Source organism: Rhipicephalus sanguineus, chromosome 2 (assembly GCF_013339695.2).
Source record: "Rhipicephalus sanguineus isolate Rsan-2018 chromosome 2, BIME_Rsan_1.4, whole genome shotgun sequence".
Lineage (NCBI taxonomy): Eukaryota > Metazoa > Arthropoda > Arachnida > Ixodida > Ixodidae > Rhipicephalus > Rhipicephalus sanguineus.
This window is the reverse complement of record NC_051177.1, coordinates 153,205,525-153,493,882: the sequence shown is the minus strand read 5'-3', so window position 1 is coordinate 153,493,882 and position 288,358 is coordinate 153,205,525. Positions and strand designations below refer to the sequence as shown.

At 45.2% G+C, this 288,358-nt stretch overlaps 1 protein-coding gene and 1 long non-coding RNA gene across 2 annotated transcripts; both read right to left on the bottom strand.

Moving 5' to 3' along the window:
• Positions 1–79,971: 79,971 nt before the first annotated feature.
• Positions 79,972–84,720, bottom strand: LOC125757244 (uncharacterized). The gene is made up of 3 exons (XR_007415167.1): positions 84,641–84,720; positions 81,081–81,204; positions 79,972–80,098 (listed from the first exon to the last, which is right to left on the bottom strand). It is a non-coding gene; the product is annotated as an uncharacterized LOC125757244 (long non-coding RNA).
• Positions 84,721–111,303: 26,583 nt separating this feature from the next.
• Positions 111,304–279,195, bottom strand: LOC119383812 (MAM and LDL-receptor class A domain-containing protein 1). The gene is made up of 38 exons (XM_049412968.1): positions 279,144–279,195; positions 278,521–278,617; positions 275,067–275,117; positions 274,112–274,192; positions 272,983–273,188; positions 267,604–267,694; positions 260,783–261,025; positions 245,676–245,810; positions 240,611–240,756; positions 239,312–239,396; positions 238,049–238,168; positions 237,182–237,337; positions 235,112–235,194; positions 224,915–225,082; positions 215,112–215,208; positions 210,437–210,586; positions 209,196–209,369; positions 207,269–207,370; positions 204,792–204,946; positions 202,659–202,743; positions 202,319–202,336; positions 197,496–197,601; positions 193,259–193,409; positions 187,945–188,038; positions 184,182–184,298; positions 177,338–177,588; positions 175,965–176,196; positions 175,014–175,134; positions 171,417–171,555; positions 168,510–168,624; positions 165,866–165,940; positions 163,396–163,614; positions 162,346–162,477; positions 159,182–159,334; positions 156,396–156,504; positions 152,516–152,571; positions 112,661–112,792; positions 111,304–111,620 (listed from the first exon to the last, which is right to left on the bottom strand). The coding sequence occupies exons 2-38, from the start codon at positions 278,564–278,566 to the stop codon at positions 111,304–111,306; spliced, it is 4,911 nt and encodes a 1,636-aa protein (XP_049268925.1). The 5' UTR covers positions 278,567–278,617; positions 279,144–279,195.
• Positions 279,196–288,358: the final 9,163 nt, after the last annotated feature.

The following is a 288,358-nucleotide window of genomic DNA, read 5'->3' as shown; positions in this document are numbered from 1 at the left end:
CAGTTTGCACAGGCACCACAGCTGGTGCATGATGCACTGATGTACTTGCGCACACTTGACTTGGCACTGCATAAGACCAATGGGCAAATGTGACCAGACACCACAGAAATAAGTGAAGGGACACAGTAAATACGCACATGTATTCACGAGCATGAATGAGGCTGGCTTTAAAACTTGTTAGAAATTCGGCCGCAAACCGCGTTTTAAAGACTGTCGCTATTCAGAAAGTGAAATTGCTGATTTTGCCTCCTAAAAACATGAGATGCGCTAGTCGTCTATGAGCGCCTGATCCAATGAAACCTACTAACGTCTTCGGTACTCGTAAGTGCAGTTTCATTACTTTTGATTGTGGAAAAATTTTTCCGCTTCCTAAAGGTAAAAAAAGAAATGTAAATGCCAAATATAACGACCTACCATGCAAGCAGATCCTAATATTCAACTGCTAGCAAAATATGCTTCCTTTGATTGACGCATTGTATCATTGACCTACATGCAGAAGGACAATTGCTAAATTGAAAAGATAAGAAGCCATGCGCGAGCTAAAATTACACAGCTTTTCAAGCAACAACGGCATTGATCTCTTGGTGACACCTGTCAAGGGCGACGAAAGCGTCTGAACTGTATGAGAGTCACAATAAATGCGAATCAGCGCGATAACACGTGCGCGGACTATAGAGACGGATGACGATTACAACAAAGATAGCACTCGTATACTTCTAAGTAATCGTACGCATACTCGTATAGTATTCAAAAGCCGTCAAAAGAATATTCTGGCGGGGGTTCAATGCCGTCATTCATATACATAAGCGCAAGCATGCAACAATTGTGAACGCTAACAGCACGAACATATATGTCAAGAAAGAACAGCACTCACCCAGGCAGGTATGACGCGCCGGCTGTGTCCGCAACCGTGTGCGCACACAGCTAGACAGAAATGGCGCGAAAGCGTCGTGTAATCCTGCGTCAACAGCTTGCGTGCAGCCATTGCACGTCCAAGGGGATGTCGCTCTGTCCTCGCAACACCCCCTAATATGAGATAAGAGAACTTTTCCCATGGCTGCCGAGTACCGGTCACGCGGCATGCTCAACAAACCACACCAACTATCAAACATCCCGCGCTGTCGTGGAATGCGCTAGAAACTAACCCATGTCGCGCCAAGAATGCAACCCCCTTTCCCGTCGCCCCGCCACGGTGGTCTAGTGGTGTCTGGCGCTCGACTGCTGACCCGCAGGTCGCGGGATCGAATCCCGGCCGCGGCAGGCTGCATTTTTCGATGGAGGCGAAAATGTTTGAGGCCCGTGTACTTAGATTTAGGTGCACGTTAAGAACCCCAGGTGGTCGAAATTTGCGGAGCCCTCCACTACGGCGTCTCTCCTAATCAATCGTGGTTTTGGGACGTTAAACCCAGTATATATATGATAACCCCCTTTCCCGTCGCACAATTCTCTGCGCAAAAACAGCAGAAGCGGAGTGCAACGGAGAGCGTAGCGGCCCGTATTCCCTTTCACGCACGCAAGAGACAGTGCGTAGTTAGCTCCATGCGTATACCTCCTCGCAGCATTGCTCGCCTTGCGGCTGACGCTGACGGCGCATGCGTATACACCGACCTTGCGCCGACAGTTATAACACGCGGGAGCATACGCTTGAGCTGTAGCCAGGATTCTCAATTACGCGGCCCGCACCGACGCGCCACTAATACTGCAGGCCGTCTATAAGGCGGCGGTGAAGGGTGCACGTTTTTCTATATACCTTGTCACGGCTAATTCCTTTTCGAAGGCCTACTATAGCCGGGAGTTTTCCTGAGTTTTGAAGCGTCCCGCCTACAGGGCATGCGTTAGCCAGGATTTGATTAAGAGTGTACTGCACGGCGCGCGTCGTAATCATTTCGCGGTATTGGAACGTGAAACGCCATAATGTCTTGAATATTTGTAAACGGCACAATATTACGCGTTTATCGGACGTTGTTCCACGCACAAAAGAATAGCACATAGCGTCTGTGAGTTTCTGTGTGGCGTCAGGAACAGCAAGAAGTAGTGAGCAATAGTGGCGGATCAAGAAATGCTGCTGTCGCGAACGTTTTGGCGAAAGACCGTGTGGCCATGGAGGAACTGCATGACTGTTTTCCCTAGCAGCACTGGTACATCCTTCATTCTTTTAAGGGGCCATGACACCCAATTTTCGATCATAATCTGTGTTATGTGGGTTAATCCTTGCGCGTTCACAAACGAGATGGCGAAATTTTAGCGCATTCGGTCGAGCACTTAATTTGAAATTGAATTTTTTGTAAACACGTGAGCGGATTCAGAGTCGGCCAACGCTGACGCACTCACGAGCCCTGACGTAACGAGCCGCTTGCTTTACGAGCGTCTGCATTCCGGCGAACAATTTTGTTTCGTGGTAAACTGCGCGTGCAATCGAGTTATTTCAGCTTCCTTCTGCCTGCCATTGCAAGTGAACGATTTGCAGCGGCTGAAACTTTGATAGAAGATGACGTCTCCGCTCTAGATGCAGTCCATGACGTCATACACGCCTTGGTAAAAGGCGGTCGCCGGCGGTGTACGGGCTGTGTAGCCGGCGGCTTCTACACTCTTAATCAAGTCCTGCTTAAGTTGCAGTCTATAGCCCGGAAACGAGACGAAAAATCTAACGCCTATAGACTGTTTGTTTAGCCGGCACATCCTGTAGCCGGCGCCGCCCGTAGCCGTCCCGCGGCGTAGTAGCTTTCTCAGCGGCTCATCTCATAGCGGGACTCAATATAGGCCGGGATTTTTCATCTCGAATCCCGCTAGTTCCAAGGCCGCTATGGAGGATCTCCTTGCTCCGCCGAGCCTAGCTACGGTGTGTCCCAGCTACGGCACGTCCTAGCTATAGCGGTGTATGAAGCGGCGAAACAAAAATGATTTCAAGCCACCTTTTAAGCTCTAATCGGTGACTTGGAGGCTTTGACACATATTTATGACATACATAATCCATATACACATATTACAATCAGAAGTAAACCACAGAAAAATTCACAACACACACTCGCGGATTCGAACTCGCGAACACTCGATCAGCAAGCGCGCACGCTAACCACTACACCACATCATGCCGCGGCGATAGCCGTAAAAGAACGGGGGTTTATATGCACCAATGGGTCGCTACACACTGGCGTATTAGTGCAGTGGAGATCGTTATTATACATGCAGCGTTCACTGATACGCAAGGAGACATTTTTTAAATGACATTCGTGAAAATATATACGGGGTCACTCAAGTTATTGCTCGAAGCATGCTTCAAGCGAATTTGCGTGCTTGGTATAAAAGATGAAACTGTTCCGCATACATTTGGCACTGGCACCTCAGTGACATTTAAGGAATCTTAGCGTGCATAATACCCGAGTTCTATTCACGTAAGCCGCCAGCCTGTTGCCTTTCGTGAATTGAACGAGTGTTCAACGTAAAGATTCGCTTGCCGTGGGACGTGAGCTCGGAATCCATCCGTGCCAACCGCACATCGACGTAGCCGCAGCAACGACGTAGCAACGACGGAGAATAGCCGTGTTCTAAGTAACGTCGCCGGACGCATCACCGCCGTATGTTACCGGGCCGGTAGCCGATATCGTCACTAAGCCTATCAGTTTATTTCGAAGCCGTAGTCGACGGTGCTTCAGAACAAAGCGCTCACGCTCATATGTCAGGATCTTTTACTTCTTGCCGTTGTTGGCTCGACCCACTCCGCGTAATAATTACACACTGAGATGAACATGCGCTGGTAACCGTGGTATTGTCGGCAATATGTATCATATGCGAACACGCTCGAGCAGGTGTGGTGTGCCGCGCACGCACTGCAGGTGAACTTCACTTGTGAAAGAACTCATCTTGGTTCTAAACTTTGGATAGTGCACGTCGCTTCCCCTCAAACGAATGACACTATTGCCGCAGATATTATTTTTGCTTCAACAGAAAGGGCGGCCCACGTTTCGGTCGACCGTGGAAGCGAGGAGGTAGAGCTGACTGCATGCAGCTTCGCGTTCGCTCGGTGGACTGCGCCGCGGAAGAAATGCCTCTCACATGCGCTCACTTTGGACGACATTCGCGCGACAGACGTGACTCGTGAAGTGGACTGTCCACGCTAAAGACATGGCGGCTCGCCATTCGCCGTTGTCTGGCACGCAGTGCGCAGGCGGGAATTGGCTGCTAACATGAACAGGATCTTATATCCGGCAGTATTATCGCCGAAATATTTGCGACGTTCTGTTACGACTCCATCAGTGGCCATATGTTTTAGAACATCTGGATTCATGCTGGTATAGCGGTCCCGCCGCGCAATTTAAATCACCTCATACTCGTCTTAAAGCGGAGAATTTGCTAAACTCACACTGGATGATACAATATTTTTCATATAAGTTTACTAGAATATTTTCTGGAAGCGCGAGTCCATGCAATGTACTATATGCAGTATTTGTGCGAAAGGCACCTTCATGGGCATGCAGTGCCTAAGTGTATACAAGTTTCATCTTTCAATAAATTTTGGCATATTTCGCCGCGGATTAATACGGGCGGTACACGCAAAATTGGCGAGGTACATCCACACAGCTGCCTTTGCATGCGCACGCGACTGGGGTATTGTATATTGTTCTGCTATAGAGGGCATGGGATAGCTTCTGGGGCTTTTTACTTGTACACGCACTTAATTTTTTATGTGCGGATTACTGAGAGGTGTTGCGCACACCAGAAATCCAGAACGCAGTATAGTGGTGCAATAATGGAAAATGAATTTGACACCGTCAAGTAATAGGTTCTAGTGTTGCAGAGCTATGCGCAGATGCTAAAAGACAACGTATGGTCTATGAAGGATGCAACTTTTGATGCAAGCTGGATTTTTAATTTTTTTATTGCGCACATACAAAGCGGCTGCGCCTCAGTGTGGCAGTCGTCACGAGGAACTGAAACTGCTAAACTATGACATATTATCCAAGAAAGTTAACGTAGAGTGGTCATTTGTCGAACATGAGGGTGTTTAACGATTTCTGAACTTTTTAGGCCAATGAAGTGATGTTATTACGAGGTACACCCACCAGCGTGCGCACTTCGCGCTGGCACATATGTACGTACGTTCCAGAGGACGGTAATTTAAGTATGCAAATATTGTTTTCCAGACTTAGGCATTGCTTACCATGGATTTAGGAGAAAAGCGTGAACGATTTTGCGAAATCTCGAAACCTCGTGGATGCTCTACTGCTAGCTCGCACTTGATTACGACAGCATGCCGTTGCTTTTAATAAAGCATTAAATTAGATATGTACATTTCACCGCAAACGATTCGCGCATTTGTCCAAGGAAGCATTTTGTTTTTCATCATTACCAACCTATTTTGTGTCCACTTGAGGGCGAAGGTCTCTTCACTAATCCCCCGTTGATCCTATCCAGCGTATTCCATACTATTTTTTGTGTGTTTGTGGCATGCACAACAACCAAGAAAGCAGTCAGGTTGCGGTATCCCTAATTCGGACTTCCTTGACGTCAAATGGCGCGCCGCGTAGTGGTTGATTGTTGGCTAACGGAGTTTTAGAATTGTGTACGCAGACGTTGCGTTGGCTGGGCACGTACGCTACACTCTAAGAAAAGATCGAGTAAAAAGGGCGTCTTTTTGTCCCACAACAATAATCGTCATTTATTTTGCCTTCCTTTCCTTGCACTATCGCCGCGTGCCCGGCACTTTCTGGTCACGAACGACATGCGCGCTATCAGCGTGACATAGCATTCTTGGTAGGAAAGTGGCCAGCGCCGAGTTTTCAAGAAAGGAAACGCAAGCAAGCCAGATGATGATTATTGTTGTGGGTCAAAAAGACGCCCTTTTTACTCGATCTTTTCTTAGAGTGTATACTGTATTCGGAAAGTACGTGCGTATACCAGTGTCTAGACGTGAACCGATTACATCACATAGGAGAGTTTTTACGCTCAGTTACCTCTTGATGGTTACCTAGAGTAACCACTACAAGTAACTTGGAAACTATAAGAATGAAGTGCGTTTAGACTTGCGTATAAAACTTCGCATTCTTTTTTTTTAAGTAACGGCGGTTAAAGCATGGACGCACCATGTTCCTCGTAAATGTATCGTTCAGCGGAATCATTTTCGTTGAGAATGACTTGACTGGCCCTATCAGCTTCATAGTTCAACAGTACCTGCTGTGTCTAGCGTGTATAAGCATGCCAGAAACAGGTACTACTCACGTGTAAAAATAAGTATTTATTGTAAAAAAATACAAACAGCGCAAAAAGCAATGCTCAGCGCTGAAGGAAACGATAAACGGGATATCCGATGTTTTTTCGGACAAATATATTCTAGTGCTTTTGATCGTTTCAATGATCGTTTTTGATGTTTCAATGATTGTTTCTTTTGATTGTTTCAATGCTTCTTTAGCAGCTTCCCGCTGGCAAAACACCTGGGAAACAACTGGGTATTTCTCATTGCACTCTGCACAAGGCGAAGCATTGAGCATACCCAGTTGGGTATGTGAGGACCTTAATATAGTACATTGTCAAGCACAAAATAATCGTATCGTACATCGTAAAGCACAAATATCTCTAGAACTGTGCCAACCGAAAGTTTTCCAATCTCTGCACTTGATCGCAGTAGAAAGCCTTGTTGTCGTACTCCCTCCAAACACTCCGGGGTCAGGCGATGGTCGGGCTGCTGGCATGTCATCTTGATGAAAAAAAAAAGCAAGAAGACACATTCGACGTTATGTTCTTAGATCACCTGCCCCTTTTCGCCCATCACACAAAAACCTTCTACTTGGGAAGCGGTTGTCTCATTCTGTTATACACCTTGTCAAATTTTTTTTAAAGTAGATAGCGTCACAGAAGTTGGAAATTACAAAAGTGTTTTCAGAAGCTGCCAATGAAGCTTTCTTCTAGTATTTCACCATAAACTTACCACAGTATGAAAGAAAGCTTAGCATCAGTTCCTCAGAAATACTCGTCGACCTCCACGAAATAAGTACATGCGGGCATTGACATCTGACCGAAGGATGACTTTGATTTTGTTGAGCTTCTCCATCAAACTTCCATTTTTTTTAGAAGTGAAGCTCTGTTCGATGTCGGCTGCAAGTGAAAACCACAGCACAGTCGCATTGATCAGAATCAAGTACAAGGAAAGTAAGGTTTGGTAACAATAGACTCACGATTCATTGTTAAGTAATAAGATTTTTAGATGGGAGTTGAAACGCAAAGAAAAAAGAAAATGAATAAAAACACGAGAAGAAAGATCGTATGCTCAGTTACGGCACTGAACAACACCACGGCCGGTGCTGCTGCTGCTGCGCTGCTGCTGGAGACCCTGCAAGGTGTGAGCTCCTGGCCAGTTGCTCGATAAAACTGCGCCTGCTCTTGTGTCAGATGGTTTTGTCACCTGCAACGTATTCAAATTCTGTGTATACTATCACGAGGAATGAACAACAATTAATTACCTTATTACGACTGCTGTATGAATTCACTTCTCTGTATATAAACTTAACAAGATCAATGCCAACATAAATATTAAGCTTCCAATGAGAAACAACAATACTTTTATGCATCCACGTTATATCGCTGTTGCATCTCATGAAATGATGGTGAGAGAACAAAAATGCCATCAACTAGTTGACGTCTAAATTACTATGACGCATTACTCTACCTTCATCGAGATCAGCAATTTGCATAGGCACCACAGCTGGTGCATGATGCACTGATGTACTTGTCCACACTTGACTTGGCAGTGCATAAGACCAATGGGCAAATGTGACCCGAAACCACAGAAATCAGTGAAGGGGCACAGTAAATACGCAAATGTATTCATGAGCATGAATGAGGCTGGCTTTAAAACTTGTTAGAAATTAGGCAGCGAAACGCGTTTTAAAGACTGTCGCTATTCAGAAAGTCAAATTGCTGATTTTTCCCTCTTAAAACAAGAGATGCCGCTAGTCGTATCTATGAGCGCCTGATCCAATGAAACGGTACTAACGTCTTTGGTACTCGTAATGGAGTTTTATACTTTATGATTGGGAAAAACTTTTCCGCTTCCCAAAGGTAAAAAAAGAAATGTAATGCCGAAGTATAACGACTACCATGAAAGGATGTCCTAACATAATTCCACTGCTAGCACAAATATGCTTCATTTTGATTGCCGCATTTGTATCATTGACCATAAATGCAGAGGACAATTGCTAACTGAAAGATAAGAAGCCATGCGAGAGCTAAAATTACACAGCTTGTCAAGCAACACTGAACTGATTATCTCAGTGAACCCTGTCAAGAGCGACGAAAGCCTCTGAACTATATGAGAGTTCACAATAATGCGACCAGCACGACCACACGTGCGCGACTATAGAGACGGATGACGATTACAAGAAGATAAGTACTCGATACTCGTATAGGGTTACTCCTACGCATACCGTGTAGTTATTTTCACAAGCCATCAAAGAATATTCTGGCAGCTCAACACCGTCATTCATATATATCAGCGCAAGATGCAACAATGCGAACGCTAACAGCACGAGCATATATGTGAAGAAAGAAAGAACACTCACCCATGCGGGTACGATGCGCCGGGCTGTGTCCGCAGTATGCGCACCAGCGAGACAGAAATGGCGCAAAAGCGTCGTGTAATCCGGCGTCAACTGCTTGCGTGTAGCCATTGCGCGTGCAAGGGGATGTCGCCATGTCGTCGCAACACCCCCTTAATATTGAAATAGAGTATTTTTCCATGGCGGCCGAGTACCGCTCACGCAGCACGCTCAACGAACCACACCAACCTATTAAACATACGCCGCTGTCGTGGAATGCGCTAAAACGAACCACTCGCGCCAATAAAGCAACCCCCTTCCCGTCGCACAATATCTTCGAACTCTCGTTTTTTACCTCCTTCCTTTTTTTTTTCTCTGCGCAAAAACAGCAGAAGCGGAGTGCAACGGAGAGCGTAGCAGCCCCTATCCTCTCTCACGCACGCAAGAGAGTGCGTAGTTAGCTCCATGCGTACACCTCCTCGCAGCATAGCTCGCCTTTGCGGCTGACGCTGTCGGCGCATGCGTTTATACATCGAAGATTGCGCCGAAAAGTTATAACTACGCGGGAGCATCGCCTGAGCTCGTAGCCAGGATTCTTCACTTACGCGGCCAAACCGACGCGCGACTAATACTGCAGGCCGCATACAAGGCGGCGGTGAAATTGAAGGCGGCACGTTTTTATATGTACAATTTGTCACGGCTATACTCCTCTTAGAAGGCATACTATAGCCGGGAGTTTTCCTGAGTTTGAAGCGTCCCGCCTACAGGGCATGAGTCAGCCAGGACTTGATATTAAGAGTTCGTAGGCTCATTTTGACACAACATTCTTTTTGCAAGTCCATTTTCGTATATGTAGATGGGCATCAAATAGAGCCTCTAATTCTATTTTTCGCTGAAAACCGCAAGTTGCTGGGTGACCGTGACGTGGCCCCTTCAAGGGGTAAGGTTTGGCGAAACACACGCGCGGCGTGAAGAGCGAGAGAAGGCTGAGTGCTTACCTGTCATCTCCCTTACACTTTGACCTAAGTTTACTTTGAATTATTCGTTTACTGACGAAGAAATGCCCTGGTTGAGAGTCCTGCCTTAAGTCACAATGACTTGTAACATAACTTTTTTTAAAACTTCATTTTATTTATTTTCACCCTCAAAGCTTTTCAACATTACTGAGAAAACCAGACACAAAAAAATGCAATAAAGGAATAAAGGCATTTGCCAATACAAGAAAAAATCCAATTGCTAGACAGAAATAACGGCCCAAAGAAGCATAAGAATCACTGCGTGATCGTACTGCATGAACCATAGCGTAAAGTCGAACAGGGGACGAGATGAAGACCAGACAAGCGCTCTCCCTGTCGTCATGTTGTCTCGTGTTCGTTTCATTTTTTTCTCTTTTTCCCGCTGTGGTTTCTGCACAACGGCATAACGACGAACTATCAATACGACCAAAGTTCCTCCCTTACTGCGTCAAACAGGAACATACGTCACCCGCAATCAAGTAATATCAAGATGAGCAGCCCGAAAGCAGCAGGGGTCAGTCATCACCCAATGATAGGAGGGACCGCGGCTGCAATCGTTTCAAGATTTTCGGCAGAAAAGAATCAGTCTGCCTTCAATTTTTTTATTTGATCCGACAACCTTTTGATATCACGTCGGGCCTACATTTTCATGCGGAGGCATATCTGCTTGGTTACGTGGTGACAGTTTGTCATAACAATATAATATCTGGGGTTTAACGTCCAAAAACAACGATATGGTTATGAGGGACGCCGTAGTGGAGGGCTCCGGAAATTTCTACCAACTGGGGTTCTTTAACGTGCACCTAACTCTAAGTACACGGGCCTCAAACATTTTCGCCTCCATCGAAAATGCAGGCGCCGCGGCCGGGATTCGATCCCGCGACCTCCGGGACAGCAGTCGAGCGCCATAACCACTAGACCTACAGTGGCGGGGCGACAGTGTGTCATAACCTTCAGTGACTGCAGTCTCTCTAATTAGCACGGGGCGATTCCTACGAACCCTCACCTTTGGCACTCTTGTAGGCGCCAGTAGTGGGAGAGTTCTGGACTTCACCTATCGCCTGGCGGCGCCATGCTGTCGGGCCGCGATTCAGGGCGCCGTCGGGGATCCAGCCGCACAAGCCTTCGCTGAAGTCACATCCCCCGCAGTTCCGCTCATCGTCGCCATTGGCGCAGTCGAGCACGAAGTCACACACGTGGTTTCTCGTGATTGTCCGGTTGCCGCAATCGAACCTTTCTGTGAAACGCACTACGAGGCGAGAGAAATACAGAGAAAATTAATATTGCCAGCTCAATTTAGTTCGAAATAAAAGCAGGCAGAAATGAAGCGGCTGTGGAGCTTCGGAGACCACTGAAGTTTGGTAAAGTGCCATTTATATTTACAGCACCCAAATTAAGTAATACAAAGAGAAAGTTGTGAAGTCACCAAAAGAAAATAAATGCAAAAGAAGTGCTAGATCACGCGATTTATGGGTATATTGAAAGCAGGTTTATTATAGTGTTAAAGAAAATTTTAAAATAAACAAAAAACGCATTGAGGAACTTGGTACGTTCCTTAGCTATTGTCAGGAAAACCCAAAATATCGTCTCAGTTACTTTTCATTGCCATAACATCTAAGCATTTAGAAACCTCACTCGGGGTGTACGAAAAATTATATTCCAAGATCGCGTATACGTGGAGAATCAGTGATATGCACCAGAACATAACAGAACATACTGAAAAGCGTACTGGCACTGAAATTGGAGACTTGGGGAGAAAATATTACTAATTGAGCACGCTAAGTCAGCTAAAGAGCAAAGGCTGAATATGCTCAATTGAATGCAAAAACCTTCACATATGCTATGCGTATATGCAGGTACTCCATTGCCATATTTGTCACCGCTTGTTTTCCATATATTGAGTGTTTGTGATGTGCGACTTGGCAATTCCATTTATCGAGCACGGCCGTCTTCCTCTTTTTAAATAACGCACCCCTGCGCATCCTTATGACACTTAGAAGTACTGTTGAAGAAACGAATTAATACCTGTATATACAGAATGCGACATATATATGAGTGTTTACTTGAAGGGACGTGGTGACCGACAAGAATACTTCAGCATTGCAATATAGAATGAGCTCTGTTAGCGCTCGAAGGGCGGAAAGAGGTTATTATGCCAAGAAACGTTCATTATATGTGACACACAGTAAACATAGCTCATTGTGGGCCATCTCCCGCTCGCATCTTAGTTGCACAACCATTTCTTCTTCCCTTGCTCACTAGCAATGTGCCTTCACATCATTGTTCACTTTTATCATTCTACAGATCACCATGTTCACCAACAATCTAAGAAGTGGACCCCGTCCTACGTTAAATCACAAATCCTGACTGTGTGTTCGCCCATCGCCACATTGCCCGAGTTTACGCTTCTTGGTGATCGTTCTCAAGTACTTTTTGTTTGTCTGCATGCTTTTGCAGATGGTCGACTCGCCGTGGAGGAGAATAGAATAAGAACCGCTGGTAGAGTGGTGGCACCTGGCGGGGCAGATCTCTACCACTCCGCGCGCTTGGTATCGGTTGCTTGACTGCATGCGCCGGACGCGCTGCCGGGCGCGCTCGACGGAGCCCAACCCGTCGAGTGCGTGTCGGTCGCCAGCGACGGCTGGGTGTTGATGAGTTGAGGGGGAAAGGCAGCGCTGAGAGGCAGGGTACACATATAATTGCCCGCTGCTGCCTTGGTACGTGGTGTGTCGTTGTGTTTGTAGTACTAATGATTTGATGATGCTGCAGCGTAAACGCTGACAAAATTTGAAAACCCGTTTCAGGGACGTCCCTTTAATTAAATAATGATCACCTGACATTTCGCACTTGTGAAATCGTTTCTAATATAAATAATTTAAGGCTGATTACTAAATCCGTCAACATACTTGGCAACGTTTCAGTTCTACGAAAAGTCGAATCCGCTAAGACGGAATTTTGTAAGGTATGGGATGACGTCAGAATTCGATGCATTGGACTGATGGGCATCCGCACGACTGAAATACGCGCATTCACGGTGAAATAACGATGATTAACAAGGGAGTGTGGATAAAACACTGCGGAATGCCTCTGGCTCAATACTCGTGCCTTTACGGAAACGGGAAATGTCAGAGTTGTGGCACGATGTTTTGAAGGCAGTATATTCCTATGCCGCTTCCACCTAGTCTGTGTAATGGCGCCTCATGATGTGCAATGCCCGTTTTCGGGAGAGAAATACGGGCAGTGCCCGAACGCAGATAAGACTAACAGAACGTCACGCGAAGTCACGCGACCTCAACTACCACGTCATTTGCATTAGACCAGCACTCGTTAGCTGGCTCACCAGCTATCACAAACAAGTATCTAACTCTGTGTTTAGCTGTTAGTACAACAAGCGCATTGACGTTTAACGTGGGGATTCACGCGTTGAACTGCATTCTTGAACTGCGTTGAACTGCAGACTACTTTACGGATGTGTTCGGTGCCGACATATTGGGCTATTAACCTTGCCGTTTTGTATCTTTAAAGAGACACTAAAGGCAAATATTAAGTCGACGTTAATTGTTGAAATAGCGGTCCAGAAACCTCGTAGTGCTATTTTTGTGCCAAGGAAGTGGTTATTTTGAAATAAAATCACGTTTTAGTAGTCCGCATTGCGTTAGCGCACTTCAGATCACCCGCCTCAGAGCGATCATTCTCACGTCACTGTTGCCGCACCCAACGTTGCCCGCCTTTACTGCGCGGTGGCGTGCACTGGCGGCGTGCACCATTCGGGCATCCGGCAACATCACATCCATGCGGCATTTTGTCGAACTTTCTGTCAGAGCGACTTTCACGAGCGCGCAAAACACACGTGGCAGTACGCGATACCGAAACTACCACTGAGACGCGACCGCGTGAGCGAAGCAGGGGGCCGGGCCAAGCGCAGTTCGGCGAAAACGGAACCTTTGAACCACGCGCGCCGTTGCCCATGGCAACGCCAAAGATGTTCTTTTTTCATGAATCAAACAGAAACGAACAAGCAGCATTTTATTACGCCTCTTGATGCACGGAAGGTTCTTTTTTTATTGCAGCTAGTTTGATTACGAGTGATTAATTATAGTCGGACTGTCTCACGTCATCGGGGTCATTTCCAAAATGTCCCGCTCGTGGCGCTCGTCGTATGATACATTTAGCCTAATTTCTCGGTAGGTATATATATAGGGCACTGCTGTTGATAATATTGACGTTTTAGACTTTGTCATACATTGAGCTTTCACTCTGACATAAATTGTTATTTGCCTTTGGTGTCCCTTTAACAACAAAACGAACAGGGCTACGGTGGACATAGGCACGCGAAAACGGTTGGGATGGCGCACACAACGTTCCTGACCTTACGGATTGAAGTCGCCATCGACAGGAATCAGAAAACATTCGTTTAACAGCCCAAGGTAGCGGCGCCCATATGGCTTACGGGAAACCGTCTATAGGCGAGTAATTCATTATAAGCAAGCGGCGTTCTTTGTTTTACATTTTGGAAGCTAAGCAATGTCCTAAATTTGTACAAATATTGCAGGCAAGAGAAAACGCAACAACGGAAAATGTATTTAGTAACAAGTCCTCGATACGCTTCTATGAACCTAGGTTTGCGTCTTATTCTTTCGGTCAAAATAGTTACTACACGGAACCTTCTCATTTGGGCTTCCTTTAATCGGCTTACACCTATAAACCTCCGGGATGGCTTTCAGAATGTGCACATGCAATCCATAAATATTGAATCGATTTCAGATGAAGTTTTTTGATGTTGTTTATTGTCAGTACAAATTAACTACTTAGGGATACCGATTTTTTCTAATTTTGGACTAAAATGGAAGCTGACGTTGACCAGAAAACATACCACGGCACTATTCCTTGTGTTTAATTTAAAAAAGAGCAAATTAATATCACTTTTTTTTCATTACTTACTCTTTTCAGAACATTCCTCGCCGATAAGCACATCGTCGATGGCAACGAAGCCGTCTCCATCCGTCACAGTTACGGCTGAAATGTGATCCTCCTGGTGAATAAAAAGGCAGCAAGCAAAAAAAAAATATATTTTTGTACTGTCGTACTGTCGTTTATTCACTAGTTTATAAAGTGAGTGCGTGAGTAACTATGATTTTAATCATGCCTAAGCACTTCACGTTCGTAACTCTTAGTTCATGATTTGTAGTCGACAAGAATACGTGCGTCAGAGACAGGACGCACGCGTATGCCTGTTTCCTGGTGCTCGTGGTTCAGCGCATCCGCTTGGCCGATCTCACGCGCCTCTCGTCGCCAGGATCGGCCCTGCTTTCAAGCGGACATCTGAAATAGCGATTGCGCGACCCGTAAAGGTCGTTCCACATGCCAAACCACACATCGCTTGACAGGCTAAAGTCAACTCCCAGAACTCTCCACTAGTTTGATGAGTGAACAATTTCGCCACATTTGAACGGCCCCACTATCTAAAGACGCGTCGGTGACTCGTGTTAGAACGACTCACGCACTCGTAAGACGCTGGGGTCGCTTAAAGGCTAAGGTGTTGCACCAGTAAGCACGAATGCGTGAATGTGAATTCCGGCCACGGCTGCCGCCCCTGGATGATGGCGAAACGCAAAAAAAATCCCAGCATATCCACGGAGTGAATGATGATGAGTGGGCGAAGCTGCGGAGGTTCATGGGTAATCCGTGAATCTTCCGTGAATTCTGCCCAGTACATCATCACCGACGTGAGATCGGGCGCGTTTATACTAAAGGTTCGATGAGAGTTATGACGACTTTCAGCTCACTTTAATTTTACATGTACGCTGTGAATTTTCATTGTTTAGAAAACCATTGCTTTAAAAACATCTGGCGTCTTTGGTTAAGCAGCTGGCGTCTTTTCGTTTTGCTTTAGAAACATCTGGCGTCTTTTCGTTTTGCTTTTAGAAAACATCTGGCATCTTTCGTTGGTTTATTTCATCAATCAACGGTGTTTTGAACAAAATTTTTATTGTTTAATCACGCACAGGAGAAATCTCACCAGGCACTACCTTGGAGGTAAACAATGGCTGCTAATGGGAATGAGAGACAGAAGAAGTCGGCTTTTAGCTAACACTTACACTTCTACTTCTACTAACGTTTCCTACTGGAACATGCCAATGGCTGCTAATGGGGAATGAGAGACAGAAGAATTCGGCTTTTAGTGAACGCGCACGCTGCGAATTTTTTATTGCTCAACAACGCACAGGAGAAATCTCCCACCGGCACCACCTTGGAGGTCAAGGTCTGGTACTAGCGTTAAGAATGGTTACGCACTACGACGGGGACGAACGGGTGCCGCTTTAAGGAGCTTCGCCCCTAAAACAGCCGCGTACTAAGGGCACGTAAGGAACACCAGGTGATGTAAATTAACCCAGTTCTAATTACCTTATAATGAACCCTATCAACGTTGTACCGGTGGAAATGAATATTATTATTATTATTATTATTATTATTATTATTATTATTATTATTATTATTATTACATCGTTATTACTCACCTAATACCCCCAACCTAATCTAATCTAATCCAAAACGATTTGTCCGCACAGCGGTGTCACCCCCGACTTTCGGCCGTGTTTCTTTTTTAGATGTGAAGCATCTTATAGCGGAGTTCAATCCGGTGGTGGTGGTGTTGGTGTGCGGCGTGACCACTCTTACTGCGCATGCGCAAGCCCTCTCCACACACCTCCTCTTCCTCTCCACACCCCCTCTCCCGTCCCCCTCTCCACTTCCCATTCCCTTCCCCTTTCTCATCACCCTCTCCACTTCTCTTCACCCCTCTCCCCCTATCCCCTTTCTCCTCCCTTCTCTACTGCCCCTCTCCCATTTCTCTCTCTTCCCTACTCTTCTCCACTTCCCCTCTCCCCTTGCCTATCTCCCCTCTCCACTCCCCCTCTGAAACGCGGGCTCTACATGCCGAAACGCTGCTTGGCATCGCCTCAGGTCCCCTTTTCAATAGCAACTATATGGACGCTCGCCCCATGAGGTCCCTTACAAAGTCCAAAGGCGGTAACATCGACCTGCGCGTCGTAGCTTTAATGTGCGAGTGAAAGCATGTGAGTGCAGACGACGATAGCGGCTGAAGCGGAGATAGAACGCACCGGCCATCCTCCGTCGCGTGAAAAGCCCAAGGGAAATGTCTGTATGGGGAATGCGTGGTTCCAGCAGAAACTCCGTATTTTGATCGGCTGCTAAACAGGGAGAGCGCCGAAGGCGCTCTGAAGAACGTGTAGCTATAAGCTCTAACTAGAACAAACTGCAGACTCCTAAATCGTGGGCTCTGCAGCAGCTGCTTCGTCGGGCGTCCTTTGCGCCATTGTGTAACAGCGCAAAAAAAAAGAAAAAAAAGAAAACGATCGACAACACAAATGAGGAGAAGAAAGCCCAAACAGGCTTCTTGCTTTCTTCTCCTCTTTTGTGTTTTTCTCAGTTTCTTGTTTTTCCTTTTTTGCGCTGTTACACCATGAACCAGTACCAACTGGCCCAACTTCCCACGCTTCTACAGTCTTTTGCGCGTGCGATGCTCGTCTGCACCGTACTAAATAAGTTGTTTTGTTTCGTCAACTTTAATTCCTTTACGTTTATGCCATAATTCGTGATGATTCTGGTGTACAGTCAATAAAACTACAAAAAAATGTCAGCCATGCTTTCCTTGCCATGATTGCCCGGTGCCTTTAAAGGGGCCCTGCAGAACTCTTTAAGAATGGTCAGAAAACGCTGACGATCCGTAGTCGAGGCTCCCGAGAACACGCGAGCCAAACATCATAGCGCAGCGCGCGGCCTAGGATTTACAATAAATTCGCAAATTCAGCTAAAAAACGTTTCCTCTCCTCTCGGCAAAAATGACGCTTACGGCGTCACAGACAGGTTCCACGTCATTGGCTGATTTGAACATGGCGCGCTCGGTAGTTACTGCGGACGCCGCGAGAGGCCGCCACTCACCCGCTCGCACGCGCGTGATCGCACTGAAAGTACGCCACGCGTTCAAAAAAAAAAAAGAAAATGCGCTCAAGGTCAGGAGGCGAGCGTGACGTAACTTCTTCCCCCTGCTTAGCTTCCAGCGCTTTCGTTGGGGCGAGAATAGAGGGAAAGCAGTTACAGCATGCGACAGATCTTTGTTACTCCGCTCGTACTGGACGGATTCTAAAACTTTTTGTCGCGTTAGAATCGTGAGGCAATAAGTTCATTTAGTGAAGCCATTCCATGGCTACTTGGAAAAGTGTTGCAGGGCCCCTTTAGGAGGCTGTGTGTAACAAAGAAACGAGACCTGTGTCCATTGTCGCTCTTTCGTTCTTGATCATTTATGGAACAGCACAGTGACGGCGAATTTTTGCCCATAGTGACCTGTAGGTTCTGCGGTATAAAAAACTGGCAGCGATTACTGTAATTAATATTTTATTATTATATCATATTTAGGGTATAATAGTGAAGGGCTCCCGAAATTTCGACCAGCTGGTGTTCTTTAACGTGCACTGACATCGCACAGTACACAGGCCTCTAGCATTTCACTTCTGTCAAAATGCGATCCCAACGGCGAGATCGAACAAGCGACTTAAAGGTCGGCATCCGACCACCATAGCTACTGTACCAGCGAGGCGGATAGTTCTCACCGCTGCCTCACATAAGTACTACGACACGGTCTGTGAAGAGAATGCTCGTGCTCGGCCGTGCAATCGCTACTTGCACACAGAGTGGCGGCGCTCAACTAACTAGCATAACTTCGCAATCATGACCACCATAAGATGTACTTGACTTAATATATGCATGTGCTCCCTGTGCTGCTTTTCGCTAAGCCATATATATGTTAATAAATTTATTTATTTTAAATATCCAGTACTGGGGGTCATTCACGTCTTGTCAAATCGCTAAACATACAGATATTCTAAGTGTCCGGCATCATAATGTTCCTATCATTGTGTTTACCAAAAAAGAAAAAAAAAACAACGAAATGGACTTCCTCACGTTGACAGTTCCCATTACCGTTGCCCTATTCTGGCGAGTTCGTTTATCTTATGCTACGAAAAAAGCAACCAGCTAAATTTATGGAGATTCTTACCTCACGAGTCTCATAAACTGGATACTGTCTCACCCGTGCTGTGCGAAAAATGTTAGTTAAAAAACAATATGGAGACCGCATGCACAACAATCTTTGTCTACTGAGATACATGTACTTTTCTTCTGTAACAAAATGGCAAGTTGGGCTACTTGGTGCTTGTTAATTTTCGAAGAAAAACAGCACAAAAAAGACGTAGACAAAAAAGTGAGGGAAAACGTTTCTGGCGTTTCCGGAAAAGCAAGCCTACTGGGTTTATCCCCAATGCATCGCATAAAGGGCAAAATAATTACTTAACACATAGGACTCTATAATATCTGTACGCAATGTGATACAAGTAACACAAGAGCTTACGTGCACACTTACCCACTGCATTGTTTCCAGCCACTGGTAATGCTTCCATGCACCCTCTCCTTCAGATATTGGTACGTCTTGAGCGTAGAGTACCACACTGTTAGGGTGTTTGGGCAGGAAGTACCAGAAGGATACGCATTGATAGCGCAGGGGCTCTAGCAACGTAAAGGACGTTTTGTTTTCCTTGGTGCCCGGGGACTCGAAGAGAAGATAGTAGCCTGCAACGATTGCAACAGGGCCATGAAATATCGAAAATAAGCAGCATTTCCTTGATATACTAAACGCGACCATGTGTTGATGAACAGAAATGCAGAAGAGGTTTATGAGCATATTATCACTAGGCAATGAGGAACCTTCCTGTAACAAACTTTATTCATTTGGCAGCAGCGGTTGCAGCTGACGGAACGGTGCCTTACGCGCAGTTTTTTGTACCTGCAGTGGCAATCGTCACTTTCTGGGCTTCAAGCTCGCGCTTTCTGATCAACGCATCTGATCCTTCGGCCGACCGAGCAGCGTGGAAGCGTTCTAACATTGAGCGTCTTGCCGATGAGCATGGATTATCCAGGATTATCCTGAATAATCCTTGACTACTTCCTTGACTACTCCGGCATAAAAACCAACGCGAATTTATCCGCGGCTTTCATTTGACAGCAGCGGTTGCAGCTTGCGGAACTCCGACTTAAGCGCATATCTTTGAACATAAAGATTTACCCTTTACAACTACCAGTTTTCTTTCTCTTTTGCAGCTACTGTTACCAGTCTATTTCATGGTTTTATTCAATATTATTCACGACGCCTACTTGTGCTGATCTGTCCAAGAGACTTGAAAAAAAAAAAAGAGACCTGGTTAATCCCTCCGTCGTAGGAATCGGTGGAGCACGAAAGTGAACCACGTCTTCAAAAGAAGTATAGTTGATTGTTAATTGCACATTTATCTACGAGAGCTTGCAAAAATGTCTATTGATGCTTGGCGGCAATAGAAACGTTTTACGTGGATGCACCCATGTTGTCGCATAGTGGTACAACCGCATCCCGATGACTAACGCCAAGTATCATACCACAAGGGTTCTTTGGTGACTAAGACCCTTGTGGTAGTTGAAGTAGTTTACATAACCAGGACACAGCAAACGCTGAATCCCGTGCAGAGATGACATCAACAAGCACATAACACTGGTACTCGACATGCACTCACTGAAAGCGTCGTCATTCGAGGAGCGAAACACCAAGGTGTGCGCTTTCCATTAATAGTGTAACCAGCGCTTGTTTACAAATAACAAGCGGTCACCTCAATAACATTCGGCCTGTTCACCTGAAACGCATCTGCCACTTCAACTTGGCTCCATTAGATGGTTGCAACCGGCATCTTTCCATCACAGCTTAGAAAGGCCAAGACAATCTCCGTCTTTAAAATAGACGATATAGCAATTCGTAATTTACATTGCCATTCTTCTATCATATAGAAAAATCGTAGAGAAGTGTATCGAGAAGCGATGATCTAAATATGTAACTAAGCTTGGTATTTTATCCTCCGACAATCTGGTTTTCGCGAAGGTTATTCGACAGATTTCACGCTGCTGTCCTTTACTGACTATATTAAGCATGCACTTGACTCGGGATGTTTTGCCCGTGCCCTGTTCATATTGAACTCACTAGGGCCGTTTACTTCATAGCTCATTATATACCCTGCTAGTAATGGAGCTGACGCTTCGTTTCTACCTCCCAGACCAAACGCAGCCGCTTCTATGGACAATGACGCTTCTACCAGCAATGCAGCTGACGCTTTGCCTGAACTCCCACAGCTGCATGCGCCTGGTGAGCGACACCAGACTTCGACAGTAAGGAACACTTCATCGGTACCTCATGAACTGACGGACGAAAAATAAAACAAGTTGTCGGCATGGTCAAAACCCTAGTAAGCGCTATTCGTGTGCTGCTGGGCAAGATGCAGACACCGATAGCTCGAAGCGTGTTGCAACTGCTGGACACCATCACTCCAGTTCTCGCAAGCCTTCAGAAGTCTGTTGCTTGCGAACGCTAGCAGCACCACCATGGCTTCACCTTCGACAAGATTTTGGTTGCATGTGACCACGCACACAAGTGGCATAAAGCAACGAATACGCTGCTCTAGTTTGAGCCATGGGACTGACTCACCACCTGGGATGTCAATCGCACAACTGCCGTTACGTCGACGGCAACAGTGACTTTTCTCGCCTTCTCTCCCTAACCTTTATTAGATGCGGAGCATCTTATGGCGGAGTTCAAACCGGTGGTGGTGGTGGTGGTGCGCTTCGTGACCACCTTTACTGCGCATGCGCATACCCTCTCCCCACACCTCCTCTCGGCTCCCCTCTCCGCTCCCCATCACAGAACGCCAAAATTTGAGATGTCAGCATGACGTCACTGCGACGTGATATAACGTTACCTCATCACATGACATAGTTGCTTGGGCAAAGGTGGGCCGATCTCCGAGGCAGTGCAGGAAGCATACAATGCCTCCGAGCCTGGAGGCATAGCAAAATGACGTTAAATTAAGAAAGCTTTCCGAAAGGGGAGGGGGGGGGGGGGAGTTCAATACATCGACTTAGAAGTAAAACAAAATGGCTTTCGCCTTCGAGTTGGCTGAGGTGGATGACATTAAAGGTTTTATGCTAGCTAAATGACTTCCCCATGACACAGCAATGTCACCAATAGCCCATCCCATAGCATTTTAAAGACTTACCTTCCTCAGTCTGCGTCGTGTGATCTCGAGGTAACTTGCCGAAAGATCCAGCTCGTTCCACTTTAAAACCGGCGTCTTTTCCCGGCCACATTGAAATTCATGAAAGTTTTGAATAAGATCAGGCACGGTACATATATTCAGGAGCAATAAGATGCTTTGCAAACATCTTGATTTGGAAGCTCGGCTTTGCAAATGGAACTTGCATGAATTGTTTGCAAATAAATGAGTGAATTCAAAATTTCACTTAAGCACTGGTGCAGTGAACCATTTCTAAATTTCTGGGTACTCAATTGAACCCACATTATCTTGATAACCTATGCGGGAACGCCGCTTGAAATTGCGCTTGGAGTTGCACATCCTGTTAACATGAATTAATTTTGGTGGTGCCGGATTAGCATAAAATAATTTTGATGCCAGCTGTTATAATGACAGCTGGCATCATCAATGACAGCTGGCATCATAGGAAAACTAAATCATCATCATATTGAAAACAGGAAAATCCGAGACTACAGAACTTGTTTATGTGGTATGTAGGTTTCCTGACCGGGTAAAAAAAAGTCATACGCATATTTAAGGTCAATTGCAGTTAACGTTTGAAACCGTACGCGGCAGCGACGGGCCCTTGAAATACATCTGGAATCTGGAAAGCACAGGTAATCAATAATTATCAAATGAAATTGCGAATTCTGCGAAACATCTGATGTGGTACATATTTACGGAAAATCATACATAATTTTGCTAACGGTAAATAGAGTATGGCCATTCGCAAAGCGAAGTGTTCATACAAGACTCTTTTCATAGCTCCAAATAATGATTATCCATGTATACAAAACTTACAGCGCCAATACAACTTACTTCACCGCAGCTTACAGAGCCGCAGCAGCTTTTGAAACGCCGCATATGTTTCCTGCATAATTTAGAAATACCGACATTAATATTTCAGAAAAAAATATTACAATTACACAAAATTTTGTCATTGTAGCAACAAATGGTTCCGGATAACAGGTGCTCAAGCTAAAAGGAGCTTCTTTCCCTAAATAAACGCTTACAACAACATGAAAGACAACAAACAAACGCATGCATTCTTACCGTTTTCTTTGATAACCCAGGGAAGGCATTGGTCTTCGAATGTGCAGTATTCTAAGGAATTTAAAGTCAATAAATGCAAGTTTGCACTGACGAACATAATGCCATGTTATTACTGGTTTCACGTGCCAGAACGGCGACATCATGATAACACACATACAACTGCCACCGAGCAAATGACGTGCATCATTTGTTTCATTGAGTTCAGCATAGTTTGCCCACTATATCGCGAGCACCACAAGAAATGTATGGGCCTGGACCTCATGAACAAGACGTTTCTATTGCACACATAGGAAGAGTCTCAGAGAATACTAGCTATAAGAATATTTAACACATCAGCGAAATATTCTGGATTGGCATATCTACCTGCCTCAAGAGGCTTCTAAGATCTAACCAAACGCAGCAGAACGCCGCTGAAGGACCAAGAGGTGCCACATCGCTAGAATAAAAAAATATACTGAAAGAAATGCACACTGTACTGGTGCATTATAAATCGCCTTGCTGACTCGGACTTTTTAAACAAAACATGTTTCAAATGTGACAGGCAGTTAAGAGTTGGAAACAAACCATTGATAATAATAATAGCAGTGGGTTTACGTACCAAAATCAACATATGATTATGAGAGACGCTGTTGTGGAGGGCTCCGGAAATTTCGACCATCTGGTGTTCCTTAAGGTGCATTGGCATCGCACAGTAGACGGGCCTCTAGCATTTCGCCTCCATTGAAATACGACCACCGCGGCCGGGATCGAACCCGAGACCTTCAGGTCAGCGGACGTGCACCATAACCACTTCTCCACCGCGGCGGACCACAAACCATTTGACGCCTTCTAAACGGGCGAATCCGAAAGTTATGCTGAGTACGTTCGATGAACTAAAGCAAATGGTATTCTGCGCAGCCTATGTACGTGCAATATTGCGGATAATGAGACAACCCATCAAACGACGGAAAGCGGCTCTCTCGTGATTGCCCCTTAATGTTGTAAGAATCAGCATTATGTGTGCTCGTTAACTGTGATTAGACGAGCTTGTGGGAGTCGTGCGTTCAAGGAAATACACTTCGGGTCTCGTTTGGAAGATCCGGCTTGTATGTACTTCAGTATAATGCGGGCCGCAGTGTGTGTCACCAGAGAAACAAGAACTTGGTTCCGAATCAGCGGTCGTAAACAGAAGTCCTGGGGAATCTATTGCTATGCATGCCTAACCTTTAATTGTCTAGCTCTCAGCTCCTCGCTAGTCTAGTAAATCCTGAAACTTCAGGTCACAACTCTGTGTATGTTCTTGCGAAATGCCGCTTTGTTTGCTGAAACATGGCAATCAGTGCCAGCAGATGGTCATTCAGCAGAGTTGCAATCGATTCTACAATATGCGTATGTTCTGCTTACTGTGATTTATATGAAAAATGCAAATAAATATGTCATTATCAAGAGGGAGAGAGATGGTGAGAGAGAGAGGGTTGAAGAGCTGAGCTGAGCTGAGCTCTAATGGCGTCGCTGTCCATCGGTGGCGCTGCTAGCGGTACAACCTTAAACGGTAAAACAGCATTGATTTCCTCCCTCTGAACCACAACAAATGAGGAGCAGAGAGCGCATGAGGAAAGAGAAATGGCTCCCCGTGAAGGGGGCCTCGCAAAGAAAAAGAAATTGTTACCGAGACTTCCAGCTAGAGCACTGCACGGGCCGGGATTTTCGGCCCGGGACCGGCCCGAGCCCGGCACTCGTTGAAGTTTACCCGCCCGAACCCGGCCCGGCGGCTCAAAAGCGAGACCCGGGCCCGGCCCGAACCCGAGAAAAAATTTCACCTACCCGGCCCGGCCCGGCCCAACCGCAGATCGGGCCCGACAGGGGCCCGAGACAAAAATCTAGGTGGTGTTGCCCGAACATGGCATCGACAGCAAGGCGTTTCTAGTAACAAATATCCACGTTTTGTTGGCGCATCTAGGCTAACAAGTATGCTTTAATCTACGGTTATGCCTTGTACAAAAGCGCCTCACTGTGGTAACAGTTGAACGAACATACTGGGTACGATGTATGGTTATTCGGCACCGGTATACAGTGCCTGTTTTTTCTACAAGTACAATGGGAATCATCAAGGGCGTTTGGTAGCAGATATAGTCGCAGGAAAAAGTGATTTGCAGCATGAGTTCAGTTTCAACAAAGAGCGCAGTAAGAACATAGGAGACAGAACAGAACGTTTTCTTCACTTTGCTTTTATTGTGCTCTCTATTATAATTTAAAGCATGCACGATGAAGCCAATCGTGCAACATTCTGGAAATGTACTACCTGTCTTCAGGATAGTAGCATCTTGCCATGGCAAGAGATATAGACAAAAAAAAAACAAAAACAAATTTACCACTTTTTTTTTTGTGAATAGGCTAACCTAGATAAAAATTATAACCAACTCCGTCCACAACGTGTACTTTTCGAAATACGTATACACAGCCGAAAGGACGAAAAAAGTATTTGTTATAGAATTATTTATTTATATCGCACCACTACTATAGTGCATATAGTGTTTTCGCAGTTTATTTTTTTTTAATTTGGTGGGTGTTTATCGGAACTTATTTTCTGGCGGAAATTCGGCGTCTATCTGAGTTTTATTTCTCGTAAATTTCCAATTCTGCGAAATTCGGAGTTTAATTTTGCACTATTATTTATACTACAAAATAGATGTAATCATATCTGAAGACGAGAACATCAGATCACAAAAAGCGTATTTTAGTTCTCTGGAAGGTTTGATTGCACAAACACAAGCGCACACGCACAAAACAACCATGTCTGTACATATTACAACCTTAAAGGTTGTTGTAATAGACGCAGGCATACTTTACGAGGTTGCTGTCACTGATGGAAGCACGCTCCGTTCTGTTGACGATTCTCAGCTTTCAAAATGTCTATTTCAACGTTTGCGCTAGAAAGAGGGAGAGCCAGAAAACGCAGCGCGCAATGAGAAAGCACTGTCCACTGGACAGTGTGAAGTCTCGAAAATGACGGGGGTTTAACAATGTTACTGATTTCACAGCTCTGATAGTTTTTAAAATCACTCATTGGCTAGCTCACGTAAGTTTCAAGAAACACTAACTTAAAATCGGCTTAAAATATTTCAGATTGTTCTGTGAAGCTTACACGCAGGACGTGAGTAGTCCAGTTTATTCGGGAGCTTACGCAAGCACCAGCGATAACACTGGAAGCTTCCATCCCTTACAAAAATGTATGTAGACGGTCTATAGACTGTCTAAAACTAGGTTTAGACAGTCTACAGACTGTCTAAATTTATTTTTGTAAGGGATCTCTGCTGTATAGAAGACGACACGTTCCGCCGACAGTCAAATTACTGACGGCCGACGACTGTAATTGTCGGTATCAGTGTACGCCGTGCTTTGCTTGTACTTTCAGCTAGTCTTTTGGGCACAGGTTAGCCCAATAAAGAGTTTCGTCTTTACCATTTGGCTGCCGCCTTTTTCATCGTCGCTACCTCCTGACAATATCAAGATATCATCTCGCCCTTCCGGGGTCCCACGTACTACATATACGTTGACGTCTCGCTCCGTGCGCGACGAGCCCTATGTTAAATGTGCGATAGGTGCGGTCTACGAGAGACTGTTGACGCGAAGTAAGGTTTATATCGGCCAAACTGGCAGATGTATCAATGACTACTTATAACATGTCCTTTCGGTAAAAAAAAAAAAAAAAAAACGGAAGACGGTCGTATGGTCGGGTGTTTATCGAATTTTTTCGGTCGGGTGTTTATCGGATTTTTTCGGATTTACCTGGAAACACGGGCCCCAAATATAATCTATAAAACTCCGGTTTCTATTTGCAGGTTTCAGCAGTGTATGTTATGCACTGTTTGTACTGTGCTCTTTTTTAAATGCGAAGCATTTCTTAGCGAACTTCTGCGACTTTGAGCGTAGAGACTCTATCTATCTATCTATCTATATCTATCCTATCATCTATTATATCTATCTACTTTCTATCTATCTTCTATCTATTCTATCTATCTATCTATCTATCTATCTATCTATCTATCTATCTATCTATCTATCTATCTATCTATCTATCTATCTATCATCTATCTCTATCTATCTATCTAGCCGCCAACGACTTTTGTGTCTCCTGCTCGTTCGTTAATCGAATGTACACCAAAATTGGTATGGCAGACATGACTGTATGACGAACATGATGCGAGTCATAACATGAAATCATGACATGCATGTCACGAACGACATGATAAGATGACACAGTCGTTGGTGCTCTTACGGTCGTTTCGTTAACTTGATATATACCAATTGATACGGCGTGACAAATGTGTATGACGAACATGTCTGACAGGTCCTAACGTGCAAAGCATGACACGCATGTCATATACAGCATTATATACCTGCCACGCTCATGGTTGCGCTCGCGGGCCGTTTCGCTAGCTTGATATATACCAACAATGGTTACGGCGCGGCGTTACTGTGTAACGAACATAAATAACATGAGTTAACATGAAATCATGACACGCATGTCATATACAGCATGACTTACGTGCCACGCTCATGGTGTGCTGGCGGCCGTTTCGCTAGCTTGATATATACCAAAATTGATATCTTGCGACATGACTGTATGACGAACATAACACGAATTAACCTGAAAATCATGACACGCATGTCATGTACAGCATGACTTACGTGCCACGCTTATGGTGCGCTGGCGGCCGTTTCGCTAGCTTGGTCTATCCCGAAATTGGTGTTGCGCGACGTTACTGTTTAACGAACATAAATAACATGAGTTAACATGAAAATCATGACACGCATGCCATGTACAGCATGACTTACGTGCCAGGCTCATGGTGCGCTGGCGGCCCTTTCGCTAGCTTGGTCTACCCCGAAATTGGTATTGCGCGACGTTACTGTTTAACGAACATAAATAACATGAGTGGCAGGCATTTTCCTCAGTGACAGACAAGACGATGTATGCAGCTCTTTGCTGGCTGCTTCGCATTACATCGATTCCCACAATGCGTGGGATCTGGCGGCTTTTTTCATTATATTATGGTGTGTGCCTTGCTAACGAAATTTCACGGGTAGAAGGTAGCGATTGCACTACGCGGGTAGGACGCAGGAGGTGGACGAAGAGATTTCCATCTATTTTCAGGGTCCTTTCCAGATTGGTGATGAAGGTACGAATAAGATTTTCGACGCTTACTCATTGCATGAATACGGTTCGAGGTAAGGGGACATCACCCAAAACAGAATTTGTAATGACCTTTTTTACAAGCCAGATATATCGTCAAGTGAATATGCTAACCCTGCACCTGTGCTATTCCTGCACATTCCAGTGCTGTTGCGGCAGTATCATGAAGCTATTGCACCATGTAACGGAACACGACGAAAGCTCAGACGTTAACAATGTGGGCACACAAAGCAGCCTATGCATGTCAATTCGCGTCACATGAACACTGGGAGCTGGGACGGAGCCACGGAAAAAGAACGTGTCTTTATAGTGATTCTATGTAACGAGACTCCGCGCAGGCCTTTCGGTTTAGTGGACTGCAGGAGCTTTCAGGAACGTTGCTCTGCTTTGGAGGTCTGTGATCTCTCTTCCGATGATAAGTTATAGATAAAAATTTATTATATTACATTAATTACTGCGATTACAAAATGACATTTGCGATATAATATAATAGCGAATGCAGTCAATAAAGCACAGAATAGTGAGGTGTTAATTATATAGGTACCTAGTCTACCAAGTAGCCCGGTATGCAAGAAGCAATAGAAGTTCAGTATTTGTCCCTCAACACTTCTCCAAATAGCTTGCCTCACATAAATGAAAGTTTTTTCGAAATACAGTATGTGAAACAATTATGTATGCACAACGTATGTGGAACAATCTTAAGAACTAAGCAAAGTCCAAGCCCGGCCCGACCCGAGCCCGCCGCCTCAAACCCGGGCACGGCCCTAAGCCCGGAGCTTCAGGCCCGAGCCCGGCCCGGGCCCGCCATGAGAACTACTTTACCCGGCCCGGCCCGGCCCACGGGCCAGGCCGGGCACGAGTTTTCGGGTAGGCCCGAGCCCGTGCTGTGCTCTACTTCCAGCCTTACGCTTCGTATTTTTGCAACTCGCGCGTACCAACAATACATTAGTTTACGATAAGCTAATTACTCTATATGCAGTCATGAACCTTTCGGGCAGATCATCGTAGGTCTGAGAACACATTTTAATGCGAAAGGACTGGATACCTAATAAAGCGGGAAACTGAGAGTCCCTGTGGCGATAAGATGTGATGGCAACAAAACCTCAAAGTGTGAATAAAAGCATGCCTGGTTCGCAATGAAAAAATAGACGTTTCCCAATTAGAAAATTGTGTTGATCCACGTTGAAAAGAGACCTGACCCACTAAAAAAATTCCCTGGACCCAGCCCCAAGATTTGGGTGGCTCCCACTCAAAAAAATTGACTTTTCGAAATTCGAAAATAGAGTGAACCCACGTCGAGAATCAACCTGGAGCACCTCGAAATATTGTGTGGCCCACCTCAAAAATTGACTATGCCCAATTATAACGCATGAGGAAGTGATCACCCCATGTGAACAAGTAAGAGTAGTAAGTTCAAGGTCTCTAGCAAAGTGATTACGTCATGGGACAATGTCACGTCACATTAACGTCACTATAGTAGACACGCTCAGAGACGCCACGCCCACAGATGCCGCGGGCTTTCTGGCCACGCCAGTCGGCTGTGTGTCATCTCTGTGGTACTCTGCGTTGCTTTCGTATTCAGTGCAGGTATAGGGACTTAAGTGACTGAGTAAGGTTTTTCCGTAATGTAGTGTTCGAAGCACATTGCTTGAACTAAGCACACGTAATTTACACTGCTAATAAACTGAAATATACAAGAAGGTGTGTTTGAACAGATTAGTCATCCGAAAATGACCATTACAGAACATATCGCCCGTAACGTGGACGGACATCTTACCGTAAGGTGGGCATTCGCCATCGGTGAACTCAAGGTCATCTATCATGATTCCAGAATCCGTATTCCATCCTGCTGTAGCCACAACTTCAAAGACCAACTAATAAGAACAAGAATAAAGAAAGGATGAGAGTCAAAGCGAACAACTAGCGACACATTCTGACAAAAAAAATGTCTTGCAGGAAAAAAAAAATGTGGGCCGCTTGTACTAGCGGTGCAAGGCTGGACTAACAGCGGAGCTTGTGGCCCACCTAGATTATGAGCGAGGTCTTAATCAGGAAAATCCTAAATACCGTGGTCTTAATTTGACGCTGATAATTAACATAGTTTTGATTAGAAATTTCATAATTACCACGACCTTAATGAGCTTGGTCTTAATAATCATGTTACAATTAACAAGGTCCTCTGTCTATAATCCTGTCTGTTTCCTTCTCTTTCTTTTCCGTTTAGAACAAAATGTGAACAAGCCAGAGTAGTGTAAGTGCTCTATTAGGGGAGCGTCTCTTCATCGGACTGTGTGTACCAGGTGCTCCTCTTTTGTTCTCTTCAGAAGGCAGTCGCATTGTAGAAGCATTGCGTACACTGCACATCCATCGTGTCAACCTCAATGGGTGCGCTGGTCACAGGCCTTGTTATGCGCCAAATTTTTCGGCGATACAGAGAAATGCACTACACCTATCCTCAGTTTTCGGATGTCCCCAAGAACACATTGTCTTTATTTCTAGTCAATCCAAAGATGAAGGAGAGGACCAAGATGGCGCACGTCAACCGAGTTATTGCGTTGCACGCTCTAGGTGAAGCTTAGCTTTCTGGCCATGCGAAGCGCGGAACGAAAAGCTTAAACATCTCCGCTGTTAACATGGCAGCTCTTGTTTGTTCCTGGTTTTGCAGACAATTACCGAATTACAGGTGGCAATCAGCTGAACCTTTCTCTTTCCATAAAACCTTGACAGTAAGGCATGGCGTAGGCTGAGTATTACTATGTAAACATTCTTGCAAAAGCATTGCAACGCAAGCGTAGCAAGAGGGCTAGGAATTTTCTAAAATTGACACCGCGCCCAGAAAGCTGAATTAAGAAAAAGTTAATTGAATGCAGGTAAAGAGCTACTGTAAGCTGCGCGGATTGTTCAAAATGTAGGAAAAACTTAGCACACGGTCTTGATGGTGAGCCATGATTCGGCAGTACGATAAGAGCGGGTAATGTAAGCGGAGGGTCAACTTTAAAGGAGCACTGACACAAAATTTTCGAAGGCGAGATAATGAGTGAAATAGATGTATGTGGAGCCGTACACAACGTCTACGAAATATCAAGGGCCAATATAGCCTAGAACATATTTAAAATCAATTTTAAAGTGCATGCCGCGCGACTGAGCGAGATGCGAGCGCTTCGCGACGCCGACATCAACGCGGCGGATGTGTAAACAAACCTACGTCACGAGTTTGTGTTGGCTGGTGGCTGGTTGTGCCCTTGCGCTTGTGCCGTGCTACCTGCCATTTCTTCCTCCGTGCCTGCGGCTTTGCGTGTACTAGTTGTGTTCTCTTCCGCTGTTCTCTTGTCGTGCCAGTTGGCAGAGGTTATGGTCCGCTCACGCTGGCGGCAAGCCTGCCGCAACGGCGCGGTGCCGCAGAACGTCGGCCGTCGCCGCACGCGCGAGAGCTGTCCAACTTGCACGGCAAGCTTCTCCGGCGAGGCATTCGCGCCTCCGAAAAACATGGCAGCACTGCCAAAAGCGGTTGTCGTCCACTTCGAATCTATCAAGTGGCCGCCGTGCGCTCTGCAACGTGTAAGCTCCGAACTGATGCTTCCATTTGCTTTTAGATTCATGTCCTTAAGCTCCGACAGCAATGTATTCGTCCCGATTCGGCGCCGTTTTTGAGAGCCATAGTCGATGCTGTAAGCTTAGCGAGTCGAGATGGGCGGTTCCAAATGCTCAGAGGACATAGATTACGCATTTGTTAGTTGTTTCTAATCGTCCATAGCTGGCGCCACTTGACCTGGTTCGGCGCCCACCGCACCCACGCTCGCGCGCCGCCTACGTCACAATTTTGCGTGTTCTCGTGGCCAGTTGTGTTTTCCCGGCCCCGCAGGATGCTGCCTAGCTCGGTGCTCTTTGAAACCGAAACTGCGACTGGGCGCTCTAAAAACGTCTCTAAATAAATAACCGTCGCGCACTCGCGCGAACGAGGTTTGCAGCCGTGATAAGTGGATCATAAGCTATCTATTGCAACAACAAAAAAACAAGGTGCAAAATTTTTGTGTCAGTGCTCCTTTAAAACCACAGTTGACAAAATACAAGCGGGCGGTATAACAGCCAAGCGATTATCAAATCTCAACTCACGTTCCACCTATTTCCTGATGATATGGGTACCCTTCTCGCTTTCCATAGGCCATCATTCACTGGCGTAGTTACCGAAACCAAGGGGTCCCGCAGGAACTTTTCTTTCGTGTATCTGTAACCATAATGCATCCCCAAAGGTTATGTAATTAAATATCATACATAACATGGCTTGCATATTTATAACACTTGCTCTCATTAAGTTGTCACAAAAGATTGCGTGAATCCTTCAAACCAGATGTCAATATCTTTACAGCACATGTTTGGTAATGAAGAATACACCGTGTACGGTAAATGCATTATTCGGCACATACGCGGCCGATTTATTCCAAGATGCAGAGATACTTTAATTGCGATAGCAATTATACGGGCACCCTCCGCGGATTTTTGCCGTCGCCGTTGCCGTTGCCTTCGCCGTCATGTTCCGTATATGTACGGGTATGTATATATATAAAGAGGCACAAAGAAAAATAAATCAGAAGAAAAACATGCTGACGCACCCTACCGGGGAATCGAACCAACGACCCCTCGCGCCCAGCGCGCCGCATTCGACAACTCTACCACGTTCCGCGCTACCGCCGGTACAATAACGGTGAGCTATTTATATTCACCATTTAGCGCTGGCGATACGCAGATCTCGGAGGAGCTTCAGCGTGTTCTTTATCACGCAGCGCTGCTACATTTTCTTTCAATTTGAAAACTGCTCTTGAGACGCGCACGACAAAATGGACCCTTTCTGTACCCATTCGCGATGTGGAACGAAAAAAAAGAACGCCGTGCACACCTTGCGTCAGACGCCACCGCGTGGCAGGAGACGCAGAAGGGTAACTCCACGCGCCGCAGTTTAAGAGAAGACGAAATATCTTAACAACGTCTGGTTCTGCATAGTGGACACTTGCAGCGCGCAATGCTCAAACACAAAGATGTCACAACTGTGCTAGTTGTTAGTTCGCGCTTGTCATGTGTATACCTGTGCGTTGTTTTCGAGTGTGGTCATTTGTGCTTCAGTGGCGCGCTGCAAGTTTCCAGTTGCTTGTTGCTCTTCGTGTGACATACCATTTTCTTGCTATCGCATTCATTGCTTCGCCCTTACAGTGAAACTATCTATCTATCTAAATAACCTTGTTTGGTCCTGAAGAGCCGATGGCCCCCTAAGGGGCCTCATCTGCGGGCCGCGTGACTTTTTTAATCGATATGGGTCTCTGGGTTTTGTGATATGTAGAACGTGTCCATGCAATGTAAGACTGTGCAGTTTATACAAGTACACCACTATCTACCTTGACGCCAGTGAAAAAAGCAGTACCGTTTTGAATGTTAGCCTATTATTCTGACGTAGGATTGTAAGCTCTATTATTTCACGTTCATGCCCTTAAGCAAACAGTCGTGTCCTAGTGTCTGGCAAGACCAGCCCTTGGTGCCCAGAAGGATTTACCTGCCATGTCTTCGCCATCTTTCGCTAACTATTCAAGTATATACGTCTACACACTTGCACCAAGCATGAAAACAGTAACATTCAGGCGAAGTATCGGTAGTTGCACCGGCTACATGAGAAGGAATTAAGCGTACGAAACTCATACGGGAAGCTTCATGCATCATAATGCTTAACGTGAATGTTCAACGTAGCGGTGCATGACTGAACTTTAGACATCGATTTTCCCTGTCACCAACACCTGACGTAGGGAAACCTATTCCTCTTAAAGAACAAACGCCCGATTACCATCTCTTCGTTTGGCTGAATTCCACAAAATCTTCCTGCCATGTAGAAAAATTGACTCCAGCCTCGGTTCGACTACACCCCGAACTGCAGAGAGTACACCCTGCAGCAAAAGTTTACAGAACACAAAATTTTCGAGAAAGATATGTTCCCACTTTGTGCAGGAGCATAACCTCCAATTAAAGGGTCTAGTCTTTAATAGTTCTTGCGAACTATGAAGTCACAGGCTAGATTAGAAGTGGTATGCGCTAGCAGAGGAGAAATCGTATTTGCAGTGGAGCTTACGTCCTGTAAAGTAATGCTACCGAGTGTACATTATGGCGGTTTAAATAATGAGAAACATTGCGCTCGCCACGGAATCAATTAGTTTCACTTGAGATACTCAGGAACAGGCTTTTGCCCATGCATTTTGAAAGAGGCCACATGGGTTCGACCAGTAAAAGTCAAGCCTAAGTGAGCTCTTGCAAACGTTGGTAAACTCAACACTTGTGACGACATTTACTGAATGCTTGCACCGGTTGTGGTGTTGTGTATTTATGAAAATGGCGAACGAGCACATAGGGAACCCTAGCGCAAGTCTGGGCTCGACGCTCGCGCGACTGAGATATGCGTTACTTGGGATAGACGCTGCCGGCGAAGGCGGGTTATCGCCAGATTTAGCAGCAGCGGCGGCAAGAACACGTGCGCGCATGCGCTCCCCAATCAGCCCGGAACACTGCTAGTCAGCAATAGTTACATTGTGACGCACCACAGATGCAATCCGAGGGGTCTGCGCATGCGCGGAAGCGGGGGCGGCAGTGTTGCGGTGAAACGAGACGCGCCGCGGATATTCCCAGTTACGATAAGAGCAATGGCACCGCTCGACGTTGCTTTGGAAGGCTATGGTTACCTTTGTTTTATGACTGATTACGCCATTGCAAGCAAACTGAGATGCCCAGAAGAGTTGCAGGGTCGTAATGTCGATTATACCCCGTACTTCACGTAGAAGTGCGCATCTTAGCCAAAATACATCAATGGCATATCTTTTTAGTAGTCGCTTACAGTTGCTCAGCATATTTCTTGCAGCTAAATCAGTTCGATAGCTATTGAAGTTTGAGAATGCAGCTTTTATGTTTTTCTCTAAAGTCTTAGTCTTTGTTTATAAAGTTTGAGTAGACCTCAGGAGCATCTATGATCTTTTTTTATGATTTATGCCATTTCATTTTTTCTTGGGCACTTATAGAAGTCGCAGTGCATAAAGAATCAATGGCGCAACTGCGATTTGACGGGGTAGTGGTGGAAGCGCTGCCAGATCTGCTTTGGAAGAACAATGCCCATAGTACCGTGTAAATAATGCGTACGAGAGTATTCGCACACCCTCTTCCAAACGCCCAAATGATTTTCATAACATGGACATCAAACAAGTTCAAGGTGATATGCGCGACCCTTGACAGTAGACTGTTTCCGAGTGGGTGTGCTGCCCGATGTGACCATGCCCCTCTGGACGGCTACTGATCCTGAACAAAACTGTTTTGGCCTCTAGTTTATGTACATTTTTTTGTGTTACTCCTCATTTCTGTCTGAGTCTGCGTGATTGTTTGTTGGTTTACCATTTTCTTTCCTAATAATAATAATAATAATAATAATAATAGTAATAATAATAATAATAATAACCAGAAGAAGAAGAGGAGGAAGAATTTTTTTTCTAACGATTTGATAATAAGTGATCTCCGTGACCTTTGCCCAACGAATCACTCCAGTAATCACGAAGGCTGCAGGATAGTGGGCATGTACGACATTAAAAAGACGTATTTTAACGAAACGTTTAGCTTCATGTACGGACTCGTTGTCAAGGCTTTAATTCATAAACAATTTAAAGAAAGCAGGAGTATGAAGACTTCAGAAAAAAATGGCGAAGCTTGCACTATGTCGCGCAAGGCTTGAAACAACGAAGCTCGGCGATTCTGTACTCTAATATGGTTGTTTGTAGGTTTTTGCTAGGTTTTAGCTCCGTTGCTTCTAGGTTGCTACTAGGTTGATATTACGCTTTAGCTAGGTGTTGCTAGGTTGTTTCTAGGTTACTCCTAGGTTGTTTCCTGACTTTAGCTATAGGTGATGCTAGGTGTTTCTGTGTAGTTGCTTGGATTTTAGCTAGGTGATGATAGGTTGCTTCTAGGAAGCTGCTAGGCTATTTATTTTCTAGGCTGCTTCTAGGTCGTTGCTGAGCCTTAGCTAGTTGTTGTTAGATTGTGCCCAGGTTATTGGCGTTTTGTTAGACTTCAGAATCGTCCAGCTTCGCTGATTCAAGCCTTGCGCGACTTAGTGCAAGCTTCGGAATTTTTTTTCTTTCTTTCTAACACTTTCTTTCTTTTTTCTCTCTCTTTATTTTCGCTTTCTTTCTATTTCCCTTTTTCTCTCTCTTTCTCTCTTTCACGCGTTTCACGTGCTCCCCTTCCCCGAGCAGAGTTTTCGTTTCACGCTCGCACCTGCTGTACTCGGTAGTGGTGCTTGCCCAATTCCCGTGGCGCATACCGACCTGATACGTTTTGCATGACGGAGCAAAACTTACCGATAGCTTAAACAGCTTCAATTTAAAGAGAATGAAGAGAGCGCGTGCGGGCTCATGGTGATGATAGTTTTTTGTACGCATTGTACACATCGAAGTACTGACTGCGGGAACAAACATCTTCGCTACAAAATGACAAAAGAACGAAAATGTGCGTCTGCAAATTGCCGTTGTTCAACTTCGCCTAATTTTTGTCTTCTGAATTTCGCTGCTCAGCATTGAGGCACCGGTCGGCACCTTTTTTTCATGAAAGTGTGTCGGCGTGGAAACGCGGACACAGCGGCAGAGAACAGTACAACGAAAATGCTGACTGTCAACTGAAAGGGCGCACAGTGGCGGCGTTAAAGAACGCAGAAATAAAATTAATCTGCAGGTGCTCAGGTATAGAACGCCAATGTGTCAATCGGGCGCACGTGCAGGATTACGCAAGTGGTAACTGCATCGCCATTTGAATTCTTCTATATGTAAATTAATCGACGGCTTGCTCACGCACACGTTCCATTATTATTGATATGCAAACCTCGAACATTAGACGCATTTTTTAGTACCTGTGTCTGTATAAAACAGCGCACTTGTCGAATTTGGGCATACATTTACGATCGTGACAGTCCAAAGGAAGATTAGATGGCGATCCTCTGTTTAACAAAATTTTGTGTTCAACTAAAGTTTGATAAACACAAGAACATGTCTCCGACAGTTTCTACAGCCACACAAGGGCAGTCTACTTCTAAGAGCCGCGTCACCTGAGCATTAATGCTGGCGTTCATTTAGTGCGCTTGTGGACACAATATTTGGCGAGAGAGGAATTATGGCGCGTCATTGCATTAAGTTTTTTACAACCTTAGAATGTTTGGATGAAATGTTAAGCAACAGCTCAGAAGGTCTAGGGGAGTATTTCCAGCACACGTCGTCCTCCTTAAACGTCAATGAAACGTTCAGGATTTGTATCATGAATAAACTTCAACCACCCCTCCCCTCCACCATTTACCTTAAATTGTTCGTTTACGAGGCAACGGTGGATTCAGTTAGTCTCAAAACAACAAAAAAAAAAGATTAAGTAATCGCTCACGTGACGGAAAACCTTAATAACAATCAGATTAGGCGTCCTCTAGACATTGGTCAATCATGCTAAGGTAAAGAACACTAAGAATACGGGCAACCTTAAAACCAATGCAAATTCCCGGTTTTTTCACAAAAGCGCATTCTGTCCGCAGAACCAGCATTGACTTACACGTACATGGAAAAAATTAAACAAAAGCCCCCACTGATACACCATCTTTGTCTATGAAATCAGATTCTTGCATCTTTTGTTTTTTGAGCGCACAAATGACGCTAAAAAAATGCGCTAAAAGATGTGATACATGAATTACCAACATGCCCAAGGATACGCTCTTTCAAGATTCCTGCATTTGTTAATTAATACAATACTTATCACATTTTAACAGCGCTTCATCAGGCAAACGCCATTAGTACTCTATGCCTCATGACAGATTTTTAAAAATATTCCTAAATTATTTTATCTTAAATCACTCGATTCGGTACAACAGAACGTAATTAATCACCACGGATAAGGAATAATGTAAGCCCTATAGGAGATGCCGTCACGCCCTACTACGCCAGGGCCAGTTGGTGCGAGGACTTGAAAGCGGCGTCATCATCTGTATTTTCTTTAAGCATGTTTTTCGGCTTACAAAGCGCTTTTTCAGGAAAGAGGGTATCTTCGTATAAAAATTTACTAATGCGAGAACAGTCGTTCGTCCGTTTAGAATTGCTGTACTGATGCGGCATCGCAACGGGGAATTGGAATCAAAAGCAGAACACTATACTTAAAGAAGGCCAGTTACGTTGGAGCATTAAGCTCGGTTGTACTCACCTGTAGACGTTGAGCCGACTCGTGACTCCGCGGCCGCTGAACCAAAAGGTGACGCAGGTGGCCTCGGTGGGTGGGCGAGTGCGCATGAACACCCGGGATATCGGATGGTGAGAGTTAACCGCAGTCGTATTCAAATATATGTAACGGCCTGCAGTTTACAGTAGAATAAAAAGAGAACCATGAGCTGCTTTGAATGAACTCTTGGAAGACAGCTTGACCGAAACGTAGGCTTCGAAAGAGCCTTAGAACGAACGCTAGGTATAGAAGTTACAGTTGTTTCCTTGCAATTGAAGGAAATACGGTCTAAACAGAGCGGACAACGCTTTTCGCACACACTTCTGCTTTTGATGCCTGAGCCCTCAAGAAACTCATTATTCTGATCTACTGAAAAGCTGCTCGTGAACGATCGCTGCTCGTTCAGCTTTCGCGGACTGCGAATTTTTCTGGCTTCTTACGGACCTGTCAGGTTCTTCATGGTGTGGTCGGGCAGGCCAATTTCTGTGCCATCGCGGATTCTCCAGGTAGAAAAACTGCCCGGTGCTTGGGTCCCTGGGCACGAAGTGCCAATTTCCCAAGAGCAGAAGTCTTCAGGAAGAAAAAAAAAAGAAACAGACGTCGTGACTTTCGGTACAACACTCTTGTCACTATTCAGTAGCATAACAAAGAACCAAGTTGCAGCGAATTAATCAGGCCAGAGGAAACATAATCTTGGTTTTTGAGACAACTAGCTTAGCAACATGCCCTATTAAATTGGCTTCAATGACTCGGCGCTAAGGCTTGCGCATTGAAGTCTTCTTAACGATTGTGCGATACACCCCACTGAATTTTTTGCCGCAATATTTTAGTAGGAATAGAGCTGCCGTCATTAAGCCGTTTATTTAATTTTGTGGAAGAAAAGGCGGCAGAATTTTCATCAGCGTTCCTGTTTTTTTTTTTTATTTAGAAAAAAAAAGCCCCGAAGGCCTTCATGATTAGGGTATTACATGGGGGTAAAGGGGGGAGGGGCACAAAGGCATCCGTTACAGGTTATGCATCTCAAAAGATTTGAAGAAAAAGATAAGTACAAAGTAAATGGAGTGAAACGTAGGGTAGAACATTCGCTTGCAAACAGATAACTAAAGCAATACAGCAGCAGATATCACCGGAAAAAACACAGCAACGAAGAAGAAAAAGGAAAACTAAGATACCAAAATTAGGTGGCAAGATGTGCGTGCATATAAGAATAGGATCTTGAAATTTGCTAAGGTTCAGTGGCAATGTCTGATGTTAATGCTTTCCATTCAGTTATTGTGCTCCAAATGAATCGTATGCACAGCTTTTCTAGAATGAATGGTCTAGAATGAATAGGAGGTGTTCTTCTCGTAGAGGCACTAAGTTCAATTCCCAATACAAGGTACCCACTGGGTTTTTCTAACGGGGAGAGAGGTACACCGACCGGCCTTCAAGTTGTGGGCACATATATCTCGACAAGGTGGCCTCTCCATTCCGCTCTCTTCTATCGTTTCTCTTCCTTACCTTTCCAAAGACTCTGAACCATACGCCAATATGTGTTGCAGAAGTAAGCATTTCCTCTTTTCAAACCACCACTATATAAAGCGGAGGGTAAGCAAGCGTGAGGTGAAGGAGGAAGGGTAGGCAATCTATGCGCGTTCGTGCATAGTCTTCGCTAAAACGATAGTAAAAGGCAGCCTTGATTGAACGCCGATTGCTGTGCGCTGACCCCGCGTGCCTACTCGACATCGCGTTATCTTAAATTAAGCGAAGGTAAGCGCGATGCGCTTGGGCATCCTGTTGCGGTTCTCGTCGTGCAGGTCTTACCTGCCGCGATTGGCTAGTGGCTATGGTGCTCGACTCCTGACCCGAAAGTCACGGGATCGAATCACGGTAGCGGCGTCTGCATTTTGATGGAGGCGAAATGTTGAAAAAATGGACCGTGCGCATTAATTTAGGTGCACGTTTTAAAGAATCCCAGGATGTCAAAATTTCCCAAGCCCTCCACTACGGTATCCCTCATAATATTAATGGTGTTCTGGGACGTTAAACCCCAACAATTACGATTATTGCTACTTCATGCAAGCCTTGGAAATCAACTGTTCGCTGTGATATGATTTTTGGGGTATTACGTGGCAATACCCGCGATATAATTATGAGAGATGCTTAAGTGCAGGGTTATGGAAATGTAAACCACCTGGTGTTTTTCTAACGTGCGCCTAGTCTCAGCACACGGCCCTCTAGCATTTCGCATCTGTTTGAAAGCGGCCGTCGCGGCCGAGATTCGATTGCACGATCTTCGGGTCGGCAGTCGAGATTGTTCGCTGTCTTCGAGGGCGACGTGTTCATGCTTTGCCTGTGTACAGACTGAGTCACACTTGTCTAGAGCGGTCGAGCGCGTGAATGTGGACGCTGGCGGCGTCCGCATGCAGCTGCTACCTCATGTTAATTGCAAGCTTCCGCTGATTCCTGAAAACAGCACCATGACCTAGCATGCGGTATGACTATGTTTAGCATAATTAAGGCTTCGGTCGCCACACATTTAAAGAAAAAAAAAAAAGGCGGCTCGAGCTGCTGAATGACCACTAGAGACAAGCGTGATTCAGACAGTATGCGCGACACCATCCTCAGAAATATAACCACTATTGGAATGATCACGTCAATATACTGGACTGACAAAGAGGTTTCCGTTGCTCTGTAAGGTTTTATAAAGCATTGTAATTGCTATCGATGGTTAGCCGAAAATTATTTCGCCTGGAAAGCACAGTAAACAGAAATTTACATGCTATACACTCTCTTACCATGCGTAGTATACACATTAACGACCACAGAGCAACAAGGCCATGTTGTAATTTTTGTAGGAAAACGTGTGGTATATTAGTGCAGCGTGCTTCACATGGCGTTGATTAGTGGAAGTGCATATGTTGCCCTTATATTCATTTTCAAGTGTCTTGGCCTTGGCACGGTGTGCTGTTGATGAAGCGTCCGCGAGATATGCTAGATGTATCAAGCATGCATTTGAATGTTAAGCATGCAATTTCGTCCTTAGTTGCCCCGCCACGCTGGTCTAGTGGTTACGGCACTCGACTGCTGACTTGAAGGTCGCGGGATCGAATTCCGGCCGTGGCGGCTGCATTTTCAATGGAGGCGAAAATGTCTGAGGACCGTGTACTTAGATTTAGATGCACGTTAAAGAACCCCCGGTGGTCGAAATTTCCGGCGCCCTCCACTACGGCGTCCTACATAATCATATCGTGGTTCTGGAACGTTAAACTCCAGATATTATTATTATTAATTTCGGCCTTAGTTATCGGGATTCGCATTTTTTTGTTGATATCTGGGAACGCCAAGGCATGCCGCCAACAAGGTATGCATTCACACTCACCTATTTGTTCACAGAATCCGCTGCTTACTTCAATGTCATCCAACGCCACTAGGGCTTGCTTCATGAAAAATGATATCCACAGCTGAAAAGAGCATTACTACATAAAAAGTCGTATTCTTAGCAAACTATGCTGTGTCGACTGTAACTTTTTGGAAGTAGCTCTTGAACGTCCGCCCATAACGCCCAATAATGGTCATTTCTACAACATGTATTTAGGCTGAAGAATAAACTAGGACACGTGGGCTTGCCTTTAAAGATAGATCGATCTGTAGAAAATGAACACCCTGGTCCACATTTCGAAATATGGACTCCAGCGATGACTCCCTCTTTACGAGTGTTATTTACTTGAAGCTTCCATATTTCTGTAGACGTCTCGCTGGTTTCAGCAATAATGGAATTACTAGCCTTCGCAGCCAGTGGAAACCATGCCCCGACAGCATTCTATGCAAGGCACAGCATGCGGCAGCTCTGCAAATATGAAGTCTAGGGCCTGAAGAAATCTCGCCAGGTCGGGATGAAACATTGGTGAAAATATTGAAAAAATCATATCGAGAAAACAGCCTGCATTTTGAATCGCGACGATGGAAACGCCATCGATGGAAACGCCACAATACGTCATGTACTCAACCGCACATGACTTCATTGCCTTCGTGTTTCGTCCGTCATTGTGAACAAGGCTCCTCTTCGAGAGCCGATACGTCAGCAAATATTCTTCTTCTTGCTGGGCGTCCACCAATGTTTCTTTCCCCCAGCTCTGCAACTATTATGAATTGCCGGAAATAAGTATAAACTAAAGCTTTAGCGTTAGGAATATTTCACATACCTGGAATTTCTCTTCGGGCCTCACGAAGTTCACTACTAGTGTGTTCCCATTGGTGGCTTGAGCGAACGCTGGTAGTATGTAGCCGCTCAGTCCCCGACCACACGTTCAGGCTGCAATGCGAGTTTTACGCTTCATGCGGCATGCACGAAATTGCATATCTTCCATGCATCGCCTTATGGTATACATATTTTCGTACGGAAGGAGATAAGAGACAGTGACTAGCAGGTAGGTGGAGAGAAATGTCTTTTCTGAAATGTTTACATTTCAGAAAAGATGACAAAATGTTACCGTGATCGATCCTCGATGTGTAGGGTCGAATAAATGGTCCGGCTGTGCATTTGCGTGGCCCACCGAATAAAAATTACTTATTAGAGAGAAAGTGGGGGATACCGCTGCTGATCTTAGCTCTGAAGACCTTGCGGCCTAGACTGCTTAAAGAGGCCCTGCGACACAATTTGAGCATGTCTTTTTCATCGGTTCTTCTGGTACTGTGGAATGCACCGATATTGTTGCGCAAGTGGCAACGCCGAAATCGAAGCGGTTATAATTTTAATTCACGGGATAAACTACCTTAATTTCGCACTATGGCGACACACATCGGCTATTTCTGTTACAGGAAGTGACGTGATGTCATGTGACAGTGACGACAAAGACCGTTCGTTTTTGATTGGCTTGACGCGACACGTGACGTGCAATATTCATATGGTGGTAGCTAGGCCATACTACGGAGGTCTAAGAGGAGCAAAACCCCTTTTTATGCTTTCTCAGAAACAAATGATTCCTGTTTCTAACTGATATATTTTCAAAACAACGAACACGACGCTAGGTGCGTTGTGGAATGGTAATCAAACGATACTCTTCCGCTTTTTGTCTTTTGCGGCATCGAGCGACACCGGCCACACCGGCACCTGCGAAACACGCAACGCTCAATTCGGCGCGATGCTGTCAACGAAAAAAAAATTCTAAACGCTTACCGGCCGACGCCTTCCGCGTCATCGGGCGTTAGCGTTTTGTCTGGGCCCATGGAGCCATCCTCGCGTTGCGCGGGGCTCAGCGGCGCACTTTTGATTTGCAATTGCGTGCACGACATGCAATCAATCACTGCGTCGCAAGAGCTCGCGCTCGAGGTCTGTTAGGTCTTCCAGACTCATTTTGTGCACTACACGACAAATCATGGGAGCGTCTGCTAGCTGACGGACGTGGTTTGTCGTAAGCATGGTAACAACGCCGTCAAAAAGAGGTGTAGCAATGTACTGTGTGAAGGCCACCATGAGGTGACATTTTCGGTATGTCTTTATAAGACGCGCGCGGTGATTGGAGCCGGTCTTTGACGTCAGCGGGAGAGTGAAATCCGAAAAAAACGTTTCTCGTCGTCGTCTGCTAGAGTTTTGAACTTTGAGGACTAATAACTTCACTTTTCGTGCACCAATTTGCATAATTCTTTTTGCGTTCGTCTCGGCATTCATAACTACACACATTTGCGGTGCTAAATAAGGCAGTCGCAAAAGTGTCGCAGGGCCCCTTTAACAACACTTCTTTCAGCAAAGCGCTTCGACCTGCTACAATAGGCCTCGTGGGCGCTCAGTTGATAGCGCCACTGCTCTCGTAGTGCGCAGAGCCAGTGCGGCCACTTCACGCATTTTGTCCCTGTTCACTTCCCGGCGCATGGGTCGCAGTTTGGTGCGGTGAACGTCGATGCGTAAAAATGGCAGCGCAAAACGGGCCCCTCTTGCTTTTTTGCTGCTACGGACAAACAGCAAACTTTCAGGAATACTGCAAACGAAGTTGTTCGCTTCGGCGTAGCGACTTGCATGCCGCTAATTACGTTTACTGCATGAGATAAGAACTGCGCAGTGCTGTCGGCCCGTCGGAAATATTCGGAAAGTGCGTCGCACAAATAAAGAGCGTGGAGTAGGACATTGCGTTTAGAAGCGAGTAAACTTTTTTCTTGGCATACGACAGAAAATACTTTTCAACGGCAGCCTCACGCGTCGCTTGTCCTATGACCGGCGCGATAAGCAGAAAGCTGGGGCAGCTGAAATGAGGTATTAGCCACGATAAAAAGATAGAGACCGCATGAAGTGCCCGTCTCTTAGTTTTCTAGCGCTGTTGGTACGTGGAACCAGAGTCCTTCAATACTTTTACTGGTCATGAAGCATCCGCGAAAGTTTGATATAGGGATAGGAGCAGCCGCTAGGGGCTCCCTCACCCGTGTGGGGGTAGGGAGTTTACATGACCGGCCGTTCATGTAGGCTCCCTATGTGGGGGCATCTGAACGGAGCCGGCGCTGCAGTTCTACGGCACGCATCGGAACTGAAAAAGAAAACGTGAATAAATGTACCCGTCAGCGATGATTATATCTTCAGAGCAATATTACCTTCAGGTACATTCGGGGAAGCTCTAATACAGTGCAATTTAGCGTCGAATGAGGCCTTTGAGCACGAAATTCGTCGGCAACAAACGCGTGCTGCCTCTGCTGTGCGATACACTACCGCTATAAAAGCGTGTTTCTTCCGTTTTTTTTAAAGCATCTAGTGGAAATCTGTGGATGATGCAGAGTCCTTCAAGGGCTCTGGAGGATCTTAATGCCTCGCGGAAGTACAGTGGCTGCAACTCTTGAACGCGCATATCAAATCTTTTAGTCAACCAGGTGTGTGTATACAAGATAGCTTAAAATAGCCTCGTATTTATCGAATCAACAGTCACTTTGAATGAATCAGTGCTTTGAATTTAGCACGTGACGAGCACTAAATAATACTTTATACGACTTTTCCCTGGTTTTGTGTTTTCTTTTGCGTTGCTTTATCACAACGGCGCCGTGCTGCGTTTAAGTTTCGGTCGCTCATGTAATACTGCGTAGATTTCGCAGTGCTTCTGTAGTGTTTTTTAAGGCGGAAGCCTTAGATGACCCACCAAACACGAAAATTGATCGTCGGCGTCAACACGTGTAATACAAAAAATCATCACGTGATGACGTCGCCATATACGTCATCATGACGTCACAGATCGCCAAAATTTGTGATGTCTCATGACGTCATCACATGACATCGTCGCTTTGCATTGCCTCTGTGATCGTTGGACCGATCACGGAGGCAGTGCAAATGCAGACGAGGTACAGAAACCTTGCAATACCTCCTATACTGGAGGCAGTGCAAAATCACCTTAAGTGCAGACAGCTTTCGGAGGGGGGCGATGGAGGATCAATACATCGACTCAAGAAAAAGAAGAAAATGGCTTTAACCATTCGATTAGTCTACGGCGAATGCTTAAGGAACCCTGTGACCTGATACCGCTCTTCAGTAGCGACTTGCACTAAATTATTTTTCTTTATTTCCGGCATTCGTAATCGTCTCAGTTTTCATCAGGTGTTGATTACATCTGCAGTTAGCACGTCAGAACCAGGCTTCCTTTGCACAAGGTTTAGGAATTCTTTATTGCTTCACCAAATTCAAATCCTTTGATACCAGCACTCGCAACCATTTTTTTTTATTTAGTTCAGATGTTTGTTCTGATACACATTCACAGCACATACCTTGTGTGTATCTTTTACGTTTTTGTTGTGTAGGCGGGCGACCTCTGGACGTTTTTGCACTAGACAAATACGCCGCGAGGCTGTCGAAAATCTTCGGCGCAGCGTCCGGCAAAAGTTTCGGAACATCGTGCTGCGACGCCACAACACAACCTCCGACCAGCCACTGGTGCTCGCGAACAATGTCACTCTCATCGAAGTGGTTTTCGCAGACACGCGCATGCGGCAAGTCAAATGTGAAACCACCGGTTCCGCGTCGTGGTATGGCACGCTTCCACATTTCCCGCCGTTCGCTGTCTCTAGGCAGCCAGAGCACCGACACCTTTTCGTCATTTCCCTTGTATCCTGGTCGACTACAGGGTAAGCAGCAGGTACGCGGCATCCTTTCCGACCCTCAGGCACAATACAGGACATTAGGTGACAACTGCGCGCTGACTCACCAAGATATTTTGCACTGGCTTCGGCAGTCGCCTTCGCTGCCCTCTGCCCGATGCTAACAGAATGGACGCAGCGCAGCGCCGCGGTCATCGCTTGCAGCGCACAAAGCTTCCCCATAGAGTTACGGCGAAGCTTCATGACCAGTAAACGTATTGAAGGACCCTGGTGGAACACATTGCTAAATTATATTTTTGAACATGTGCAACTGTGTTTTTCGTCTAGGTCCTCCCATCATAAGGCCGACCCTGAGGCCCCTCAGCCCGACAGACGTGCACAGCCGACGAAGTGGGCACTGCAGAGGGCTGTTTTGCGTCGCAATGGTTGTCACAAATCTCCGTTCGGGCTAACAATAATAACAGGAACAATAGAAGCAACAATGTGTCAATATTACCTAGAGCAGTAACGCAGCCAGAATCTTTCTTTGGTGGGGGTTCAACCACACTTCATGTATGTTCGTCCGTGCGTTTCTATGTGTGTGTGGATACATACACATGCAAAATAAAAAAAAAATCGGAGGGTGCTGGGAGGGGGTTTGAATCCCCCTGGTTACGCCAGTGACTTGGACAGAAAGTGAAAGAAAACATGCGAGGGCAGGACGCGTTTGCTTATCGGGCGCGCCGAATGGCTGCGTTCCAACGTTTTCGCCGATCTGCCTCGTACGTATTCCATAGAAAATGATAAAATTGCACCTTTGGCAATTCCCCGGCCGTGTTCTTGTAGCTGTTATAACATGCGAACTTGCAAGAGCAGATAGAAGTAGACAAGTAAGGTGCGAATGATCTTATGGCGGAGTTCAATCAGCTGGTTGTGTGCGGCGTGACTACCCTTACTGCGCATGCGCAGACCCTCTCCTACTCTCCACTGCCCCTCTCCACTTCGCCTGTATTCTCTCTTTCTACTCCTCTCCACTACCCATCCCCTTCTCATGCGCAACGCCGCGATCAGCGCCAGCGCATGCGCGTCCCCTCCCCCTCTCTCTCCTCTCCTACGCTCCCCCCTCGCGCGCCTGTTGACCGCCTTCCGCGCTCGCCCTGCGAAAATTAACGGCCAGGCTAGAGGGAAGGCACGATGCGCTTAGCGTGGCTCTTCGCATTTCCTGACGCGTGGTCGATGGCATGCCCAACGAACGCCAACGGAACGCGATCGTGCAAGCGCTGCGGCTTCGCATCGCCTCATGGTCCCCTTTAGCGGGAGATGGTGTAATTTTTTTGTCGCCGAGCACAAACGCTTGCGCTGCTAGTGGCCATTGCCAACCTGCTGCGGCCAAGCGCGGCTGTGCGGAGAGAATATTGGCGCTGCATGTCCGATTTGAAACAGCAGCACACTAGGCCTACATCGCGTGAATCCGTGTCCTGAAATTGAAACGCTTTCACTGCCTTGCACCTCAACTTTATTTCGGTCTATATGTAACAAAAGCGACGGTCTTCATTAGGCTCTGGAAAGAATAACGTAGCGTTCTGGGCGAGTTGGTTCATAGAGAGAAAGAGAGAGAGATGAAAAAGGGAAGGCCGGGAGGCTAATCAGTTATTAGCATCCAGTTTACTACGCGGCACAGGGGTGGGGAAATAGGGCAAGAAAGGGGGGTCTAGAGAGAGAGAGAAAAAACGCACGTACACACATACAGGACAAAAAAGAACAAAACACACAGGAAGAGCTTTCTGGTCATCGACAGGACGCAACGTCGCACAAGCAGGCCGTGCAAGCGCTACTGCGCTTCTTGCGATCGACCGGCCTTTCTGAACGACTGTAACCAGAGTTGGTTCATATTATTCGGAAGAGGAAACGAGCGGAAAAACTCAAAGACAGCGAAAAAAGAACAAGCAAACAGGACAAGCGCTGTACTTACAACTGAATGTTTATTGAAGAATTCCACACACCCAAACACATGAACCAACAGCGCATGCGTGAAAAACCATCTGAGCCATGTGAAAGTTACACACCCAGCAGCATAAAGCATGAAATGTGCCAAAGTGGTACAAACAGCACATTGCCATAGAATACCAAAAAAATCAACGCAACGTGCACCAGCTATCAGCGAGTGTCATTGACAAATTGAGAAATAAAGTTAAACGTGAAATTTGTGAAGCTTTCGAAATAAAAAAAAAAAACGCCAGGCCTGCGCTGAAACCGCAGCACAGTCACAGCAAAAGCTGGAAGAGCGGCGTTTCTAGAGCCCGTTAAGCTCTCTTGGGGCTACAATACAAGTACACTAGAAAGGTACCCACTACGCCATAAATCGCAATTTTTGTGAAGTTGGGAAGCACCTACTAAGACATTATTCGTCATTCTGCGGAGAAGCGAGGCACCAGCTACACGTCTGTAAGGCATTATGTGCACTTTGTTGACGCGACGACTGATGGCGATGTAGAATTAAGGCTCAGCCCTTTGCAATGGGTTGGAATCTTTAAACGGCCCACCAGTTATGTAATTTGCATTGGGTGACGCCCGGTCATTATTTTCCTCGCCCCGTCATGCTGTATAACATAGGTTGACGTGGGAGAGAGACGGGGGGGGGGGGCGAAGAACTTCACTGAGACCCCAAGGAAATGGATCATGCGCTTATGGGCTTTCCTTGGCAACCAATACAAGTGCACTTGCGAGGAACCCACTACGCTATACATCATTGTAATTTTTCAGAAGTAGGGCAGCAGGCACTGTGCCATTTTTCGTCATTCTACGGAGAGCGTTGGTACCTGCTATACGCATGTAAGGCATTATGCGCACTTTGTTGATGCTGTGCTTGATTACGATGAAGAATTATGGCAGAGTCCTTTGTAATGGGTTGGAAGCATTCAAGAACCTACTCGTTGCGCAATTCGCATTGTGTGACGCCTGATTACAGAATTCGCGTTGTGCGACGCTTGGTGCTTAGTTTACTCTTCTACCACGCTATATTGCATATGCTAATGTGGTTCCTTCCCGGCATGAAGCCTGTATAGGACCTTTTTGCAGAGTAGTTTCAAGCACCGGCATGGCTCAGAGGTTGAATACTGGGCTCACACGCAGAGGGCCCAGGTACGAACCTCGTTCCATCCTGGAATTTTTTTCTTATTTCGTTTTTTTTTTCTTATTTCGAGCGATACTGGTTACGGACACCGGCGGCGGCGGCGGCGGCGGACAACTACGGCGCCAAAAACGGCCGGTGAAATGATCTCATAACAGCTTTCGCTGTAAAAGCAGGGTAAAGTGTCATGTGGGAGTGATCCCCCAGTTGTATTGGTTGGTGCACTTGTATTGGTTGCCAAGGAAGCCCATAAGCGCATGATCCATTTCCTTGGGGTCTCAGTGAAGTTCTTCGCCCCCCCCCCCCGTCTCTCTCCCACGTCAACCTATGTTATACAGCATGACGGGCGAGGAAAATAATGACCGGGCGTCACCCAATGCAAATTACATAACTGGTGGGCCGTTTAAAGATTCCAACCCATTGCAAAGGGCTGAGCCTTAATTCTACATCGCCATCAGTCGTCGCGTCAACAAAGTGCACATAATGCCTTACAGACGTGTAGCTGGTGCCTCGCTTCTCCGCAGAATGACGAATAATGTCTTAGTAGGTGCTTCCCAACTTCACAAAAATTGCGATTTATGGCGTAGTGGGTACCTTTCTAGTGTACTTGTATTGTAGCCCCAAGAGAGCTTACAACGGGCTCTTGAAACGCCGCTCTTCCAGCTTTCGCTGTGACTGTGCTGCGGTTTCAGCGCAGGCCTGGCGTTTTTTTCATACTGATAAAGAATTCGCGCTTTTAGACAGCTGGTGCACGTTGAGTTGATTTTTTATGGTAGGACAGCAAACCGGACGTGCGTCTCGTCGACCTTCCTGCCTTTCCTTCCTGTTACTCCTCCTCCCCCTCCGGTTAATCCTGACCATCTGACGTTCTTTAACGTGCGCTTGAATCTAAGCACACGAGTGTTCTTTGCACTTCTCACCCATCGAGATGCGGCCACCGTGACTGGGAATCGAAGCCATGGCCTCGAACATAACAACGTGACACCTTGAGTGCTAAATATAAAGCTACCACGGCGGGTAATAACACATGCTTGCTCTCAGAAAAACGCTATTTCAATCCTGGCTTTTCCTTTAATTTCTTTTTGTGAGAATGCCCTACCACGTTAAGTGAACGTAACCAAGCAGTCGCTTTTGATGACAATTTATCCATCCCACAATAAATGAATGCAACTTTCGCTAAGGTAGCTCTTTCGGCGCTGTTAAAAATGTTGTGTTCATGATATAATTTGTACTCATTCAGGCACGCTATTCATTGTTGATAATGATGATACGAATATATTTCTGAGTCCCTGCACCCCCAACAAGCTTTTAACTAGGTGCAATGCTATTATTGAGCAATAGAATAAATGGTGAAAGGCAAATCGACTGTACATAAAAAAAAGATACCTTCATTTCACCCGTAAATTATGCAGTCACCTGTAGTATATCTGCACTGTGATTTGCAACCATGAAATCAATATATCCGAAATATTTAAATTACCTAAAGCTGTGTTTCATTGATCAATTGACGGAAGGAAACATGTAGTTCATATTGAACAAAGTATCATTCAGTTGGTTGCCTTTGTAAGGGTTTGGTTTCATCACTGTAAGCGATTAAAAGAAACAATCTCTCAGGCCTTCTTATAATCAATGTTAATTGCTCCTACCTGGTCTGGGCAATGGCATAAAAAATGCGGGCAGTTCGCACTAAGTCGCGCAAAGCTTCGCACAGCGAAGCACGGTTTCGTTGCCGCTCGTACTCCCCGTCGACCGACACCTTTAGCTTCGAGATGCGCGGCTTCTACCTCGGGAGTACGCACTTTTAAGAACGCCCCATGACAATCTGGACACGATCGGGTGCAGTAGGCTATGTACTATAAAGCGGAGGTTGCGCTCGACGTCTTTGTCGGTGGGCGTGGCTTGGCTACTGCGCATGCGCGGCTGGGCCAGGTCGTGCGTTTTCTGGTGGCCAGACGACGCAATGCTTGCTTCCTCTTTGTTTCTATCCTTTCTTTCTCTCTCTCTACTTCGTTCGCTCTCTTTCGTTGATGTTCTCTCTGTCTCTCTTTCTTTTTCTTTCTGCATTTTTTCTATCTACTTCTGCCTTTCTCATTCTTCCTGTGCAACGTTTAACACTCTCCCCGTCTTCCTTTCCCACCTCCTCCCCACCACATCTCTCCTCCTAAAGCTCACTTCACCTTCCCAACCCCTTGCTATATTATACTAAACAAGGCTATGCTACACTCTGCTGGCGTGCCTGGATAGCCGAGTGGTTAGGACGCTCGCCTTCGGATCGAGGGTTCGAATGCCACCACGTGAAGAATTGTTTTCGGCAATAATTTTTCTTTTTCCCTTTCTTTATATCTGTCTTTGCGTATCTCTGTTTCTTTCTCTCTTTCTTTCTTTCTCTCTCTCTGTACTCCTTCTTAGGGTTATTACAGGCCACGCCATAGCGGTGAGTAGTGGGATTTGCCGAATTTCTGTGACACATACCCGTTCATGATTGTTTTCGGGCACGGCCACACATTTTGCGCCGAGCTAGAACAGCTTCACTGTTAAAATTAAGCTTAACAGGCTACCAGCATTGCAAAAGAAAGCCGTGAGAAATGTTACTTGAGTGCGTATAAGGCACGTACAGGAGACTTTTCTGCAGTGTATCACTATCTCCGCAGTATCAGTATGCCTTCGAATATCGGCTACTATATTACATTGGCTTTTCTTCACTTGTAGTCACTGAATATTGAAATAGCTTGCTGTCATAACCTCAAAAAAAATGTAACTTTTCCTCTTACCAGAACGAACTATGTAATCAAGCTTTGTCATTTCTAAGGCAAATGATCCTAACTACATACGAAACGAATGAAAGTAACATATTTACCCTCACCCTTAAAAATGTAAGCGATATTTCTCATGTTGTATATGCTGGTTTTCTCGTTCACGAGGAACTTCCATTTCGATTTCATTCGTTGCTTGTCGCACTCACAATATTTTGAAGTTCTTTCTGTGATGCCCTTTTCAGTTGTTAAAACATTTGCTTGCTATTTACATGAATTATCAATGTTTCAATTGCTTTTTTGTCTGAATGTAACCTTACATGTATGTATCTCTATTTACCTTTGAATGTTTATAACGTTATTTGTTTCTCTGCCATGTACACTGTCACGTTGGGCCTAAGGCATACTAAATATTCGCTCTTGACCTTTGGTACCTTCCCCTTTTCTGTTGTGTGAGAAATGTAAAGGCCATTTTCAATTTTCGATTTTCAAGATCTTCTAATCATTCTATGTGCTTGGCCGCTTGGTATTGCATTTTGCGGATACACATCCAATAACTTTCTTTCAATGTGCTCTAAGCGGTTCAACCGATTTGGAAAATGAATAAAATTCTAAATAACTACGCTAATGCTTATATGTTTCAGGCAATTCATTATTGTCAGCTTATTTTATGTCCACTGCACAACGAGGGCTTCTCCCAATGATCTCCAATTTACCTTGTCTTGTGTAAATCGATCAGAAATTATATATAATTACAATTCTTATGTAAGCTCCTCACCAAAGCTTTTTGCCTTTCTTTATCGCATTCCCTGTTCAGCCATCATACACTGCTAGTAAAGTCACTACGTAGTCGATGTCACACTGGACACATAAATGCTCATTGGAATGGCTTGAACATACTTTAGCCAAGAAGCTAGAGGACTTACGTACAAGCTTACGTGTTCCTATTTAGCTTCCTTGCCTTGCCTACATTTGCGTAGCCAGAAATTATTTTAGGGGGGGGGGGTAGCAGGGGGTTGTCGCCTTATATGTATGTTGTTGCATGTGTTTGTATGTTTGCGTGTCTATTACATATTCAAAATCGAAACATGTCGGGAGGATTGAACCCTTCCAACCCCGTCCCCCTGGCTACTCCACTGTTTGCCTATAAAAAGTTTAACAAATGTAACCCATGCTGAAGCAAAGGTCCCGTCTCCTCGTTCAAGTTTTTGTGTATTTTCAATTCCACGTGGGCTGTCAGGACTCTAACTAATTATACTCACCTAACATGACTTGAGTGGACGGCGAACAGCCAGAAGCTGAGGCAGGCTCCACGAGTTGCGTTGACGTCCAGCTGAGGACTCTTGAACACGGCATTACCCCAGTCGTAGTCGACGTCGTGCGTAGCATATACGAAACGTCCTGAAATAAATGGAATACTGACATCATCGCGGAGCATGTATACATGGTATCAGAAGAGAAAAGAATTGTCATAGAGCATTAAATTTAACGGACTTTAGCTTTGCAAAAAACAAAGCAAACACTACATACACTGGCAAAAGATTATCTGAAATAAAACAACGAATATCTGAGCTCGTTTCAGCATCGCAATATTTAGTGCTGAATTGTCGAACTTTCCGAGCTCATTAAACAAGGAATGCACAGGCAAACCTCGCACCACGCTGTGAGCAGAGAATTGTCCGAAATAGATTGTTCTCAGATTGTAACAATAATTGTTGAGGTTTTGCGTCCCAAAACCACGATTAGATTATCCGACGCCGTAATAGAGGGTCCTGATTTCAATCAACTGTGGTTCTTTAACGTGCGCACATGCACATGTGCTTCTAGCATTATCTCAAGATTTTAAGGCGAAGGTGAAGAGAGAAGCGAGAGAAAAAAAAAGCTCATTGATGAACGCTGTAGAAACAATACGCTTAGAATTGGGCTTCTTGCAAGCACTACGAGCTATTTATCTTATATTCACAATTTCTCAACTTTGACTTAACCAGAAGGCCGTGATAAACACGACATTTTTCGCTAACTCGCAAGCTGCATTGATAACGAAATCGTTTTTTTTTTTGCATTGCGCGCAGCCATCACAAGTGCTGCTTATTTTAAACGTAATAAAGAAGATGAAGGTATCTGCTAGACTACCTCTATAAGCTTTGAGGGTATGGTCAAATCGTGGAAACTCTGGAAGCTTCTTGGCAGGATCATTGAGAAACCACTGATTGGACAATGTTCCAGGGTTCCAGCCACACATTTCACCATCTTCGAATGTGCACCTAGCTGTAAGAAAGGAGCAATTCATTACAATATGAACTCCGGCATAGAAAAAGAGCACTAAACCGTTGTTCCAACGCATGCGCGTACTTCTGCTGGACTCTTCTTCACGTAATAAGCATTGAGGATCACATGTGATAGGCATTGGCACGTAATAAGTATCACAGATGCACATCTGATAGGCATTGGCATGTATAGTAAGCGAGCTATACGTTGTGGCACAATTGCAACGTATGCAGTAACTCGGCATATAATCTGTACTATGGCTGACCTAAAGGAACACATTTGAGCCAGCAGTACAAAGAGCGTATTTGATCTCGTGTACAACGCCACAAGGATCATGGTATAGGCATGCGTTGAAATATAGCCACAGATAGAATCTCGATTGATTGAGAACTCTACTCCGAGAGGCAGGGAATAAATTACTATTCGTTGATATGTGATGTCAGTTTCCTTCACTGCTTACGTTAACGAAACGATTGACCTAAATGGGTCATGAACCGCCCCTCGTGCTTCGTGGCAGCTGAAAAGTTGTGTGCTGCTTTCACATCCGCCTGTATAGCATTGCAAATTAGAGCGCCATAAAATTCTATTAGCCACCGACCGTACGTAGTTTTAGCAACTGGTAAATTAAAGCAATTGTTCGTCGCAGTTCTTGTGCCGAGCGCCGGTAATTTAAAAGTGCTTAGTGGTAGAGGGTCGTCATGTTTTATTATTCTGTGTATTATATCCTCAATGCTTATTACGTGAAGAAAAGTCCAGTGAAATTACGCGCATGCGTTCGAACAGCGGTTTACTGGTAGCCGTCCTATTTGAAAATGTAATAATTTTTATTGCCCACTTTGGTAAGCGGCTCACAGGTTTAAAATATGTTTTATTTGTCCTTCCCCACGCTGTTATGCAGCAGATCATATGGCTATGCACAAATTCGAAATATCGGGTACGCAAGGTGGCTGCGCTGAAACACACCCGGGCTTTAGTAACGTGTGGGAGCCATCCACTAACTTCGAACATATCTTATCTATATAAGGCTTCCAGTTCATATCTCAATCACACATGGCACCTAAATATTTGGGGGTGGTTACTTGCTGCAACAATGCAGACTCTACGCGTAAATAAAGCTACCAAAGCCGGGTTGTATCTTCCTGGAGTGAAAAACGACGTTGTTAGTTTCGTCTTAATTAATATTAAGGTGGTTTCGTTTACACCATAAATGAGCCCTCTGACGCTCCTCGTTGATTTTGCCTTCGATCTGATTTAGGCTGTCTCCAACAAATAGTAGGGCCGTGACATCCGCATACATTAGAGCTTCCGAGTACAACAACACAGAGGGAAGGCCACTAGTATAGAGTGAAAAAAGAATAGGTCCAATAACTGAGCCTTGTGGTACTCCTGAGACCACTGACTTTGTAGAGAACACAATACCACCTATCACTACTCGTTGCTCTCTGTCGGAAAGGTAGCATTTAAGACGTTGGTAAATTCTGCTTCTAAAACCGTAGTCGTGAAGCTTAGTTAACATTGTGTTGTGGTTAACACAATCGAAGGCCTTCCTTATGTCTAAGAAAACTACGTCGGCTAGCTTGTTGTTGTTTAGGACCTTATTTACTACTTGGATTAGTACCAGGACCGTAGAAGACGTGGATCTGTGCGGCCGGAAACCATGCTGCTTTCGGCAAATTATACTGTTTGGAAGCGAGTGATGTAATTTGTGCTTAGAGTATCTTTTCAACTATTGTGTTAATCACACATAACACGGATATTGGCCTGTAACTCGAGGCACTTGAATGGCCACCATCTTTGTATACAAGGATGACTTTGCCCAACTTAAGCTCATCTGGTTGTATACCACAGTCCTGCCAATGGTAAAACATATGCTATAAGTGGACTGCCAAAATGGCAATATTATTGCTTATGAAGTTCAATGTAATAGTATAAAACCCGGCCGATTTACTACCATCTAAGTTTTTCAGTACTGATAAGAGGTGTGGCAGTTCTATTTCAGACATGCCAAAGCTATCGAAGAGTGGTCTGGAAGGGCGCTTATTACTCGAAGTGTCGGGAAACTGGGCAGCCAAGGACCGCCCGACGTCTGGAAAATAGTTGTTAAAACTATCCACCGTGTCCTATGTTATGACATCAGGTAACACGCGTTTATTGCAATCTAAACCAACTGCAACTTTAACAATCTCCCAAATTCTTTCGGGGTTGCCTTCAGCTTCTTCGACGTGCTTAGTGAAGTATTCTTTTTTCCAATTCCTCATCATGGAAATTGATTGATTTATATAGAGCTTGAAAGGTTTTAGGTAATATTCATTCGGCTGAGCTTAGCGCGTGCTAGTTGTGCCAGCGTGGCAGATTGCTCGCAGCAGCATTTCAATGCACAATGATTGTATAAGGCCGCAGCAATAATTGAAGCGCGTAAGTTCAACGACGTGCAAATTATTCCGAATAGTAAACGTTCAGCGAAAAGAACGACAGGCAGCCGAAAGCTAGAAATCATATTCGTCTAGCAGATGTTACCGCATGCGCATTCGGTGTGACGAAGGGGGCCGGTTCGTTTGATCTTTTGTTTCAGCCGCGTTCGTTGCCAGCGCTCGCGAGCTTTTATTCGCGGGTAGAAGATACAATGCGTGGATTGGTGTTATCAATTTGGACTAGATACGGAATAGGACGGAGACGAAAACGGCAAAAACCCGTCGAAAGAATCCATATAGTTGCTATCAATAATACTTGTAGTCATGTTTCACTGTCGTGTGTCCGAATACCGCCTTGAGGCAGCTATAAATGAACGCCTAGATTCAGCGGTCGAGCACCCTCAGCGGCCGGAAGTGCAGGGCCCGATAAAAAGTTCCATATTTCCGAGTCCTACTGGAGCCTTCTGCACCGTGACAATATTGCCTATAGGTAACGATTATAATAGTTTCAGCAGCGCCATCACGTGGTCCTATATTTTTACAGCGAAAGCTGTTATGAGATCATTTCACCGGCCGTTTTTGGCGCCGTAGTTGTCCGCCGCCGCCGCCGCCGCCGCCGCCGCCGGTGTCCATAACCAGTATCGCTCGAAATAAGAAAAAAAACGAAATAAGAAAAAATTCCAGGATGGAACGAGGTTCGAACCTGGGCCCTCTGCGTGTGAGCCCAGTATTCAACCTCTGAGCCATGCCGGTGGTTGAAACTGCTTTGCAAAAAGGTCCTATACAGGCTTCGTGTCGGGAACGAACCACATTAGCATATGCAATATAGCGTGGTAGAAGAGTAAAATAAGCACCAAGCGTCGCACAACGCCAATTCTATAACCAGGCGTCACACAATGCGAATTGCGCAACGAGTAGGTTGTTGATTGCTTCCAACCCATTACAAAGGTATCTGCCATAATTCTTCGTCGTCATCAGGCACAGCATCAACAAAGTGCGCATAATGCCTTGCATGCGTTTAGCAGACAGCACGGCTCTCCGTAGAATGACGAAAAATGGCACAGTGCCTGCTGCCCTACTTCTCAAAAATTACAATGATTTATAGCGTAGTGGGTTCCTCTCAAGTGCACTTGTATTGGTTGCCAAGGAAGCCCATAAGCGCATGATCCATTTCCTCGGGGTCTCAGTAAAGTTCTTCGCACCCCTCCCCCGTCTCTCTCCCACGTCAGCGTATGTTATACAGCATGACGGCAGAGGGAAATAGCGACCGGGCGTCACCCAGTGCAAATTACATAACTGGTGGGCCGTTTAAAGCTTCCAACCCATTACAAAGGGCTGAGCCGTAATTCTTCATCGTCATCAGTCGTCGCGTCAACAAAAGTGCACATAATCCCTTACAGACGTGTAGCTGGTGCCTCGCTTCTCCGCAGAATGACGAATAATGGCTTAGTAGGCGCTTCCCAACTTCACGAAAATTTGATTTATGGCGTAGTGGGTACCTTTCTAGTGTACTTGTATTGTAGCCCCAAGAGAGCTTACAACGGGCTCTTGAAACGCCGCTCTTCCAGCTTTAGCTGTGACTGTGCTGCGGTTTCAGCGCAGGCCTGGCGTTTTTTTAGTTCACAATGCCGCCGCTACTCTTATTTAGTTGCACTGTCAAAAATGCTGTTTCGCTTCCGCAGATTTAGGTGGTAACTGATACCGTCCCCTATTCGGGAGACCTGAAAAGAAAATTACGTTCACTCTAGCAAAATTTGAGTATTTTTGGAGTATTACGGCCACAAAACTATAATCGTCATCTTACTTGCTCGCGTTTCTTGAAAACCCGGCACTCGCCACTTTCCTACCAAAAACGCTACGTCACGCTGATAGTGCGCACGCCGTTCGTGAGAGGGTAGTGCCGAAACTGTGGTGATAATGCAAGGAAAGTACGCGAAGTATACATGACGATTATGTTTGTGTGGCAAAAATACTCCCAATATACTCGATATTTTTTGTTAGAGTGTAAATGTTACTCTTTCTTCCACTCCTACAGCTACGCTGACAGCACGCAAGAGTTCGATGTACTGGGTTAGCGCAGTGGTGAAGTGAATTCACGCTATTTGTCTGAAAAAAAAAGCGCCTAAATAAATGATACGGGTATAAAGAGTATACCCGAATAAAGTCAGCAGGCCGTACTTCATTTCGGTAGTGAAAATCAACACAAATCTTGTTTCCATAAACAGGATCAAAAAGCACTTTAGATAAAATGTTTCAAATAACAATAAGTGTCGTATACAATCAATGTCATAAAATTCTACGCAAATTATTATTCATTTGCTGGGCAAATTTCTTCAGGCGTTAGGCAAACTTATTCATCCGTGAAAAATAACTTACGCCAGGCGTTTAAAATAGCAACTATAAATAGAAAAACATACAAGAGCCGTCGGTATACTCACTGGGAGAGTCAGTTAATTCTTGTGGCTTTGCAGCTGGAATGGACAAGGTGAAATTGTCAGTTCGAATGCGGTAGCACCTTTTTGCAGAGTGTTGCACATTGCTGCGCCAAAGATTCTTACGTCGGTGACAAAAGTACTTAGCTATAGTATTTACACAAAAAGTTTATTTTTTTTTTCCCGCGGCATAGCATCCACCGATAATGTGACATAAAGGGAAACTGCAAATTCTCAGCGCAATCAGCCACGCCAGTAATAGTTAAACAGGCATAAACAGCCTGGCACAGCTTTTTTTTTTTTTTTTTATGGAGGTGCACACAACACGCCAGTTAGGTGTAACAAAAAACAATGAAGTATTTTATGCCTCCTGTTGATGGTTAATTCACTCGATTCGATAATCTGTGGTCAGGCAGAAACGACAGAGCAATACTCAATACCTACATGCTATGTGTACCTCTCACATAAAGGAATGGTACGAATCACTTCAAAGATGGTCGCGAATCAGTGGGCAGCGAACCATGTTCAGGCAGGCCGTCTACAAGGCCAAATGAGAATGTGGGAGAGTAAGTGCGGTCTTTCGACACAAAGTTTAGTCTCCTTACAGTTCCAGAACTTGCTAACGAGATGGGGGTAAGCGTTGTACCTGTACGCTCCATTGTTCGTGATACTGCGCGGCGCAAATGACCGGACTTGCGGACAGTAAAACTCCGTAGCTATCCCCCCAAAATAATAAAAAATAAATAAAGCGTCCGCCCATTCTTGGCATCTGACTCAGGCTTTCAGCACCAAATACAACATTCCAGCAATCCGTCAGGCTCTGTATACTTTCGTGGCATCGCTTTGCGTTACTTTTGGCTTTTCCTAAGCTGAAAGTCCAGCTGAAAGAAACCGTATTTGAGTCAAGAGGAGATATTCTGCGGAATGCGACGGGCCGGCTGGTTACCCTTCCGACAAATGCGTTCCAGAAATGTTTCCAAAATTGTCGGTAACGCTGGGAGAGGTGTGTGCATTGCTGAGGAGACCACTTTAAAGAGGATTAGGGTTTTTGTAGCTTCTAATCAAGTGATGTATTTGTGCTGACCAAAGGTTCGATACTTTTTGAGCACACCTTGTACAGATACAGCGGTGGAATCAACATTACGTTCTTAACGTAAAAATGAAGGACCGTAATTTATATACAAAATAGAACCGGTAAGGCGAAGGCAGTCAGTTCAAATAATCATCGCTGTCAGGCGCCATAATATTTAAGTTTGTGTTTATTTGTTAATTCAACGATGTTCTGTCAATGGCTTCACCACCGTGGATAAATATCGCTATGTCTATGCTGGAGATGACCAATACTGCGGGACTGAATGAAACAGAAACCTTGTCACAATATTGAGTCAAAGTTGGCAAAAATGGCATTTTGACTCATTTTGCGGCTTCATTTTGGCAATAGAGCGGTCCAAGTAAAACTATGACTTATACATCGTTCTGTAGTATGTTTTGTTGGTATTACATACAGAAAGTTTTAAAAGAGTAGTTTTTGTTTTAGGCGAGAAAAAAATTTTCGAACCTAATGATAACAAGGTTGTAGGAAGTTTGCCTTTGCCTCGCCTTCACTGCATAGCAGGTCAGCGCAGCATTCCAGCGGGAGCTTTTTGGCAGCGAATAATGCAAATCATACAACTGCTTATCAGTTGTTTTAGCAATAATGCTGTATAAAACATCAAAAACGGCAATAGGGTTAAAATTATGGAATGGTATATTCCCTCTTAGACCATCAAAGGGCAGGTAATATTCAACCGCTTCATAGTTCAAAGGGGCAGAATTATAATGTAGTCGATGGCCTGCAGGACAGTTTTGGGGCGTCGTGTTTGGCTTCTGATAATTAAAATACATGGTCTTACGTAATAACTAATGGCATAATTAAAATATACTTTGCTTAAGTTTTTATGACGTTTCAGGTATAGGTCGATGCCAGGGGCGTAGCCAGAAATTTTTTTCGGGGGGGTTCAACCATACTTTGTGTATGTTCGTGCGTGCGTTTGTATGTGTGCGCGTATATATACGCAAGCAAAACTGAAAAATTTCGGGGGGGGTTTGAACCCCTCCAACCCTCCCCCCCCCCCTTGGCTACGCCCCTGGTCGATGCGTGATCGCTTACGACTGGTTTGCATGACGAAATGATGTATCCTAGGTGTACACGTTCGAGATGATTCGATATCGTGCCCATAACTGACCCCTCATTTGCCATTTCCGGACGCTATTTAAGATTTTGATCCCCCATTTTCTTATGGCTTTATGGTGGTGAAAATGTTAAAATTCCATGACCATTAACGGACGGGCCCTTGACACTTTGAGCACCTTCGGACCATTAAGAGAGAGGAATATGTATATATATATATATATATATATATATATATATATATATATATATATATATATATATATATATATATATATGGGAAAAAGGTATACGCTTCTAAAAAACTGTTTATTTGTCGACGTTTCGATCGGCGACCGATCTTCATCAGGATCCTGATGAAGATCGGCCTCTGATCGAAACGTCGACAAGTAAACAGTTTTTACAGCGAAAGCTGTTATGAGATCATTTCACCGGCCGTTTTTGGCGCCGTAGTTGTCCGCCGCCGCCGCCGCCGCCGCTGCCGCCGCCGCCGCCGCCGCCGGTGTCCATAACCAGTATCGCTCGAAATAAGAAAAAAAACGAAATAAGAAAAAATTCCAGGATGGAACGAGGTTCGAACCTGGGCCCTCTGCGTGTGAGCCCAGTATTCAACCTCTGAGCCATGCCGGTGGTTGAAACTGCTTTGCAAAAAGGTCCTATACAGGCTTCGTGTCGGGAACGAACCACATTAGCATATGCAATATAGCGTGGTAGAAGAGTAAAATAAGCACCAAGCGTCGCACAACGCCAATTCTATAACCAGGCGTCACACAATGCGAATTGCGCAACGAGTAGGTTGTTGATTGCTTCCAACCCATTACAAAGGTCTCTGCCATAATTCTTCGTCGTCATCAGGCACAGCATCAACAAAGTGCGCATAATGCCTTGCATGCGTTTAGCAGACAGCACGGCTCTCCGTAGAATGACGAAAAATGGCACAGTGCCTGCTGCCCTACTTCTCAAAAATTACAATGATTTATAGCGTAGTGGGTTCCTCTCAAGTGCACTTGTATTGGTTGCCAAGGAAGCCCATAAGCGCATGATCCATTTCCTCGGGGTCTCAGTAAAGTTCTTCGCACCCCTCCCCCGTCTCTCTCCCACGTCAGCGTATGTTATACAGCATGACGGCAGAGGGAAATAGCGACCGGGCGTCACCCAGTGCAAATTACATAACTGGTGGGCCGTTTAAAGCTTCCAACCCATTACAAAGGGCTGAGCCGTAATTCTTCATCGTCATCAGTCGTCGCGTCAACAAAAGTGCACATAATCCCTTACAGACGTGTAGCTGGTGCCTCGCTTCTCCGCAGAATGACGAATAATGGCTTAGTAGGCGCTTCCCAACTTCACGAAAATTTGATTTATGGCGTAGTGGGTACCTTTCTAGTGTACTTGTATTGTAGCCCCAAGAGAGCTTACAACGGGCTCTTGAAACGCCGCTCTTCCAGCTTTCGCTGTGACTGTGCTGCGGTTTCAGCGCAGGCCTGGCGTTTTTTTTAGAAGCGTATACCTTTTTCCTAAATATTTTATGGCAACCGAAGACAGACTCTTCATAATCTACGTACTCTCTCTCTCTCTGTCCTCTCTCTCTCTCTCTATATATATATATATATATATATATATATAGCAATAAAGTAAATATAAATAAATATAATATAAATATATAAATAAATATAAATAAAGAAATATATATATATATATATATATATATATATATATATATATATTTCTTTATTTACTTACGCATACATACATATGCTCAGAAATAATCACGAAATTATCGCTAGAACACCAATCTGGATGCAGAAGAGAACGGCTGGACAAACGGATGGATGTATTATATGCATACGCTACACCAGTTCATTATCGTGTTGGTGAATTTTACTTGCGACACAGCAGTCCTAGTGCTTGAGGTGGATAATGTCGACTGAAAATTAAATCCTGCAAGCTGGAACTGAATAGAGTAAAGCGCATTCACATCATGGTTTCATTGAAAACGCGCTGTGGTATGTGTGAATTCTCATCATTTTTATCACCCGCCGCGTTGGTCTAGTGGTTATGGTGTTCGATTGCTGACCCGAAGTTCGCGGAATCGAACACCGACCGCGGCGGTCGCATTTTCCATGGAGGCGAAAATGCCTGATGCCCGTGTACTGTGCGATGTCAGTGCTCGTTAAACAACCCCAGGTGGTTGAAATTTCCAGTGGCCTCCACTACGGCGTCCCTCATAATGACATCCTTAATGGTTTTGGGACGTTAGGTCCCAAGTATTAGTATTTTTTTTATGAGGACATTTTATCATGCATTGCTACCAACTCTCCTTCACCTCTACCCTTGTGGCTATTGAAACGATTGGGAATGTAAGGATGTCGGAATAATGTGCTTTCTTGCCTATGGAATTACGATTATATTTACATTACGTCCGCTTTCCCAGTCCAAGCTACAGGACTTACCAGGCTCCGAGGATGTGACCTTTACGGATGCGATGGCCATCGTGCCATTGGTACCTTGGCCCCGAGTCACCAGCACTGCCAGCTGACAGCCAGTACCCTGCTTGACTGGTACTTCCAGTGTTGTCCACTGTGACTCCTCGTCCATTTCGATAGAGGACTGTATATCTGGTTGCGCCTTGTTGGAGCCTTTCCCGTAACAGGTAACGGAGAGATTTGCCGCAGTTATATCTGTGCGATACAAATCCCAAAAGAGTGCGTAAATAATGAAGAGGACTTGCTCGGAAGATTAAAGGAATTCATCGAAGTGCACTATATATCTTCAGTAATGTACTGACCATAATATAACGTTTCCTTGCGGCTCATGTGCGGGCTTTGTATGCACGCTGCTTCTTGCTATTTCGCTGCATACAAACTTCACATGTATATATCTCTCTTCATCTATGATTGCAACATGGCTTCTATTTTTTATAAACTACGGACAGCCCATATTATAGTTACTCGGTATTGTTATGCTGCCTTCAAATTTACGGCTTTTAGCTGCAGCTAGAACATCGAACAGGACACTGTGTAGGATATGGCACGAATAGGGTGCTATGTAGCCACATCGTTTTTTTTTTGTCCTACGTTTGTAATCTTTTCAAGAATATTCTGTAAGCGATGCACATTTTCTTTCAGACTGGTTTCTATTGATAGCAGATGTCTATGTCAACACACATTTCTAAATAAATTATCATCGAATAAAAAGATTGAAGAAATGTTTTATCCTCTCGCTTTAGTATCAAGTTTACGTCGCATGAATTGCTGAACAAATTGTTTCTCTGCTTAAGCTGTTACTTCAAATATAGCGTCTAAACTACCAGACGTATTTTTTTACGGTTGCTTGTTAGTGTCTACCGCTTACTACGCAGCAACATATTGAATAGTACATTCTTTAGTTGTACATACCAAAAAAAAAAACAATTAACATTTAATCAGAATAATTTTGTTATATCTGGCTTTGTCTTAATAAAAAAAAAAAGCATTGGTTAGTCCTTGAATACGTTAAGTGTGCCTCCATATGTTGCTTTTCAAAATGAAGTGCCGTGACGAGATATGCCAGGAAACGGCATTCTGAGTTCAAATGCGATAGTGGAGTCGCACATGGCAAATTAGCAGCGACTTACGGGTTAAATGTTGGACTAAGCGTATGCAATTTAAAACGCCATTATGGGATTATTTCTCTACATATGCCAATACGAAGTCTTCATTATTAGACAACCAAAGCAAGATATAAAACGGCGCGTGTCTCCATCGAACTATACGCGTTGCAAAACGATTGCTTCATGAAAGAGATTTACTGATGTCTTATAAAAAGTAAGCTTCTTTTTAAGAGCAATGGCATTCGTTAAATGTAAATTAGGAGCCCCAATAGGAGCCACTCAATTCCTGGCAGCTGCCATGAAGGGCGAAAGGAGACCTCCTCTTGATGTTCTACGAAACGTGGTTAAGCAATAAGGAAGGTGCACAAGCTATAAAAACGGTTTTGCAACCATCTTTCGCAAATCCTGTGACGAAGCAGCCAAGCTACAAGCAATTATAATAGCACTCTTGATGACTTCGAGTACTTATGATTAATTGCACTGAGGCCCTGTAATGTCATCGGGCTTCTGTGCAAGATGTCCCCACTGGTGCCGTAAGTCGTGTCCTACATTTGGCTTAATTTACGGATTATTAAAACACTGCTGCGAGTAATATTGACGTTGAGACGCTGTCAAGCACTGGTCTTTCACTCTTACATTAAATGTTATTAGCTTTTATTGTCACTTAACAAAAGCCTCCTAAGCATCCTTGACAGACAGATAGCAATAGGAAATGATGTGTCTCGACAAGGGTAAACTTCTGGTCTTGTTATAAAAAGAATGACAAGAAGGGACAGACACACGCGCTAATATTAGCGCTATTGTGTGTCGCTTATTGTCCTCGTCGTCACAAGTTTCTGAGCTGAACACCAAGAATAATGTGCCCTGATTTATGGCCATAAGTGCGAGAAGGTCTTCGTTCTGGGAAGGCGCATTCGTATCATTAGCGCTGTTTAAGCATAGGCGGAACGAAGCTACATCAACATTGTATACGGAACGATATGTTCTTTCGAATTTACCTTTTTAAAAAAGAGCAAGCGATACAGTGTCACTCACCTTGTCCTCGCCTGTAATAACGTATGGTCAGTTGGGTGTTGTTGTTCGTGACGTCAAAGAGAGGGCTACGGAGCCCAGCTATATTGGGAGCCTCTTGCATCGCGCTTGTATTTGGACCGACAGCGTCCGAGGCGTTCGTAGTAAGGTCAAGGTAAGCGAATGGAGGGGTATCTGCGGGTTTCCAAATTGGCAGTGGTAAGTTCATGTCAAGAAAAACAAAGTCAATCACTTAAGAAATTCATTTACAGTTTGAGAAAGAGGCTAGTATCAGTGAGCTGTTGTGCTTCTCCATCTAACGCTGATCCACTTATAAATGTCACCTATTTGATTTAGTCGAAACATATTTTCGCGGCAGATAAAACATCTATCTTGCGCAAAAGATAAACTCCTGCAGGCTTAGACCTCCTTCCACTGTAAACTAGTGAAAAGGGCCATCAGCCAAGGTGCTTCTTGAACGCTCTGGACAGGCCTTGCCACCATTCCTAGAGAAAAGGACAAGCCGCCGTTTCCATTGTGAAGCCCCCGTCGACCTCTTCTTTTTTCGAACATACTGATACTATCTTAATGATGACGGCGCCACTCCTCGTCTTCTACACAATTTGCGACATCCTCCGCGCCGCCTCCAACTGATGCGTGACGATGAACACTTAACACACACGGATTCTAAGTGGACACTACTTGTTGATCGGTATTTGTGTCCAGTCCAAGTGTATTTTGTGTCCAGTCCATTGACACGGGCTTCAAGGCCCAGGCGGCCGGCTTCAAGATGTCGGGTTACCTAGAGACGTTGCTGGTTGCCGTGGCGAAGAGCATTCAAGGAGACCAGCAAAATGAAGAGGCCGTATATCAGATGTTGGTGTCTGAGAGAGGGTGGAAAAACACGACAAAGTCGCTCTCATTTCGTTCAAACACCAACTCTCGCATAGACTAAAGACGATCCGACATCACTTGCGTGTTCGTTTTGTTTTCTCAGCGCCGAAAGAGCTTGCCTCCCAGGCCGACGATCGTGCGGTGCTAACTAGCTCGAACCGCTACCCTACTAGTTGTCGGTCGCAGTTACCAAGCACAACTAATGCTTACAATTCCATCTAGGAACAATCACCAGCATGCACGTTTGTATTCACGTCCGCTCACCCTCGTTGACAGTCAGTTTCACTCTAAATGATGGTACAACTTTTGTTGGCACTCGCATTAAATGACATTGTTTTTCTCTTCATAGTAACCGTCACTCATTCGCATTAGCACGCATGTCCGAGCGCATCATTTTCCACTCGCTCAAACTTTATTCAGTGTCCGGGAAGTTACTGTGGAGCGTGTGCAAATAAGTGACCTCATGGGCTGAAAAGAACTTGATGGCACTAGCTTCTAGCGAAGCTATGTTCGTTGCTCGGCTACTTCCGGCCTGCTGTTTGTCACATGGAATTGATATTTCCGGCTGTGTTCGGAGACAGCGAAATTCATATAAAATGGAAGCAATGATTCAAGTTAAGAGTTGCATAGGCGTGCGCAGGGTTCCCCATTAGGGGTGGCAAAGGTTCCTCGCAGACCCCCCCCCACCCTACAAAGTCAATGTATGGGGTAGGTTTTGCGCCTCCCCCTCCTCTTAGGTGACTAGAAGGGTCAATGTACGGGGCAGATTTTGCGCCCCCTTCTTAGGTGATTAGGGGGGCGGCCGCCCCCCCTGCCCCCCACCCTGTGCGCACGCCTATAAAGAGTTGTATTGGATACGTGTACATAAGATGTCGGAGCATAGGTCTACCCACGATAAGCGCGAATGACCTGTAAGGATCGATAACTAATGAAAATTAATCGAATGAGTTCATTCAGACAGCTGACAATTTTTCTAGAAGGCCTACAAGGTTGGCACTATGCTCAAGGGCATCGCAGACTAATGACGACTAGATGATAAGTGTTTCTTTGTGGATGACTTTGTATAAGGGCTTGTGTTGCTAATTGAAGTGGTTTCTTTATAAAAGCCTTGACAGTGGTCGCCACACGATTTTCGTAATTCGTAGGATGTGAGCAGGAGATGTGCATACCCTTTGCACGGGGCACGGCTGGTTGAAACTCAGGACGCTGATACCGTCCCGTTCCTACGAGCCACCGCATGCTTCCTTGAAATCGGTTGACGTAGCCGCAAAGGCCGTCGGTGAAGTTGCACTCGGTGAGGTGGACGCACGGCTCTGGCCGCAGGACCACATCATCCAGGCTGACGAATTGAGTTGGGTCTTCTCCAAATTTGGCCCGGAACATCACCTTCGAAAAGCATTGGTGAACCCGATGAAACATATTTATATCATATAAAATGGAAACACAAATATTCGTATTGAGGCAAATATACATAGCAATTTAAATATCGCTGTCACCTAACGATAGCACCTTTGGCGACGGTTCCGCTAGACAGATAATGCGGAGCACAATTAGGCTTGGGAATCATGTCAGATGAGCTTGCGCAAGCGTGCAGTCAATCCCTCTTATGAGGCGTTTCATTTGGCTTGGACAGAACACCGTTGTCGAAACACGAAGTACGCTGCTACCCTAATGTCACTGCTTTCTTGTCTTGTGATAACTCGTTGTCCAGGGAATGCGCCGGAGCAAGTTTCTCGAAAGGCTGTCCCGGCGACCTTTGTTCAACAATCTTGTTCCTTTTGGGTCGGCAGCTGCTATGGTCTGAGCAGCGATACACTTGCCCTGTATCATTGCGATAGAAATTATATGGGCACTCCCGGTGAGCTTTTGGCGCCGCGATCATTTTCTGTGTAAAGTGCGAATTGATAACATGGCCACGCGAGTGGTATTTTCTACGTGCGAATAAAAGCACGAGGGCGCTGCTGAGGAACGCGGCAGAATCAGAAATGAAACGAGCCGGCCAGCTCTGTTGCTCGGAGTGCACATATATATATATATATATATATATATATATATATATATATATATATATATATATATATATATATATATATATATATATATATATATATATATATATATATATATGTGTGTCGATAGATAGAACCTACATCGTCCAAACAGTGCGTCCGATGCTCTACCAGTGTAGCAATGGCCTCCACTTTATAAGGTATTGCTGCACGTGTAATCCTAGCAATGTTAGCCCATGGTGGAGAATACCATACTTTATTGTTCTCGAAATGGAATTTATTTTCAGGACTTGAGTTTAGCGGACTTGACAAAATGGCTTGGAATTCACTGTCCCATTCCCCTCCATACAAATTCAGACTGGCGTAACGTTCTTATTTTGTCCCAGTGGCAAGACATGAGGTTGCGCTTAAGCTGCACGAAAATGACGTAAAGCAGGATAAAGCGCCGGGACATATTCTGTATTCTCTCGCCGCTCTAAATACGCCTCGCTTACCTGGAATGTTTCATCCTGTGCGATCTGTACACGTGCCAGCATCCATTCCTTTCCGGGGTATGACTGCTGCTGCCACGCAACTTCACTCTTTCCATGTACTTTCACTTCAACCTACGTGCAACAAAAGTAACCAGACAATCACACAAATGGTTCTCATAAAATTCATGGTGTCATCAAGTCAAGTGCGCCTCCACTTTGCTTCAAGTTTTGAAGCAGCCCAATGGAATAGATTGATTACAAACGAAGGCGGATTCTGGCGATGTTTATTGGTACCTATGAACGCGATCTCGTATACACAACATTTCAGTTTTAAGGGTAGCCTATTGGTAGTTCTCCAAGTTTGTTCCCGAGATTACCAAGCTGAGCTTTAGAGAATGATTATCATGAACAGTGCAGCATAAACCATATTACCAGCTGAACGCCGTATATGAGCCATCTTCCAGTCATTTGCTCGCGTACGCTGTACCGCCTCAAAACGAAATCGCGTTGTAGCTTACTGCCCGCTCCTGGAGTGGAACACGACAGAGCGAATGCTAGAACCGACATTTTCAGGAAGTCGATGACTGAGTAGTTTCTATTTTCTGTTTTCTATATATTTTAAGCGGAACTTACGTGAAGCGGAGTTTCGTTTCCCAAAATATTTCATGCACCATCTACTCTGAGTAAGCGCTCTGTTTGGTATAATTCGTCAGCGTTGTGCGTTGACGAAGACCAAAACGAGCAATGTCATGCATAGAAGCGATTGATCTGAAACGGTGGTTCTAGTCCTTCAATGCTCGAGGGATTAATGAATAGGAAGAAGCTTCCATCTTGGTGCCACGTTTATAGTACGGAGGTACCGCAACATGGTTGAGGCGTGGATAAATATAAATCGGCCTACACCTTCGACATCGGACTCACTCCAGCTACTTTGCAAAAGCACTTTGGAAACTGCTGCGACCAGGAGCTTGTGCCTCGACACTGCCTGCACGTACGTTGAATGCCAACTGACACGGCGGTCAAGGGCGCACCCCCGTCGAGTCGGAACATCCCCTCCAGCGGCGAGAATTACCCTCTCCTACTCCGCCACTGCATGTTGTTGCTTATCGGCGACATGGATAATCGCACGCAAAGTTTACGAGTAGATTCAGCAGCTGCATCGGCATTTTGATAGCCCACTGTTGCACAGTGGCTTGGCCTGCCGTACGTCCAACGTTCCGTCCGTATATGTTTGGCTCGTATGACTGAGTAGGTTACTTTTTCAATTTCACATTTGTTATCCTGGCTAATAAATGTCGTCCTATAAATATGTGTATCTTTTCCTCTGACAAAATGCGTAAAACTCACCTGGTGCTTGAACTTTAACCATTTTTTAGGAATGCAGAATTTATCTTCTGAAGGAACACGCACATAGCTCGATTATCGACCGACCTCAGTTCTGCGGTTTTCATACGCATGCCATAGGTACAGACTGTAATAGTGATAAATCAAAATTTATATAACAATGATACATCTGGCTATGTCGATTAATTGTTTTATATCTTAATATTGTGTTTTAACTGTATTTCGTGAGAGACTGCCAGTGAATTTCATAGGGCACTGTCGTCAATGAAACGCTGGTTGCTCTAGCTGTGGTATGGGTCCATCTTTTCAACGTAAAAATTGCATGCTTACCTGCAAGGCTGGGTCCGTCTTTCCACCGTACTCGTACCAGAACTCCAGACACTGAGGCTGGCTTTGACCGGACCACTCGGGACTTGTTAGCAAGGCACCATCACGTGGTGCGTTGCGTTGCGTGGCTGTCAAGACAAAAACTGCAGGAAAGAGAACGTTCCCTTTGGTGAAGGGTAATCATTACGTATGAGCGATAAAATGTTTCCTTTGTTAATTCTAAACACCGATCTTCTAAGCAGAGATCGTTTGTGTGTCTGTTCTCTTGACGAACCTGAATGTTCGTAGAAGTATCTACCAGGAAAGAAACAGCACGAATTCAAATTACATTATTATATTTTGCCGGTTGCTCAGGGTAACTAGGTATAGAACCAAATTTCTCACATGCTCTTGGAGCGCGGGTCGCTAGACACAACCTACAGCAAGCCCAGATGGAGGGCCATGCTGCACAGCCCGAAGTGTCATGACCAAATCCTGGCCTTTCAATACGCCCGAGACAGGGCCCGCAGGCTAGACCTGTCGGTCCCCACGTGGGAATAGCCGTGTAGGCGCGGGGGACACTCCCCCACGTCTGTCACGGACCTCAATAACGTTGCTCTCTTTCTCATCACGTGGCGTCATGTTATGATGTCACAGTCCTATAGGGTCTGTAACGCCATTACGAAGTTACAAAATGACGTAATCCGTGACGTACTGTAAGCGTCATAATCTGAAGGACCACAATACACAAGAAAAAGCTGAATGTTCCCACTACTTCAGGAAGTAACCTCGAATTTCGTTTTCCGGCGAGCTCTAAAATGCGCTAACAGCATGCACTGCGCAGTTCAACCGAATCGATTGCGAAATTGCTGGAAAATTCGAAGTTTAATCATAACTTGTGGTCTCCAAACTTTTCTTCGCAGACTTCGAATCTCGTGGGTTTTTGTACCACTTCATTCTCCTGCCGTGTTTTACTCAAGGAGCCGCTCAACGAGACACTTAGGCCTTTCGCCTTAATAAGGAGGCTCACTCACTCGAATTCACTGGTCCCGAGGGTGCATCCGGGCCCATCATTGATATGATGGACCTCTGTCTTGTCCACGCGGCGCCTGCGTTCCAACTGCAGGCGTCGAACTCGAAGTCGCAGTAACCTGCGAGGGTAACAGAGGTAATTAATGATTCAGAACAAAAAAAGATGGGCTACGTTAAACATTACGTCCATTACCTGAACATCGGCAAACGTCTCTAGTTTATCACAAAACTGCTTTAATGTCTGTTTCATGCCATCACATCCATCGAAAACCTAACCATTCAGGATTCAATTATGAATTATGAACAATAAAGTAACCGATGTCCATGTAGTTATTTTTTTGTTTCCTTCAAAAATATAGGCCGCGTTTACTTGCTTTTGCTTCGCAAAACATAGCATTGTATGAATTAGTCTTAAAAGACTGGTACATGCAGATAAATGTCTAGAATACCGGCAGTATCTCCGCTTTAATTACTGCGGCACATTCTTTACTGAAGAAATTGTGTTTTTAATGACGTGTACGCTTTTAGCACCTCGTATATTTGAGTATAGCTTGTGAAAGGTGAAGCGCCGATGCATGTTTACAGCAGTAGTTCGCATGTAGATATGTACAAAAAACGGCTGTGCGCCTCAACGACGTACAGCCGTGATTGCATGCACGTCAACAACGCACAACGAATTGGGGAGGAGGGAGACCTTGGGGATGCTGTTACCTCCTGTAAAGTCACTTGCGCCTCATGGTACACGCGCGCCTCGTGTATTAGCCGCAGTCAGCATTAACAGCCGCCGAGCGAGATGTGGCCCTGTGCTTGCGCGATGTAGGCTTTGCGCGTTGGCGCCGGCAGCGCCGTTCGGGAGGTGAGGCCACCATGCAGGAAAGAGCAGCGAGTCTTTTAGGGGCGAAGCTCCTCTTAGTCTAACCTTGTCACGTCTCCGTTGTCCGGCGTAACCACCTTTGCAAACTGCCCACTACTTCGTCTTTGCAAATATCCCACTACGACCCATCACCGATCCTTTGCAAACTGCCCCCTACTTCGTCTTTGCAAACATCCTACTACGACCCATCACCGATCCATCACTTCACCGACCATAAAGCCGTTATAATGAAGGGGGAACGGAAGCCACGTCGAGCTACCACTTACGATTAATAAAATTTCTTGTATAAATATATACAGTGTTTGTGACGTCTTTGATGATGTACTGGGCTATCGCTTTGATTACTGCTTGGTGAAACCACTGAAGATTTCACGGTGTAACCATGATTGCTTCAGGAGCTTCGCCCAAGCTCTTCATCATTCACCCGTGGATATGCTGTGAATTTTTTTTGGAGTTTGGCAGCGTGGCCAGAAAGACGTCTCCTGGGGTGGGTCCATGGAGACGATACCGAGGCTCGTTTCCCGCGGACCACTCGTGGTGAGTCGAACGTCGGCGATGCCGCATTAGCGGTACATTGTGTGCGTTATGCTTTCTGTCTATTGTATAGGCAATGTATAACGTTACTTCGCGTGTTACTAGTTGTGCATCAGATTCGGCAGGCGAGCTCGCCGTGATGTACAACCAGGTTAATAAATGCACACGTGTTTGGTTGCGCAACCACGTGAGCTGTCTCCGTGTGTTCCGAGAGCAGTTCATCTTTCAGACCCCACAAGACAGAGCTGGAAAAATGTGTTTCCCTCGATTTAAAAAAAAAAGACATTCGGAGACAAGGTTAAAGGCGGCAGGCTCACCTTGTCCGTCGGTAAGCACGTCGCATTTTCCCATGGTCAATTCAAGAGGCCCTAGAGCCAATACCGCGTCTTCACGTCCAGGTGGTGCATTTGTAATCGTGAAAACCATCTGTGCATAGGGCAAATTTGGCAGAACGTCGCATTTTGTGTTTAATTTCTAAAATAACGTGACAACCGGCAAATTTACACTTTGGACATCGTGGACCCGTCCATTCATGCCCATTCCTATAGCTGTGCAACAAAAGTTGTTGTGGGACACACTTATACTATTTGAGAGAGTAGAGACCAGTTAAGACATTGGACAAAACGTAATATCCATAAAGTTCATGTAAGTACTGCTTTACACTTTGCACGCTAATAAACGCTACGCACACTTTCTCTCTCTCAGTGCGTGTGTGTGTGTGCTCGCGTGCGTGCGTGGATGTGCCTGTGTGATCACTGGTCGCATACATCGACCATCTGAACCAAGCCGTACCGCTCGCTAAGAAGATGGTATCAGTACTTAAATAAAATACGACAACGATGTTCCAAAACGATATTCCCAGAACAAAGCTCTACCTTGTTATGGACGCTGTCAAGGCTCACTGTCCTTCGAACATTGTACCATCGGTCGGCTGTGGTGCGCTCCCTTTGGTGAAGGAGAACGGTCTTCGAGATACCCCCCGTGTCGCGTGACCTCTCTAAAGTCAGCGTCAGCGACATGCTGAGGCCGCCAAACATGTGATACCAAAGCGTGAAGCAGGCTGGTTCCGACTGCGGTCCAACAAACGGCGATTGAAGCGTCGATGTCCATTTAACGCTTGCAGGCCTTGACCCGTTGATGCAGACTATGTCACCTGGATCAAAAAAGAAGCCGAATACGAAGAGAGAGAATGAAAATTGAAGAAAACTCAAGCTTTTGCTTGAGGTGGGATAAAGAAAGTGTTATTCTTTTAGTCTTTATGATATCCATGCTGGCTACTGCATCGCACTCGTCAGTTTAAAAACTTCTTTTTCATTTTTGTACTTCTGCTTTGCGTGTACGTCATTTTATGTTTAATTGCGCTCTTTCTTTTATTTTTGTTCTCGGTTTTCAGCTTGTTACCTTTTATTTCATTATTTTACGCTATTATATTTCCTTTGTTGGTTTGGTTATCTTGGCCAAAAATCGCACATCCTTCCCCGTTAAAGCAATGTGTGTGGAACAGGCCCATGAATACATTTTTTTTTTAAATTGCGCCGTATTTTCCCATGGGGCCCCTTCGCATGGGCAAAGCATTGAGCAATGTTGCCAGATATATCAAAAACGTGGACAGGTATATCCAAACGTGGCCAGATATATCCAAATGTGGCGTTCGGTGAGCAATTGTGCTTCCAGGGTGCTCCCACTCGATTCTCACTCATAACTGCTTCTCACTGGAGTTCTATTTAAAAAATAATCCGTTTTCCTAATCACATTTTATCTTCATTTTATATCAACTTTCCAATTGCTAGTACTTTCCCACCATTCAAGTTTCGGCCCTGAAACAAGAGATTATAGGGGAACTCAAAGGCTGATTCAACACTCTTAGAAAAAAAAGGTCGGCATATTCACTAACTAAATACTAACAGTTTACTTGTCACAAAATGCACTAGCCTCTTAGTAAATGAAGGTAGTAAAATGCAGGTTAGTGAAATTTGCTACCTAGTTAGTGAGTGAAGAGTGCTGACTCGAATGGCTAGTTCATTACTAAGTTGTTAGTAACCGCGCTAGCAACTTAGTAACCGCATTAACTCTAGTGGACTATATTTAGCCAATTAGAGGTTTGCGCCTATTTTGTTTATATCTGGTGCATGTACATGTGATATCAAGATGATTCTATTACAAAAGTATCTATACTACAAAAAGAACGAAGTGGCATTGCCCTCGTACATTAACTAATGGCCGCTAATTACTTAATGTAATTACCATGGTAAGTACGCATCACAGCAACACACATATAGGCATAAATGGATCACAAACGAGAACACACACAAACGCACACACTGAATATCAAGACTTCTACGTAGCCGACATCTACTCGAGCGGCAGCTTGAAGACTATTTGTGCTCCTACTTTGGGACAGCTCGCCGTGTACTGGTTAGCAGCCATAGAATTTAGAATAATAATTGATGTTTTGGTTATACGTGTGCCATCACGTAGCACGAAACTTTTATTCCAAGGTAATCAATAAAATTAAGGTTTGTTTAAATTTTGCTAAAGACCGTCATGATTAGGCCAGTGTATATGCGGCACCTACGAAAGATCTGGCAACGTGGGTGGTTTAGTAGTTACCTAGGTAAAAATACGAAGAGAGCTTCCCTGGTTAGTAACGGCAATACTTTACGACCTCTACTAGTTGCTGGCTAGTAAAGGGATGCCGTGAAGGTAGTAAAATACGCTTGAAACTAGTAAACACATCTGTTTACTAATTTTTTACTAACTTTTTTTCTAAGAGTGAAGGACAGCAATTTAGTTTGCACGAACGATTTGCACTAAAAACCGTTGCTTGCGGCCGTTGCATGGCGTATGTGTTCCTTTCATTGCCTATAATGATGCAGAGAGCGCATATTTTTTGGAAATAAATTGGAACATATACGAAGGCTCTAGAATGCTCCTATATGGGTGAATCGTGGCTTTGTCATTTCTTAACAATTCGTCAATTGTACACTACGAGTAAAGTGAAACCACGATTAAATTTAAATGGATAAATGATTCTTCCAAAACTATACATACCGTATATTTCACCAACATATCTTTAATAATAGGAAAGAGAATGAAGATCCAAGTTTCATTTTTGAAATTCTGCGCGTCAAAATCTCTGCACGTGAATGTCAGCGTGACGTGAGAGATTTCAAAATGATTTTCTGGTGTTTTGGTTACATTAGATCACACTGGGTAACATAAATTTCCCGAAACTCGGTATTTTAATCTTCTAGCCTCCTCAGAAGACGATGCACTTCATTTTTTTATCGATTAATAACTCTGTAGGCCCTGATAGACGCCGTCCGAATCTATGACGTCACCGCGAGCTGCTGCGAGTAGTTTAAGGAAGCGTCGCCTCCTGCATTTTCTTTTTGCGGGTTTTCTCGATTTTTATGCGTCTTATCGGGGCTAGAGTTTTTCTCTTGGTTCTGCAAAAACGCGAAAGAAAATCGTTTTTCTCATTAGTGTCGTTTGAAGTTTTTTCCCATTAGGCTGGCTGTATCTCCGGTTAAATAACGAGAAAATGTCACTTCGGCTACTCTGTGCAGTTGTTCTTTCCTTAATGCTTTCTAAGCCGTTCAAGAAAGCCCTGTATGCAAAGCTTAGGTTTCTGCGCACACTAATGGCATTACGGATGGCCAACGTTACATGAAAGAAATATAAATAACCAAAAGATAGCGTTCTAGGTAAAATATGCGCGTCCCATATTTCAATCTTTACTGTCATTGATTTCTAGGTTCCATAAATCATTATGTCATAAATATCAGTTGGCGGTACTTTCGTGTGCGCACACCAAATGTAAAATTCCGGTGCTGTGCAGAGGCAGTGAACATATGTTGTGTCCTTTATATTGTGATTATCATGGCACTACGCCCTTGCGCTATGTATTGTGCCTAAGTGCCAGTTAAACAGATATGTTTACTGTGCGCTTAACCTGCGCATCTTGAAGCTAAGTACGGTCATTAAACAACGACTCAAGTAACTCTGATAAATTTCTTTGGCTGATATAGCTTCATCTAAAAAAAAAAAAAAACACGGCTGATCCCTCTCTTACAGGAATGGGTACGACACGACAGTGAAACGTGCCTTCACAGACGTAGTTAAGCGTTTGTTGTGCATTATTTCGCCCCAAGGGCGAAGGAATGACAGCTGTAGCAACAAATTGTAATGCCACGAGAAGAACGGCAAGCAGCTATAAACTTGCAACGCGATGCTCAAGCAGAAAGAACGCATAGAATGAACATACACTGGATTAGCGTTAACTAACTCTCACAGTTGTAACTCATTTCTGTGAGCAGCGCGCTCCTTTCGTAAAAGCGGCCGCTGCAGTGAGCGAAGTGACCTTCGTGCTCTCAACGCAAACTTGCGGTGAGAGCACAAGACGTACAAACCACCGCCATCACCAGATAAGTGCGCACTCGAGCGACCACGCCCTGTAGTGGCGCGTACTGATCGCGACGCGTGGGGCGGCGATCTTCAAAGCGCGCTCTTCGAGCCCTTCCCGCCATCTCGCTAGTGATAACGAAAACACGCTGACGTACCACCGATATCTGAGTACCACCACCGGCAAATGGTGTATATAAATAGCTCGCCGTTAGCATGGTGAAGACCGTGGCGTCTGTGGCAGAATCGTTTGGCGCCGCGCCCAGCGGGCTGAGGGGTTGTAAGTTCGGCTCCCGGTGACGGAACTTTTTGTTCTAATTTCTCTTTGACATGTGTTAGAGTTTATATTTTACAACGTCACAATCGTGACGGAAAGACGTCAGTGGAGCCGTGGTGGACCACGGAATAAAGAGTGTTAAAAAAATGACGAAGCTTGGACTAAGCCGCCCAAGGCTTGAAACAGCGAAACTGGACGATTCTGAAGACTAATCTGGTTGATGCTAGGTAGTTTCTAGGCCTTAGCTAGGTTTCTAGGTTGCTCCTAGGTTGTTGCTAGGCTTTAGCTAGGTGATCGTACGTTTTTTCTACGTTGATTCTCAGCGCAGAGAGGTTCGAGTTAAACCACAGACAGTCACAGACACCACACGGATGTCCAAATTGCAGAGACACAACCTCGCGCTGAGCCCATGCGTTCGTACGCCTCATAGATCTACTGGTGCGTCGTCGTTGGCGTAGGCCTTCCACCGCTTCGGGGTCCTCTCGCAGCTGCCGTTGCCTTTCCCGTTACCTAGTATTTTCTCGTTGTACAGTGCTCGTCAAACGAAACCCGAGCAGCGGCAAGCCTTCGCAAGGTATAGAGCGCGCCGTCCAGTTATCACCATTGACAGGTGCGCGTATCCGGTTTGACCGCACTGGGCATATGCGCGCCTGTCCCATGGTGATAACTGGACGGCGCGCACTATACCACTGCGAAGGCTTGCCGGTGTTCGGGTTTCATTTGACGAGCACTGTACGTACACGGGGTCTTCGGCTCGCCGCCGTCGCTCCGTAGCAATTTGTTGTTGTTGCCTTCAGTTTAGCGGACTGGTGGTGAATAGTGGTATCTACCCGATTTCTGTGGCACACACCCGTTTACGATAATAATAGTTTTTTTTGTTGGTCGGATAAGGAACGATTTGCTATACGGCTTCGCTGTTCAACGTAAAGTAATGGTTCAAGCATTGACAACTATCATGTCTTACATTTAAACGACAAGAAAGCAATTGCCAGTGTGTGCTAGTTCTCAAAAGTAGTTGTTACTTGAGCATAGAAAAGGTATTATCGCGGAAAGTGTGGACATCTTTCTTCCCGCGCTAACCCTGCACAGTTTAGCGGCGCTGCATATCCTTTCACACGCCCAGTCCCCGATGCATACGTCGCCTTTCCTTCAAAGGCGGGGTTGTCCAGAATAGATGTATGTATGTATGTATGTATGTATGTATGTATGTATGTATGTATGTATGTATGTATGTATGTATGTATGTATGTATGTATGTATGTATGTATGTATGTATGTATGTATGTATGTATGTATGTATGTATGTATGTATGTATGTATGTATGTACGTACGTGTGTGTGTGTGTTGGTATGCAGGGGCGTGTGCTTTTGCCTGTATTGCTGATCACCAGAATTTTCAACGGACGAGACCCTCTAGATTTAAAAGAACTTATTAGAGATCGCTTTGAAGCATAATGTCTATAACGCGATGTAAGTAGCATTGGTTCATGTAACATTTCCCTGTGCTTTCTCGGAATTTTATTTGCGTGGTAACATTTTGTGTCATTTCGTGCGTTCTTCAGTAAAACATAGAAAAAACCCGCTGCCTGACTCCTGCATGTAACCTTGGCGACCATGTGCTTGTTCTCGTGGTTGTTTACGGTAACGCTCTGCCCCCTCGTCATGCAGTGCCCCAATAGGGCTCCCTTATTAGGAGCATAAATTATACGGCCCATGGTGATGATACTCTCGCATGAAGAAAATAAGTGCCCAGTGCGTTACTACAAAGCGCACTGGTGGCTGTCGCAACAACTACGCGTCGTGTCTTACCTTTGGCAATATCCGCAGGATATGAAAGAGGGCCAAGGTTGGGCAAACAGCTGAGCCCAAACATCCACTTCGGTGCCGAAGAGCCAAGTAACGACCATTTGCAGAAGTTCCAGCCATTGAAATCGCAAGTGAGCAGCTCCGCTGCAATTCATCACGTGAAAGCAAGCGAACGCGAAATCATCTCCGTAGTAGTCACGCAACTTGCCAATGTCTTTATAAATACATTTTTTTTTCGTAACCAACACTTTCTCTCTAAACATGTATGCTATGCAACAGAATTTGTATTATCTGATAGCGGAAACTGATAGCTGTTCGCTGCAAAAGCTGCAGCGAGCCAATAGTGAAAGAAATGAGGGTTCGCTGACAGACTTAATGACACTGCGCATACGGACATGATGCGCTGTATTTGAGACAGGAGCTTCTAACAATATACCAGCTTAGCAAACAGCAATGCCTAGACTGATATTACACATCGGGTCTGAACCACATTTTAGGCTTCGCGAAAAAAAAAACACATCGTACGAAAAGCAGACAATGCTGTTAACAGCGGAGCTAAATCTCGAAGTCGCGCGCGGCAGCGAGAGTTTAGAAGGGGAGCTCGAAGTTGCCATTTTCTGATGCACCCCCATTTGATGCAGATGCCTGTGATCACTGTCTTTGGCGCTGCTGGCACCTCATGTTTGGCGTCTTGCAACATATGACACGCTATTGCACAATAGCCGGCATTCATCAAGGGCGGTGCTTCTATCAGACCCCCTTCTTGCCACGGGGTACCGCCACGTGCCAGTGCCGTGCTCCATAATCTGGTAACATTAAAGAGTAGCCACCGTAGTGCGTACAGGAATTGCAATTGGAAAGAATGATCGCGTTTCAAAGTCCTGACGCGAGGAATGATGTAACTTATCTCCCCTGTGCCATCACTCCCTGTGTGACTTCCCGCGCGCTCGTCAGGACAAAAGAAGAGAGAACGCGTGCGACAAATTCTTGTAACTCCGCTTGTTTTTGGCGGATTCGAGAAATATCTGTGGTAATCAATTCGTTAGGCAACAAACTACGATACTGAGCTCATTCAAATATTATTTGCAGAAATGGTTCAGGACCCCTCTAAAGACAGACTACTTACTTGCGGAAAAGGCCTCGCTGCCTTGCGGAAAGGTCTCGCACCGATCGTGGTGCACGATTGCGATATCGTCGAGCGCGACAAACGCTGGCGTTGTGGCAGGACCGACGGATGCCCGGAAGATCACCTTGGTGATAACAACACCAGTAGTTGTGTCAGCTGATGCATATTTCTTCTTGCTTGGAATGCGATCAGCTGAGCAACACTCCACAGAACAACGAGACCACTGACACAATATACTCGGCTAAATAAACAAGTCGTACATTTATCGATTTATATTAAGGACTTTGCTGTGGTTTATAGATAAACAGGACTGAACGACCGTTGTGACAGTTCAGTGACTGCTTTCATGCGCTGCTTTAGGACAGTCCTATTTGAATGACTTCGTAGTGTAGTTACAAATCTCTCTTTCTCTTTCATTCTATCGCACCCCCTTTCCCGTTCCTAAGTACAGGGTAGCCAACCTGGTTAAGCTCCCTGTCGTTTATCTATCTGTCTCTCTTCTCTCCTCTTTTGAATCCCGGTGGTATCACGTTCATGTACATTAAAATTGAGAGCTTTCAATGTTCGTATACGCATTACAAGCACTGTAAATAGTTAACACCTTCTATTTTTGCATAATATGGCAAACAAAAATCAAACAGTTTCATACTGCCTTCTACTATATTTACGGAGCGAGATAAAAAAAATATTCGCCGTTAGCGCCATCCTAAAAAACAAAAAAGAAACAAAAATAAAACGTGGTTGACCCTTTCGTTATAGGAATCGGTGCCACACGAAAGTGAAACGTGTCCTCAAAGAATTAGTTTAATGTCTATTGACATTGATATACGAGAGTTTGCGCAATGTGTATTGGTGCTTGGCAGCTGTAGCACCGCTTGATGGAGACGCACCCACGTTGACGCCTGGTGGCACATCTCCATCCCGACAACTAACGTCTATGAGCATGATTAAACCTTTGTGGTAGCTTTAGTAATAAAGATACACCTGGACACAGCATGTGACGACTCCGTCGGAAAGATGGCTTCAACATGCTCATAAAAAACACTAACACGGCATGCACTCTTTCAAAGCATCATCATTTGAGGAGAGAAACGGCAAGGTGTCCGCTCCCTAGTACTCGGTACCAGTGCACTCGCAAGCTGCAGGCGGCGGAGAGCCACCGTTAGTTCATTTGGAAGCGACGCAACGCTGGTGAGGAGGCGTCACACACTGACGCGAAAGGCGAATCGCGTAACTGCGTCGTCACCGAAGCGAATCATCGTGGACGCCGCATTTGACCGGCCATAAAGTTTTCTACAATATTGCAGCGAAAGCCGCCGCCGCGCTGAGACTACCGAAACGCTTGCAGTCGGTGTTCGTTAGTGTCATGATGCACTACTCGTGCCTTCCAAGACTGGCTTCGGCAACGCGCCGTTGCTATCATACCGTTGCTAGTGTTGCTCAGGCCGTTGCATTCGCACGGGGAGAGCGTAATCAGAGAAAGCAGTGTCACAGCAAGAAGACCGTCGGTTATTGTCCCATTGAACGCTGAACTTGGGCTAAGGTCTCCATGCCACGGAATATTAATGAGTTAACAGAAATACACCACGGCCGGGCTAGAAACGCGACATGCGTCGTGTCTCCCCTCTAGTATGTGATTTCTCAAGGTTTGAATGGGCAATATGGTGTGACAGTCGGGCGAGCGTCGCTGAGTTATTTTTTAATATGGATGGATGCTATGAGTGAGGCTTGGGCTAAAGCCGCCACCTCACGGTGTAGGGCGCTGACAAAGTTAACTTCATTTCAAAACGCGCTGAATGGTATAGCCAAAGCAACGGTGCAAGGCACGTTGCCGGAGCTAATCACGAAGGCCATGCCTTACTTCACTCTGCCGCTCCCAGAGAGCGACCCTACCCCGCTAACTGTGAGAACTCGTAATAGCACTGTGAGAGGAGAGAGAGAGAATAAAACTTTATTGTCGTCAGACTTTATGGAGGTAGGTGATACGCCAGGCTGAGCCTGGTGGCCACCTCCTCTGCCCTCTGTATGACCTGTAGCTGAACTCCCAGACTGGTGGAGGTCAAAACCTCCTCCCACCCCTAAGGCGAAGGAGCGACCGGGAGATCTGCAGAGGGGGGGGGGGGTATTCCCTACAGTCCCAGAGAATGTGATGAAGTGTGGCTATTGACCCACAATGCGAGCAATACGGGTCAATCGTGTCGGAGTATATACGTGCAAAATATATGGGCACGGGAATGAATGCGTTTGCAGTCGGCGCCAGACAACCTCCTGGCGCTTAGTTACCTTTTGATGCGGGGGTGGTTTTAACTGCCTCGATAGGCGGTAATATTGGGTAATGTCGTGATATGATGTCAAGGCTTCACCAGGGTCCCCCGGATCAGAGGCGGGTCCCACCGCTCGGCTGACGAATTCTCGAGCATATTGGTGGGCCGCCTCGTTTCCGGGTTCCCCGTGTGAGCCGGGACCCGTATAATCTCAATGGAGCATAGTGTTTCTTCCTCAGGATCAGTAAGAAGAGTGGGGAGGTGTAAACACAGTGTTGTGGGGGCCACAATGCCACGTGCGAAGTTGCAAATAGCGGCCTTTGAGTCGCTTAGTATAATGGTGAATCCTAACAAGGCTAAATACATTATTTGGGACAGTAATTAAGAAAGTAAGATTAATTATTTTTTGAATTAGTGGAGTTAGATAGTTATGACACATAAAAGAAATGGAGTTCTTCATGCGAAGAAGTTATTGAAGCTTTGAGATTCCGAGCAGCGACTTGTTGGGAAGTAACGAAATTCAACCAAATTCAGCGGCGAAACCCTAAACGAAATGCGGACGAGCGTAACTGCGACATTCTTCAGAGGCGTCCAGAAGGAGTGAGCGTCATTTATATGAGCATCAACCGACTTCGTTGTGTGGGTATGCGGGCTGCGCTTGCAATTATAGCATACATGGCGCACATACGTTAACAAATGCGGAAGAACTACATATCTGTAATCGTTGTCTTGAACAGTGACGTCAGTCTGGTCGCTTCTTGTTGCGCTTATCGGTGCTTCTGTTTTGGTTTCTCCGTTGAATTTGGTTGACGTTGATTACGCCACGATATTTACTAGAGACCGCTTTTGCTAAATCAAAGAGCTGAATTTGGTTCTTCGCGTGAAGAACTTCAATGCTTTCGTTTGACATAACGGACTAACTCCACTAACTGCAATGTTAATCATTATAACTTTCTAAATTACTGTCTCAAATGATGTCTTTAACCATATTAAGTGTCCTGCTGCCACAGGAAAAGCAACTGCGAAGGCAGCAAGGAGATACCACATTTTCCTGATTTTTGATTGAGCATTTTGGACACATTTCTATATATATATATATATATATATATCTGTATGGTTCTCACTCGAGAGCGGCAAGCAAGCTGGCAGTCTTCCACAAACGCCTGAAACAAATTCTCGAAAATTGCATGAGGAGCTCCTGTTTCCTCGAAATGCAGTTACCTAACGTGTAATGGAAGCACAGCTTCTGGTGCTGATGGCGGCTGTTAGAAGTTAATGTTTTTTTGTTGTTGTCACCTGGTTTCTGTGGGGCACAGCGATGCGACCCAGCTGCCATTGTGAGGAGGCGCCGCTCTCCTGCGTCCACAAAGGTAGATGGTAGTGTTCTGACTGCGCGGGGTCGCGTGTCAGTACCTGCAAACCAAAAGCCATGTAAAGGCATGAAATGTTAGCAGTGAATGTAGCCCAGATTAAACATTATATTGATCATGGACGTGGCTGAACCCCCCCCCCCCCTCCCTTGATCACCTCTTCCTTACACATTTGCCTCTCTTCTAGAGTATTGTTAAGTCGTAGTGGCTATGCCTATGCATACGTTGAAAATAGGTTGCTCATTACCTGAAACTACACATTGCAGAAAAGCAAACATAATGTCATTGTGTTATATCGTCTAATTTAATTACCTGCCTCTTTTGTATAGTGCGCTTTAGTTTTCCGATAAACTTACATTAATAATACCTCTATTATTGGTCAGAGATCTCACTCTGAAATTGATAATTAAACACATAACGAAAAAATGTACGTAGAACAGAATTGGACTTAATGAATTCTGTACTAAATACTTGCATGTTAGAATGTACTATACATATACCGCAGTTACCACCCTCATGATCACCGCAATGTTCTTCGTAGATATTGAATTTTATGTAACGCGAAATGGAGTTAGATGACGTATATTTATCTGTTCTTTAAAGCAAATGCCATGTATCAACCAGCTTGAAGTACCCTACCATAAAAAATAATCGATTGTCCACATACTACGGAAGATAACGTGACACATAGGTATTTTTCTTACCTATAGACTATATACATTACGTATGGACGTGCAGGAAAACACGGTTTCATAAATGAGCTCCGTAGGAGGCTGAACGCGTACATCTCATTGAGACTTCGCGCTACGTTTGGAAAGTAGTAGCTGTTCGCTGGTACTCGTTTTCAAATCACTGGACAATATTAAGTGAACAGAAACCTTAATGTACCTTGAGTTCCGTCTTGTCTCCAGAGATGGCGTACCAAAACTCTGCGCACTGCGTTATCTTGCTGCTAGAGGAAAGAATCCCGCTGATAAGATCTCCTTTATCTCCAATTTTCTGTTCATAGTTGCTGAAGAAAACATATGAGCCTGTGAGAAAATGAACGAAGGCGTCTTTACATAATAACAGCGTGCAAAGCCACCTGCATTCAAAGATGGTTTGTGCGATCGCACCCATGTAAATGTATTACGCAGGTGAGGAAATATATTGAGACTAATGAAGCGTCCACCATGCGCATATAAAGAAGCTTGCGAGAAAGGTCACAGCGAAATTTGTGAGCGAAAGTGGGGGATCAACTGTGTGGGTATTGCGCCACACGGTTAGTGCCACCGGAGTTCCACCTTCACACATACAGAGTGAATGTACACAGTGCACACAGTGTTGCTTAGATACAAGCAGCGTGTCTATTTTTCTGCGCGTTATGGCGATCATATCCTTAGGTTGCCACTGCGGGGGTCACATATTCGGCCCGGCAGGGCACCAAGTGTCTTTAGGTTTAGAGCAAAGAAATGCGAGGACACAATGCTACTAATAACTGAAGGTTTATTGCACATGGACATGACATAAATGTCAATGTACATTTGTGTGTCACAATGACGATTGTGTTGAAATCACCATCGCACCACGTATCGCTTAACAGCATCAGAACCACAGCCACCGTGACAAGCACAGTAGCTCTTCTTCAGACAGTGCAATGGATAGGCAGCTCGCACAACATCTCCCATTGTACATTTAGAACACTCAACCGTTTCTGTAGTCATGTGATCTGAATTTCTTGTGTTCACTATTGTTATTATTGAACTAGGACTTGCAGCCATATCCCATGCAGTGTATGGCAAGATGACCACTCGCTAGTGATCTTAATTTCTTGCTGAACCCGAGAAATTCACATTAGATGATTGGAGAAATTATTGAGGCATTCGAAATGAACAGAAGCAAATGTTGCATGAGCTGCCTATCTGTGTCATTGTCTAAAAAAGAGATACTGGTCTTGTCGCGGTAGCGGTAGGGCGGTTGCTGTCAAGCGACATGCGATGCGATGGTGATTTTGACACCCTTTCATTCTGGTATATTGGTGTTTATGCTGTGACCGTCGTTATTGCGGTGTTCCTACGTTGTCCTTCTTTTTGATGCGCGCTTCCATAAGTTACCATGGCTCGATGAACTAGTTTCTGGAATTTGTCGTTCTGCTAAAATTAAAATTATTGTTTGCTCGCGTGAGAGGACAAACGCCATTTATTTAAGAGGCAGAAAACGCAAAGCACACGCCTACATGCCACTCTGCATAGGGATCCCTGATAGCGCTTCTTCATTTTGACGCCCTCAAAAAGTGACATTCTTTAGAGACAGAAGGAAGATGGAACACCTAGAAAATATACATAGCAGAAAATATATAGCTCATGGTGGTGGTGTAAGAGCAAGAGGCACCATGCTGCATATTAGCGTTCATGTTTGAAGCGGTCTCTCAGGCATCACACTGCCTTACCGTCTGCTCGCTCCCCCACTTATATGTTCGTAGTGGCATTATTGTAGCCTCATCACGTTGAAAAAAACAAAAAAAAAGCTGGAGATCTGCAAATTGCATAGGACAAGTAATGGCACCATTCGAGGTACGATCTCTGTGTCACGTGCCGCTTGAATCGGATGATGAAATCACCTGTGGCGTTCCCGTACGTATGATCCTTGGACGGCCTTGCTAGGGTCGTCTTAACGTTTCCGCCACCTAACAGCCAGGAAATGCGAGAGGAGCTTGACGGCGGGTTTTTCCACGAACACCATCCATCCTCAAAATCGCAGAGGCTACCACTATGAGCTGTCAAATAAGAATAATGAATCATTATTTGGTTAATCTTCTTGCGGAACGATCCTACATTACCAAAATGCGCTACAATTGCTGAGCTACATTTGTTCGTTACAATGAAAAAGCGCCAGAAACGGTGGTCGGGACAAGTAAAGGCCGAGACAGACGGTACGATTTTCCATCCGATGCCGCGTCCGGCGCGGCGATGCGGCAGCCGGAATGGTGACGTTTCGTGACGTTTCATCGCACCGGATCGCCGCATCGCATGTCCGGCGTGTATCCAACCGGGCAGATATTTTCGCCGCCGCATCGGACTGTCGGAAGGCCGCAGCCAATGACAGCTCGGGAGACGTGTGTCGTCACGCCGCTGGTGGCGCCCTCTCCATGTTGCCGCTCCGGTCACCGTGGCCAAGGGCGCGTCGGTGGAGTCGAGCCTCGGAGCATATGCCGACATCGCCGCTCGCGGCGGCGTGATAAAGATCGAGTACATTTTGTTTGTGACGTGAAAAAATGCCTGATTGAATAAAGTAATGTTTGAAGTGTGCCATTTCTGCAAGACAGTGCCCGTTTCCAAACCACTAGCGAGATCGCGAGCAGCGATGCAAGACCATTTCGCAGGTAAACACAGCGACACCGTCGTCTCGGCGAGCCGGCTCGCTTCGCTTCCACCTTTGCTCTTCACATCGATGTCGTCGAGAAAGATAATGCCGTATGCTAACGCGTTACATGCGACTACAAAGCTTAATCGTGTTTGCAAAAAAGTCACAGTTTCGCCGCAAGGGCGAAGCAATGAATGCGATAGCAAGAAATTAATGCTATACGAAGTGTGGCTCGCCAATGAATACTCTCAGTTCGAACAGCGCTCCTGTTCCAAAGGCGGCCGAAGCAGCGAAGGAAACTAGCGTGCTTCAAGTGTCGAGCTGTGACACTTGATAGTTCGCGCTCATCTTCTGTTTGTTAGTTTAGCGGCGTCCCTTCAGCTCGAGCGACTTTCGTACGCTCCGTAACATGAGCGCGGACAGACAGCGGAAGGGCAAGGTTCTCGCTGCGCAATTATAAGAGGAAGCGAGTGAGCTCGCCGACGACTTTTAAATGCGCTCGTCGCGCTCCTAGCGCCATCTCGCTGGTAATGAAGAAACGCTTATTATCGCCTGCCGTCTCTGAGTCCATCCAGCGGTAAAGGGTGTGTATATAACGCTCGCCGTTAGCTACGTTGAGGATCTGCGTTTCGTGGCGTAGTGGATAGCGCCACTCGCTGCGGAGCCAGAGGTCCTTGGTTCAATTCCGCGCTTCGGAAGCATTTTTCTGAATTATTTTTCTTTGGGGCTTTTATATATATATATACATACTTATACATATACGGTGCATGACGGCGGCGACGGCGACGGCAAAATCCAGCCGAGACTGTCCATATAATTGCTATCGCAATAAAACAAGCGCTTTATGACGAGCTCACGTGTGATCGCGAACGGCGTAGGTGACGGCCGGCGTCCGCCATGATAGGCCTACCTCGCGGGGTCGTGAGTGACGGCAAGCTGTTGCGATGTGCTTGTCGTTCGCGAAGGCGCTGTTTTAGTGATTATTTTCAAATAGAACGAAGCGTGGCTGTGCAAAGTTGTTTGTTTCGTGCTTCATTGCGATGATACGAAGTCCTCCGAGTGTGCATTCCGAGGCGCCGTATGTGGGCGGAATCTACGGCTGGTTGCTCGTTCGCCCCGTGTGTGCTGGATGGTCGTACGCCGCATGCCGGATATCCGACGCCGCACGCCGGATCGGAGGCAAAATCGTACCGTCTGTTTCGCGCTTAACTACATGAGAATATTGGGTACTTATCGAGGAATATTGTTCTGCGTTTGCACCTACGAAGTGGAGCGACTATGTGAAATAGGTGAATTATTGCTGTTAAGTTACTACTCAGCCTACTGAACCTTGACAAATCATATAATAATAATAATATCTGGTGTTTAACGTCCCAAAACCACGACATGATTATGAGAGACGCCGTAGTGGAGGGCTCCGGAAATTTGGACCACCTGGCATTCTTTACCGTGCACCCAAATCTAAGTACACGGACCTCAAACATTTTCGCCTCCATCGAAAATGCAGCCGCCGCGGCCGAGGATCCCGCGACCTTCGGAACATTGATAAATCGCCTATATAGTTGTGCTAGTCGGGAATAATCTATTATCATAATTATTCTAATTGCAGTGAACGGAAATCAACTCACCCCGCTTGCCTTGGCAGTCCCGGAGCTCTATGGCATCTATGGCACAATATGATGTGGAGAGACTACGTCCGTTCATGGAACATTGGATTATCACCTGCAGGTAATTTCTTCCGTCATAGAAAGGTAATCTAGTTGGTTTTCTCATATTTCCTACAACTTTTTTGTCTACATAACGTATACGGCACATTGCATGTTACACTGCGCATATTTTAATGATTGTCCTTAGTGGTCTGCACACGTTAGTCAACTAATAATTTTATGATATATTCTTTAATACGTGAAGTACTGTACAACTTATGTCAGGCTTCAACGATATTAATGATTGACTCTTGTGCTCTAATAAGATGAGTCCAAGGATATTTCTGGGAAAATTATTCAATACTTCAGGCAAAGTATGATGTACGCCAGAGAGCAGTTAACGTCGCTGGTATACGAGGTTACTATACCTGCAGATTTCAGCATGCGTGATAATTAAGCTTACTTTACTGCTGTGCAGGTGTGAGTCCACTGATAATTTTGCGAAATATTGCCTGCTTGACGCAGTGTATAGCGTATGCTAAACTGCAACGCTCGTGATAATTGACCTTTGAGGCCAATGGACAGGAGTCTACCGTTTTAACTTTCTTAGCTCATGCGCTCACATTATTAGCAGTTTGGGAGTATATATTTCATCACTGATACTCGAAATTACCATAAATAAATGAAATTAGCTCAGCTGTGTAGGTTTACCACTGCTTAACCCATATCTTTTCACAAAGGGCTTTCGCAGAATTTTAATAAGCAATGTGCTTTGTTATGGACATCCACGTTACGGACGTCCGTTTGCTGTAATACGTTTTAATTACGATAATAAGATTCTGCAATTCTTTCCCCTGACTTATTTTTGTCATGCACTCACGTTGAAATCCGCTTCTTCCTGGAATGACACTTGAATTGAACTCCAGGAATGCCTTTGAAGCTCGTCCGTAGACCACGTCCAAAATATTTCTTCCGAACCTTTCATTAGAGAGGATAAAGCAAACCAGGGTAGCTACAAAGGCAAATAAAGCACCAAACAACCATACAAATAGACTGAAGCGTTCACCCTGCCCGAAGAAATGTCGCAGCGATGTCGCAACAATGTCGCGATTGCTCATTGCAAATTCTTTCTTTCTTTGTCACTTTCTTATCATTGCCTCCCACACATACAGCCATCTTGAGTCAAATAACTTTTAAATGCGAAGCATTTCTTAGCGAACTTCTGGAACTTTGAGCGTATCTATCTATCTATCTATCTATCTATCTATCTATCTATCTATCTATCTATCTATCTATCTATCTATCTATCTATCTATCTATCTATCTATCTATCTATCTATCTATCTATCTATCTATCTATCTATCTATCTATCTATCTATCTATCTATCTATCTATCTAGCCGCCTACGACTTTGTGCTCTCCTGCTCGTTTCGTTAATTGAATGTACACCAAAATTGGTATGGCATAACATGACTATAACGAACATGAATGACGAGTCACAACATGAAAATCATGACATGCATGTCATGAACGACATGATATACATGTCACAGTCTTGGTGCTCTTACGGCCGTTTCGTTAACTTGATATATACCAAAATTTATACGGCGTGACAAGAGTGTATGACGAACATAACTGACAGGTCCTAACGTGCAAATCATCACAAGCATGTCATGTACAGCTTGATATACATGCCACGCTCATGGTGCGCTCGCGGCCGTTTTGCTAGCTTGATATATACCAACATTGGTACTGCGTGACGTTACTGAGTAACGAACATAAATAACATGAGTTAACATGAAAATCGTGACACGCATGTCATGAACAGCATGACTTACGTGCCACGCTCATGGTGCGCTGGCGGCCGTTTAGCTGGCTTGATCTACCCTGAAAGTGGTATTGCGTGACGTTACTGTGTAACGAACATAAATAACACGAGTTAACATGAAAATCATGACACGCATGTCATTTACAGCATGACTTACGTGCCACGCTCATGGTGCGCTGGCGGCCGTGTAGCTAGCTTGATCTACCTCGGAATTGGTATTGCGCGACGTGACTGTGTGACGAACATAAATAGCACGACTTAACATGAAAATCATGAAAGCATGTCATGTACAGCATGACTTACGAGCCGCGCTCATGGTGCGCTGGCGGCCGTTTCGCTAGCTTGATATACACCAAAATTGGAGTCTTGCGACGTGACTGTGTGACGAACATAAATAACACTAGCTAATATGAAAATCATGACACGCATGTGATGTACAACATGACTTACGTGCCGCGCCCATGGTGCGCTGGGAGCCGTTTCGCTAGCTTGATCTACCCCGAAATTGGCATGGGGGACGTCACTGTGTAACGGACATAAATAGCAAGAGTGGCACGCATTTTCCTCAATGACAGACAAGACGATGTTTGCAGCTCTATGCTGGCTGCTTCGCATTACATCGATTCCCACAATGCGCGGAATCTGGCGGCTTTTTAGGGGCGAAGCTCCTTATGCAGTGGGTCTGTCCATCCTCCGTTGTTTGATTGTTTGTTGTTTGTTTGTTTGTTTGTTTGTTTGTTTGTTTGTTTGTTTGTTTGTTTGTTTGTTTGTAGTGGCCACCTCTAGTTCGTGAGAAGCGCGCGTTCTGGTATGCAGTGGAAGAAGAAGACGACGATGACGAGTGAGACTCTCGTTTTTGCGTGTTCTCCTGCGTGGCGTTCTTTCTTCTTTACTACGTCTCGTGTTTCAACGACGCCCGAAGACAACATTTCATAGGTAACGCACCATGAGGCTCCCTCTTGGCGCGCGTTCTCTTTCGCTCGGAGTCGCCGGATGGAAGACAAGGTTGCGGAACGGAGGGCACGGAAGGCGGCGGCAGCGCGCGCTCGCAGACAGAATCCTGAGGTGAGAGCCCGCGAGGCCGAAGCTGCACGTCGACGTCGCGAAGCAGATCCCACCGTTCTTGCCCGCGAGGCCGAAGCTGCTAGACAAGTTGCACGGCTGCAGCGAGAAGAGCACGCCAATTGAGCCCGCGAGGCCGAAGCTGCACGGCTGCGGAGTGAATCGGATCTTCAAAAATTGGGGTACGCTTAAGCTTTGCCTTTAAGAGTAGAACGCGATAGCGATATCCTGCCCCTAGTGCGCACTTCGAACACTACGAGTGTTTAACAGAATGCGCGCACTAAGGTGCGTGCCTTATGTAATGGGTAACATGCTCTAAACCAGGAGCAATTATGCGCGAGAAACTTTTTCGAAGTTGCGCTGCACCCACTACGTGGTCTTAAGGGAATATGCGCAGTAATGTGTGTGCCTCTTGTAATGGGTGGCTGTCTTTAAAGCACCAAGTCGTTATGATATTGACATGATGTGACGCCCGATGGCAATGTACGCTTGTACCACGTAATATTACTGCGATATTACATCTCGTACTGCGACACCCGTATACAGGACGCGTATTTTTGGGAAGCATGAAAGTTACTTTCAGTGCAGCTCCAAGCAGAGGCGTGGCTGTGTGGTGGAACACCTGCTTGCCACGCAGACGGCCTGGGTTCGATTCTCACTCGGACTCAACATTTTTATTATTTATTTTACTTGCAGCTTTTTCGATTTTTCGGTCATGGACAAGGTGATGATTTTTCGCTCACAACCAGCGGTGCCGACACCGACGCCGACGGCGGAATTTCTACGATACGAGCTCTTTAACGCTGTCGCGTTAAAATGTGAAGGACCGTGAAGCGGCGAGAAAGCGCGCGTACCGGCAGGCAGAGCCCGAGGCTGTGCGAGCACGTGAAGCGGCTGCAAAACGCATCAGGCGGGCTCTGCCCGAAGGCGCCGACGCGCGCTTCCAGCGGGACTTCCTTGACAATAGTTTCGGCCATAGTTGTGATGTGTGCGACAGATTGTGGTTCTCAAACAATCTAGTCACAATATCTTCCATCAAGAAGAACCAGGCTCGCACCAAAGCCATCGCCGTGCTGCAGCGCGAGTCCCCCCCCCCCCCCATCAGCGATCACAGTGAGTACAAGATCTGCTCCAGCTGCAAGGATTCCTTGGTGGTGGGGAAAATGCCAAATTTCCAGTTGCAACCCGTACAGTAACCGCTATCCCTTCATTTCACGGGCCATAAAGCCGTGATAATGAAGGGACAACGCAAGCCAAGCATTATATAATTAAGAAAAATAAAAGTTTGATGTTTGTAATATACACACAGTGTTTCTCGCTCTTCATATGATGATTGATGGGGCGTTACACAGAAGATTCACGATTTGCCGATGAATTGCTGCGGAGCTTCGCCCCATTCATCATCATTCGCCACGTGGATATGCTGTGAATTTTTTTTCTTTTGAAATCAACATGGTTTCTGGAAGGCGTTATCTTTTGATGCCCAACTTTGGAAGTTACGTCTGATTTACATAACGACACGAATAATAACAAAATGCGAAAGCCTTTGACCGGGTTCTTCACTGTCGCCTAATGGCTAAACTAACTACATTTAGGACTGACGCGCTAAAACTATCTTGGCTTCGTAATTCCTTATCTAATCGGCAGCAGTTTACATTTGTGAATATCTTAATCTCTTCTACATCATTTGTTATGTGTGGTGTGCCGCAGCTGGGTAGTGTATTGGGCCTTCTTCTTTTCTTAATTTATATTGATGATTTGCCTACTAACATTTCTTCCTCAATACGGCTTTGGCGAATGATTGCGTAGTCTATGGAACGACTCACTGTAAATAAGACCGCGTAACTTTACAAAAGAAGCTTCATTTAATAAATCAGTGGTGCGACCGTTGGCAAATTACGCTTAACACATCTAAGTACTGCGTATACATTCCTTAAGCTGTAGCCAATCGGTATTTGGCTTTCCTTACTCAATCAGTTCAGCTTAAATCCCTCGAGCATTTACTTATAAATACCTTAGCGTTTATCTTTGTGCTAAGCTTGCCTGGTGTACTCCAGTCGAGAAGATATGCGTGAAAGCTAGCAGAACTCTAGGATTCTTGGTAGATGGGGATCTCTATCATTCCCCATCTACCATTCGCCAACAGGCCTGTCAAAGGTTTGTATGTCATCAAATAGAATATGCTTCATCAATCTGGTCTAATTGATAAACTGGAGAACTGAAAAACCTTATAGATAAACCGCAATCTGTTCAAAATCGTGCAGTCCGCTTCATAACCTCTAATTATAATCGTGATTCTAGCATTACCCAAACTAAACGCGGTATTTCCCTTACTAGCTTGGATTCTCACCGCTCAGTTACCCATCTATGGCTCTTTCATAAATACTACTATAACTTGTAAACCAGTCGCCTTTCGCTTGAAACTCATTCAGGCACATATAGTCGACGTCATAATCATCTCAGTTTCAGGCGCATTTTCGGCCGCACACAGTCACTCAACGATTTTGCATTGCCGCGCGCCACGAGTCTATGAAAAAAACCTTCAAGATGATATTGTTTCACTAAAAGATCCTGCCAAATTTTATGAGCAACTGCAAGTTTATATGTTCTTTTGATTTTGTATAACAATCTTTCTCATCTTATTTTCTAGTTTTGTCACTTACTGCATTTGCTTATAGTTTTTGCTTTTTCTTACAAAATACAAATTTCTTGGTTTCTCCCACGATGTAATTCCTTTTATGAAGTATTTATTGACATGTTTCTGCCACACCCCTCCCCCCTATTCAGTGCTCCTCTGGGGCCTGTAGAGTAATAAGAATAAAAATTCGGCATATCCCATGCGCTGTGGAAATCAGTTTCATGCGAAACAATCAGTGAATGCTTCTATGCTGTATTTTATGCCTTTGCGACAAGTGTTACGTGTTGGATCGACGTGTTTTTGTAAGTATAGTTGTGTGCACATCGACAACACTGGCGTTTAAAGGGTAACTTATGGTGTGACGTAAAGTCAGCCATCACGTTAGAGTACACACGTCAGAATTACGAAACTAAGTGCAATTTATGGTGCATGCATGTGAATATACTGATGGCTGCTGATATCGGTTTTTCCTAATGCTCTCGCATTTGCATTGCCAATGTCTGTTCTCGCCGTTCCTAGGTAGATATAAACCGTCAATCACCAGTGGCGCATACCCGTACGCTGCGGCCCGTGGCAAACGGGTATGTGCCCCACGTCTCTGGAGGAAGGGGCTTGACGGCGTACGCGACGGGGTTTTCACGTTATTCATGTCATGATCCGACAGTCATATTCGTAAAACCCTCTGACCCTCCCATGCCAATTTTGGTCTACACCAAGGAGGCGATCATGAGAGCACCCAGACGTAGGCGGCTAGATAGATAGATAGATAGATAGATAGATAGATAGATAGATAGATAGATAGATAGATAGATAGATAGATAGATAGATAGATAGATAGATAGATAGATAGATAGATAGATAGATAGATAGAAACACTCAAAGTGCCAAAGGTACGCTAAGAAATGCTTCGCATATAAAAAATACGACTGGTCCCACGCCCATAGGTCGGCAAAAAAAATTGGAGCTCACTCAGACTCACTCAAGAACTACATTTTTACCTGAGAGCTCACTCGGACTCAAGCTCACCAACATATTACTCAGCCAGACTCACTCAGACTCAGGCTCACGGCTTCACCTGAGTCTGAGTGAGCCTGAGTGAGTCGACTCATGAGTCCGTTAGCGTAAAACCATATCTTTCGATCATGGCGTCAATGCTCTTTAACGCCAATATCTCACATAATCGGTGCTCTACGATACGCCTTTTGATCTTGCACTTTGAAATACCAGTTATCAGTGGTTATCCCGGGAAAGAGTTTGCGCTAGAGGTCATTGCACCCCCCCCCCCAACTCACGCCTCTGGTCAATAAGTTTTGAGGTGGCACATGAATACTGGTGCGTTGAGATATGTGTGAACGGACTTTAGTATAAACATAAGCCAACAGTAATGCCAAAGGACTGATAGTAATGCTGAAGATGAGCAGATAGGATTATAGGTCGGGAAAAAATGTGGAGCTCACTCAAACTCACTCAAGAAATATATTTTGCGCTTAGGACTCACTCGGCCTCCTACTCACCAATATTTTCCTAAATCGGACTCACTCGGACTCAGAGTCGCTAAAATTTTCCTTACCCGGACTTACTCGGACTCAACCTCACCAATATATTCCTCACCCGGACTCACTCAGACTCAGTCTCACAGCCCGATCTGAGTCTGAGTGAGTCGACTCCAGAGTGAGTTTGCCGAACTATGACCACGCCTTGTGGGAATCGGTGAGTAGTCATCTATGCTGCTGCATTTTTTTGGCTTTGAACCAAGCGTTACGAGACGAATCGACGTGTTTTTGCAAGCGTAGCTGTTGTGTGTACATATTGTTCTTAACAGGTACGTCGTCTACACTGGCATTAAAGGGTAACTTATGGTTTGACCTTACGTTAGCACTCACTTTAGAGCGCAGACCTGAGTATTATGGAAACGAAGTGCAATTCACGGCGCGATGATGTGTCTATCATACAACTTTCGCTAGCGCATTCCTCCGGGGTAAATAAGCTAAATTCAAGCAACGCTTGAATATAGCTTACTGAATCAGTCGTATTTTTTAAATCCTCTTACAGTCCCACACCAATTTTGATCTACACCAAGCTAAGGAGGCGATTACAAGAACACCCAGGTGCTGGCGGCGAGATAGACAGATAGATAGATACGTAAATAGAAACGCTCAAATTGCCTTGCGTTCACTAAGAAATGCTTCGAATTTATAAAAAAATAAATACGAGATTGCTTCCACTACTGCACTCGTGCTGACGCTGGCGGCAGTATACTTCGCGTTTTATGAGACCTCTCAGGTTTTCGCCTTAATAAAAGAGAAGTAGAGGCGCGCCACTGGCAGCGCCGTCAGAGATGTCCTTCTCTCCGTATGAAACACGAACGTTCTAATGAATAGCCGGGATTAACCCAGTGATAAAAACCGGGGCCGCACGTTTCAGCTTCGCGGGTTAGCCTCCTGGGCGAAGTTCCTAGAAGGTGCGTATTGCTTTTCTTTAAATACAAATTTCATGTAGCCTCGCTGTTACACTTGACAATCTTTCTTCTATTGCGTGCAGAGTGAGCGATGTAACGTACCTTGTACAAACACAGTAAGTGCATATATAGTCTGCTTGTCACCGTAGTTCCGAGGTATACGGTAACGAAAGCCAATGCATTGCAAACCGATATGGCCGGTCAGCTTCGGTGATGCCAGACGAGCATTTGTGTGGTTACCTTTTAACTCCAAGTACACCAAGCCACCTGTGAAAAAGTTGGACGTTATCCAAGGCGTAAGCTATTCAGCCCCAACATTACGAGTAGTCTTTCGAAATTGTAATAATAATATCTGGGGTTTTGCGTCCCAACACAACGATATGATTATGACGGATGCTGTAGTGAAGGGTTCCGGGAATTTAGACCTTCTGGTGTTCTTTAACGTGCACTGACGTCGCACAGTACACCGGGCTCTACCATTTCGCCTCCACCGAAATGCGACCGCCGCGGCCGGGATCGATCCCGCAGCCTTAGGGTCAGCAGCACAGCACCGTCATCACTCATCCACAGGGGTGGACTCTTTCGAATTCATTTCATTTTTGTGAATTTAATGCCGCCATTCCTTTTCGGCGCCTACACAATAAGACTTACCCTTGAGAGAGTATGGCGTTTCCTATAGCTGAGGAAAATTTCCTTAGCAGGGCAGTGTTGAAGCACAGGCAAATTGTTCCCTTTAAGTCGTAAAAATGGGCCCGCAAGCTTAAGAGGGTACTCAAACAAAAGTTTTGGGCTGCCGTTTATTCCTGCAAAACCCCCAGGCCTGCGCTGAAACCACAGCACAGTCACAGCGAAAGCTGGAAGAGCGGCGTTTCTAAAGCACCGTTGTAAGCTCTCTTGGGGCTAGCAAGGTACCCACTAGCAAGGTACCCACTACGCCATAAATCACAATTTTTGTGAAGTTCGGAAGCACCTACTAAGCCATTATCCGTCATTCTGTGGAGAAGCGAGGCACCAGCTACACGTTTGTAAGCATTATGTGCACTTTGTTGACGCGACGGCTGATGACGATGAAGAATTATGGCTCAACCCTTTGTAATTGGTTGGAAGCTTTAAATGCCCCACCAGTTATGTAATTTGCATTAGGTGACGCCTGGTCGCTATGTCCCTCTCCCGCCATACTGTATAACATACGTTGACGTGGGAGAGAGAGGGGCAGGGCGAAGAACTTTTCTGAGACCCCGAGGAAATGGATCATGCGCTTATGGGCTTCCTTGGCAACCAATACAAGTGCACTTGCGAGGAACCCACTATGCTATAAATCATTGCAATTTTTGAGAAGTAGGAAAGCAGGCATTATGCCATTTTTCGTCATTCTACGGAGAGCCGTGGTACCTGCTAAACGCATGTAAGGCATTATGCGCACTTTGTTGATGCTGTGCCTGATGACGATGAAGAATTATGGCGGAGCCCTTTGTAATGGGTTGGAAGCATTCAACAAACTTCTCGTTGCGCAATTCACATTGTGTGACGCCTGATTACACAATTCGCGTTGTGCGACGCTCGGTGTTTATTTTACTCTTCTACCACGCTATATTGCATATGTTAATGTGGTTCCTTCCCGACATGAAGTCTGTATAGGACCTTTTTGCAAAGCAGTTTCAAGCACCGGCATGGCTCAGAGGTTGAATACTGAGCTCCCACGCCTAGTGTCTAGGTTCGAACCTTGTTCCATCCTGGAATTTTTTCGTTATTTCGTTTTTTTTTCTTATTTCTAGTGATAGTGGTTACGGACACCGGCGGTGGCGGCGGCGGCGGCGGCGGACAACTACGGCGCCAAAAACGGCCGGTGAAATTATCTCATAACAGCTTTCGCTGTAATATGTTGCTGGCGGCCTATCAGTCATAACACGGCACAACGCCTGCTGCAGCGAGCGATCGACAATTAATTACAATCTGTTTATTACCGACCATCCTCAGTATCGGTTTGCGTGCAATGCGAGAACGACAAGCCGACGGTAGAGTTACTGTATATGCTACTTTCAGGTAGCATAGTTGCGCGTAGGTCCGCCTAGCAACCACAGCTATACGGAAAAGCCACACTCTGTTCTGCAGACGATATGCCCAGCGTGTTGCCGGTTGACATCATTGTCGTGTCGCCGACCGGCATGATCTTGGCTGGTGATGACCAGTGTCAGTACAGTTGCCTGCAGCCATGGAGTAGGGAAATTCCAAAATTCGGCCGACAATCAGCTTATCCGCAATGCAAGGTTGTTAGCAGCGCTTGGAAGACAGACGCGCATATGTGCTCCCCAAAGGTAGCATATACAGGAACTCTAGCCGCCGGGTAACAACTAATGCCATCTAGCCTGTGAAACGGTAGACAGAACTGTGACGCACTTCCGCGGTCTCCTGTTCGCGTTCATTCGCCTGTAGTATGTGCTGCGCGATGTCGTTACCGCCATTGTCGCCTTGTGACAACTACTTTCTTGAATCATCCACACTTTCCACACGTTTTACGCGGGCACGAACTCGCGAGCAGCTGCCGAAGAATAGCCTGCTGGCGCAAGCGCGGCAATAAGGCAATGACGACTATGACGTCATCATTTAGCTGCTTCAACTCGGAACTTGGCCGCAGTGGTGACGTCGCAGAAGTTGAGGGTCACCTTAAAATCGCCTTAAGTGATGTCAATGTCGTAAGGTGCGGCGTATTGCGCTGAACTGCAAAATTCATATAAATTAACTTCCAAGCCATATTCGCTGTTGATATTTGGTGGATGCATGACGTAGACATATCCAGGGGAATCGATCCCGCAGGCTATGCAAGACGCGCAAATTTGTGGCGGTATCCCTTTAAGCTGTCTGGTTACCTTAAAACCATGTACAAATATCTTTTGTGGAACGGAAATTTGGTGCGGTATAACACGCAAAAAAATGTAAAAGATTCGTACGTTTGAAACGTTGTATATGTTGTCGCGCGGCACCGCTAGTAATGACGGGGGCTAAGTGAGCATTGCGTGTTTTTAGAAGGTATCGCATTTGGCCGGAGGGATAACGTGAGTTTTAGCGCCCGGGACTCCCAGCCGTTGGGTCCCTGCGTTCTTGGGATCTTCTGCATTCTCCCCGCTTTCTTCTGTTCATATAGGGGACGGGACAGAGAGGGACTAAGCGCTGACATAAAGTTGTGTACATCCTTTCGTGATCCATGTGCATATATATATATATATTGTAATGATGAAGAACGGCACAGAGCGCGGGCGCACGATCGGCTTGTGCGAAGAAGAGAAAGACGAGGCCGAATAGAACAGCGGGCCTATTGAACAGGCGTTGTATCTATGTCTCTGTTCTCTTCATTTACAATGGCGCAGCCGACAGGTGCCTCCATGCCTCCTCGGTACCTGTCAACCTGCCGGCGCTGATAACACCATCTGGGGACGGCGTCCAGGCCTCCTCGGCGGCTTTACTTCAGTTTACAGACGCCGCGCTACCGGTTCACGACCTCACGGCGCACGGGATCTTTTCTGGGAACGCAGCTCACGCTTCCAAAGGCGTGGAACGAGCAGCAAAAAGTCTACCAGCATCTGAGATGCCAAGAGACGCCGTCCACGCTCCCTTGGCCGTGGATCTCGCCGGCGTGAGTACTGCGACCGCCGCATACTCCGCGGACGTGATTTGCTGCTCATCGGGCGCCTCACCCGACAAAGTCGCGGAGGTCTTGTATACCTTCACGCAACTGTCTAAGCAGCTCGACGTCCTGGCGTCGACCAACTCCATGTTCGCATCTACCGCTTCATCATCGGCTGTTTGGGCAGTGCCGGAGTTCCGAGGATTCCAGGATGACGCTGCCCTGTGGATTGAGGCCATCAATTCTTTCGGCTCTCGTAATGCCTGGCACGACGACGAAAAATGGCTGGTGGCTATAGACCGCCTTCGTGGTGGTGCCGAGGCATGGCACAAGTACGAAGGTGTCGAGCAACGTTCCTGGACCGAATGGAGTGGCAGGTTCATTGCTGTTTTCGGCCGGATTTGCCATGACACCTGCGTGTTGAACCAGACGCATATCGATGATGCAGCTCAGGAGGGGAACCTCCTTGAGTCTGCAACTGCACACTGCAACTCATCGACATGGAGCTTGGTAGCCTGCCCACGACCGAACACCGGACTCCGCTTCTTTTCATCGCCATTCCATAGAAAGGACCACTTGCTGAATTTCGGTGGCCGGATCGACGTTACACCACCAGATCCACGACATCAAGCCACACACCACTAAACGCGGCCACTTCTAACCGTGCCGGCCCACGTGCCCGGAATCTGCGAGCTTACGGCTCTTGTGCAAACTGGCGCTCCACGCACGGCGCTGCACCGACGCCATGCCCCAGCAAACCTCGAACCATGGCCTGAGGCACCCCTGCGTGGCCTCGGTGGTTGCGCATTTCCTGTTGGGGCGCTAGACCTGCACCTCCAAACCGAAGCCGGGAGCAAGTTTCTTGCCGGCGTTCCCGTCTTCGAGGACCTGCCCGCTGATATGATCCTAGGGCCTGACTACCTCTTCTCTGGCGAAGTTCGCCTCACCGTAGATTCTTCTGGAGTCAGCCTCAGCCGCTTGACTCCAACTACCGCATCGGCCCAATTCTCCCAAGTCGACAGACCACAACCCGAAGTGTCTGCTGATACCAAAAGCACCTTCTGTGACCAGTCGGACAAACATCTGCTGGCTTCACGGCAGTCACCGGCCGAGGGTGCGAACGCTTCGCTCAAGAAAGCCAGTACGGAGACCATCGATGCGACCCCATTAGACGTAGCCGGCATCGGCCATTCCGGAAGCCTTGCGATCCAGGCCGACGGAGCCAGTATCGACCATTCCGGCAGCCCACGTGCGAGTCTGCTGACGATGGCAAGTGCTCTACTCTGATACCTGGTACACCACCTGAGCGCCGCGCGGATCAGGACGAAGTGGCTCTCGCCGTCGTGGGATCCGCCACTGACCCGTCGGACGGCGACGAGCTCGAACCAAGTAGTAAGATGCCTTCGAAAAACTTCAAAAAATCCGACGTGGAACGAAGCTACGGGGGCGTTCACGTGTACGGACGCGGTACGGAGACACCAGAGACCACCTTTTGTCCTGGTTACCGCAGAACTAACGATTGCAGGGACAGCAACGCAGATGCTGCTACGTCGAACCACGACCACGCTCCGCAGCTTGTCCAAGCTTGTACGCATTCCTCGCTGTGCAAGTATTTGCCTGCCCAGCGCGCAAACGGGGATGGAGACCAGCGCCCCAAACTGCTGCAACAAAATTGTCAGCTGAGCGTGCAGCGACCACTACGGCACAGCCAATTCCGCTCTCCTGAGTTGTCTTTGAAAGAACGTCCTGACAGGCTGCAGCGTTGGAAAGACCGACCACTGAGGTGCAGCCAATGCAGACCACCAGACAGTAGTGCTGAAAATGCCGGCGAAGTGTCCAGGACGGCTTCAGACAATACATTGTTGACAGGATGCCATACTTGCAGCGTGGCCGAGTGTAATGATGAAGAACGGCACAGAGCACGGGCGCGCGATCGGCTTGTGCGAAGAAGAGAAACACGAGGCAGAATAGAACAGCCGGGATATATATATATATATATATATATATATATATATATATATAAAAGCCGTGAGTGCTCAAAGCAGGCGAAGGAACATTTTCACAGCAAAATCATCGGGCGCAGTTTGCAGCATGCGCAGTGGGCGTTGCTTACTTGATCCCCTTGTCCACTGCAATTTAATGAAGGGTTCTGTTGGCAGCCACCAAGCCGCGCACAGCTCTATATGTGGTTATGCTATATTAGATCTATGTACAATACTAACGCGCTGTGGTGACCAGCGAGCACGTCATACACATGAGACATATTGCATCGACAAAAAAGGCGATATGTGCTTGAGTGTGCCTTCGATAGCGCTCCTGACTCTGAACCAGGGATGTGTTTCTCGTCGATGATAGCTTTTTATTTTTCAGTTGATTGCACAGAAATGTTAACGCAGATACCTTGTCAAGTGTACCGACTTAGAGCTGTTGTGCTCTCCCACACATCCTTTCATGATCCATGTATATATATATATATATATATATGTGTGTCTTGTGCGCAATACAGCTATGGTTGTAAGTGAGCGCTTAGTCCGTCTCTGTCCTGTTTGCCCTATGGTTCGCGCTGTTTTAGATGCGAAGTATCTTAAGGCGGAGCTCAATCCGGTGGTGGTGGTGTGAGGCGTGACCACCCTTACTGCGCATGCGCATACCCTCTCCACAACCCCCTCTCCCCTCCCCCTTTCACTCTTCCTCTGAAACGCGGGCTAGACATGCCGAAATTCTCTCCTGCGCAACGCCGCGATGAGCTCGAGCGCATGCGCGTCCCCTCCCCTTCTCTCTCCACTCCTACGCTGCCCCCCTCTCGCCCGCCTGTCGACCGCGTTCCCCGCTCGCCCTGTGAGAATTAACGGCCAGGCTAGATGGAAGATATAACGCGCGTAGCGTCCCTCTTCGCGTTCCACGACGCGAGGTCGATAGCATGCCCAACGAACGCCAACGGAACGCGATCGTGCAAGTGCTCTGGCTTCGCATCGCCCCATGGTCCCCTTTAGCGGGAGATGGTGTAATTTTGTTGTTTTCTAGGACTTGCACCAAGCGGCTCTAGTGCAGTTCATTTCTTCTGTTCGCCCGCCGCTCCAAGGAGAGTGCAACGGACGGAAGGGTCTGGGTACGCAAGAACTAATGCTCTCTATTATCCAAACTGCACTTTACCGGTTGTATTACAGCGACGCCTATTCAGCCAGCCAGTGCAGCAAAAATGGTAGCTCGTTGGTACTCGGTCAGCAACGGCATAGAAGGTTTTCATTGTCTTTCTTTTTCATAATAAAGCAAAAGCAGCACACTCTGGATGGTCTACTTGGGTAAAAGCTGTAAAAAAACAGCTTGACTAGGGCCCAGAAGACCAATTACATGGCACCAATTGAGAGATGAAAAGATTTGCAACAAATGTAGAAATCATATCACACACGGTAACTGCACTGGTTATTACACTAGCCTAGCTGACAACTTACCAGAAGGTGTGTTCGTGCTGTAATCGGGTAGAAAATAATTCGCCCGATTTTGGCCTTCATACAGCCACTTGTCGTAGAACTTGCTTCCGAGTACGTACCCGCAGGTGTCGCCCCAGTCAAAGTCGCAGGAACCATCTGTTGGCTCTGAAGTGGGGTTTTTTTAAGGAAAGAGGAAAAAAGAATCTTTCATTTAACAAACTGTCGAAAAAGTACGGTAAACATTTTACGCACAAGTGTTTCGGTGTAGTTTTGATGATCACCGAAAATTGCGACTATAGGGGAATGTAGGATTCGAGAATGCGGTACCTTTTCCAAAATGTCTAAAAAGGAGGTAAGCATTACACAATTGCCGCTTTGTTAGCAGGTGCGGCACTCCAAAAAACAACATATATCTTTATGTGGCATAGAAGGCTCAAGGGAGGAAACGAAGGCGAGTAAACTGAGGTTGAGCACGATATGTATTCCTAGAAACGAAATGCGAGAACAAAGCTGTTTTTTAGTGTTTATCAAATATAAACAGCCTCGTATTAATTTCTACCTGAGAACGAAGGAAACATAAAAGGTGAACAGAGCAGCAAGTTGGGCTAGTTGGTTGATGTTCATTCTTCAAAAGTATACTGCGCTAAAAGGAACAAGGACACAGAAAAGGGGGTCCCCCCTTTTCTGTGTCCTTGTTCCTTTTAGCGCAGTATACCTTTGAAGAATAAAAGGTGAAGGCAGGGAGGTTCACCAGAAAAACTTCCAGTTGGCTACCCGACACTGGGGGATCCGGGAAGTGGAATAGAAAGATGACAATCAGAGAGCAGAGGAGGGAAGCAGAGAAAAAAAAAAGAAGAGAGGCAGAGAATTCACTGCAGCGTCCGGGACTGCACCACAAGTCAGAGGCGTTCGCACAAATCCGTCGTCCTCAAAAGGCAGAAGAGTGCTTTCACTGTCTTGTGGGCCGTGTAGAGACGAGAGAACGACCAGAAACACGGGCGTAGCCACAAATGTTTTCGTGTGAATGGGAGGTTCACGTACCCTTTCTCCATTTTCGTGCGTCTATATAACACATGTAAAATTGAAAAACTTCGAAGGGGTTTGAACCTCCCAGCCCCCCTTGGCTACGTCGATGCAGGAATGGAACTGTCTGTCCGTAAACTTTCGTATCTACAATAGTTTTACTTAGGGACTGAGAACTAATATCTCCCTGCTCGGAAATGGCTTGATATTCGAAGGCGATGTCCTTTCTGGCATGCATAATTGCGTAAGACTTCATTTACTCTATGCGCTCTTACATTTTTTAAATATTGGATCGGGTCAACTGATTTCCATGCAGTAACAAAAAGTTAAACGTTTCTCTACAGTACGTACCACGACCAGTCGTAGGCTGAATGAATGAACAGACGAAGACATTTGGCATGAAATCAGCCAGAGAATGTGCCGGTACGGGCAAAAGGAGAAAGATTTCGCTCCTTCACCAGGAAATCGCTCCGCGCGTGCGCACGGTTGCTAGTAAGTAGAAGACTGTCGCCTTTAAACGTATCTACGGTGGCGCCACGATGGTGCAGCAAAAATTTCGCAAGCGGTTTAATTTAATTATAACTTCTGGGGTTTGACGTGCCAGAACTACAGTATGATCACGAGAGACGTCGTAATGTAGTACCCAGAATGTAGAACCCCGTCAACATGGCGGCGGCCGCGGTCGGGAATCGAACACGCGTCCTCGCGCTTGGCAATGCGACAGCTTACCTGCTGAGCTTTTACAGTCAGTGAGATTTTCAGGTTGAGAAATGCGCTAATTCATGCGACCAATTCAAGGGGACATGGCGCAGTGTCGTGCAAGGAAAGAGGGAGCGAGAGAAATAGGGTACCACCTTACGGGTAAGCACCTTCACAGGACCGGCGGTGCCTCTGCCCCCTTTGTAAAAGCCCGCGAGGGCCACCCGGCAGCAGGAATTGAAGCCAAAACCTGCGGTATTAGAAGCGAAAGCGCTATCACTAAAGCACAGCAATGGCTTCCAGCCGGCGAGCTGATGCTATGTCGCCCTGTATGTTGCAACCTCGCAAGCGTGTCGTTGTTATTTTTGTGGGTGAGGGTCCGGCCACTTTTATGTGTATTCACACACCTCGCTCGTTTTGGACAACTCACAAGGCTTCACCCAGAAAATTACCTGGGAAAGTGGCGCATGCATCGCCTATGTGCGACATGATCAGCTGTTAAAACTTGGAGCCACAGCAAAGTCCGAGCCGTCTACATCACAGTGCGCGTACCACCCATTGCGGCTGAGTGGTGGAGTCCGCAGCAAGCGGCGGTATTTTCGTTCTGGCAGGAAACCTGATTTTGTTTCTCTGTTTGCGATACGTATATTGGGTGTTAGCGCGCCGAAGGAATCAAAGCGCCTGATCACTGGGTCATGCGACGCACTTGGGACTTTCAATGAGAAGTCGGGACTGTCCCGCTACATTTGGAAGGGTGTACAACTCTTTGCGCGTACTTCGTTAACAGCAGAGTTGTTTAAAGACGATGTAAATCCCTGGGTATCCGTCATCCGCACTTTGTAGCTCAGCGAAGCCGTACGAGAGAGAGAGAGAGAGCATGGGTAAAGCTAAATGGGTGAGAGGAAAGCCTAGTGTAACGATATGATCCTGACAGAGAGAGGGTAGCGACGTGGAGAGGTTGAAACTGGGTAGAGAGGAGGAGAGCAAAGGCGAGGCTCTGGCGAGAGCGGTGCAGGTGGTGTGGAGAGGAAGAGATAGCTGGAGCGCAATTGGCTGTGCCGGTGAGAGACGACCAATGGTCGCACACGCTCGAGCACAGGTGGTGCTGGTGGGATAGGAGGAAGGGCGTACCGAGCATTGGTGAAGGCGGATAAAAAGGCGCGCTGGTGATACCAGATCCCCTGTTTAATCAGCCTTCGTGACGTTAAGTAATATGAAGCCGCGCATAATTTGTTTTATACTACTGGTGGCACTGAACGTAGTTCACGTGTACTCTACACATCTCTAGTTTTTCTGCAAGTTTCCCGTCTGAAGCCGGTTGATTTGTCAAAGTGCCATACCCTGTAATTTTGCGTGACACAGAACAGGGGCATTAGTTCGAAGTGATGACATGATGGTGTTTTTAAAGACAAGCAATTAACAGGCTCAAGTAAGGAGGGAAATTGGTTAAGTATCCCGGAGAGCAAACACACAAATGCGTGAACTACAAGCAACTTGTGACATTACTCTCATAAGATAGTATAAAGAAGAACGGAGAAAAGGAAATCTAATTAATAGATAACTGTTAGCCTATCGTGTCATACCATGCATCATGTACACACACACCTTATGATTACACATGCGCCATGGTCACACATCTAAACGCCTGTCATACTCGTACGTGCATGCCCTGTTCAGCATGGGCGACATTGGCCTCGACGGTAAGAGATTTCTAGAAAGCGCTTCACAGGTTGACCTTTTGCATTGGTTACGTAAAACGTATTGCTGGGTTAGAAGAGTTACATGTGTTGAATTAAGTTTTCCACCAAATAGAGAGTAAGAGAAAAGGTATTTGGATTGAGATGTCAATGATTTCACTACTGATTAGCATCTCGTACAACCTTAAGAGGAACAAAAACTGGTAGGTTTATAAAATATCAGCCAGGTTTCAAGAAACGCCCGATTTGCGTTCAAGCAATGTCCTATAAGTTACACAGCCTAGTTGCTAGTAGCGTTTAAACAACGGTAGAGTACATAGAGTGAACGTACCCAAATTTAGGAACCAGTAACGGAATATATAATGCACTCTGTTCATCGCAGCCGGTGGCAAACGTGTTTAAAATGGGCATAGACATGCGTGCTTCATTTGTTGTGCATAGTGTTTGTTTTGCATTGTACTGTTTTGTTTTACTTATCCGACAAGCAACAGGCGTCCCTACGTAAGGGCGTACTTACCAGTGCACGCTTTGTTGTCCAATCTCAAATCGTCAACCGCGAAAACTCCTCTCTCAGGGGGTTTCAGCATGTGGTAACGTATAGTAATCTGTTGCCATTGAGAAGAAGAAAATAGAACAGCGCAGTTAGGCATTCATTGTCAAATAGACATTTAGAGTTCCACTCATTTGTCTCATTTGACGCCCTTTTCATCCATTTTGAGGTTGCGGTACATTTGTACAGGTTGATAAAATACGGCAAAAAAAGTAGATAGGCTTTGCGGCAAGAGAAGTTAGCGGTAGCTGCATTTCGTTATTGAGAGAAGCCAATCAAAACGAGCAATGCCAGTAGGCTGCCATGGAGCAACATGAGAAGGTGTATTCCAGCGAGACGCAAATTTTGTGACCGCTTTTTCTAGAAGCGTTATATAAACGAAAGACAAAATAATTTAACGTTGGGAATATTGGAATATGATTGAATACGCATTCTGCGAGCTGAATACAAAGAATAAACATATAATTATACAGTTTGAGTTGTGGCATGTCTCTTTGAGGTAAATTTCTCGAGGCGGTTATTTTTGCTCTATAGATTTATATTCTGCATCAGGTGATCATATGGGAAATCTGCCAAGATATTATAACAAAAATGGAAGTCCCTTCGAAAATAGAATCCGAACGGGCATTCTCATCGCTACGGCAAAACGCTGGCTTTCTTGAAGTAATACAAATACAACCTCTTTCATATTCTTCTAGGGAAATTTGTAAAGTCTTGAATAGTAAAAATTCACCATCTTTCGTGACGATGTAAAATGCACCTGAAGTTTGTTTTTTTTTTTCTGCAATTCTTAGGTTTGTCTAAGCACTCAGACTGAGTCAATGATGTACAGAAAGGACAATTTTTTTTCAGTCCATAACCACATGACGTTCGTTAATTTACGTATGGGCCCCTGACAGGCCCGTAGCCAGTAAGTTTTTTGGGTCAAATCAAAGGTTGTTGCCTGTAACGACTACTTAAATTATGTGAATGAGCTCACACGTCGTTTGCCATGCGCTTAAAACTCCGAACAACGGAACTAGACCGAAGCAGCAGGCTTGACAACCGAATACGCGCAGCCCCCTATATACATACATTACGCCATAACGCAGACACGGTAGCCGAAGCCCGGACGCTGAAGTCAGTGAAAACGGGCCGGAAAGTCATTTTGAGTGCGCCGCCGCCATAGAACAGTCAGGAAAAGAAATCCTCGCGTTACATGCAGGTATACACACTGATGGTTAGCAGACGACACCACGAGCAATCGACACTGAACGTGCTCTGACGGCTACTCTGCTCGATTACGCTGGGCATTTTGCTTGAACATTCAGTACAAATTGCTTTATGAACTTGCCCACTAATGCTTCAATAACTCGAGCAGGACAGACGTGCTAGCAACGTCGCGCAGCCTTCCCGTATCGAGCGCGCGCGCGAAGTGCGGCACACGAATCCTCGCTGGCGGCACACGTGAGAGGGCGCCACTCAAAGATCTCGGGGCAAATAGTCTGGAGCATGGTCTGGAGTATTGGCGTAGCCGGCGCGCCCGGCTGCATTTGGCGTGCTTGGCGACGCCGGCGCAGAGACAGAACATGTCCTATTACACGCGCTACACGCAGCTGGCTTTAGACCACAATGCACTGCGCGAGGCAGTGGCCATCAGACAAAATGGCTGCTTTGGCCTGCGTTCGGAAAGTGCTGCCGTAGTTTACTCGATATTCATCGACGACGTCATGATTGTGCGCCTGCTCGAAGTGGTTATAAATCACATGTGTGTGTGGACCAGCGATTGGCGATAGCAAGGACTGCTGCGACACGGAGAGAAAAAGAACGCCTCGGAAGCCTTCGGAATCCGCTCCCGTATTTACATAAATGATCCGCTTTCGTTTACCATGTAACCCATAGGCTCCCCAAGCACCGATTACTGGCGCTGCTACTCTTGACAGGCAGCGCTATCTCTGGCAAAAAAATAGAAACTGGGGGTAAACAAGGCGCGTTTCCCTTCTCTCCAACGTGCTGCCCCTTCTACGGTCGGTGCGCTAGCAGCCGCCGCTCCTATAACGTTTTGTAGGGTTTAGCAAGGCCGACGTAGCGCTATCGATCGAGCGCCAGGTCCGAGATGGGAGGTTTTGACGGCCGATCAGGTTTATCACTGCGAATTAGTTCGCTAGGTCTATATAAAAGTTCTGCATGCAAGCCACGAACTGCGTTCGCGTTTACGTTTGCAATGAGAGGATGCCTTCACTACGTGCATAGAATAGAAGTCATTAGAGACAACTAGTGAGGAAGCAACTTTAGGACGCTAGTAGTATTCATGCCCTCTGATCGGCCAGGTTTTCTCGATAGACTTGTATTTCGCGTACAAACCTTTTTCTCGGTTCAGAAGCTGTACGTTACGTATAACAAATTTTGTGCTGGATTTTTATTATAAGATGCACTGCCTAATGTTTCCGGATATAGCAAACGAGAAAGTAATGTTCGTTACTGCCTTCTGCTGAATAATACGGCGATTCATTAACTCAATTTATAGGTAACGACGGGTTATGAAGCATGTCTTTTTTTTTGCTTTTTGGATGGTAATGAGTTAGGTATTTAGCTACTTTTCTTTGGTAACACCTACATAGCTACTTGTTTGGCACTTAATAACGTCCAGTGCAACAAGTACACAGTTCCACCAACCTCGAAATCTCCGGTGCGGTTCTCTGAGTAGCGTACTCGTTGCCAGCGCCCATACTTCTCCGGCAGCGAGTCGTGAAAGAATTTGCGTGTGAATGGGCCGAGCATATCCGAGATGAACACGGCCGTCGTAACTTGCGTGCCCGACTGGTGGTACCATCCAGTGAAGCAAAAAGGTCCCTTTACTCTTCGGGTCAACTTGGCGTCCCCATGCCAGACATTTGGTGTTTGTACGGCGAAAGCACTCCAGCCATCCGCTGCGTTATTCATTACAAGAAGACAAAGAAAAAAAGACTATCAGTTACTGTGACGGAGGCGGCTAAAGTTTTGCGAGGAGCAACCTCGTCGTTGTACAAAGAGAGTACCGTTGTAAGATTTATTCTACTTCGATTTATATAATGCCTATTTTGGGACACCATACTGATGTGCACATCATCTTCGAACGAAACCATTCTTTTGAAGATGGGAGGTTTTGACGGCCGATCAGGTTTATCACTGCGAATTAGTTCGCTAGGTCTATATAAAAGTTCTGTGTGCAAGCCACGAACATTCACAGTGCAACCGCACATCTCATTCGTCAGCTTAGGTAACGAAAACCGGCAACATGAAAATTTAGGGCTATGAACATTTCACTCTCTCGTGGTAAAATGATCGGATGTTGTAATAATAAAACTGATTTCCGGAAAATCCTTGTCTCTCGCGAATGAGTGCAGGCACCTCCTGAACAGTAATGACATGGCATTTTTTTTTTGGTCACACGCTGGCACATCTACAGGGTGTCCAAACTAACTTGGGAGAAGATATTGAAAATGAAAAAACACCAGCTCTACAAAAGTGATACCAAATGCAAATTAGTTGTACCCCTGTAGACGTAGTTTGTTTTATCAATAAGTAATTATACAGTATTTGCTTTTAATTGAAATACTTTTCAGCCATTGCTTGAAATGTTCGTATGTGAATTAAGATATTGCAGGCCGCCACGGATTGGAGGCCGCCAGGAATATTGGAGGCCGCGAGGAACAACCACGCAAACTTTACTACTAAACACGATATCAAAATGACGGTAGAACTCAACCACTTACGTTTATTCGTGGAAGTGGTAATCGCTGAACGGTGTAACTTGCTCTACTACTACCTATATGATACGAAACGGATGAGCGCTAAAGAACGGGGACATAAACGAGACGCACACAAGACAGACGTGTGCCTCTCATTTATGTTGCTGCTTCTTAGCGCTCGTTTGTTTTGCATCAAGTATGAGCCAACTTGCCCAAACACATGTCTTGATATTACTTACCACTTTCTTTTGTATGGTCGTAACTTGGTCCTAGTTGCATAGACGACACCTTGAGAGCCTGGAAACAGGCGCGTTCGCTGCAGTTCGATGACACCCATTGTGGACAGAGGCCTTCGTCAAAGGTGCAAATGTCTGCAAAACAAAAAACATGATAATAGTAAGAGTTAATGTAGTGAAACAAGGGGGACGCGGGATCATGCTATTCGCAATGCCCACGAAGTACAGGTGGCACGTTGTGCGATACAAAATGGCACCCGGAGGAGGGTACACCCGTTTGTTAGCATAGAAACAGATTGGGCGTGCGGACATACGGCCCGTGCCACTTTCACCGGATTAGGTCACGTACTGCACTGAAGTGGATATCAGGCCAAAATACTTGCCCAAGCCATGGAAGGTGCGAAATGCTCGCTACCTCATTACTTACCACGGTGCGAGAGGTTATATTTCGGCTCCGTTACCGTGCATCCACGATGTTTTACGAAATCAAATAGCGCGCTACAGAAAGCGTGTGACCAGAACGGCACACCAAGTATACGTACCGTGACTGCCTGTCGGATTTGCCGTAGTAGTAGGCCGCTAGCGAGTAACGCCATCGTTCCTGTGCAGGACCGCATGTTTAGCCTGACGATGGTTTGTAAACATGTTGCCGCGTCACCATTACTTGCGTGGTGAGGAACGCGGAGTGCACAGGTCACTTCTCTCGGATGTTACATGTTTTAGCACCTCGAAACGAATGCACACGCAAGTTTTTCGCAACGTCGAAGAATTTCTGAACAACGAGGCCGTTCGGACGGTAATGGTCAAGTTCATTTGGCAACTGAGCGGCGCGCCTTGTGGACGCGATTGCACGTTTCGCTTCCGCTCGTCGAGCGTGTTGGCAGCATGCGGCCGCAAAAGTTGCGCTACCTGCATCGCATCAGAAAAAAATACGCGTTGATTTTGATCTCAACACTATCGTACATCAAGTACAGTCAAAGGAACTTACGATTGTGAAAAGGTTGCCGCACAAATGGTTAACCAGCAAAGCACGTTAAAGTGAATCGCTACTGCAGCATCTTCATGGACGCCGTCGCTATCGGTGCTTTCACAGCCTTCAATGTCCAGTGAAAAATCCTCATCGTCAAGGTGCATGGTCTCTTTGAACATCGCTGTCAAAATCAATCTGAAGAATTTCCTCCACCGAGAGCTGCCTCGCGTTCCCCGCGTTCTGGGCTCAGAGAACACATTGCTTTCAGTGTTCTACCACCAATCAACAAAGTAATAAGTTGTCAAGGAACAACCAACCAACCAACATGCACTGCAGCGCTGCCTATGAAAGCAACACACGGGTGAAGGACGACATTGAGGGCGGGGCTGCTGATCAAATTTGGCCAGCTGGGGCCCACTAACGCAGATATACACATATAAAATCAATCAATCAATCAATCAATCAATCAATCAATCAATCAATCAATCAATCAATCAATCAATCAATCAATCAATCAATCAATCAATCAATCAATCAATCACGTTTAATCTACGTCGCAATGCGTCAGCTGAGAAGAAGATTTAGCCCTCAACACGGCCGGTACTTGGTCGTAGCTCTCGATAGCCGTGGAGCGAACGCAGCCCCGAATCACTGAATTGTCGCTCGCAAGATTCATGCAGCTCTTTTCTGACAAAACGCAAGGCGTTTTAGTTCAGTGTATCACCAATTTATTATGAAGGCCCTGATATTATTCAGTTACAAAAGAGGGCATTGAGAGCCCACGCGACACACCGCGTATAATGTTATGAGTTTCATACACTAGAAAAACGCCCACGGATATTATATACAAGCGAAATACTCGTAGCACGAGTTTCGACAGAAAAACAGAGGCACTAACATTTCAATAACCTGCGTGGCCACAGAAAACTTCGCGGAGCTGAAATGTGTACGCTGTGTGCCATCATTGGCAGCACAGTTTGCCCAGGGTGCTTCACTACGTATTTTCACGAAAACTTCGCGTCTCGCAAGAAAGAAACGAATTTATCTTGTGACGGACGGCCCCGTTTGTTCACGGATTCACGAAAGAAAGTCGTAGTATTTCTTTCAAACCAACGCGTTGGCAATCGGGCTACCACAGCCGAACTAGGGAGCGGCTGCCGGCTTCTCGTCTGCTAACCCGCCTCCTGACATCCACTTGGGGGTGGGACAGTCCATGGGCATTGTGAATTTCAAGTAACGTGGATTTATTAGGCCAGCGGAGTAATATCGACGTCGGAGACAAAGGGACACTAACACCAGCGCTCCCTTCTTTGCCTGTCGTTCTTCGTGTCCCTTCGCCTCTGTCCGCGTATGTTTCGCGCTGAACCAGGCAGCATGTTTAACACGCTCAACTCGCCAAAATGGCAGTTCTCGTGTACTGTCGGTGTGGCGAGGCAAACACACCACTTCAGTCCCTATCCGAATACAGATGAGAATGCTGGAATGTAGACGATGGGGAGGAGGGAGGAGTTGCGTATGTATGATACGGTTCTGATGTTCTGATAGAAATAAAGATAAAGTCGCAAGGCGGGCTGCTTGGTATGCCATATTCTGATAACTATAGTAGCGCAAAGAGGACACAAGAAGGAAACACATCGAGCGTGTGTGTCTCTTTGTTGCCTTCTTGTCTCCTGCTTGTTTGCGCTGTTATTGTTATTCAGTTAAGATGCCCGCTGCCGTGCGGCACTGATATAGACGGCCCATGAGCGGCTTGCTTAAAAGCTGCTTCACACGAAGCGATCTTAAAGAGCTAGACGATGATTTTTCTCGCGCTGTACCCAGTGATTGTCGCTGCATGAGACTGTCTGCCATCGCAGCGATCACAGGGGTCTTCTCCGAGCCGTCAACAAAACTCCGTTGAAATAAAAGGTTTTCGATCGATGTTCCCTCACTTTTACAAACAAGGTAAGCATATTCACTAAATAATGACTAAGTATTTAGTAGTCCCTGAAAAATTAAAGCGGCTTCTCACTAGTGGTGCCAAGCCTGAAGGAAGTGCGGAGCTTGGCGGCCTTCTTTGTTTCTCTTTCCTTCTTCCTCTCTTTCTTTCCCTTTCAGTCTGTTTTTTGTACCTCTTTTTTGTGCCTGTTTCTTTCTATTTCTTTCTTTCTCTAGCTATTTCTTTCTCTATTTCTTTCCCGTTCTCGCTATTTTTTTCTGCCTTTCTCTTTCTTGCCTTTCTCTCTCTCTCTATTTCTCGTTTCTTCTTTCTTCTTACATCGTTCTTTCTAGTTATTTTTTTCTCGCTCTTCTTTTTTTATTCTCCCTCTTTCTCTTTCTGCATTTCTTCCCTTCCCTTCTCTCTAATTCACTCTTTCTCCTTCTTTCTGTGATCTGCTTTACTCGCTCCCCTCCTCCTTTCCCTCATTTTCACTCCCGCTTTCCTCTCCCACCCCCATACTATACTATAACATACAAGAATATGCTCTGCTCGCGTGCCTCGATAGCCGAGTGGTTACGGCGCTCGACTTCGGAACGCGGGTTCGAATCCCGCCTCGGCAAAAAATTCCTTTCGCAAAAATTTCTGTTTCTCTTTCGTGCTCTCTCTTTTTCTGAAAGCGTTCTCGCGCCCATCAGAGTAATTGCATCCCACGCCGGACAAATCGGCGCGAGTGTTCTTGGATCGAAGCAGAAGATGAAGAGAGCGCGTGCCGGTTCATGATGATGATAGTTTCCGGTTCACTTTGTATGGACTAATGGTCGGCTGCGGCTGCGCTGTTAAAAGCACTTCCTTCTTAGAATTTGTGGGTCATAAAAGTGGAGGTAGTTCAATTCACTTAAGCTCTTGGTCTGTTGCTAAAATATTAAAAAAGCACAAGCAACCTAGTGACGGCAATAACACTAGTGGGCTACAATTATCCAACAAGACGTTTACGCTTATTTTTGTGTATATATGCCGTGTGCATTGCCACAATATGTAGATTTTATTACAATAGCATATTTAAGCGCAAATAAAAAGCGATACGACTTGACATTGTCATTTACACACATGGATGATCCCTAAATACTTCAAGTAACTACCATGCCAATTAGAAATCGCAGCAATGTACCCAGACGCATGAACGAAACATAAACAAGAACACAGGCAAACACATATCAATGCGTCTGCATACACGACCACTTATACTAACCGCAGCTCGAAGGCTATTTATGCCCCTATTTTGGTATAGCGCACTCAGTACCGGCTATCAGGCATATAAATGAGAAGAACAAACGATGTTTGCTCCCAAATTCTCGTGCCCTACTGTTCCATATATGTGCCATTACTGAGCACAAAACCGTTATTCAAACGTAATCGAGGAAATTTAAGCTTGCAAAATTTTGCATAAGACTGCCACAATTACAGCATAATACTACGGACATCTACGAAGTATCTGGCAACATACTTGACTTACTAGTGAGAAGCGAAATCTACTTAGAAACGTCCCTGGCTTGTCGGCAGCGATGACTAGATTTCACAATGTACTGGCTAGTAAAAGGATACTTAGAAGCTAGCCATATACCAGGGAAGTCAGGTAATGTATGCATTTGCAAACTATTCACGAACATTATCTTCAAAAGCCTTGTACGACGTGTTGTTCTCCAGTTGCTGCGAAGTAGCGGACTTTAGACGGGTGCTGCCAGATAAGATCGAACTAGAGGTCCAGGTACCGTTCGCGATTTTTATGAAATTTACTGTAAGTGTAGGTATTAGACCAACAACAATGATTTCGAAGAAAGCTTTGCGAAAAAAGCTTGTTGGCGAAAAAAAGTATACAAATTTTGCCTTCAAAAGCTTTTCTACCCTACTGAGTAAAAATACGTATTCATTGAGTTGCTTAAAGTTATACAACATTTTGTAGTGCTTAGGCACGATCACAAAAAGAAGACAAAGAAGACGGCCGGGCAGCTGCTGTTTTTGATGCCGTAATTGCTTTCCTTCAGGAAACAAAACGAATGTGTTTTTAAGTTCTTAAATGCAAACCTGTTCCGAAAATAGCAATGAATCAATAAGAAAAAAAATCAATAAAAAAGAAGACGTTCGGTACCACAGTAATTTCATTATTCTAATTTTTAGTTAGGATGAGAAGTCTGGGCTGAATGTAGAAATAATTAATGCACTAGTTCTTTTTATGTGTGCTTGTCTTTTGTGTTAACTTAGTAGTTTTAAATCTTCATATCTACAATTCTTGGCCAATCCCCCAGAGTGGGTATGAACCATGTGTAGAGGATCATCATCATCATCATCAGCTGCTAACTGACAACTTTAATCGAGTCTAGGAATGTGTGGTCTATATACCATTCGAAATGAGCAAGCGAATCGTCAACATCGCACAGGCCTTAGTGGGCGTATCAAGCCAAGGAGTTAAAGAAACTGTGGTCCTCGTCATTAACGGAACGGACGTTTCACTGGCACAATCAAAATTTCTATCTTTTATATAGAATGTCTTCAGAAGTTCACACGCTTTTATCTTTACTTCTGCCAGAGATCTACCAAGAAACGCGCAACAAAATTTCTTTAAATCTTTCGTCTGATATGGCCCCTATGGCCTCTGCGATGTTGACGATGCGCCTGCGCATTCGGAATTGTCTATTTATACACCAAACATTCCTAGTCTCGATTTGTCAGTTAGCGCCCTTGTTTTTGCGATAGTGACTGAGTGCTTCAAGATGTCTTATACCAAGCACCTACTTGCCCAGCAACACGCCCATCTGCAGTAACAAGTTATAATTTGTCAAATGTAAAGAACTCGAACCCAGAGGAAGTGCCATGAATTACGTGCTGCAAATCGAATACATGCATTCTGTTGAAAATAACAGTATGCGACATAATAAAGCAGCAGGTGTTGCGAAAGACCAAATGCACAGTCATGTTGCACGGTTCGACAAGCTTTGTCTTGTTATCAGCCACTTGGCAAACTGGAGTAGATTACCCGCAGCGGCGACCACTCGAGGCAGCAGGGGCTGACATTACCAGCGCCGCTTCTATTGCGGACGTGCGCCGCTTGGACGTCAAAAGGAAGTTCAGAGGGCGAGTGAGATAAGAAATGTACCACCAAGGTCAATCTAAATAGGTCGCGAAAGTCGGAACGAAAAGTGGTCGGAAACCTATTGCGACAAACATCAACACCCGCGTGACGATTAAAGCGCTACTAGGTGAGGGGGGGACAAATAATGAAAACAAAAAACTAATTAAACGTTTATTTTCATTAGTTTTAATTTTATTTGTCACGAATTAAATTAGTAGATTACTTTAATCAAACTTTAGTCTTGGGTATGTGGTTGAGTGGCCAATTTTGTTCGTTTATTTTCAGAAACAGCGGGCACATGCAGGCAGTCTAGTAACATGGGCCAACGGTTTTGCGCATTTTCAGATGCAAATGGCGTCGCTCGTTTTTGCGCAGTAGGTTTGTGCCTGTCGTCCGTAGGTGATTTCCTCGCATAAGCGTTGTTTTCTAGTCGTGGTACTTGGCAGAAGGTAATATAGCCCATCGCAGCCATCGGGAGCCGTTTCAGTGACTCTGTTTTGCCAGCGCACGGCCGGCGTGCTGTCGCCCTTCGGGACGATGAGTCCGCCACGCTACGCGAAGAAACGCTGCGCTGTCTACGAATGCAAGAGCAACACGTTAACGCCAGGCGTCTCACTACATCGGTTTCCCCTCGATTCTGAAAGGTGTGCACGTTGAATTGTTATGCTACTTCTGATTTCTGTGTTCTATATTTAGGGGTAATATCTTGTTGAACTACAATATTTCGCCAATAAAATACACCTTATTTATCAAATATGTCTTTTTCGTCTTCCCGTTATCTTGCAGGCTTCCATTATGGAGCCGTCATAGTGATAAGAAAAAGAACGTGCAGCTATAAAAAAGAAGTAAGAAGCGGCGCCCTGTCAAAACATTTCATAATTTCGCGCCCATCGCGTTAAAACGTGACGTCATTTCCGCTTCCGGTTGTGACGTCATCTTTTTTTTTTTTTTAAATTCTGTTTGTCCCCTCCTCACATAGATGGCGACTGTTGCAACAACTAGGCACCGGCTTGACACGTGGGCTTCTACGGAAGTTACGCTACCAGTTTACATATATCTTGGTACCACTGTGAATAGTGAAGGCTCCCAATCGCCACCAAGGTCTATATCATTGAACGAGAACTGAGCCAGTAGTTTGCAGTGAGCGCTATAAAGTGCTGCGCCCGTGTGCTGCTTCCTCTCTCCTGATGGCCTAAAAATAACTAGGTTCACTCTATCATCCACACCTTGTGGATTCTAATGACATTTTAAATGCGAACCATTTCTAAGCGCACCTCAGGCACTTTGGGTGTTCCTATCTACGTATCTATCTATCTAGCTGCCTACGTCTGGCCGCTCTCCCGGTCGTCTCCATAGGTTGTGATATACCAAAATTTGCATCGCATAGGATGAGTGTATGATGAACACGATTTACTGGTGACGACATGAATAACGCAAAATACCTGTCGTGTAAGTCATGAAACCCTTTTCCTCAGTCACGTGTGGCACATACCCGCATACCAGAGTTCATGTTATGCGAGTATGTGCCACAGGTGATAACAGAGTCTCAATCAACGCAGTAACCGCGAACATACACGTTGACACGGAAGGAAAGTTATATTAATAATAACTGTTGCGGTTTAACGTCCCGAAACCACGATATGACTATGAGACGCCATAGTGAAGGGCTTCGGAAATTTTAACCATCTGGTATTCCTTAACCTGCACTGACATCGCACAGTACACGGGCCTCTAGCATTTCGCCTCCATCGAAGTGCGACCGTCGTGGCCGGGATCGAACCCGCGACCTTTCGTTCAGCAGCCGAGCACCGTAACTACTACACCACAGCGGCCAACGTAAGGAAAGTTAGCGAAGTGAAGACAGAGCACCCCTGGAAGACGGTGGGCTGCCATCCACTTGACCACGTGGTACAAAACGTCGACAACGTGGATTTTGCGAAAACCGGGGTCAATGCTTCCCAGAATAACTCTGCCGAGAGGACCATGTCCCTCATGATTACCGGTGACTTCAGCATTCATTTAAAAAAAAAAAAAAACCAAGAACGTCTGGTTCTTAGACGGCATGAAAGACGGCTTGGATGTGGACAGGGCATCACAAGACCTCGGTGCAACGTCTAGGACAAAAGGCATAATAGACCGTTTCTTCGTAAAAGCCATCCTTGGTTTCCACCAGCACTACTATACCTCGCACTTCACTACATTTAGACCTTTCGTAGCCGCGATCACGGATGTATCCGGTAACAAGTCCTGTTTCCTTCATTGTCCTATTCGAATTCGCGCTATGCAGTATTGAGTAATGTAACCACCGCACATCAGCTTACTTCGTTTGGTGTTGGTAGCACCTATGTTGCTTTTGGTATCGTTAAGCAACTATAAACAGCTGGTTATATAATACATGTGCGACTCTTCAAAATACGTGTGCGCGTATACCATTTGCATATTTCTCTAGCGTCATTCCGCAACGTTTCGCTCAATGTGAAAAATTGCGACACAGACACCGTAATGCGCATGCTTCACATAACATCGGTTCCCACGGTACGTGGGACCTGCCGAATTTTTCTAAGATTGTTTACTTCGTTCTCACATTTGCAGAAAATATCTTTAAAAAAAACATGGCTGATTCCTCCGTCATTGTAATCGATATAACACGAAAGTGAAACGTGTCTACACAGAAGCAGTGCTTATTCTGTAATGATGCATGAGAGCTTGTGCAATATCTAATCAATGCACCCATGTTGACGCCTAGTTCGTAGAGGTTCTTAGCTTAAGCCGCAAACGCGTGCGTCCCGCTGGCCTCTGTCTCGCTCCACCAAGGCATCGTGTTCTTTCGGCAACACGTATTGCAGCAGTTTTGTTAAGTCGGTGCTCTCGCAATCGAAATGGTCGGTGGTGGAGAAATCCCGTTGGTGCATGTGGAAGCTGCACTGCTCCGATGAGCCGGCGCACGCTCACATGAAGCGATAGGCAAAGAACGTAACTGCGTCTAGGCTGCCTCGGCGATGCCAGCGTGGCCAGTGTCCCTCTCTGGTATCGAGACGTTTTAGCCATGACCTCCGATATCGCACGCAATCCCGGAGTAGGCGCTAGTAAGTGTCGATCGTGACGCGTTGCTTCTTTTCACCCTCTCACAGACGGCGGCACCACTCCCGCTCCGCCCCTCCTATCTACACAGCCAACAGAGAGCACCTTGCGAGAGAGAATGTGTGAAAGATATAAGGCGCGTTCGTGAGGTGTTCTGCATCTGCCAAGCTAGCTTAGTTGGTTTGGCGTCGGGCGCTTACCGTCGCGGCCGCAGCGTCTTGGGTTCGATTCCCAGCGGCGCATGGAAGAAGGAATACTAAGGAGAGGCCCTGACGTCACATTCGTGAAGCCGCCACATCGCAAACACCCGCATCGCCTTCTAGCGAAGGAGCAGCGAAACATTTCGCGATTTCCGTCGCGTCGTTTCGAGTTTTTTTTTTTCGCCATGCAAGCGGCGCAGTTGATTCACGCATGCTGCTCCTTGTGTGTGTGTTCTTCAGGAAAGCTACGCAATTCCCTGCTGTTGCGTATACCTGGTGCAAATCGCGTGCACTGCGGACAGTACCGGGTGTCACTTTCCTGTGTACGTACGTTCGCTTCATTGCTGATCCCTAATGCATGGTATTTGCATGGTATTGCAGCTCTCGGATGTGCGCTCTGTTGCTTCTTACTCATTGTGTCAACTCAGAAACACGTGAACTTTTGTTTTTGGCGTCTGACGCGCCGTACATAACATGCGCCGAAGGCATTGTACGTTTCTAGAGGCTGCTTCGTTCAACCAAAGGGCAATAAAGTTATGTTGTTGTTATCGGACTACGTGATGTATGTATTGTGCGGTGTGCGCTCGCTGCGTGCTTTGTTGTGTGCGTACTGGAATTACAAATTTTACGTGCACGATCGCGTATGCAATACACCGGTGTCCTCTTTTCGACGTGAAGTAACTATAGGTTGGTGTTGCGCCAAATAGCTGCTACGCTCACTCCATATACACGAACAAAGAACACCTATTCCGGCAATAGATCGGGAAATCGGGCTACGAGAAAGGGAAGCCTTAACGCCCAGCAGAACGCGTAAGTCACTGCTAGGTGAGTTCGAATACGATGATGCAGGGGCTGAATATTTTTGATTACGACACGTACCGGTACTCTCTGTACTGTTCCACAAAAACGCTACATGAAGAATTTCAGCACGCAGCCAGGGGAATGAAACTTCGCGTTTTTTCTGTCCCGTGACCGCAGCGATCCTAACGTTTGGGGGCTGTACTACCTACGAGCATGAATGAACGTTGTTGTTCTATTTTATATTTATTACAAAGTTCCTTATTAACTCCGGAGTTTTAATACGCAAGTGAACCTAAAGGTTGCAGTTCGAGTTCGAGGTGGCAGTTCCACCCGGAGTGGAAAAGGGTAACTGCGCCGCGTCCTATCTCTCACGGCGACAAAGGGGCGTTTCTTGTCGCGCGCCCAGGTATGCTACGGCCTACGGTAGGCTGCTCTTACCACCGCAAAGGTTGTTTCAGCGAAATTGGCGAAACCCTTGCAAGCTTCAGCGAAACAGACGCATGAATGGATTTGCGCCGTCATCACAAATTGTGCTGTGCTGAGTGGTTTCGAAATCCTTCAAGCCACACCGGCGTAAAATTCTTTCCGATCCCGGCGGACGAAAGGTACGGTATGCATGCTGCTCCTTTTGTTTTTCTACGCTTGCACGGCATATCAGGATGCGGTTGCAGTAGTAGTGTAAAATATTCAAGTTGTGTTTTTACTGTATGAATGGCACGTTTAGGCAATAAAACATTCAAACAAACTCTGCTCTTTATTCTTGTCTTATTCATGTGTATACACGTAAACACAAACAAATGTTTACTTAGAATAAGTGGTGCAAATATAGGTGGATGGTCAAACCTTCATCAATCAGAACGCAACGATTGCCGTTTTTTTCATGGGGCGGGTTGCGCAACAGGAAGAAGCTCGCCATCTGAATACCTTCCACGCGCTCAATTTGGCTTGCTGGTGCATCCCAGTTGAATTTGGCGCTAAATCGAAGCCCCCCCCCCCCTGCCACTCGGATCCTCAGTCCTCAACAAGATGGCGTCCCCCTGTGCGTGTCTGCAATGCGCCGCCATGTTTTAGTACCACCCCCAAACACCAGGCGTTCGCCCGGCGCTCCGATCGAATATCGCGTTCCATGGATGGTATAGGAAGTTCCACTCCCCTGACGCAGCACCCGGGCCTGCCACGCACGAGCAGCCTGGTGAACGTCTGCTTGCAACAATTTACTGCCTGCGAACCGCACGATACGCGCTAAGTTTACGCCGGGACTACAAATCTGCGCAGAAGCGAACCACGGCGGAGAGTACGCCGCGGGGCGTCTGCTGTTTTGTTTGCCCGAAACCGGTTTGTTTGCCCCATAAATCTGACGTCACTTCCGCCACGCTTTTCGCAATGCATTGGGATACGATAGGGCCTCTCCTGAGTTTTCGTTCCTCCATGCAGCGGCGGATCTTTTTCTTGGTTTTTTTTCTTTCTCACCCGTTTGCGTCCATTTTATGAACGTCATATCCAGTAAAGTATTAATGAGAACTAACAGACAATAACGCCAAGGAAAGTACAGGGGGTGTTATCTGTATTATTTACAGATACAGATAATAAATAATACAGATAACACCCCCTGTACTTTCCTTGGCGTTATTGTCTGTTAGTTCTCATTAATATTGTGTCTAACAAAGATAAACGAGCCCTTGAAAAATCATCTGCTTTCCTTCATTCATAGCGAGGGTCTCGTCCTGGCAGACTTAATGCCTTCAGGTAGTATGCGAGGGATTATTGGTCAGCTGCCAACTCGTAAAAAGATCACGTGCTACGTGACGCCAACAGGCAAAAAAAGAGTGTTCCACACTCGCCGCCATGGCTGCGATTGGCGCTGACTAACACTCCTAGAAAATAATACAGATAACACCCCCTGTACTTTCCTTGGCGTTATTGTCTGTTAGTTCTCATTAATATTGTGTCTAACAAAGATAAACGAGCCCTTGAAAATCATCTGCTTTCCTTCATTCATAGCGAGGGTCTCGTCCTGGCAGACTTAATGCCTTCAGGTAGTATGCGAGGGATTATTGGTCAGCTGCCAACTCGTAAAAAGATCACGTGCTACGTGACGCCAACAGGCAAAAAAAGAGTGTTCCACACTCGCCGCCATGGCTGCGATTGGCGCTGACTAACACTCCTAGAAAATAATACAGATAACACCCCCTGTACTTTCCTTGGCGTTATTGTCTGTTAGTTCTCATTAATATTGTGTCTAACAAAGATAAACGAGCCCTTGAAAAATCATCTATATCCAGTAAAGGAAGTACTTATTGGATCCCGGCATAATACACTTTCGTGTTAAAATACAATCTGGTGTATTACGTGATTACGTACCAAAACCACGGTATGATTACTAGGGACGCCGTAGTGGAAGGCTCCGGAAATTTTGACCATCTGGTGCTCTTTAACGTGGGCTGACATCGCACAGTGCACGAGTCTCTAGCATTTCGCCTCCATCGAAATGCGACCGCCGCGGCCGGAATTCAAGCCGCGACCTTCGGGACACCAGCCGACCACCGTAACCGCTACACCACCGCGGCGCACCACTATGCAACCTTGCTGCGCATTTGTTGTTTTAGAACAACTGCTGCTTTATTAAGTCTCGTAGAACATATTGCACAACATGTATCTGGTTTTCAGCGCATAATGAAGGGCGTGGCTGCTTTGCTGAGCTGGTTTCATTCGACGCAGCATAACTTGTTAGCAACTGTGTTAGCAAGTGCTCTTGCGTCCAAAATTTGTATAGTCATCGTAGGCGGAAATAATATTCTTTCGCAAAGCTAACTTTGAAAGCCTTTTTCCGGATCTAAAACTGACGCGTAGAGTAAATTTCAGCATAGTCCTCATTGGTGACGAGGCGCTCATTTTCGTTCTTATGTGGACACACCGAGAAACAACCGTACATATACGAATATACAACTGTTCAAAAGGCTAAGAAAGAGTGTAGAAACTCATATTTTCATTGAAAAAATTGGATGGCCATCCCGTAATCGAGAGCCGATGTAAGCATGAACTGGCTGCCGCCAAAGCAACCATGCCGCGCCTGAGGCTGATGCACCGCAAGCGGCGTGGCACTATCTCTCGAAGGATGGGCAAAACCGGCGCCGCAAAACTCTTTTGACTGGTTGCCCGGATGTTCATGTTTTGTTCTCATAATCATGCTCGGATAACGGCTCTGGCACCTGGCTCCAAATTATTTGAAGGTAGCCGACAAAGAGAGCTAAAAGCATTTGATGTTTATAACAATATGCATTTTACATCCTTCCATGCAGTTAATTGTAACTTCATATGTTGCAAGCACGTTAAAGCAGAACGGCTACCTTTGGCGTCACAGCGACAGAAAATGCGTCACCGCCGACGTGTGCGAAAGTTGTGAAGTTTGGCCGTGGAAGTGACTCCGAGACGCGCGCGGCAAGACCGATGTGCTTTTTCGATTGAGTGGCTACATGAGAAGCATCTTTGAGGACCTGCTGCGCGTGTTGCATGCCTATTAGCTGCCTAGAAGCTTCTAGAAGCTATTAGAAGCTTAAAATATGCAAAATTATTGCTTCAGCGCCACAGTTTTGCCATTTGGTTTCAAAGGCATGCGTTAATGGCACTTGTCGCGTGCGCTGTAGCCAAACTTAGCATGCAGGAGGAAGCGTCTCTGCCTCGCACATTGGTATGGTCGCGCCATCGCCCGTGTACACCTAGCATCTATCAGAGCGGAAGCCAGCTGCAACGTGTATTCTTCGCGGTGCGCCTTTGATTCCATAGCTTGCTTCTCAGTAACGTCATTTTGTATGGGATAAAGCTTGGCGAGTAGCGGTGCGCGTGGCCCAAGGAAAAGTGTCATTTCATTGCTCCTGCAAAGACCGAAGTTGCGGGAGCAATTAACTGACACTACAGCAAATAAATAAGGCAACTTACGCAGAGTTCATTCATGTGGATTGAGGTCTGTAACATGCTAATAAATTCTGTAGCATCAACAAAGCACGAGCATACAGAAAAGTCTTGACTTCGGTCTAGTTTGTTCAGCACATTGCGTAGAACGCTCCGTTCGCGCACAAAGCGATCACAAAAACACTTAGAGAGCGCTTGAACTTTTCCTTCAAGAGTAGAACGCGATAGCATAATCGGGCCCCTTGCGCATCGCCTTCTCAATTGCTAGCCTGGCTTCGGTTCTCGGTGCACGCCTTTGCCTTGCCTTATGAAAACAAACGACTGTGCGCGTAACATTGGCCGTCTCAAAGTATCCTAGAATGCCTACCGCAAGTGCAGTTGTTAAGTACTCACTACACCATAATTATTCCTTTTGCGAATCAGCGAAGCGCCCACTACACGTCCGCAAGGCAACATGCGAACCTACACCGCTGTCCACTTTGTTGATGCTTTTGATGATAATGATGATGACATATGTCATAGTGCTCTGTAATGGGTGGGGCTTTTAAACACCCACTCTTTGCGCAATGCACATGCTTGGACGCCTGGCGCCATTCTACGCTTCTGCCACGAAATATTACATGCGTTAAGGAGACTCCTTCTTTTGCATAACATTTATATAGCGTTTCTTTTTTTGCGGAGCACTTTTCAAGAAATTTCAAGTTTCGAGAAGGCGTGTAATGGACAAGCGCACATGTACCCCGACATTACTTTCTTCCCTCTTCTTTTCTTTCTTTTAATCCCTTCATCCCTTCCCCCAGTGTACGGTAGCAAACCGGACGCGCGTCTGTTCGACCTCCCTTCCTTTACATCCTCCTCCTCCTTTACTTCGGTCCACATTGATTGCGCCGACCATTGTTTTAGAAGGTCGCCGAGATATATTGTCTCTGAGGAAAAGGCATTGCTCATGGGGCTGCTACATCGGTACATATTAAAGTCAAAGTTCAACTTGATGAAGCGCAATCGGGAAGTTTATGTCATTGGTGCAGTGAATCTTTTTAATTAGAGATATTACGGGTCGTTACCACGGACATGTAGATTTCAGTAATGCCTTACGGCTGTTGACAGAAGGTACCAGAAGATTGCTTTTACTGGAAGTCACTGCTTTAGTCACGGCGATTCCGTTAGAACTGCCATTGACGATGTGGCTGATTACTCTGAAAAAAAAATGTTTCAGCGATATTACGCAATGCTTCCAAGTGAACGTTGTTGGTAGATGCTGCGTTACTTCGAAATGTCGTACCGCGCATAAATTTCGGCAGGTCCAACATTATTATAACACAAGAAGGCTAAAGCCTAGCCCCACTCGTGTAAGACAGTTGAGCCGCAATGAGCATGTACAGTCGTCACGAATGGAAACGCGAGCTCAGATATTTAGTGCAGCGGCATGCATGAGCAAGTGCTCGAGTTGACCGCGCCATGTCACAACTCATCTGGCGGCTGAAGATAATTTTGCCTCTGACGTATGTTTTCGAGTAAAAAATACGCCGGTATATATGGTGGAAACAGAAGTACGTGCATTATTTAGACCTAAATTTTCCGGGTTTCAATCAATGCGTTGAATGTGAATGTGTTGTACATATGTGTTGAATTAAATCTAGTATTTGAACACCTCATGCGAGCCCTTTTTATTTGTATGTCTTTTTCAAGGGTGTTCAGATTGCAGCGAATTACTTACAACGCGTTTGTAAGGCAATAGGCGCACGTACGAAGCTTCACACTTTATAGATGCTGTCTCTGATGATAATAATGACGAATGATGGCTCAGACCTTTGTAATCGGTAGGAACTCTTACGCTCATTGTGCAATTCATATGTTGTGACGCCTGGCGCGAATCTACACTTCTGCTACGCAATATTAAGTCTGCAAGTGACTCCTCGCTCGAAATGCCGATGGTATCGGGTCTTTTTCCAAAGCGGTTTTAAGCACTGGCATTGCTCTGTGGTAGAGAACATGACCGCCACGCAAAAAGCCTGGGTTCGATTCCGGCTCGAACACAGTTTTTTATCTTGTGTTTTTAAATGTCACCTGAGCTTGTGTACCGCACGCAGTATTTTTCAAAACCAGCGTCTTATAGGCACTTAAGGCTCAAGCCTTAAAAATCATGAAGTATAGTGACATGACAAAATATTCAATTATATGCCTTTCATATCAAAATTCTGGTGACCTGCATACTGCGATGCTTATTTTCAAGGCTTCTGGCGGAAAATGACCAATAATAGACAAGTAAAAATATTTTGATTCACTCGAAGTTATTCATATGTTTTTCCTGGTATATACGCCTTGCAAGGAGTGTGCATGCTGCTCAGAAGCAAGCGACACAGTTGATGACAATGCTAAATGCATGAAGTGTACATGCTTACCTGATAGTTGTGTATGTTTTCCTAAAGATGGGGGTGTTGCCTATTTATTTTTGTCAATATCTGCTTGTTATTTTACATCTTCGCATCTTCATACATTAGGCAAAAACAAAGGCGCGGTTGGGCATTGGTGTTATTCACACAATTCCGAGGCCTGAACGCTGTTCAGCAAAAAAAAAAAAAAAAAAACTGTTCAACATTTAGTGCATTAGTGTATTTTGCTAGGTGAGAGCCGTAAGCTGACCCTGTCGCAGACGATATCAAAAACAATTCAAAACAATGCAAATTTGCTGTTTTTTATCCCACATATATTCAGTATATTCTTACAGCCACCCGCTAGCGCCCCTCTTGTAAGTCCTGTAGTTCCTAATCAGAGCCATCGCACAGTTGACCCCCTTCACTTTGTCATGGTCTCCTTTCTCGGCCTGAATTGTTTCTTTGCGCTAAACCTGACGATATGGTCGTAAGTTTGCGAAGGCTCAAGCCTAATTTCTCAGTATACGGATCTGATCGTATTGTTACAAAAAGTGGTCAGTACCATACTTATTAGTGCAGGGAAAGAGAAACAAACATTATTGCATAAAGTTCCACATTTCCTGCAAAGGCAAGGTTACTGACTGGTTTAATACGTGTTTCGCTTAGAAGAACGCCACTTTTGGGGCACACTTTTTGTTAAGAACAAGATTTTTTCGATAGAAAGATATTGTGACCCAAGGGGTTGAGGGGTAGCAGCAGCGACGTTGAGACAATGTGTACGTCTTACTGCTCCCAAGGTTGAGACTGGTATATGACATTTTTCAAAATATATTGTTTCCTTTAGATTACCAGGATTCATAGAGGTCAACTGTCACCAGCGAAATGTGTCTTTTTCTGTTACCTCACCTCGGCTTTATTTAAAAATCCGCAGAAAATTGATGAGGAAGTATGACAGTATTCCCCGTGTATTAATTTTCGGTAAATGTTAATTAGTCATAGGTACAGATACCCCATTTGGAACAACGCACTGTTGTCACCTTCATAAATGTCAGGTGTTCGACTGGGTCCTGATATTGTAGAGTACCATGGTGATCGGATAAACTTAAAGCAAAATACTGCCACGGGCGTTTCTTATTATCACTTTTGCTGTATTCGTTTTTCGCCCACAAAGACTGTCAGCAACGCTAAGCGCAAACCACACCTCATTGTTGGAGATGCTTCGGGATTATTGTAGATGCGCGCAAGACGCCAACACTCGAGCTTATTCTACAACTTGCGCGACAACCAGCGCTAACGTTGGAATATTCGACGGCACATGTATAAATGCCGACGCGCTTCAGAACTTGTCAGTTGATCGATGGTCGACGCTCTGTTCGCCGCTATCAGTTTATTGCTGTAGCTTGACTTTTAGCTTCCCGGCCACAAGTTCGGCCTAATAAAGAGTTTCATCTCGGACGTGCTGACTGCTGCCTTCGTCGACGTCACGACCACGTGACAATACTGAAGAACGTTCAGACGGCAAGGCTGTCGATCGGCTGATGACAACCGAGTAAACGTCATCTGTTGCATTTTGTTTTCTTTGGCGGGTGTTATTTTTGTACTGCTGGAGACGTTATTCTCCCGTGGCTTTATAGTTGCAACCATTCCCAGGATTCGGGGACATTTGTGCGTGGCGTCATCTCTCGGCGGTAGCAATGGCGTCCTGCCATAAATGAATGGGAAATGGGCGAACAAAAATTCACATCTCTTGAAAAAAGCAAGCTATCAAAAACGACTCGGGGTTCTATACAGTAGAGACGTACTGGAACATTTTGGTAAAATTGCAGTATCGAACTACAAAGCGTGCGGCTTCCCAGCACAATGGAACATCGCCCATTAGAAACACATGGGAGCCCATTGTAAAATTTAAAACACTCTGGGAAGCCACGCGGCTTGCAGTGCGACACTGTAATTTTAATAGAATGTTCAAATAAGTCTCTACTGTATAGAATCGGCAGTCGTTTTTGATAACTAACTTTTTTCGTCAGATAAGATATTTTTTCGCCTATTTCCCATTCAGTTACGGCAGGCCACCGCAGTCACCGACGAGAGATGGCGGTACGTGCATATGTCCCCAATTCCTGGTCATGTTAAACAAAACCACTGCTTTGTTATAGTGTGGCTATACTAATTAATTCAGTTTGTGTTCGTGTGATAGGTACGATTCTGGCTGAAAGAGAATAGATGTGTTTTTTAACAGCGAAGCCGTTTAGCAAATCTTTCCTTGTGAGTCGATCGCAGAAAACTATCATCATCTTAACTGGCATGTGCCGTTGTACGGATACCTGACAACGAATATATATAGAGAGAAAGAAATAGAGAAACAAACAGAGAGACGGAAAGATATAAGGAAAGATGAATATTTTTTGCAGAAAAAAGTTATTCACGCGTACGCTGTATCCGAAGGCGAGTGTCCTAACCACTCGGTTATCCAGGCACGCTAGCAGAGCCTAGCATTCGAATAGTATAGTGTAGCAAGGGGTTGGGAAAGTGTATTGCGATTGAGGAGGAGAAATGTGATGGGGAGGAGGAGGAAATGGAGGAGGGGAGAGAATAAAGCGCAGCTCAGAAAGAATGAGAAAGAAAGAAATAGAGAGAAAGAAAAAGAAAGAGAGGCAGAAGAACATCAACGAAAGAGACAGACAGAGTAGTGAGATGATGATGATGAAATAAACTTTTAATTTGCCAAAACAGTGTCCCCGAGCTCTTAAGGTTGGGAAGAAAGAAAATAAAGAGAACGCAAGCAATGCATCGGCTAGCGACCAGATACCGCACCACCTGGACAAGCCGCGCATGCGCAGTAGCTAAGCCAGGCCCACCGACGGAGACATCGCGCGCAAGCTCCACTCTATAGTGCTTAGCCTGGCTGCGTACTCCCGAGGAGAAAGCTGCGTATCTCGAAGTTATAGTCGGATAGAACTTAACAAGTCCGGAGAGGCCCACCCATATGACTTAAGCGCGAGAACCGCTCATCTCCGTGATCTAAGAAATAGTCCCGCTCACGCACTTGACCACATTCACCTAAGGCAGGGTCACCGGCCGTCCGACTCATGACGTGAGTCTGGAGTGCGCGCCCATTGGTGCAGCCTTGTGTGCATCCGCCTATGAGGAGGATAAGCTGCAGACTTCTAAAGTTCTATCCGACTATAGGCATGTCGGTCTACGGAAAGTACGAACGGCGACGGGTTCATGCTTCGCTGTACCAAGCTTTGCGTGAGTCAGCGCAAACGGCGCGCATTTTTTCCTGGGCAATATATCGCAACAGGAATAAAAAAGTACGAAATGATGCATTTCCGATTTCTTCTCGCTAAAGCAGAGCACGCGAGAAGCCACGTGTGATTGGTTTCTTGATGTTTTCATCGTGAAGAACTAAAGCATTGTTGTATACTCGTAATGTCTTTACTTTTCCCATGTTTATTTATGGTCTGTTTCACGTGATATAAAAATATGTGGTCATTATGTGTTTATGATTTGAGTTTGGACACAACAGAACATTGTGTCACCAGATTTTGGTGTTTTATAAGCTAAGTTGAGAGCGTTATGTAAATATGTAGATATTATATGTGAGCATATTGAATATATTCTTGTACAAAGAGTGTTTTTGCTTATGTTAGAGTATATACCGCTTTAGTCTAGCGCATAAGAACGATATGTTATTAAGACCATTGTTAAACGTTGTCTGAAGTGCATGTGCAGGCGGGGACCTTTGTCAGGCTCTCAAGCCTTTAGTCCTCGCCGCCCTCTTCACTGGTCAAGAAAAGAAAGCCATTGCAAGATGCTCGCCGTAGCTGCAGGCTTATCCGTCAGCGTTAGGCAGAGGAAAAAGATAAGCGCTGGTGTTGTTCCCTCCCTCTGTGTTCCTGTCTCAGTTTGCGCTAAAAGCTTCTCAAGATGAAAAAGATAACCTGACCGTTTATTCACACAACGGGTGCCAAGACACCCTTCATTTCCATTAGATAAGACAAAATACAATGTTATCAATACCGTCGAAGATAAAGGGACTTCAAAGTGGTGGACAGTTACTTAGGGCACAGAATGCCGCCAAGTCAGCCAGTTACTTATGTCCTCTGAAAGACTTCGGTGGTTTCACGAACCGGCAATTAAGACCGAAGTCATTCAAGCGCGTACATACATATGAAACTAAACATCTTGACATGCTTAAAAAAGGCGCCCTCTCCACTTCGGTTTCTGTAGCACTTACCCAACAGAAAGGGGGGTATGTTGAAATTGTCGGCATTAGCGCATGCAATATATTTACAGTGAAGGCGTTAGCCTCTAGGTCAGGCGTTTCAAACACGCTGCCCACTGGCTATTCGCGTTCGGCTCGCGGCCCACGTATGACAGAGTCTTAGTGCCATATTTTGTATGACTTTGGTGCTGTGTTTGACATTGCTAAATGCTGCTCGCATTATTTTCTCGCCTATCGTGATTAATAATGCTTTGTTCGGGTAAGCTGCACAAACGTGACATGTCTTAAGCCAATCTTTCAAGGCACATCATGTGGTCACCTTGTGTTGAAATATAACCGCAGAAACGAAAACTGTATACTTCAGTCCAGGTCTTAGTCAGTGTGGAGATAGGTATCGATATGTTTGTCGAATTTTTAAGCCAAATGCCGTTCATAAATGATCCATATATGAAGAAATATGGGAAAGCCCTTCATTCCAACGGCAACGTGCGTTAGCGGAAAATTGATACCTGAAGAGTAAGATGTAGTCCAAAAACTATAAGTTTCTGAGATAGTTTGCAGTAAATTTTACTGCCGATTCCTCCCGATCTAAATGTTTAAATATTTTGTTATAAATATGCCGTGCACAAGAATGCATTGGTTGCATCTGTTGGACTGATCCCTTTTCTCGATCGCGATTCTACTAGTTTTAGGGCTGGTGTTGCTTCCGATTCAAATAAATTTTCGTAATTTATGAATGCCACACACACGGTTTCTTTTGATTCAGCAGATTTTTGAATTATTTCATTGAGGACCTGAAGGTGATCCATGATGGAGTGTCGTTTCTTGAAGCCAGCTTCCTGTCTACTTTGATGAAAGTCGTGCGGTTTATTACCCCATTTAAAGCTGTATTCGTGAATATTTTGTGTGTTGAGAAAAGTGGGCTGGTAGATCAGTAATTTGTCGTAATAAAATATTGTCGCCTTCCCCACTCGCTGGTGTAGTTGAAGTTTAAAGAATAATGTGTGGAGCGTCGGAAGTTTTGGGAATATAAAAGCCCTTCCATTTTTTGGCCAAATCAGTTGTTATGCAGTCTTCTCCGGCCGCTTTTACGTAGGAGATGCCCGGCAGGGCATTTCTGAACGAATCGTTACTACCTATAGAATTTCAATGTCGTGTTCTGCATTGATTTCGCTGAAGGTAGAGTAAATTATATTTGAAATGTACAGTTCAGAGTAGAAAGCCTCTAACACCTTGACTATGTTGTTAAAATTGTCCCTGCCATTCCAAGTTTTATTTTAGCTGCCTTAATGCCGCCGCCATTTTTTACTACTGCCTATATGTTTTTCATGTTACAGTTCCGTAAGTCATGAGTTTCCTGTTCGTTATCATATTTCACAGCTCAGAGAATTCTACTAAATCGCCTGAGGGAGTTCCTTTCATTTGTTGTCGTTTCTTAATTAACTGTTTATCGGTTTGAGAGAGCTTGCGTACTTCTTGTCTCGGTGATTTGCCCGCAACTTTATTTGCTGCTTCAGAATTTACTCTAGTTACGGCTTCCTTAATGTGCCTTTTCTACATTTCATCTTGTTATAAAATATTGCCCTTATTATCATGTTCAATACTAAATTAGTTTTATCCTGATTACATTTGCGTACAACTGTTTTCTTGGTAATTCATTTAGTTCTTGCTCTATGCAGGTTGAGTGGAATTGCACCTTCACCAACCTACGATCACTGCTTGGTGTAATACACAGTGTATATGCTAATTAACACTACTCTCTCCCTCCCACTCGGGCCGGAGTGGCGCATACTGTGAAACTGAGAATCGAAAAACTCATGTATTTACCGTTGTCTCATGTGTGTGTCACTAATGCATTTTGCCAGCATAACCCCCTCAGCAGTTGAGATGGTGGTTTCTCCAGCTTTCCTGGACATTGGCTATCGCAGGGCCAGCATGGCGAATCAATTTCGCTCTCTTTTTTTTTAACCTATGATATTTCCCACAATGCAGGAGAGTCCTACAGGCACCATCTAACTGGAAAAGGCTAACTTGTTTGGCACTTGTGCCAGCATTTACGCGGTAATGCAGAGCCTATTGCATCCATATGGCTTATTCTATAGACGTAGGCCGCGTGGACTTCCTGACAACGACAAACGATGCCCTAAGCAAGCAATAACATGATTGTTACCTTTACCCTCTGACTTCATCTTGCCTCACTTTATCGCCAATATTCATGCCAAAAAGAATCTTATGCAAAATTATGAATTATGAGCACTTACCTGCTGCAGCGAATGCTGCCTGAGCAAAAAGCAGGACAAGAGAGACTGCAAAAACACGCTGGACGGTAAACGACGACATCGACAAAAACGATCGCCCCTGATCGTGTGTTATCGTAGACGGACAGCCTCAGGCAGCAAAGGCAGCAGCGGTGCGGTACGTGGTACACAGACAGATTTTCAATACAAGACAGAGAACTTAGGCCTCTTGGGAGTAAGATGCACTACTAATGTATTCCTTCAGAATGATCTTGTGTGCGTACCCGGATTTGCACACAGCTTGAGAGAAATAGAGGAGGGGTGCGTGAAAAAGATAGCGTGTGCAAACAATAGACGGTGTTCTCGAAGCCCATGTTATCCGTCTTTCGTTCATATCGCTGTTGCCTTGTTTTCTACCGAAGTGAATAACCTAAGCCTGTGTTTCTGGCTTATAACATCGTGCTACGAAAGCGTATCGATTTGCGCAAAGGTTGTGTTATATTCTAGCCACTAATGCTTTCGTTTTTGAAACTTCCTTCGTGAGTCTGGCCTCAAGCTTCCGCTCATTACTCTTTTATTCTTCACAAAGTAGTTGCTGCAATCCTAAGATGTAGCTACCTCTAGTTACGCTTTTAGAGGTACAACAAATAATAAACACGTATTCACCAGCGCTTTTCCAGCAAAGTGGTATTACGTTTCTTGTTTTGTTTTATATTGTTACGGGAATGTATTCATAAGCGCAAAATCTGTAAGGAAGAAATCTTTAAAGAATCATGAGTAAAGCTGTTACTGTCGACAAGGAGGTTAAAATTGATGTCACGTTGTTCATCTTGATAACGCCAAACAGTGATAACCTTCGGTACCGCTTCCACCACTGGTGGCAGCCGGGTATCCAACTTGAAATAGTGACAGACAAAACAATGCGGTCATGACATCAATGAGGAGGTCGAAAATAGAGGGAGAGGGTGCGCAACCGGGAGAAGGAGTGCCGCGATGGCCTCCTACCTCCCTTTGCTTACAGGGATGTATTCTCTTGCACATTTCTTGGCCGCGCGGCAACATTTCAAATATCGCGGCGCGGAATTTGCTCGAAGATTGCCGTATTTACCAGCTGTTTTACAGCGAAAGCTCGTATTAGATCATTTAAACGGCCGTTTTCGGCGCCGTAGTTGTCCGCCGCCGCCGCCACCGCCGGTGTCCGTAACCACTATCGCTCAAAATAAGAAAAAATTTCCAGGATGGAACGGGGTTCGAACCTGAGCCCTCCGTGTGGGAGCCCAGTGTTGTACCTCAGAGCCATGCCGGTGCTTGGAACTGCCTTGCAAGAAGACGCTATACAGGCTTCATGTGCAGAAGGAACCACATTAACTTGTGTAATTTTTGTTTGGTAGAAGAGTGAAATAACAACCACGCACCACACAACGCGAATTCTGTAACCAGGCGTCACACAATGCGAATTGCACAACGAGTGGGCTGTTGGATGCTTCCAACCCATTACGAGGGGCTTTGCAATAGTTCTTCATCGTCATCAGGCACAACACCAACAAAGTGCGCATAATGCCTTACATGTTTTTAGCGGGTACCACGGCTCTCCGTTGAATGACGAAAAATGGCATAGTGGCTGTTTCCCTACTTCACAGAAATTATGATGGTTTATAGCGTAGTGGGTTCCTCGCAAGTGCACTTGCATTGGTTGCCAAGGAAGCCCATAAGCCGATCATCCATTTCCTCAGGGTCTCAATAAATTTCTTCCCTCCTCTCTCTGTCTCTCTTTCTCACGTCAACGTATGTTATATTGCATGGTGGGAGAGTGAAATAGCGACCGAGCGTCACAGAACGCGAATTACGTAACTGGTGAGCCGTTTAAAGCTTCCAAGCCATTACAAGGGCTGAGCCACAATTCTTCATCGTCATCAGTCGTCACGTAAACAAAGTGCACATATTGCCTTACATATGTGTAGCTGGAACCTCGCTTCTGCGCACAATGATGAATAATGGCGTTGTAGGTGCTTGCCAACTTCACAAATATTGTGATTTATGGCGTAGTGGGTACCTTGCTAGTGTACTTGTATTAGTAGCCCCAAGAGAGTTTACAACGGGCTTTAAAAATGCCGCTCTTCCAGCTTTCGCTGTGACTGTGCTGCGCTTTCCGTGCAGGCCTGGCGTTTTTTTTACTTTCGGGTTGCGTAGACTGAAGGCTGAAGCGATAGTGCAGCAAGAACGGCAGCGATTCGCCGCGAGATCGGGCTACATGTGGCAGCACCGTCGTCGCGCTAGTGTGGATAGGCGGTCGTCGGCGCGTATACAAACGCACACGACAGCGCTTCGTTGTGAGCGATTTGACCCGATTTCCGGCAAATAAAATGTGTTGACTGCAGCTTTCTGGTAGTATGTGCGCTCTTCATTCCCGAATTAATGCATGAAGCGCGCTGAACGTTACTACTACTTGCGAGAGAAGCGCATTCTGCCAACAAACGGGGTTGCTCGCCTTCGGCAACAGTCAGTCGGCGTTTTCGCAATGGATGACGTTTTCTTGTTTTATTTGTACATGTTCAGCTTGTGTTCCACCTACTACGCACTGCTGTAGCGCGACTGAATTAAGTATTTACTTCTTGTACATCTGGATACACCCTAAAAATAAGAAAGCCCGTATTCCTGCACGATGAGTTCAAATAGCACTTTGTGCACTGGGTGCTCAAATATTCATCCACATTTCTTATTCAGTTCTCCAATGTAGCACAGTTGATAGATTTACTGAGGAAAGCTACGTGGCTGACAGCGCTTTAGCGTTACAGAAGCGTTTAACATGTACACGCTTGTTTTTATTCCAGTGACAGTACACAAAGGTAACTGTACAGCACGGAACTTTATTCGATTAATTACTTGCACGACAGTAATGGAACAAAGGCCCGGTTATTTGATGGGACCAAAGTACGTTTTTTCACGCGAATAATGTCCGCTGCCTTCCGCCAATCTATTACAACGCAACACAAACGCCCAAGATAATGTAAAGAAAGAAAGATCTGGCTTCGCGTGAAATTACGACATAAATGTATAGTTTCGATTAATTTTGACCATCGGGGCTCTTTAACGCGTACCTTAATCTAAGTACACGGGAGTTATCGTATAAATTTCGCCACAAGTTAAAATTGCGCAAGGCAACTGAGTTTTGCGATTTTCGTACATTGCGTTTTCTATTCTTTATAGGGGACAATTTAAGTACCGAAGTGACAGACGTGACTTGACAGAAATATTTCTGTGTAGCGGGACCAGGACCATACACCACAAAAGCTCGTGTCGTAACCTATAAACGACAGTCCCGAAGTTATGCACCTAAGCACAACGCGCTAGTGCATGAGAGCCTTTTTATTTTACCGCCGAGCCGCTAAAAGGCTATATTCACATGCGATTTTAATACTTCTCATCTTTAGGACAGCGCCAAGTGCACGTTGCAATGCGCTTGAACCACAGAGCGGCACCTACACTGATATAACTCTCGTGAACGGAGGGTACGACGACCACACACAGCATTCTCTACAAGCGCACTCACTGATCTTATTACAGTACATATACAGCCGATCACGGACAAATGCCTCTTTCCATCGCGTTAGGCATACGTACGAGCGGTTAAAGTTGCGGTAATGCAACGGAACAAACAGCCTTTTGAGGACCTGCATGACGTACGCGCACATGCAAACCTAACGTGGCTAGCAGACGATGCATGGAGCAATCCACACTAGGCGCGGTTCAGTCAGAAGCCGGCAGGTGGCGACTCCGCCCGATCTCGCGGCCAATGGGGGCACGCAGTCCGCAATTATTCAGCCTACACTCTAAAAAATAAAGAGTATAGGAGACTCTTTTCGGAGAGTTCTGACTTGCCACGTAAACGACTCTCTTTAAAGAGACACGGTGACTCTGTTGGTGGGTCAGAGTAGGCGCGCTCTGAGAGAGTTCCCTGACCCTCTAGGAATAGTGCAATGACCCTTACCCGAAGGATCACGATACCGCTTATGAAGGAGTCAGACGACTCTTGCCGGTAACACTCCTACGGGGGTCAAATGACCCGCAGCAAAGCGTCAAGCGACTCCAAAACTATTTTAAGCTACTCATTTGACCCTTTCTCTACTTTTGCGCGACTACTGTTGAAAATAGTGAAGCATTCATTTTATGCAAGTCCAATAATACTTGCCGTTCAGCCCAGCGACTGCAAAAAAAGAATAGTTCATTTTTAGCATTATTTTGACAAAACCCGTCAAAACAACACACCTTTTCCAGCAAAGTAATATAGAAAGCGCGAAAAGATGGCATGTGATTTCCAATTAAGAAGATTAGGTATTCCTTATTTGATGGCGCCCCAATGAAATGAACTGAAAGATCCTACGTACGGGAAGCTTGCATACAATGTTGCCCGTTCTTTACAACGTAATGATGACGCCGTTGCGATAGTAACAAACAATGTGGTGCATGAAGAGTGAACTGCACGTGCGAAACGAGGAAGATCGCGAACGCCTCTATCATGTTTTCCAGTTTTAGTCATCTTTCTTGTTGCGACGGCGTCTATATCAACGCTCTCACATTTTTTTCCCTTCAGTTCCTTCAAACAACGGCGCCTGGAGCGTCACCAGCGCATTTCCTCGTGTTTCCTCCTGCGCCGTGGCATTCGGCGCATTCTATGCCAGGCGCTGCAGCCTTAAAGCTGAAAAAGTCCAGATCATTCGTCTAGTTGGCGTTCTGTGAAAAAAAAAGCACCCTAAACAAGAACTAAACCCAATAATAACCCCTTTTTTGATGCAACGCCGTTATTACTTCTAACGTTACATTTATCCAATTATAGGCCAGTGGTCATCTTCGTCATTTCCGCGCGCAATAGTTCTGGCGAGCGCCACTACGCGTTGATGCGGTTGGCAGCGATGTAGGCGCTTTAAAAAAAACGCCAGGCCTGCGCGGAAAGCGCATCACAGTCACAGCGAAAGCTAGAAGAGCGGCATTTCTAGAGCCCGTAGTAAACTCTCTTGGGGCTACTAATACAAGTACACTAGCAAGGTACCCACTACGCCATAAATCACAATATTTGTGAAATTCGGAAGCACCTACAACACCATTATTCATCATTGTGCGCAGAAGCGAGGTTCCAGCTACACATATGTAAGGCAATATGCGCACTTTGTTTACGTGACGACTGATGACGATGAATAATTGTGGCTGAGCCCTTGTAATGGGTTGGAAGCTTTAAACGGCTCACCAGTTACGTAATTCGCATTCTGTGACGCCCGGTCGCTGTTTCACTCTCCCATCATGCATTATAACATACGTTGACGTGAGAAAGAGAGACAGAGAGAGGAGGGAAGAAATTTATTGAGACCCTGAGGAAATGGATGATGGGCTTATGGGCTTGCTTGACAACCAATGCAAGTGCACTTGCGAGGAACCCACTGCGCTATAAACCATCATAATTTCTGTGAAGTAGGGAAACATCCACTATGCCATTTTTCTTCATTCAACGGAGAGCCGTGGTACCCGCTAAAAACATGTAAGGCATTATGCGCACTTTGTTGGTGTTGTGCCTGATGACGATGAAGAATTATTGCAGAGCCCCTTGTAATGGGTTGGAAGCATCCAACAGCCCACTCGTTGCGCAATTCGCATTGTGTGACGCCTGGTTACAGAATTCGCGTTGTGTGGTGCGTGGTTGTTATTTCACTCTTCTACCACACTACCACACGTGTACGTGGGTGCATCTACGTCAAGCTGCGAAACACCAATATATAGCTGCAAAATACCAATAGACATTCTGCAAGCTCTCGTATAATAATGTAGAAAAATCAACTATACCCCCGTGAAGACACGGTTCACTTTCATGTTATACAGATGTGGCTCCTTCTGGACATGAAGCCTGTATAGCGTCTTCTTGCAAGGCAGTTCCAAGCACCGGCATGGCTCTGACGTACAACACTGGGCTTCCACGCAGAGGGCCCAGGTTCGAACCCCGTTCCATCGTAGAATTTTTTTTTCTTATTTCGAGCGACAGTGTTTACGGACACCGGCGGCGGCGGCGGCGGCGGACAACTACGGCGCCAAAAACGGCCGGTGAAATGATCTAATAAGAGCTTTCGCTGTGAAAGTGTTGGAGCGCCATTTTAAGGCTTTGGTGCAGCGAGACACACGCTGCACCGAGACGCAAGCGGAAACTCTCGCTACGTTCACGGATGAAGCTATGAACTCGGGCTCTCGCTCTCCACAAGGATCGTCTAGTATACGTATGGGCACAGGCGTAGGTTACCCTATTACTGGTGAACGCACACCTTGGCTTTTCTCTCCTCAAATAACGACGCTTTTGAATCAGTGCATGTAGAATACCACTGTTATGTGCTCTTTGATGCCATCTTTGCGTGAGATTGAGCATAACCTGTGTCCAGGTGTATGTTAACTACTTCGGCAGGTTAAATCATGATCCTTAACGTAAGTATTTGGGATAGAAATGTGCCACAAAGCGTCCACGTGGGTGCATCTACGTCAAGCTGCTAAACACCAATATATAGCTGCGAACTACCAATAGACATTCTGCAAGCTCTCGCATATCAATGTAGAAAAAATCAACTATACCCCCGTGAAGACACGGTTCACTTTCATGTTATACAGATTCGTATGACTGAGGGATGGACCGCGCTTATTGGTATTAATTTTCGACGTTCGTCGTGCGCCCTAACGTGTTCACTTGTGCCTTCCTGACCTCGGATGCTTTCGCTATGCCAGGCCAAGCACAGTGCCAAGAATGCAGACATCAAGCTCAGTAACTGACTTCGCCGACCCAATTAACATATTGTGGCGTAGATATGCAATGTCAGGCGAAGCTGCACTTTTCGTTCTCTCTTCATTCTGTATTCCCTTTCTTCCAGTGCAAGGTAGCGAAGCGGACGCGCTGTACGGACTTTAAGCGACCGCATGCCTCACGTCACAGGTTCTCATTCCCCGTATCATTGACACTTTCAGCGAATACATACCACGGTGAAGCATTGTGTGGTGGTATCACCCAGGGGCTATTCCGGTGGGGCCCTTGGGTCCCGGTGGGTCTAGCCACACAAGGCTTCGAGCGCGATTATTAAAGTGAGCGAGCCGGTCAGGCTGTACAGCTTTGGCTCTCACATCCTGCCAAGCCACCTTTTCCCTCGGCTGCTCCTTTGCACTCTCCCGGACCACCTGGTCTTCCTTGCAAGACCGCGGGCGTCAACCAGCAAGACCACTGCGGACACTTGCCCTGCTGTGCACGAAGTGCTGTGTCGCTTCTTCGTTGACTGTGCTCTGCACCGCAGTGCTGCGCCTGCTCCTGGACGCAGCGACCGTGTCTGTTGTGTTCTGGTGTCCTCATGTATTTTATTTTTATTGAAATTTTTTATTTTATTTCCTTATTATTTTTTAATCTCACGTTCATTGGGCACGTTTTGCCCTATTGCCTCAGTCTCATTTTCATTAAAACAAAAATGCCCGGTTTCTGTGCTCGTCGTCCCAACGCCTTGGGACCGATAAGCGTTACCGTTGCCCATATTTTTCTTTTACTTAATTGGCTTGTCCACTAAATTTGCGCTTTGGGTTATATTAAAACCCCTCTTCATTTATATTTATTGGCTTTATACCTGGTATGATTCGGCAGGTACAGGTTTTTCCCATGCCTTTATTTTTGCCTTTATTTTATCACAACAATGGGAATGAATTTTACTGGGGCGTAGATATATGCATTGTCAGGCGAAGCTGCACTCTTCGTTCTCTCTTCATCCTGTTTATCCCTCATTCCCTTTCTTCCAGTGCAAGGTAGCGAATCGGACGCGCGTCTGGTTGACCTGCCTGTCATTCCTTGTTTCTTTATCTTCAGGCCCTGGGACATCGCTCATTCACACCAACAACTAGGAAGTGAAAAGGAGAACTATTTATAAAGCAAGCTGTCGTCGACTAGCAATGTTCCCTGTTAAATTGTCTCATGTCATCAAGCTAGTCACTTCGAAATTACTAGCATGCGACTAAGCCTAAGATTACCGTTCAATTACATCCAAGATGCAGTGGGCGCTGGCACGGAGAACGCTTACCGGCACCATCATGACATGACATGACAAGAACATTATTTGAGTCCTGAGGAACTCAAATCTGGGGAGCCGGAGGCCCTCAGATCATCATTCGTTAATTTTGTTTGTATGTTGTGAAGTGCATCCACTACAACTGGAAGATTTGTCAGCCAAAACTCAAAAGAAGCAAAAGTTGATCATTTTATTTTTATTCACACAATTCTTGCCGGGGAAGGACTGACCTCCACGCATTGCGAAAGCTCAAACCTGCCGACGAAAGCTTCATTCGCAACTGTAATTTGTTCATGATAAGCAAACATACATTCCTGAAGATCCAAACCCGTGATAAAATTATCAACAACCGCGAGCTCGTTACACATGGCTGTACAGTGCTCAACGAAGGAAACGTGGTAATCGGGCCGCATGACGCCTGGCGCTGTCTTGCGCCACTGCCGAGCGCTGAGGACGCCGATATAAGTCATACTGGTATCTAATGAACGAAAAAGCTTCGCTCCCGCATAGTGACAGCATTTGATCGACTATTGGGTAAAAAATCCAGCATTCATCGCAGGATCAAAAAAGCACCAGCCATCACGCAGGCCGAGTTTAGCGATTCAGTTGCTGAGCAGTGTGCATGTCGACAAGATAAATAAACAACATAACTAAATGCATACCCGAACAAAACGCGCTAAGTCCCTTCCTTACAAATATTTTACTGGCGGCTGATCGGCTGCCGTGATGACGAATGAGTCAAGCGGCACTGCTCTTATATCAGCACAATCAAGCTCGCGCAGAACTGGTGTACTCATGCAAAATGAATAGCTGCTCACAAAATACTTGAACTTACCTGTCGTCATTAAAGAATAAAAACCATCAGTATATTCGAAGAACGGGAAATCCCGATGTTAAAGCAGCACAGAGACATCTGATGCCATGATTTAGCCGACCTAAGCCGGGGTGTCACAGGATATTTAGTCGGGGTGCTCGTCTAACGATTGGTTGTCCTTATCGATATGGTTTCCTGCATCTTCCGCTGCTTACATGCCTTATGAAGCTTCGCTTTTTTATCTTTACCGTTTTTTCACTTGGCACGACAACGGAAACAGCAGGCCTATATCGTACCACGGAATACGGAATATTGTTCCGTTTGCCCCGTGTCGTCAGTCCTAGCGCCGTTGGCGCTGCCCATGTAGGGGGCCCTGACGTATTTTGAATTCACTGATCAGACAGAACCAATACGGAATAGCATTCCGTACTCCGTGTTACGGTATGGGTCCGCGGATGACCGAGCGCGGTCCATGTGACATGGCTAGCGACTGCCATGGGTGAGAGGTGGCATGCTCGAAGGACGCACGAAGTCGACCATGCACTTCCCCTGCTTAACCCGGTTTCCAAATAAAAACGAGAGAAATAAGAACATAACATAACAGAAAGGGTGGTTTTTTCCAGTTCACAGATTTTTTTTATTTCGACAACCTTATGAGTTTCTAGAATTACGAGTATTCACATCTACTTAATTTCATTCCAACAGATCTTAGGATGTCCAGAAACCGCTAGGCACGCATGTTCTTTGAAAATGAAACAAGCACTCATTGTCTGGGGGTTTGTGCGATTTCCGAAATCCAGCGGCCGTATATAATGCCGCTAGATGCCCGCGCCACACAGCCGCCTCCGTGTGGCTAGCTTGCACAGGTAACCACACGGAGACTTCATGATTAGCACTTCCCGTGGCGTGTGGGATTTTAAGCCATGTATACGCCGCACGCAAACGACCAATCGTATTCGTACAGTCTAAAGTGGCGCGCAAAACCACGCCAATGCTATCGAAAGGCACATCTATGCTTGGATAAAAAAAAAACGCGTATGTACGCACTTCTGAGGAGAATACGTGCTTTGCTGCGTAGAGATAACGTATCAGAAGAGGGTGATCGACCCGTAGGTGCCCACCTGGCTAAAAACACTTTCGTGCGACGAGCCCTGAACGACCGACGTATTGGATTTTCCGCAGTAATATAACAGTCCCGCGTGACTGCGCTCGACGAATGGCAGGGAAGTGCGTTTTCCTGTGGCAGCCATATAGAAGAACTTGGTGTTGTATTGCGTATACAGATTCGTATGTTAGCAATATATCCATTGATGCTGATCTGATTGGACGTTCACTGGCTCATAGTGTGACCACGAAACCTAAGTTTTATTTGCTGATATCACTGGACGAAACGCCGAGCAGTAGGAGGCCCAGCTGACAAGCTCAAGGCTTGAAGACCAGCGACGTCTGCTGAAAAGGGCCAAGCTGTAAGCTCAGGCCCACGGTTTCCCGGACTAGGAACGCCACCCTCCTTGAACGATTCTGCAATCGTCTCACTCTACTAAATAAAGTTTATTCCTCCTCCTACTACTACTCGCTTAGTCGAAATCAATTCAACAATTAGTAGCTCGAGAGTATTCAACGAGGGCCATCTTTCAAACCACTGATATAAGTTGGAGCCTTAGTGTTACGCTGGTGCAGTTAGTCTTGCAGTTGGTCAAGGTCATCGCCGGGCTATGCACATGCCAGGAATGTCTATCGGTAAAACGCTAGGCATGTCGCGTGCGAAAACGGAGAGCGGCTTCACCGCATGCGTACGGTTTCTCGCGAGACGCACACTCAACTCTGCTGTCTGAAGGTAGAACATACTGTAACTGTATTGTGGAGGAGAGCTGTATCGTATCGGGGAGGACATACTGTATCGAGGAGAAGATGAAAGCTAATGGTGGCACTACAGCACCCGTCCTGAGATTAGTCCCGCTTCAGACAGTTTGGTTGCTGTTTATGTATCCGGATCTTATTTTCTTGTACCAAATCGCATGCCTGGTTGGTGTACCATTTCATTCCTAATCCGTATGATGAAGGAATGGGTCGAGTTGCGTTAATATGAGCCGCGCCAAGCGAATGGCTACATAGCGGTGTTGCTACCTGGCCACAAAGGCGCAGTGTTGCCTGCCCGCTCTTAGACAGTTGCGGTACTTTGTGGGTTCCAGTGAAGTTAGTCGCACTAAGTGGCTTGCGCAATCTGCTGACAGTCAGCATGGCCTGCATGTTGTGAAGGTGCACATCACAGACGCTTAGATAAGCATCAAAAACAGATACCATGCTCATAAAGAACAAGATCCTTCCCACCATTAGCCCCACGACATTTAGCCAGAAGAACGCTTTGTTTGTTAACCACGCAGCGACGAAAGCTTTAGCGCTCTGTGGAGGCACTGTTTCACAGCACCTGTCAGCACGATACTCGGACAATCTTGTATTCATTCCGAGGAGTCGGCGTCTAAGCTAAACATGAGGGTCAGTCGCCAGGAGATTCGGACACGTTTTGCATTTCTGTACCGACCAAAAATTTGGCTGAGTTGGTTGCACCCCAAACTGAGCAGTTCGCAGCGGTATGAAAATTTAAAAGATGGCGCCGCACATTGCTATTCTCAGTAAAAACCTAGGTGAGGCAAAGCGGTGTTCCACAGGAAACAACAGGACTAAGGAAAGTTCTAGCATTTGGAAGCACCTGACAGGGAAAGCGGCACATTGCTCGTCTTCTGTTCATTTGTTTTGCACATCGCATTGGACATTTCGTTGTTCAAAACTTACCATTTCCTTTCGACAATACAAGCATTCACATAGTAGTGCCCCGAGAAAGTTGTTTTGCGTCTTTTGCCGGTTTGCGTATCACAAATGACGGTACCATATTTGTCGAATAGGGATCTTACGGAATTTCCATCCCAAATATTTATTATTTTTTCGCCGTTATTTTACATATGACACACAAGCTCGGCATTTTCTGTTCACTTCACGACAATGTGGCCTGCACTTGTAGCATATTGTCGAGTGAGCGCTTTCAATAACGTAACCTGAGCACTGAAATTCACCGGTTGATTTATTTTTTCCGGCTTTTGAATAACTTGACGTACAACGTTACCAACAATATAAATAAAGTGGTTAGCAGGTGCCGACTCCTTGCTTTTGTACACTGTATCCACGTCCTCTGAGCCTGTTTAGAAATGTGGTCCGTCAGTTGAAGGGCCCTGGAAGGCAAGAAAACAACAGAAAACAAAGCCTGTTTAGTTATTTATACCGGTGTCTATACTGAAGTTCATAGCTAAATCTTGGGCTCCACTCACGGCACTCTTAAATAGGCAGCCTTTTACACGGCAAGATTTGGCATATACTCGCTTACTGTCATCTTCGCTGACAGTTATTTTAGCACAAGGCAATGACACTCCACCGCCGTCATACTTTCAAAAGGAAAGTTTTCAGAACAAGCGGCAATAGAAACGTGGATTTACTTGGAAAATAAGAGAAGAACTGAGCAGATACATTGACGTCACATTTTGCGAAGGCTCTTTTCAACGAAATGGTGTTGTATTTATGATGAATCTGCTGCATGTTTATCCTCTGTACTTGCACCTTCTCAGCTTGCAGCCAAATTTCAGGTTTGTCGCAGTGAGCAAGCGCCATTAGCATCCGTTGCTATTTTCTTAACCAATCAACACGATAAATCTAAAATTATATGTATTTTAGTTTTTAAATGCGAAGCATTTCTTAGCGAACCTCAGGCACTTTGGGCGTTTCTATCTACGTATCTATCTATCTATCTATCTATCTATCTATCTATCTATCTAGCCGCCTACGTCTGGGCGCTCTCCTGGTCGTCTCCATAACTTGAAATACACCAAAATTGGCATAGCAGGGGATCAGTGTATGGCGAACACGATTCACTGGTCATGACATGAATAACGCAAAATACCTGTCGCGTACGGCATGAAACCCTTTCTCTCAGTCACATGTGGCACATACCCGCTTACCAGAGTTCATGTTATGCGGGCATGTGCCACAGGTGATACAAAGTCTCAACCAACACAGTAACCGCGAACACACACATTGACACGCAAGGAAAGTGATAACAATAATAATAATTGTTCGGGTTTTATGTCTCAAAACCACAATATGATTATGTGAGACGCCGTAGCGAAGGGTTCCGCAATTTTGACCATCTGGTATTCTTTAACGTGCACCGAGATCGTACAGCACACGGGCATATAGCATTTTGCTTCCATCGAAATGCCACCGCCGCGGCTGGGATCGAACCCGCGACCTTCGCGTCAGCAGCCGAGCACTTTAACTGCTACACCACCGCGGCGGACACGAGGAAAGTGAAGAAGCTGAAGACAGAACGCCTCTGGAAGACGCTCAACTACTAGGCACTCGTCGATTACGCAGAAATCAGAGACAATGTTTCCTACAATAAATCTGAGGAGGGAACCAGGCCTCTCGTCATTACTGGTGACTTCAACATGGATTTATCAATACCCAACAACGCCTCTTTATATTGCGTGAAAGACGGCTCGAATGTTGACAGGGCATCGAAAGACCTCGCTGCCACGTCCAGGACAGGAGGCGTCATAGATCATTTCATCGTAAGAGGCATCCAGGATTTCCACCAGCTGCGCTATGCCTTGCACTTCACTACACTTAGACCCCTCATAGCTGCGATCACGAACGAATCTGATAACAAGTCTGGTCCAGCCTCTGGTGTTCATTGATCACGGTGATGATGACCTTGCTCAATAACTGTCAAGAAACCCTCCTACACATACGCAGAGGTCTGTGAAACGTGCGTGCGTTCTCCATCATTCATAACGGACTAGTATAAGCATAACAACTGTAACGCAACTGTAACAACTGCAACGTACGTGCAGTGGAGCCTGCGCGTGCCACTCGGCTGCGTACCCCATATCCAGGGAAACTTTCCTAAATAAATCTTAGTTGCGAGTAACGCCTGTCCTGTGCGTCTGTGTCTCCTCTTTGTCCTGTTCGGATTCGCTCTATCCAGTATTGAAGAATATAAGCACTGCATATCAGCTTACCGCGTCTGATGTTGGGAACACCCATGTTGCTGTTGGCATCGTTACGCAACTGTAAACAACTGGTTATATAATACATATGCGACTCTTCAACATATGAGTTTACGTATACCACTTCCACATTTCTCTAGCGTCATTTCGTAACGTTTCGCTCAATGTGAAAAATTACGCCAGAGTCACCATCCCGCGCATGCTTCGCATAACATCGATTCCCACGGTACCGTGGGATCTGCCGAATTTTTTTTATAAATTATAGTTTTTTAGCTCTTGCAATTTCTTGCGCTGCATACCAGCCTTGAATATCCGGCTAAATTTAAAAAAAATTATGGCTCCAATCAATGCTGTGAAGGTGGTTGGACAGAGAAGCTCTATCAAACACTATACATGTTGATGGGGGAGGAAGGGGCATGTTTTATTATTACCTCAGAAAAATGGTTTAGTCATAATTGCTTTGTGGTCGCTGTGCTAGACTGTGATAGGCTCCGCGACCATTTTCAGCAAGACGAATTTGTTCCTTTCGTCGTGTATTGTATTCACGCTGTTCTTCTGGTGTCTATTTTCGTGGTCTACCCATGGCAGTCCTTGAATGAACTGAGTGAGTTGCCAGACGGGTCACCCTTTCATATCATCATCATCATCATCATCATCATCATCATCATCAGTCTGTCTACGCCCACTGCAGGACAAAGGCCTCTGCCATGTTCCGCCAATGAACCCGGTCCTGTGCTTTCTGCTGCCACGTTATACCTTCAAACTTCTTAATCTCATCTATCCACCTAATTTTCTGTCTTCCCCTCACGCGTTTGCCATCTCTTCGAATCCAGTCGGTTACCCTTAAAGGTACACTAAAGGCAAATAACAATTTATGTCAGAGTGAAAGCCCAATGTATGAAAACTTCTAAAACGGCAGTATTATCAACAGCAGTGCCCTACTTACCGAGAAATTAAGCTAAATGTATCACATGATGAGCGCCACGAGTGGGACATTTTCGAAGTGATCCCGATGACGTATGGAAGTCGGCCTACAATAAATCACTAGTAATCAAAGTAGCAGCAGTAAAAAAAGAACATTCCGAGCCTCAAAAGACGTAATAAAATGCTGTTTGTTCGTTTCCGCTTGATTCATGGAAAACAAAACCTCCGTGGCGTTGCCATGGGGAACGGCGCGCGTGGTTCAAAGGTTCCGTTTTCGCCGAACTGCGCCTCGCCAGTCTCAGTGGTAGTTTCGGGATCGCGTACTGCCGTGCGTGTTTTGCGCGCTCGTGAAAGTCGCTCTGACAGAAAGTTCGACAAAATGCCGCATGCGTGTGATATTGCCGGATGCCCGAATGGTGCACAACGCCAGTGCTGCAGCAAGGAAACCGGTGTGTCTTTTCACTGGGTGCCGCGGAATGAACCCTTACGCTCGAAGTGGCTTAGTGTCATGCCATTGCGCCAGTGTGCTAAACAGTCAAAACCTCTGCGTGTGTGCTCGCTGCCCTTTCGTACTGAGGATTACGAGACCAACCGTGGTGAAGGCTTCGAATGTGCCCATCCGAGCAAGTCTTTGCCGCAGCGCCGTTGTTGCTACTGTGGGTCCCGCTACTTCCGCTCGGCTGCTACTATAGTGTCGGCGGCCGCGCAGTAAAAGCGGGCAACGTTGGGCACGGCAGCAGTGACGTATGAAAGTCGTATTTTCAGGCAGGAGATTTGAAGCGCGCTAAAGCGATGCGGACCCCTAAAAACGTGATTTTATTTCAAAATAAGCACTTACATGGCACAAAAGCAGCACTACGAGGTTTCTGGACCACTATTTCAACAATCAACGTCGACTTAATATTTGCCTTTAGTGTCCCTTTAATGACCACCGGTTATCCTGCCGACGTGCTACGTGCCCGGCCCATATCCATTTCTTCTTTTTGATTTCAACTATGATGTCCTTAACCCTCGTTTGTTCCCTGACCCACTCTGCTCTCTTCCTGTCTCTTAAGGTTACACCTATCATTTTCCTTTCCATCGCTCGCTGCGTCGTCCTGAACTTAAGTTGAACCCTCTTTGTAAGTCTCCAAGTTTCTGCTCCGTAGGTAAGTACCGGTAAGATGCAGCTGTTATATACCTTCCTCTTGAGGGGTAGTGGTAGATTACCATTCATGATTTGATAATGCTTGCCGAGTGAGCCTCATCCCATCCTTATTCTTTTAGTTATTTCACTCTCATGGTTCGGCTCCGCGGTTACTACCTGTCCTAAGTAGACGTACTCCTTTACAACTTCCAGTGTCTCGCCACCTATCACAAAGCGCTGTTCTCTGCCAAGATTCTTCCCATTACTTTAGTTTTATGCATATTATTTTCAGACCTACTCTTCTACTTTCCGTATCCAGTTCAGTAATCATGAGCTGTAATTCGTCTCCCGCGTTACTCATCAATGCAATGTCATCAGCGAATCGCAGCGAACCCTTTCTTATATAACAGAGGAAATCACATGCGGGGAAAAGGATGGACCGTTTGACGTCGTTCGAAGCCCTCGTGTGAAGTGCAAAGCAGCTGCAACCTAATCGCTACCGGGAACGCGTGGAAGGGTGTTCCCATTATGTACAGGTGCCTTAACACCCAGCAGGCGGCTTTGATACTTGTTTTGTAGTTTTCTTTGTCGAAACGAATACTGAGCTCTGCTGTATGCCTCATTGCAAAGAAAGATATGCCCTTTGCCTGCAATTGTTAAAGGGCCCTAAACCACCTAGACGTCGAAATTTAGTTGTGGCGTTGCAGTATTGCACGAGTCTACAGCGAACGCGCCCCCTATCTGAATGCCCTTCCTCCGCGTCCTAGGTGAAAACGCAAGGGACGAGCGCATATGCTAGCAGAGCAGCCTGCGAGCGCGAGCGTCTGTTAATGGTTTATGGGCCTGGCGTTTTGTTTTTAGTCCACGGAGACGAAACCGTTCCGAGGAGAGGTATGCAGCTTCGTAATGAAACACCAAGTGGTCAACATTGGATGTACGTCTCAGATGCAAATCAACCTCCCTACGAACAGTAAGAACATAATTTTAAGGAAAGCACGAAGTTACAGTCATAATATGCTTGCCTGTATCATCCGTTGATGCATCGTATGAAGGATTGTCGACGAAGGCCGGTGGAGTCCTGCGCAGAAGTATAAATATTGATTTAGCGCAATATGTCAACTAAAGATCAGTGACTCATGCAGATAGTGGAGTGTTTTTCTACGATGAGATAATGCATTCGGCATGCATTTGTCTAGAATAAAATACAAAGTGATAGGCATAAGCAGTGATGGTTTCACGGTTTCTTGATGGTAGTAAATGGAAGCTATTGACTGACCTGCGCAGCGATTTTACCGCTTACGGTGTCCCCGGCTGTCCGATGGGTAGTGTGCGCTCTAATATGGGTCATCCCGCACCAAACGTCCCAGCCATTTTGGCGACCATCTCAATTGTATTCGAAAAAAATGGTGCTGATTTATTGCATTGAAAACTGACTAATTTCGAGAATATTTCGGAGAAAAAAATTTTTGCTCACGTGGGAGCCTTCCGAATTTCGCAAAATGTCGTCTGTGTGTTGATTGTCAGAAAATGTATTCCGAGAGTATCGTTTCTCGATTGAAAAACAAATTTTGTATACGTATCAAGCAAAGGCGCTTGTGTGAGGTGTTCGACGCTCAGTAAAATGAATTCAAATGCTCTCTTGTACACGCCTCGAGAAATTTCAACAAAAGGTTTTATGTTTGCTTTTTTCTTTTCTAATATTGCGCTATGTATATGAGTAATGAATGCTTACTCTACGGAATGTATAAATATATTGTCACGGGGTCGTGACGGTGACGAAGGCAGCAGTCGGCTTGTTCAAGATGAAACTCTTTATTAGATGCGAAAGCATCTTATGCTCGGAGCAGTGTCCGTTCTGCGGCGTCCACACCCATACTGCGCATGCGCCAACTCTCCCCCCCTCTCCTCGCGTGAGAGCGAGGAGGTGGTGTGAGCGCTGGCTCCGCTTTGTTTCTCCTCTCCCGTTTCTCTCTCTCCGCCACAGCTGTGCGCTCGTATATAATACAGCGCGCGCTCGCTCCCGTTGCACTCTCCTTCGTAACGGAGCTATGGACGCTCGCGAAGCTGAACGTAAACGGCAATGCCGGCACGCGAATTTCGAAGATGCGAGGCTGCGAAAGTGCGCGTTCGCTGTGCTTCCGTCATTCCGTCATAACTTCGTTGGGCCGTCCCATAGGCTGATGAACGCTGGAAAGAACACGCCTTTTAGATGCCGCCTGAAAATTGCGTTCTAGGGTGGCCGATACCTAAATAAAACTCAACGTTTATGCCTCACCTAGACAACTCCCAAAGGTGGTTCTGCATGTTTTTCTATAAACAACAATAAATGCAGACACAGCTGAATATAGCTATTAGTTAGCAGAGTACGCAGTACTCTAAATCATCTCACTTTTAGCAAACACAATTTGATTGAGTTCGTACAGTTCAACTTTGCTGAACGTACAGAAACGTAGATACTACATATAGAGGCAGCTTCATACAGCTCTCCCGTATTGGAGTGTATGTAGTACTCTAAATAGTATAACTTTTTTCTAAGCACACGGCACTAACAACAAATATCACGAACAATATGTGCATTAGATCTAGCAGGGTGTCTGTGAGCGAGCCTACTTAGAACATGTTACCCAAGCAAGACAACCACGCACTGACACTATGCAGCCTTATAAGACTAATTGTTCAGCCAAGCGTAGTGTTTCATTGAGCATAACAATCATTGACTCACTTGAACGAGGCTGCATTTAAAATTTATCCGCAAAATACGAGCTTATAAAAGCAGGCCTGACGTGGGAATAGTATGAGAAGTATTATTCTGTTTGCCTGTTCGGGAGTGGAATCTTTAACTCTTTTTGTGCTAATCCCTCTCTTTCTTTTCAGTACAGCAAGAAAACCTACAGGTAATTTGCTGACGCGACGAACCAGGAAAATATGTATTTTGTAACACCGTTCGAATCTAATTGTCAGTTATTTAAGGAGGGGACACAGGGATTAAATCGTGAAAATAGCCAAAAAGATCAATTTTTCCAAAACGCTCGTTTTGGCATCTCTTGTCTCTTATTTACGCAGTATCTAAACGATTACGCTGAAAACGCAATCTAAGTGCTCGAAAAAAATAATTTTGTAAGCGATGTCGGTGAAAAAGAAGCCCAAAATAGCGCTAAAACAGCACAATTCACGGCGTGGTATCTCGTCTTTGCTGCCACCGAGCGCCGCCACCTTGGCATCGTTCAAAAGCTGAAAGTTCCGCCTTTCCGTTCCCGCTTTTCTCGCTTGCGATCACCGCATAGAAAAAGCGCAAACAACAAAAAAATTGGACAGCGCTCTCACGAACCTTGCAGTGTACGCGGCGCTTCTATGGGCCGTTGAGATACGCTTTTCTACTGGTTGTTGCCACGGCGACAGCCGCTGTGTTTACGAGCGGAGTGCTCGCTGCTTGATCACTCTGCGGCCGTAAGCACTAGAATCGCCGCTGTTCGAAAGGTGAGGCGCGTACGGGAGACAATGTGCAAGCCTCTTTAGTTTCCTACGGAGGAAAACAGGGGACGGTATCGCATGGATCGGGCGAGCCAGTGATTAGATTGGGGCGTAGCGACTGGGTTGTCGCAACGTCGTATCATCCCTTGCCGGGACGTTAATAAAGTGACAGCAATGTAAACCATAGCACTTTATCATCAAAAAGCTTACTACCTATCAGATGACGCGCGAGTGCCGCTTTACCAGCTTTACTTCGGAGACGATCTGCCCACGCTTGCTCGCGCGCCACGCCACTGAGACCCGAGCTTCGTGCACGCATGTTCCTGATCCCGTCTCGATAAAACGGGCGTCTAATGTACCACTAGTCGAGGAGCGTTCTCGTTTCACTTAGAATAGTTAATAATGTGAGAAAATGCGTCGGCAGTATAGTTCGGTGCGAGGTCGCCGCCAGCTTCGAACTGCCGAGAAGGCGTCGGCTCTGCTGCGCCGGTGCGGTTTATTGTACAAGGAAATAAATCTTTAGGCGTAAGTAGTTGACAGGGGTGATCGCGAAGCTTCACCAAACTAATACACCACTATTTAGGCCGCCTGGCCTAAATACTGCGATACAGTCCAACATGCACAAATGTTTACATGCAGCCTCGTGCACTAGCGTTCCAGGGGGCTGCACGAAAGCGTCTGCGGTAAATGATAGAGGGTAATAAACTTCCTAAATCAGGCCAAGCTAAGAAGTAGAGGCCCAAAAGATTGCCTTCTGGCAAGGATATCATTAATACTGTCCTGGCTCACTTTAGCATAGGGTCAACTGCAACCAAATCATTGTTTTCTATTTTCTCAAAACAGTGTTCTGTGCCTGCTACTTCGCTTGTGGAAAGCATAGCACAACTATGGCTAGACCTACTTTTATGCTGTTTGTTTTATTGTAATCCATAGACTGTGCTATACTTCAACACACTCTTGGAAGTTTCGTTTAGGATTTCATTCTTTTCTTATTTTATAATTACTGCATGGCACGATTAGCTGAGACAAATAGATTTGCATGTAATGTTCCGCAGTAAATTACTAAGGTCGTAATAAAAGAAATCTAAAAAGTGTCATTAAGTACAAACAGTATGTGAGCAAGGATACAAAGTAGTTTCAGCCGCCTAGCATGTTTCATCTCTGTGCCAGACTTTCCACAAGCAAGGTACTTGTGAATGTTTATAAAATAAAAACTAGATATAATTATGAAAATTTGAATTTGCCATTTTAAGATAATTTCTAGTGTTTAAATTTAATCAACCTAGACTAAGAAATTAAAAAGTTACAAACGATTCCCGCGTCCCCCCTTAAGAATTCAACATTCCGTAAATAGAAATAATGGTCGAAGAAGTCGCACCACAATTTATTTTATTTTTTTTATTTTTTTGCACGGCTAAGAGAAATACTCACTGTGTGTTGCGTCGTTTGCGGATCACAACGAAAACGGCTACAGCGGCTGTGAGCACGATGGCCAAAACAACAACTATGCCTGTCACAATTCCGGCAGCAGATCCAGATTCTGCAAAATAAAAAAGAATGAAAACGAATTTATCAAGACGACATTGATCAAGGATATTTTATATGTCCAAGGTTTCACAGGAAACTGAAATATTGCTATCTTTACACAGTGTCGTTGTAATTCCGTAAGCCGGGGCCGACGTGCACTGCTGCATGAATGACCGTCAATGCAAACGTGAATCGAAGCTAATTATAGGTGCAAATTATTGCATGTAGTTTACATAAGTTAATAACGCCGGTTGGTTGGCTTCAATAAGGATAAAATTTCTCCCTTTCAATTGTTACGCGCATGTATATGCGATTCAAAGCAAGAACGATTTTGTGAACAGGGGTTCGTATAGGCACGACCTTTATTGTTCCTAAACTAAATGCAACTATTGGTGTGTTTGCAGCCTTTCTGAGATGTGGAACAGCATAACAGACCGTAAAACTGACCTGTGCTCTTAGTGTTTTTGAACGAAAAATATGCGGTTCTGAATTTGTTTGAAAGAGTGAAGCTTCAACCATGAAAAATATTTGTTGAAAAATTCTACCTACAGCAGCTACAGTGATGTGAACGCGTATGAGGGTACAGAAGTGCATACTCATTTATTTTGTCATGGCAGGTTGTGCGAACAAAGGCTAGCTGCATACGCGGTAGTGACGCGCATTTTTAGAGCATGGCATACCTACATTGGTAGGCAGTGGCATTAATCACCGTTACGGAAAACGTTAGGTTAAAGATGCAGTTCTATACAGTTGTTGGTGTCAGTTCTATATGTGTAAACTATTCAACGCCTACGCGAACTGAATTCTTTCCTTACTGTTTTCCTTCTGTCTGCATTGGAGAAGGTTAAACACAATTATTAACGAGTGATCATGGCGACATCTATCTTCAAATTGACTCAGTATTAACAGTGCATTGTTTTCGTCTATTTGTCACATCTGAATGTCCTTTTTTGTATGGTTTAGCTAGACCGAAATCGCGCTAAGACACAACCGGTTTCGCTAATTCGTCCACTACAGATTGCAGGTAACATATAAATAATGTTAAATTGAAAGAAAATGCGACGAATTAGTAATATGACCAAGAATCCAGATAGCAGAACATCATAACGGAGCACTGTTCTTGAATATTTGATATTTATTCTTATACAATGTGCCTTCTTTGAAGCAGTTGGACGGGAGAAAATTTCTCTTTGAATTACATCAAAATCATTCTGCTCATTACTAGTAAATCGGCTTTGCGTCATCCCAAGAACCATATACTTCGTGCTATGAAAATGTTCTTTATTTTATTTCTTTGTTTATAATTATCATAGCTATTATTTCATAATTAGACATTTTAGGGCTGCTTATGTTTACCAGCTTATTGCTTCTTCTCGTTCCGTTGCCACTCTTCTCTGCAATGTCTCTTGACCCTGATGGTACCATATATCAACAAAATAACAAGTGTATTCCCATCATAAGCAGGTGGCCAGCAATTTTTTGTCAGAATGTTGACTAAACATTACTGTGCCTATAAAGTTTCTACCAGAAACGATAGGAAGTGGCAATTTGTAAAACGACCTCTGTATTGGTCAAGGGCAGGGCAACACATAATTTTTCTGGCGTACAGTTAGTACCAGTTATGCATTAATGAATTTGATGCATGCAAATCTGAACAACAGATACAAAAAATACTTATGTTATCTCGCAACCTCTTCGATGCACTTCAGGTCTGTTTGGTGGCTGTCTTTAGTGACTGCACCGAAGCGATATAGCCAGCATTACTCCGCCATCTTTCATCACCCCAGTCGCATGGAATCTTAGCTGATCAGTTCATATTGCTAATAAATTTCATTGTCTAGCACGCCCACCAACACACCCACCTGTCATCCCTACCATGGAACTCTCTTTTAAAGTGCTCTTCGCCCTGACAAATGAACACGGAGCGTATATCAAAAGGTGCTGATCATGCATCCAATTTATGAAGCATCTGCTTGGCATAAAAACGGTAGAAGGCTTCCGCAGAATACGGCGCGCGCGTTCATTTATGGCATCTGCATTGAAAGCGAAAGTCCCGAGCACAGGTGCCTTGTGACCCAAGCTTTGCTTTAATTAAATGCCACCGTGAGCATAGCACGTGACTCTGGGTAACCATCCTATTCAAAATGCCGACTGCAAATGCGAAGTGAGCGAAAAGAAAACGAAAGAAGGCTGGACTCGCCACCAAGACAGCTGGATTTAGTGCATAGACGAAGGCAGATAAGTGTATTTTCTTGCGGGCGTTTGTCAAGACAAATAGGGCGAGTGTAATGCTGGCATTGGCGTTGATAGAGTTACTGTATAGGCTACGTTTAGGCAAAGGTACCATGTACAGTGACTCTAGGCTTTAGCAGTGAAGCCCGCCCCCTGGCGCTATGACAACGTGGGACATCAGTACCTGATAAATGTTTCAACAAGCAGCCGATTCGAAAACGAAGATAATGTTTTGTTCAAGCTATCTTCATGTGGTTGCCTGAGACGTCCGGTATATAACTAGAATTCTAAACGGAGCCTAATGAGAGATGAATTAACTTAAAAAAGTGCACCTTTTCTTGCCTTGTGGCTGCTAAATAGACGAGCATTTTCTGTGAGAACTAATTCTCTTTACATCACTTAAAAATGTACACTTCGCAGCAACTTTTCTTTAGAAATAGTCAGCGCGCAGGAGATACCTTTTGAGGTAAGATTTCCCGCCTCCGGTACGGTGCTGGTCAATAAATTACAGCGGCGGCCTTCGTAACCATCGCGGCAATCACAGGTGGGACTTGGTGCTTTTGGGGTCCATCCACATATGCCCCCGTTCAAGCAGAAATAATGTGGGCATGCTGAAAGTAAAGAAGCATTCTTTATAAACAACACATAAACGAGAAAAAGAAAGCAGCCTGAAGGTTTCAGGTGTCTTGGGTTACATTCAGCGATATCCGAAGGTGCTTGCGATATGTAAAATGAGGCAAGTGATGAGAGCAAGCTCGGGAGGTAATTCGTTACAGTACTTCGCGGTTCATCCAACGTACAAGTTACACAACAGTGAAACCCGGCTACGAAGTCAGTAGATTCAGCAATTTACTTCATTATACCGAAACATCGTTAACTTGAATTTCGTACATTTAAGGAAATTATATGCAAATGCTCCTTTATAGATGAAATCCAATCCAATGCTAATTTTTAGCCCGGGAAGTGCCGAAAAAAAGTTTGAATAATACGGCAGTACAAAAAAATCACACTTTCGCTGAAAGGGCCAAGCAATGAATGCGATAGCCACAAATTGGAATGTTATACCAGGTAATAAGCCTAGCAGCTAACTCTTTTGGATCCAATCTCGCGTGACTCTACAAAAATGCTGGTATAAGGGAATACAGCCGCTCCAGGGAGCGAATTGGTTTTCGTGCTGTCTGTCGTCTCAACGCGAAGTAAGCGGGGAATGCACAGCACGTACAAGGTATACAAGCCGTTTGTTGATCCATGTCAATATAGCGCGCGCGCCAGCTCTCTCGACTGCGCCTTCATGATCAAAGTTCACAGTTGCTGCTCGAAGCAACGTAGTCCCCTTTTTGGAGCCCATTGCACACTCTCTTGGGTAACTACTACAAGTACACTTCCAAGGTACCCACTATGCCATAAAACATTACATTATTTGCGAATTAGGGAAACACCTATCATGCCAATATTGTTCATTCTGCGGAGAAACAAGGTACGCGCTACACATCTGTAAAGCACGGTGGTGGCGAAGAAGGCTTAGTTGTAGGCCTGTGCAAGTCCACAACAAGTGTGGCAGTCACATCTCGGATTGGAGCGTCACAAAATGGGTTCGCTCTACCATATGGACCGCGGCAATGTTGCGCCCAAAGGGTGGTCTTTGAACCACCCCCTCTTTACGCAACTCAGAATGTGTAATGCCTAGTTGTTATATTACTGTTCTACCATGCTGTATTGCACATGTTAACGAGATTCCTTGCCCGACGTGACGTCTGTATATGGTCTTTTTGCGAGGGAGTTTCAAACTCCGGCGTGGCTCTGTGGTGAGTACCTACTCGCCTGCCACGCAGAGGGCCTGGGTTCAAAGCCCGCTTGGTCACAGACATTTTTTTCTCGTTTCGCGCGATAGCGGTTATGGACACTGGCGGTGGCGGAGAACTACGGCACCAAAATTGGATGTTGCTGTCTTCCCATAACAGCTTTCTTGGAAAACGTTGCAAGCCACAATGGCAAAAACGTTGTGGTCTGAAATCGTTCTAAAGCAAGGTGACAAACTGACCTGCGGCACCCCTGTTTGTGGTGCAGACATTTTCTTTTGCGACATCGCGCGCGCACATGTCTGAATAATCTTGAAGGACCCGCTTGGCATTACGACTATTCAGCATTTAACGATAAATATTCCTGGCCCACAGGTACTTGCAGACATTGTTTTTATAAGGAAATTGAGGCTTTCAGCAGATACAGTGGAAAGTGCTATATGAGTGCTTTACTGCGCGCAGTGTTCCTTTTCGCACAGAACCCCACGTACAGGAGCCGCTACTTTAAGTAGAGGATGCAGGTTTGAGCAACACATATACAGTAAAACCTCGGTGACACGAATCCTGCAGCATCATCAAAAATATTCGTATCATCCGAAACTCGTAACAAGAGAAAGCATGAAAAAATTAGCATGCCAAAAAAGAAAGCTGGCGTACATTTTCATTTATTCTTTTGCAGCGCCGCAGCAAAGTCATGAACAACGCTGAAGGATTGCCAGTAAAGCCTTTAGACATCAACAATCATACTTGCACCCGTAAATATGCAGCCCGTGCGCGCCTGTGTAATTATTGAACCAGATGTGTTGTGACCCGCGACAGCTAGAGGCCACTTCCAAATCTTAATATGCTTTTCCGCATGACACCGGAGTACTGCGGAAAAGTGACTAAATGAGCGCTTTGACGCGATAGATGAAGGCCAGAAAATTTCACAACCGCGGTCCTACGTTAATATTTTCTTAGCGCCGTTGTGTTGGGGATGTTTTTCGAGAGGTTAACGGCCGTGCCTGCACAAGTGCGTCCCCAACAGTCGTGCATGTTGACGTTGTGAGGCCTAGCTCCTTCTTCCTTGTCTTTTTTCGGTCCTCGTCCACCTTTCATAGGGTGTCTGATGCACGAGGGAATCGCTTGCATGGAGGACATGGCTTCTAATTAAAACGCGAAGGCACACGGAGGCGCATTAGGGCCTCCAAGATTCGCGCACACAATCTCGGAGGCTACAACGCGTCACTGAAAGTTTACTATGATCACTGTGTAAGAAAATTATTTTTGTTACACCTGATTCTGACCAGTTGGCGGCTCGGCGCGCATGCCCGCGGTTGCGTTTCTGCGCCCGCACGGGTTTGGCGCGTCTTCCGCGACAGCGCCTCTTCGTACCTGCGTGGTAGCGTACGGTCGTATGAAATGTCGCGGAGTGAAAATCTGTTCGAAACAACCGTACTCAATTATATCGCAGGCCAATGAGCCTTGGCCGGTACAAAAAAAAATATTCCTATCACTCTGAAAGTCGTATGAGCCGTGATCGTATCACCTAGGTTGCACTGTAATATACTATATATATATATATATATATATATATATATATATATATATATATATATATATATATATATATATATATATATATATATATATATATATATATATATGTGCTCCGTTCCTCCTAGCGCTTCGCCACCATGAGGCGTACACCAAAGCAGTCGTGCGGTCTTGAACAGTGATTCAGATACTTCAAGAGAATAGTGCTTAACAAGAAAGTGCTAATCACAGCACACGTACGCAACCGATATAACCGTAATGACGTATTTCAAATCACCGAATCTTACCCCGACATAAAGATTCATCGGATCCGCCAGCGCAGTCCTCGTGTCCATCGCAGAGGAGAGACCGCGGCATGCACGCGCTAGGAGAGCCAGAAGCACAGAGGAATTCGTTTTCATTGCATTGCTTGGCCCTTCCTGTAACCAGTGGACAAAAAAATGCGTAAGAATCGACAAAGAACCAACACGTGAAGTTAAATATGCAGGTATTGCTACATGAGGAGCCATTGAATCATCAACGACTGAAAGTTGCCTCTTGATGCGTATTGGTGGTTTTCTTAAGGATAGCATCACTTGAATGCTAGTTAAGGCTACGTTGCCGGCTACACTGATGTTACAGGACACGTAAACATCGAAACAAGACGGAGCAATGCAGACATTAAAATGTCTGTTACAGTAATAGCAAGTCGAAGAGTAGAATACACTAGTTTCCAGCGTTTTATTTTCCAACTTAGTTGTAAAGAGAACTTACGGATGATTAATATACAACAAATTATTGTATTGAGAAATTTACCCTGTTAGAAGACGTAATTACCAAATAATTTTTAGTTGAGGATACAAAACATGTCCCAAATCAAGTTAGCTGGTAAAACCAAACCACGATACTTTGTTTCGCATAATCCTAACACTGGTATGTATGTATGTATGTATGTATGTATGTATGTATGTATGTATGTATGTATGTATGTATGTATGTATGTATGTATGTATGTATGTATGTATGTATGTATGTATGTATGTATGTATGTATGTATGTATGTATGTATGTATGTATGTATGTATGTATGTATGTATGTATGTATGTATGTATGTATGTATGTATGTATGTATGCGAATAGCTTCGCTGAAATATTGCTGATTTGATTCCTATAAAGTTTCGCAAAGGTTTTGTTTGTTTATCCAGTTCCGAATTTTACGAAAACGCGTGTTGATAAACATTGAAGAGCCAGTATCCGATTGAGTAGACCGATGATATCTAATTTTTCATGCAACAAGAAAATAATTTCGGCAATATCAATTAGCACGCGTGACAAAAATGTTTCTTGAAGTTCTCACCGCACTTCTCGTCCAATCCATTCGGACAGTCCTTAACACCATCACAGAGCAGTGCAGATGGAATGCAAGTGCTGCCGTCTCTGCAGCTGAACTCGCCACGTCGACACAGCACGGCTGGTCCAGGCTCAGGAGGTTCTGGGGTTTCGCTTGCCACTGGTACCGGAGTTTCACTTGGCACTTGTTCCGGAGTAACAACTTCCGTGGGCACTGTAGGTGCCTCTGGAATCGGAAATAAATTGCTCGCTGAGTAGTAATTCCAACTACAAAAGAAAAACTTCACGCGGTGTCGGTTTATCTTGACAAATAAACATGCTTGTAGAAAACGCCAACACAATGGAGCTTGAGAATAACCTATGATTGGATGATACGATAGCCATTTCCCGTAAAAAAGTACACAATCACGCACGTACCAAATCTTCGAGTGGTTTTTCCTGTCTGTTCACTACATTTGTGCTTAAGTGCTTTTCTAACCTGAGTCTACAGGACTTCGTTGTTATTAACGAAGAGCGGTGTTTTTGTCAAGCTGTTTGACATGTTGACTATGAGGTCTTTATCCTCTATAGGTAAACATAGGATCCCGCTCTGTACTTAGAGCGATCGGCTGTCTATAGAAATCAATAGCAAAGATATAAAGCAGGCAGATGTAGAGGGGTGACCCAGAACGCCCATGCCGGTATCACCCAAACGCATCACATCAGCATTCAATCTCGACTATTAGCACGCCTATGCTAGAAGAAAAAACGCGAGCCCTCAATAGCTGTTGTTAGACAACGTTTGCCCAACACTTACGTCGGTTTATACAACTTTCAGCCACTTAAGCTGGTGGGGAGGAGGGGTTCAGAGAGAGCGTGAATGTCACAAACGAGCGCTTAATTAGGGCGCCACCGCTTTGAGACGACAGCATGAAATCACGGCGCCAACTGTTGCCTCAACAAGCGTGCGCAACGAAAACAAAAACAAGTATCAAAAGATGCCGTGCCCGCGCCTCGTCCCCCACTCGTAACGGCCGCCGCCAAACAGTAGTCCCGGATAAAACGCTCGGTAAAGGCTGGAAACATCGCGAAAGAGAACATGATGCAATGCCGAGTGACGCCATGGCGAGCGGAACCGGCGAGAAGAATCTAGCCCTTTCCCTAGCTTTGGCTGTGCTGCACGTATAGGAAGACACCCGAAGCTTCTGGAAGCCAGGCGCGAGGAGATATAAGCATGCAGCGACGTGGCGTGAAGGAGTCCAGAGATGGGAAAGAAGTTATGTTGTTGAAGTGAGTCTCATTCGGTCGGCCAAAGACGTGTTTTATGATGTAGTGCGGTCACTCGATCTTGAAGAATCGAGTGATGACGCCGTGTGCGCAGGGAAAAGTTGCGTGAGTGTTTCCTGGAAGAGAAAGATTCGGGGCCTACGACTAAGGGAGCAACGATAATCAGCGCTGGAGTTTGCGTGAATGTTTCCTAGAAGAGAAGCATTCAACCTACCTACCAAGAATTGTGGGCTGGGCAAGTTTGGTGAATATTAAAGACTTTAGGTGTTCTTGAATAGTTTGTAATGCATAATACTGCATTTGTAGCGCGCGATCCGTTTTTGTTCCCGTCGTTTTCAACACCATCTAAATCAAATGGTGAGTTGTAATTGATACCAGCCGAGTGTGCATGTTTGTGTGATGCTTGCACTGCCTTAACCGAGAATATATATTGTTTGTGTTATCAGCTCTTGGCTCTGACTCGCTCTTTAGACCACAATCGGCGTTCGCTGGCGCACAAAAAGGACCTACCCTAAATTGTCCGCGCTTTCGTTGTGCTTTCGGGAGGCTGATACGTCAGCTTGGAATCTGCCCGGCGAGTGCCTCCGCATTGACGGGATCAGTGACAGCGAAATAGACATACTTAAAGTTGCACGTCCGACGCTCTACAGAAGAAGCAGAGCCGAAGTTTCACTTCTAAATGTTAATTGTATCTAAATGCACAAAAACGCATGTGACATTCATTGCGCAAAAATCGTGTAATTGAAAACAGATAACATAGTCATTCCAACAGGGAACATTGTTTCGTATTGTTTTAGAATACCAGGTAAATCGTTCTCTGTTGCTCTTAGCGTGTTTCGACATAGTCATACTAGTAACACTGTGCGTCTTTTAAACGAAGAAATACAGTGTTTCCCCCGACAGAAAAGCTACAATTTTCCGGGATAAGGTATACCAAAAATTCTGTTCTTGTGCATGCTGAAAAGTTCCGTCGAAGATTCGCAGATTTCTCCGTGGTTTCCTAGTACTTACTATTAAGCAATGCATAGAAGTTGGAGATACAATGTCCTAGTTTAATTAAAGGCTACTAAAACGACGCCTTCATCAGCAGAATTTTAGGAATTCAAAGCTCCAGGTTAATGGAATTCACGTAACACCCAGAACCAGCCTCTTGTGCCACCTTCATGGACAGAAAAAAAAAGCATTTAGCACATGCAGAACTATTCTATTACCTGTTGACGTGGTTTCCTGTGTGGGCGCGGGCTGCGGGACTGCTGGTGTTGTGGGACGAACTGAAGTTTTCGTTTCTGAAAGAGAACATTTTGTGAAAGTAATGCGAAATCTGAACGATTTCGTATCCACAAGTATACTGAGGGCCTAGATGTTGCTAATGACCACAAAGATAGCACTTTTAAAAAATTTAAGAATAGCAAACTGTTACGTCAAATATTGTCTTGTCAATCAAGCAGAAGCTTTGGGCCCACCAAGTGTCATATTCACGCTCATAAATACAGGAAGGCAATCGTGTAGGTGAGTTTAAATATCCCGTACACGATTACCTCACAAGTGGCAGCCGTTAAGCTCTTCCTCAAAAGTTTGTCGATGGTAGGCTATACAAAATATTATTTTAGTGTCCCTTTGCTCAATACACGTTTTCTTTTAGCAAAAAAAGAAGAAGGCTGTAATCTCCTCACGGGACAGTTCCACACTGCACATGGCTTCCGGCTCGTTACAAAATATTTAGCCTAAAAATATACAGGCCAGAAAAAATGTAAGTATTCGCGTAAAATCATTCAAGGAAGCACCAAATTTTGCGCAAACAGCCGTCTGTCAGTTTTGCGATGATATATACCTTTGGCTACATAGCGGGCAACGAAGCTCATATAACCCAAAACAGTCCTACGAGAATATTGCGTCTCTTTGTATTACTATGAGCAGGCCGTCAACTATGTGATATAGTGGTGCTGACACCCATTTTTAGAAGCTGAGTTTACCTTGCCATACAAATATCTGTATACAAGACGGATTTGACCAAGTGTGAAGCTCAATAAATGCTGATAAGACATTTTATTTTAACATTAAAGTCAAGTTTCGCGTGCCCAACCTACTGACATCGACACTAGCGTGATGTCGGACCACAGTACCAATTCTGTTGACTTCCCGCAGCAGTAAGGCTAGTTGTGATGACGTCAAGTACAAAAACACACAAAATGGCCACTCGTATGTCGCTTTCTCGATCGTCTGCTGTTGCCGTGTGGTCACTGTACAGTTCAGCGGACCCATGAAACCAGCGAGCGAAGTCAAACTGGTGCGCTATTGTCGTGTACGCAGGTGAATACACAGTAGACGTTTCCGAAATTCCGATGCACAAGCCCTGTTGCATGGCGTTGTCGATGTCAGGTGAGTCGTCTCCTGACACGCTTGCGATAGGGTCTAACGCTAAATGGCTCGCATGGTTGCCAATCTCGGCGTCTTGTACTCAGCACAAGTGGACACCGAGACAAAATTTCGCATATCGTTGACTGCGCACTTGCGTAACGCACGTACGGCGTGCGACAGACAATGTAGCCGTCTGGAAAACGTCACAGTGTCTAGGGCGAGCACGTCACCAGAAGCTAATTCAGTGTCTCGAAGTCAGGATACAGTAGGAACCAACACGAACCAACACATCATGAAGTTCTTGAGGGCCTTTTTAGAATCGCTCACGATGTAATTAGTTGCCTGGACGGAGGTGGCCAGCGCCATGGCGGCTTCCCCTGTCTCTAAGGCACAAGCCCTTTTTACGGTGGCTGCCGTAACAGGGTCCCCGTTGCCGGTGCCCGCGCATATGTTGTAACGGTCTCTGGACTATCTAGCAGCGTCAATATACGCTACGTCTGGGTGATCGTGAAATTTTTGTGCGAGTTTGCCGCCCTGGCCTTTCTTCTCTCGTCATGTATTCCTGGCAGTATATTTTTCGGCAGAGGTTTTAATCGAGGGTACTTTACGGTAAGGAGGGTAGCGAGTTGGAAAATGCTCATGATGGTTAGCGCAAACGGCACACGGACGGAAAGAAGAAAACGACGACGGTGCGTCGTCGTTTTCTTCTTTCTGTCCGTGTGCCGTTTGCGCTAACCATCATGAGTACTTCAGGGTAAAAAACGAAAGGATTTCAAGCACCAAGGCAGGCTTGCAGATACTCAGTGGCCTCGGCCGAAGCAACTAGTTGCACACTCAATAACAGAGGTCTCTTATGAACGGCAACTACTGCACACCTCACGATTAAAACACTATACGAGAACGGTAGTGCGATACGGGTGACAAGTACACCAAGCACAATAATACTTCAAAAAATACGATACCCTCGTTCTCTTCAAAGTGGTTCTGCCACGACACCCACGCATTAATTTGAAATGGTGCTAGTTGAAATCGGTTCTCGTATTACGAACACTGACACGAATGACTACGCGTAACGTGAAGAAAAGCTGTCTCGTGAGTGGTGGTACTGGCATGCAGGCCAAAGACGAGCGCTGTTGCGTCTAATACATTGATGTGTGTTCAGTGTGACCCGGGCGCCGGAATGCATGTGAACATATGCATCGGCATGTTAAATTTTCGACATTGCGATACCTCTGCATAAGGGTATTTGTATGTTATTGTTCAGTCTGCACACTTCTTACTTTTTGCGCCAGTATGCATCACTGAAAGCTTCGCTCTGTGTAATTCCCACCTATGCGCGGGATCCACCCATATTGAAAGCCACAGTTCATTTGGCAAACATAGAATGAAAAGTGTAAACCACAACACAAAAGTCACACGCCGCCTATATGTGCCGCAAATTTGCGCTTTAGAGGCAGTTGTCTCAGAACCAAGTCTTGAGTGCAAGCTCTGACGTACCTGGTCCAGGTATTATTGTGGTACGTGCTGCCTCCGGGCATTTTCCACGACGTACGTCGATGTCATCGATGATGACGTCACTGCGTCCACGTGCAGTCCAACCGGTGATGAGTACCTGCGCAATGCGACATAAACCCATGCTGGTAGATGGCAAAGTACAATTATTTCACTAGAGCGCTGGCCTTACTGTAGGTCTTATTTGAAGTGAAATAAAATAATTAGTTCTTTTGTCTCTTCCTGCCGTTTCCGAAATGCTGAGTATATATATCTGAAATGCAGTCGTTAAGTTTTGTGTAGGTAATATACTAGGTTGCGCTCGTGCACTCTAAACTGTCAGTTTAAGGAGAAACGATAAAAATGTTTAGGCACTGACGACTGGATTTCCTAGTATGGCAATTGCAGCGCAAGCATCCACCGGTGCGTTGCAAAAATGTTTCAATGTCACTAAACTTATAAGGTTCATCGTGTCGCTAGCGCACCTTAGATGTTCACTCCGAACAAGATTTCTGAGCGACGCATTGTACCGTTCTTCCTTGTAATTGTCTGGTAGTTAATGGTAACAAGACTTTACAACGCAAAGACTGCCCTTAAAAGAATGCAAGGGAGTGCCTGTTGCAATGTGATGTCACATTTTTTTTGCGACTGATAGAGAGTAAATGTCTGTTACTTAGCCGCACCATAAAAAAAAAAAACATGGTTGATCCCTCCGTCATAGGAATCGAAATACCACGAAAGTGAAACGTGTCCTTACAGAAGTAGTTGAACGTTTGTTATACATTTATATGAGAGAGTTTGCACAATGTATATAGATGTCTAGCAGCTGTAGCACCGTTTAACATCGACGCACCCACTTTGATGCTTAGTGGTTCATCTCCATCCCGACGACTAACGTACCCGATCAATGATTAAACGAACTCTTGTGGTAGCTGTAGTAGTTAATGGTGAAAGCGTAATCATAGAACGAGGTGTGATAGCCAGAAGAGCGTCGCATATTGGACGCAGAACTTGGTCGCCATCCCGCGGCATGTTAAAGTGTGGTTGAACACTGCTTCAGGACTAGAGGGAAACGCAAAGCGCGTTGCGCCGCCCCTGTAGCCCGGCCGCGATTTTTCTCGGGGGAAGCGTAAGCGGGGAACGCGGTGCTACAGCCAGGTGAGGCAGGCGCGCGTCGCAGAGGTATTTTAGGGGCGAAGCTCCTTAAAGCGGCACCCGTTCGTCCCTCGTAGTTGTCGTAGTCGTAGTGCGTAAATAAAAATTTTGTTCAAAACGCCGTTGATCGATGAAATAAACCAACGAAAGACGCCAGATGTTTTCTAAAAGCAAAACGAAAGAACGCCAGATGTTTCTAAAGCAAAACGAAAAGACGCCAGCTGCTTAACGAAAGACGCCAGATGTTTTCTAAAGCAATGGTTTCTAAACAATGAAAATTCACAGCGTACATGTGAAATTAAAGTGAGCTGCAAGTCGTCATAATTCATCGAACCTTTAGTATAAACCCGCCCGATCTCACGTCGGTGATGATGTACTGGGCAGAATTCACGGAAGATTCACGGTTTACCGATGAACCTCCGCAGCTTCGCCCACTCATTATCATTCACTCCGTGGATATGCTGTGATTTTTTTGGTTTGGATTAGCGTGATGCTATGAGCGAGACCGCCGCTTTTACGACGCTTGTGCTAAGATCGCCCCCTCACGGCGTGTTAAGGCATTGACAAAACTCAACTTCTTTTGAAAACGCGCCGAATGGGACGGACGTGTAACGCGTTGCAGGTGCTAATCGCGGAGGCCACAGTAATGACGAATTACTTTACTTTACCGCTCCCAGAGGACAACACCACCCCGCCGACCGGGAGAGTGGTAGATATAAAAGGCGCGTGTGTAAGGGCTCTAGAGTCTGTGACCGTGGCGCAGTAGATAGCGTGCCCGGCATCTGTTCTTGCGACCTAGCCGTCGTGGGTTCGATGCCCGTTGACGGAACTTTTTTTCTTTGCCATCTGATGGTGTGCATTTTTTCAACGTCATTTCCGTGACGGAAATACGTCACTGAATTCTTGGTGGACCCCCGCATAAAACACTTTCGTGTTAATAACGTATTTACGTATTTCGCCGTATTGGTTTTCGTTGATGAAATTATGTTGCAGTCCGTGAGATTCTCCTGTCAAGAGTGTGTACTAAAATTTACTATTGCCATAATTACTGAAAACATAAATCTCATCAGCTAGTCTCCCATTTCCTGCTTAACTGCAACTGCTTGAAAAGGCCAAACATATCCGTATCACATGCGGAAAAATAAAGAAAATTTGCGGCAGATCCGCATTTATGTATTTATACGGGATACCAACCATACTGTCTTAATATCTCCAGTGTTCTGCGGCAAAAAAGTAAGACTTGTTTGCAAAGTTGATACTATTAATTGCATTGATTAAGCACACACACACACACACACACACACACACACACACACACACACACACACACACACACACACACACACACACACACACACACACATATATATATATATATATATATATATATATATGTCTTTAATCAATGCAAATAAAAGTATCAACTTTACAAAAAAGACGTACTGAGATGCTGCGACTAAATAGGCATGCACGAGCCTTAGCCAAGCCGCAGAACACTGGAGATATTAAGACAGTATGGTTGGTATCCCGTAGAAATACATAAATGCGGAGCTAAATGCTTGATTCTACATTCATGCACATGCTCATTTTTCTTTTTGCATACTTGAAAACTGAATTGATGGTTGAAAAAGGCGTTTGTGCACTACTGGTAGCAAATACGTTCAAAAGAGCTGCAGGTTGCAGTTCTAACGTGCACTTTAAGTCCACCTTTATACCTAAATACATTTTGGTGTTTACTAAATCCGTCTGGCTGCTTACCGAAAATGCGGACAGGAAGATCGGAGCGTTCAATAGGAAAGACGCGTCCATTCGCTTGATGAAGTAGCTTGGACTGTTTGTGAAAGGCCAGAAATCGCCCCAGTCTTGTCGGCGAATGCAACAGTAAAGGATGCTCCAGCTGGGAAGGGCATACATAGATATGTGAATAAGTGTTAACGTCTTTCTTTTGCACGAAACTATGCTTATTAACTAGTGACGCTGCACAGCTACATAAGAAAGAGCGAGAGAGGGACAGGACATAGCGGAGGCTAGCAAACTGTTCGAAGCATGAGACAAGAATGCCGGTACTGAGGCTTCCATATCACAAGCATCACCCGAACGCGCCAAAACCAAAGATTCGTTTTTTTAACGCTGTCGCAAAGTTCCAAAATTCACTGATTCATTTCACATGCACTACCTATATGCGAAAACCTAACAATGATTTTATCAACACTATCACAGGATGCACCAAGTATCTTTCTCTGGCCAGCCTCTCCTTTCTTATTACAAGCGGGAAGTTCGTGATGACGCCAGAAAAACATCAAAACGAGAACCTCGCTAAACAACAGGATTAAAGAACAATAGTAAAAACAATAACGGAAACTTCTAGCAGAATATAATGCCGTAAGTATATATTCAAATGAAAGACGATGGAAAGAAGTAATAGAAAAGTTTTTTTTCCTGGCTTTTAGTGGCGTCGTCACTAGCTTTTCACCAGTCTCTAGAAGTAAAATGAACGAAAATCTACGCCATAAAATGATAGGTTGCGTGCTTTAATTGTGATAGTATTGGATAAAGGTAATGTTCGGTCTCCGCACTCGTGCGGTGCATTTGACACCTTGAAATAATGCGGGAAAAATTGTTTGGTTTTGGCTCATATGGGTGTAGAATGTGATAAGAATGCCTTTTACAGCAACAATGTTTACTATAGTGCAGCCATCGTTTATATCCTACTTTTTTGTGCTTATGTTAGGTGCTAGAATGACTAAAATACACTGCTCGCTTTGATATCACAGAGCATGAATCATTCAGTATACTTTAGAACTTTCAGCAGCTGTTTCGTTGCCTTCCGGAACTGTGATGGACAGTCCCATGATCCTAGTATCTGCTCGACAGTGAAAGCGTTTTCGTCCATGTGATTTATAGCACTATACAGGTCAAGGTTCTCGTTTGCATAAGTCGGGCGATAAGGCCAGTGGTGCTCAATAGTTTCTTCGACAGCACAGACGTTGCACACGGAGCTGTCGGCCATCTCAACCTTAAATGAGTAGGCGTTGGTGAAAGACACACCCAGACGCAGACGGCATTATTCTGTATGTTTCCGGGAAACACCACGCAGCAGCAACAGTTTTATTGATGTGTGCAGAGAATATAGTCGATGGTATCTAAACTACTATGTTTGCCACTTCTGCAGTGTCCGTAGATCTCATGTGGCGTGATCACGCGCACATTCAAGTGCTCAATACAGGCCTAAGACAAGGCTGGGAATGCTCAAAACCGTGTTAAAATAATATATTTAACAGAAATAGCCAAGACGTAGTCACAATAATTAACTTAACATCGCTAAAATCACTTCGGAAACACGTGGCTGACACCTTCACTGCGCAAGAAGAGGGTGCCACCGCCTCGCCAAGCGCGCGATTGCTCCTCGCACGGGCGCTTCTCCAGCGTTTCGTCGCTGCGTGTGAAGGGAGAAACAGCCTGACGGAACACGGTGAAGACGACACGCGTCTCAAGTGCCGTATCAAGAAGGAAGTCGATAAAGCAAAGCAAAAAGTGGCGCGCATGTCGCACACACTGTTCACGAATCTCCCTAACAAGATTCTGCTCGTGCCGAGGAAACCGTACATGCTTCCCTCAAACATTGACGTCATCGACGGCTTGGTAGACGGAACAGTGGGAACGGCAATCTAAGAACGGGATTCGCTGGGTGCCCGTGCTAAGCGCTTCCTCAGGTTTCACAGTAGAGAAGGTGCGTTGAGCGCAGGATTTGGAACTACGCCAATCGCTACACAAGTGTTTTTAAGTCTTGATCCGCGTCAATCCTTCATAAAGACGTATAAACAATGTTTGTTTCTGCGTGTTTTTTTTCTGGCAGATTCATCGGCGATGTCGTTGCCAGAGATACAGGCAGTGAGTTGGCAACCATTAAAACACGACATCGTCTCCTTTTTCATTTGCATAGTGCAGCGCTTCTCGTATCTCCGACAAAGGTTGTTCATAGGATTCGGGAGAAAGTGCTGACGAAAGACATTGTAAGGCCGGAAAATACTGCCCATCGATTAGCTGGTTGTTGGCTGATATAGTCGACGGCACCGCGCAGAGCGACAAGCTCCGGACCAGTAGATGTGCTGACGTGAAAAATCTTGTAAGTGAGGCTAATGTGTCGTAAGGGGTTGACTGCTGCGCCGGTGGAGCTGGTTAGGGTGGTAGAGCCATCCGTGTAGCCGTTATAGAGCGCAGGATCTGTTACGTCGGCTGCAACAGTGACTATTATTTTTTCCTCTCTAACCTTTCTTCCCCCTTTCCCCAGCGCAAGGTAGCCTATGAGGCTCAGCACTGGTTAACCCCCCTGGCTTTCTTTTATGCTCCCCCCCCCCCCATATGCTTGCTTTTAAGTAAATCTTAGGCTTTTGCATAATTTCTTCTATTAACTGCCTAAGACAACACGACGTAGAAAGTGGTATTTCGTTGACCCGCACGCCTGACTGAAATTACGTGTTCCACGTTAAGCTCTATATACGTCCATACTAACATCACTCTACATATCAGGTTAACAGTTCTCCAGAAGTGCTGCTCTGTATAGCAAGCGTTTTCGAACCGTTACCAATAAATGCATATTCACAAAATCTGACAGACCTCTGGAGCTTCAAGCTTTTAAGATTGCCCTCCACTCTCTCAAAATGTGGAGGGTGAGATTGATATATTTGTCTAGGCTTTCTGCCAGTCTTGATCGTTCTCTTTTGTGTTTTAGGCAAATTGACATCAACATTGTATGCTGTATTAGTACGATGGCGGCGTCCAAGGGTGATCATAAAACAACTGTTACGACCGAGGACTTGTAGCTACGAATGCTTAGGAAGCTACACATGCAGAAACTGCACACGAGAACCCCAATGAACTGAAGAAAGATAACACTATTTCGGTAGAGTACTCTGCTCGCGGCAATCGGGAAACTTTAAGCGAGTAGTACAGCATGTAAATAGTAAACAAAAACATTTCAGTTTATTTTGCTCGGTGTCTCAAGTTTCAACAAAGGATTCCTATTAGAACTCGCGCTATTCAATGCCGAAGTTTAAAACATTTTCTTCGTCTTTCCCACGTTCAACAGAGTCGGTGCATCGGTTTGTTGATGACTAGGATGCAGTTTGTCCCTAGTTAACATGACAAAATGTATGGTGATGGCGGTAGTGATAGGGATGAGCTGGTGCGTATGTTATTGTAAGATGAAGATGCTTATTTCAATGCGAGATTACTTTTTAATGATTTTAATTCACTTGAAACATTCTCGTCAATGACGGGCGTCGGTGTGCATTACTTGACGTCGTGTTTCGCCATAACTTGTTAAGAATACAGATTTCGCCAAGGGATACTCACAGTCTTTTCTCATTGAATAGTAAGGCTGAAGCATACTGAAGGGCCCAGGGGCAACATTTGACTCTGTAGACTGCCGAGGTAGAACCGGCCAAGTCAGCTGCGTCGAGGAGAAGGTAGTATCCTGCAAAGCCATGAACAGTACAGCCTTCAACGGGAGGATCGGCAACGTGGAAAGACAAAGGCAATATGTTACCGGTACAGAGGAGAAAATGCAAGCAGTGGAAGTGTACAACTGCTGGGTGTTGTACACAATGGCGCTTCCCTAACATCGTCGTGTGTTACTCTGTTTGTGCGCTGCTCTATTGTTAACAAACGACGCGACAATTAATTAGCATTTTTTCAAGAATTTGCAGAGCGTTTTGCCACAACAAGTGTTCCTTTACACACCTTTATCATGGCCGCGTTTTACAGCGAAACAGTGTGTGACCAGGAGGTGGAAAATGCGACGCTCTGTGAGGGTGCAGGAGCTGTAATGAAGAAGCAGTTCTAGCATGTGCTACATGGAAGGGTCTACGAAACTTGCACTAGCTTCACTTGAGGTTTTGTCAGCATGTGGAGCTAGGGATGATACCTGCCACAGAATGGATCAGTTACCCATAAATTGTTTAAGTTTCTTAACATCGTTTCAGCTAGCGTCACCAAGCGCAAGTTTTGAAGCAGCCACCCCTTAGATGCCTTAAATATTACAGCACATAGATAAAGGGAATCAGCTCCCACAAGAAATGCCATTTGGAAATTATGGACAGAGTCGTTCGTATTGCAGTGGATGTAAAATAGGCAGATACTTATGGTGAGAAAGTTGTCAATAGTGGCGCTGTGTCTATTGCTGTAGTGAGGAACGCTGTAGCCCTAAGCTCAAGATGACGGTCAAAGGGACAGATAAATACGAGCGCTTCCTTCTGCTTGCGGTAGCGGATAACAACGCAGCAGGGAGGGAATGAAACGTCTTACCTTTGGTTGTGCCCAACGTGTGGTCTTTCTGCACACCTGTTGTATTGAAAACTGTAAAACCCCGGTGGCGATACCAATGCGCGCTGTTCATATTCTTTTTGCTGGTCCATCCGCACATGTCCTCTTCGAAGGAGCAGCTTCCGGGGAAAGGACAAGGCGCATTGCCGAGGCTGATGTCGTCCACTGCTACGATTGCTCCCGCGGCATCAGATGTTGTTGCATCGAACACGATCTGTGCAGGCAAAAATGCGTATTGTGCATATTCTCCCTATTTCTGAAATGTTGCTATCTTAACGAGCCCAAGTGCAGAATGAACGTTAGGAGAATAGTACGTATGCCATCGCATATTGTTAATCAAGGGGTTTAGAAAAGTGTACCGCTGCATTCAGTTGTGGTTTTGACATATCTGGGAACCCATCCCCGACAGAAGATTCAGCTGGCAGGTGCACGAAGCTCATGCGTGTGTGTGTGCGGCACTAGAAGAAATCACGTATTCGTCAATTCCATTTCCGTTGGCTCAGGAGAGGGATGCTAACGTTTTCAACTACTTTTTGTGCAGTAGAACATAGATCACATTTCATTAAGTAGATTGTTTGGAAATTTCAACAAAGTGTTCGCCGCAGCCGTCACTTTAGTTAGATATATACCTCTTGTTCATTGATGGCTTAGAATACGTCCTAGGCAGCCTTGTTTGATTAACAGTTTCTGTTTAATAAAACTTGGCAAGTGACGTATATTTTAAAATATATTTCAATATTCTGACGTATATAAATGATTTCATATCACATGAGCCAGCTGGTGATTGGCTGTACGCCCTTCCATAAGTATACAGGCTCAACCATACGAAAGCAGAACATTCAGCTGTAGTCATTGAGAAAGAAAGAAAATACAGTCCTTTTATATATAATTCATCCTATTAAATAGCAGGCCTCACTAAGCGATGAGTTGAGTATTGTAAGCTCTAATGCGTATATGCAGCATAGATAGGGTCGCCGAAGATTTTTGAAGCGGCCCTAGCTGGTATAGTATTCCTGTTGTGTCTATTGTTGTTCGACACCGCAGAATTGCGGCAAAGGCGCTGCTGATGATATGCACGTCAGCGCACCGTGGCCGGCGTCCTTCCCCCATGATACCGACGTCTGTGCTTGCTATGGTTCGCATAGCGGACTTCCTTGTAAAAGAATGAAATTCATTTTTCACAATAAATATTTATGCTGCACCTACCAGATGCCATAATGTCTATGATATCTTTTTGCGCATGTTGTAACTTATGAGAAATATAGTGTTTTCCTTCATCGTCGCTTTAAGCATCGGAAAGAAGCTCATAGATATTTTGGTAATACATGGAATAGAGACGGTAAAGAAGAACTTGCCGTAGGTGTTTCATTGAAAGCGGGTAGGTTAACGGATGCTTGACGCCACTGTTTGTTGTTGTCTTGATATGGGATGTCGACCCAAAGCATGACCTCCAGACCTTTGTTGGTCACGCGGGTGACCTTGAGCATTTCTGAATTTGTACCGGTGAGGAAGAACCAGAAGCGCAGGCACTTCGGCTGACTGGCATCGTACCAACTTTCAGGGCTAACCATGCGGCCGCCAGGAGCCTGTGCCAGGACGAAGCGGCCTGCGATATCGAACATAGTATGAGTGAAGAAAAAGATACAGTTGTGATTGATTTGGCTATATGACGAAGGAATAGCATATGCATTCATACCGTACCATTCCGGAAACATCATCTCTAACTAAACGTCCCTGTGAATTAACACTAAACTACATTAAACTAACAGCATACAAAACACTAATTAGACCCGTCTTAGCATACGCAGCAATAGTTTGGAACCCGCACCAAAAGAACATGACTGACGTATTCGAAAAAAATTCAAAATAGGGCTTTTAGATTCGTTTATTCAAAGTATGCCAGGCAGGAGAGTGTTTCCGCGCTGCGTTTGTAAGCCCGTGTGGCAACTCTCGCTCGCCGACGACAGCTTGCTTGTCTGAAGTTTCTTTTCCTTCTTTGTAACAACTCAGTAAATATAAATAAGGACGTATACCTAAAATCTCCGAACCGTCACTCCAGAAGAACGACGAGAAATGCATACGCCCATTCTTGTCACGTTGTCACACGCTTAAGTATTCTTTTTTTCCCGCAGTTATAGAGTTGTGGAATGACCTGCCGAAGGACGTCGTCAGTGCTCAATCACTTGATTCATTTTTGTCGCTGCTGGAATCTAATTTAGATGCATTGGAATAAGTTGACTGGTATCGGTGTGCAAATAAAGGCAAAAACACTGTATCGCGCATGTACTTGCACATTGTTACACGTGTTCAACAGCTCTCGCATGTGTGTGTTTCATGTTATCTTGTTCCTAGGGCATAACCTTGTTATTGCTATATTATTATTTATCTTGAACATGTATGCTGGCTTTTTTTTTACACCCTTGAAATACTTATATGCATGATTCATCTACTACTTTTTCTTTCCTTGCTGTTGTCGCTGTTATGGTTACCTTGTACTGCGGATTTTCCCTTTTTATTTTCCTAATATGAAGTCCACTTTATTTTGAATGCCCTCTCCTTTATAGGCCTGGAAAGGCCTACAGTATTGAATAAATAAATAAATAAATAAATAAATAAATAAATAAATAAATAAATAAATAAATAAATAAATAAATAAATAAATAAATAAATAAATAAATAACATACCTGTTTCGAATTTTACTTCTGGCTTTCAGTGAAGGCAATGTGAAGCGTTTTCAGAGCATCGCCAGCTATACACAGCGACAAATATTGCGCCCCAGCGAAGGTTGAGGAATTAAGGCCGCCACTGCGACTTGCGATTCATCTGATGCAGTCACGCAAATGCCCAACTTATTTTTACTAAAACTTCATAAACAGTTTATGAGCTAGGGCTTAATCTTAGTCTTCACCCACAGATTGTGGAACAGTAATGAGCATATACGACCCCATCGGCTAGTCACCATCCGCAGATTTTGCAACACTATAGCATGCATAGTTTTACGGCTGGCATAATGTTCAAACCAGGGCATAGAAATTTAATGACAAATTACAGGCCGATCTCTCTCTTACAAGTCTTATCAAATGTATTTGAGAGTGCCTTGTATGTTTGACTACAGAAATTCTTTAATAAGAATAACGTAATCAGTGACATGCAGCACGGTTTCCAAAAAAAAAAAAGAAATCTTATGAAGCAGCACATCCTAATATTAAACACGAAATACTAACAAATATTGAAAATCCAGTGTATACACTAGGTCTATTCATAGACCTTCCGAAAGCATTTGATTCTGTGTGCCATAACTTATTAATAGTTAATAAATAGGAAAAGTATGGTGCACGAGGCATTGTACTGAAACTTTTATGGCATTACTTATCAAGCCGTTATCGGTGTGTCAGTATAAATCTTGATGTTTCATTTCACGCGGAAATCATTACGGGTGTTCCACAAGGTTCAATACTTGGAGTCTTTTAATGTTTGCTTATAATTTACATTACTGACCTGAGCGATATCCCTGAGTCACTGCAATTACCCATGTATGCAGACGATAACAACATTTTTTAAAAGCTGCTGTTATTACAAATCTCGAGTTAAAAGTTAACAATTACATGAAGCAACTCTCTGGCTGGTTACACCATAATAAGCTACAAATGAATACTTCCAAAACGTCATCATCCACGCCACGTCATGTGATACCACAGGGACGTCATATGATATTTGCCCCTACTAACAAACCACGTAACTGCAATTCAAATATTGTTTTAGAAGTTTGGTAATAGATAAAGTAAAAAGTCAGAAATTTCTTGGAGCGCGGTTCGAGGAAGGTTTGGCCTGGAGCATACACGTTGACAAACAGAATTCGGTAAAAGTGCTGGGTGCTTATATAGTCTGAATACCCTGGTTCCTCCATGGTTGAAAATTTCATTGCACTACGCACTATTTCACTCCCGATTAACTTACTGTATATTAGAGGTGTGCACGGGCTCCGGGTAGCCCGAAAGCCCGAGCCCGACCCGGCCCGCGGGCCGGGCTCGGGCGGGCCGACGTATTTTCACCTCGGGTCCGGGCCGGGCTCGGGCTACTTTGAGTTTCATCGGGCCGAGCTCGGGCCCGGCGCGAAGCCCGACTCAAGCCCGAAATATAGAGAATGAGCGGGAATTGTTTTCCAGCACGCATGCAGCGCCGTTTACGCAACCGCCCTTTACCGCTTTTCCTTTCCATTCGCTACTTTAAACAAAAGGGGAGCAGGTAAAGCACTGCCTCTGTTGCACTCCGACAAACAGAGAAGTAACACCACCTGAGCTAGTGACGGCGTCACGCGACTGTTCGCGTTAGATTTAAGGCCAAATCCCATATGAGTGAAAATGCACGCGACCCGACGTAGATCACCTTCGTGCAAGCTGACGCTTGCATGGGCATACCCCATACACGTGAAGGCTTTGGCGAGCGATCTCGATTGTTGCTGGTATGAGACCGTCTACTCGTATAGCAAAAGTGCCGCGCTGTCGCAGGTGTGCAATGCAAATAAAATATTTGTTGCATGTTGGTACGTAAAACGTTTACCGTTGTCTCGCAGTATTTTTTATATGCACGTGAATAATTATTACGTTATTACGTTAATTATTACGTTAACCTTCAAAAAGCCGGGCCGGGCCGGGCCCGGTATTGTGTTTTCGTACGTCGGGCCGGGCCGGGCGGGCTCGCAGCCCTTTGCCGTCGGGCTAGGGCGGGCCTTCGACAAAGTCAGCGGGCCCGGGCCGGGCTCGGGCTCGGAAATACGGCCCGTGCACAGCTCTACTGTATATTGATTTGGGGCACTACTACACAAAACAAATGCAACATATAGATAGAACTGCAAAAACGAGTCCTACGTGCGTTTGAGGGCTATCGTGGACCTTTAACAAAACTGTAGAGCGAAACCTTTTTTTTTAATAAAATGTTTTATGTTAAAGGCAAATCAAGTATACTAGTATGAGTTGTTGCAACACATAAAACAAAACAGAACACAGTATATTATGAATGTATCCATAAATCCGCATTACAGCTTCCGACAACAGCATATGGGAACTCCAAAAATAAGAACGAATTACGGGAAACAGTTAGTCAGTTACCATGTACCTTCACTACTAAACCGACTACGCGACTTCGAGGACAAAGCTATAGAGGCTAGAATAAATCGTACAAAACACTTCTCCTTTCAGGCAACATTGAGTTTGTGTGAATATAGAACTACAGTAAATATTGTCCATTCCTTGTTGCTGAATGATCTTCACGCTTTAGTTGTTGAAGGCAAAACATTTTAATTGTATTCTATCACATTTTTTTTACATTTTCCTGCATACATGTTGCTTTATTTTAGCGACTATTCAGCTGAATCCGTTCGTACGGTAAAATTTGTATGCTTGTGGGCTACGTATGGGATGCGTGCCGAATTGTTGTAGGAGAAGAAGCCTTTCTGAGGCCACATGGCCTTTAGCTCCTGCTTGCTTTCTGTTGTAAACAAGAGAAATAAATTCAATCAATTCAATTCAATTAACTCTCACTAACCCGGTCGAGTGAGGAAGTGCCGAAGCACTCCCCGTCATCTACTCCAAGGTGATCTTTGCTACAGTGACACGAACAGCTATGACCGATGGATACATAACACATTCCACAAGACACTTCCTCACTTCATTCACAACACCGGCCTAACGGCGCACATTTAACACATATATAAACAACAAATATTACGGATTAAGGGCAAGTCTATGTCGCAAAAAAAAAGCTTCCTGGTTCGTCGGTCTTTCCGTCGCTTCCCTAACTAGTGCTGGCAACGGATCATAAGTGTAGCAGCTGACCTCTTAACAAGTAAACGTGGAAGAATGAGCGACGACAACTTTGAAAAACAACTCTTCTTGAATGTTAACGATGTGTAACACTACGTGGCGGTTTTTTTTTTCAAAAAGAGCCTAATGCAGAAACCGAAACTGAGCTAAACTTCACGGGAGCGTAAAGCGCGCCTAGGTATCTTTAACTTCTAAAACAGTTGGAATAAAAATGGGGCAACGTCTGATTCTGACGTAAACTCAAAAAAGGCCTGCGCGGAAAGCGCAGCACAGACACAGCGAAAGCTTGAAGAGCAGCATTTCTAGAGCTCGTTGTAAACTCTCTTGGTGCTACTAATAGAAGTAAACTAGCAAGGTACCCACTACGTCATAAATCACATTATTTGTGAAGTTGGGAAGCACCTACAACGCCATTATTCATCATTCTGCGCAGAAACGAGGTACCAGCTACACATCTGTAAGCCATTATGTGCACTTTTTTGACGTGACGACTGATGAAGACGAAGAATTGTGGCTCAGCCCTTTGTAAAGGGTTGGAAGCTTTCAACGGCTCACCAGTTACATAATTCGCATTGTGTGATTGCCGGTCGCTATTTCGCTCTCCCACAATGCAATATACCATGCGTTGACGTGAGAAAGAGAGAGAGAGAGAGAGAGGGGGAAGAAATTTATTGAGACCCCGAGGAAATGGATCATGCGCTTATGGCCTTCCTTGGCAACCAATACAAGTGCACTTGCGAGGAACCCACTACGCTCTAAATTATTGTAATTTTTGACACGTAGGGAAGCAGGCACTATGCCATTTTTCGTCATTCTACGGAGAGCCGTGGTACCTGCAAAATGCATATAAGGCATTATGCGCACTTTGTTGATGCTGTGCCTCATGACGATGAAGAATTATGGCGGACCCTTTGTAATGGGTTGGAAGCATTCAACGACCTACTCGTTGCACAATTCGCATTGTGTGACGCCTGGTTACAGAATTCGCGTTGTGCGACGCTTGGTGCTTATTTTACTCTTCTACCACGCTATATTGCATATGCTAATGTGATTCCTTCCCGACATGAAGCCTGTATAGGGTCTTTTTGCAAAGCAGTTTCAAGCACCGGCATGGCTCAGAGGTTGAATACTGGGCTCCCACGCAGAGGGCCCAGGTTCGAACCTCGTTCCATCCTGGAATTTTTTTCTTATTTCTTTTTTTTTCTTATTTCGAGCGATACTGGTTACGGACACCGGCGGCTGCGGCGGCGGACAACTACGGCGCCAAAAACGGCCGGTGAAATGATCTCATAACAGCTTTCGCTGTAAAAGGTAGTTTCTAATAAAAAATGAGCAAAGTCCTGCATCTGTTTCAATCAAACTGAGCCACATTCATTAAACCAGCACTGAGTCAAAAATCACCAACACCATATAGCATTTCAAATATGGTGTCAAATTTTGTTACGCAATGAAACAAGAATATCTGAAAGAAACCCGCGAGAGAAACAGAGCTAACAGATAATATTGAAAGAAAAGAAGCTTGTTTGGACCTTGCTTACTCGACCACACCAGTCAAAATATGCTATTACATATTTCAGACTTCCTTGAGATAAGTGCACGTGTAAGAATATTCAGGTGTTGACTATGCGCGCGCCTAAGCGGCCAGATAATGTTCGGTTATGGGTCCGTTGAGCGTAGCGCCATCTAATGGCTCGAGGCGGAGAGCACCCGCGAGTAGCCGAACCACCGTGGTGCCGCATGAGCGCAGCCATGCCCTCTCCTGTTACTCTCTCAATATCACCCCTCGACGCCGCTTGGCGGCTCTTTAAAACTAACACGCCAAGGATGACAAGGCGCCTTTGACAAAGATAGGTCCTCTTACTGAAACCTTAAGCCAGCCTGGCTGAGGCATTTTCTTCTGTTTGAAACGTATTCCACTCCGTGTATCCATCTGTGGGCTCCCTTCTTGACCTTGGAGACCGCAGAAGACTGTTACACGTGTTATACCTCGGTATAATACATGCCTTGATGTGTGGATAGCGTCGGCAACATTCTTACTATGCTGTGCGCATGACGCCAGCAGCTGAGTTCATTGTCAAACGTACAAACACACGAATGATGGCATACAGTGCACCGTGAGTAATTTATAAATAGCCAACGCGTTAGAATGCCTAAATCAAATATTCGATTACCGACTAGTGGGCTTGCGCCTGCACGTTGAGTGTACTTTCTATTCCTGGGCCAGGAAAAATGGCCGTTTCTCCGTTTGCTATGGTTTGCCGTATTTTGCGCCAGCGCAACAACGGTATAGCATTTGTTCCCTCAGGAATAGTGCGTTGGTGTAGCTCTATCTAATATCAAAGTCCGGCAGATGAGGTCTGTGCATTGTGCACTTACCTGTGGGTGACTCGGTGGTGTGATCAGCGGTAGGCTTCAAGCTCCTGCTCGCGCTTGTGCGTTCCCAGTTGTGCAGTTGCCACCCGCAAGCATCAGACTCGAAGTTGCAACTTCCAGCTGCACGACGTTGTACAACCAAGAATTAGGAAATGATCCCCAAATCTACAAGCTCCATACTGGCTGCTTCGACACAGTATTTCACTACACTGCAGTGACAGTTATACTGAAGTATAATAAAGGGACACGAAAGTGAAACAATTAAACAAGTTAGAGTCATCAATTCTCCTGTGAAGACTCTACTGTCGTTAATTTCACCATCAGAGGCTTATTAATAATAAAGGCATAATAATAACAAAGGTCAAAGTATCTTAACTGAAATCTCGTGCCGAAATTTCTGCACACAGACGTGCGCACTGTGCAAGAAGTTTCACAGTGTTCTTTCTTATTTTGGGCACATTGGTTCAACACAATTTTCTGAAGCTTCGTATGCTACGTCCGGGCTCCTAAAGGGACAATGTACTGAATTTTTGTAGATTAAGATTTTTGTATACCCTAGTACGCATCGTCAAAATGTATCAGTCACAGCCAATCCGTGTGGCACCTTCAATGTGGCGTCGCCACCTTTATATTATTTCTAGAAAATTTTCCTCTCATTTACCTCCCTGTCTTTCCTACAGTTTTCTCTCTCTCGTCTTGCTTACCAATCATAGTCTCGCAGTAAGCAGAAAATTGTGGAAATTGTGATAGCGTACTTCACAAACACTACAAATATTGTTTTCCTCTTCAGCGTCCCTTCAAATTTTCACCACCAGCCGTGACGAGGTTTCTAAAACCACACTGTCATCATGAACTACACAGAAAAGGCTAGTCGTACTATAGGCGCTCAAACGTGGACAGAACTTTGCAGTTCCTGTACCTTAAAATAAATGTGAAACTGATCAAACATATGTTTACTTTTACAATGAGGGCTTTTCTGTTTTTTGATGTAGTTCACGAAGGCCTTCGGAAGTATCTCATATATTGCAAAGCTAATTTGCAAATTCTGCACTTACTGTCACTTTTAGGGTGTTAAAATATTTTAATGCTGCGTATCGTGAGCTCATTCTTTCTTCTGTAAAGTGTTTTAACTTTTTAGCAGGTTTTGCGTATACGGAATGATATCATTTGAACTGTTGTCCACTGTCTGACTTTTATATCTCATATGTTGATCCACAATAGCTAGAATTTATCCTACAGAGCCCGCCCCTCCCGCCCCCTCTTTAGAAAATTGAATTTTTTAATGTGTGGTGATTATGACGTTCTTGTGGCGTTCTTGTTTTCCCGCAGGCCTAACAGGAAAAAAAGAATGAAGGAGTTTCAAACTGATATATTTCTCTTCGTTATGAGAAAGCGGAGATTAAATGTGGCTGTGTGGCCACCGTCTATTGTGATGGCGCAGACAAAGCTACAACATGGCTGCGCAAGCAAGCCTTGTATGGCTGTGCCTAATAGTAATCAGCAGAAAAAGGTGTCACTTGATTTTATGTGGAACAACCTTACTGAGCCCATCAGTGAAAGCAAAGCTTCGTAGGAATCTGGGTGCTATAACAGAAGATGCTGAAGGCTTAAAGACGCGATATTAAAATTCTCTGCTAGGAAATATTCAGCAAGTACGACCACCTAGTTGCTCTGTTCACGACGCATAGGTTGACTAATGTAGGTAAATATGAACCAAAAGAGCCTGTTGTAGTAGGTTGCTGAATATGTATATAATATGCATCGTGTCATGCCAATAGCTTAACAAAATCGCACACGTCTTATTTTCTAGAACCTATACAACGATAAAATTACAGTTGTGGTTTTACTTACTTGCTTACGTGCAATAACAAGCCATAGATAAGGAGCCCTATGAAGATTGAGCTCATGCAGCGAAAGCTCGCTCAATTAACTTTGCTTTTCGAGTTTCGGCATTCCAATACAGCATCACTATTCACAAATGTATTTCTGCCCGAAAGAATTGAAAATTATCGGTGTTAATCAGCTCGCACTGCAATGACATTGTTCACCAAATTTGGGTTTAGGCGTTAAAAACAGGGCGAGAAGGTCTGTATTGCATTGCAAAGAATAGAAGGGGCCGCAGAGTTCTATTCTATTCTTTGACTTCTTTGGCAGGTTTTATGCTCGCAAAGTTGACTGGCTGTCCATATTTATTCTCTTCATGGTGCCTGCCTAGCGTCTATTATTAATGAGAATGCTTGCCCAATACGGTTCCGGTTATATGATTCTTTCCCGAATAAACTTGATCGCTCAAAGCGGAAGACCTGCATAAAAATTGTGATTGTCCTAGCGAAACAGTATTTGAAACCTTAACTGAACATAGACGCTATGATTTATTAACAATTGTTTTTCAGTATGCGTCTGGTAATGAAAAAGAGCAATGTATACTTTTCGTGAGGACTATATATATATATATATATATATATATATATATATATATATATATATATATATATATATATATATATATATATATATATATATATATATATATATTCTTTTTTTTCAAAAGAATATTCCTGGCTATCAGTTAAAATATATGAGAAGAAGTCACAGTGAAAAACATAACATTTATTCTGAGCTTTCGGCCGGGGTCCGGCCCAACATCGGTTGTTGTTTTAGATGCGGACGTGTGTGTATATGTATGTATGTGCGTGATTATATATATGTATATATACATGGATATATGTATGTGTATACGCTTGTATGTGTGTGTGTATGCAGGTTACATATAATGGCTCATTTGTTGAAGTAAATGTCTGATGTACGCCCTCATTCCGCCTATCCTGCATGCTGGCAAAAAGAATTGTTTGGCGCAGTGCAGACACGGCACAAAAGGAAGGTGCACAAGGAACAAAGACGAGGTAATTTGTGTCAGTATGCACCAACTAGGCCCCCAAAAAGTCCTATTATGTCCTGCATCTGTTCTTAATATTGCGCACCGGCGAGCCGCATCTGTGACTTTGCGGGCGGTCCTTGATGAGTGCCGCCAGCGCATGCAAGGCCCCCGAGGTAAGCGGTCGACTTCAATGGCCACACCGAACCCCATCCCTCAGCTGCACGGGTGGGCACGCACTTAACGACTTTCGGCGCGCTTCTACAAGATAACACGCTGAACAAAGACACACGCGCTGTGCGTTGACATCCGGCGTCCGTGACCATTTTCCCTTTCATCCCGAAGTGTATGGACCTTCGCTTTTGGCGCGGTAATCGCGTGCTTGCCTTGTTCACCCGTTAATCTTTTTTTTTTCTTTTGTTCTTCCGGAGCCGCATACGTAGCCCTGTTTCTTTCGCCCTGTCTATTTCCTATTTATTTCTCGTTTGTTTGTGTGTTCTGACTCCGCCTCTTGTCAAGTTCTAACAAATTGCGACACTGTATGTCAGTATGTGTCTCTCCCTCTCTCACTTTCTTTTCTTTTTCTTTTTTTTTGCTCTTGTTGTTTTGGCCACTCCCCTTGTCCCGTTCCAACGAATCGTGACGATGTATGCATAGAATAAATGTTATCTCAGAATAAATGTTATGTTTTTCACTGTGACTTCCTCTCATATATATATATATATATATATATATATATATATATATATATATAAATTCACCGTAGCTCAAATATTTATTGGAATGACATCTACAATCACCACATCTGCAATACAAATGTTGTCAATAATATTTCGTGAGCGCAGAAAAAGTACAGAATAATTGCAACGAATGAACAAAAAAGTTACGTACAGTTGTCGCTAGTGCACCTGGAGTCATTGAGGACGAGGTTGTCAATGGCGATGACGCCTCCACGGCTGGAGAGAAGCACGGCTTCAAAGATCAGCTGCGATAAGTTAAAAGAAATGTCCGAAAGCAGTGACTTATGAGAAACACTTTGAGTGGTCACTGATGAACGTCCCCAAAGAGCCATATCTGTGTTTCAGTCACTGCTCTGCCAGTGCTGCACAGGCGCACCTTGGTACTTTACCTAACAACGGCAGATTCGAATCTGCACAATAATATAATAATAATTAACCGCTTTACTACAGCCACTGTAGGATAAACAAGGTACGAAATGGCGCCACAAGATTTGCACTTATCGTCATATCGCATGGGTATCAGTCGCTTTTGCAAGAGCCTAAATTTGCCAAAATGATGTGCTTCAGGATGGGAGCAATGCTCAATCCAGTGAAGAAACTTTCATTTTGCATAAAGATGTCGTTTTTCCGCTGTACATTACTGGAACCAAGGTAGGTGCTTAGCAGCTCTAAAAGCGAACACTACGGCAATAACGGAACGTGACAAGGATGACTTGCAATAGCAGCCTTCCGGAATAATTTTAGTTTTCCTTCATTGCCTAGTACTTTTAGTAGTGACTCACGAGCTTCCTGTTGACTGTTTTAATAGCGAAGATGTATATGTCTGGGTGTAAGCATGGTAAATGGCTGGCGATTCCAAAGCACGCGAAAACTCCTAGCACGTACGTGCCACAGAATTTCGGCAAGGCCACTACTTACTACCGGTCCACAGAAAATGATGAAGCGCAGGTGCAAATGCGCAGCGAGTGCAAAAATAAGAGAGAAAGGGAGGCGCGCCACTGGCTACGCCATCAATGACGTCATTCTTTCCGTAAGAAACACAAATGCTTTAATTAACCTTCGGTAATAATCCCATGATAAACACCGCAGCCGTACGCTTCTACTTCCCTGATTAACCATTTGTACGGATTGCTTGGGCGGTGATATTTTGTTTTTATCGATTTATGGCTTTATTTTTCATCTAAACACATCTGCTGGGCATTCAGCCTAGAGTTAAAAACCGGTAGCAATAGTTGATTGTTCGCATTTTAAGCTCTTAATACGCGCTTTCGTTTATTCATCTTTTGACAAATTTGTCGCGGGGTACCTGCGAGCAGTTCCGTTTGCCGTTGCGCAAAAGATGGTCACGGTGAAGAAGTAATGCGCTGACGCCAACAGTGCAGGAGTACGAGAATGTAGAGAGAATGTGTCCTCCATTCTACACAAACAGTCCGTTTCGCGTAACTTGCAAAAATGTTGAGGAAAGGGCGGGAATAATGGTGGTTTTTACCGCACCCGACAAGCCTGCGAGAATGTGTAGGACGGTTAACCAAGAAGATAAGAATTGTGTGCGCGCTAAGACGCATCACTAAAAGCTTATGCTGTGCGCTGCAAATGCGGTCTACGCAATTTCATTGACTTGCGGCGCGTCATACGTAGGACAAACGGTAAGATACACAAATTACGGATCGAAAGAGCATAAGTACAGCACAACAAATGTAGTATCAGAGCATATAGGTATTTGCTGTAGGGAGTGAGTATGCGCGCCACTATTTGAAAACACCACAATCATGCCCAGATCAACAGACAGGTCAACAAGGGAGATCGCTGAGGCCCTACAGAAATAAAAAAGTTGGATCAATCCTGTCTCAGCATGCCGTCAGTTATGCTCTGAAAGAAAAATGCCCCATCCCTTACAGGACCCATTTTACAAGCCTAGTAGGCTTGACCATGTGATGTTCTTTTATGTCTCTTGCAGTTCCCTATCTTCCTTTTATTCATGTACATGCAGTACTATTCTGCGCATCCACTGCATAAACCTTTAGGTGTTTGTGCGCGTCCTTCCTCTTCGTCTGGTCCCTTGTGCCCTCTGGCGCTATTTTACTACAAGTATGGACTAACTAGCCCAAAAATATGTATTGACAAGTTTTGACAAAACTTGAAATTCGGCAACATGGTGCATAGCTGACGGGAAATATTGTGCTCAAAAACAGGACAAGTCACCAGAACGAGAGAGACAGGACGGGCGCCCGTCCTGCCTCTCTCGTTCTGGTGAATTGTCTTGTTTTCGCGCACAAAATGTTAAAGGTTTTGAATACGTTTCAAAATTTTGGGGTGCTCGAATATTTAGAATACTAAAGAAAATTCGAAGTTAATACCAAGCCATTCGTACTCAATATTTGAATTATCAAATATTCAAACACCCTAAATGTAATTACATCATCAAATATGTGTGCCTATGTGTGTGTCTGTGAGCTTGTGTACTTGTTTACATAGCAATGGTATCGACTCCGGAAACTGAAAACTCAGGTGGCTCGCGGCAGTTTACTGGACTGCGATTTTAACGGGAAAACCGCACGTATTACCTCACGCCTGCGGTACACAGGATCTTGTGCATGCATTGTCATGCACTGTTGTTGCACTCTAAGCCTCCTTGCCGGGATAAGGCAAGCACGTAACTAATCCCGAAATAAACATCAAAATAATCAATTTCTTCAAAATACCACGCAAGCGACAGAGCGCGCTGACAAGAGTGAGCGTGACATCACATGGGACTGTGTGGGTCCGCCGGGTGGTCGTATGCAATGCTGCTTCGTACGCCTGCAGTTGCTCGAGTGGAACCATTATTTTCTTGTGAACTTGGCGCTCCAGTTTCGCTTATTGCTTATTGCTGCATAAGACCTGTTGTGCTCTGGGGTTTGTTTGAGTTCACCCGATCTGAGTCTTCGTGAGTTTCGCGACGGCAAGAGCTTACGGGCGAAGCCGTACCGCCTTTGGTTGCGGCAACAAGTCTCCGTCCAAAACGCTCGATGCCATGCTCGATGCATCATGAAGACGAGTGCGTAATGCATGTCGCTGAATTTTGGCGTAGCTAGTGGTGGAAGGCGGCGAGCATGTAAGCGAAAGGCTGATGCAGTGCCCACGATTTACCATTCCAAGCTGTCAGTGCCTGCGCGAAAAGAATATAACCGAAAAGAATAGGAATAGGGATTGCTTATGACTTAATGAAATGCGCAGCGATGCTGTTGCCGTAGGATTTTGCAGTTATTACACATAAATCGCGGTTGTTGCATAAGCAAGAAAATACACTGCTTCAAGTGCTTTTGTTGATGTACAGGCGTGTTGAAACTCTGCGATTGCACTAAGGTGCCTTGCAGCACACATATTTGAAGGCACAGATGAGCTCTCGCAATGTAACAAATTAAATGCGCAAGCATTGAGCGGTGTCATTTTTGGCGTTTTTAGCGTGCTGCTGTCGAGGAGGTCAGGCTCAGTAAGCGGCGGCCATCGGCATGTGCTCTTCACACATTAGAGGCAAGCGCCAGGGTCAGAGCGCCTTGCTGGCGATTGTCGCGAAACTCCGAATACTCATTATCACCGTCTTTCACATGCAGCTTGCTTGTCATATGCTGCCGGTTGTGGGCGCACTTCTTTCAAGTTAAACAGAATATGAAGCGCCAAACGGAAGCGTTTAGATAAAAACGAACACGAGGTGGTTGTCACCATTCCCGATTTTAATGAAATTTACTATAGGCGCGCGGTTCATAACCAGAACAATGATTAAGAAGTTAGGTTAGTGACAAAAATTTTGTCGTCATACAAAAAATATGAAGTTTTACAGTGAAAACACATTTTCGCCAATTTCGCGATTTCTGAACATTGAGCGAAACAAGGAAAAAAACGGCGCAGTTGTTTCCAATATTTACTCTTAACAAAGAACAAGTGTGAAATGCAATTACATCAATATTTGATTTACCTTTCCTGTTGAGAGAATTTAGAGGAAAAAAAAATCACCGACATGGTAAACACCTCAAGATATATGCATTGTTGCAAACTAGTCAGACTGCGGGTAAGTAAACTCATAATAGACACAAAGATATATAGGCTGTGGGCTTCCTTTAAATTTTTTTTCTGTGGTTCTCGCGGCCGCCGTTATACTTTAACAATGTGCTGAAACGTATGTGTCTAAACAATAACACCGAAGTTTGAGGCTAGTTTTCTCGAGAAGGCAATCTTAATTTTTTTAAAAATCTATCGGATTGATATCAAGTACGTTTCTACGACCCTGCTTAAAAATTGCCATTTGAGTTGCTAAGATTCCGTATCTGACGAAATTAGTATGCGAACGCGACATTACTTGTGTGCTGCAAGTTCCCTTTTTTTAGCTTTGACGCGAGCATCAATAGGAACACAAGTACCATAGTTTACTAGGGGGTGCGAATATTTAAAAAATTCGAATAACAAATCGAATATCGTTCTATTCCATTCGGTACTCGAATCAAATAGGGTATATTAGAAATACCGAACGCTCTCGAACACTTTTCGAATAATAAGCACCGATGAAAAAAACCACAAAGGAACGAAATGTTTAAACAGATTGGCGTAACGTTTCTTGTTTTAATTGTAGAATTACCACGATGCATGCAGCCCAAGGTTTTAAGGGAGTATCGATGCTAGATTGATCACAGGATGAAGGTATCCTTGCTTAAAAATCAAGTGTCGTCGTAGTGACGGAATAATTAACCCACTATCTTCATGATGACCTTCATGATGATGTTAACTCATTAATATTGTTTAATATTTATATATGAGCCTTATTTAAAATTTGTTGAAAAAGTGACCTGTTAAATGCTGTAGTCCCTGCTTCATTTAACCTCTAGTTGCCAAAATATTTCTAAGGCTATAGTTGCTGCTGTATGCGAATTTGCCTCAGTTTACATTATTGTAGTATTTTGTTGTCGGTTTAAAGTAATCATAATGACCCGTTGCTAAAGCTTCTGAATATTTGCTCAAATAAAATGTGGAATTCTTGGGCTGTTTCGAAAATGGTTACATAGCTACTCTATAATGCTGCTTAGAAAAAAGATTACTTTATTATACAAGAACAACCGCGCTAGAAAAGACAAGCACCAAGAAAGACACGACAAAGTCGCTGTGTCATGTCTTCCTTGCTCGTGAGCTTTTTTAGCGCTGTTGTTCTCGCATAATGAATTACCACCAATTAGCCCAAGTATCTCTTCCAGTACTTTCACTTTAATATTCGAAAGCTATTGGAAAAGTATTCGATTGGTATTCGATACGTTGCCGTCGCTATTCTATTCGTATTAGATTCGGTTCCACTATTCACTGTTCACACACCGATATACCACACCATTATTTCTTACGGATATACCAGTGCAGCAAATGGCATCAAGTACTTCATTGTCCGAGGACATGTATTGGTGTAAACGCCTAGAAAAAGCGCGCAAAGGAAACTATTACCCCACCTGATGAGGATTATCGGAATGCAGTTGCACCTGGCCTTGCTTCCATTCTTTGCCTTGAGGAGATGAGCGTGTCCATAACAGGCTGTTTGTTTCGTTATCCACGCGCTTCATGAGGTTGAGGTTACCAACGTTTGGATGCCACATGTTGTACCTAAAAAGAGATTTCAATATTCAATTTTAGGTGTGCTAGCTGATGTTACTGTTTACAACATTTTCTGTTATAGAGAATGTATTTACTATTCAGGTCGAAAGTCGCATTCGGCATAAAGGCTCACATTAATTGTTCAGCAACACCCTCGCTTAGATGTCGATTATTGCGAGCCACAACAATGAAAAAAGGCGTGCAATCAACGCCGTGAACGTGGTTCGCTAACAAGTTGCGGTCAAATTTCAGGATTCACATATTATTTAGCATCCACAGTTAAGTGTCTAGGTGTTCATTTTGAAGAGCACATGTCATGGGATTAGCGGCAACCAAATTAGCTTGAGTTGCCGGTATATTGTGTAAGCTGCGTTATTTCCTTCCGAGAAATGTGAAGCTTCTTATTTACAACCCCTTATTTATGCCAGTTCTAAGATACTGCTACCTAGTGTGGGGTACTATAACTGCTTCTAACATGAGTAAATTACATAATAAAAAGCCGTTCGCGCCATTGCAAATGCTTCGTATGAAAGTCATTCTGAACCACTTTTCCGTGAGTTATATTTGGTTTCACTTCCAAACTTGTATGAACATATCCTCATTTAACGCTATGAATCAGAGCTCAGAAAAAAATACAAATTCCTTAAAAGCGTCGCCTACTTGTCACTTAACCTAAATACGCGTGACACCAGATTTCGTGAAATGTGGGAGGTTCCGCGTTGCAGAACTATGCATGGGGAACAAAGATTGCGCATACAGTTACCACGTCTCCTAAATAGATAAGCTTTGTAGCGTGCGCACAAGATCGGCTTCAGTTTTCGCGCTTCGTATCTTTTGTCTTGTTTTCATATCTTTTCTCTCTTTTTTTCGGTCGTTTTTTCTTTACCCCAAATATTGTTTTAGGTGCAGAATTTTTGCACGTAAAGCTTAGCTTGTATCATTTCTTTAGGTTATTGACTCTATTCAACACTTCCTGTATGACTACACTTTTTTTTTATTGGCACCAGTATGCCCTGCGGCATACTGGTGCCAAGACTTTCACTTTTCTCAGAACGTTGTATTATGTTAATTGGAAATGTTTAATTTCGTTTTGTACATTGTCATTTTTTGTTTTACTTGCACTGCTGTACTGCATTATGCTACTTGCTACGTGAACTTTTAGCTCTCATTGTACTACTTGCTACGTGAGTTCTTAGCTCTCATTGTACTGCTGTCTGTCAAAGGCTATGATCAGTGGACGCTCTCAAGCCCATTTTAGAGGCTTTTTGGCCACTGCCCACAACATCACTGTACCTTGTAACTTGATGTTAAAAATAAACTGAAACTTGATGCTGTGGTGTAACCTTATCCGATAGGCCAATGTGACATAGGCTTGAAAGATCGAACATGTACACTGCATGAAATGATTAACAATGATTAACAGCAAGAAACTTAAAAGCACAGTTCAAAAAAGTTCGGCAGATCCCACGTACCATGGGAGTTGATGTTATGCGAAGCATGCTGCGGGAAGGTGACTGGCGTATTTTTTTAAATGAGCGAAACGTTACAAAATAACGCTAAAGATCAGTATAAATTTTATACACACACATTATGTTGAAGAGCCGCATATGTGTTATATAACTAGGTGTTTAGAGTTCGGTAACGCTGCCAACGGCAACGTGGGTATTATACCAACACCAGAAGCGGTAAGATGATATGTAGTGCTTATACTTGTCTCTTATGATGAAGAACGCACGCACGTTTCACGAACCCGTGTGCATGTGTGGAAGAAGTTCTTGACAGTTCTTGAACGAGGTCATCATCCCCGTGATCAGTGAGCACCAGCAGCTGGTCATGACTTGTTATCGGATCAGGTCGTGAACGCGGTGACTAGGGGTCCATGTGTAGTGAAGTATGAGGTATAGTACAGCTGTTGGAAATCGTGGATGCCTCGATCATTTCGTCGACAAATTGTCTGTCGATAGAGCAGGCGAGATGTTGGAATCTGAAGTCACCCTTCTCGTTGGTAATGTATAGGCCGTCGATTCTACTAGGCCTGGGTAGTGCTACGTAGACCAACATCAGTACGTATTTGGCACTTGTATTCGTAGAATACGTGGGCGTATGTGGGCTACGTTGCCTAGTCTACAAAGCGGCTGTCAATCAATCTGGCATTATCCTCGGTCAGAATGAAGCCATCGTCCAGCCTCGTAAGAAATGAAGAGGACACTGCGGCGTTCTGGCGGACTAATTGCACTTTACGGTGCGATGATGTGAATATCATACGCAACTTTCGTTAATGTATTACTCAGGGGTCGAGCAATGCTTGAATATAGCTTGCTGAATCATAGGAATACAAGTGTAATGTTTATTAGACTGCTATAAAGGCGGAGCCAACACTGAAACCACAGACGTTAATCCGATATGACGCCTGTGCCGTAGGAGTATCATATAGTGTTTATTGCTTTCTTCTAACATTAGATAGCAAGAAACACAACCACAGTTGACTGTGCACCGACATTACGCCTGCATAGGCTGTTTTTTCAAACCATTTTACAGACCTGGCGCGACTCTGTGGAAGAATACCTGATTGCCACGCAGAATGCTTGGCTTCGATTCCTGCTGGAATCCTAATTTTCATTCCTTCCATTCGTCGGGTCAACGCTGCCGATGCTGGTTTTTTTCTTAACGCTCACGCATTTAATGCCTGTTCTCGCCGTTCCGGGGTAGATATAAACCGTCAATCACCTGTGGCGCATGCCTGTGCAGCGCGGCCCGTGGTAAACGGGTAAGTGCCACACGTGTCTGGAGGAAAGGGTTTGACGACGTACACGACAGGATTTTCACCTTATTCATGTCATGACCCGACAGTCATATTCGTCAAATCCTTTTACCCCCCCATACCAATTTTGGTCTACACCAAGTTAAGGAGGTGGTCATGAGAGCCCCCAGAGGTAGGCGGCTAGATAGATAGATAGATAGATAGATAGATAGATAGATAGATAGATAGATAGATAGATAGATAGATAGATAGATAGATAGATAGATAGATAGATAGATAGATAGATAGATAGATAGATAGATAGATAGATAGATAGATAGATAGATAGATAGATAGATAGATAGATAGATAGAAACGGTCAAAATGCCAAAGGTTCTATAAGAAATGCTTCGCATTTAAAACGCTGCCCTCTCGAGATTCCTAAACATGTGTGGCCTTCCCATCCCAAATGAAATTAGTGGCTTGGAAGCTTGTTATTAAGGCGAAAGCCATAGATGCGTCATCAAAGGCGAAAAGTGACCTTCGCTGGCGGCGTCAACATAATGTGATGCGAAATATTATGTAATGACGTCATCTTCTGACGTCATCATTGTGTTAGAAATGGGCGAGATTTGCGACGTCACTATGACGCCACACGATGACGTCATCTTGTGTCATTGTCCCTAGGTCAAAAGTTGGCCGATCCCGGAGGCACTGAAAAGGCACATGAGGGGCAGAGAGCTTGGAAGCCTCCAATCATGGGGGCAGTGCAAAACAACGGTAGGTAGAGAAATATTTCTGGCGTGGGGGGATCAATACAATCGACTGAGAAGGAAAAGAACAAGAAAAATAATGTGCCTTTCAACTTCGAGTCGTCTTAGGCGAACGCATAAGGGAACGTGTGACTTTTTTACATACTCAAATTTAGTGACACCATTCATTGCTTCATATGCTGCAGTTGCCGCTTTCCTGCAATTGCAGCTTATGCAAGCGTAATTATTACCGGTAGACGAATCCGGTGAACGCTACGTGCTTGCTTTCTTGGACGTGCCTAACGTCTGTCATGTCGTTTTGTGACTTATCTTGCGGTTTTCTTCAATAAAACGAATACTGGAGTGTGTCATCCACGCATTATTCCAACATACATAACCGCTTTTCGCGTCCATTCGTGGAATGGCTTTTTGTAGATGGCTCTGTCGACAGACACGCAGAAAGCTCGGTATCCGATGTCGTATACAGCCCTTTTGCGACACTTGTGATGTTTCATGCGACTCTGCGCTCATGGTGAGCCGTTCACAATCAATGCATAAATCACTTTCGCGAAGCAATAGAGCAAATAGCCGACGGTTGCTCACCAAAATGTGAAACAACGGCCTGTGTCGGGAGTAGGGCTCATCTTGATTGAAACCAGGCGGGCTTTACTGACGACGACACGCTGGTTTCGAGCATACATATAAGGTCCTGCACAATGACAGAATATAAATCTCTAAGCACAACTAACCCACAGTACATACAATATACAACTTAGCGTAAAAGTCAAGACATAACATAACAGTCATAACAACACATTCAACAATCACATAATGTGTACACACGGCAATGTTAAAAACATTAAGAGCAACCGTTGCTAGCATAACCAATACAAAAATAGTCAACACGCGCATAAATACACACTGTGCCGTTAAAACAAAACAAAGCTTAAATGCGCTAGTAACGGCTGTGTGCTCTATTTTAGACGCCTCTAAGAGCTAAGAAGCAGCCAGCGCCTTATTTGTGCGCCAACATCTCCTTACATGAAGTCAATAAAGAAGCAGAATAGAAACATCCAAACCCCGACTTTTCAAACGCCAATTCTTCTAGCTTTACTTCCTTGCTGCAATAAAGATGTATGCGTTTTCTGACCCAATAATCGGAAATCTCAGAAGTCCATGGCAGAATAAGTAAGGCACGCGAACAGGGACACAAGAGAAAAAAACTAAGAACAAGAGAATCAGACCCAAGAAAGCGGCTATCGTCTTAAACATCACACTATGGCAAAAGCGATGTTGGACACAAAGCGGTTTTGCGCATGCTCAGCATTTGCAGCGCAGCATGTCCATTTAGCAAGCACGGGTCTTCACGAGTGATAACGTTTTAAGCAATGGCATTTTTTTCCTTGGAGAAAATAATCGAAGGCTTGCCCATGCACTTCCGCTGATATTTGTATAATATTGGTAAAGCATACACACGTACATGCGTACATATATACGTTAATATTGGCACCCGCCGCGGTGGTCCAGTGGTTATGGTGCTCGAATGCTGACCCGAAGGTCGCGGGATTGAATCACTGCCGCCGAGGCCGCATTTCAATGGTGGTGATATGCTAGAGGCCCGTGTACTTAGATTTAGGTGCACGTTAAAGCATCCCCAGGTGGCCCAAAATTTCCGCAGCCTTCCATTACGGCGTCCCTCAAAATCATATCGTGGTTTTGGGATGTAGAACCCTAGGAAAAATGAATATTTGATCGAATTATTTACTTAGTACAATGAGGTACTGGGCTGTCTGGTTTTGCATTATTAAAAAACTGCGCTACAGTTACAGGGACAAAAGAAGTTAGGGAGGGGACACACGTTATGAAATAGACACAATTTTTCACACAGAGGAGGTACTGGATGCCAAGGCTGAAGGCAGAACATTGTATGTCTAGCACAGAACGGAATGATATACGTAACATTTGTACGATAGAATAGCTAACATCTCACAGTATGGGTAATGGTGGCTGAAATATGTATATTATTATACATTTGCTTTCCAAGAGCAATCAGGTGTATTGAAGAGAACTGACAGACAGTAACGCTAAGGAACGAATAGGAGATGTTATTTTCAGTAATTAGGATATAAAGGTGACGAAAGTAAAGTGGACGAAAAGATAACCTGCCGCCCTTGTCGTCCACTTTACTTTCCTCACCTTTATATCCTAATTACCACAAATAACATCCCCTGTACGTTACTTGGCATTATTGTCTGTTAGTTCTCTATAATATTGTGTCTAGCAAAGAAAAACGAGCGTTTAGAAGTAATCTTCTTTCCTTCAGGTATATTGAAGTAATATGTGTAAGAAAAGAGGCACATGTTTGAAGCACTATATGAAACTGAGTTCAGAAGTGAGATACATACAACACACAAACAAAACCATACATCAAATAAAATAAAACCTGTTAGCACTCACTCAATTGACAGGACGCATGTTTTCATAGCATTTTTAAAGTGGCACAATGATCTGCAGTTTTGCGCTATAGTGATAACGTCAGGATGCGCATTTATAAATGATGCGATTACATATGTCAGCTGCTGTGGAATACCTCAGATGGTCCTGCATAAGGGCCCTCTAAATTCATCGTGCCTGAAATTGCATTGGGTGTTGCTTGAAATATATGAATAATAGGAGCACCTTTTTCAGGTTCAGCTTGTATATATATAGCGAGCTGAAATTTGTATAGGTGATGTATTTAAAAAAAACCCACGTTTCAAGAAGACATCTGCCGTATGATCGGGACACCCGATGTTTCAATAGAGTGGACGGTTTGCACTTCTAGAAATATCAGTCGATGAAGTCTTCAACAGCGAAACCATACCGCCTATCTCAATATTATGGCGCTCTGACTAATATCTCAATGTCGTGAATGTTACAATATATGCAGACTAAAGGGAATCCTCGAGTGGCATAGTCCAGACGTAGCTATTGTGTGAGGTCATTATTGCTGTGCAAAGGGATATTGAAAACTGGTGACAACTGAAGCAGTCAAGATCTAATACATGCTACATATAACTTGCATACTCAAGGCCGTTTCTTAAGACAAGCGTCCTACAGTTAATGATATTATTTTCTTATTGCTTCACCGTACATACGACTTTCAGACGAGACAGTGAAGAACATAAAGATAACTGTTGGGGTTTAACATCCCAAAACTACGACACGGTTATGTGAGACGCTGTAGTTGAGGGCTCCGGAAATTTAGATCACCTAGCGTTCTATAACGTGCACCTAAATTTAAGTATACGGGCCTCAAGCATTTTCGCCTCCGTCGAAAATGCGGCCGCCGCGGCCGAGACTACGATTCTGCGACCTTCTGGTCAGTAGTCGAGCTCGATAACCACTAGACCACCGTGGCGCGTCGCGCTGAAGAACAGTTGGCTACTGTTAAAGAGCCACTTGCAATACTGCAGCAATCTGCACATAGACTTACGGCAGTACCGCTCTCTTCAAGTGAAAAGCCAACATGGCACTTTGTTGAATGAGCAGATGTCTCACAGGGAGTGTGCCTTCCAGTTATAGTAGTATCACGCCTTCATGGAGCGCAATCCAAAGCGCAATAAAAGAAGTAGAAATAAAGAAAGAAAAAACTGGGGAGGGGTGAAGCATGTAGGGAAGGATGTTTCAGCTCCACTATGTGAAACCTGGGAAGATGCGAAGCATGCAGTGCCGGCTGTGTTTCCTACCGCAAAATCTCTGCTAATGGGCAATAAGAGACACCTAAAGAAGAAAAGGAAGGACCTGACCGAGGTAATTCGCGACACTGTTTTGAGAGGGATTTATCTGATGAGGCACTAGTGCAGCCATGCCTGAAACCGGGCATGTGTAGACGGGTGTTTCAGCTCCACTAGCGTCGTCGGAAAACTGCGTCGGATTGCAGCTTACCCTAAGGTGGTGCTTCTTCTCTACAAGCTATGTTTCGGTTCCCTATGCCATGAAGGGAAGGGTGTTTCAGCTCCACTAACACTGTCAGCTATTTCTTGGGCTAACTGTTGCCTTCATTTTTAGTGGACCGGGTGACGAGTAAAGCACCATCACTTTGTAGATATGTTTCAAGAAGTGGTGTTTCGAATAGATGACCTTACCGAAGGGATCCGCGCATGTGTCTCTGGTATTAGATGTGAAACTTGAGTGCCTTGGTAAACTATGTCGAGGATTTTTACAATGCTGCTAAGGCAAACGTAATGCTTTAGGCAGCAACGACAAATCTTTAACTCATAATATACATGGCTTGGACCGGTGGCGAGTAGTGAGGTTTACCCAATATTTATGTCGCATACCCGTTTATGGTGGACCGTGACGACGACATCACACACCCACAATCCGAGACCCTAAGGTATTTCGCCCCTAAAATAGCTTTCTCTAAGAACTTGACTGCGCATGTCAGCCATATGCATTTGACAGATATTCACTAAGCGCGTGTTCCATACATGCATATATATTGCCACGTGCGTCTCTTATTATCCCTTTTGCTGTATTCGGTTTTCGCCCACAAAGACTGTCAGCAACGCTCAGCGCAAACCGCGCGTCATTGTTCGAGAAGCTTCCCGATTATTGTAGATCGTTTTGTTAAGATTGCGCGCAAGACGCAAACACTCGAGCTTATTCTAGTTTGCGCGGCAACCAGCGATAACGCTGGAATATATGACGGCACATGTATAAATACCGACTCGCTTCACCGCCTGTCAGTTTTTCGACGGCCGACGCCCAGTTCGCTGTTCTCAGTGTACAGTGTGTATTGCTGTAGTTTGAGTTTTCATTTCCCGGCCACAAGTTCGGCCAAATAATGAGTTTCATCTTGACCACGCCAGCTGTTGTCTTCGTCGACGTCAGGACCCCGTGAAAATATGCATAAATGCCTTGAGTTTTAACTTTGTTGTGCAAATATTGTATAAGCCATCTAATATCATCAAAATGCTATTCATTCTCGGGCAGGGCAGAACAAGTCCAAGCACAAGAGAACACTGGACAAGCGGTAGTCTAACAGTTTCTAGACTAATGCTTGTTTTGTGTTCTTTCGCATGTGCTGTCCTGTTGTGCGCTGCCTGAGAATAGATATGTTCCAACTCGCCACCATATCGGTTATAATAAAATGTTATTGTCATACCAGACCAAAATGTCTAACCATAGCAACTGCAGTCCCTTTATATATAATTCGATACTAAGGTCATACCATTTGCAACGAGCAGCACTAGTGCTTGAAGTGAGCAGAATTTCTGACATTCATAACCACGTACGGCACCTTTGTGAGTATCACTCTCGGAGGGCCACCATGGGAATTTCCGGAAGTCCAAACCTCCAGCGTTGAGAGCCCACACAGTATCAGCAGCCTTTCTCTCGGGGAACCAGCCGCAGTTTGAAGGATCTGAGAAGCTGCAGCTCACCTTTTTCGGCTGCTTCCGCTGAAACGACACATTGAGCGTCGTGAAATATTTACTTGTAGCGCCTTTTTAGCGGAGATAACGAAGCATTGGGATAATATCCAGGTCGCTGGCAATTTTTGGTATTGCGAGCTCGCAGGTTACAAAATGCACAAAATTTGTCCCAGAGCTGCAGTTATTACAGACTGAAACACACAAGAGAAATAATGCGTTGCCTAATGGCGCTTTAGTTCGTCAAGTACAACTAATAAATACATTGCCCCTGGCTTCCATTTATTTCGCAGAACTTTTAAGAAACACATGATTACGACGCGGCTTTGTGCCAAATGATAGTACTACTCACATCCTTCACTCTGGCTGTCTGGATGGCACATATTATACTCAATACGGTCGATGCTCACGCCAAGGGTGTTAGCCAGGTACACGAACTGTAAGAAAAAAAGAGCCGCCTGAGTATTCGCAATGCAAGGAAATATTACGCCAGTCATCAGCGAACTGCGTACTATTAGTGTCGCTTGCTGGCTCTATCGTATTGGTACGTGGTGATGTTTTCGTTGTCACTGAGGTAATACGTACTTTCAAATATCTTAAAAAAGCTCAAAACGCATTTGCAAGGCAAATATGTAAAGAACTCACCAATAACAATTAAACCTGAATGATATATGAATGTTGCGCTCAGTTTGTTAAGATATAGTATTAAGGTACTCGGCAGGAAATATATTCATTTTCCTCGTGGAACATTTCTGAGTCGAAGCAAATGCGAACGAAGAGATACAAGCTACAACAAACTTTAACGTGCGTTCTAAGGAATAAAATCTTACATGTGTCGTTCGTTCCTAAGCCTTCGTCCCGTTTTCGCGCAGTTTTCAACGTAGTAACTTGCACCAACGGGCCCTTCAAGACACCCTTCTCACATATGATCTTCCCACTAGCAACGAGAAAGAAAACCAGCCAAGGGCTACCCAGAGAACCCATGACATGGCCGTAAAGATGCATCTCCCCATCCCGTCGTGGGTGCGGCCCGCCGATGTCGTCTCCTAAGAGGGGAGTGAGTGTCGTTCCGAATAAAATAAAGTTCTTTGCCTGCCTGCTGCACATATGATCAAGCGTTTCTGATGTCGGCTTTCTTCAAGTTCCCGATATAGCACGGCTCCCCTATTTAGTGCGTCGGTTCACTTGCTATAAAAATTGGCACCTCCTTCAAAATTAGATTGAGCAATACTTTAATGACACTAAATGCTCAAAAAGAAAGAATTGTTATGCAATTGAGAACATAAATGTGCGACGAAATATTCTGATAAAAAAAGCGCGACTTGTCTATTTCTAATGCGAGTACATTGTTGTCTTGAAATGGCGGTTCAGTCGAGAAAAGAGAGACAGCTCTATTAAATGGGATTCACTTGGCGCATCTAGAGAAGTATGTTGTATGCTTATTTCAGAGTAGACTTGGAGCTCTAGGATGATTTCCGCCGCTCAGGCTTCTCTGGCCCATGCCCCAGAACCCAAGAATTACTGCATCCTGCCTCCATATTGTCTTGCAAGTGGTGCTTTGTTTTCCTTTGCAAGTACGTCTTCAGTAAATGGTTTTTGTATACATAATCAATTGCCGGAAGCAGAGATTGAGCACCACATGAAGCAGAAATATAAAACTGACTCTTGCAGAAGAGATACCAAGAACAGTGCTACAATACTGAGTCCACAGCAAACTTAAGTATGCACAACCAACTAGTCCAGTCAGCCACTTTATTAAGAACCACAGCAAAGACGGATTGATGTTTTCTTTAAGCATCGCAAGTTCTTGTAAATTGCTCCTTTCGAGCTTTTGCTTATGTTTGCTTGCTGTTCAAGTTTCCCGGTCTTGTTGTAATGTCCAGAAACTAATTCGGATTTATTTATTTATTTATTTATTTATTTAATAAAGCATTCGTGATATGCAGGTACTTTGGACTAGGTTTGGTCAATCTGACATTACATTCTTGAAGACATGGAAAGCAATATCCCACTTACGCGGCTTGATAATGTGCCCATACTCTTCACTTTAAATGTTAGCATCCTCTCTTCCCTTACAATGCGGGATGGCATTCACTTTACAGCGTTGCCGAGTAGCCCTTGCTGAGGCCCGAGAGTTGCAATCTTGACCTGCGGCACTTTAAGTCTCCAGGCGACACCTTTAGACAGTACTAGTTCTTGAGCTAGTCCGTTCATGGTATTGTAAAAGGTTTAAAGTGCGCGAATAAGACGGGACGGAAAGAGGAACACAAACACACACACAAGCGCAGAAACACGTCACACATTCGTTACAGTGTTTGTGTTCCTCTTTTCGTCCCGTCTTTTTCGCGCAGTGTAAACCTTTTACGATACCCTCAGACAACAGTTATCCGTTTTCTGACCACTCACTCGTGCACATACGCATTTTCGATAATCGAAAAGTATAGCTTAATGAACATAAGCTCTAGAGATATCGTACAGAACTTACCCTGGCTCCGGCATCCCAATTACCGACTTTCACAACGATCTTTCTCCATTGCCCTTTCAGTTTCGTTCCGCTGACTGTGCCCAGAAACTGCAAGGTGCTTTGCTTGAAAGGGGATACCAGACGAGGCCGTACCCCGAATATTAGCATTGCCGTAGCTGCAGATACAGAACACCGGTCAGTTGACGTATTGTATTATAAACATTACGTCACACATTCGTTGTATGAACATTTCTGCGCGAGACAAAACAGATAAAAGAACATTCGATAAATTGGTGTTGTCCTCCGCAGCCATACCCCGATACGAGAGCGATATAACTTTGAATCATTTGACAGTGCAACATGTATACTTGTCTTCCTAAAGTACTATGTCGATGTATGCACTTGAATCACCGCAGTGTAAAAGGATAAAAACTGTTTGGGATGGCGTAAAATGCATAGAAATGCGGAGAAACATTGAGATAGATAAACTTCAATTCTGTGAAAACAATCGAAACGAAAGAATACATTACTTCTGAGAGGTTGTATGGCGAAGGAAAACTAAAAAATCAGTTAGAGACATATCAAGCAACTTTAGGCGACTTGGACTATTACATGCAGGTTAGTGAGGCATACCGTGAAAACTTTTCCTTACGAATTTGTGATGGTATGCGATAGACATACCAGCTCCATGGTGCTTCAAATGGTTGGGTAAAAACAATATCTTTATTGTCGAATCACACGTACAGATGGGCGCTTGATTTCGGGCAACACCCCCAAATGGAATGTTCAAGGAAAATGAAAATGCAGTAATAATTTCGCTATAAATACCGTGAGCGGCCTTGAATTTACGTCTTCTTGATTTCATAAATGTGTTTTTTTCTGTTTAGTTTCTGTTCCTTTCATTCGGAACAATACATTGCAATAGATGACATACAGACAAGTGTCTCAAAGCCGGGGACTGCATCACGCCCCTTGATTAAATTTTATACAAAAAAATAGAAAGCAGAGCAAAAAAGGAAGTTACATATAAGCAAAAAATTAAGAAACTGACAAGGACACAAACAGGAAAAAGACAAGGTAAATACACAATCATACACGTTAGAGAGCTACAAAAAGCAAAAAAAAAATATTATGTAATGTCAATCAGACAGTAAATAATTCTTTAGTTGGTATTTAAATGATTGAAAGCTAGATGAGAATTTAAGGGCATAGGGTAGACTGTTAACTTTAAGTTGCAAAAGAATGAATCCATTTTTCCGCAATCAGTATGGCATGAAGGTGCCAGGAAATTACCTTCTGCAACCTTGCGTTATTAAGATTAATAAACACTAAATAATACTTGGTATTTATGTATTGAACTATCTTTACAATGATTGCCGAACAATACTATATTTATGAAAACAGAAGCACACAAAAAATAATGAAGCGCTGCATCGAAAACACATATCACAGAAAAAGCATAAGTTATAGCAAGCAAAGCTGATGAACTTCATTTAGAGGCACATGCTCGAAATCATTGTATAATACTTCAACTTAAACGTCTTACATACGCTCTTTCATGCTCGTGACAGATTCGTATTTTTTATTGTCAGGTCTAATTGTTTTGAACTTACTAGCTTTTGTGATTTTTTTCTGGTTTACAATATGTCTCATATAAATCGCATTAACACATCATTTATAGTCAACAGCCATATTCGGGTGGGTTTTACCAAAATTTTCTTAAATGTGCCAAGAGGTATCTCTTATCTAAATACTGGAGATGGATGTTAATTATTGTTCTACATATACGAGTATCCTTCCTTAAAGAGCAAAAAAAAAACAATGTCACAGTTTCGCCGCAAGCGCGGAACATCGTATTCGATTGCAAGAAATTTGAATGTCATGCGATGTAAGGCTGGATGCTCAATATTTGAGAATTCGATCACGGGTAACTTTCAAAAACGCTGGCGTAAGTGAAAACGGTCGCTCCAGGGTGCGAAACGGTTTTCGTGCCGTCGTCTCATAGAGAAGTAAGCGGCTACAGCACAGCACGTACAAGGGTTGGATCCGTCTACGGATGTCGGTCGAGACAGCGCGCCCTTTTGATCAAAGTTCGCATTTATTGCCCGAGCGACGCAGAAGCCTTCCCCCGGCGCCCCTTCATGCTCCTTCTCTCGACGAGAGACAGGGGGGGGGGGAGGGCGTTTCCTTTCTGGATATCATCGCATGCGACCTTTACGCGACGGATATGGTCGAATCGTTTTACCTGTGCTTCCGCTGCGTTCATCGCCAGAGCTCGAGCGCATTTACTCGCACCTAGGACATATGACGCGCGGAGCTATGCTGTAGATTTGGACTTTGTACTGAAGATGACCGTGACGGCGCAGGAAAAAACACGCCCACCGTGTCCACATAATTGCTATCGCAGTAAAAGTCTCTCTTCGCGACACACGCCACTGACAGCTTCCACTGTTAACGTGCACCTGGGAAACTCCTCTGGGTGCGACATATATACTTACGGATATTCGGAATGTAGGCGTAGAACGTCACCACACACGAATGCGCGATTTGTCCAAGTGATGGCGTAGTCAAACCGTTCATCATTCTGTTTACTGGGGCATCTGAAATGTTGCATAACGAACGAAATTATGTATTATAGAAACACGGCGTAGTGATTTTACCCGTGTGTTAGAGATGATAAAAAACGCGTGGCCTGCGCAGAACACGCATCACAGTAACAGCTTAAGCTGGAGGAACGGTATTCATAATGGCCGTTGTAAACGTAGGGCGCTTACTGCAACTACACTTGCGAGGTACCCACTTTGGAATGAATATAATCACATTTTGCGAAGCAGCGATGCGCCCACTACACGTTTCTAAGGCAACATGCGCACGTATGTAGCTGTACACCTGCTCTTCCTGTGGTGGGTGATGAGGGTCATGAAGAAATATGGCCGAGCCCATTTAATGAGTCGAAAGCTTTAAACCACCAACTCGTCACGCAATTCGCATGGTGGGAAGCCTGGTGGATTCTACTTTTTGGCCACGCAGTATTACATCTCTCAACGCGTTACGTCGTCAGATATGACGTATAAGGTTTTTTCAACAAAAGGTTAGGTTCCGAGAACTGGGTTGGCTCTGTGGTAGAACAATTACTTGCCATGCAGAAATGCTTGGTTTGAATTCACCTCGAACCGTGGTTTTTCACTCAATGTGCGCTTTAGGTGCGATGGACACCAGCGGCGGCGGACAACTACACGCCCAAAATCGGCTCTTCTTAGAGCTCATAACATTTCACGCTGTAAAACGTCAGATGAATGTTTTCTTCATAAAACAGATGACATGTGTTCAGCCTTCGCGCCCAGGCCATGAAACACTAGCGGTCATTAATACGGTACGCCACACCATTGTCTAATGCAAATGATAGAGTGTGTTCAGGACAATACGCGTACATTGATGTGATGGCACTATGAAGGCGCTTCGTAGCTGCAAACATTTAACGAACGTCAACTGATTACTTTCGTCTTACACCGTCCTATATTTGCAAAGCAGATGGCGCGCGGACCGTGGCGAAATGAGCGGGCGAGGCGCTAAGCATCGGCTTAGCGCCTCGCCCGTTAAATTTAGACATTTTGCATTTGGGTCACACCACGCCAAACGTCCCAGCTTTTTTGGCGACCATCTCAAACGCACTCGAAAAAAGTCGTGCTAATTTGTTGTATTCAAGACAGTGATTTGCCAGGATATTTCGAAGATAGAAAAATTTGGGTCGCGTGGGAGCCTTCTGGATTTCGCTTAATGTTTGCCAGAAAGTTTATTCAGATAGTATCGTTTCTTCTTTAAATGCCAAATTTGGTTGATACATTAGGCAAAGGCGTTTGTGTAAGATGTTAGAAATTCAACAGTATTACAGCAATTTTTCCGCCGTATGAGCCTCCAGAAATCTTGCCAAAATCTTTTATGTTAGCATTTTTTTTCTTAGAATATCGCGCTATCTATGGATATCTGACTGATCAATACTTAACGTACGGAAGGTATATTTTGCGCTAAAATATTTTAGACTGCTGCAGCTTGTAAACTTTAAAAAAAAATCACGAATTGGAGAAAATCTTCAATTTGGTCCAATTTGCTCTACACCACTATGTGATCCACTTAAAATCAGCTGGATACCTCAGTCGAAAGCAAATAAACAGATCTTATATGGCAAGTTTGATCATTACATTTTTGTTTTAATGAAGAAAATAATTTTTGAAGTTCAAAATTGCAAAATATCGTGTGACTTATTCCATGCAATAGTCGTCAAGATGCACTTATTCACGCCGTTATAGAGTACATCGGAATCTTTTTTTTATCGTATGTGTAAGAATATATATGTATATATATCTATATCTGTGTCTGTGGGAATACAACGCCTGCATCCAAAGCTACACCTTAAGTGCGCGTTACCTGGGTTAAGCAGTGATAACGCCGCATAGGCTCCTTCCATGTTCGATAGGCTGTCCGTGCTTGGGAAGCCTTGTTTCTTCTTGCCGTCTTCCACTGACGTCCAGTTCCAACCAAAACGTGCGCTCGAGTCTTCATTTTCCAAGCCGCACAAGTTCCTTGCGAAGTCACAGGACCCTATCAAAAGAAATTATTAGCACGCAGGCTATGAAATGTAAGGCAGTCAATATTTCCGAGTGCACGAAAAATTCTGGGCACAAAAATACAGCGACGTTTCGTTCCGTTTACGCGGTCTACGCGCAAGCGTGTGGGTGGTATCCCCTTGTACTGGAATTCGCTTAGAATGATTTTCAATATGTTTCGATTCTGTGTACTGTTTCTTCGAAGCCTATTTTCAATTTTCATCCGCCGAAGTGGTGTAGCGGTGTCGGTGCTCGGCTGCTGACCCGAAGGTCACGGGTCCTATTCTGGCCGAGGCGGTCGCATTTCGATGGAGGCGAAATGCAAGGGGCCAGTGTACTGTGCGATGTCAGTGCACGTTAAAGAACATCGGATGGTCCAAATTTTCGAAGACCTCCACTACGGCGTCCCTCATAGTCATATCATGGTTTTGGGACGTAAAACCCCAGATATTATTACTGTTATGTGCGCATTTCAATTTTCATAAAATGTAAATGCCATTTCTAAACATTATGAACCACCGTGAGGAAAACGTGATTTTTATTTCAAGCAATTATTTGAAGCACTATTCACACTATTCACTTTACCTTTATTGCACTTGTTCTTGTTTGCCGTCACCGATTCTCTATTCTCTCCTCTCTCACTACATATGTATGTATGTATGTATGTATGTATGTATGTATGTATGTATGTATGTATGTATGTATGTATGTATGTATGTATGTATGTATGTATGTATGTATGTGCGTGTGTGTGCATATCAGCGGAGCCTTTTGCAAGCAAATTTGTTTTGTTTACAGGAATGCGTGGTGAAGTCAGACAAATGTCATTTGCAAATAGCATCATGATTGAGTGAAGCCATAGACAGCGCTAAAAATGAGGTAGTGCCTGTGCCTTCCAACAAGCACAGAATGTTTTACCGACTTGAACACCTGCAGGCTTCGAGAAACGCTCCTGCATTTTCATGGCACCATACCATGTGCTAATGACACTTCATAAAAAAAATCTGTCTGCTCTGTGATTACCTTTGTTTGAATAAGGCCCACAGTGATTCCTTTACTCACCACAGCGGGACTCGTCGGCTCCATTAGAGCAGTCCGCCTTGAAATCGCACACCTTCGACAGTGCAACACACTCTTTAATGCCCGTGCACTGGAATTCCTTTGCACCGCACGTAAATGCTGGCTTCGCTGGTACTGGAGTCACTGGCAGAACTGGTAGAGTATATGGAAAAAAATGAAAGAAAGAAGAAAAATGAATGAAACAAATATTACAGTTTAGAAGCAGTTTATAACCGAACTATCATTTTAGAGATGTTCTAATTTTAAAGGCAAACGAAGTATATCTTTTACTAGCATTTGCTTCCATTCACTGAAGAGAAGAACTTACAGTATGCGGGCAATGTAAGCGCGTATTTGGTGTAAACACCAAAACTAAAAAAAAATGTTGCAGCGACTTAGCTCGGCTATGCCAAGATAACGTAGTGTTAGCAAATGTTCAGCTAATTTTTCTTAGCTTTCCTGATTGTCTAGGATTAGCTTGATTATCATGCTTACTGCTGCTCCAATTACACACATACGGTATACGTATTATGTGGAACATGTATATGTATTTTGCTAGGCAACTACTTCGAAATCCGATGAGTTAAGCTTCTCCGCTCTTCTGCGCCATTAACCAGCATTTGCGCTCTCCTTCTCCATGGCTAAACCACACTGGCAAACGCCAGTCAGAGGCGCTATCAAGCGGCTCCAGCGCAGTATCAGATGGCGACTGCACAGCGAAGGCGAACAGCTGCAAGCGCGCCGGCGCCAATACGTCTGCCAAGGCTACGACGTCGCTCCTCTGGAAAGCACGGACCGGCGGCGGCGGAGTGCGCGGGAGTTGCCGGTTCCGGTGCGTGACATCACTGATCTTCGCGCATGCGCCGCACGGCTCTTGTGGATCCACGCGAAACTGGCTCGGCTAGGCCAGTGTAGCTAACGCTACAAAAACCACTTATAGAAAACAACTGGTAATTTACGAGACACGTTAACTACAGTAAAGCGTCCACCTAGTCGCGTTGACGAGATTCTAGACGGTTCGAAAAAGCAATTTAAATTTTTTTCCTATCACTAACAACAACAAATGTGAATTACGGGGAACTGCGCCTATTTATTATGGTTCTCTTTGTTGAAGTACTACAGGACACAAACTGCTGGTAGATTACACTTGAAGAGTTCTCGATTTTTGTGCTTTTTATTTTCAATTTTCAGATTTCTAATTGCTTGTGCCCTTATGATTAGCGCGCCGAATGACATGAGGAGCAGGGGCAAACCACAGGTTACGTGGCCTTTAGTTTCCGCTGCTTTTCAGTATGCAAACAGGATATGTAAGTGCATTATTTCATTCAAAGACAAAACGAAATTCGTGCTGCAGCGAAACAGTCTCTAAAACTGCATGACACTGCGTATAGATAAAAAATTGGCCGCGTATCTGCGTGCTTCGCTGCAAATGTCGTGTAAAGACGATAGAAGAGGCGCTGTGTGAGATATGGACGCTATCTGGCAATACGTCGGGAAACATGAGTGCTGTGTTGCGTGCTGGTAGTCCCGGCGCCGCAGCAGGCGAAGACCGGCGGTGACCAACGCGACCGGCGGAGACGCCAGCCAGCCCAAACACGCGGTTTGGCGCGAAGCGCTGAAGCAGAAGAAACGTCCGCACTCAACGAGTACTCTCCACACACTCTTATTTACACGTCGCCTGGGTAAAACAGGAATGCCAGAGCGGCACCCACAACCGGCAGCATAAAGGCCGCGCACAACGCTGCTTTTTCATTTTTTAGATATTTTTTTTTCACCTTCTTGGCCTTCTCAAAACTAAAGTTTTTCAACACCAACCCATGGCATTCGTACAGTGCAATACAGAACTGAAACCGAAACACGCTCGAGCGGAGGGCACGGAGGAAGGCAAATTTCAGCGCAGCTTAAGAAACTAGGGTCCTTAAAATTACGTATGTATACATTTTCTATTAAAGGAACACGCCATCTAATACTTACCTAGTGATGTTGCACCTCAGATATGCATGACATTTACTTTTTGATCGACAACGTTCACAAGTATGAACAGCCGTACCAGTTCAAGACGGCTAGCCCTTGGGCAAGTGGTTCAACTTTGGCCGAGTGGCTGAATCGAGGGACGTGCCGACAAACAGAAAGACAGAAAGACAGACCAAAATTTCTCCTGTTAAGTATCCCAAGAAAGACTATCGTCTTTAATAACGCATTTTGCTCGAGAGGTAGCAGGAGCACCAAGTGAAAAATTGTCATTATCCTCAGTACATATGAATGGTTCCGATATACCGCTTCGAGCGGCACGGAAACTCATTAGAGAGATAACATTGACACAAACAATTCTTCTTAGATAACATTCTTAACAAATGAATAACGTTGACAGGTTGATGTTTATTATGCATATTAATATAGACGATGAAACAGATGCTTTTATAGAAATCAATATATTGAGTCTGTAGTGCAAGTCGTTCGGATCACGAACAAATAAATTTTGGCGCTGGGCGTAAAAGCTCACGCAGGCGCACTGCTATACAGATGTCAGCGTGCAACCACACCATGTTTACAGCCACTGCTGCTTTTGGACGTGACATTTTTTTCTTGCCCGTCACACGTGCTACCAACCTGCAGAAAGCTCATTGAAGACAGAAGTTGCGTGAAAAAGATAAATGTACGTAAAGTGTGACACCATTAAAAGGTCAGTATTAATCAAAATTATTCATAGCACTTGTCATGACAATACACCAACACACAAATATTTACTGGATACAACCGGATACAGCAAATGTTCCACTACTCACGAAACTCGCCAAGATTTTATTCATTCAGAAATAGTGTACTTGAGTAACTGTTATGTTAATGCTGCAATTATTCTCAGAGAATTCTACGAGTAGATTAGGTACGTGGTCGTGTTCCATGGCCTTTCGTTCATTACGTTAGACGACGAGTCAAGCAATGTAATTTGCTGCTAAAACTGGTGCAATAATCATGTGCACGTAAGAAAAAAGGACGCTTAAAGGGGCCCTGCAACACTTTTTCACCGTGGTCAGAAAACGCTGCCGATCGGCAGTCGAGACTCCTGAGAACACGCGAGCCAAACATTATAGCGCAGCACACGGCCTGGGATTTACAATAAGCTCTCAAAGTCAGCTAAAAATCGCTTCCTCTTCTCTCGAGAAATAGTGCTTTTTACTCAAAATCGCTGGGTCATTGATTCAAGTTCCGACCCATTGGCTGATTAGATCATGGTAGGCTGGGTAGTGACTGCGGCCGCCGCGGTACGCCTCCACGTACTGAAATTAAGACGCACGCTCGAAGAAAAATAAAAAAAAATCACAGCATATCCACGGGGTGAATGATGATGAGTGGGGCGAAGCTACGGAGGGAATCATGTGTAAACCGTGAAACTCTTCCGTGAAATGCGCCCAGTACATAATATAAAGAGTGTGAAACATCGTGTATATATTAAACATCAAACTTTTATTGTACTGTTGGTTTACGTGGTCCCTTCATTATCACTTGTGATCGGTGAAATGCAAGGAAGAAGTCCGCTCCCGAGAGAAAGAGCGCCAAGAGCGACCGCATTCCCCGCTCGCCCTGTGCGAATTAAAGGCAAGGCTAGAGGGAAGACAGGACGCGCGTTCCACGACGCGAGGTCGGTAGCATGCCCAACGAAAGCCAACAGAACGCGATCGTGCAAGTGCTCCGGCTTCGCATCGCCTCATGGTTCCATTTAGCGTCCCAAAACCAAACATATTGCTCAAGGTGTGCCTTGCGTTTTTCGTAGAAATAATTTCTTTATCATGTACATTAAGACGAAAAGTTGAAAGCTCACTAGAGTGTATCGCCCGCAAAGTATGTCTTTTAGTGTGATTTAACTCTCGTACGGCAGGGTCTGCGCGCCGTTGCCGGTCCACCTCGCCCGTTGACGATCGGGCGAGGTGGCTACATATAACTACTACTACTACACTTTAAGAAAAACATCTGGCGTTCTTTCGTTCTGCTTTTACAAAACATCTGGCGTCTTTCGTTGGTTTATTTCATCAATCAACGGCGTTTTGAACAAAATTTTTATTGTTTAATCACGCACAGGAGAAATCTCACCAGGCACTACCTTGGAGGTAAACAATGGCTGCTAATGGCAATGAGAGACAGAAGAAGTCGGCTTTTAGCTAACACTTACACTTCTACTTCTACTAACGTTTCCTACTGGAACATGCCAATGGCTGCTAATGGGGAATGAGAGACAGAAGAATTCGGCTTTTAGTTAACGCGCACGCTGCGAATTTTTTATTGTTCAACAACGCACAGGAGAAATCTCCCACCGGCACCACCTTGGAGGTCAAAGCGTAAGACTTGTTACTCACTACTACGACCACGACGACTACGAGGGACGAACGGGTGCCGCCTTAAGGAGCTTCGCCCCTAAAAAGAGAAAGTGCCCAAGGCCACGAGGCGCAAGCGCTTATGAGCGTCTCGTAGGAAAGCACGACGCACCACAGGTAAAAGTAGATCGCTCGAAATCTTTCCTTTCTTTACTTGATGTATTATTAGAATAGAGGCTTTGTACTGCTGTGTACGACGTTAGCGCTGATTGTGGCGGACTTGCGGTATCGCTTGTACACGCTACATACAAACATTATTAAGCAATGCTTTAGAAAAGTCGCTTAAGTTTATATTACGTATAACTCACATCCGAGTTTCGTCTTGCAGCTCTCCCAAAAGTGGACGTCGTCAATGGCTATGTAACCGTACTTGTCAGGTACCGTGTGTTCTCCTATGAAGGCCACCTGCGAAGCATTTGCAGAGTACACTTTCACCCATTCAGTTGTTTTTTTTTTCTTTGTACTTAGTGCTTCACTTTTGCTTGACATTACTTTGTCACACGAACAGTCCCAAACGACATGCTGATAAATTCTGGACGCTGACTTCATTTGTGTTTTTAAATGTTGTTACTGATTCTTCATTTCACGCGCATGTCTGAAAAAAATTCCACAGCATATCCACGGGGTGAATGATGATGAGTGGGGCGAAGCTCTCGTATGGCAGGATCTTGGCGGCGTCGTCGCGCAGCTTCCCGCCCAGTACATCATCAACGACGTGAGATCGGGCCGGTTTATACTAAAGGGTCGATGAGAGTCATGGCGACTTGCAGCTCACTTTAAGTTTACATGTACGTTGTGAATTTTTATTGTTTAATCACGCACAGGAGAAATCTCACCAGGCACTACCTTGGAGGTAAACAATGGCTGCTAATGGGGAATGAGAGACAGAAGAGGTCGGCTTTTAGCTAACACTTACACTTCTACTTCTACTATCGTTTCCTACTGGAACATGCCAATGGCTGCTAATGGGGAACGAGAGACAGAAGAAGTCGGCTTTTAGTTAACGCTCACGCTGCGAATTTTTTATTGTTCAACAACGCACAGGAGAAATCTCCCACCGGCACCATCTTGGAGGTCAAGATCTGGTACTAGCGTTAAGACTGGTTACGCACTACGACGGGGACGAACGGGTGCCGCTTTAAGGAGCTTCGCCCCTAAAAAGTCAGTTTCGACGCAAGGGCGAAGCAATGAATGTGGTAGCAAGAAATAGAAATGTCACACGAAGAAGCAGAAGCAGCTCCATACTTGCAGCGTGCCGCTGAAGCACAAAGAAGGACGCCCTAATTGAACGCACGGCCATGCACAGGGCAAGCGGGAACTGACAATTGTCACAGTTGTTACGCCTATGTCATAGTGAACTAGAACCAACTTCCTAGTGGCGCGAACGGGAGGGTTCAGGCGTTCCTCTTGGCGAAGAAAAGTCCAGGTGGCGCCAGCGCAACTTTTTAGGGGCGAAGATCCTTAAGGCGGCACCCGTTCGTCCCTCGTAGTTGTCGTAGTCGTAGTGCGTAACCAGTCGTAACGCTAGTACCAGATCTTGACCTCCAAGGTGGTGCCGGTGGGAGATTTTTCCTGTGCGTTGTTGAACAATAAAAAATTCGCAGAGTGAGCGTTAACTAAAAGCCGAATTCTTCTGTATCTCATTCCCCATTAGCAGCCATTGGCATGTTCCAGTAGTAAACGTTAGTAGAAGTGTAAGTGTTAGCTAAAAGCCGACTTCTTCTGTCTCTCATTCCCATTAGCAGCCGTTGTTTCCCTCCAAGGTAGTGCCTGGTGAGATTTCTCCTGTGCGTGATGAAACAACAAAATTTTGTTCAAAACGCCGTTGATTGATGAAATAAACCAACGAAAGAGGCCAGATGTTTTCTAAAAGCAAAACGAAAGAACGCCAGATGTTTCTAAAGCAAAACGAAAAGACGCCAGCTGCTTAGCGAAAGACGACAGATGTTTTCTAAAGCAATGGTTTTCTAAACAATGAAAATTCACAGCGTACATGTAAAATTAAAGTGAGCTGCAAGTCGTCATAACTCATCGAACCTTTAGTATAAACGCGCCCGATCTCACGTCGGTGATGATGTACTGGGCAGAATTCACGGAAGATTCACGGTTTACCGATGAACCTCCGCAGCTTCGCCCACTCATCATCATTCACTCCGTGGATATGCTGTGATTTTTTCTAGTCGCACCGCCCCTTCTGCGGTAGGCACTTGCGCGCGTTTCTTGTGTGCATTTCTCCGCGTTCCGCATCGTTGTAGCGGTGTCGTGCATTAAAAGACAGTTTTAGTTGAGCACCCACTACGTATATGTGGACGCAGCCTGTCATTGGGAATGGCTGGCAGGCTGCGTCCGCAGAGCTGCTGCGGATGCCCAAATAAAACTGTCTAACGTGTTTAACAGAGAACGTGTATGCGGTTCGCTTCGACTAAATTACAAAGAATATCGTACTCAGCTGTTTCAGGAGGCTGAAACTACGTATAGACCACGGTGTAAGATATATACACTTTAGGTGAGGACACTCGCCAGACGCCATCGACCAGATAAAGTAACAACGCTGAGGACGCGTCGGTCCGCTGACGGCAGCGGATACCTATCGGCGGGATGACGCAACTTCAACACAAAAACGCGTTCCCGTAGCAACTGGCGCTTCGCGGGAAATCTGAATTTCCTAGTCAGCGAACGCAGCCATGGCACGCCAGCAAGTAAAGTTAGAAACGCATACCACGTTTTTCGCGAGCGAAAAACGAGACATGCGGCGGACGCCGGCGTTGCCGCCGACCACGTTGGTTGCTATAGCAACGGTGCAGAAAGCATTTTTTCTCCTTAAGTTGCGTCTTCCCGCCGATAGGTACCCGCTGCGGTCACCGGACCGACAGACGCGCGCCGTTGTTACTTTATCTGGTCGAACGCGCTCTGCATGCAAGCCGAGGAGTGTCCCCACCTAAAGAGTATATATCTTGCACCGTGGTATAGACCAAGGAGGTTTAAAAAAAATTCTGGAGTGGAAGCTCTCGCAACGCCTTGCCAGAACAAGTGAAGCCAGCTTTTGCCCACCAAAGAACTCGGAAACATGCTCTTTTCTGGTGGTGCCTACTAAGAGATTAAAGGGCTTTGATCTGTTAGTATAAATACTACGTTAATTATAAAATAAAAAATAGTTGTTGCCGACAAAAGTAACCCGTCGAGTGGAGTATTGGCGACTGATCTCCAATAAAATTTGCCATGACTTTGAGGCTTACTGATGAAAACTAGTAACACAAAGACACGCTTGGAGCAGTATCTGACCCGTAAAAGTTGCTACATTAAACTCGTCTGGCGTGCGTGGAAAACGCTCGCTTTCCTTCGCCAAACGCCGATGATTTATCGTGCCCCTACTAAGATGGCGGCCGCAGCCGCCATCTTGTGGTGGGCACGGCTTCACTCTTGCGCAATAATCGCCGCTCCAGCAATTTTTTTTTAACCTCCTTGGTATAGACGTAGTTGTACCCGCCATTTAGAATAATTTCATTCTAATTTTAAGCAACTCGTACGCAGCGAGTGTGTGAGAACGAAAAGTGGACAATACGCTGGGGATGTTAACATCTGGAAACATCCGGAAAGCCTTTACAACTACACGATGACACGGCAGCGGACACAGGTGCCTTGATGCGCGCTTTCTCCGCTTTCGGGTGAGGACGTACAACTGCGGTGTCTAAGCGGCGTCTGTAGTGAATCGTTATAATTTATTATCATGCTCTCATATTTTTCTTTATATTTCACTACAGCTGATTCGACTAGGGCGCAGCTACCATATTTCAGACGCCAGTGATACACCAGCTCACGGCGTCTCACCGCTCTTCAACGGCGGCGCCGAGCAGTGTTGTCAGCACTGGACGCTTGTCAAAAAAAAGAAAACAATAATAACTGCGGGGTGGCAACAAAAAAAGCAACGCATAGTGAGTCCACATAGACGAACGCATCGGAGCGCTAGAAAAAAGTGCTGCCGCGTTCCTTGCGGCGAGGAGACGCGTTCGGTTTCAGCCGCTGCAATGCCAGGCTCCGCCGTTCGCACCTTGGCCTCCGAGATTAGCCGGCGGCGCGCCGCCGGCTAATCTCGGAGGCCATGGTTCGCACCATAGAGTTTCCTAAAATGACCTAGAGGGAACTCTGGCGCTGCGATCGTTCAGCCACCATGGGAATGATGGGTAGTACACGGATGCGCCTTGTCTTCGTGCTTGTGGGCTTCGAACGCACTTGTGGCTTTGTTTATTGCTATGTTTTAGTTTTCTTTCGGATAAAAGAATGGATCGTTGTGAACTTCGTGACCAAATTTGAATCGGTGAGCCTAAAGAAGTTAAAGTGGTGAAGTGAAACTGCTAATTTTTGCTGAACTTCGTTTTGCGACAAAGCGGATGCAGGCGACGCGGAGCCAAACGGAGCCGAAAAAACGAAGTTTAGACAAATCCGTGTACTACCCATGATTCCCATGCTGGCTGAAGCGCGATGCATTGCAGCTCCCATAGACACTAGCGCCAGAGTTCCCTCTAGTAAGTATTGTAGGAAACTTTCACTATAGGCACCCGTCACTGACCAGAGGGCGCGATGGAGCTCTTATCGAACGCCTGAGTGTTGAGGGCACCAGCCGCCAGGGATACCAAGAAAATGAAACGCTCGCTGGACACATCGACGCGCTCAAGTGTCTCCCTTCTGGGCGCCTCTTTCAACGAACGCTTCCTACGTGCGTTCGTAATCACCTCAGGGATGTTGCCACCGCCTTCAATGCAGCACAAACGCGTTTAGAACGCGCTCTTTTCAGGCTGTGCCAAGGCAGCAGAAACGCTACAAACGCGTTTCAAACTCACTGCATTGAGGCGATGGCAAGTCACGTTCAAGTCAAGGAGCGTTTCTGAACATAGAGGATGCGGAGGATAGACACTCGATTTTGCTGCGTCCACTCGCTAGGCTGTGTTTTCTGGCGCTACCATCGTATCTCGGAAACTGCATTGCAGGGTGCCTATAGCCTATGTGCTTTAGCAACACGCTGCAAGTGTCGACAATGGAGAATCAGACGCTTGCTTGCTGGCTTGCTTGCTTGCTTGACCCTTAATCCTTGGCTCTTACCCACTACGGGGGATTGGCCATGAAACCAGCGGGTAATATAAGTGGGGAAATTTAGAATTTAGCCGTTCTTAGCTATTTCTCATTTTAAACTGCGGCGCGTGGGGTAACCCACTGCGTCTCCTACCACAGGGGGCGTCTGATGCAAGGTGTGCCTAAAGGGTGTGCCTGCTGTTCTTCGTCTTTTTTTTCCTTCCACATCTCGAGTAGGTACAGAAAATGGCCACTTTGTCGTGCGCGTCTCAAGGGCAGTATTCGATATGAAAGAAAATTAGGAGCCTTGCGTCTGCAAGTGTCGACAATGGAGAATCAGACGCTCTTAGATATTTCTTTTTCTTTTAAACTGTGGCGCGTGGAGTTACCCCCTGCGTCTCCAGCCACACGGGGGCGTCTGATGTAAGGTGTTCCCGGTGTTCTTTCTTTTTTTTCCCTTCCACATAACGAGTGGGTACAGAAAAGGGCCACTTTGTCGTGCGCGACTGAAAGGCAGTTTTCAAACTGAAAGAAAATTAGGAGCGTTGCTTGATAGAAAACACGCTCACGCTCCTCCGATATTTGCTTACCACCAGCGGTACATGGTGCATATAAATAGCTCGCCGTTATTTCGCTGGCGCATGCACGGCGTGTGGCTGAGATGTCTAACGCAGCGCGCTGGGGAGCGACGGGTTACTGGTTCGAATCCGCGGTCGGGTACTCCAGAATTTTTTTCTTCTGCTTTATTCTTCTTTGTGCCTTTTTGCATATATACATATCCGGGACATGACGGCGTCGACAGACGGCGACGGCAAAAATCAGCCGAGAGTGTCCATATAATTGCTATCGCAATAAAACGGTTTTTAAGGAATGTTTCCAAGTTGAGATACATTACCTGTTGAAAGCACGCAGTTAAAAAAAAAGATTTTATGACACCATACCATTAGCGTTAAGCGCTAAGAATGCTTGAGGAGCGTGCTAATGAAAAAAACAATAGTTACATGAATTAAACTTGCAGCGCTTCTCAATACAGTTAAACAAAGGACGAAAATTAAGGCACGCATATTATACATGAAGGTAATTGGAAAACCGCCACAATTAATTTTTTCTGGGCTGTAAAAAAAAAACACCTCTATTCTCCACATGTTTTAAGGAGACATCCACAAACCAAAGCAATAAAAAAGCTTCAGATAAAGTTCTTTAAATTTCATTTCAGAACCTTCAACATGGCGATTTTTGACTGGTAAACGGCTACATACATGTCCCTCATGCAAAATACTGAATGAGCTTCAGGACAAAAAAGGACGTTTTCTTGCTAGCCAAGTAAATGTATCTTGTTATAAAAATGTGCGATGGCTCAGTTTTACGCTGCAGAACATTGAAATGCACATTGTTTCAGAGATGTGGATTCAACTCGCTGTAGTAGCCAATTAACAGCTCAGAAGAAAGAAAAGCTTGGGGCTTTTTTATACTGGTTGTGTTAACGACGAACAAACAGGCATGAATGTAACGGTTTGTGTCAGAGTAACGCAATACCCAGCGTATACAAGCTAGCAAACTACTAGGGAAAACTGTGTTTCGAACACGTTTACGGCAAGTGAAGCCAACCGCACTGCACGTGTCGGCCCTGCATACGGAGGAGCTCCGAATGAGGGGCCAGCGCGCGTGAAGGGGGAGGAAAGCGAGGTTAGACGCCAGTGGCTCGTGATATCGACAGACTATGCATTCGCTCTATCGGTTACGCCGACGCGTACGGCGACGCCGCTCAACGCAGTAACCGTCGCCTAAGAGCGTGCTATAAAAGTGTTGCTTCGAAACTCTCACTGTTCAATTGACTACTAGCCCTTGGTAAGTCCGACGCAGGACACAGTCGATTACCCGTAGGCACAAGCGTAGCTCGGACAGGCGGGAGCGCACAAGTGCGAACTCCCACTTAGCTGCCGTCTTACAATTATTTTACGCGCTGCAGTATGCGAGTGCTTGGGTAGTGCAGGTACCGCGGTCGTCATGTGGGGGCAGCCATGTTGTGCGACGAGTCAGAACGCGGCGCCCTCCCGCCGGTTGATCACCATGTTTTGATGGTGATCAGCCGGCGGGTCTCTGTGGGTGACGTAACTCCAAGCTTATGCTGACGCGATACAGCCTGACTAGCCAAATGTATCTGAGCTGCTCGCGTCTAAGCGGAAGAAGCGGCGAATTAAATTATAAACGTAAAATTCATAGGCTTCCTTATGCATTCGCGGAAGATGCCTCGAACGCGAAAACAATGTGTACCTATTTTACAGGGCAATTTCTAACATGCGGAAGGAGCTTTTTTTTCTTTTAATATTTTTCACACGAAGGTGTTTTATGTCGGGGTGCACCAAGACTTTACTGAGGTATTTTCGTCACAAATATGACGCTGGTAAAATGCGCACTAACGGATGAGAAAGAAAACAAGGTTCCACCACCGGGAATTCAACACGCGACCTATCAGTTCGCGGCGGTAAGGACCCGGCACTCTACCGACTACGCCATCGACGCACCTGCACGATGTTCCACAAACGTGCCTTATATCGCTCACACATTCTCTCTCGCACGGTGCTCTCTGTTGGCGGTGCTAGGCGGGCCGGGGCGGTGCAAAGCCATCTAGGTGGTGTTGGGCGATGCCGCCTTTTGTGATCAGTGCAATGAAGTGAAGTAGTGCTTCATGACAATAACGAGCACCGACCGATAGGAAGCGATTTGGTGACGACGCAATTAAAGCATGGCCTCAGAGACTGTGCGCCGGCAGGCGCGCAATCTCGAAGCCAATCTAGACGCCGTTACGTTATTTGCCTTTCGCTTCGTGTTAGCGTGTGATGGCTCCTTGTCAGAGTAATGCAGTTTCCACATGCACCAACGCTGTTTCTCCGCCACCTACTGCTTCGAGTGTCCTAGCACCGACTACTAAAAGAGCTTCAATAAGCTCCGCAGAAAGGCAACGATGTCGACAGGGGAATGCCGCGCCTTCGTGGAGAGAGACAGAGGCCAGCGGGGCGTGGAACGCCTCCGTGCGTTCGCGGCTCAAGCTACGAATCTTAACCTCCAGTGTTGCTGAGGCGCATTGTGGTACTGGATGCATGAGCACAGGCGTAGGTTACCCTAGTACTCGAGAACGCACACTGTACCGTGTCTCTCAATCAACGACGTTTTGAAGAAGTGCATATCGAGTACCAGTGTTTATTATATGCTTGTTGATGTCATCATTGCGTGCGATTCACGATACGCTGTGTCCAGGTATAATTTAACAACTTCAGTTACCACAGCGGTTGAACCATGATTATGGGCGTTAGTCGTCGCGATGGAGAGTACCGCTAGGCACCAACGTGGGCGATCCACTTCAAACGGTTCTATAGCTACCAAACACCAATAGACATTCTACAAGCTCTCATAGATCAATGCGCAATAAACTACTTCTGTGAAGGCAACTTTCACTTTCGTGTTATACTGATTCCTATGACTGACGAACCAGCCATGCTTTTTTTGTCGTGAGCGTGAGCGCCGCAAGGAGGAGTTTAGCGCGAAGATCGCACGGCTCGGGACGCGCTTGGGAGGTTGCAATTTTTTGAACCACAAGACGGCTTTTCGCCGAGGGTCCCTTCTCATGAGCCGTCTCAGCTCATGCCTTAGAAATGAAAACAAAATTTCCCGACACAATGACTCCTTGTAGTCGTCTTCCCCACCGCGATCCTTCTTCAACTTACAGCGGGCTCACTGACGGCACCAGAAATGGGACGACTGTTTGATGCGTGTGATAACGGTCTTAAGCTTGAAGGACTAGAAAACATTTTCAGCAAGATGTGACGGAGGCAGTCTAGTCCACTACTGAAGTAATTCTACGGGAACTGATAAAGGTGGTACAGGGATCCATTTAGATGAATATTCGACAAAATGGATGGCTCCCTCTTTGTGTACGGGTAGTATTAGGGGTTTTGCGTACCAAAACCGCGATATCATTATGAGGCACATCGTGGCGGATGACTCCGGAGTTGTGTATTAACGGTACGAAACCGAAGTACATATATTTATGTAAAGCATGCAAAAGTTGTAATAATTTGCAGAAGTTGTGAGCATCATGTCCTCAAAACAACAAAGCGGGGGTGAATTTGTGTGCACGGAATCAAGAGCATACCAAGGGTGTGATCGAAATCGCGATCATTTGCCTTTGTGTGCGGCAACATGTAACTTCGGGAACGGGGACGAGAATACCTCGCATATTTTTTTTGCCTTTGTAACATGCCGTGGATAATATTAACAGCAGGCTATCAGGCAGTGGTTTCTGTATCATGTGTACAAGCAAGATGGGCGTTGAAAGGTTTGGCAGAAAAATATTCACGAAAAAAAAAAGAGGTTTCGACTCAGCAGACGGTACATGCTTATAAGAACTTAACAAGGTTTAAATTAGTTTACCTATCTTTAACAACACTCGTCACCTCCGCTTCAAGTGGCACGTATTGTCAATAATGATAACCAACACACAACCAAGGTAAGAAAGGAATAGGGGACGTTATGTGTAGTATTTATGATACAAATATGAAGAAATTAGTGTGGACGAAAAGATAACTTGCCGCCGGCAGGCACCGGACCTGCAACCATCGAATAACGCGTTAGATGCTATGCCAATTGAGCTACGGCGGCGGCCGCCCTCCCGTAGAATTTATCGGGTATATCCACGCATTTAAAGCTGGGAGCGTAAGTCGGCGCCGCCATAGCTACGAGCTCATAAATTCCGCTTCTTTCGTTCATGTATCCTCAATGTAGCTTCTCACTTTGCTGAATTCAATAAATTATCTTAAGGTGTTGTCGATAGGGGACACATTGCTTTCTGCGTGAGCTCACACATTATTACATTACATGTATAAGCCTTCAAGCATCCATGAAGTTATCGAAAAAAAAGTTAGGAAGACATACATGAAGGTTACCCGTAATATATCATGCCACACTCTTAGCTCCCGACACACAGAAAAAAAATCAACCCCTCATTTGTGTATATGTGACGTTCTTCATAGGTGGCTAATTTTACCTGGTAAGGCGCCGTTTGCGGGAGTGACACACTGACGCTGTGAAAGTGAAAGAATTCGCTTGGCCTTGTCTGTGTCCACCAGGCCCTCCATGGTCCGTCTCTCGTTGTGCGAATGGCGAGCGTTAGCTTCGGCTGGCTTTTCCCTTGCATTGCGTAGAAAAACGTTATCTGTGTGATGGGACAGGGAAAAAAAAAAGAAATCGAACGCACTAAATTTACACTTCAGTACACTAGAATGGAACAATACATTACACCACCAGCTTCACTGAGACGGCCGATCATGCGTTTTAAAAAATGGCGAAGAACTGCGCAAATAAAAACATTACGCTTCTGTTCGTGCTTTTAGAGGCAATAGAGTTTTCTTAATTTTCGAAAGAGTGTGGCACAGTTCTGCTATTTGCACTCGGTGGCTCAAGCGAAAGACATTATTTGCACTGTAACGAAGTGCAATTTCGGGCGCTGCAAACATATCAAGTAACATAGCCCTTATTCCTCACCCAAAGCCTACCCGAGAGGACTGGGAGGCGGCCCTGCTTAGTTGCTCAGATCATCAGGCCCAGCAGACCTTAATACAGAGGACCAGGGCGGTGGCTTAAGCCTATGGGGTCCCGAGATGACGTACTTCACCTAGACTGTAGGGACTTCTAAAGAGGTCCCACGCCTATCTTTTGTTAATAAATGATTTTCACCGCGACCATCAGCTGTCCGCGAGACGCGATCTCGCTAATGCCTGGCCAGCCGCTGTTCGGACGATGCCTGCTACTTTGCTTGCTGCTTCTCTTCATATTTTGACTTCGTATGCGTTGTTCGGCGTGAACCTTGCATAAGCCAGGGCTCTTGGGAACGTCTCTGCTTTGGTTTTGAAGTTAGCCCACGTCCGTATGGCGTGGTTATTGAACCACAGTTTCGCGACACACGTTAAACTTTAATACGATTCCAGACACTGTTCAACGTGCTTGTTATGGGAAGGAAGAAATGAAGAAACAAGCGGAAAGACAGGGAGGTTAGCCAGTTCTTAGACCGGCTGGCTACTCTGTGCTGGTTATGTGGCACTGCAGATGTCAGGATCGCGATGACGCTGGGCACTGACACCTACAATCGCTGGCGAAGCCGGTGAGGATTTCTGGCCAAGTCAGGCGTCCCCGGCAGCTTGTCGTCGTCAAGCATGGGGGACTGCAGAGTTTGACTGTATGATTCCAGGGTTGGCGAAAACTGCAGCAGCCTCCACCATAATATAAAGCTGGCGAATCGCTGGCAATGCATGAAAGAAAAGCAACAGGCAGTGTCCCAAGAAGAGCTGGCCAGACGATTTCGAGCTCGTTCCTGGCGAATGGCTGGAGATGTGTTTGTTGCAGCGTGCTTATGTGGGCTGGTCGGTTCATGCTTGCTGGGGCAACAGCGCAAAATCATGACATGAGAAGGAGATGCCAAACCACAGCTCTGTAGGTTGACTCCTCCTTCTGTTGTCCTGTTTTTCGCGTTGTTTCCCCAGCAAGTGTATGCAGCGCCGGGCGTAAGTTTCCACTACACTACCAAAAATCGAAAATGCCTGATTTACTCATTTGTAAACTTGCAGCCTGTAGGTTGGCATGACACATGCGCTCGCAATAAATTGTGAGGATGACACCAGATTTTAGATATACGTTTTATAACAGAAAAACCCTGACATTTTAGTTACTTTCAGGCATTACAGTCTAAAACCAGTTTTGTTAAAATATATATACGAGTCAAATATTGGTGTATCTTTACAGCAATTTTCATGGCGCTAATGCGAAGATTGGTGCTGAATTCGATATTCTTTTTTCACAAAAGAAACAGCCTTGATGTCTCAGAGACGTGAATTCGTTAATTGTATTATGTACCCTTACATAATCAGTTGCACAGTTATCAGCGGTAATTTTTTGGTATATTAGACTTACGCATATATATTTTTGGAAATAGTGTATGCTTCCTTAAAAGTGAGTAAGAGTGTTTCAATACGCTTCATCTTGTAAACCAAGCTGTTTATGCTGGAAGGCAACCTCATGCCAGGTAACCGTGGTCTTATGCTGATGGCCTATCTATTTGCGCAGCAGCATCTGGCAGGCAAGGCAATTGTCGCCGTTTCGGTTGCCGAGGGAATTGGTCCCACGCGCGATGCCCGTTGCTCCCGTTTTAGCGTACTCACACGGAGCGTGAACGCGGTGCGCGTTCGGCCGCGTTCGTATCTGGCTCCGTCGCCGCGAACTCCTTGCGTAAGCTCGCAGAAACTGGCGCAAAAAACGTAACCATCTCCGGCTAAAAGGAACTATGTGTGGATACGAAGCAGCAGGGAGATGGTTCGCTTGAGCGGGAGATGGTGCTATTCTTTTTACTTGCGTTCTCGAGCCTGTGCCTTCCTATGACGTTATTTATGTTATTTTGTTGGCGTTATCTGGACGCCCGTGGACGCCTGTTCTGTCGGGAGTCTCACCTCCTAAATATTTCTTGCTCCGTGATCAGAAGCGATGGGAGGCTGCTCTGCGCAGCTCGTAGCCGGAGCTACAGCTTCCGACAGTGGGCGGGGCCAGAAGGGCCGCCAAAGCGCGAAATTGTTCGACCATCTAGAGTGGTCCGAGGGCCGAACGTCGTCCCTTTTGTCCCTACATTATTCTTTTGTGAATAAAAATATCACAGGGCCCCTTACGCATGCGCCTAAAGCAACTCGAAGGCGAAAGCCATCTTCTTTTTCTTCTCAGTCGATGTATTAATCATGCCTCGCCACCCACCGCACGCTTTCCTCAGATAACGTGGCTTTTCACTGCCTCCAGGATCGCGGGCGTTGCGAGCTCTCTGCAGCTCACCTGGGTTTGTACTGCCTCTGTTTCATGATCGACCCACCTGTGACAAAGCGAAGAGGTCATGTGATTATGTCTTCACCTGACATCACGCGATGCGACGTCACAGTGACGTTATAGTAGCGTAATGGTGAAGTAAGAAATTTAGGCGATATCTCAAGTCCTTATGTCGTCATATGGTGACGTCAATACGGCGTGATGTTTTTTTGCATCACTCGTGTTTGCGCCGACGCCACTGGATGCCGACGTGGGACGCCGCACAATTTTCACGCTTGATGAGGCAACAAGGACTTTCGCCTTAATGAGTATGTTTACCTTCCTACCTTGGAACGAGGTGCTGGGTATTAGCGCGCAGTCGTCTTATAATGCTAAAAAATATCGTCATAGCACTTTTGTATTCCTTCGCATGGTATGGCGGTTCAGGAGTTTCTGGTGATGTGGCTCGGTGTAAATGTTCTTAGACGGCAGCGTTAGCCTCTTGGTTTCTTACCAAAATATCGTGTTTCGGGGTCTTCACAATGTGCGTTTGAGGAATGTCTTCGCCTCATTGGTGATAATTCTTCCTGTCCGGAGAGGTCATAAGTTTGATTTGGCAGATCGTGACAATGGCGAATGACAAGTCCTTTCCGCAGGTGGGTATTCAGCTGGCAACGAAGACTTTTCCGGCTGCTTCAAGGCCCCTGGCTGCTAAACGTGTAGCTGTAATCTCTTCACACTGTTTCTTGTTGACAAGCGCAGTAAATATCTCCCGGCTTACATTCAGTGCCACCCTTGCACCATAACTCTTTTTCAACGTCTTTATTTCTTCGCTATTGCCCCTTTTGAGCACAAGTTAGGTAGTGTGCTCAAAGCTACATTGAGAAGCTCAGGGGTAATGATAGAGTCCTGAGGCATGCCCTTGGCTGAGACATCGATTTTGTTTCGATACTACAAAGTAAGGTCGCTGTGGCTTCCCTTACAGTATGCAAATTGGCATGGTAGCCCAATTGCCAATGTGTATGCGATTCTTACCAGTATCTTCAAGTTGTCTCTTTCACTCTTATTCGCATTTCGATACAGTGCGCTCATTCAGCTAATACTAAAGCTTGTATGAGTTTTTGGGTGTGTCGTTGTTTCAAACGAGATCTTGAATTTTTGAACTCTGCCTGAACCTGCGTAACCGTTACGGGAAGTCGTTCTAACGTGACTAGTTCCTTTCCGTCCTTCTTCAAGACCAATCCAAGTATTACCCTTAGGCACATGCTTCAAGTCAGCGTTACTCCAGGGTCTGGGATCTCTTGAATGGGGTATTCATTTGTTCTTTTTTTAGATGTGAAGTATCTTATGGCGGAGTTCAATCTGGTGGTGGTGGTGTGCGACGTCACCACCCTTAGTGCGCGTGCGCATACCCTCTCCACACACCTCCTTTCCACTCCCCTCACCATTCCTCCTGTCCTCTTCTCCTCTCCCCTCTCCCTTTCACCTCACCACTTCCCCTCTCCACTTCCGCTCTCCACTTCTCCTCCCTCCCCTTTCCACTCTTCCTCTGAAACGCGGGCTAGACATGCCAAAATTCTCTCCTGCGCAACGCCACGATGAGCACCAGTGCAGGCGAGTCCCCTCGCCCTCTCTCTCCTCTCCTACGCTGCCCCCCTCTCGCACGCCAGTCGACCGCGTTCCCCGCTCGCCCTGTGAGAAATAACGGCCAGGCTAGAGGGAAGACGAGACGCGCGTAGCGTTCCTCTTCGCGTTCCAGGACGCGAGGTCGGTAGCATGCCCAACGAACGCCAACGGAACGCGATCGTGCAAGTGCTCCGGCTTCACATTGCCTCATGGTCCCCTTTAGCGGGAAATGGTGTAATTTTTTAAGAATTAGAAGTTTCCATTTCTCAGGGAACGCGACATTCCACTACCCGCCAGACACTTTTCAGCTTTACCTAGAGCCTCCTGTAATGCTATTGCTTTCTAGATGTAGATACCGCGAGTGTAAGTATGGTCATTTTTGTAGAGGACTCAACGAACAAGTTAGGTAGGGTGCTCAAAGCTAGATTTAAAAGCTTAGGGGTAATGGCGGAGTCTTGAGGCATGCCCTTGGCTGGGACATCAATTTTCTTTCGATTTCAAAATTTCAATGTCCACTTTAGGTCGGAAAGGAAGACTTAAAAGTTTTGGATTCTCTGGCCGCTCTTAACGTGGCTGACATATTGAAGTAGCGCGTGCACTTGCATATTACTTCCCTCCTGATGTGTAGGAGGGATTATTTTGGTTAGTAGGTGCTGTATTTAACAAAGCAATATGTTTTGACGTGCCCGTTTTCTTCCAGGTTTAGAGGAAGCCTGATGAGGACCACATGTTTTTATCAATTGAATTTACTTCTTCCCTTTTCTTGCATTGCTATGATATAAGAAAAAAACATGGTTGATCCCTCCATCATAGGAATCGGAATAACACGAAAGTAAAACGTGCCCTTATAGAAGTAACTGAATGTTTACGGTACATTGATATAAGAGAACTTGCACAATGTATATTGATGTCTGGCAGCTATAGCACCGTTTAACGTGGATGCACCCACTTTCATGCTTGGTGGTACATCTCCATGCCGACGACTAACGTCCATGTTCAATGATTAAACAAACCCTTGTGGTAGCTGTAGTAGTTAGCGGTGAAAGCGTAATCAGAGAACGAGTTGTGATAGCCAGAAGAGCGTCGCGTATTGAACGCAGAATTTGGTCGCCATCCTGCAGGATTTTAAAACTTGATTGAACACCACGGCCGCACTAGAGGGAAACGCAAAGCGCGTCGTGCCGCCCCGGTAGCCCGGCCGCAATTTTTCTCGGAACGAACGCGTAGGCGGGGAACGCGGTGTTGCAGCCAGGTGAGGCAGGCGCGCGTCGCAGAGCTATTATTGGTTTGATTAGCGATATGCTGTGAGCGAGCCGACGCTTGCGTTAAGGTCGCCACCTCGCGGTGTGTTAAGGCACTGACAAAATTGCACTTCTATTGAAAACGCGCCGAATGGGACGAACGTGTAACGCGTTGCAGGTACTAAATCGCGGAAGCCACAGTAATGACGAATTACTTTACTTTGCCGCTCCCAGAGGGCAACACCACCCCGCCGACCGGGAGAGTGGTAGATATAAAAGGCGCGTTTGTAAAGCCTCTAGTCTGAGACCGTGGCGCAGTGGATAGCGCGCCCGGTATCTGTTGTTGCGGGCCGAGCGGTCGTGGGTTCGATGCCCAGTGACGGAACTTTTTTTCTTTGCCATCTGATCGTGTACATTTTTTCGACGTCATTTCCGTGACGGAAATACGTCACTGAAGTCTTGGTGGACCCCGACATAAAACACTTTCGTGTTAAAATGCTGTTTTATAGCAGTATTGATTTCACTAATCCCGTTAATGGGGAATGCAATCGCCGGGCAGATTTCAAGGGCGGACGTGTCGGCCCCCCGAAACGCACCACGAAAACGCGGACTATTTAGAGTTTGTCCTTTTAGAGCGCCAGCGAACGCCGGTTGTGGTCCAAAGACCGAGTCAGAGCCAAGAGTTGATAAGAGAAACAAATTATATTCTCAGTTAATGCAGTACAAGCATCACAAACATGCACACTCGGCTGGTACAAGTTAAAATTTCACAATATAACTGAGATGGTGTTACACAACGGGAACTAAACAAACAGATCACGCGCTACAAATGCAATCTCATGCATTACAACATATTCAAGATCAGTTAAAGTCCTGAATATTGAACAGCGTATTCAGTGCACAATTCTTAGACGGAACTTGAATGCGTCTCTACCAGGAAACACTCTCGCAAACTTCAGCGCTGATCGTCGTCATTCCTCTCGTAGGTCCCGAATGTCTCTCTTCCAGGAAACACTCACGGAACTTGTCACTACTCACACGACGTCATCATGCGATTCTTTCAGATCGACGATCGACTGACCGCACATGATCATAAAAACGTCTTCTTTGGCTGGCGGAGCCACAGTCAACATAAACCAAAAACAAAAAAAAACCGATATTTTTGACCGGAACGAAAAGGTAACCGAAACGTTATATATTATTTCGTTCCGGAGTGAAACTGAATTTTTTTCAATCGTTTTTCGGTTCACGAGAAAACTTGGAAATTCGGAACAACTGAGGTCATGCAACATGAGCAATTATGGATACCTCAGGGTACAGTATTCACGCGTACCTCAGGCAGGAATTCCAAAGTAATGATCAAATTGTGCGAAAGACGAGAACAGTGGCAACCAGAGATGTTTATATTCACGCAAGTGGACTTTTGCGCACTTGTTACGCCGGCCAGCGTGGAGAGGGCATTGTCGGTGCTGAAGTTTGTTACAGCGAAAGTTGTTATGAGATCGCAACAGGCGATTTTGGCGCCATAGTTGGCCGCCGTCGCCGGTGTCCGTAACCACTTTCGCGCGGAATAAGAAAAAAATTCAAATGGGAAACAAATTTGTAGGATCAGATTAACCCGCGCCCTCTGCCTGGCAGTCGAGTATTCCACCACAGTGCCACGCTGGTGCTTGTAACTCCTTCGCAAAAATACTCTATACAGGCGTCATATGTCGAGAAAGGAATCATGTTAACATATGTAATATGTAGCGTGGAAGAAGAGTAAAATAACAACCTGGCATCATACAATGCGAATTGCGCAACGGGTCGGTCGTTGTATGCTTCCAACCCGTTACAAAGGTCACAGCCATAATTCTTCATCGTCATCAGTCACAACACAAAGTGCACATAATGCCTTACAGATGTGTTGCGGGTACCACGATTCTCCGAAGAATGACGAAAAATGGCATTGTGGGTGCTTCGCTACTTGAGAAAAATTACGATGGTTTATGGCGTAGTGGGTACCTTGCATATGTACTTGTATTAGTTGCTCCAAGAGAGTCTACAACGGGCTCTAGAAAGGGCACTCATCCAGCTTTCGCTGTGACTGTGCTGCGTGTTCCGCGCCAGCCAGGCGATATTTTATCAGAACAGCAGTCTCGCACATCAGAGAGTACACTCAATGACGTGCTGCTTCTGAGATCGTGCTCACTCCCTTGACGCAAAGCATTGAGCCCGCTAAAAAAAATCGTAATTGACTTTTGAGAAAATCAATACTCTGACTTTGAAGGGTATACCGGTTTGCGCTAGTTGGTAGACATTCGTGGTACACTTACTTCCGCACCTCTGAAGAACGTGGGAAGAACGTGTCTTACCCCTATTTCACTTTCTTAAGAGGACGGCAAGTAACTAAGTCCAATGTTTTTATGATTACCTTAACTTCAAATTATTGCATAAAAAAACGTTACGAACCGTTACGGAACATTTTTTTTTCGTTTCGGAACAGAAACGGAACGGAACTTTTTGCGGTGGAACGAAACTAAAACCGAAACGAAAAACATTTCGTTCCGACACCCTGCTCCGGACCGACTGACTGACTGGTCGTCGGTGCACGCTTTTATCTCCCCTACCCCGGGTTCCAGAAGCGTCGGGTGTGTTCTTTGGCGTGCAGCCGAAGGGCGAGAATTTTTCTGTTGATTCCGCTCCCGGTGGCGGCACTCGGCGTGGCATCATGCTTTCCTTCGAGAGGCTTCCAGGCTTTGCCGGGCGTTTGATCCTAGACTGTCAGTAGGGGTGAGGAGCCGCGCACGTGGCGTCTTTTCATACTTGTTTTTTCGTTGTTCGCACTTCTTGGGCGAGCGGCTGGCGCCGTGCTATCCCGCTGCTGTTTGAAAGCGACAACGCGCGCACTTTATTGACGCGCTCGTTTGTGACAATTGGATACTGCTGTTTGTAGACTATGAAATGGCAGTTTCACTTCCGCACTTTTAGCTGCGAGTGATCTTTCGTTCCCGTTTTATTTGCCATCTTGACTATCAAAGATTTTCTTTATGTGTACTTCTGTGCTCGGTTATTTGACGTTTTTGCTTGCCTGTTTATTGTTATTTCCAAGCACAGACATTCTTTGATTAAAACTGGTCAATGTGTGCTATTTCCAATTTCGTGGATTATACTGTTGCTTGCGCCGTTGCTGATAGACGGTGTTGCCTGGATGAGTATTGCGTGGACTTCTTTTAATGTTTTCTTCGATCGTTTTGTTAATACAGGCTTCTCACGGAGGCTTTAGTGTCGCTATGTTGTTTTCAAGCGCAGACATTCTTTGGTTAAAACTGACCAATTTGTGCTATTTGGAATTTCATGGATTATACTGTTGTTTGCACTATCGCCTTCATCGAAGGCGCTGCCTGGACAAGTATAGCGTGAATTTTTTAAATTTTCTCTTAGATTGTTTTGTTAATACAGGCTTTTCACGGAGGCTCTAGTGTCGCTATGGCGATCTGGTCGTTTACATGGTATGTAGGATCTTTCAATGGATACTGCTGCATCTGGTCCAGTGTTACTGCGTTCATATAAACACGTGGTATTACTCCCTCTGTACCTGCTTCTATCCATCATCCACAGCGGTGCGCTGTCTTCAGTGTTTTTCTGAATTCATTCCGCGCTCTTTCGTGCAAATTGTCACGCAGTTTAAACTTGAGTTTGCAGTCATGGCCGGATCTTGGTTGTCGCTCTTTATACCGATGAAAGAAATAGCGCTGTCCGTGTGGGGACAGAAGCCTTGCCATTACTCGAGTTATCCATAGATTGTTCAAAATGATATTTTTCTCTATGTTTTACACCTTCTAAAGGAGCCTGCTATTGCTACATAGAACGGTACAAGGGGCCCGTCGAACGAGAAATGACAGAGGACATTGATTTGCCCAGCATTCTTGCTTGTAGTATACGATAGTCATTAACGACTGGCAGCTCAGTGATTTTTCCATCGAATGTACATCGTAGTATCTCGTGAACTACTCCACATATATTGCAATGAACGGGCTTTACATTGCCATAATTTGAAACAAGCTTCTTTCCAGTTCAGTTATTGTTTATTAATCTTAGCTTGACGGTAGAGTTTTCATCCGCCGTGTTGGGCACGGTAAAATACTGCCTCCTCTCCCTTCGTTATTGTCGTTTGCATTTCAATCAAGCACTAAAGAAGAATCCATCAAAAAGGAACTTCATATTAAATGTGCTAATACTTGTAGTAAGCTTTTCCGCACAATAAGATGTGTCAAATAATGAGACGGCGTAATTCTCGCCTATGACGCTATTGAGCTGAGGGTAAGATTGCCAACATCGAGTATGTGCACAAGAGGAATTGATAATTGGCTAGGATATCAACGCCAGCGCAGATGCTCAAGCCTTCTAGCTTTCTAGTTATGCAGCTGACATGGGGTTGCTTGTGTGGGTCTAGCAAAATGTGTAGGGAAGGGCGCAAACGGTGTTTCGATTGCGAACTAGTTGTAACGCTCTGTCTTCAAGTGAGCGTGCTTCCTATTACCATACCGCATACTCACCGCGCAAAACGTCGAGTTGTCAAGTGTTGGACCGATGACGGTTGCATTTACGGTTGTAGACGATTGAATCATCATGAACCGCCCTGCGCAGAAAAGTTACGACGAGATATGACGAAAAGGGCATAAATGAAACTGAATGTTCCTCAGTCTTACAAAAAGGTGCCATTTGTTAGAAATCCTCCCCTAAACCTGTCTTTTGCTTTGAAAGCGCGGAACAAACTGTTTGAAAATAGATTGGCGAGTATTCTGTACAATTCTGAAGGCACGCTTATGGCCTTCTTAATTTCGTTAGCGTTTCACTTCAAATTAATCAACATTTTTTCTTAAAACGTACTTGTGGGCTAGTTGGTTGGTCATATTCAAGATAAATGGCAGCGCACACCGGGTTAAGACAGATACACAAAACCCCAAAAAACACAAAAAACACAAAATTGCGCTTGTGTCGTCCTTTTTTTGTGTTTTGTGTACCTGTCTTTTTCAGAAGTCATGTACTTTCAGCCTCGTGATGTTGCATGTAATACTCCAAACTATTTGTGTGTAACATATCATCCCCCTCAAACATGGAATATATCGGGTACCATTCAAGATTCAGCCGTCGCGTTTTGAGGAACGCCTTTTTTTCAAGCTTTGTAACATCCTGGCTAGTTACACGTGAAGCACCACACTAACCTGTTTGTGTGACATCATTTAACAGTTGCCTGGCTGCCGTAGTCACTATAGAGGCCCACTGATGTTTCAACCATACCATCAAAATTTTCTGATCACATTACGCTACTTATGTTGCGTTACATGCATTCCCTGAAAGCCTCGCCAGCACTTGAAACTTCATCGAAAAGATACTCTAAACAGATGTCATATCAGGAGCGGAGTCACGTAAAGTGATGTCTTGATAAATGTATCATTCAATGATTTAAGTTTCTATATGTTGTAAAATGGCCCCTGAAAAAGAACTGTACATTGTAAATGCCTGAAAAATCATGTTTAACCACGCTTACGCTTTTTTTCCTAAATGACATTACTGTGCTTTCTTATTACGAGTCTGTATGCACGCAAAATGCTTTTCTGTTCTTACTAGTTGCGTTCTTGTCCCTCCCCCTTATGTAAAACTTTTATGGTAAGGTGGGGATTCGGAAAATAAATGAGAACCAGTAATATTGCGCGGCAGAAACGTAGAATGCAACCAAGCCTCATACCCCTGAATTGCGTAACGAGTTGGTGTTCTAATGCTGCCCACTCATTACATAGGACTCAGTCGTAATTCATTATCATAATCTTCATCAGCCACATCACCAAAAAAGTGCCTAGCTACGTATACGCGTGTATTCAAATGATGATGATAACTACGCGTCTACTTGGAATGATGATGAAATATGGCGTAGTGCGTACTTCGCAATTGTACTTACACTAGGCGCTCAAGGAGAGGTTACAACGGGCAATGTTACGCATACAGACATTCCTTCCTTCAAGGCGCGGCTGAGGTGTCCTGACCGCAGGGAAGTGAAGTATAACAACCGAATGAGAAGGCGATGCCAATACGGCATGATAACGCTATGACGTTCCACTCTTAAAGGCGAAGCTTAAGTGTCCTGCAAGTATCTACTCTCTTCTTACTGATCAAGTTTCATGATTCATAGATTTCTTTCATGTCTTCTTGAATTAGACAGTTACATTTTCGTCATTTCTTTTTCAGGCGTTTCGTCGCTGAGCTAGCCTACAACTATTTCTTGAGTAGAATATGTACGTCCTCCTTAACTTTCTCCTTCTAAAGCTATGTATTTACAGGCTAATTTATTACCTCGATGCTGCCTTTACTGCGATGCTTTAAGCTGCGTTTAACTTGGTGTCTGCAGTCTAGCCTGGACACGTCTGGTTTTTCCATAAGTGCGCTTAGGTTGACCGGCATTATTATCAATAACTTCGTTTTCCCGCTCTTCGAATTGCGTGTTAAGTGTACAGATCACTTCTACATGTTGCTATATGCTATTGCAATAATACACCACAGCATTAGACAGTCGTGATCAATCAATAAGCCTAAATGAAGTGTCGTTCAATAATATATTCATGCTGTACCCTCCGGTGTTCCCGTCGTGTGGTCCCGCGTCGGTGATTCCACGAGGAATGGCGATGGCCGGTAGAGCCTCCATGTTTTCTTCGTTTTGTCCGCAGGTGCCTGAGGCAGCCAATCGCAGAAGGAGTTCTCGAAGCTGCAGCTGAGTGGGTGGTCACCTAATGATAGGAAATTCCACAAAACGAACATCCCAAATAAGGAAAAGTTGCTTAAGAAGATATCTAGAGACGACTTGCTGGCAAAGAAATAGCACTGGATAAAGGGAGCCACTAAATATACTCATAAAATATTGATAAAATATTCATTCAATATTCTATTTGAAAAACTGCGCCATGTTGAGCAGAGCTTTGATAATCTGCCACCGATGTTTGAGTTCCTCACCGTCCATCGCGGTGTATGCATCAGGACTAATACGGTAAATCGCATGGTTAAGTAAGAAGTCAGAAATTTTTAAAAAAGGGAATGCCGCTGAGGCCCACATTACGAATAGTGGACTTGCCTTCATCGCGGCAGCCAGTGCCTTCCTTAGCAGCGTTACTGACTTCTGATCACTCCAAGCGCGTATCTTTCCCTGAACGTATTTCATGTCTCAAGCAAGTTGGACACTCTTCTATTTGACTGTACAAAGTCTCTACTAAAAAATAGTGATGACAGAAACAGTGCGACGCAAAGCGTTTCCCATCAATACTCAACAAAAGAGTCGGTGGCTTGGCACTCAAAGGTCTGTAATATCGCCTAGCTGTTAATGATGTTGTATGTCCATCTTATTGCTGCGACACGGCGTAAGCAGTGAAAATCTTTCTATTCGTTAGTTTAGTTTTGTAATAAACACTCTGAATTCATATAAGCCTCATATTTAGACAACCAACCACAGTCCATCTCGTCACTGTTGTCCCCGCAGTCGTCCACGTAGTTGCATCGCTCATAATTCATCACGCATGCTCCGTTAGAGCAACGGAACTGCATCTCGGTACAGTTGTCTTCTTTAGCTGCACATTAAAAAAGAAGCAGTCAACTAATAATGTCAGCTTTAGTCAAGTTTTCGCGCCTTTTCTGAGACCAGTTCCCTCCCTGACTCCGGGAACACAAAGTTCAATCTATGCATGAACGTTGTAGATAAGTGACGGGTCGCTGTGGCCTTTCAAGACTAACTCCTCAAGCACAAACAGTGTGAACCGCATCCAGTCTGGATTTAAAATATCCTCTTTGAAGTGGCCATGATGACATGATGATTAGAGTCATCGCCGCAGCCTCATTTTAGGCCAGTTAGTCTGCGGAAGTCTTGCTTTTACGTGGCCTCTCCTTTGCGACAGCAGATCACCACTAAAATGCCTTTTCTAGCAACATTTGCTCTTATGAATTCGAAAGCAGTCAAAAAGTAGGCAAAATCCTGTGGCGTAAACTGGTCAGGGATTCCGACTTCGGCACTCAACCATCAAAACAAATTACCACATGCGCTAACACAACTGGAGAACGTGGTGCCGTCTCCAGCTGCTATGATCGCCGACATGGCGTCCTCTGGTTCATCTCCAAGCTGGAAATAGTAGTGAAATATAAAACTAATTATGTGTACACAGCCACGTCAGCTGAGAATCTCACGAAGCTTGTGCACTTGCTGCGGAGTTCCTCTCACCAAACATTAATCGCGTATTGTTTTAAATGTAACGTTTCGAAATGATTGACGGTGTGCGGAATGTGTATATAGGTTCTACAGACCATACATAAGGCAACCGCACTATGCGACCAGAATAACTGAGCATTCAAGCCCCCAAAATTATATGAAATTAATTACACAGGACAGCCACAAGATGTATGCAGAAAACATAGACTCAATATACAGGAAGGCCGAGTCTAGAAAATTGTGATAGGGGTGACAGGAAATATACAGTTTGCCTGCATTAATGTGCAACTAATTTTTTAAAAGGCTATTTTTGTTTACTCGAAGAGATAGCTCTCGAAACAATGCAATGCTTATTCTACGTCACAGTGAGCCACGCATCTTTCTAGGCGTGAAGAGTGGTGATTGGCTAATTCGCTGACGCCACAGCCTCGAATACCGACTAATATTTCTCTAGCTAACAGTGCATGTATAAGCATTAACGATAGAAGGAAAATAAATTTCTTTCTCTCACCTGGTAATGCACAGTATTCGTACTCGATCTCGTCCACAGCAAACAGTGATTGATCGGGCTTATTTTGAACACCGTTGAAATAAAACTGCAAAAACAAGGCAAGCCTTTAAAGGTAATCTTTAGAAAATAACCTAGAAGAGTATCTGTCTACGTTTTGGTACACGCATGCTAAAGCCCTCACTAGTGGTTTTCTCGCAGAACCTTATTACTGCTATAGTAACTGGGCCAGCATTAAACACATTTTATACCGAAATTGTGTTTCTTTTTCATTTTTCGAATTATGAAGGCTATGCTGTGCTTCAGTAGTTGACAATCGGTTTCATGAGTGCCCGCTTGTGTGCGCCATATCTGCTTGAATCTTTTCTTAGCGAAGAATTTTATTCCATTACAGCAAAATTAAATTAAACCTTCAATGAAAGTGTTCTGTTTTTAAACTTGTCTTGCACCGCGCGTACAACACAGTCACATAGTTAAGACATATTCATGTTCAGCACGCGTCAGCAGCCCAGTACTTATGACACTAGCCTTCCGAAAGAGAGAAGTGGGTTCGAACACAGACCCACCAAGGGCAACTAGTTTCTTTTCATCATTTATTTGTTCGTTTTGATGATCTTCTTACGTGACAGAGAGACTTGTTAAGTCTCCACTGGAATGCTGACGCATTTCAGTACCAATTTTTAGTCACTGCCGAAAACCATGTCATAATTACTCTTGTGCCGATTGAGAGCGGTCCAGATTAAAACGTCTAGCTGACACAGCATCACAGCGGTTCTAGTACGTTATACATGTTATTACGTGCGTTAGTACGTTAGCTCTAGGCTTATTGCACACCTAATCGTCCACACTATCATCGTGAAGTATTCGAAAACTGTACGAAAGTACTTTGATTTCAAAATCGCTATTCGGGCATTCGAGGGCCAAACCGAAGTGACAGATTTTTGCATAACATGAACAAATAGTTTGAACACTCTAGAAAAGCTGGATTACAAGTTTATATTATCATTTCAATCTTTAAGTCAGGATAGGCAGCATTCGCTGTTTAAGTGAAAGTACCCACGTGAAGAATGAAAAATGCGCTGCGTCGTTTGCACTCTAAATCAGGTTCCGCTTAAAGAGCTAGATATAGCCATGAAACTGGGCACTTTTCGTCTGGTTTCCCGGATATAGCCAGCATTTAACGAGGCCCTGATTAAGTGTATGTGTCACAGGTCTCTTAACCGGACTTGAGCTCGTCCACTGTATAAGCGGGTCAACGAAAATGATAAGGCTAAATGAAGAATTAAAGTTTGCTTCACTTACGCTTATTTCTGACCGATAGCGGCCAATTTCCACTTCGGCTTCACTCCAGGTTCTTTCTTCGGGAATATCGCTCAGCGCACTGAGAGCCCACACGCGGAAGGTATAGCCGCCTGCTTTCATGAACAGGTCGACGTCTATAGTCGTTCCTGAAACAGCGGACGAGACAATTGTATTAGGCCGAAGACGCCGTTGATGTCTGTCCGTGTTAGCGAATGATGTTCGCTTACGTGTAACGCAACTCAAGTTCATAGTGAATGGGAAAAAAAGACAAGTATAAAAAGATCAATGAATGGGAGCTAAGGATAAGATGCAGTTTATTTCGTGGTACATCCGATATCGCTTTTATACTTCATACAACACACCTTTTTCCTTGCTCTCTTAATGTCAATCAGAGCATCGGACGTTTGTTGTCTGATGCAGTGTGCTTCGAGCTCATGCCCTAATTTTCACCAATCATTTTCCTTGCCGTCACACACTGCGTAGGTGTTAACTTATTCTAGAGTTTTGTCGATGTCCTTCGAGATTCTGCCTGATATATTAGTACCGGCAGAACTTGCCTGCACCACCTTGGGCTCTCATAGCTTAAGTCCGCGAGCATCTGCTGCGCTCTGCAGAGCATCTGCGCAGCCGAAGCGGCCGGGAATCGAAGCAAGCCAGCTAAAATCACTTCAGCTGGCTTGTGCGACACGGCGCTGACGCCTGAATGCGTGACTTAATGTCGTGCGCACCAGTCCACATCACCACGATTCAACTTTCGCTTCTATTGTAATACTGCGTTGGTGGGAGAGCCGCTCTGCGTTTCTATACTGAGTGTAAGAGCCAGCGGCTTCTTTTTTGTCCCTATAAGTTCCATTGCCATTCGTAAGGATTGATATCAATTAAAACGTTTGCGATCGTCTTTCCACCGATAATTGTTAAATTACGGATGTCATGTGCGTTCGTCGTCAAAAGTGAACCTTAGTTTCATGTCGATAAAGTGAATTTGACAGTGATGTGGAACTTACCGATTTATACATACGATCGATGGCTTGGCCGGCATGACCGAATATATGCTGCACGAATAAAGCTCGCTTGAACAATACCCAAACCTGGCGCGCCTGAACAATCTATCGAATACAGTACAAAGCGGCTCTGCCTTGAGCAATGTTGCTTCTATGCGTGGCTGTATTAGCTGCACTGCGCTGCACGAGATTTCCTCAATGGACCATGCCTCGGTCCATCGAGTATACCGATCGATGGGGCAGTCAGGAAGTAGCGATAAGGTCCAGCTGGGGGGAAGGGTCCTGTGATGTCGAGGCGCACGTGCTGAAACAGACCGGATGGCTGAGGGAATGCTCGGAGCAGTAAAGTGCCGTGCCTGGTGACTTTAGTGCGCTGGCACTGAATGCAGGAGCGCGCCCTGGTGCGGCGATCCCGCTGCATGGAGGGCCAGCCATAGCGGTCAGCCACGAGGCGTGTAGAGGCGCGTATATCGGGTCGGCTGAGGTTGTGAAGCTGGGTGAAAAGGCCACGGCGATGAGACAGGGGCATATAGGGCTTGCTTCGTCCTCTCGACATGTCGCAGTAGGTTATGGTTGTCGACCCAGATATGGGGACTTCTTGCAGCTGTAGTGCGGACCCGCCTTTAAGAAGTTCCTGCATTTCAGAGTCTGCAGTCTGAGTCTCGGCGATGGCGTCAGCCGTTATCTGCGAAGAGCTGATAGCTGCCAGGCGTGAAAGTGCGTCGGCGACCACATTGTCTTTCCCGCTGACCTGTTTAATGTCGGTGGTAAACTGGGCATTAAACGAGAGCTGGTTCTGCTGCACCGGCGGGAGTTTGTCATGGCGTTGAGAGAAGGCGTAGGTCAGATGTTTGTGGTCGATATAGATAGTTCAGTGCTGCGCTTCGAGAATGTGACGAAAGTGTTGAACTGCTTCTTATATCGCCGGAAGTCCTCTGTAGTAAGCTGGCGAACTCATCGGGACGGGGGTCGTGGTTTCGTCAGTGGAACTGGCCGTTCAAGGGGTTGTTTTCCGAGCTGAGAATTTCTTGGAGAAGAACGCCAAGGGCTGCCAGGTGTTGCCTACGCGTTGCATGAGGACGGCGCCGACTGTGAAGCTGGAAGCGTCTATGAAGAGTCTCAAGGGAGCGTTTGGCACGGGTGCAAGGTTCATAGAGCAGCTTTCATTCTTCGAAATTTTGCGCTGAAGTCGCACTTCACGTGTCTGGTTGGTTTCCAGGTGGACCAGCCAAGGCATCATGAGGGGAAGCCTGGTAGTCGGCGGCGTGATGCAAGAAACGCCTGTTGAATTTCCACATGCCGAGGAAACGGCGAAGGACTTTACCGGTGGTGGCGTGAGGGTAGTCCTGCAAGTCTGAGATGCGTTGAGACAAGGGTTGAGTTCCCTCTGCTGAAACTTCTTGGCCGAGGAAATGAACGACGGAAGCGCCGAGCGTGCTCTTTTGAACGTTCACAAGTTGGCCGACGTCATCGAGGCGTTCGAACAGTAGGCGAAGGTGCCTGTGGTGATCTTCGGCGTAACGGGAAAAGTCCAGTATGTCGTCAAGGTAGAAGGAGCTGAAGTCAAGGCTGCGGACGACTTCATCTATAAAGTGCTCCAGTGTTTACCCAGCGTTCCTTAGGCCAAAACTCATGAAGGGAAACTCAAACAAGCCAAAGGGGTAATGATTGCAGTTTTCGGGACGTAGGACGGATTGACGGTATCTGCGTATCGGCCTTCACCAAGTCTAGCACGGAGAAGACGCGGCAGCCGTGAATGCGATGGGCGCAGTCCTGTATTTGGTGAACGGGGTACCTGTCTGGGATGATGCGCGTGTTGACGGCAGAGTAATCCTACAACACCACCAGCATTCGGTCTTCGGGACAAAGTGAAGTGGCGAGGCCCATGGGCCGTCGGAGCGGCGGGCGATTTCTTCGCGGAGCATGGCCTCCAACTCTGATTTAGCTATGTGCATGTGGTCCGGGGCAAGGCGACGAGGGCGTCAGAAAACCGGAAGGCCTGGAGTGGTCCGGATATAGTGCACGGTAGTATGCTGCACGTTGCGTGGCAGCCTGCTGGGGCGTGTCAAAGGGGGAGATTCGACGAGGATATCGTGGTACGGCGAATGATTTTCGACACTGAGCACCTTGAAGCTGGGCTGGTGGGTGGCCGTTCGCTGGCCTGGAGAAACATGTCCCGCTGTCACATCGATGAGACGGTCGTTGCGGCAGGCTGGAAGGAGGTCGTAGTTTGCCACAAAGTCTGAGCCTAATATTGGCTCAGCGTTGTCCGCGATGACGAAATTGCAGTGATGGTCACGGCGTAGGTTTTCAAGCTGCACGTGCAGGCGGAGCGAGCCGTAGGTCTTGGTTGTGGACCGGTCCGCCGCCCTGAGCTCGAAAGACGTAGGCGGACGGGGACCTTGAAGATTGGCTCGTGGGTAGCAGCAAATGCCGGAACCACTGTCGACAAAGGAGCTCTGCTTCTTGATTTGGTCGGTGACGAATATGCCAGGCCTCATTGAATGCAGGTGAGCTGTCGATCGATATCGTCGATACGGCGCGCTAGCTCTGTGGTGTTCAGCGGTGCGGCGACAGCCTGGATGGTGGTTGAAAACTACGGCAAGGAGACCTCGATGACGCGATCTCGGCAAGTTGGTCTAGAGGTAGCATAACCTTAGCCTGCAGAAAGGCCTGGACGTGTGGAGGATGTCGTTGTAGCCAAAGTACTCGCCGGAAAGAATCCTGGACCTCCATGATGCCCGCGAGAGCTCGCGTGTGGCGGCTCACAAGATGTGGGATGTCGAGTGTTGAGAGGTACCAATCGTAGCGGGTGCGAAGGTTTGCGCTTAGCAAGTTCCGCGGACTGAAGTTGTCGCACACTCTGGTCTTCCGAGAGTGACAGGCAGCGGATGAGTTCAGTCTTCAGGTGTTATTCAGGTTGACCGTCGGTAGGTTGGGAAGAATATTCCGAACCTCATTGGCGTAGCGGGCGTCCAGAAGGGCGACGACGTAATGGTAGTGGGTCTAGTCTTGTGAAATGCGCCATCCAGGGAGAACTGGGCATCGACTTGGGTGAACCATACCTCGGGCGAGTCCACCCTGAACGGCAGTAGCTTGACAGGGACGCGCCAGAGGTCGCGTGGAGCAGTGTGCGGAATACCATCTGCAGGGGCTCTGACGTCCACAGTGAAGCCGGCAGGTGCGGCCAGGGTTGCGGAGACGTTGCCAGGATGCTGCTATTGCTGGGCCTGCAGTTGCTGGGCCCGCAGTTGCTGTTGAAGTCCTTGTACTTGTTGGCGAAGAGCGGCAAGCGCTTCCAAGTCGGCCATGGCGGTACGGTGTGTTCGTTTTCTGGGTCACAGGATGTGGGATGTCGAGCCTAGCGAAGTACAAATCCCACCATAAAAACATAAAAATCTTCAATTCGATTAGCAGCAGTAGCGGGCCAGCATACCGACGCTGCGCTCGTCTGGGTAGCGAAGCAATGAGGCTCTTCCAAGCTTGGCAGCTTGGTTTTGTAGCCACCACCGGTGGCCTACACCTCGGGTGACGTGGCGGTGGCACTGTGGCTTATCGGAACGCGGAGCAGCGTGCAGCCGTGTCAATCCGGGCTGAATGATAGTGAGGCGGAGGCTGCGAGGCATTATGCTCAGTGTGTGTCGCCACAAAACCATTTGCACCCAGGATTGCAGCAACACTTAGACAATAGCTTTATTGGACAGTTGACTATTAATACAGCACTACCATGCCTAGGATTACGTTTTTAGTTACGTTTTTGTTGTGCTTATGTTACTAAACGCAGCTATGATTAGAAGCTACATACGCTAGACAGATTTACCCTTCATTTTAGTTAAATGTCAAAGATGGCCGTAGTAGGATGCCGCTGGCAAGAAAACTCTGCATTGCATTAGGTGACTCACTGCTTTAAGTTATGCAGAACGCTAACCAAGCAACACCCAACTTGATACCGCATGTTTTAGCGTTCTCTAAAAAGAGATACTATTAGTTAATAAGATTTCAGATGTAATCAATCGACAATTAACGCCAAGAAAGGGGGTACTTCCATAAATCAGCGAACTCACCATTCGCAACGTAGTTGAACCAAAACATGAGGGTACAATATTTGTTGGTGTTTCTGATGACCGGAGAATCGATGATTGCACGCCCTATTCTCCTACTGGGCCTCGTAGCATTCGAAGAAAGAAGCAGGTAGTATCCTGAAACACATGAAAACGAAACCCCACTTTGTTAATCGGAATCTCATTTAATTATTTTATTGAATGTTCACAGCACTTTGAGAACCACCATGAAACCACTCGCAGAAAAGCATGACGATGATGATTGCAATAGTGCTTATAGTAGTGAAGTTGCTACAGGTGGGTGTAGCCTAACAGACTCGGCAGATAAAGCCAATATGTAAAACGTCGAAGAGTTCTGGTTTTTATTTACGCGTTGAGTTTATGAACGATGAGTTTGCGTGTTCATCAGTACGAAAGCTGTAAACTGAGTTTCAGCGCTTTCAAATTTCTTGACAAATATGTAGCTCTTAGAGCAAAAGTTTATCTGCAAGCAGTCAATTCCGAATATCAACAGGATCAGCGTGCTTTTGTTTTCTACTAAATTGAAAAAAAATCGTTGTTTTAAGTGGTTTGCGCACGTAGTTGGCTATGTAATGCTTTTTGTATATCGAGAATTGTGGTTGAGATAAATTGGTAATACAACACCAACTGCGAATGAAGAACAGCCAAGGACAAGCGCATACTCGACATAGAAATTTTATTGAAAGAAAAAACCCATAAATAGGATAGCATTGAGCCAACTACGCTTCACTACATTTGAGAAGAGGCAATCTAACAGGCAATGACTACACCAACCTTGAACTCTGCGCCAACCGAAAAACGCCAGGCCTGCGCGGAAAGCGCAGCACAGTCACAGCGAAAGCTGGAAGAGCGGCATTTCTAGAGCCCGTTATAAACTCTCTTGGGGCTACGAATGCAAATATACTAGCACCATACCCACTACGCCACAAATCATAATTTTTTTGAAGTTGGGAAGCACCCACCACGACATTATTCGTCGTGGTGAAGCGAGGTACCATCTTTAAGGCATTATGTGCACTTTCTTGATTCGACGGCTGATGACGATGAAGAATTATGCCTGAGCTTTTTGTCATGAGTTGGAAGCTTTAAAGGACTCACTGGTTACGTAATTCGCATTGTGGGACGGCCGGTCGTTATTTACCTCTCCTACAACGCTTTATAACATACGCTACGTGAGAAAGAAGAGAGAGAGGGAATTACTTTCTTGAGACCCTGAGGGATTGGATCATGGGAGCCTTATTGGCTTCCTTGGCAACCAATAGAAGTGCACTTGCGAGGAACACACTGCGCTATAAATCATCATATTTTTTGTGAAGCAGGGAAGCAGCTACTATGCAATTCTTCATCATGTTGCGGAGAACCGTGGTGTCCGCTAAACACCTGTAAGCCATTATGTGCACTTTGTTGGTGCTGTGGCTGATGTCGATGAAGAATTATGGCAGGGCCCCTTGTAATGGGTTGGAAGCATTCAACAACTCATTCGTTGCGCAATTCGTATTGTGTGACGCCTGGTTACCTGGTTGCAGCATTCGCGTTGTGCGACTCTTGGTTGTTATTTTACTCTTCTACCACGCTATATTACATACGTTAATGTGGTTCCTTCCCGACATAAGGCCTGTATAGTGTCTTTTTGCAAAGCAGTTTTAAGCACCGGCATGACTCCGAAGTTGAATATTGGGCTCCCACGCAGAGGGCCCAGGTTCGAACCTCGTTCCATCCTGGAAATATTTTCTTATTTCGTTTATTTTTCTTATTTCGAGCGATAGTGGTTACGGACACCGACGGTGGCGGACAACTACGGCGCCGAAAACGGCCCTTGTTGTGATTTCATAACAGCTTTCGCTGTAAAACGATAAAGCCACAGGTTCCAAGGGCCTATGTCGCGTAACTGATATGCATTTCAGGACGCTCAAAACTGGCATCTCTTTTTGTGAAAAGCGAATGCTGGGGCACTGATACACATACGGCCAGCTTTGTGAATGTGAAACGCTTCCGTCATATTGAAGTGCCTGCTAAGTGACACACTGACGCTCGCACAAATCTGTACTTTTCTTCTGTAATGCCACTGTCTTGTTTTAGCCCCACAAAAGGCCGGCACGTGAAATAATGGAAACGCTTCGTATTCGCAAAACTGGCAACGTGTGCGTAAGTGTTATATCTATCATTTTTTGAACAAGCGCCCTCAATTACATATCGCCCCGCAACGGTGGTCTAGTGGTTATGGCGCTCGACTGCTGACCCGTAGGCCGCGGGATTGAATCCCGGCCGCGGCGGCTGCATTTTCGATGGAAGCGAAAATATTTCAGGCCCGTGCACCTAGATTTAGGTGCACGTTAAAAAACCCCAGGTGGTCGAAATTTCCGGAGCCCTCCACTACGGCGTCTCTCATAATCATATCGTGGTTTTGGGACGTTAAACTCCAGATATTATTACATATCGGTTACTTTTTATCCACCCTTGGAACCCATCGTTCTATGTTCCTGGTTCTTGTAAAGTTCATGTTTAGTGTAGTCATGGTCTGCTCGATTACCTGTTCTCAATGTTGGTACTGCGCAGTTATCTCTGTACATTCCAACTCATGTGCATTTTCTTTCAATAAATTGCACTTGGGATAATTCGGTTGTCCTTGCCTGTTCCTTATTCAGTCTCTATTGGTGTATTGGATTCTATACCAACACGGAACCACACCTATTCACCTAAATATGCATGCCAATACGATACTTCTCGGTTTACGCCGGACCAATTTGACATAACGGGCGGCATCGACGTTTCTCATGTAAAATTTCATGACCGAAAAATAAGTGTCATATATTCACTCAGTCACTACAGCACATATACTAAGGAGGCAAACGCCCCGCCACGGTGGTCTAGTGGTTATGGCTCTCGACTGCTGACCCGAAGGTCGCGGGATCGAATCCCGGCCGTGGCGGCTGTATTTTCGATGGAGGCGAAAATGTTTGAGGCCCGTGTACTTGGATTTAGGTGCACGTTAAAGAACCCCAGGTGGTCGAAATTTCCGGAGCTCCACTGCGGCGTCTCTCATAATCATGTCGTGGTTTTGGGACGTTAAACGCCAGATATTATTATATACTAATATAGGCAAACAAAACATGTAGCACGCGACTCTGATGAAACGCAAGGAATGTTGAAACGGCGGTTGATATTAATGCTTACGACTTTCGCTCATAACGGTATTATATTCTTTTACTTTTCATTTATATCGCGCCTCAAGTTATCAACTCATATGCTGCGTAGTATGAAGATAGCTGTGTTTTATTATGGCGATAGAAATTATATGGACAGTCTCAACGGGTTTTTGCCGTTGCCGTCGCCGTCATGTCCTTCCGGTATGAAGTCCAAATCGATAAAATCCCCCCGTGCATCGTGTATTCTACCACGGTGAAAAGCGCGCGAGCGGGGACGACCAACGCGGCCGAAGCAGTTATCGCATGCATCCTTCGCTCGAAGGGTGCATGCGATAACATCACCCTGCTCAGAAGGCCTGCCGTCGAACGCCCACCCATCTTTAACCAGCATGAAAAAAGACGCGAAGGCACGAGGGGGGGGGGTTGTCGCGCGAGGAGCAACTTTGTAGTTTGAATCTAAGGGCGCGGTCGCGAGCGCTGTCGCGCGCGCGATCTCGAAAGCCATCACAGCGGGCGGCTTCTACATGCTGCGCGCTCAACGCGAAGTGACTATGCGGAGAGAATCGCTCCCTGGAGCGGCCGTATTATCTTATACCAGCGTTTTGTAGTTACGCGAGATCGGATACAATACAGTTAGCTGCCAGCGTCACTTCACTTTGTTGCTATCGCATTCATTGCGTCGCCTTTGGGGTGAAAAGTCACAGTTATATATAAATACACACACACACACACACACACACACACACACACACACACACACACACACACACACACATATATATATATATATATATATATATATATATATATATATATATATATATATATATATATAAGCAAACACCGAGCAAATATAGTGAAGACAGACTGTGAATTGGGACGGGAGGGAGACACCAAGAATAAATGTGTGATTATCTTGGTGAAAATTTTCGATGTTTTTTCAAAGTTTGTTCGAGACTTTGATTTACGCTACCTATGTAGAACCATAGGGTGTGCCGCCCGTCTTTGGGGGGGAGGGGGGCAGCAGTTGCCCCAATGCCTCCCCCTATCTTACGCGTCTGAAAAAAAAAGAAGCACTGCCGGTGGAACCCAGAAAATACAGCTGGAAATAGACGAACATTCCAGCAGATCCCACGTATTGTTGAACTCTATTTTATGCGAAGCACTAAGCGAGCAGCTACTTAGCAACGCTTTCAGCCAAATTTATCGAGATCTATCGACGACGTTGTGTAATTTGAGTAGTTGTGTGCATGTCGTCGACTTGCAAGGCATGTTAACAACACTGCCGTCTAAAGGGTGGCTCATTTTCTGACGTAATGCTGGCACTCACGTTACGTCATGGCCATCACTTTAATCGAAACGAAGAGTAAGCAGCGTGCGTTGGCGTATTCCTGCCGGGACGAGCAGCGCGATATTATAACATCTTGAATCATGGTCCATATGTAAGCTTTTATTTGCTATAATAAATTTGTCAACTATAACAATTCATTATGTCTGTCCCTTGTGTATTCACGCAAAGTGTCTAATAAGATTTAAATATCTATTTTCAATGACCCGGGGCGATATAGACTGCGCACTACCTGTAGCACATAACCGTATAAAACCGGCCGTGGTGGGTATCCGCCACACGTGACAGTGCGAAAGGGTTTCATGACGCATGCGACAGGCACTTCATGTTATTCATGTCATGACCTATCAGTTCTGTGCCTCACACGCTCATACTCTCCTATGCCAATTTTGGTGTATACCATGTTAAGTAGGCGACCACGACCGCACCAAGACGTAGGTGGCTAGATTGATAGAAGGGCAGATAGAAACGGTCCAAGTGCCATTGTTTTCCAACGTAATGCATCACACTGAATTAAAAAAATAAATGAAAGTAAGTTATACAAATTACAGTCCAAAGAAACACAACCTACATAGTCAAACAAGAGCACAACAATTCGCTCGCTAATTGATAAAAAATCACAGCATATCCACGGAGTGAATGATGATGAGTTTGCGAAGCTGCGGAGGTTCATCGGTAAACCGTGAATCTTCCGTGAATTCTGCCCAGTACATCATCACCGACGTGAGATCGGGCGCGTTTATACTAAAGGTTCGATGAGAGTTATGACGACTTGCAGCTCACTTTATTTTACATGTACGCTGTGAATTTTCATTGTTTAATCACGCACAGGAGAAATCGCAAACACGCACTACCTTGGAGGTCAAAATCCAGTGCCTATATATACGGGGTGGTCAGTGAACGGTTCTGCAGCGCGAGCGGTCGGCTTTTAGGGGCGAAGCTCCTTAAGGCGGCACCCGTTCGTCCCTCGTAGTCGTCATCGTCGTAGTAGCAGGCCCTGGAAAGTCTCAAGTTCCAGCGATCGCCGCAGAGGGCGAAAAAATCGACCGCGGCGAGTTCCAGCTTCAAACAGCGGGAGTGGATCTACTAACCTCTGCGTTAGGATAACATGGCGACGTTGTGGTGGCCGCCATTCGCGCTATTTGACTTTTTATGTAGGGGCGCCCTCGTCGGGCCCAAACTTCAAATTAAAATATTCTTGAAATAAGGAAGTTTAGTTGTTTGCTTACTGTTACACTTCAATAAAACAAATTGCTGTTTATACTAAGTGGCCTTGCCTTTCCAGGTACCACGTCATCAATCTTTTGTAATAGTTTTTGCTCCAACAAACTCGTAGTTTTCAGCAGCCTATCGGCATCATTATCTTCATTTCAAAATATACCGCGGCGCAACGACAGGTAACGGTTCGCGGTGCATTGGGATGGGTCTCGCGCTGTTTCGTTTCGCTGTAAATGTTTCGAGCCACTGCCGGCCGACACACTCGCTTTTGTTCTGTTCGTTTTGACTCGTTAAAATTCCTTCGCGAAGTGCATTCAGCTGACTTCAGGGGAACGAAGGGACCCTTGAAGCTTTCACCGGATGACACTCGTTTCAAGCCCGAGAATACACGGACCGGTGAGTAAAGACCCATTGCTTCAGTTTTTTTTAACCAATGGTTTTGTGTGGGTGTCACACGGAGGCGACGCACTGCAATATTCAATTTTTCAACGTCATACTCTGTCGTTGAGAAAACGTGCGTTCCTTGCGGCGTGGCTTCACGTGGGAGCGTGTTGCCGAGTTTTATCGTTCAGTTAACATTAACCAGGCCACTGCAATAAATAAAGGGAGGCAGTTGCATCACCAACGCCTCGCATGTATCTTCGTAACTAGCCCGTATATCAGTGCAAAAAACATATGAGTTATAGTTTGCCGGATCGCATTTGCAAAAAAAAAAAAAAGAAGAAGCCAGGTTTAGAGGTCTCATTTCTCCTGCTGTTAGTTTAGGAGTGTGATAAAAAACCGTCACTATAATCAGAAATATTTTTTTTCTGCTGTAGCCTCCTGGCCTGACAAGGAAACAGCTGTGTGTAATGAGCAAGGCACCCGTTACATGACACGCCTTGGTAAAGAAGCTAGCCCGAGTGATACAACATGCATTATGAGGTACGTTTACATATATGTATAACAAACCGCTGTTTTTGTTCACTATGTTCATATGTTTGTTTTGCAAAATTTAATATTTCATTGATTATGCTTATCAATATCTGGTGATGTCATTACTTGTTTTTCCAGGATTGCCAGGCAACGACAGGGTGACTACCCCCGAATGTCCACTCTGCAAGTGCGGCGAAACATGTGAATGTCTGCTGCTACAACAGGTCATCTTGAACCTCACGCTTGCAATGCTGTATTTGTGAATGGTTTACCAGGCATCTCATGGAGCTGTGCCTACAATCGTCTACAAGTATTAGCTGTCTACTGTGTCATGCAATCTACACCGCAATAGCGTTGAAATTGAGCACTAGCTCCGAGCATTAGTTACGTTACCTGGCACTGCTGAGCTCAACGACGAAGGTTTTATACCCAGCCACGGTGGTCACATTTCATCGGGGGCGAAATACAAAGACACTCGTGTGCTTAGATCTGCGTCTGAAGTTCAGGGAAAGACGGAAGCTTGAAGAGACGACAAATTTGTGAACAAGAGGTGTCACTGGAGCAAATGTTTCGACAAGCAGTCTTGTCTTCTTCAAGGCTACAACTGCGTTTGTTAAACGCCAGTCAGTTAGAATCAATCTAGAGTTGCCCACTACTGTATGACTCATAATCATATCATGGTTTGCATGTGAATCATCAGAAATTATAAATTTAAAGGTAAATATATAGAAATCTGTCTGGTTGGGCAAGATGATAAGAATAGAAAGACTCTCCAGCCACGTTTAATCATTAGTCTTCTTAATTTAAAAAAACTAAGAGACCAAACGAGTCTCGAAACGTAGGGTCAGTTTTTTTTTTTAATTATAAATCACATTACAAAACGAACATCAAAGCAGTGAGGGGAATTAGCAGAGATTTCCAACATCTAATAATATCTGGGGTTTAACGTCCCAAAACGACGATATGATTATGAGGGACGCCGTAGTGGAGGGCTCAGGAAATTTCGACCACCTGGGATCTAAGTACACGGGCCTCAAACATTTTCGCCTCCATCGAAAATGCAGCCACCGCGCAACATAAATGGAACATTTAGTTGTGCATTATGAGACAGTTTGCAAACTATGCTCAAAACTGTTTTGCCTTAATTAACTGTGTTTAGATCATAGAAGTTTACAAGAAGATACGACAAAGCTTTAGAAGGCTGTGCTCAATTACATTAGCCTTTACACATATGTTCAATGGGCTCCTTCAAATTATTTACAGCTAATAAACAAATTATAAGTTTGACGAGCACTTCTTCCAGCACAGCTTCACCAAGCACGTTTACGTTGTCGTGATGAGTGAGATTGTGTTCAGTGAGTGTGGTAGTGTTTTCTTTTTTACATATCAGAGAAACGTCCCAAATTTGTTTGAACACACCTACTTCTGCTGTTTAATTAAATTAACATGTCACAGTTGTAGCACCTACCACTATGAAGTGAAAGTCTGTGAACTACTGTCACCAAAAAAACCTAGGAAATCGAAGAGGTAATTTAAAACATACATGAACTTGTACTTATCCACAGCCACACTACAAGATTTTACGTATTGTCACGGGGTCGTGACGTCGACGAAAGCAGCAGTCGGTGTGTCCAAGATGAAACTTTTTATTCGGCCGAACTTGTGGCCGGCAAACGAAAAGTCAAACTACAGCAATACACACTGCACACTGATAGCGGCGAACAGGCGTCGGCCGTCGATAAACTGATCTGTGGCAAGGCGCGTCGGCATTTATACCTGCGCCATCGAACATTCGAGCACTATCACTGGTGGCTGCGTTAGTTCGACAATAAACTGAGCTGTTTGCAGTTGCACGCTCCAGCCTAACAGAAGATCCTAAAATAATCTGGAATGTTCCCAGACATTCTGGCACGGTTTGCGCAACGCAGTAACTACACGTGCAATTGGCCAATAACATAAAACATAGAAAGAAAGGTGCGCATGTGGCAGTATTTCAAGCCGGAGCTTCTAAAAGTAGCAGGGAGAATACATACTTGAGCTCCCAAGCCCAAATATATTGAAAAAGTAAATAACACACATCATGGTTTCACATCATGCCCCACAGCTTGATTTCGTGAGTCTGCTTGCAATAGAGTGCTCAAGTTCTATCGACATGTCTGTGATACAGAGATTGTGCTTACGGCTGAGAAGTTGTTTAGTGTTCTGTGCGAACACCAACAAAGATATACACTGAATGCCTAAAGCTTATTTTCTTAGAATTGTGCTTCTAGAATCTGTAAGCACTCGCCTAAAATCTCCGTTTCTTTAGCATTCATCTATGCTGCATACTCAGCAGTCCGATTACTACTAGCGCCAAGAAATTCTAGCTGTAGAAACTGTGTAACTGAACTATATCGAGGAACAAAACGAGCCTGAAATATTTTCTTCCACCTATTACCTGAATACGTAATACCTATGGTATGCCTTCACGGCCGAGAATTTAGCCGAGAAATTCGTGCCTGCCCTGTAGACACAACGCGATATTCTTTATTTGTAACGCATTCAAGGTGACATCGCAGAGCGAGGATGCAGAACTGTACGCATCCGCGATTGTTTGCGTAAAAGATTAATCAAAACTACATTGCTCTCATTGCGCCAACTATCTGTCGGCGTAGCGCACGTTTCGTTTCCGACTCCACACCATGCACTCAAAGATCAACACAACCTGGCAAGCGCCGCATAACTATCGGTAGGATAAGACCCCTGTCCTAAAGCTATGCTGTTAAAACTCGGACGCTGCTATACAACGAGAGCAACGTTCTTTCGGCGATCTCGGTGTTCAGTTATATGCACATATTTGTCAGCTTTCAGACTGATTACACACGTACGGGTTGAAAGCTTTCGACGTGTATGAGTAACTTGTTTTGATTGGAACTGACTGTATACATTGCTTGTACCAGCTTGGGCACTCACAATAAACGATGCAAACCTTACTTGATTCACGTTGTTTTTGCCAGTCGAGGCCAGTTTGGTCACCTGGCGATAAATATTACACACGCGAGCAGCGATTTAGCAACGACAAAGAACAAAATACCACAGGGAACAAAAAGCGCAGTAGCGCGACCAGGGCAAACCAACCGCAAAAACGCGTTTTTCTAATGATGATGATAGTACTTGCAGCGCCATCTCGCCTCGCTCTATTGCAGTTCAGTACGCCGCCGCTACCCTTATTTCCGTACTACAGTCAAAGGTACAGTTTCCGTTCTCTAATGTGGTAGATATTCTCTGGTAGTAGTCCGTAACAAGTCTTACGCTTTGACCTCCAAGGTGGTGCCGGTGGGAGATTTCTCCTGTGCGTTGTTGAACAATAAAAAATTCGCAGCGTGCGCGTTAACTAAAAGCCGAATTCTTCTGTCTCTCATTCCCCATTAGCAGCCATTGGCATGTTCCAGCAGGAAACGTTAGTAGAAGTAGAAGTGTAAGTGTTAGCTAAAAGCCGACTTCTTCTGTCTCTCATTCCCATTAGCAGCCATTGTTTACCTCCAAGGTAGTGCCTGGTGAGATTTCTCCTGTGCGTGATTAAACAATAAAAATTTTGTTCAAAACGCCGTTGATTGATGAAATAAACCAACGAAAGACGCCAGATGTTTTGTAAAAGCAGAACGAAAGAACGCCAGATGTTTTTCTTAAAGTGTAATAGTAGTAGTTGTATGTAGCCACCTCGCCCGATCGTCAACGGGCGAGGTGGACCGGCAACGGCGCGAGGACCCTGCCGCACGAGAGTTAAATCACACTAAAAGACATACTTTGCGGGCGATACACTCTAGTGAGCTTTCAACTTTTCGTCTTAATGTACATGATAAAGAAATTATTTCTACGAAAAACGCAAGGCACACCTTGAGCAATATATTTGGTTTTGGGACGCTAAATGGAACCATGAGGCGATGCGAAGCCGGAGCACTTGCACGATCGCGTTCCGTTGGCTTTCGTTGGGCATGCTACCGACCTCGCGTCGTGGAACGCGCGTCCTGTCTTCCCTCTAGCCTTGCCTTTAATTCGCACAGGGCGAGCGGGGAATGCGATCGCTCTTGGCGCTCTTTCGCTCGGGAGCGGACTTCTTCCTTGCATTTCACCGATCACAAGTGATAATGAAGGGACCACGCAAACCAACAGTACAATAAAAGTTTGATGTTTAATATATACACGATGTTTCACACTCTTTATATTATGTACTGGGCGCATTTCACGGAAGAGTTTCACGGTTTACAGATGATTCCCTCCGTAGCTTCGCCCCACTCATCGTCATTCACCCCGTGGATATGCTGTGATGTTTTTCAATCAAGACGCTGCCGCGACGCTGCCTCGCGACCAGGGCTGCCAATGGTGGCTACTTTTCGCCAAATTGGCGAATTTGAGAGGCCCGTGGCGACCTAAAATTATGAATGGCGACACGGCGAATTTTTGGCGATTTTCAGCTTAGGTCTCAGACCACTGAGTTATGCATCCTAAGCTCAGTGCCTTCCCAACGAATGAGCGGCACTATTCTCTGTATTTTTCTGGGTTTTGAGGTGCACATTGCGCGCCATTCTATATGTCCGTCCTGTAACTCGTGTGTATCTCCTCAATTCATCTAGATGCTTCTAACTCAATTCATCTAGATTAATCTAGATGCTTGAGAGCTTCGCTAAAGTTTCGCTTCTGAAGGGGCTAGATGACGGGTTGGTCGTGTGTTCCGGCCATTTGTTCCGCCAAAGCTCCAACTATTCTGAATAGCTTGGCGATTTATTCACCGCTGCAGTATCCCCTAATCGAGCTCGTATAGCGAAGATGGGCGGATACGCGGGTGTTCGTGCAATAAAAAAATATTTATTCGGGCATTTTCTACAGTTCTCGGTGAGCGTGTGCAATGAAAACAATTGCTATATAACATTTTACAATGTCTACCTGTTCATTTATAACGCACTGGATTGACACGGGTAGATATACCGTATTTACTCGAATCTAAGCCGATGTTTTTTTCGAAAAAACGATGTGCGAAAGTGGGGGGGTCGGCTTAGATCCGAGTACAATGAATAGGTTTTTTTTACTTTTCTGGTCTTGCGAATTTCGGGGGTCGGCTTAGAATCGGGGCCGGCCTAGATTCGAGTAAATACGGTAAGTGATTATATATGAAAGGGACAGTGGCGTCCGGTATCATATTAGTTCACACTGAAGGGCGTAAGACTCACTAATGAACGATACCTGTAAGAATTCTGTCTTACCACTTTCAATAAACCTGTTAATCCTTTTTTTTCATATGAGGGGATGTAAAGCTGTCTACAAACAACGCCTTCGCGGCTTTCGCCTAAGGTTTACCACACTTTTACCTTTGAAACGAGCGGACAGGGATGGAAAGATATCATGAGCGTTTTATCCTTTCATACTTGCGCCTCCGCGCACATCTTGCGGCTAGTCGGAGAACCAGGTGCACCAAGCACTCCCATGGTGAAGGGGCGATGCGCCTGGCATTGAGAAATGTCAATATACTTTAAGGGCTTTGAATGGCATTGTATTCTACGGGGCTATACATCAGTGGAAGTTCTGATTACTAGGATATGCCGCACATATCTAGAATGGCGACTTTTTTGGCGAAATTTGCAAAAAAAATGGCGACTTTTGGCGACTTTCTGCTCGTCGCTTGGCGACATTTACTCGAAAGTCAGTGGCAACCCTGCTCGCGACGCTGCCTGCGTCGGCGCCGCGAGGCAAGATAGGGGGGGGGGGGGACCGTAGGAGAGGAGAAAGAGGGGGAAGCGTAGGAGAGGAGAGGGCGATACATATTGTTACGTAAAATGACACGAGGCGTGACTATTTACAAGTGTATTTGCACTGATGTGCACAGCATCGGTCAAGATGGAGGACAGCACCCACAGCAGACCGACAGGCCAGTCCTCTTTGTCGTCTTCTGTATGCAGAATATCTGGCTCTTGATGGGTTAGCTACGTAGCAATATCACGTAGTGTCGCAGCGCATTGTCTTTAGGGAGCCTTCGTGTGTGCACGCCCCCTCCGTTTTAAGCGTGTATCTACACGACGGACTTCTCGGCGGAAATCTCGTCCACGGACGATCGTTCCGCCGCCCGTCTGGCTGGAAAGCACATCCAGACGACGGACAAAGCGAGTAGTCTGGCTGGAAAGCACATCCAGACGACGGACAAAGCGAGTAGACGGACGCTCCGCAGCAAAAAAAAAAAACATGGCGGCACTGTCTGAAGCGAGAGCTGCCCGCTTCAAATCTTTAAGCTCTTCGTCGCGCATTGCGTGGGCTGTTAGTCCCAAACTGACGATTGTGTCGCCTTTAGGTTTGTGTCATCAAGCTTCACCGGCAACGTATTCGTGGCAATTTGGTACTGTTTCGAAGCGCCATACTGGTTTTCTGAGAGCTGTAGGCTTAGCGAGTACCTCTATTGACAGAACATGAGCTCGGTGATCTGAGAGAGCTACCAAATCTTAGAGGTCATAATAATGTGCGAATGCTTGCTTGTTCCTTTTTTCTCTAGCTGGCGCGAGCAGTCTGAAAGTCGAAAACACATTAATCGTTAGCAAAAGCATTGAATGTTTTTAGGGGCGAAGCTCCTTAAAGCGGCACCCGTTCGTCCCTCGTAGTGCGTAACCAGCCTTAACGCTAGTACCAGATCTTGACCTCCAAGGTGGTGCCGGTGGGAGATTTCTCCTGTGCGTTGTTGAACAATAAAAAATTCGCAGCGTGCGCGTTAACTAAAAGCCGAATTCTGTCTCTCATTCCCCATTAGCAGCCATTGGCATGTTCCAGTAGGAAACGTTAGTAGAAGTAGAAGTGTAAGTGTTAGCTAAAAGCCGACTTCTTCTGTCTCTCATTCCCATTAGCAGCCATTGTTTACCTCCAAGGTAGTGCCTGGTGAGATTTCTCCTGTGCGTGATTAAGCAATAAAAATTTTGTTCACAACGCCGTTGATTGATGAAATAAACCAACGAAAGACGCCAGATGTTTTCTAAACGCGAAACGAAAGAACGCCAGATGTTTCTAAAGCAAAACGAAAAGACGCCAGCTGCTTAACGAAAGACGCCAGATGTTTTCTAAAGCAATGGTTTTCTAAACAATGAAAATTCACAGCGTACATGTAAAATTAAAGAGAGCTGCCTGTCGTCATAACTCTCATCGAACCTTTGTATAAACGCGCCCGATCTCACGTCGGTGATGATGTACTTGGCAGAATTCACGGAAGATTCACGGTTTACCGATGAACCTCCGCAGCTTCGCCCACTCATCATCAGTCACTCCGTGGATATGCTGTGATTTTTATGTTTCCGTCTGTGGAGCAGAGTTTTTTTTTTAAGTTGAAGATGGAGTTCGAAAGAAATCGACGATTAGCTGCAATCGCTGTTGCATTATAAGAATTAGACGGTGAAGCGCTCTTCTTTCCTGCAAAAAGATCTTGTTGGCAAAAGGACTACATCGCTAACAAGCATCTGGGTATACAACACGTCTGTGCGGTGAGCTTTTGGTTAGCGACACCGAATAATACAGGAGGCTGCCGCGAGTGTCAAGAGAGCAGTTTGTGCAGTTGCCCTCGCTCGTGGGACCTCGCATAAAACGAGAGGACCCCGTGATGCGGCGAGCCATATCAGCGGAAACAAGGCTGCAGGTCACGCTACGGTACCTTGCTTCGGGCAAGTGTTGCACGTCTGTGCATTTCTACTCGAAACATTGCTCCTATTTGTTGCATCCGAGACTGTTCAGTTTAACCTACGCGCAAACTTGGAGAGCCTCGCTTTTAGAGCCGTGATTACGTTGTGTGTTGGAAAACGCCTGCAAGGTCTTGAATAGATAGATATCTGGCAATAATAAAATAAATCTTTATCGGCTATGTTTACGAAACCATACGAGAAAAAGAAAAAGCAGCGCTTGTTGCCAGACCTATAATGACACCCTTGGCTGAATCTGTTGTGTTATTTCGCGCGAATCTGAATGCGAAAAAGAGCTTGGCATTTTCCGTCCGCGACGTCCGCGGACGCGGCACGGATGGCACAAATCCGTGACGCTGGGTCACGTGATGCACCGTCCACGGCTGAAAAGACGGATTCGGTCCGTCGTGTGGATACACCCTAAGATTGGTTACACACTACTACGGGACGAACGGGTGCAAGCTATAAGGAGCTTCGCCCCTAAAAAGGTGAGTTGCTCAAAAGCGGGAGTGCTCTGTTAGTACAACGTTTGCATAAACCGGTGGCAGTCCCGGTGGCTTGGCATTTCACTGTTTTGGTATATTCCATTGGACCTATAATATATTATAGACGTATATTTGCTTTGTTATGCCGTTCTAGTATTTTATAACTTTCAGACAAACCTTCAGTTCTAGTAGTCGCGTTACTGTTTTCTCCATGAGCACTCACCAAACAGCACTTGTCATGTACACGTTTCTTCCTTTTGCCTCTGATTTTTATGCGCTACTCATTTGAACTCACCTTTCCTACTGGCGTACGCTCCTGTGGTGGGGGAGTCCTTGACGTCGCCTATCGCCTGCCGGCGCCATGCCGTCGTGCCGCGGTTCAGGGCCCCGTCGCCTGTCCAGCCACACAGGTCTTTACTGAAGTTACATGCGCCGCAGTTTTGCTCGTCTTCGCCGTTGGCACAGTCCTTCACGAAGTCACACACCCGTTCTATTGTGATAGTCTGGTTTCCGCAATCGAACCTTTCTGTCGGCCTTACTGCGTGGCGAGAGAGAGAGAGAAGGGGGGGGGGGACAAAATGAGTAAAGCGTTACTCTTTTTAACTCGAAAGTCTCGAAAGCTGGGGTCCAACACGGCTCGATTGACGCATTTCTGTCACGGATATCACGTTGTAAAATATAAAGACTAACATCCCTATTGAAAATCGTGGGTTGGTGGATGCTGGAATTCTTGGTGGACAAGGTGGAAACAATAGTGGATGTGGTGGAAACTGTGGTGGTCATAATGGCAGATGATGGCGACAGTGGAAAAAATGGTGCCAGATGGTGGTGGTGGTGGCGAGCTTCTTTTGGTGTTAAGTGGAAAATGCTGGCTCATGGTGGCGAGAGTGGAAAAATGGTGGCAGATGGTGGTGGTGGTGGCGAGCTTCTTTTGGTGTTAAGTGGAAAATGCTGCCTGACGGTGGCGAGAGTGGAAAAATGGTGGCAGATGGTGGTGGTGGTGGCGAGCTTTTTTTAGTGTTAAGTGGAAAATGCTGGCTGATGGTGGCGAGCAAAACGTGTTTCGGTGGATGGCTTGGTGAACAAGCTGGATGACGGTGGCATGATGGAAGTTCACGTGACATGTGAAATCACTGTCACTTCTAATGTTTTGCTGTTCAATGTGTAGCAAAATATGTTTACAGTTCAAAGAAGCCAACGCCGATCATTAAGCTTTTCAGCACGCTTTTTTTTATTCATGCGGCGTAACCGCCTCAAGATTTGTGGAGCACAGCAGCCGTGAATGTTTACATTTTACGCACGTACTTATCAGGTTTACATCCGCGATGTGCTGCTCCATTGTGATGTTTACAAGTCTAGAAGTGTCGGTGTGAACAGCGACAGTATGTGTGTTACATCGGCGCGCAGTTGCCGAGAAGTAAATGAGCCCTTCCAGCGGGTAGACTAGAAAACAGCCGCCGCTTGATACCGTCACGCTAGAAACGCAACTCTGGCAATTCTTGCACACCCGCTTACCTCAGCGGCACTTTAAGGTAACAGTGGAAATGCGTGCGAAGCTAATATGCACAAACTTTTACCTTCGGCCTGCGTCGAGATAAGCCCGACCAAGTATCACTTCCAGCATCATATTCTACCACCATTATTGCCACCAAAGGTTAGGCATAGCTTACCGGCCGAGTCTGTCAACGTGTTATCGGCACTTCTGGGTTTCAGGATACACGACTCCGATGAGTACGAATGACTTTACAGCATAGCTGTGGCATCGGCTAACCTAAATGAAGCGTTTTTTCTTGTTTACGGTGTCCGCACAAGAAGCGATGAGCGTAGATGCGACGCGCTTCCAGCAAACGCCTCCGCTCACCAACCGCCGCCGGTCGCACTCGCCGGCGCTTCTCTGACACGTATGCGGGAACATATACTTGTCAATTCGAACGCCTTACTGAACCAATATGATGGCATATCTTTCCCGCGCACTGCACTTGCGTTTGGCCGAGCTGTTCTGCAGTTGTAGCTAATGATACAGCGTCAGATCAGTGCGCTGGCACGGCTGCGCTATAGGTTGCGCGAAAACAGCATCACAATACTCAATCAACTGTACGCGCGTATTTATCGAATGAGATTTGAGTCGACATAAAGCCTCTGCACATGTCGCCCTTTGGAAAAAGCGAGAAAAGGCAATTAAACTTAGCTGTAACAATCGGTTCACTATACCCGCTCTTCGGTCCACTTGACACTTTTTTTGGAGTTACGTTGTGAATTCTACAAGAAAGCTAGCGCTGTTGCCATTATCGACGTGCCATTCGTTAACGGCAGCACGTTGTTCGCGTTTAAAAACTATGCAAATTTTAGTACGATGTGAAGATCGCGTCTGTGTCCAGTATGAGACATACAAAGCTGAAGCCAAACGGTGTATTCGTATGTTGACTAGTCATTTTGCAGAACTCAAAGCAGCTGTCAGCGTGGCGTAGTGTTAAAGTACTCGGCTTGAGATCCGAAGGTCGCACGTTCGACTCCCGGTGGCGTCATTTTTTGTGTGCATACGGCCTTTTTTTTCTTTTTTTGTACTAATGCTTTCTACATCGCCTTCTATACAATTATTTATGTGTAACAGCTAATCACGATGGTCCCGACGCTGTAGAGCCGTTTCACGCTCCGCTATTCCCAGCATCCATCATACGCCAGCATACACATGTGCCACCATCTTCCAGAACCATAATCCACCATAATGGTGGATGGTGGAATCCACCATCCCACATGGTGGATAAATTTTCAATAGGGATATGGAAAAGAAAAAGTTCCGTCACCGGGAGTCGTACGTACGACCCCTCGATCCCCAGCGCGCAGCGCAAAACGACTCCACCACAGACGGCACGTTCTTCCTCATACTAACGGCGTGTTATTTATGTACACCATTCGCCGGTGGCGGTACTCGGAGATCGGTGGAACATCAGCTTGTTTTCGTTATCACTCGCGAGATGGCGCGTAGGGCTCGAAAGGCGCGCTTTAAAGGTCGTCACCCCACGCGTTGAGATGCGCGTGCGCCTCTACAGGGCGTGGTCACCCGTGTACGCGCGCTTATCTTCTACGTCTTGCGCTCTCACCGCAAAATTGCGTTGAAGTTACAGAGAGCACGAAGGTCCCTTCGCTCACAGCAGCGGCCACTTTTGCGAAAGGAGCGCGCTGCTCACTTACAAATTAGTTACAACTGTGACAGTTTGCGCTCATCCTGTGTATACTTGAGCGATCGCTTCGTGTGTCCTCCTTTGTATTTGACTAGCGCGCATTAACTGTCAAGCTATGACAGTTGGTAGTTGGCGCTTATCCCGTGTATGTTCGTTCCGTGAGTCCTTTCTGTTTGAGCCGCGCGTGGAAAGTTTTGAGCTGCTTGCCGTTCTTCGCGTGACATTACAACTTGTTGCTATAGCATTCATTCCTTCGCCCTCGGGGCGAAACTATACACAACAAACGCTCAACTACGTTTGAGAAGATACGTTTTACTTTCGTGTTATACCGATTCCTATGTCAGAGGGATCAGCCATGTTTTTTTTTTAACTCCAAGCAAACGCAAGCACTGGCGGAAAAGTTGTTGAGCTTTCAGGAAAAGTGAAATTCGGTAAAGTGGCAGTTGTGTTTTGAGGACCGAAACGCACGTTACAAAAAGAAACGAAGCCAGTGAAGTCGCAAAGTAAATGAAATGTCGTGAAAACATGTGTCAATGCGAGACGCGCGGTTCTATATAGGGCGCCCCAGCTGTCCTTAGCCAGAGTTATAAAATATGGCAACGCTGTCAACGCTCTGACGCTACGACCAAAGGCATGTTGCTGACTATAGGCTGGCGTAAGTTTTGTGTTCTGATTAATTGCCTAATTAGGCCACTTTAATTCGCTAACTTTTGCAGCAACGAAGTTGGGCGAAAATTCCATTGAAAACGTTGTAGAGCGGTTTGCAAGACGTCCGATTAGTAATTTTCTAACGTTCTATTTATCAAGTATTAGTGTTTTTCTACTTACTACATGTGCCACGAAATACAAAATAATGTCGCGTGACATGCCCGCTTGCTCGCCAGTGCACGCGATGATTATTGTGCTCCCTAACGTTCCGCATGCAAACGACCGTAGCATTAGCTCGATTGTGCTGCCTCGACAGGTCAGCGACAATGGTGGTGGCTGTACGACAAACACGTTTTGCTAGCGGCAACACAAGCGATAACCGCTGCGTCTGCTTATCGCTGTCATGAACTGGCATGAGGGAAGCATATCGTTACTACGCGAAACGTGAGGGACCACTAGAATCATGGTGCGCATAGCTATGCAATCAGGCCTGTCACGTGGTATTTTTTGTGTTTTGCGGGCATCTGTAGTAAGCAGAAAAAGATCATTACTTGATAGACAAAAAGTTAGGAACTGTCTAAACGGACGTTTTGCAAACGAATGCACAACTTTCTCATTGGAATTTTTGCCCAGCTTCGTGACTTCAAAAGGTAGTTATTTAAAGTGGCCTAAATATAAAAATAATAACAAGAGAAGAAATAGTCCGTCTTACTCTATAGGCAACACACAGCAACATGCATTTGGTCACGTCGTCATTGAGTGTGTAGGCATATTATGAAACTCTGGCTAGGATTAGCTGGGGCACCCAGCATAATGCTTGTTCTTAGTTTTAAAAGCAATCCTATATGGTTCATAAAGATCATTTAGGCAGAGACTACATCACCCTTTCATTGAAAAAGAAACGTACTTTTGTGGTTGTTTCTTTTGAGCAGCAACATTGTATCTATAACGCTTAACACTTTGGAAAAATTTCCCTTAGGTCTTACGAAAAATGATTCGCAGTTCTACAGAAATTGTAAGAATCAATTATATTGCAAAGCCATTTACGCAAGGAACCGGTTACAAGTGCTTACACCAGGAAGATAATGAACAGATGCTAACGCATCAGAAAGCATATTGCCAGTGAAGGAACACAACGTGCGAAATACGATGAAGAGAAAATGCACATTGTTTTCAATAGATCGCAAGTACGTTGCCGGAACACACCAGCTTTTCTCAGACGCTAGAAAAACTTTTTACCCGGAAGTCCAGGAAACTGACCGTGTTGTGCATTAAATCACTAATCATGGCTACCTTACTTGAATGTCCCATGTCTCACCCTCTCCAGTCCGGAGATATTTTTATTGACGTGAACGTTAACAACAAAAAAACTACCGTAAATTGTTCCTCCCGGCAAGAATTTATGAATTTAAATGTTTGAGCTTATACTCAGGAATTTGAAACGTCCATACACTCTGTCACAAACAAATAGTCGCAATAGTTTGCTACAAAACAAACGATGTTTAAGGTTCTCTAAAGCTTTTCTGCTGCACTTTTTGATCATCCCAAATATATCCATCTTGCATATATGCATCTTGCTAAATAAATGCATCTTGCAGAAATTTAGCACAGTATATCACAGAAATGTTCAGCAGGTATGTCAATCATCAAATGCTATTAAATTTCGCGCTTGCGATATTCATTTATTGTAACTAACTAATGAGGCCAACTATTGCGTTTTCTAAATATTTACAATTTTCCAGACGTGTGGCCACTTCAGGCTGTTAAGGCAACTCCCTGAGGTGGAGAATGACGTCAAGTGTTCTATGCATTCGACTTATGGCACCCGTCGGACGGAAATACGCATATTCATAGCGCAATAACAAAAAAAAAACTATCAAAAGAACGGCTGAAAGCCTTGCGGAATGCTTCTGCGTCAGTACTCGCCTATACCCTGTTTCGTGCCATCGCGATAAGGGCAATATTAATGTTTTAAGACCACATTTAAAAGAAAATGTCTTCAGTGCATTCCCCAAGTTTTTGTAATTATGTATTATCAAGTGCATTGCCCGTTTTCTGGCAAAAAAAGAAAACACACACATGGATCGTTCTCGAAGGCACTACAGTCGAAGGCAGTGCAGACGTTAGCATTGTCTAATAATCGCTAGTGCCGGCTAAATTATGGTAGTGCTGGTTAATATCGGCTAAACGGTGATTAATGTCGCTACCTCTCTAATGTTGCCTGACATGAAAGGTAACACGAAATGGCTTTATAGGTTTTTTTGTACTTATATAGGGAAATTGCTTGAAATTGGTATGAATCTTCCATGACTTCTTTACAGTGATGCTGGTTAATTGTGCTGTACTGGATGTTTTACGCTTTCCCCACTGCTGTGCTTGTTTTTTTTTTGTTTTTGTTCACGAACCAGGATGTAGGCCTAGTCAGGAAACAGTTTCGTCTGTTTCCTTTAGCCTCATCTCGGTGGCATGTAACTGTTTTGTACACATGCAAGAATAATGTATTATTATTATTATTATTATTATTTTTAATATTATAATATGAATCCTAAGACGTACCATGGACAACCACAAATCAGTTACAGCATCAGAACGGGCATAATATGATGGGACACGCAGTCGAAGACTGCAGAGGGTTTAGTGCGGCGATGAAATTGAGAAATTTACTGGCATGAAATTGAAGCAGCTCGCGCAAGAGATAATTAGAGATCATTGAAAGAGGCCTTCATCCTGCAGGGGACAATATATTATAGCACTAATGATGACGGCAATCATGATCTTCATGATGATAGCTGTTGGTTAATGATGACCGTGTGCTGTTGAAAGAGGAGCGTCGCATTAATGCAATTTCTAATCGATGACTGAGATTGAATGCTGGCTTTTTGTCCTGCGTAGAGCACACTGATCTGTTATCTACACGCGTCATGCTGCCCGGTGTCTTGATTGCTGTTCTCTACTTCACTAGTTGCTGTGCAGAGGCCGAGGTGGATAATTCCTCAGTCAATGCATTTCTCAATCTTTTATAGCACGAAAATATAGCAGAAAAGTGATTTAAAAAAGCAAGCGTATGAAAACAACACATAGTCCATAATAAAGATAACAGTGTCATTACGAATAGTTCACTTGAAGTATGAAATCCATCTCTCAGAGATAGAGTTCCAATAATTCGGGGCGACAGCGGACACTAATCTTTATTGGAAAATATCACATGGAACTACATGTGGCCCGTTTTCGTGGATATCGATGGCTAAATTCAGTGAAATACCCAAACATTTTTTTCACTACTTACTGTTTTGAGAACATTCCTCGCTGATAAGCACATCGTCGATGGCTACGAAGCCGTCTCCATCCGTTATAGTTTCAGCAGAAATTGGATCAAGCTGAGGAGTAAACAAAGAAAAAAAAAATATTCCAGTACCTTCAGGCCATCAGAAGCAAATACGAAAACAATTTTTAGCTATAACAACTATCCCTTTGTGTCTGGCCACTTCGCGTTCCCAACTCTTTGTCCATGTGCTATATTTTCCAAGCGTATGTCAATACGCATGCTAGGGACAGAAAATAAACGCATGCGTGCTTGTCTGTTATCTGTGCTTTGGCGTTGAAAGCAGTCTCATATTCATTTTTATCGCATTAGCCGGCCAGACGAAAACGATGCGGTCATGTAGTAGCATTACGCCCTAAAGCAGAGTACACAGCTGTGCTAGGATGCGCTGCTAAAGGCTGGTGGATAAATTCGTAAATAGATTCTACTCGTTATCGGCAATGTTTTACCTTTTGAATTATTGTTATGATTACATATTACATATATATTATATTTTGTCAAGTACCGAGGCGAAGTTCCAACGCAAGCAGGAGCATGCGTGGACAAACAATGCGCGGTTCATAAAGGGCTGCGAGAACCAGGTTTACGCGCCGTTGCCGGCGGTGACCACTCCCTTGCCACAAGTGCTGGCGTACCGGCGCGGTATTAAGTGGTCCCCGTTTTCCGCACAGCTCCCTCGAAATGCGCTCGTGACGTAGCACCACAGCCAATTGGAACTTAGGCGCCGCTTTTCTGAGACAGGTGCCGGCTTTGTCGCTCGCTGAGCAAGTTTTCTCGTAAGAAACATAACTTCTTCAGTGGTAAAGCTTTTCAAAACATCCTCATCGCAGATAAAACAGACAGATACACTTCGGTATACCAGAAGCGTTGAATGTTGGCCCAGTTGATTCGACAAACTTCTGTAGGTATTTCGAAGTTACTTCAAACCTTCAACTCTACGAGCATTGCTGGACATTGTTATATTCAGTCACAGATCACTGGAGGTCGAAAGGATCATTGTATGAATAATACATGGGTGTCGAAGTGTGCTGTCAAAGAGCGCTCTCCTTATTTCATCCAACAAGTATTCAGCCTTAAGCTCTCCTCCTTTCCCTTCTTTGAACATCTTCGTCTTCTTCAGCATTAAGAACGAAAGCTTATCGTTCTTGCAGCTTAAAAAACTGTATATGAAAACCAACTTAGAAGAGTGCGTAACTTGCGGTTTAGGTAACACAACTATGGCGAGTTTGTTGGCACTGGAATTCATTCGATGGATTTTCCATATCGACAAATACTTAATCGTTTGCGGCCGTGATCAATTACACAAATGTAAGTGTACTTGAATGCCGGCTACATTTTTTCCCACTGAAAAATCACCTGAACCTTGAGAGACGAAAGCTCAGGGTTTAAGGTGCTCGGCTCCTGACGAGAAAGGGGTAGGTTCGGCCTCCCCTCCACTCTCCCCGACTGCAAATGGTCGACTACCGATCTCTCATTTTGTCCCGCGTACAAAGACAGTGCGCGCCAAGTGGCCATGAGGGCTAACCCCTAAACTTTTTCCCGCGCACAGTGGCTCTTGTAGCATTCGCATTTTATTTGGAACATGACCGCGACGGCGAATTTCCGCTTGGAGTGTGCTTATAAGAGTTATAGCCTTAAAATACAACAGTGATTATTGTTGCAGCACAGAAGGACGGTAACACGAGCACGTGCGGACCAGCAACCACCACTTTCATTCCAAATGACAGTGCCCATCCAACAATTCGAACGTCGCACTCTCGTCCCCATTCACGTGCAGTTACTCTATATGCACATGCTCGCTGAACCGCTCTTCGCTGAGCAATGTCAATGTTAACAAAAAAATTTGGCAGATCCCGCACCTTGTGGAAATCGGTTTTATGCGAAGCAGAGGCGAGTAATTGTCTATGCTGCATTTTTTAGCTTTGAGCAAAGCGTAACCAGGAGGATCGACGTGTCTTTGTAAGGGAAGCAGTTCTGTACACATCGTGGGCTTACCAGGCACGTCGACCACACTGGCTTTTAAAGGGTGACTTGTGGTCTGACGTAACGTGAGCTCTCACGTTAGAGCACATACGTCAGTATTAACAAAACTAAGTGCATTTGATGGTGCGATGATGCGAATATCATACTTAAATTTCGTTAGCGTATTCCCCGGGGCCGAGCACCGCGTGAATATAGCTTGCTGAATCATAAGAATACAAGTATAATGTTTATAAGACAGTTATAAATGCGGAGTCAACACTGGAACAACGGTAAAGATTTCTTGCGCAGACTTACAAAAGGAACTGAACACAGAAAGACGTACAAATGACGTATAAAGTTGTACGTCTTTCTTCGCTATGTTCACTTCCTTTTCTAAGTGTGCGGAAGAAAAGTTGATCATGTTTAACCAACTAGCCCATTGTCAAGTTTTTTCTTAAGTACTGGAACCACAATTGACATTAACCCGACATGACGCCTGTAACATAGGAGCACATATGTAATGTTTATTAATAATAATTGTCGGGGTTTAACGTCGCAAAACCACGGTATTATTATGAGGGACACCGCAGTGGAGGGCTCCGGAAATTTTAGCCAGCCGGGGTTCTTTAACGTGCGCGTAAATCTAAGATGACGGGCTTCAAAGACCTTCGCCTCCATCGAAATGCCGCCGCCGTGGCCCGCATTCGATCCAGCAACCTTCGAATCAGCAGTGCTCCGAGTGCTTCGGAGCGCTACCTAGTGCTCCGTGGCGGGTTATGTAATGTTTATTGCTTTATAGTAACATTAAATAGCCAGTATTGCAACCACAATTGACGTTGCCCCGACATTACGCCTACCAAGGGTCTTTTTCCAAAGCAGTTTCAAGACCTGGCGTGGCTCTGTGGTGGAATACCTGACTGCCACGCAGAATGCTCAGGTTCGATTCGTGCTGGGATCCTGATTTTTACTATTTGTATTCGTCGGGTCAACGCTACCGATGTCGGTTTTTCTTAATTTAAATTAACAATGTCTGTTTCCGCCGTTCTTGGGTAGATATAAATTGTCAATCACCTGTGGCGCATACCAGCGTACCGCGACCCGTGGCATATCGGAATGTGCCACACGTGTCTGAAGGAATGGGTTTGACGACGTACGCGATAGGATTTTATTCTTGTCATTACCAGGCGGTCATATACCTCAAACCTTCTTACCTTCCCATGCCTATTGTCTACCCCAAGTTAAGAAGGCGATTGCGAGAGCACGCTGGCGTAGGCTGCTAGATAGATAGATAGATAGATAGATAGATAGATAGATAGATAGATAGATAGATAGATAGATAGATAGATAGATAGATAGATAGATAGATAGATAGATAGATAGATAGATACTTGAACAGAAACGCTAAAGCGTCTTACGATCGCAACGAAATGCTTCGCATTAAAAAAAACGCCAAGCCTGCACGGTAGGCGCAGCACAGTAACAGGGAAAGCTGGAAGAACGGTCTTTCTAGAGCCCGTTCTAAACTCTCTTGGGGCAACTAATACAAGTACACCTGCAAGGTATCTACTACGTCATTAATCAAAATCATTATTTTTGTGAATTACGGAAGCAACCACTATGCTATTATTTGATGAAAAAATCTGTAAACAGGGGGTGGGTGCTCGAGCCGACATTTCGACAAGTGGACTTGTCCTTCCAGCCTTGAAGAAGACAAATCCACTTGCCGAAACGTCGGCTCGAGCACCCATCCCCTGTTTACGTATTTTTTCATCGCAAGCTTCCATCTTCCATTTCCTGCCGTGTTTTTGGATGCTATTATTTGTCATTCTGTGGAGAACCATGGTACCGCTATGCATGCGTAAGACTTTATGGGCACTTTGTTTGTGCTGTGGCTGATGACGATGAAGAATTATGGCTGACCACTTTGCAGCGGGTGGGACGCTTTAAACCACACACTCGTTGCGCAATTCGCATTGTGGGACGCTTAGTTGTTATTTTACACTGATACCACATTATATTACGCATGTTAACGCGATTCTTTGCCTGAAATGCCGCCTGTATAGGTTCTTATTGTAAAGGAGTATCAAGAACCAGCCTGGCTATCTGGTGGAATACTCGACTGCCACGTAGAGGCCTGGGTTCAAATCCCATCAGAGCTCGCCTGTATTTTTCTAATCTCGAATTTTCTCATTTTTCGCGATAGAGGTACCGGACACCGGCAGCGGCTGCGGACAACTACAACACAGTTGTTGTGATCTCATACAGATTTCGCTGTAATACCGATACATTCTAAATATCCAGTCTTAAGAACGATACTTCTCTTGACAAGTACCGAAATCATTAGGATAGCCTAATTGTACCGCATCACTTGAATGATGTCGCAGGGGTTTGTCAATTAAATATACCGAGGATGTGGATAGCTCTTACAAGCACTTATATTTCAGGGTGAGTTGACTTACGTCAGTATAGGAAAGGAGCTCTTAAATAAATATGAGGTCTTTGTAATCTCATGAGTCGCTTCGAAAAAAATCCGTGTTACGCGAGCTTTGTGTACAAATTCTGTCTACGAAGTCATACAAAGAGGAAATAGACAATATTTTTTTATTGCGCGAGCAATTATATGGACAGTCTCGACAATTTTCGCCATCGCCGTTGCCGTCGCCGTCATGTCCTTTCGGTATGAAGTCCTAATTGATAAGATCCCCCCGCGCATTGTATTTTCTAGCGCGGGTAAAAGCGCGTGAGCGGGGGCGACGAACGCGGCCGAACGAGAGATCAAACGAGCCGGGACCATTTCCGTCGCTCGGAGGGTGCATGCGATAACCTCACCCCGATCGGGAGGCCTGCCGTCGAAGCAGACAGGAAACGCCCCACCCGTCTTTAACGACCGTGAAAAGACACGAGGTGGGGGGCGGAGGGGGGGTGTCGCCCAAGCAGTCACATTGAACTTTAAATCTAAAAGCGCGGTCGCGATCGCTGGCGCGCGCGCTATCTCGAAAGCCCTCACAGCGGGCGGCTCGTATAGCCTTCGTATACCCTCCAGGGAGAGAGCATCTCTCCCTGGAGCGGCGGTATTCGCTTACACCAGTGTTTTGTAGTTACGCGAGATGTGATACAAACAGTTAGCTGCCAGCCTCACTTCGTGTAACACAAGAATTTGTTGCTATCGCATTCATTGCTTCTTCCTTGCGGCAAAACTGTGACTTTCTATCTCTTCATAGGTATGCCAGTCCCCTTCTATTGGTATTTTTCTAATGGAAGTTCTAGTTGTAACCTCGACATAACCCACTATTGTGGGCAGCATTATTATCATATACAGGGCCTGATGTTATGTGCACGTAATATCGCACTGGTGACACAACAGCTCATGTCTTCGCTTACCATCAGCATGGTTTCCTGCCACCGGTAACGCTTCCAAACTCCCTCTCCTTTCGATATTGGTTCGTCTTGAGCGTAGAGCACCACACTGCTTTGGAGTTTGGGCAGGAAGTACCAGAACGACAAACATTCGTAGAGCAGGGGCTCTAGCAACGTCAAGGACGTTTTGTTTCCCTTGGTGCCAGGAGACTCGAAAAGAAGATAATAGCCTGCAGCGATACGAACACGGCCATGAAACACTGGGCATCAGCAGAACTCCAATGAAATACTAAGCGTAACCACGTGTTGATGAACAACAGCAATGGGGCAGAAATGCTTATGAACCTACTATCACATGACCACCAGGCACCTTTTTGTGACAGAAAATTAGTGAAGCCTGTGTCGCGGAATATCAACTCACCTAAAATCCTAAGATGAAGCACATGATGCATATTAGGACTACACACACACACACACACACACACACACACACACACACACACACACACATATTATATATATATATATATATATATATAATATATATATATATATATATATATTTAGGAAAAAGGTATACGCTTCTAAAAAACTGTTTATTTGTTGACGTTCCGATCGAAACGTCGACAAATAAACAGTTTTTTAGAAGCGTATACCTTTTTCCTAATTATTCTACGGCAACCGAAGATAGACTCTTCATAACCTACGTATATATATATATATATATATATATATATATATATATATATATATATATATATATATATATATATATATATATATATATATATATATATATATATATATATATATATATATATATACGTTTTTGTGCCCGACGAACTTTAAAGAGAAAGTTACTTCTTAATCATCTGCGCACATTCTTTGAGAGGAAGTGTAAACGATGAATAATATCACTGAACTTTGTTGAAACCAAAAAAAAATATTCTACAATTTACGTTCATAAGGGTAACCATATTATCGTTACTGCCCTTCGTGGAAACGCGATTCCATGTGTGATACTTTGTTAGGAAACGCGTGAAAGTATTCAATGATTCGTTGGAGTTGTATTAAGGTTAAAGGTTTCGCTGTCGTTTCCAATGACCTGATGTGGTCACATGCAACGAATATCACAGCTTCATGAGAAACTTACCGTCATCAGTCTGCGTCGTGTGATCTCGAGGAAGTTTGTCGAAGTGTCCGGCTCGCTCCACTTTAAAGGCGGCCCCTTCGCCTGACCACATCAGAATGATTGAAAATATTGTCAAGAGAATAGATAATATACGCATATTCCAGAGCCATAATATGCATAGAAAATGTCTCGATTTGCAAGTTCGGCTTCGCAAATGAATATCTGGCGTGTATCCATCTGAGCACTACTACAGTGCACAGTTCCTAAAACTTCATAGTCAATTAAACCACCATCGCTTTGATAGTCAATGCGAGTACGCTCCTTCAAATTCCACATGCACTGTCACACGATTATGAGTATTAGATTAAAAACAAAAGCCCGACACTGCAGGTGTTCGTCATATAGTATGTTGGTTTCCTGACTGGGTCATAGGAAGTCATCAGTGATGATAATTAGGCACTCGATGTTTGAAACAACATGAAACAGCGACTTGCCATTGCAATACATCTAGAATTTCAAAAGCACAGGTAACGAATAATCGGCATTGTCATTATGGCATATGCAGCTCAACTAGCAAAATCACTTGATGAAATAGCTTACCGGAAACCAAGCATAATTTTTCTAACTTTAAACAATTTGCGACCAGTTGCAAAGTGACGTGTATATTTACGGAACTGCTTGCATAGCCGCAAGCAATTACTATTAAGCGCATACGAAGCTTATACCGCAACTACAGCATACTTCACCGTAGCTTATAGAGCCACAATAGTTTCCTTGGCGCCACTTCACATGTTTGCTGAGTACTATGGAGAATAAATGAGCACCGTTATAGTCCTTGTATGAAATAATATCACGGTACTGTTTTCAGTGATGACAACGCATGACGGATAACAAGTTCTCAACACAACAGAGAGCTCTCTTGGCTGAATAAAACTTACGATGATAAAAGAAAACAGATAAGCGCATGCACTCTTACCGTTTCCTTTAACGACCCAGGGCAGGCATTCATCTTCAAATGTGCAGTATTCTAAGGAATTTAAAATAAAAATCAGCTTGTATTTACACACGCACATTAACTGCCATCCAACAAACAACGTACTTTATTTATTTCACTTAGTTCACCAATGTTGGCCTATTGTAAGACGAATACCTCTGAGGTCATGTTGTGCCAAGACATAACGAAGAAGTTACTTTCTGGTGCACACAGGGATAAGAACACTAAAGTATTAATAGGATAATGTTTTTTCACACTATAGTCGGGTACAACTCTAGAAGTCCGCAGCATTTCCCCCTCATTGGCGGATGCACACAAACCTGCACCAACGGGCGCGCACTCCAGACTGACGTCATGAGCCGGACGGCCGGTGACCCCGTCTTCGGAGAACATTGCCGGGTGCAAGAGACGGACTATTTCTTTAGTCGCGGAGGCGTTCGGCTGCCGCGCTTCGGTCGTCCAGGCGGCACTGCTCTGGACTTAAGTTCTTTCCGACGATAGTGAAATATTGCGCCTGATGTAAATATTAGTTTAAAGGGACACTAAAGGCAAATAACAATTTATGTCAGAGTGAAAGCTCAATATATGACAACGTCCAAAACGACAATATTATCAACAGCAGTGCCCTACATACCGAGAAATTAAGCTAAATGTATCACACGATGAGTGCCACGAGCGGTACATTTTGGAAATGATCCCAATGACGTGAGAGATAAAGTGGCTGACTGGGATAGTTGGCTGTGCATACTTGTGCATACCAAAATTCAGTTGGAAGTCAGCGCTTGTCCCGTTCTTTTCCTGTCCGCCGTGTGTTCATTTCGCGCTGTTAAGCTTAAGTAAGATGTGAGAGTGTTCGACTATAATTAATCACTAGTAATCATACTAGCTGGAATAAAAAAAGAACCTTCCGTGCATCAAGAGACGTAATAAAATGCTGCTCGTTAGTTTCTGAACCTCTTTGGCGTTGCTATGGGGAACGGCGCGCGTGGTTCAAAAGTTCCGTTTTCGCCGAACTGCGCTTTGCCCGGCGCCCTGCTTCGCTCACGCGGTCGCGGCTCTGTGGTAGTTTCGGTGTCGCGTACTGTCCGCGTGTGTTTTCCACGCTCGTGAAAGTCGCTCTGACAGAAAGTTAGACAAAATGCCGCATAGATGTGATGTTGCCGGATGCTCGAATGGTGCACGTCGCCAGTGCACGCAACCTGCGCAGTAAAGGCGCGCAACGTTGGGCACGGCAACAGTGACGTCAGAAAGGCCGCTTTCAGGCGGGTCATTTGAAGCGCTCTAACGCGATGCGGACTACTAAAACGCGATTTTATTACAAAATAAGCACTTCCTTGGCACAAAAATAGCACTACGAGGTTTCTGGCCCGCTATTTCAACAATGAACGCCGACCTAATATTTGCCTTTCGTGTCCCTTTAAGAATGATTTTACCTGCTACACAGACTGAAACGCTCTTGAAGACGAATAAGGCCCGACAGAACCAAAGTGAAGAGATATTTTAGTTGAAGCATAGATAAATAAACAACATACAATACAGCTGGATTTTTGTATGTTTTCTAATGATTCGCAAATGCATTACCAATGGCACATTTGCTTAGCCTACAGTGAGCCGACACGTCTGCATGAGCCCCATTTGGAAAGCTGCGACCCGCTTATTCTGCTATCGAATCAGGGCCAAAGTGCCACGTAGAGAGGGAGAGTAGTAGGGACTTCGTGACGTCATGTAGAGGGTCCTTAGAGAAGCTGACTGCGCTTTGCAACAGGCGATGCCATCGTTGCGCTTGTTTTAGTGTATATTATTTTTTGTTCGTTGAATGTAAGCGTACCTGTGTTAGAAGAATTGATACCTGGGCATGTTGGAATTGGTTATGCATGTTCGAAACGGGCGGCGCAAAAAACAAGGGACAAAGGGAAGACTACACACCACAGAGCGCCTGTGGTGCTCTGTGGTGTGCAGTCTTTTCTTTGTCCCTTGTTTTTTGAGCCACCCGTTTCGAACATGCATGTATGTACCTGTGTTATTATGGCTAGCTGTGGTAATCGCGGTGAGTTCACTGAACCAGCTGTAAATGTTGGCGAGGGAGAAAGCGGTCCGACGTTAGGTAAGGCACTTATTTATGGATACCATAAGGGAGCACAGCGCCGCACCTTTATAGAGCAAGGCTAAAGAGGCCACCTTGTCTAGATATGAGTACCCAGCAACACGGAGTGCCAGACGGGTTATGGGCACTCATCTCACTTGAATAACCGGTGGGTTCCCGGTGGCACTAGGTATCGAATGTAGTAGCAACTACACCAACAAAAATTCACTATTTCGCGCTTCTCACCCTCGGCACTTTTGCACTGGGAGGCAGTGAGTCTGATTGCCAGTGTCGCCGGGCGATCAGCGGTTTTGTACTCGCTTACGAGTAGGCCTGCTACATTCACAGCGCGGACGACGGCCTACGGTCGCGGCCGATCGACCAAGGGCATCGCCATACGCGGATCGCGACCGGCTGAAACTCAGACCCGTATATGGCGTAGGTTTTCTCGGAGAACTCGATATTACGAGCAAACGCATAGAAGCGAAGTCAGACACATCGCTCGGGCAGTCAGTGTCGCTGCTTTTGGTTCCCTCGTATAGCAGCTCTCGATATCGCTAGTGGTATCGCATAGAGCAGTGATTGTTTTGCAGAACTTGTGCACTTTAAAAGTCACCCCATTGAATTGGAAGCGATTTCGATTTGGTGAAATAAAGCATGCACTGGTGGTACGAGGTTAGACTAACGGCGAGTCTGCCTCGTTAAGTCAGCACAGCGGCCGTATAGCAACGGCCGTAGAAACACAAGTAGTAAAAATGGTATTGCACGAATCTGCAGACGTCAAGCGCTGACCGACGCCATGCGCTAATATAAAACGGAATGGTTTGGTGGCAAGAAATTTCAGCGAGCTTCACTATCGACGCTCTGCTGAGCAGCAGAGAGAAGCGCTAACCAGTGCAGCGATCTTGCTCGCTTTTCGCGGTGACGTCACTTCCCTAACCTTCTTTCACTCCTATGTTCCAGATGTTGTGGAGACATTTCTCCGCCTAAAGGTGCGTTGTTTAACTGAGCATCGGGGACGGGGCGGTCAGGGGGGAGGTTCATGCCCGGGCATGCCATAACAGGTCGCAGCCTCCGAATTTCCGTTAAACTGAAAAAAAAAAATGTGAAAACCACTTCACTGCTCTTTCAGGCTCAAAGATAACGCCTGCAGGAGTAGTAAGTGATTGTACACCTCACACGAAGCACTCTTTCCAGAAGCATGAACTGTACGCGCTCATTGTTGGAGCGCAATATGGTTGTGCTTTGCGACAGCAACTCCAATTCGTAACCTGAATAATGGACGTTTCGATAGATTAGTGGACCGAAGGCGACCGTAATGCATGTCAATTATAACATTAATAAATATCTTACCGTACGGTGGGCATTCGCCATCGGTGAACTCAATATCATCTATCATAATTGCAGAATTTGCATTCACTCCTGCAGTAGCCACACCTTCAAAGACGAGCTGACAAAAGGAAAACAATAAACAGTGTGAGCGCCAATGCGCCATACTGGTACTATATATTCTACCTAGAATCTCATTTTTTAATAGAAAAACGAAGATTCGTTTCTACGCGAACTTGCAGAATATTACAGGAGATATCATTGGGAATGCGTCGACGACTTTCCTTTTTGATATAACGTGGACCTGAAGACTTGTTGAAACTTCAGCATTGTAATTTATCTGAACGTTCTGACGAAAGCACCACAAACTAGAGCAGCAAACGCGAGCTAGCAATATATCTCCTGAAAGTGACGCCGAGACTGTCGAGCCACTTTAAACAAAAAAAACGCCGAACTGATGCAGCGCGACATCTTCTGGCACTTGCAGAGAAAAGGCTGAGCGCTCAGTGTTAGGCGTCACTCGTATTTCTGAAATGTTCACCACATCAGCAGGTACTGTGCGTGGAAGTTCATACATCAAATTACAGTCAACATCATAATTCAAGCTTGCAAAAAAGTACAGATGTCATAATGCACTCTCAACTCACATTCCACCTATTTCTTGAAGAGATGGTCACCCTTCGCGCAATCCATTGTCCTGCTTTTATTGGGCGTTATTACCGAAACCAGGGGGTCCCGCAAAGCCGTTTCCTTCGTAAATCTGCAAGCATAATACATCCCCACAAGGTACGTGATACGTAAACATACAAAACGTTGCTTGCAAATTGAATTGTTAATAAGTGGTCCTATTAACACATCCACGTCATTACAATAAATTGCATGAAACCTTCAAATGAGACATCAACTATTTAGGAGCATAGGATCAGCAATAATACAGTACCTGGTATATACGACCTATTTATTATTCAGTGTTTGTCATTCCCCACTGAAGTAATGTGGGGAAGAAGAAGAGAAGAAATAATAGAAAAGGAAAGGCAGGGAGGTGAACCAGTATAGGACAACCGGTTTGCTACCCTACACATGGGAACAGGGTGGGGGAGATTAAAGATGGAGATGAAAGAGAAAGATAGAAAGATAGCACATGACACTGCACACACAGAATCAGTCGGTCACTCTTGCGTGGTACGCGACATTTCTGTCACAGCGGCTTGTCCAAGTTCGTCTCTATTAAAAACCTCAGCAGTGCCTTCGTCGCCTTCAGCTGTGATGTCTTCTGTTGACCACATGCAAGAACTGTTTCAACAGACATTTGTCTAGTGTCAAGGCGCGCTAGAACGGACGCCAGTGACTGTCTCTGAACATTATATATAATGTGGGGAAATTTTCCTTAATTGATACGGGGGGGGGGGGCTATGAGTTTCCAGATATGTAGAAGGTTAATCTTTAAATGGTTTCAACTGCCTTATAGCAAGGACTAACAGAAGAGAAGACGACACGCGCGCCGACTCGCAACTGTTCTTAAGCTGCGCACGTGGTGTCCTCCGCGTGTACTGTCGTCCTTATCCCTACTAGCCTATGGCTATGGGTCTAATCAGTCTTGTGAATCTACATGAACTATATCGTAAACAACCTCAATAAAGTCTTGAAAGTCTTGAACCCCGATATAAGGCCAACAGAACCATTTAAGGCAATTTAAACGTGAACTGCCGCCAACTAGCCAAACTTGACGCTTTTCTATGCAGAGCGCATTCAGTCTATGTAAGATCGCGCAGTTTATACATGCACGCAACTGCTCCAACGTTAGTCGGAGAGGTGTAGCGTTTTCAGTATTCGTCAGTTATTGCGGCGTAGGATCAAAATTTAAATTCGACTACACACGCTGTGGTAGCTCAGCAGGCTGCGGTGTCTTGTTGCTGATCTCGGGGTCGCTCGTTTGATTCCAGGTCCCTGCGGCCGCATTTGGATTGGGGGAGAAATGAGATAACACCCGTGAACTTAGAGTTTAGTTGCACGTTCAGAACCCCAGGTCGTCAAAATTAATCCGGAATCACCTACAACGGCGCGCCTCATAACCATGCCTCGAGTTTGGCACGTAAGTTCGCATAAGGCACTAATAAGATACGTTATCTCACGTGCATGTTAGTAAATAAATAGTTGTCTCCGAGCCTTCACGCCGAAGATGCTTTGGATTGCGTCTATTTGCACGCTTGCACGTAGCAAACAATACACGCGTGTGTGTATGTGTGTGTGTGGGGGGGGGGGGGGGGGAGGTGAATAGGGTGAACAAGAACGTGTTGACGAAATGTTAATTTAAAGTTCATAAATGATTATTCAAAGCTCAGCTATAACCGTAACGTTGTTGCAACTAGCGAAAATTATATGGCGGACATACTATTGTAATTATTACGGATCCTGCATTGTGAACCACTTTGATTTTACGGCTTGGAAACGGCAAATAATTCTTTGGGGTGGATACAACTCGATGATATAAGAGAGGCTGTGGCACCGTTCCGGAGTAGTGTGAATGCTGATGCACAGTGCTCCGGCTTCCTTAAACACAATGTAGTCTATTACTACCGATTATGTATTGTGGAGGCCCTAAGGAAACGCCGTCATATCTATGGCGTCACAGCCAGTTCCTTCGGGAACTTCACGACAGCGTTGCCACCTTTATTTTCTTTAATGCGCTTTTGCAGGCTTTCAAAGCACCTTCTCTTGGGAAGCATTGTGGTTTTGCTACCGTAAATTACTAACAGGAGTAAAATTGTTCGACTGTTTAATGTCCGTTTAATCACGCAAAATCACCAGTGTGGCTTTAGGAAAGTAGCTCTGCTGTGCTTACCTGTACACGTTCAGCCGGCTCATGGTTCCACGGCCGCTGAACCAAAAAGTGACGCACGTGGCCTCGGTGGGCTCACGATACCGCATAAACAGCCGGGATATCGGATGGTGGGAGTCAACCACACTTGTGTTCAGGTACAAGTAACGGCCTGCAAAAAACGTGAGAACAATAAAAACAAATTGGGACTGCTACGCAATGGTGGCGAGAAGTCTGAGGAAACAGCAGAGCCGTTGTCTTTCCCCTCCTCCATTCTCTCATCCTGACCATCACTTCCCCTTCTGACCCCCTTTGCTATACTGCAGTATACATGGCTATGCTATGCTTTCTTTCCCTCTTTCTGTTTCTTTCTACCTCTTCATTTGTCTATCTCTCTGTTTCTTTCTCTCCCTCTGTTTCTGTGTCTTTCTCTCTCTATCTCCTTCTCGTTCTCTCGACCATAGCTATGCAATCATATGGTTCCCATAAATGCTTGCTCTGCTAGCGTGCTTGGATAGTCTGGCATGGCGCAAAGAAGACGGGTCCTAAGCGAATACCCGAACTGACAGACGCGGGTACCAACTTCCAACTGTTTATTATCAGAAACCGTGCCGATTTCTATAGGGTTGCCGAACAACGTGATCTCCTAACAAAAATAGAAGCATGACAGAATTAACACTTCATCATGAGCCCCTAAAACAGAGTCAAGGCATGCGCCTGAAACTGCACTAACAGCTGCGAAAACATGTCAGCACACGTGAACACGTCACAACCCTAGTGAGAGGCAAAATGGCCATCGCACAATCTAACCTCTACATGTCTACAGGCTATCTTTCAAAAAGATGGCTTCTTTCTCACTTAGATCTAGTGGTGGGGCACTAACGCAATGGCTGCCGACTCTTTTTATTCGGAACGCTTCAACTGTCTCCCTTTCAGTGCAGCTGCTTGGTCTCCTTAGAAACGTGGTTTGGCTGAAGAGTGGCGCACAACCGCAGCGCCCACAGTGGTCTGCCAAGTGCCCGCCCATGTTGCTCCTAACCGCCAGGCGGCGCTCCCTTGCACGATCGTTGAAACACCAGCCTGTTTGGCCGATGTACACCATACCGCAGCTTAGAGGAATATCGCAGAGCACATTGCTGGCACACTCGGTGTATCGCGTGGCGTGCTTCTTGGAGCAAGCAGCCGGCTGCTTATTCGCCATCAAAGGGCAAATCCCGGCCAGTATGCTTGGAGCAGAAAACACGATGCGCACACTATATCTGGCTGCGATCTTCTTTATATTGTGTGAGAGCCGGTGAACATAACGGTTACGGGCGTGCTCATTCTTTTTTTTTTCTTTTTGCTCCTGCACATTTCCACGCTTCAACGTCAAGAGGCTTTCGCACACACCCGTGGTAACGGAGGGAGGAAACCGAGCGTCTTTCAGTCTTTTAATATGATTACTAAGTCCCGTAAGAAGACGCTGCTCTCATGACTTAATTAAAGTTGTATTGAGATATGTGAAAGATATTCCTCTCTTGATTAATTTAGAATGTGCGCTGCCATACGGCAAAAGGTTCTTCTTAGTCCTAGGGTTGTACGTCAAGCACAGTTGGTCATTCATGAAACTAAGTTTACCATCCATAAATTGAATGGAATTGTCGTGAGGTAATTCCGAAGTGAAATGTAGTGTTAGTTAATTCTGCAACAGCTACGTCAAGGCTAGTGTGGGGTATACTTCAAAACACAAGATAGCCGTCAGCATATCTGTAAATCTGAACAACACTGCTGTTGTCGGTTTTGGCATGAATGCGTTTCTCAATGAATGAAAGAAAGATGCCGCACAAAACCGGGGCTACAGATGACCCGACGCGGATAGCGTTTTTCTGAACATAATAAGATCCGCTAAAACACACGTTGGTGGAATACAAATAAAATCGTAAAGACTCTAATAATTGATCATTACTCATCCCAGTATAGTTCTGGAAGTCCAATTCATCCGAAGCCTTCATGAATTCGCGAACTGCGTCAGGACTGCTTTTTTCTTTTGATATGCAGGGCTTATTTTATTCCGTGCCGCAGAGTGGTCTGTTTGACGCAGTTCGCGAATCCATCGAGGCTTCGGGTGAAACGGACTTCCAGAACTATGCTAGGATGAGTACTGATAAATTTTTAGTGTTTACAGTTTTATTTGCATTTCAATCGACCCGTCGTTACCAGGTTTGAATCCCGCGTCGCCGAGATATTGTCTTTTATTGTACCTATTCGCCACCTTATCTCCCCTTATCTTCTCCTCCACCTTTCCTTCCTCAAACGCCTTGCTTCGCGCAGGCGCACTTATATTTCCGACTACACAACTTATATTTCCGGCTTATATTTCCGACTACACAGCGGCCAATGCCTAGCGGTTGCTCTATCGAGGAAATGGTAGAGATTTCTTCCATCGATTGCTAATCTTCATTAAAAATGTATTAAGAGGCAGCGTGCAAGTTGGGTCTAAAGCGAATTGAGTAGTTCAGTGGGCAGAATTAACGCATGCTTAAATATGATTAAATTCAAAATGTTACCACTGGAACACCCCTACAACGTAGCCATCGTGCGTATCAACAACAGTACGGACAAAAACAGCGCCATGAAGGAGACAAAATTACGCATTTTTTTGATGGCCTAAGTGCGAATACCCGAGCATAATGCTGAATTTTGATAGCGGGCCTTCTATCACCCCATCAAACTGAGCTCGGCCAATGTCGTGACTATGCACGCATATGCCCTGCCCGCGTATTCTAAACCCAGTTGTGCTAACGCCAGTTGCCGACTGACTTGTGCCACTATTTTATTTGCTGAGTCAATCCTAGTCCACCTAAGTTTTGCTTAACGATCATCAGTGACAATGATTGATTGTTAGCCGGTTTCAATTCTGCGTAGTCTGTTCGCAGCTGTTGAGTTGGTTGGATGGTTGTTCCACAGTAACCAGGCGCAAGCTGCCGCGGGGGATTGGACAATACCTTGTTCTGGACATCAAAGGGGTCATGAAGCACCCCTTGGGCTTGTTGAAAAAAAACGCGAAGAACGGAAAGCAGCTCGAAATTCCCAGCGCGTCGCTCGAGCTCAAAGGACGCACGAAAAGAACGCACACAGGACGAGCGCGAACTAATGCGTCACAGCTCGACACTTGAAGCGCACTGCTCAAGCATAAAGCAGGACACACGAAACGAACGAACAGGTACACAGAAGACGAGCGCGAACTAATTGTCACAGTTGTTATTTATTTCTGTTTGAACAGCGCGCTCCTTTCGCAAACGCGGCCGCTGCAGCGAGCGAAGCGAAGGACCCCACCGGCCGCCCCTTCTTTCCTCGAGATAAGCGCACGAAAGCGACCACGACCTGTAGAGCGAAGAGCAACGGCGTTCGCAGGAGCGGGGCGACGAACTTTAAAGCGCGCCACACGCGCGCACGTCGCGCCATCTATGTGGCCACTAAGAAATCATGCTGAATAATTACATGGTGCATGTAAATAGCTCGCCGTTAGCAGGCTGAAAGACGGTGCTGTCTTGGCCTAACGTCTAACGCGGTGGGCTGCAAAGCGAGAGGTCGTCCGTTCGATTCCGCGCGTCGGAAAGAATTTCTGAATTAATTTTCTTTGTGGCTTTTCTATATATATACATACGTATACATATACGGTGAATGACGGCGACGGGGACGGACATTTTCCAGCCGAGACTGTCCATGTAATTGCGCAATAAAAGAAATCCTGAGGAAAGCTGACATCGCTGTGAACTGCTTAGCCAAATATTGCAGTCGTGCGCGCCACGTAAGGGCTACAAGCGGAGCGCGAAGTTGCTGTTTACTCAGGCGCCCTCTTTTAAGAGGCCGGTTCTCACTCTCGTCGGTGTTCGGAGCGGCTGTCAGTTGACGTCGCGTATCTGTTTCTCCGCATCGCATAAGACATAGCATCCTCATTGGCCGATAGCCGACATAAATCGAGAGCGTCATTCGGATCACAAGCGCTTCTTGCCACGGGGTGCCGCCACTTACCAGCGCCGCACTCCTCAGTCTGCTAACTTTACACGGTAGCCACACTCACACGCGCGAATCACAGCAGGCGAGCGATCTTGTTTCGCGACGTGCGCTGACGTTACTTCTGTCCCTCGTGCCATCCCTCCCTGTGTAGCTTCCAGTGCGCTCTTTGGGACGAGAAAAAAGAGAAAGCGCTGAGAGCGTGCGCCAAATCCCCGTAACTCCGCTCGTTCTTGACGGGTCCGAGAAATCTTTGCAGCAATCGATTCGGGAGGCAGTAAACTCCGATAATAAGGTCATTAGATCATTACTTAGAAACGTCGTTCATGACCCCTTTAAATTGCGTTATGTTCTAAACAGGATTGGATGTAAATAGCTCCGAGTTATTCTTAGTCCATGTCACTTTTCCTTCGTTGTTCTCAAAGCCCCTGCAGTACTTTTATCTCATTTCTTCTTATAAATTCTCAAACCTGTTAAGCACGAACAAATGAATTCAGCAGACAACTGGGTCAGGGAAAGCACAGGGAACATTAATTGCCGTCTTCAACTGTAGTTTACTAAGCATAATTGCTATACTGCAGTAAAAAACAATAATTCATGTCTTCTATGCTTTTTCTGTCCTAATTGTCTGTGGATTCATTTGGTGGGGCTTAGCAAAGAAACGAGTCCCTCGAAATAATTCAATTTCTTTTGTTCAAAGCTGTTGGGTTATTTTTACCGTTTAAGGTTCTCCTGAGTCTACCTCAATCTTCTATATAGTTACCCTACATAAACGACGACCTCGTAATCGTAAATTACTTGTTCAAGATTCACAGCCTTGCGTCTATGCTTTCTTAGGATGCTATAAAGACCTGTTCATATGTTATTTATTTTAATTTATCAAACTTGCCCATTAACTACTAAGTTCCTTACTGCTAATAGCCTTATTTACTATTAATCTCCTAGCCAACAGGGTGATCCTAATATTGACATTACTTTAACTGCTTTCCGTGGCTCACAGAGATATATTAGATTCATTTTCTGCTAATCACGACATGCAATAGACACGTGGACAAAGCTTTTCGAGCGCAGGGGTGCTTCTAATGCCAGAACCATCAATGAATTAGTTTTTCGGTTCACTTCAAGGTGCTTTCTTAAGCGATTGCTGCTCCTTTTCTATGATCGTACTGCGTAAATTTAGTCCTACTTACGAACCTGTGAGATTCTTGGTCGTGTGGTCCGGCAGCCCAAGTTCAGAGCCTTTGATGATTTTCCAGGTGGAAAAAGCACCCGCACCATTGGCCACTCGGCACGAAGAGCCTGTTTCCCACGAGCAGAAGTCTTGAGGGAGAAGAAAGAAACAAACACCATTACTTTCACGTTAAGGATTGTCGTCATTATTGTCCAAGAAAGAATTCTAGTGGATCTCACGCACAGTGGTAATCGATGTTATGCCAAGTATTCAGGAAGGTAGCGTGTTGTTTTATATTGTGCCGAATGTTGCGCAGGCGGATCGACGTGTTTATGTAGATCGAGTAGTTCTGTGAATGATGCGAATTTGCTGGGACCCTCGACTACACTGTGACGGCTGAACGGTCCTTAGAGTGCGGCCTAATGTCGGCACTCACGTTCAGGCGCAGTTGTGCCTCGTTATTTACCTAGGTAAGAGACGAACGCGCGGCGGTGCTGACGCGTCACTCATAAGTAGCGCTCCATGTCGCGTTCAAGCGGAGTCGAGCAACGCTGTAAGTGGAAGTCATAGAAGTATAAACGCGACATTTATTACAATCCTATTACTGTTCATCACCGACACTACAAGACAGCATTCACGAATAATCATAGGCGTGCACAGGGTTCCCGACCAGGGGGGGCGAAGGTTCCTCGCAGCGCCCCCCCCTACCCTACTAAGTCAATGTATGGGGCTGATTTTGCGCCCCCCCCCCCACTTTTAGGTGACTAGAAGGGTCAATGTACGGGGCAGATTTCGCGCCCCCCTCTTAGGTGATTAGGGGGGGGGGCGCCCCCCCTGCCCCCCCTGTGCGCACGCCTATGCAAATAATCATCACTCGACAACGTTAAGCAAGACTGTAGCCAAGACTGACTGTCAGCCAATGTTTCCGCTACTAGCCCACAATTAGCCAACGTCAGCGGTTAGCCACCGCTAACCAACATTGGCAAACACAATACCAAACAGCCCACGTATTAGCTTGTGGCTACAGTGACCTGTACTAGTGGCAGTCAACGCTAGCCAGCGCTAGACGACACAAGCCAACACTAAAGGACAGCTAGACGACATGATCCAGTGCGAGCCAAGTACTGCAAGGTCAGTGCGCCTTTGGTTAGTCAAGAAATGCTTCACACTTAAGCGAAAACTAACATAGAATGAGTAAATACTGAAAATATGTGATCAAGTGAGCGGAAGTAGAAACCGGCTTTTCTATCGCCCCATGTATATAACACTTCCTACTACACTTTCCTTATGTCACAATTATTTCCCAAATGCTCGGTGTGTCGTTCCTTCGCGCTTATTCACTATCCCCTACCAATATGTACGGCGGCAAAGTGGTCCAAACGCTAGTTAACTGAATCAACCTTCCTGCATTTTCGTGATATCTGATGTGTTTACATTCTCCACCTCCGAGCTTGAGAATGAGCGCTTACATTAGGCGCAGTCATATCTCTACGTCTGTAAGTATACAGAGCCATTTTGATACACCTTCAATGTTTAGCGTCCTTAGCCACGGAAATGCTTCACATGTTTACGGGCACACGCAAGCACGACAATGGTTCTAAACCATCGATATCGCATTGCCTTTTGGTGCCTGACACGCATTTTGTCTCAGCTTTAAAATAAACTATGACTAATGTTTGAAAGCAATTGCATTACTAATAAAAAATCGTGGGGTGGCTACGTTCATATAGAGACGGATTATCAGCAAACCTTCATTCGCGTTTCGGTTGTAGACGCCTTTCCACTCGTTTGTCCGGCGTGAGCGCCTGCAGGCGGTGGCGTTCTTCCCTGGATTCGTGGTCTTCCGACGCAATCTCCGCTTTTACGCAGTCCCACTT

Bases quoted from the DNA above. Each gene is read 5' to 3' on its own strand.
- LOC119383812 (XM_049412968.1), bottom strand. From the start codon at position 278,566: ATGATAGATGATATTGAGTTCACCGATGGCGAATGCCCACCGTACG. The intron at 274,193-275,066 runs GTAAGAGTGCAT...TGATGTGGTCAG, and splicing joins CTGGGTCGTTAAAGGAAACG to GCGAAGGGGCCGCCTTTAAA. The intron at 215,209-224,914 runs GTAAAATTAGCC...AATGCTTCGCAG, and splicing joins CGCAAACGGCGCCTTACCAG to GTGGCCTTCATAGGAGAACA.